This window comes from Elephas maximus, chromosome 3 (genome assembly GCF_024166365.1).
Source record: "Elephas maximus indicus isolate mEleMax1 chromosome 3, mEleMax1 primary haplotype, whole genome shotgun sequence".
NCBI lineage: Eukaryota > Metazoa > Chordata > Mammalia > Proboscidea > Elephantidae > Elephas > Elephas maximus.
The window spans coordinates 193944734-194223278 of NC_064821.1; the positions used below are offsets into that span (position 1 = coordinate 193944734).

The 278545-nt window shown below is 48.6% G+C and overlaps 11 protein-coding genes and 1 long non-coding RNA gene across 24 annotated transcripts; 7 read left to right on the forward strand and 5 right to left on the reverse strand.

Moving 5' to 3' along the window:
- Window positions 1-7025: 7025 nt before the first annotated feature.
- On the forward strand, window positions 7026-31830 carry SEMA4A (semaphorin 4A). 5 transcript variants are annotated; one of them, XM_049880762.1, is made up of 16 exons: window positions 7026-7117; window positions 13006-13173; window positions 14984-15144; window positions 15998-16060; window positions 16325-16423; window positions 16684-16789; window positions 17637-17750; window positions 18121-18245; window positions 18428-18600; window positions 19736-19886; window positions 26408-26449; window positions 27328-27508; window positions 29254-29372; window positions 29496-29653; window positions 29948-30048; window positions 30501-31830. In XM_049880762.1, exons 2-16 carry the CDS (start codon window positions 13035-13037, stop codon window positions 31091-31093), a joined length of 2325 nt encoding a protein of 774 aa, XP_049736719.1. In that variant the 5' UTR covers window positions 7026-7117; window positions 13006-13034; the 3' UTR covers window positions 31094-31830. The 5 variants fall into 5 exon arrangements, with proteins under 5 accessions (XP_049736719.1, XP_049736722.1, XP_049736720.1 ...); XM_049880763.1 differs by having other exon boundaries at window positions 7027-7117; window positions 12951-13173; XM_049880764.1 differs by lacking the exon at window positions 7026-7117 and adding an exon at window positions 8274-8290.
- A 5588-nt stretch (window positions 31831-37418) lies between these two features.
- SLC25A44 (solute carrier family 25 member 44) lies at window positions 37419-53753 on the forward strand. Of its 3 annotated transcripts, none has more exons than XM_049880774.1 (4): window positions 37419-40177; window positions 41931-42560; window positions 50306-50433; window positions 53561-53753. In XM_049880774.1, the coding sequence occupies exons 2-4, from the start codon at window positions 41936-41938 to the stop codon at window positions 53750-53752; spliced, it is 945 nt and encodes a 314-aa protein (XP_049736731.1). In that variant the 5' UTR covers window positions 37419-40177; window positions 41931-41935; the 3' UTR covers window position 53753. The 3 variants fall into 3 exon arrangements, with proteins under 3 accessions (XP_049736731.1, XP_049736730.1, XP_049736732.1); XM_049880773.1 differs by having other exon boundaries at window positions 37419-37571; XM_049880775.1 differs by having other exon boundaries at window positions 37419-37571; window positions 50357-50433.
- Window positions 53754-56371: 2618 nt separating this feature from the next.
- PMF1 (polyamine modulated factor 1) lies at window positions 56372-98014 on the forward strand. Its single transcript, XM_049880776.1, has 5 exons — window positions 56372-56533; window positions 93476-93581; window positions 94604-94704; window positions 96033-96228; window positions 97928-98014. The coding sequence occupies exons 1-5, from the start codon at window positions 56373-56375 to the stop codon at window positions 97979-97981; spliced, it is 618 nt and encodes a 205-aa protein (XP_049736733.1). The 5' UTR covers window position 56372; the 3' UTR covers window positions 97982-98014.
- A 2247-nt stretch (window positions 98015-100261) lies between these two features.
- Window positions 100262-101332, forward strand: BGLAP (bone gamma-carboxyglutamate protein). The gene is made up of 4 exons (XM_049880777.1): window positions 100262-100346; window positions 100588-100626; window positions 100814-100883; window positions 101070-101332. The coding sequence occupies exons 1-4, from the start codon at window positions 100283-100285 to the stop codon at window positions 101197-101199; spliced, it is 303 nt and encodes a 100-aa protein (XP_049736734.1). The 5' UTR covers window positions 100262-100282; the 3' UTR covers window positions 101200-101332.
- A 103-nt stretch (window positions 101333-101435) lies between these two features.
- Window positions 101436-106954, reverse strand: PAQR6 (progestin and adipoQ receptor family member 6). Of its 4 annotated transcripts, none has more exons than XM_049880770.1 (8): window positions 106135-106954; window positions 104718-104793; window positions 104172-104299; window positions 103831-104036; window positions 103563-103689; window positions 103142-103238; window positions 102770-102920; window positions 101436-102371 (listed from the first exon to the last, which is right to left on the reverse strand). In XM_049880770.1, the coding sequence occupies exons 2-8, from the start codon at window positions 104766-104768 to the stop codon at window positions 102097-102099; spliced, it is 1035 nt and encodes a 344-aa protein (XP_049736727.1). In that variant the 5' UTR covers window positions 104769-104793; window positions 106135-106954; the 3' UTR covers window positions 101436-102096. The 4 variants fall into 4 exon arrangements, with proteins under 4 accessions (XP_049736727.1, XP_049736728.1, XP_049736726.1 ...); XM_049880771.1 differs by having other exon boundaries at window positions 106085-106954; XM_049880769.1 differs by lacking the exon at window positions 106135-106954 and adding an exon at window positions 105462-105486.
- Window positions 106955-107085: 131 nt separating this feature from the next.
- Window positions 107086-134604, reverse strand: SMG5 (SMG5 nonsense mediated mRNA decay factor). The gene is made up of 22 exons (XM_049880768.1): window positions 134375-134604; window positions 130519-130617; window positions 129875-129998; window positions 129349-129505; window positions 125897-125986; window positions 124881-124970; window positions 124143-124221; window positions 121921-122046; window positions 121747-121815; window positions 121116-121324; window positions 120299-120436; window positions 119524-120123; window positions 118075-118250; window positions 116823-116898; window positions 115954-116129; window positions 114863-115021; window positions 111169-111228; window positions 110648-110807; window positions 110130-110220; window positions 109237-109311; window positions 108694-108832; window positions 107086-108512 (listed from the first exon to the last, which is right to left on the reverse strand). Exons 1-22 carry the CDS (start codon window positions 134446-134448, stop codon window positions 108429-108431), a joined length of 3051 nt encoding a protein of 1016 aa, XP_049736725.1. The 5' UTR covers window positions 134449-134604; the 3' UTR covers window positions 107086-108428.
- A 1377-nt stretch (window positions 134605-135981) lies between these two features.
- TMEM79 (transmembrane protein 79) lies at window positions 135982-141177 on the forward strand. The gene is made up of 4 exons (XM_049880782.1): window positions 135982-136090; window positions 136874-137664; window positions 137969-138182; window positions 140964-141177. Exons 2-4 carry the CDS (start codon window positions 136917-136919, stop codon window positions 141175-141177), a joined length of 1176 nt encoding a protein of 391 aa, XP_049736739.1. The 5' UTR covers window positions 135982-136090; window positions 136874-136916.
- Window positions 140387-145221, reverse strand: GLMP (glycosylated lysosomal membrane protein). Of its 3 annotated transcripts, none has more exons than XM_049880780.1 (6): window positions 145057-145221; window positions 144297-144554; window positions 143929-144129; window positions 143585-143803; window positions 142853-143109; window positions 140387-142121 (listed from the first exon to the last, which is right to left on the reverse strand). In XM_049880780.1, exons 1-6 carry the CDS (start codon window positions 145174-145176, stop codon window positions 142007-142009), a joined length of 1170 nt encoding a protein of 389 aa, XP_049736737.1. In that variant the 5' UTR covers window positions 145177-145221; the 3' UTR covers window positions 140387-142006. The 3 variants fall into 3 exon arrangements, with proteins under 3 accessions (XP_049736737.1, XP_049736738.1, XP_049736735.1); XM_049880781.1 differs by having other exon boundaries at window positions 142032-142465; XM_049880778.1 differs by having other exon boundaries at window positions 142032-142740.
- Window positions 145222-148915: 3694 nt separating this feature from the next.
- Window positions 148916-166531, reverse strand: CCT3 (chaperonin containing TCP1 subunit 3). Its single transcript, XM_049880785.1, has 14 exons — window positions 166373-166531; window positions 163804-163865; window positions 162990-163040; window positions 162838-162900; window positions 162452-162548; window positions 157583-157700; window positions 155405-155591; window positions 154536-154685; window positions 153088-153220; window positions 152704-152785; window positions 150988-151168; window positions 150254-150499; window positions 149801-149932; window positions 148916-149249 (listed from the first exon to the last, which is right to left on the reverse strand). Exons 1-14 carry the CDS (start codon window positions 166401-166403, stop codon window positions 149145-149147), a joined length of 1638 nt encoding a protein of 545 aa, XP_049736742.1. The 5' UTR covers window positions 166404-166531; the 3' UTR covers window positions 148916-149144.
- A 262-nt stretch (window positions 166532-166793) lies between these two features.
- Window positions 166794-171868, forward strand: TSACC (TSSK6 activating cochaperone). The gene is made up of 3 exons (XM_049880786.1): window positions 166794-167913; window positions 170428-170550; window positions 171644-171868. Exons 1-3 carry the CDS (start codon window positions 167820-167822, stop codon window positions 171856-171858), a joined length of 432 nt encoding a protein of 143 aa, XP_049736743.1. The 5' UTR covers window positions 166794-167819; the 3' UTR covers window positions 171859-171868.
- Window positions 171869-184844: 12976 nt separating this feature from the next.
- On the forward strand, window positions 184845-196117 carry RHBG (Rh family B glycoprotein). Its single transcript, XM_049880783.1, has 10 exons — window positions 184845-185098; window positions 190531-190717; window positions 191255-191405; window positions 191517-191664; window positions 193323-193489; window positions 193769-193906; window positions 194035-194168; window positions 194700-194821; window positions 195749-195822; window positions 195970-196117. The coding sequence occupies exons 1-10, from the start codon at window positions 184912-184914 to the stop codon at window positions 196036-196038; spliced, it is 1377 nt and encodes a 458-aa protein (XP_049736740.1). The 5' UTR covers window positions 184845-184911; the 3' UTR covers window positions 196039-196117.
- A 20536-nt stretch (window positions 196118-216653) lies between these two features.
- Window positions 216654-241065, reverse strand: LOC126073759 (uncharacterized). 2 transcript variants are annotated; one of them, XR_007516841.1, is made up of 6 exons: window positions 241005-241065; window positions 238488-238560; window positions 220212-220414; window positions 219529-219646; window positions 218290-218310; window positions 216654-216971 (listed from the first exon to the last, which is right to left on the reverse strand). It is a non-coding gene; the product is annotated as an uncharacterized LOC126073759 (long non-coding RNA). The 2 variants fall into 2 exon arrangements; XR_007516842.1 differs by lacking the exons at window positions 238488-238560; window positions 241005-241065 and adding an exon at window positions 226330-226417.
- Window positions 241066-278545: the final 37480 nt, after the last annotated feature.

The window sequence follows — 278545 nt, forward strand, 5'->3', positions numbered from 1 at the left end:
GCCTTGTTGGAGTGATATGGAATCTCATTATAGTTTTGATTTGCATTTCTCTAATGGCTAATGATCGTGAGCATGTCCTCATGTATCTGTTGGCTACCTGAATGTCTTCTTTAGTGAAGTGCCTGTTCATATCCTTTGCCCATTTTTTTAACTCAACAACTTTTTGTTGTTGAGTTTTTGCAGTATCATGCAGATTTTAGAGATCAGATGTTGATCGGAAATCTCATAGCTAAAAACTTTTCCCCAATCTGTAGGTAATCTTTTACTCTTTTGGTGAAGTCTTTGGATGAGCAGAGGTATTTGATTTTTAGGAGCTCCCAGTTATCTTGCCTGCTTCCACCAAGTAGTCCTAGCTTATTCTTATTGACTCTCCTTTGTAGGTGACTTTTCGTTTATCCCTAGCTGCTCTTAAAATTCTCTCTTTATCTTTGGTTTTGGCAAGTTTGATTATAGTATGCCTTGGTGTCTTTCTTTTGAGATCTACCTTATGTGCAGTTCGATGAGCATCTTGGATAGGTATCTTCTCATCTTTCACAATATCAGGGAAGTTTTCTGCCAACAAATCTTCAACAATTCTCTCTGTATTTTCTGTTATCCCTCCCTGTTCTGGTACTCCAATCACTCGTAGGTTATTTTTCTTGATAGAGTCCCACATGGTTCTTACAGTTTCTTCATTTTTAAAAAATTCTTTTATCTGTTTTTTCTTTGAATATATTGTTACCAAGTGTTTTATCTTCACTCTCACTAATTCTACCTTCCATTTCCTCAATTCTGATCCTCTGACTTTCTACTGGGTTGTCTAAATCTCAGATTTTATTGTTAATCTTCTGAATTTCTGATTTCTGTCTCTCTGTGGATTCTTGTACCCTATAAAATTTTCCGTTATGTTCTTGAATAACCTTTTTAATTTCTTCAACTGCTTTATCTGTGTTTTGCCTGATCTTGTTCCTGATGTCTTGAAGAGTTCTGTATATTAATGTTTTGTGTTCTGCATCTCGTAATTCCAGGAAGGCACCTTCATCCAGAAGATCCCTTGATTCTTTGTTTTGAGAGCTTGTTGAAGCGATCATGGTCTGCTTCTTTATGTGATTTGATATCGACTGTTGTCTCCGAGCCATCTATAAGTTATTGTATTAGTTTATTTTATGTTTGCTTACTGTATCCTAGCTTCTTGCTTTGTTTTGTTTTGATATGCCCAGATAGGCTGCTTGAGTGAGCTAGCTTGATTATTTTCACCTTTGAAGCTCTAACATCCTGTCACCAAATGGTTAGAGCTGTTACCAGGTATGTAAGCCTAGGAGTCCATTCACTTTTCTTGTATGGATTCAGCTCAGGTGTCCAGGTAGTTGGTCACCAAGTGTGTGGTACAGGCTCTGTGCTACAGTCTTAGAGGGGCAGGGGTGATTTATGTAGGTACAGGTAACTGGTTGCAGCAGGGGGTCACGCTCTGAACAAGGCAGGGGGCTGACAACCATCCCCCCAATTGTCTGTGAGGAAAGTGTTTCCCTGTTCCCTAGAGCACACAGGTTGGTGGGTTCTGCAGACAGACCATGGGCACCCAATGTTTTTTGGTTGTAAGGATCAGGAGGTATCAATTATCCTTGGACCCCTCTCACAGGTGGCTAGGTGACTGGGTAGAGCCACCAGTCCTCATGCCCCTGATGTGGGTAGTTGAGGACTCTGTTAAATAGGCAAAGCGGTGTCAAACATCAAACACCCAACTCTCCACTGCATAGCTGAAATAGTTGCAGTTTACCAACAAGGGCCTATTCTCCTGAAATAGGCCCACACAAGTCCATGCGGGGTGGAAAAGTGTTCAAAGTCCACGGACCGTTTATGCCTGGACAGGAGCCGCCTCTGTCCTGAGCTTCCCAGCTTAGTGGAGCTGGCAGATTATCTTTTCCCCCAACTGTGAATTTATTTCTTCTTCAAGACCTGTAGAATGGCTCAGGATGATCAGCAGAGTCTATCTCAGGCCCAGGAACATCGACAGCCACTGAAGCCAGCTTGGGGGCTGGGGGTGCGGTAAAACATACTAAAGTACTTAGCTTTTACTGAAAGCACCATTCTTCTCTGGTTCCAGAGGTGTGAGTAGCCTGTGCGGCCGGCTGTCTCTCCCTGAGGAAACTGTGTCTAGAATGCTATGGCCAGCCCCGCTGCGGTCGCTCCAGGGAATGGTGCCTGAGGTTTCCTGGCCATTCAGGTCCAGCAACTCCTCTCCACTTCTGAACTGTCTCTTCCTCCCCTTGCTGCTCAGTCCATTTTCTAATTTTGCCTTTGATGTTCAGGGCTCCTAGCTTGTCATAAATATAATCATTTCACTTGTTTTTTTGGGTCTTTGTTGTAAGAGGGATCACTGGAAGCATCTGACTACTCTGCCATCTTGGCCCTGCCACACCTTTTACAAGAATTTGAGGTCTGCATACCACTGCTCTCCTGCTCCATCAGGGATTCTCTGTTGTGTTCACTGTCAGGGCAGTCATCAGTTGTAGCCGGGCACCAACTAGTTCTTCTGGTCTCAGGCTGATGTAGTCTCTGGTTTATGTGGCCCTTTCTGTCTCTTGGGCTAATATTTTCCTTGTGTCTTTGGTATTTTCATTCTCCTTTGCTCCAGGTGGGTTGAGACCAATTGATGCATCTTAGATGGCCCCTTGCTACTGTTTAAGACTCCAGAGACCACTCACCAAAGTGGGTGGCATCATACTGTTTTTAAAGGTTCTGTTCTACCTCCCAGTTCAGTGAGTAGTGTGTGGGGTCTAAAAAGCTTGCAAGCAGCCATCCAAAATACAATTGGTCTCTATTTGCCTGAAGCAACAGAGGAAGAAGGAAACCCAAGAAGCAGAGAAGCAACTGGACTACAGGACTAACTGCCCAGCTACCATTACCAAACTTTTCCATAAGGGACACAATAAATGGACCCTGATAGAAAGGGAAAACGTGTGGAACAGAACTTCAAATTCCAAAAGAATCCAGACTTACTGGGCCCGTTGAGGTTGAAAGAGTCCTTGAGACTATTGCCCTGGGATACTCTTTAAACCTCGAATCAAAACTACCCCCTGAAGTCATCTTTCAACAACAACAACAACAAAAAAGCAGCTTAGCTCAAAAAATGAAGAATGTCACTCTTAAGCATTGCGCTCTTTTAAAAAATTATCTACCCCTGACACGCTGTTAACCCAGAACTGAAACCATTCCTGAAGCCCACTCTTCAGACAAAGATTAGATAAGACTATAAAACAAAAATAACACACGTGAGGAATGTGCTTCTTAATTCAATCAGATGTATGAGACCCAATGGGCAGCTCCTGTCCAAAACAGGATGAGAAGGCAGGAAGGGACAGGAACTGGTCGAATGGACACAGGGAACCCAGGGTGGAAAGGCGGAGTGTGCTGGCACATTGTGGGAATTGGAACTGAAAATTAAATTTTTAAAAGAAAAAAAAATTTTATCTCTATGAGACCAAAGGGGCAACGGTAACTCTAAAGCATAGATGAGAAGTTTAGGTGGGCAATGAGTCTAAATTAATGGGCTGAAACAACTACAGCAGAAGTAACAAGACCCTTGACACAATGTGAAGAATGTAACCAATGCATAACATAGGTAGAAACTGTTAAATGAGCGCATGTTTTTCATGTTTTGATGTGTATATTTCCCCCCAAAATTAAATTTTATATATATATATATTTCTCTCACTTTCTTCAGGTCTCTATTCAAATGTCACTGTTCAGTGAAGCCTTTCCCAACTAAATTTTAAAAAATAGCACCATCCTCCCCAGTTCAAGCCCTAGCACTTCCACGCTCCCTCCCTACTTTATTCTTCTCCACGGCACTTAACAACATTGGACAATTTTTACTTGTGTATTTATTTTCTATCCTCCATACCAGGATACACACACCTGAGGGCAGGTTGTTTTTGTTTTAATTTATTTATTTATTTTGGTGAAAATATACACAACAAAACATATACCACTTCAACAATTTTTATGTGCACAGTTCAGTGACCCTGGTTACATTCTTAAAGTTGTGTCACTTTTCCCAACAACCTTTTCCCAAAAATTTACCCTCATTAACACAGACTCTATGCCTCCTCAGTTTCTTATCTACCCTTTTGTCAATCTGGTCACATATAGATAACTCTTTAAAAGGGTATACTGCTTAACATTCTTTTCCGATTAGACTAAACTATTCCTTGGTTCAAAGATGACTTCAGGGGATAGTTTGGTTCAAAGTTTAGAGATTTCCTCAGGATAATAGTTTCCTGGGCCTCAACGGCTCCAGAAAGTCTGGGTTCCATAAGAACTTGAAATTCTGTTCCGCATTTTCCCAGAGGGCAGGTATTTTTGTCTGTTTAATTCGTGCTGGATCCCCAGTTCCTAGTACGGTGCCTGACAATATAGTAGGTACTTTATGTTGTTGTTGTGTGCTATTGAGTTGACTCTGAGCACAAATCTTCTGCACCAGCCAGAGAGTTTGAAATACATTCTGTGGACACTGGGGAGCCAGAGAAGATTCTGAGCAGGGGACTGATGGGAGAGCTGAAGATTTCTGCTGTTGGTCTGTCTGTCTGTCCACTATTGTTAAGTTTCTATTTCTCTCTCTCCTTCTCTGTGTGTGTCTCTCAGCTGTCCCAGGTCCTCCATAGGGCCAGAAGAATCAGCTACATCACTTTCCTTTTTTATATCACAACCCTGACAGCCCATTAGGAAGTGGGGAAGGGAGGGGATGAGCCAAGACTCGAGGTCTCTCAGCCTTCCCAGAGCCTAGGTTCCCCTCATCCTGCCCCCAGAGGGCAGAGGAAACAAGACTTGGAGAGGCAATTGGGAAAGTTAGGGGCCTCCTGCACCCTCACCCCCTCTCTGCCCCCAACCTGGTCTCCTGGGGATTGACTCTGAGACTGGCCTCCCCTCCCCCTCCGGGCCTGGCCTCAGGCCCTCACACTCCTTGGGCCGATTTGATTCTGCGTGCCTAGTACCAGTCAGTGCCAGCTGGCAGCTCTCACGGGGAAATGAGGTGGCATGAATATGGGGGAGGGGAAGGAAATGGGCAGGGGCCCAAGGAGAATAGGGACCAGGATCCCAGGAGGTGGTGGTCAGAAGCTGGGTGGCCAGCATGGGAGCCCCATGGGACGAGGGAAAGGCTAGATAAAGGAGCTTGGGGTTTCCAGAGGAGTAGGGGAGGTGTCAGACTCCCCCACCCTGGTCCTACTGCCCCTGGCAGTCCCAGCCCTCTCCCTACCACCCCACTCTCCCCTACATCCACTCCCGTAAGCTGCCCCTGGCTAATCTGTCTTGGTCCCTTTAAGAGCTGCCTGGGAACTGGGGCACCAGAGGCGGCTGGCAGGGTCCCCACCCCTCCCCTAGCCATGCCCGCCCCTGCTCTGCTCTGCCCCCTGCCCGTTACAGAAACCGCCGGACGACTTGGATGTCCGGGTTAGGGTCTCCACTGCTGGGCTGGGGTAAGGCTTGAAAGAGGTGGAGAAGGGGACCATGATCCCTGGGGTGGGATAGGGGGCAGGATGCCAGGTTCCTGGGGCTGTGAACATGGAGTGTTTGTGTGCCTACTTCAATGGATGATGTACGGGGCCCTGGCTGGGTGGTCCTCTGGTCTGGGACTAAGGGAAGGGCAGCTCCGCATTGGCCTATCGGGGTGGGGGGGGTAGAGGGGGGCACTTGCCCCCGGGCGCAACTCCAAGGGGGCTCCAGATGAGGCGCAGAATGACATTCTGAGGCCCCACAAATACGAAAGGTGCCTGATGGATGCAGCCGGCAGGGGGTGAAGGTGCTTCTGCTGACTCTGTAGCTGCTATCAATGTCTACTCATCTTGAAACGGGCGGGGGAGGGGAAACCTTTGAGACTGCCCCAGGGCACTCCCTACAGTTACCCTCACAAGCCTCTGCAGCTCCAGAGATCTTGAGGGGTGGGTCCTAGGGGGCAGAATATCTGGGCCTCCTCCTCCTATGCCTCATTCCTCCCCAGGACCTTCATCTGCTAAACTTTACCAGTCAGTCCCTGGCCTTCCCCCAATCAAAGACACAGGGCCCTGACACTCCAGCTTCCTACAGGTAGGGAAACTGAGGCTGGGCAAACTGGAGGAAATGGAATTGTGTGTACCGCAGTAGGAGCAATGGATGGTAGGATGTGAGAAGGCTCTCCCTTCTCCTTCTCAATCCCCCAAACCCATGGCTTTTGAGTGGATTGTGATTTATAGAGACCCTGCAGGACAGAGTAGAGCTGCTCCATAGGGTTTCCAAGGCTATAATCTTTATGGAAGCAGACTGCCACATCTTTCCCTCACAGAGAGGCTAGTGGATTCGCCGGTTGGAATGACCAATTTTTCAATTAGCAGCCTAGCACTTTAACCACTGTGCAACCAGGGAACTGCAATCAGGGGCCCCAGGCGTCCAGCTCACCCAGAAGGTCCTCATTGTGGCTACCGCTGCCACCCCAGACAGAGTCATGCTTCCTCTTTAGGACAATTTAGCTCCTTCCGAGAAGTTTTGACTTCCATATCCGGAGGCCAGGAGAGGACCCCTGAAGCTTGGCTGGGTAACCCCGCATGAAGTGGAGCCATGGTTAGACCTGTAGGCTCCTCCTACTTAATTCCCTTGGATTATATCAGAATTGCAGCCCCTTCCAATTCTGCCATAGAAAGGGGGTCCAATTCCCTGAAAAGGGAAGGCAACGGGTCAGAGACTCAAGGATGCCCTGGGGGGTAAGAAATCCTTCTGCAGTCCAATCCTCTTCTTTCCTGTCAGAGAACTAGCTCGGTTTTCTCTAGTTCCTGCCACCTTGGTCCCAAATAATTTCTTCCCTTGCTACCCTGTGCCCTAGTCCTGGGGAAGAAGAGCCTGAACAAACAGGCACCTTCTGAGTGCCCAGGCCCTAGGTGCTGAGGGCCACCGAGAGTCAGGAAGCAGTGGGGGATGTGATAGCAGCTCTGCTCAGGGTCCACTTCTGCTTTCAGCACATGCATGCCCTCCTCGCCCCACCCCAGACAGAAATGCTTACCCTCCGCCCCAACCTAGACCTAAAAGGGAACCAGACTTGGTTTGTGAAACCCTTTGCCCGGGCCAGAGCCAGCACATTCACTTCGTTCTTCCTAAAAATACTATTACGGTAAGTCTGGGGAGAAGGCAAACTGCTCCCAGATAGGCTAGAAAGCCCGTTATTTTACCTACGTGGATCAGAGAGGGTGAGTGTCCTGTCCAAGATCACAAAGCATGCTTCAGGCAGGCAGGCCTGGGACCCAGAGCTCTTAATTCCCAGCACCATGTTTCCTTTTTTACAGTCCTCCTACAAGGTGAGAGAAGCCAGCCTGGAAGAGGCTTTTTCAACTCCTCCTTTTACTGGTGAAGAAGCTGAAACCCAGGGGGGACAGGAGAGCTCTGGCAAATAGGGTTGCATAAAATCAGGACTGGGAGAGACATAAGGCCCAGCTCCCAAAGTCTCTACCAAGAACCCTGCCAGCTTCTGCTCCTTCCCATATGGGGAAGAACCTAGCTCAGTCTTCTTTATCTTTTTTTTTTTAATCAGCATCTAGACCTTCAGAAGTCTGCCTTCCGTTTCTCTTCTTATAGTACGGACTTTCCCCTCCTTCCCCTGACAAGATAGTAGCAAAAGAAGGCTTCTGGAGGAGCAACCTTTTCAGTAAGATGGGAAGAAAAGGCAGAACTGGAACCTTGCAGTGGACTCCCTCCCATGGAAGTCAGGATAATATTAATAGAAGGCTTCTTGGGCTTCTTGACAGAGACCCTATCCCTTGGCTCATTTGCGTAGATATTTGTGTGTTTATTTGCACTCTCACTGGCAAGTTCAGTTTGCATGGGGCCAGGTTGGAATCCAGGTGTGACCCTTGTATACACATAGACTCCTTGGGGAGGGGGGAAACCAGAGAAACTGACCAAAAAGGGGAACTGGCCCGAGCTGACCCCTAGAACTCAGCTGGGGGGGATCTGCAGGGTGGTACCCGCCTGAAGGTGGGAAAGGGAGCAAGCAGAGATGGGGGTGGGGCAAGTGTGCCCCTTTGCCACCTCCCCCCACATCTGGAGCCCTGCCTTCACACATGTGGATGCAGGAGCCGCAGAAGGTGGGGAACAGGGGGACACCAGTAGGAGGAGGAAGAATATCGGGAGATTCTAGTCCCTCCCACTTAGAGATGTGGTCGCCATGGCGACTGAGGACCAGTAAGGTGGGATGGGGGGCGGGGGTGTGGCAGGGACGGAGGCACTGGGAGACCTGAACGCCTGGCATTCCACAGGGAGGGAAACGCGCGGCATCCCCAAGCTCCAGGTAAGGGAGCGGGAGAGCTGACAGCTCTGAGAGGAGGGGGCGGGCCATTGTCTGGAGCTGGCTCCCTACTAAGGAGGGGGCAGACTGAGGGGAGTCAGGCCATTGTGTGTGATACTCAGCACAGCCTTCCAGCCCTAGTCAGACTGGAGGAAGGGACCTGGGTGGCTTTGGGTAAGGGGGGTTAGGGAGAATGGGCTGGGTGGGTAGCAAGAAGCTGGGAGATTGTGGGGGTGGGAAGAGGTGCGGGGATATTGGAGGAGTGGATACTTGGGGACATGCTTAGGTTCTTATGCACAGTAGGCACTCAATAAATAGAAGTTGATTTGACATGCTTATTATGATCATGAAACGAGGCAGGCAAGGGGCAGGGCAGGTGGAGCTAAGGAACCGGAGCCAGGAAGCAGATGTCCACCAGGACTGTGCTCTTTCAAGGGCTGTCCTGAGCCTGGGAGAAGGGGCTGGGGGACTGGACCTTTCAGGTCATTGGCAGAGCAGGAGTGGCTCCGGGAGCCCATCCCTCAGTGAGGAGTCCATGCTCCGCTGGTGGGAAGAGGCTGAGCCTCTGGCAGTAAAGCTCAGAGGTGGCGTGGGGTAGGGGTGAGGAGAAACATCTCCTCTCCCCTCCCACCTCCACCCCTAGGACTAGGTCTCTACTTGGGCTATAAAGCCTGGCAGGAAGGGGCTACTGTTTGATGTGGTCTAGGGACTGTGGGGGAGGAGTCCCCAGAGGAGCTGGATCCCAGCAGGGGGAGGATGAACTCACCATTGTTGTCATGGAGAAGTCCCTATGCTGGGCTCCAGGGCTTGGGAGAAAGGGGCAGGGGAAACCCTAGACTGGGCCAATGAAAGTGGCACAGCCCCTGTGGCCTGATACGTGGGCACCTGACCCCTTCCCCTGCCACCCCCCGACCGGCTGCCTGACTCCAACCCTAGCCAAGTCACTTCCCCTCCCTGGCCTTGGTTTCCTCTTTTGTCCCGTGAAGAAGGGGGTGGGACCCTGCCAGCTCTGAGTTTCTTTGACCTGTGAGCAGGACCTGTTACATAATACTCCGGGCCCAGAAAATGAAAATGCAAGGCCCCTTGTTCAAAAATTACTAAGACTTCCAAGGTGACAACAGCAGAGCATTAAACCAAGTGTGGCACCCTTCAGAGCATGGGGCCCTGTGTGACTGCACAGGTCTCACATCCATGAAGCCACCATGGCTGTGGGCTCCGCCAACTGCAGCAAGAGAGATAGCAGTGAGACTTTGGGTCTGACTCCAGAGGCTCTGGTGTGCGAATGCCCTTCCTCCTCTTCAGGCTCTTCTGTAGAACTTGACCAGGAGGTTCTCGCAGAGGCAGGAGAGTGGTTCCTGATGGCCTTCTTGTGGGGAAGTTTCTGCTCCCCCCATCAGGAATCACCCCCAAAGATATGGTTTTTCAGTTCAGAGGAAATAGAGCCTACCACTACCTCCACACTCACCTTCTCCACTCAGGTGGCTCAGAGCTGAGTTTCCTTGATTGGGGCAGGAAGGAAGCAGGACTGAGGGGGTAGGACTCCAGGCAGACAGCCTGGCTAAGAAGGGGTTATTTTGAATGAGGCACACCTGAATTTGATTTGCCTTCTAGTTGTGTAACCTCCTGGAGCCTCGCTTTCCTTATCTGTATGATGGGATTATGTTGGTGCCTACATTCTAAAATTGTTGAAATGACTAAAGCCTGATAGTGCAAATTATTGATATTGGCTGGAGGGCTTAGGGAAGAGGAGGCCTGGGGCTGGGGGAAAGTAGCATTGGGGACCAGGCTTTGGGTCTACCATTTCCAGAGAGGTGGGGAACAGGGCATTGGGTGGGGAGAGTGGGGCTGGAAATGCCTCTCACCCCCCCATCAGAACTCCTCCCAGTGACCCAGATAAGGCAATTTGATCTGAAAGAGAGGCCCAGGGGCAGGGTGGGTCTTCAGATCCAAGCTAGGGTTTGGGGAAACTCAGCAGGCGGGAATTTCCCTTGATTTTGAGGGCCCAGGAGACTCTCTGGGTGGCCTGGCCCATGGCCTCCCAAGGAGGGAGATTCCCAAGGAGAAGGGATTCTCTCTGCAACCAGCATGCAGGAGAGTCTGGGGCAGGCTTATGCAAGTCTGGACAGAAACAGCCATCAAGAGAGGCTGGTCTCAGACTGGCCAGAGGCATGGAGGGATAATGAAAACAGAGGGAGAGTGAGGGAAGGCTGAGCAGGCTCTGAGAAGGAATTCTGAGAAATAGCCAGGCTCCTGAAGGCTGGTGCTGTAGCAGGAGGAGTGGAGGTTACACTGCAGGATTGGCTTCCTGACCACCGTGAGGAATGTGCGTTTAAGATGGAGGTGGCTTATTTATTGGAGTCCATTAGCCCTGAGACGTCTCTGCTCTTTAACCTGCCATCAGCTGACAGGGGCTGAGTGGGCAGGAAACTACCCACTTTATAGGCTGTGGAGCCCTTGGCGCTGGCTGCCTCATTAACCCTGCATTATAGGGTACTCCCCACAGTTGGCAGGGAGGGGTGAGCAGCCACCACTGGGGGTTGAGTGCTTCTGAAGCATGTTCCAGAAGCCTGAGCTCAAACGGGAAATTTCCTGGGCCTCCCACTGGCCTGATGCTCCTAAGAGTGATGGAGGTTGGACTACAGGAAGGGCCTCCTCAGTAAAGCCATGGATAAGAGCCTGACGCAATTGTTTTATTTTTTAAAGACTATGGCTCAGCCAGATGTGGGAGGTTTGAAGGATAGAGCACTGCAGGGACTTCCCAGTAGGTAGGAGTGGGAGACCCCCACCTTGTGGGTAAGTGAAAGAGGAATATGAAAGACAGGAAATCTTAAACAAGAGGAGAAGCCACCTCTGGGCTGGTTAGACTGGATGCGATGTGATAGAGAACCGGGGAATGACTGAAGTGACCCAGAAGGGCCTTCTAAACTTTCTGGGTGGATGGTGGCAAGGAAGAGGGAAAAAGAAAGAGGTGTGTCTCCTGAGAGGTGGCAGAGCTTCTTTTTCTACTCTCCCAATCCATCTACTTCCGCCCAAGCCAGGAATCTGCCATAACTCGAGAGGTGGAAATTCTGGTTTCCCAGGCCCAGAGTCCAGCGCTGGCTTTGGACTATGGGCACCTGGGGGGCTGCAGTCCCGGCATAGCCGGGCTGAGCCTTCCGTCCTTTGCCTTCTGGGGCTTGGGAACCCTCTCCTTCCTTCTCTTGGATGGCATCTCCACACGAGAATCTGGACACTTGGCTTCCACACTGTGGCTGGCTCAGGGGTATGTGAGATGGGCAGCTTGGGGCTGGCAGCCTTGGAGGGGGGGAGCATTATGCAGAGGCTCAGGGAAACAGACATCAGGAGCACAGAGATAAGCAAGCAGGGGTGCTGCAGAGACTGGAAGCCAGCCAGCTGCCCCCTGCTCAGGGCCACTCCTGGATAATGCAGATAGCCAGCCTGTGGGGATGGACTATCATTGACTCCCTGGAAGAAGACAGCCAGGTAGGCCTGAGTGTCAGAGACCCCCAAGCCCAGCTAGGGCTGGGGAGTGGTCAGAGCAGGCTGACTCCGACCAGGTCTGCCTGCCTAGGTCATCAGAGGGCAGTGCTGAGCTTGAGGCACAGAGTGCCAACAGATCTCAAAGGCTAGTAAGGCTAGTAAGGTCTGAAGAATGTGTACTTTGTTTTTGAATAATATTTTGTTGAGTTTCTGGTGAAAGCTTACACAGCAAGTTAGGTTCCTATTTGACAATTTCTATGCAAATAATTCAGTGACATTACTTATATTTATCACAATGTATCAATATTCTTTTTGTTCTGTCTGCTCCCTTTCCAGTACTCTCGCTTCCCTGGCCCCTTATCGTCTCATCTTTGCTTTTGAGTAATTGTTGACTTTTTGGTCTCATACTGATGGTTTTTAAGTAGGGCACCAATCTTACCAGTAATATTATTTTGTGTGCCACTCTGCTACTTTGTTAAAAGGTGATCCCAGGAGATAGGCTCCGTTCTAGGTTTAAACAGTGTCTCAGGGCTATAGTATCAGGGAGTCCAGTGCTCTCTACTGTTCCAGTTTGTCTGGCTTTTTAAAATTTTTTGAATAAAAATTTGAGTTTTGGTCTGTATTTTTCTCCCATTCTATCTGGAACCAACTATTGTGATCCCAGTCAGAAGGGTCAGTGGTGGTCGCTGGGCACCATCTAGTTCTTCTGGTCTCAGGGTAGATGAGGTTGTGGCTCACAGAGACTGTTTTGCTCCTGGCAAGTAGAGACCTGTAGTTGTGTCTTAGACGGCTGCTGGCAAGCTTTTAATGCCCCAGATGCTACTCAGTTACCCAGAAGGTATGCTTTGAGTGCAAGCATCTGCTTCCCAGAAATTCCTTCCCTGGGGCCCACCAATAGTTTTTGGGCTCTGGGCTATGGGAGGAAGGAAACAGTAAGGACTTCCCTGAGGAAAAGGCTAGAACAGGCAGAACAGGGCTATTGGTGAAAGGAGACTAGAAGGGCCAGGACAGGGGATAGCTGGGGTCTTACCCAGAGGGAATAGTGAGGCAACAGGCTGCAGCTTGCGAGGGTGATGGAAATGAGATTCCCTTAGGGCTCTCCCAGAGGGGAAACCACCCCTCTCTTAGTGTTGCCTCCTGCATTCACACTTCTGCTACCTAGGGCTCTCTGATTGGTCCTCAGGCGGATGTGGTGAGGCTGGCTCACCCTGAGAGTGTCTGGGTGCCTATTTCCCCAGAGCCAGCTGGTGACTGCCCCTGACTGACCATGGCCCTCCTAGCCCTGGGCCTGGACCTCCGGAGCCTCCTGGGCCTTTTCCTCTTCCAACTAATGCTGCTGCTGCTGCCGCCAACAACCACAAAGGGTAGTGGGCAGGAGCCTGTGGCCAGGGTCAGATACCATGCAGGTAAGTGTCTGATGTTGGGGAAGTGTAGCATAGAGCTGGGGAGAGTGGAGGAAGGAGAGAGGAGAGGGAGGTGGAGGAATGGAAGGAGAGGGGGAGAAAAATGGACATGGAGAAACACAGAGACACAGAGAGATGTGCCAGGAGAGAAACCAAGGGCCTCAGAAAAAGAGACAGCGAGAAACAAACTCAGACAGAAGAGAGTACATGGTGAAACTCACTTGGGTCGAAGACTGAGGAAAGGGAAGCAAGGGTGCCGGGAGTCCAGGACACTGCTCGTTCCAGTTCTCCAAAGTTGGTGGATTTTCTTTCTCTCTTTAAATGTCATGGCCATCAGCTGGGCACCTCAAAGCCCTAACCTCTTTCACGCCCCTGGGTGCCCTCAAATCTAAGGCTCACGCGAGGAGACCATCTGTGGAGATGGTTACTGCACCAGGCCCATGCCAACCACACAGACCTTGCTGAGAGGCTCCAGCACCATGGACACATGGCACTGACCTCCTCACCAGGAATACCAGCACCTAGGATGGCACGGCTGGGGAGTGGGCCCAGAAACCCTGTAGGCATAGCTTTGCTGGTCTCCTATGGAGGCTGTGCGGCTACTGGCCCTTTCAGCTCTGGGAGAAGGTTCCAAAAAGGATATGAACCCTGTCAGAGTTGTAGGGGCAGGGTATCCGGGCATGGCTGTCTTTAGCATCTTCCTAAGGCAACCTAGTGAAGAAAATATATGTTGCCCATTGATTGAGAGGTATCCTTCATGTTGGGTCCTGGGATGGAAACAAGGACCAGACTCAGCCCCTGCCCTCAAGGTGTTCACAGGGGAGGCAGGTGAGCAATCAGGAAGTCATACTACAGGTTGATTAGCACTGTAACTGAGAGTTTTATACAATTCTGGGGAAGGCCTGGCCTCCTCCAGCAAACTCCTCTCTCTCAGGCTGGCCATTCCAGCACCATGCCACATATTCTTCTCCGACTCCTCTTCTTGGTCCTAAGATTCCCTGAGCCCCCAAAGGTAACAGTTAGCTAATCAGTCCACTAACTAAAGCAAAAGTGCAAAGTGCTAATGATAGAGGGTTTGAGGAGCTCCTTTCCCCTTGCTGATAGGCCAATGGGACAGGAATCACACACATCATAGTCGCCGTCATTGCCATCACACCAAGATAATGGAGATGGCCTAGGTGAGCCTCCTGCAACCCGTTCACCTCCCCTGCCCCGGTGACATCCAGGCATGCCTATAGGGACCACTGAGGAAAATGCTTCCTTTTTGTCCAGCCTACAACAATGATTCAAGAGGTGGAAATTTCCTACAACAGTGGAGGGGAAAGAAGCGGGTGGAGGTGGTGGTAAGAGGGACCCCTAAAACCCACAGCTATTCTGACACACAGTCTGGCTTTCCTGCCTGCGGCTGCAAACATCCTCTTGTCTTTCTGTCTGCCTGCTGCTACCCTTACTATTGGGGACAAGGTGTTCTCCCCCACCGCAGCCCCCAGGCCTGAAGAACATTCCCTGTGTCTCACTCTGCTTCCTGTCCCTTTGTCTGTCTCCTGGGTGCTAGCCACCCGTCCCCAGTCCTAGGCTGTCATTTCTCTATCTCTGGCTGCCTCTCCTCTCTTCTGTGGGCTCTGCACACAAAGCTCCTGTGGCTGCCAGCAGGGCGGGGCGGAGGGGGAGCTGCTGGTGGAGAAGAGAGGGTCTGGCTGCCAAGGCCTGGGGAGCACACTGCCAACCCACCCCTTCCCCCACTTCTATCTCAGGGATCAGCTGCCTGCCCCCTACTCCTCATCACTCACTCCTTCTCACCACCTTTCAACAGGGGATGGACGCAGGGTGCTTAGCCTCTTCCAGCAGAAGGACCTCCAGGATTTTGACATTCTGCTCCTGAGTGATGATGGAAACACTCTCTATGTGGGGGCTCGAGAGGCCATTCTGGCCTTGAATATCCAAGATCCAGGGGTCCCAAGGCTGCTCAACAGGGTGAGGAGGCCAGGGATAAAGGGACTGAGGAGGGGGCCTGCAGCTGCCCTGGACCTGGGCTGCTTATACATGAATAACTGCCCAGTTGCTACCCACATAATGGACAAGAAATATTATGATGCCATTCCTCGGCACCAGATAACTGATTGAATCATATTCATTGCCAAAATGGCTGATATGGAAGTTATTGACATAGGAAATAAACACTGACTCAAATTATATCAATAATTTGATATTCACCCACTGACAGAAATCACTGAAGCTTCTCTGTTATAGTCACTCTACTAATGGGAACAATATGATGGAAAGAGGGAGAAAGAAGGAAGAGAGAGAGAGAGTGCTAGCAATTACGGATCACGTTTCTCAACCTGTGTTCTGTGGACCACCTGAATAGAATCATACCAAGCATGGTTAAAAAAGCAGATTTTCTAGAGTGTGACCCAAGAACTGATACTTTTAATAATTTCCTCAGGAAATGCGTGGGTTGACAATTGCTGCTGCGTATACCATGCACTTCATTAGGTGTTTTACATGTGCCACTTACTTGTGTTCTTCAGCAGCCTGTGAACTTGACCAAGATCACTCAAGCAGTAAGTGGCCAAGCCTAGATTTAAACTCAGGTCTGTCTGACTCCAGAGGCTATGTTCTACCATGGAGCTATGGTGTAATGAATGTCAGTATCCTGACAGTAACAGCCATGCTCACAAACTGATGTTTTACAGCCCATTACCGTGTTACTAACCACTATACCTGCTGGTGATTTCACACCAGAGCCAAGGAGGGGATGAGAAGCCAGAGCTAAAGCTCAAGACCTCGTCTCCCTTCATCTCCTTCTCCTGACTCTCTGCTTCAGATATCCTGGCCAGCCAGTGAGAAGAAAAAGACTGAATGTGCCTTTAAGAGGAAGAGCAATGAGGTAAGTGGAACAGAGGTAGGAGAGCTCTGGGTGGGGAGTCCTAGCGTCCAGACCATCACTGGGATGACCTCAGGCTGGGCAGGCAGGGCAGTGGAGAATGCTTGTTTGCGTGATTATCTGTCTTTATTATGTTCTATAAAGATGTACGGGGACTGCCCCAGCATTGCCCACTCCTTCTCCCCACTAGAAGGTGAGGGGCAGATTCTGGGGGCCCAGGACTCTGGGACAAGTAGCAACTGGCTCTGACTCTTCTGTTTCCTCCAGTCACAGTGTTTCAACTTCATCCGTGTCCTGGTCTCTTTCAATGCCACCCATCTCTACGCCTGCGGCACCTTTGCCTTCAGCCCTGTGTGTACCTTCATTGTGAGTTATCTGGTGCCCAGCTCTCAGGCCCCCAAGCCTCCCTCCTCACGTCTTCACTCAGCTCATCCTCTGTAAAAAAAAAAAAAAAAAAAAGTAGCTCTGGAAAACTCTGGTCTTCCAGGCACGAGATCCTTGTGTGCTTCCTGGCTCCAGACCAATTTCCCTTGATGTATGTCCCTTTCCCTTCCCCCCTCATGTCCCCTGATTTCCCAGACGTGAGACTCTGGCGTTCTGGCCCCCCAGCCTCTCCCCCCCTCTAGGAACTCAAAAATTCCAACCTTATGCCCATCTTGGAGGACAATGTCGTAGAGGGGAAAGGCCAAAGCCCCTTCAACCCAGCCCACAAGCACACGGCTGTCGTGGTGGGTGAGTATCAGGTTCCTCGGTCCATCCCAACGTCTGCCTTCCTGAGTCACTGTGAAATATACAATCTGACAGTTTCCTGAAAGGCAGGAGACAGAGGGGGTGGGGGGAAGCCAGGTGCCTCAGAGAACAAGATGAGAGGGAGAATCAGGTACCCCAACCACCAGTTCCTGCCGGACCTGACACAAAGGAGGTAGAGAGATGAATGGGGAGAGACACAGAAGTAGAAGGGTCCAGGAAGGGTCTCAGGCAGAGAAGAGGCCTGAGATTCAATCATCTGTTCAACAAATATGCACTGTGTGCGCACCTCCTCTAGTGCACCAGGTATCATGCTAGGAATCGTAGGCATTACAAAGAAGAAATCATGGCTCTGTGCCCTCTCAGATACAAACCATTACAGGCTTCCCACCCTGGCTTCCTGGAGGAGGTAGCCTTTGGCTTTTAAAGTGGGAACTTGAAGGATAGGTAGGTAGATGGGCAGGGAAGATGTTCCAGAAAGAGTAAGGTAGGACCCAAGGTGTGGAAGCAGAAAACACAGCCACCTTCTGGGAACAATGAGTGATTCTATTTGGCAAGCTGTTCAGCTGGGTGCGTGAGGAAGTAGCCAGAGTTGCGTGAGGAAGTAGCCAGAGAAAGGCTGGAAAGTACCAAAGCATAGAAGGCCACACATTCTCTGTGAGCAGAGGGACCTAGGAAGGGTGCTCAGTAGGGGTGTGTGAGCTGGGGCTCAGGAAAGTGTGAAAAGAATTAAGAGGGCCCAGAGACTGACGTGGATGCTGGCTCAGTCAGAGGCAGGTCTGATACCATTAGGGGAGCCCTGTGCCTGATAAGTCTCTTCTTATCCCCCCAGATGGGATGCTGTATTCTGGCACCATGAACAACTTCCTGGGCAGTGAGCCCATCCTGATACGAACACTGGGCCATCCTGTCCTCAGGACCGACACCTTCCTCAGCTGGCTGCAGCGTAAGAACCTCACCCCCACGCAGCACAGATTCAGGCCACCTTCCTGGAGCCCCGGAGCTCTGGCATTGTGAATTTCTATGAATTCATTCTACTGTCTTTTTTGGGGGCATAGTATGTGAGAGGCAGTAGTTAGGCCCTGGGGATACAGCAGGAGAGAAGACAAAGCCACCCCCTCCCCCGCCTGCATGAAGCTTCCATCCTACCTACATAAAGAATTTCCAGCCGCCCCCAACCCCACCCCGACCAGCTGTGGGAGCCGAGATACCCTGTCTCTTGGCCTCCAGAGCCAAACCAAGGGTTTTCAACAAGGGGAATGAATCCAAGGCAGTCAGGTGCTCAGTCTCTAAGCCCCTCTGCCCCGGCCCTGTAGCAGACGCCTCCTTCGTGGCAGCCATTCCTTCGACCCAGGTCGTCTACTTCTTCTTCGAGGAAACCGCCAGCGAGTTTGACTTCTTCGAGAAGGTCCGCAGTTCCCGAGTGGCCCGAGTCTGCAAGGTCTGCAGCCGGGGCGGGAGGCGGGGCTGGCGGTAGGGAAGCCAATGGGGAGATGGCAGAGGCGGGACTGAGGGCTTAGGGCCCAATGGAGGCGGGGAGAGACAAGGGGACGGGGCGGGGGCGGGGCCCGGGCGAGGGCATTAGGGGCAGCAGTCTCCTCCCTGACTTTGGGGCGTCCCCAGAACGACGTGGGCGGTGAGAAGCTGCTGCAGAAGAAGTGGACCACCTTCCTGAAGGCCCAGCTGCTCTGCGCGCGGCACGGGCAGCTGCCCTTCAACGTCATCCGTCACGCAGTCCTGCTGCCTGCCAGTTCCTCCTCAGTTTCCTACGTTTACGCAGTCTTCACCTCCCAGTGGTGAGCAGCGGAGCAGGAACGTTGGGGCTGGACCGGGTGTCTGGGGCCAGCGCTCGTGTGGCCCTGACTCCCGAAGCGAGGCAGGAACTGACATGAGCTAAGCACCTACTCTACTCTTTACATGGAAGGCACTTGATAGTCACCACCTCCCAAGAATTTCACTCATGCCCTTCATGTAGGTGGGGAAAATAAAGCTCAGAGAGGTTCTTATTAATTTATATCCTGCTCAGTCCAAAAAGGATGGGAGGCAGCTTACAAAAGCCTAACATTACAATAAAATAGATGAAGAAATGGAATCATGGGAGAATAAGAGAAGCCAGGGGTGGAGTCAGCACTTTACAAATGCTTGTCATAAGGTCTTGCACAGTGCCTGGATGCTGGTTACAAATTTAGTTCTGAGCTTCCTAATGCCCAGGGCAAAGAGGGAAACACAGTCAGCCTCATAAGATAAAAATTAACAACAACAACAAAAAATTAAGCCATTTCTTGGAGGCTGAGAAAGGTTAACTGATTGGCCCAAGGTCCTACAGCTGGGCTCTGGCCCCACAGTGTTTAGGTTCCTGCTGAGGATATCTCTGGGACCAGAGGTGTAGGTGATGTCTGGGTACTCAACACTTCCAGAACAGAAAATCTAGTGTGTGCTGCAGTCAGGTTAAAGAGAGAGTGAGGGACAGACATTCTGTCTCTGCAGACCAGTACTGAAGAAATAAAAACAGTCCAGTAGTCCTGGGTCCGTTCTCTGAGCACTAGGAATCCATGGAGCTCAAATAAGGGGTCTTCATCTGGAGCTAACTCACAGCTGGTTACACTGCCCCATCCCCTGGTTGCAGCCCATCCTGGGCAGGACAGGCAGGAGCTACCTCAGGGCCTGAGCTCCAATTAATTCTCGTTAAGCGTTATTACACATTAGATCCTAAGATGGGCCTAGCGCCAGGGCCAGAGCCAGAAAACTGCCTGGGGCTCTCTAGCCCTTATAACCACAGCAGGGGGTGGGAGAAGCAGCTGGGGGTTGACCCAGGCCACCACATTTCTGCCCTCCTGTGGTTTCTCACTGAGGGTGGGCCAGGGCTGCAGGGGGAGCTTCCTTGGTATGGCAGAGGAGACCACAGACAATGTCCCTTCTGGCTGTCTACAGGCAGATGGGTGGGACCAAGAGCTCTGCCGTCTGTGCCTTCTCTCTTATGGACATCGAGAAGGTCTTTGAGGGGAAATACAAGGAGATGAACAAAGAGACTTCACGCTGGATTACTTACATGGGGTCTGAGCCCAGCCCCCGGCCAGGCAGCGTGAGTACTACCCCCTGCTCTGAGCAAAGCCCGGATACACATAGACACACACATGTGCACGGAAAAGTACCTATCATGGCATAGTAAATGCTCACTAAGTGTTAATGCTCCCCACCCTACCAGTCATGTCTGCTCAGATATGTACCCGATCCAGCTGTCCACATTCCACAGGTGCCCAACCCTATCCTACACAGAGCAGTTACCAAGGCCACCCTCCTCCCCCCAGGCAATACCTGGGTATATCACTGAGGAAACAGGGAGCATGGGCCATATGTCAAGTACTATCTTGGGCATCTTCACCTGCATTTCATTTTTTTTAAATCAGATTTTATATGTACATGAAAGAATAGATCTACAAACCCATTGCCGTCGAGTCGATGCTGACTTATAGCGACCCCAAAGGACAGAGTAAAGCTGCCAGAGTTTCCAAGGAGCGCCTGGTGGATTCAAAATGCCAACCTTTTGGTTAGCAGCAGTAGCACTTAACCACTAAGCCACCAAGGTTTCTAGATCTACAAGGTTCATTACAAAAAAACAGACCCATGCCATATCCTTCACTTTCTCTCTTTAGAGACTACCACCTTCAACTCTTTTAGCTGATTTTTTTTTTTTTGGCATTTACCTTCAGATGTCTAAATAACATGCTTTTATTGCTACTACTTGATGTTTCAGTTTTAAGCAGTGTGTATTGAATTCCCATTCTGGAAGGTGAGGCTTTAGCTGTCTTCCTACCATTACCACCACCCCCCTCACCACCTAGTGTTGTGCTGGATCTGGTTTGCAGCAACTAGCAAGAGCTGATTTTGCACACCTCTTTCCGAATTCAGTGTTCAATGACACTACCGCTGGTAGCTTGAAATCGGCTAAGGTAGGAGTATTTCTACCACAGAAATCAGCAAACATTATAAATCAGGATTGCCCCACACCAACCCCTGGAAAGCCAGCTTACCAACGTACCACTGCACCCACCCTCAACCTCCCAATGTAGTTTTATAGTGATATTGGTTAGATAAATATTTACATTATGACTCTTATTATTCACAGTCAAGCCAGGTAGTAAACCATAATTACTTTCCTTTTGCATAATTTTTTGTTTGCCCTGCCTGCGGTTAGTAATTATCTTGACTTCTTGGTTTGCTTTGTTTTTGAACTCTTATTTCTAATTCAACCCCATACTCTTCCTCAGTTATCTGAATGACTTCTGAAGACAGCTTCATCAGGTCATCTAACAATTTCATCTTCCTAGAGAGCCTTCGTGTCTGCTCCAGTCTAGACTGGAGGCCCTCTACATGCAGGGCACAGCTGCTGTCTTGGAATCTCCCTTCTTACCATCCTGGGGATTCCCTTTGCCTTTCTCCTGTGATGATCTTGTGTTTCTTGCATCCTGTAGCTTCCTCTTTTTTTTTTTTTTTAAATTTGCTTTTTACTTCCTCATTTTTAGTGGAGAATATCTTCCATAGATTCCTAGAAAAGGATATGAAAAACTTTACATGGCACGTAAAATTTTTTGAGACCTTGAATATCTGAAAATGTCTTTATTCTTGCCACATTTAATGGATAGTTTAGCTAGGTATATGTAATTCTAGGCCCAAAATAGTTTTCCTTCAAAAATTTGAAGGCTTTTAGCTTTCAGTGCTGCTGTTGAGCAACCCTAAGATTGTCTGATCTCTAGCCCTTTAAATGTAACCTGTTTTTTCTCACTGGAATCTTGTAGTGCCTTTTCTTTGTCCCTGATTTCTGAAAGTTGATGATTGTATACTTTGGTGAGACCGTCTTCATTTATTCTGCTGGCACTCAATGGGCCCCTTCAGTCTGGAAATTCAGTTCCTTCAGTTCTAAGAAATTTTCCTGAATTATTTCCTCCTATTTCCTTTTCTTTCAACAAATATTTATTGAGGCCATACTGTAGGCACTATTCTAAACACTGGGGATATAGCAGCAAACAAAACAGACAAAAGTCCCTTCCCTCATGGAGCTTACAGTCTAGTGGGGTGTGTTTTCTCACTTTTTGCTGGACCTCCTGATCTGGTCCTCTAATTTTTGAATCCTTTCTATTTTCCAAGTTTTGGGTTTTGTTCAACTTTCTGGGAGAGTTTCTCAAGTTTATCTTCTAGTCCATTAGATTTTTTTTTTTTTTCTGCTAAAATAATTTCCAAGATTTTTGAACTTTGAATGTCACATTTATTTAAAAAATGGTTTATTATAGGAAATTTCTAATGCATAAAAATAAGACAGAATAATATGATGGACCTCCATGTACCCATCAGCCAGCTTCACCTCATAGTTAATCAAATTTGCTTTCGTCTACATCCTGCCTACTCCTACACTTACTATTTTGAAGCAAATTCTGGATATCATATCATTTCATTCATAAAGACTTTGATATATATCTCCAAAATATAAGGAAAATTTTTCTTTATTGAGCTTTAGGTGAAAATTTACAGAGCAGATTAGTTTTTCATTAAACAGTTAATACACAAATTGTTTTGTGACATTGATTGCCAGCCCTTTGATGTGTCAACATGCTCCCCCTCTCCACCTTGGGTTCGGTGTTAGGAAAAATTTAATAATAATTTTTGAATTTAATATGTATTCAGTGTTCGAATTTCCAATAGTCTTATAAATATCATTTTTTAAAAAAATATTTTTAATGTAGTTTGTGAATCAGAATCCAAATAAGGTCTACAAAGTGTAATTGGTTGTTCCTTTTTTTCTTTCCAATATCTTTTTTTTTTTTATCGTACTTTAGATGAAGGTTTACAGAACAAACTAGCTTCTCATTAAACAGTACACATATTGTTTTGTGACATTGATTGCCAAACCCAGGACATGTCAACATTTCCCTTCTTGACCTTGGGTTCCCTATTATCAGCTTTCCTGTCCCTCTTGCCTTCTAGTCCTTGCCCCTGAGCTGGTGTGCCCATTTAGTCTCGTTTTGTTTTATGGGCCTGTCTGATCTTTGTCTGATGGGTGAACGTCAGGAGTGATTTCATTACTGAGCTGAAAGGGTGTTAGGGGGCCATGCTCTCAGGGTTTTTCCAGTCTCTGTCAGGCCAGTAAGTCTGGACTTCTTTCGTGAGTTAGAATTTTGTTCTACATTTTTCTCCAGCTCTGCCAGGGACCCTCTATTATGATCCCTGTCAGAGCAGTTGGTGGTGGTAGCCAAGCACCATCTAGTTATGCCTAACTCAGTCTGAAGGAGACTGTAGAGCTTGTGGTCCATTAGTCATTTGGACTAATCTTTCCCTTGTGTCTTTGGTTTTCTTCATTCTCCCTTGCACCAGATGGGGTGAGACCACTGGAACACCTTAGGTGACCATTCTCTAGCTTTTTTTTTTTTTTTAATTTTTTTAAGTAGAAGTTTACAAATCAAGTCAGTCTCTCATACAAAAATTTATATACACATTGCTATATACTCCTAGCTGCTCTCCCCCTAATGAGACAGTATACTCCTTCTCTCTATCCTGTATTCCCCATGTCCATTCAGCCAGCTTCTGTCCCCCTCTGCCTTCTCATCTCCCCTCCAGACAGGAGCTGCCCACATAGTCTCGTGTCTGCTTGATCCAGGAAGCTCACTCCTCACCAGTATCATTTTCTGTCTTATAGTCCAGTCCAATCCCTGTCTGAAGAGTTGGCTTTGGAAGTAGTTCCTGTCTTGGGCTAGCAGAAGGTCTGGGGACCATGACCTCAGGGGTCCTTCTAGTCTCAGTCAGACCATTAAGTCTGGCCTTTTTACTTGAGAATTTGAGGTCTGCATTCCACTGCTCTTCTGCTTCTTCAGGGATTCTCTGTTGTGTTCACTGTCAGGGCAGTCATTGGTTGTAGCTGGGCACCATCTAGTTCTTCTGGTCTCAGGCTGATGTAGTCTCTGATTTATGTGGCCCTTTCTGTCTCTTGGGCTCATAATTACCTTGTGTCTTTGGTGTTCTTTATTCTTCTTTGCTCCAGGCGGGTTGAGACCAACTGATGCATCTTAGATGGCCACTTGCTAGCATTTAAGACCACAGATGCCACTCCCTAAAGTGGGATGCAGAATGTTTTCTAAATAGATTTTATTGTACCAATTGACCTAGATGTCCCCAAACCCCCACACCTGCTACGCTAGCCCTTGAAGCATTCAGTTTATTCAGGAAACTTCTTTGCTTTTGGTTTAGTCCAGTTGTGACCACTCATGTATTGTGTGTTGTCTTTCCCTTCACCTAAAATAGTTCTTGTTTACTATCTCATTAGTGAATACCTCTTTCCCCCCCTCCCTCTCCATTCTCGCAACCATCAAAGAATATTTTCTTCTCTGGTTAAACTATTTCCTGAGTTCTTATAATAGTGGTCTCATACAATATTTGTCCTTTTGCAGCTGACTAATTTCACTCAGCATAATGCCTTACAGATTCCTCCATGTTATGAAATGTTTCACAGATTCATCACTGTTCTTTATCGATGTGTGGTATAATTTATTTATCCATTCATCCATTGATGGGCACCTTGGTTGCTTCTATCTTTTTGCTATTTCAAACAGCACTCACTAGCTTTTAAGACCCCATATGCTACTCACCAAAGTAGAATGTAGAACATATTCTTTATAAACTGTGTTATGCCAATTGAGGTAGGTGTTTCCCTGAGACCATGGTCCCCACAGCCCTCAGCCCAGTAATTTGGTCCCTTAAGGAGTTTGGATATGTCTATGGAGTTTCCATGACCTTGCCTTGGACAAGTTGTTTTGGCTTCCCCAGTACTGTGTACTGTCTTACCCAAGGTTGTTGTCTCTTAAATCTCTTTTAATTTATGTGTTTCCTCTCCGTCTTCTTTTTTTTTCTCTTGCAATTTGTCATATGGAGTTTTCTCCGGTCTAGATTTTGGTGATTGCATCTCTGTTGTTAGTTTACTTAATTCCTGTAAATTGATAAGAAGTTGGTCAGATTCGGTTTTGATTTTGGGAGGCAAGGCTACTTCATCGTGGCTCTCCTTCAGGAAGCATGTGATGTCTGGCTGCTCTCTTTTTGTGAAATAAGTACTATTCCTCCTTATAGCTGTGATGGTTAAGGTTGTGGTCAACTTAGCTAGGCCATAATTCTCCGTTGTTTGGCAGTTATGTAATGATGTAGTTTGGCACTTATGTAATGATATAATTTGGTAGCTATATATAGTGATGTAATTATCCTCCATTTTGTGATATAATGTAATTACCTCCATGATGTGATCTGATATGATCAATCGATTGTAAAGAGAGTTTCCTTGGGGGTATGGCCTGCATCCAATATATACGGACGTTCTGGCAAAGCTCGCTGGCTTTTGCTCACTCTGGATCCTGCATCCGGCTCATCATCTGACCTCCGGTTCTTGGGACTTGAACCAGCAGCCTGCCTTATTGCCTACAGATCTTGGGATTGGTTGGCCTCCACAGCTGGTGAGACAGCCACCTCCCATCCTACCTACCGGTATTGAATTTGTCAGCCCCTATAGCTACGTGAGTCAGAAGAAGCCTCCAGCCTGATGCCTGACCCACAGACTTGGGACTCGTTAACCTCGGCAACCATGTGAGCCATTTCCTTGAGATAAATCCCTCACTAGATAGATAGATATGGGCTTCACTGGTTTTGCTTCTCTAGAGAACTCAATAGCATTCTGTTCTTATTTCACAATTACAATCTTTTATCTCTCTGAGGGTAATAATGATAATTTTCTGAGAAGTTTTCTTCTCTTTGAATCATTTCTCTTTTCTCTTAGGTGTTAGGTATTCGTTTGTTTTTTCTGTTTGTTTGGTCTCTTTCATGTTAGTGAATGTGTCTGATAATCTTTGACGACCTACTTACGTTTAAGAGTAGGAGTCCATAAAGGTGTTTGGAAACTCTGCACCCATAGTTATGGTTTGGTAACGTGAGTTCCCTTATAGCTCTACTAAGGATGATCTGGCTGGGCTGTTCTGTTGAGTACCCTCCATGTCAGTATCTTTAGGTCTTTCCTCTTGGGCCTCTGATCAGTTTCTCCATAATAGAGTCTTCTAGTCTTCTACTTGGAAGGAGATGGTCTGGCTCCAATGTCTGGGAGCCATGGAAGAAGAAGGCAAATGTGAGGGTCTCAGCATGTAGTGTGCCTGCCTGCATTTAATCCCCCTGTTTTCAGGATGGTGTTCCCCCTCAACAGTGCTGTAGCCCTCCATCCAGAGACTCTCTGTTTTACCCTCTCCAGAGACTAAACCTCCAGTCTTAGGCCAGGGCATGGAAGGGGCTGTCACCCACCTGTGTGGAACTGGGAGGGGGCTCTGCCTGCTTTTTAAACAGACTTCAAATAATTCTCCTTATTTAGCCCCTGCTTTAACCCTCCACAGGTAACTGAAATCACTAATTCATGAACTTTTAGGAATTCTGCCTTATAGATCAGGATGGTTTAGGACTTCCCCCAATGCTGGCTTAAGAACTCCCTTTTTTTGTTCTTCCCTTTCTTTGGTCAGCTAAGTCATTTACCATTTGTTTATTTGCTTTCCAATGTCCAAAATGTGGCTGCTTTTGCCTCCTTTCCTATAGGTTTATGCCTTTACCAAAAACTTCCTTTGGGAGGAAGTGAAAGTAAGTACATATGCTCATTTCTGAAGTAAAAATGAGATGTAGATGTTATTCCCTCACTTTACAGATGAGGAAGTTGAAACTCAGAGAAATGAGGTAACTTGTCTGAGGACACAGGTTGAGGTGACAGGGCTGGGACTGGCCTTAAGACCATGATCTTGGATATGGAGGACAAGGATCCTGCTCAAGATCAGAACACAGGTGTCCCAGAGGCACAATATGCTGGGGCTGGTGGGGCCGTTAGAGAACAACTGGGGCAACCCCCTCATTTCATGGGAGAGAAAAAGGAGGCCTAGAATGAAGAAGGGACTTTTCCATAGTCATGTGGCAAGTTCATGCAAACCATAATGAGAAGCATTCCCTGCTACACCAACCCTTTCTGGGACATCTTCATCCAGTCATTGACTCAGCAGACATTTATTGATCAGCGACTGTGTGCCAGGGCCTGCACTAGGCACTGGTAAGTAATACATGGTATTTACCCGTATGGAGCCCTCACCCTGCTTCCTGCTGGCCACCAGGCACCCTTGATGAAGGTGATGATGAGGGTGAAAGTAACAAGAGCTATCATTTATTGAGTACTTCATGCCAAGCACTGTTCTACTTGCTCCTTATGTATTAGTGCATTTCATCCTCACAGCTAGCCTGAGGTAGGAATTGGTAACGTCACAGTTGAGGAAACTGGCATGCAAAGGCTGGAATTCAAAGACAGGCAGCTGCAGAGTCTAAGCTTTTAACCACCATTCCAACATGAGGACTGCATGGTATAAATCATGAGGGAGGGGGCCAAAGAAGGGAGCAGAGGGAGAGGGAAGCAAGAGGCAAGGGCTAGACTGCAGGAAAGGGGAGAGTCACTCTGACCTGCTTCCTTCCCCCTTCAGTGCTCAGTGGGCCCCTCCTCTGATAAAGCCTTGACCTTCATGAAGGACCATTTCCTGATGGATGGGCAGGTGTTGGGGACACCCGTGCTGGTGAAGTCTGGTGTGGAGTACACACAGCTTGCAGTGGAGACAGCCCAGGACCTTGAAGGGAACAGCCATCTGGTCATGTACCTGGGCACCAGTGAGTAAAGGGCTCTAGGACATCCCTCAGAGATTAGAGCAGCAGACTCCAACCCAGGCTGAGGAGGGAAGGCTTTGAATTCATTCATTCACTCATAAATGTTTACTGAGTACCTACTATGTGCCTGGCACCCTGCTAAGCTCTAAAAATACAGTGGGGAGCAAAGCAGCCCAGTCCCTACCCTTTCTGAGCTTTCAGGCTGGTGGAAGAGACAGATACAGAGGTGTCTGGTGGCCTTAGCAAGAGCTGCTTGCCTTACAGGGGGAAGCCATATTAGAAGGGTGAAGAATGAGTGGGTGGAGGGTAGCTGGAAGCAGCAAATGTAGAAATCACTCCTTCTGAAAGCTTCACTGTGAAGGGGAAGAAAGGAATGAGTGGTGACTGGATTGGGGTGTGGGATCTAGCAAGGATTCTTTTTTTGATAGATGGGAGCATGTAAAGATTCAGGAGAGAGAGAGAGAGTGAAGAAATGGGCAAGAAAGGGGACAATTGGCAGGTAAAGTAGCTGAGGGAACAGGAGGTAGGAGGAGTCTAGGACCCAGGTGGAAGGGCTGGCTTTGCGTGGAGGAGGGATGGCTATCGCCTCCCTGGGATGAGAATGAAGAGGGGTGAGATCTGGTGGGAGTATCAACTCAGGGGACAGGAAGCCAAGGAAGCTCTTATCTGAAGACTTTTGTGTTCCTTATGAAGTAGGAGGACACAAGGTTATAAGCTGGGAGTGAGGGGGTGGAGGAGGTGGGAGGTCTGAGGAGAGAGGAGTAGATTCAGATAGTCATGTGGAAAGACGAGAAAGAGTCAGTGGGAGGATGTGGAAAGTCTGCCAGACATATTGAGGGCCTAGCTGAGGTGGATGACCATGCACTTCAGTGAAAGAAACTCACCAGCTTCATTCATTCTCTCAGGACATATTTATTGAGCCCCTACTATATACTTTTTGGTACTATATACTAGGAGGAGTCCCTGCGTGGGCCAAATAGTTAAACACCCTGCACTAACCGAAAGGTCGGCAGTTTGAACCCACCCAGAGGCACCTGAGAAGACAGGCTTGGTGATCCATTTCCAAAAGGTCACACCCTCGAAAACCCTGTGGAACACAGTTCTACTCTGCACACATGGGGTTGCCATGAGTCAGAATCAACTCGTTGTCAACTGTTTTTTGTTTTTAATGTTCTTGTAACAGCATCAGCTGTGTACTTGGGTATACAGTAGTGAGTGAAACTGATAAAAATCCCAGTCCTTGTGGAGTGGGAGGAGACAGACAATAAACATACTGAATGAGAAAGTTACATAAAATGTTATGAAATTAGAAAATTAGAGCAGGGTGAGGGGGAATCAGGAATGCCAGGTAGGGAGGTTGCTGTTTTTAACAAGGTGGTCAGGTAGACCTCGCTGAGGTGCCTTGGGGTCAAGACTCGATGGAGGTGGAGGACAGGTAATGTGCTTTCTACAGAAGTGCTCAAATGCCCACTCCCCCATGTCCATGAGAAAAGTGGGCAGCTGCGTTCCTCCAGAGATGGGGTTTGACAGGCCATTGCAAAGGAAGGGCAGAAGGGCAAGGGATTTTAAGTCATTTACAGGAGAGCTCCATCTGCATGGCGTAGAGGAAACAGTCTGCTTGATTTGTATCCACATTAGTCTTCAGGAGCAGCCTTCCAACAGCTGGGGAGGACCTCTGGAGGCAGGGAGAGGGCAAAGGGGGTTCTATGGATGAGCCAAGAAGATCCCAGCTCTCCGTCTCCCCACAGCCACAGGGTCCCTCCACAAGGTGGTGGTGAGCAACAACAGTGACGCTCGTTTGGTGGAGGAGATCCAGCTGTTCCCTGCCCCCGAGCCTGTTCGAAACCTGCAGCTGGCCTCTACCCAGGTGGGAAGGTACCTGGCCATCAGATGGCTTTCTGGTGGGGCAGGGCCTTGGGGATCTGGGACAGATGCCAGTTCTTTACTGGGTGGGGCCAGGGCACCCTGATGCCGTCCATCTCTGTTGCAGGGCGTGGTGTTTGCAGGCTTCTCAGGTGGCGTCCAGAGAGTCCCCCGAGCCAATTGTAGCATCTATGAGAGCTGTATGGACTGTGTCCTTGCCCAGGACCCCCACTGTGCCTGGGACCCTGAGTCTCAAACTTGCCGCCTCCTGCCCAGCCCTGTCCTGTGAGTACCAGTCCTGGACGGTGGCCAGATGGTCTGCCAGGACCCTTTGTATCCTGCTCTAACACATTCACTCCAAGATCATGACCTCCTGTGGTGAGATCCTTCACAGATGGGGTTTTGCCAGGCAATTCTGAAGCTGCTCCGGCAGTTCTGGGTTTCTCCTCCTCTCCTTCTCTGTTCTTCCTCGTCTTCCCCAGCCCACCTGCTCCCCACTTGCCCTTCCCTCCCTTTGTCCCTCCTCTTCCCACTTTTGTCTGTTTCAAGGGATGCTTTTTGCTTTCCCTGCCCCCTCAGGAGCTCCTGGAAGCAGGATATAAAGCGAGGGAACCCAAAGTGGGCATGTGCCACCGGCCCCGTGGGTGGGAACCACCAGCCTCAGACCCGCCCCCAGATCAGTGAGTGTGGGGCTGGGGGAGGCACAAAGGATCTGGAGGGTTTGGGGGCTGGGGTGGGTGTTCCTGCTTGAATTTCTTCCCAGCCCTTCCTCCCCTGCGCCTGCCTAGCTTGACACCCAAGCACCTGGAGTGAGGGTGGATTTGGGTCCTAGCTGTAGGGTGGAGGGACAGGAATTCTAAGCTGGGGGCCAAACTGGGATTCAAGATTGAGGTTGAAGTTGGTTTGGTGTCAGAGGTGCAGTTAGATGGGGGAAGGAGGTGAGGAAGGACACTGGGCGTTGGTTTGGGGTGGAGACTGGGGATAGGGAGGAAGTCAGAGTTGAGATTGGGAGTTGAAATGGATGTTGAGATAGTGATAGAGATGAGAGTTGGGGTCCAAGTGTAGGGTAGAGACCCTGCTGCGTTTCTTTTTCTCCCCTTCCTTAACCCTTTTACCACCTTTCTTTCTACAGTTAAAGAAGTTCTGGCTGCTCCCAACTCCATCTTGGAGCTCCCCTGCCCCCATCTCTCAGCCCTGGCCTCTTACCGCTGGAGTCACGGGATAGCAGCAGTCCCAGAAGCCTCTTCCACCATCTACAATGGCTCCCTCTTGCTGCTGCTGCAGGATGGGGTGGGGGGTCTCTACCAGTGCTGGGCCACTGAGAGTGGCTTCTCCTACCCCGTGGTCTCCTACTGGGTGGACAGCCAGGACCAGCCCCTGGCCCTGGACCCTGAACTGGCGGGCATTCCCCGGGAGCGCGTGAAGGCCTCACTGGCCGGGGTCGGTGGTGGGGCCGCCCTGGCTGCCCAGCGGACCTACTGGCCCCAGTTCCTCACCGTCACTGTGCTCCTTGCCTTAGTGCTTTTGGGAGCCCTCATCTGCTTCGTCGCCTCCCCATTGGGGGCACTCCGAGCCCGGGGAAAGGTCCAGGGCTGTGAGGCCCTGCCCCCCAGGGAGAAGGCCCCACTAAGCAAGGAGCAGCCCCTCAAGCCCCCCAAGGAACACAGGACCTCTGCCAGTGACGTGGACACTGACAACAACCACCTGGGCACTGAGGTGGCATAAACTCTGGGCACAGGCTGGAGCTGGTGGGTAGGTCAGGGTGCCTGGCCCTGCTGGCTGGGGACCTGGACAATGCAGCCCTGGTCCGGGTGAGAGTAGCACAAAAGACCTCCTCTTTCTTCTGTGAGAGGAGCTTCTCTTGCCACTCCATGCTACTGATAGCACCCAGCAGTGGGACTCCCTTCTACCAAGCACATGGAGCCAAGGCTCTCCAACCAGGGCTGCCCCAGACTTGGATCCAGGCTATGATAGGAAGACCCAGAGAGGATCCTTCAGTTCTGACCATTTCAGAGACCCTCCAGAAACATACTGCTCCAGGAGACCCTAAAACCCGACTGTTCCAGGACCCATGGCAAAAAACATCAACCAGCTAAACCACCATAATGCGCCACTTCTGGGGACCTCATTCTGAAAGCAGCTACCGCTTTGGACATGAACATTCCCCTCTCAGGGGTCTCTAAGGTTTTGCAGGGAGCGGCCCCTTGCTGCTCCCTTTACAATCCATGCACCGCTGACTCCCAGGAAGTCTTTCCTGGAGTCTGACCACTTTCCTTCCTGCTTCATTTGGAGCGGATTTTGATCCCTTCTGCCCTGGCTTGAATGGCAGGGGTAATCTGAGCCTTGTTCACTCCTCTACCCTGGCTGACCCCTTGACCTCTCTCTTCCTCTTCTCTTCCCTTTGTTTTGGGATTCAGAAATCTGCTTGTCACAGTTTATTTTTTATTAAAAGACAAAGCTTATGACTTGTGCTGTTTTGTTGGGGCAGCAGATGACTGCAGGGGTGTGAGGGGAGTAGGCTGTCTGAGACATCACTAGGGAGGAGGACTAAGTTTGTGGAGTGATTGTTCTCTATAGCCCCTGACCACCTTGTCTTCCTGCGAGCTCCCCAACCAGAACCAGCCCCTCAGCCCTTCCCTCCACTTCAGAAATTGCTAGAGAGTGCCTCAAACATTGTCTTTTGGGCCAACTACTCCATCTGTCACTGACTTCTAGGCTGCAGCCCCCACCCTTGCTGTCCCCAGCTCTCCCACACTTCTCGTGACTCCAGCTCAGCCCCCTTCCCCACTGCAGCAGCTGGCTTCAACTCTTGATAAATTGAATTTGTAGAAGGACCATGTAGCCACCCCCATCCTGGCCACATCCTTCCCAATATCTGACAAACCTTCTGTCGACACCCCCACACCACCTTTCCTCCCTTTCTCCTGTTATGAAGTAACACGTCCCTCCTCCCACCAGGGCTAACCAGTGTTTACCCCTCCTCTTCTGCCACTTCTAGAAATTTGTTCTATAAGTTATCTAGCCTCCAGCCCTGCCTTCCCTCATGTTACCCACTCCCTCATCTTTAACTTCTCCCCTCCCCTGGCTCCTTTTCTCCCACCCACAGGTGTGCTCAGGTGTTCTCTGTATGAAAAAAACAATAACCCTCCAACTTCACCCTTTCAATCTGCCCTCTCCACCCCCTTCCATCTCCTTCCAGTTACCACGAAACATCAGAGAGGGTCCATACTGTCTGCCTCCTCATCTCGCCCCCCTGACTTTGCCCTTGCTCTCTTTAAAACCCTGTGGTCTGGCTTCTTACTCCACCTCTCTGCACAAATTACTGTCTCCAGGATTATTTATGACTCCTAGCTGCCAAATTTGACCTTGACCTCTCTGCAGCCCTCACACCATGGCCACTCCATTCTTCTCACAATTCTCTCCTACAGGGCTTCTGCACTGGAGTTATTTGGCTTCTCTGGTTACTTCTTTCTCCTCTGTTGGCTCCTTCTCCCCCCTCCCCGCCCCCTGGCCCACCTTTTACCAGGCCAAGCACACTTTCCAGCTTCCTCTCTTGTGGTTTCCCTGATGACCTCTAGGCCAAGTGTCCTGGGGCAGCCAGGGGTAGTGGAAAGGGCACTGGATCAGGATCGGGGTTCTGGGGCCTTCATTTGCTATTGATAGACTGGACAGCCCTTTTCTGTTTACACCTCAATTTCTTGATCTGCTGGATGAAGAGAACGGATGGGAAGATCTGCTTTAAAACATGATGACCCCCTCACTGCCAAATGTACAGCTCCAGACCTGAGCCTTCTCTCCTGCTCTGGCCAGGACAAGGACAAAACTGATGGATGTCTTTATCCAGGTGACCCAGAGGCTCCTTGAAGCACACCCGTTTCTCTCCTCCCCCTCTCTGCCTCTCTCCACCATCACTCCAGAATGTACTCTGTCCTCGTCGCCCTCTAAGGTACAATTTAGAGGCTCCCTTCTCTGTGCCATCTTCCCAAACCACCCCAGTCCTGGATGATTATTTGATCTTTTCGGGCTGATTATTCTTACCTAAAATGTTCCCAGTACTCACTGTCTGTCTCACTCATGAGACACACCCAAAGATAAGAATATAAGTCACAGGACTGGATGGCACATGAGGTTATCCCTGCTGGACTGTCAACATCCTGAGGGCAGGAAGTATCTTCAATACAATCTTAACAGTCTACAGTGTGAGACAGTGTGTTACAGGGAAAGGAGGCACTTGGGAAATACTTTCTAATTGTGAGGTCAAGACCTTTGTCATTCCTCATCCTACTTGACTTCTCTATAGCTTTTGACATTGGTGACAATTCCTTCTGAGACACTTGTCCTTTCGTCTCCAGTTACAACACTGTTGCATACCTTCCCACCTCTCTCACGACTCCTCAGTATCCTTCAAGTGCTTCTCTTCTCATGTCCCTTTAAAAGTCTCCCTTGGACAATGTCTTCCATGCCTATTGGTTCCATTTGCACTCCCTTACCAAAGATATTCATTCACTCATTCAGCAGACACACACTTAGTACTAGTTATGGTTCAGAAGGAGCCCTGGTGGTGCAGTGGTTAAGAGCTTGGCTGCTAACCAAACGGTTGGCAGTTCGAATCCACCGTCTGCTCCTTGGAAGCTATGGGACAGTTCTACTGTCCTCAGGGTTGCTATGAGTTGGAATCAACTCAATGGCAATGGGTTACAGGTTGTGGTTCAGAATCTGGCCTAGACATCTGGAGAGACACATGGATCAGACCCACTTCCTGCCCTCACAGAGCTTACGATCCAGCAGTGGGGGTGCAATCAGAACCATGAGAGAGATGGTGTCGTGGGAGACAATGTATTGTTAGCTCTGGCTTCATGCCTCCTCCTCTAGTTACTGGTTTCTTCCACGTGGATACGCCACCCATTGCTGTTACCATGGAGTCAACTCTGGCTCAGAGCGGCCCTATAGGATAGAGTAGGACTGCCCCACAGGGTTTCCAAGGCTGTAATTTTTACCAAGGCAGACTGTCACATCTTTTTCCTGCGGAGCAGCTGGTGGATTCGAACTGCCAACCTTTTGGTTAGCAGCTGAGCGCTTAACCACTGTGCAACCAGGGTTCCTTAAAAACCAAACAAAATCCATTGCCACTGAGTTGACATCTCTCATGCAACATGCTCCAAACTGAATTTGCTATCCCCTCCAAACCTGCTCTCCCTTCCATGTTCCCCAAGGTAGTTAAAAATACTGCAGTGCAGAAGCTTGGGGCTCTCACATTTCCTTTCCCTCAGCCTCTCCACATTTAGTGGGCCACTCAGTCCTAGCCTCTCTTCATCCTTCCTTTCCTTTGAATCCCTTAGCTCCTCCCCAGTCCTGCTGGGCGCATACCACCTCACCAGCACAACCAGAGCAGACCACGAACTAGTCTCTGCTGCCCCCTTCCCACTCCACCCCCATCCATACTCCATTCTGTGTTCAAGGTCAAGGGGAGCTTTCTAAAAAGGAAGTCTGCTTAAAATTCTAAAGGACTCTTTATTAAATTCAGAATAAAAAATCATAACTATTTGGAATGGTGTGTCCTGCCTCAAGCTCCTCCATACACATCTTGGTGCCACTTGTAGTTCTTGAACCCTCTCTGCAGTTCCACAGAAGCCTTTATTAAGTGTCTGTTCCAGGTCTTGGTGATACAGAGATGAATAGACATGGTCTCTACCTTAAGGAACTAGCAGTGAGATTGCTTTGGGGGTGATAGCTCTGCCTGGAACATTGTCCTCTCAGTGCAGTTAGTGCTCTCTGCACACCTCAGTAGAACCTTCTCACACAATGCTGCTTCTTCATGGTGTTTGTATGCCTAGCATTCGGTAAAAAACAAAATAATAAAATCCATTGCTGTTGAGTCGATTCTGACTCACAGCACAGAGTAGAACTGCCCCATAGTGTTTCCAAGGAGTGGCTGGTGAATTTGAACTGCTGACCTTCTGGTTAGCAGCCAAGGTCTTAACCACTGTGCCCCCAGGGCTCCAGCCTGTGGTAAAAAAAAAAAAAAAAAAAAAAAACCAAATCCAGATGTGGTAGGCATTCTTTAAATGCTGAAATTCAATTAATCAAAAAATATTTATTGAGCAATTATTATGTGCCTGGCACTGTTAGGTGATGAGGACATATTGGTGAACAAAACAGACAACCTTTTCATGCCTACACAGAGTTTGTATTCAGGCGTGGGAGAGTTTCCAGGCATAAGCAACAGCCAATGCAAAGGCCATGAGGCAGGAGTGAGAGTAGTAAAAGCTGAAGTGAGAGAGATACTGGGTGTGCATGGGGCACGTCACGAAGGACCCTGCAGGCCATTGTAAGGGCTTTGGCTTTTACTGTGAGTAAAATGGGAAGCCATTGGAAGATTCTGAACAGAGAAGGGACATGATCTGACTTACAGTTTCTAAGGGGAACTCTGGCTGCTTTATTGAGACCAGAAGCATAGGCGGAAGCAGGGAGACCAGTAAGGAAGCTACTGGAATAATCCAGGTGGGAGATGATGGTTTAAAATCAGGAAAGGTGTGTCAGTGTTGTATCTTTTCGCCATACTTATTCAATCTGTATGGTGAGCAAATAATCCAAGAAGCTGGACTATACGAAGAAGAACATGGCAACAGGATTGGAGGAAGGCTCATTAACAACCTGAGATATGCAGATGACAGGACCTTCCTTGCTGAAGGTGAAGAGGACTTGAAGCACTTACTAATGAAGATCAAAGACCACAGCCTTCAGCATGGATTACACCTCAACATAAAGAAAACAAAAATCTTCACAATTGGACCAATAAGCAACATCATGATAAAAAGAGAAAAGATTGAAGTTGTAAAGCACTTCATTTTACTTGGATCCACAATCAACACTCATGGAAGCAGCAGTCAGGAAATCAAAGGACACACTGCATTGGGAAAATCTGCTGCAAAAGACCTCTTTAATGTGCTAACAAGCAAAGATGTCACTTTAAAGACTAAGGTGAGCCTGACCCAAGCCATGGTGTTTTCAATCGCCTCATATGCATGTGAAAGCTGGACAATGAACAAAGAAGGCTGAAGAATTGATACCTTTGAATTATGGTGTTGGTGAAGAATATTGAATACACCATGGTCTGCCAGAAAAACAAACAAGTGTGTCTTGGAAAAGCACAGCCAGATGCTCATTAGAAGCAAGGGTGGTGAGACTTCCTCTCAGGTACTTTGGACATGTTATCAGGAGCGACCAGTCCCTGGAGAAGGACATCACACTTGGTAGAAAGTCAATGAAAGAGGAAGACCGTCAACAAGATGGACTGACACAGTGGCTGCATCAACGGGCTGAAGCATAGCAAGGATTGTGAGGATGGCTCATGGCCGGACAGTGTTTCCGTTCTGTTGTGCACAGGGTCCCTATGAGTCTGAACCAACTCAATGGCACCTAACAACATCGCAGGCGTCTCCTACCCAGTGCGTCTCCTAGGCCCTCATTTAAAGGGCTCTTCCTGTTTTGAAATCTATGCTTACGCAAATAATTTCAGAGCTGGACCTTTAATATCATTTTGTCCACCTCTATGAGTCTGAATCGACTCGACGGCAACGGTTTTTTTTTAAAAAATGATGTTCCATACCTGCAGTTTTTTGAGTTCCCAAACCTCATAATTGGTCATCCAACCCCAGTCTTTCCTGCTGCACATTGGCCTCTACTGTTTTGGCTCTATGGATAATGAGAAACGCCAGACGAAAACCACAGATTAGATTTGAACTTGAGGAAGCCAACTGATTCCGAAACACAGGGTGACCCTTTCACAAGTGACGCTTGGAGAAGTACCCGGTAGCTCGATTTTCCCGAATTAGCAAGGACCGAATCATAACACGCACGCGCCTTAGAGTTGAGGGCATGGTGAAGCTTAGGAAGGCGTGGCTCCTGTCCGAATCCAAAATGGCCTCCAGTTCCGCCCATACTCGCTCTTGGGGGAGAGGCTCAAAGACTCAGAACTCCATTGGTGGAATTGCCCACCGCTCATCCCCGCCCCCTCACGCAAGGGGTGGAAACGAAAGCGTCACAACTTCCGGTTCCGGCAGCACCGGGAGTCCGGTCGAGATGGAAAATGCGACCGGAGGCCGACAGTCCCCGGGAATGGAGGGTAGCGTGGGAGCTGCGGCCTAGAGGTCCGGGCTTGCAGTTCGCCCCAGACGCGGCGGAACCGTCCGGATCTGAGAAGGTAAGAAACCACGGATCGGCTTGGAGTGCGTGAGGAGTGGAGTCTCTGAGAACCCGCGCTTGTCAAGGAGTCAGCGGTGTCTGCGGTGCCCGGCTGCAGTGCCGTTGGAGCCGCCACGCAGTTTTGGGATTGAAAGAGGAACCCAGTGAGGACATCTCTTCCTGTCGGAGGAGCACGAGTTTTGTTGACAGCGCAAGAAGCATGTCGAAAGGCGGCGTGCCCAAGGACCCAGAGGCAGCTGTGCGGGGGGCCTGGACCGAAGCTGCATAAAGGGGGTGTCACGTGGAATATGTGGAGAGGATTGTCATGTGGTGTCTGCGATGAGGGACCACGTGCTAACTATAGAAGACCAAAGGAAGGCTGGGTGGGAATCTCACCATGTCCGAGAGAGGGGATTATCTTGAAGGAGATGTCGGAGGCATCACCAGAGACCTCACGTAGGGAAACGTATATATAGTTCAGTAAGACAGGTGGGCAAGCCCGTAGATGTAATCAAATTGCATTTGGGAGATAGCTCCCAGCATGCAGAGCCTTCATTCAGATGCAGTGGGGAGAACAGAGAGAGGAAATGCTGGTCTCTGTTCTCCTTGTTTCCAGTTGAGAAGTGAAGTCCACGCCCTGTGGGTGTCTTGTTTGGTGGGGGTGGTCACCTGAAAGAATTGGAATGAATCAGGGGATCATCACTGGGCCCAGTTCTGCTGACAGGTCAGGATGGAGTCAGAGGGCTCCTAACCAAGCACAATGGTCCTGGACTGGTGGAGGTGAGCAGAGTAATCATTATACTGAGAATCTTTATAGTTAGAGGAATGCTCCCCAAACTTTGATAAATAATATAAATCATTTGGGGGGTCTTGTTAAAACGCTGGTTCTTATTCCGCAGATCAAGGGTGGGGCCTGAGATTTGGTATTTCCAGCAAGCTCCCAGGTGAGATCCATGCTGCTGCTCAACTTTTATATCAGCCATGGCAGGCTTTATTAGCCCCATTTCACAGATGAGGAAATGAAGTGACTTGGTTGCAGTCCCACACTAGTAGATCTCCTGACTACCAGTGTTCTTACCATTCATTGTATGACCTTGCCTTCTAGGTGACAGTGCCCTCTCCCAAGTCAGAGTCTTACCTCAGAACCTGGTGTGACTTTTCTGGTGCAGGGAGTGTGGCAGTGGACAGGAGATGTGCATACCTGAGCCAGGTTGTCTCTTTTTACCAGTGGGGTTGGTTACAGCTGGGTCAGCACAGGAAGTACTTCAACCTTTGTGCCTGTAACGGTGTTAAAAGGCAGAAGAAAATCTAGAATTAGAGCCATGCAGACATAAAGAAACTGGGCTGACTGAGTTGGAAGAAGGGAAAACTGAAGGAAGATGGCATACAGGTATCAGCAAGGAGGATTTTCCAAAGGGTAAAACAAGGGGAACTGGTTTCATATTTCAGCAGGAAGTTTGGAGAATATATAACAAAGAACAGGCCCACCTTTTGGGAGCAGCCCCCATCTGTGGGAGGAGTACAGGAGGTGATTGCAGTGCCCTCTCCCCCCTTTGACTGTAGTAGCTTATCCTTCTGAGGCATGACCCTTAGTGGCTTCTCTTGTCACCATGCTGATGGTAGGAGTCACCTGCCCCAGAGTTTCCCCCCTTCTCTGGGAATTTAAAATTGACTGGTACATGTGAGAGATGAGGAAAGGGGGAATGGGGCACAGGGTCCCCCTTAGTGTTTCTCATCAAGAGGTGCTGGTACGCTGTGGTTCAGTTTGACAAGCTGCGATGGTGCACATGAAACCAAGTCCTGGAAAGGAATCCTTTGCTGCTCTGTGTGACTCTCAGTTGCTCTGCCCTTCTGCCCTGCTTAGCACACAAGCCCAGCAGGAGGTTGTCCTGTCACAACAATGCCTGCTCGGCCACTCAGCTTGACCAAGCCACAAGCACACTGGGAAAGCAAAGGCAGCTCTAGATTTCTCCAGAACAAGGCTAAGAGAAGTCCCTGGGCATCTGCATGGCCACGAGCTTCTGCTTAACCTTTGGATGATCGGCAGTCATGAGGGCATCAGTTCACCTCCCACGGGTGGGAGTGACTTGGCTTTAGACTGAAGAGAGCGATTTGTTTTGGAACTCCCCAGCCCCATGGGGCTGAAGACATGTGGAATAGAGGAGAAATCTTGGCTTACATCCTGCCAACACCACTGATCTCCTGCATGACCTGAAGCCTGTTACTTTTAACCTCTCTGACCCTCCATTTCCTCATTTATCAGAAGTTTCTAACTGTACCTACACAGATTAATTGTAAGGATTACATGCATCAGTAGGTATTCAATAAATCTGAGGGTCTCCCTGTCCCTCACCTCAGTGGTGTTGGAAACATGACCCTGGGACCCTGGATGACAAACACCCTAGGACAGGGGAGACAGTGACATCGTCTCTTGAAAGGCCTCAGAAGAGAAGTTTGCCCCACTGGACTTGGTGGGTGTCCCAGGCTGAAGCTGGGGAAGAAGGGCCACCTTTGCCCCCAGCAAGTGGTGTATCAGTATTCCAGGGGTTGGTTCTTCTCCTGACTGCAGAACCCCACCTCAAGCTCATTTTCCACTGCCTAGATGCCCCATTCTGGCCAACCTAGGTAACTTCCGTCTTCTCAGTTCCAAGCTTTTGTTCTCTCCCTTTCACTGTCTGTATGTATTCCTCCTTTCTTCAAATAGCTTTATCCTCCTCCAGGAAGCCTGTCTGGGTTACCTGCATCTGACCCATGCCTCACCTTGAGGAAAGCCTCAACTCTCATGTACTCAGTTTGCGCTGCAGGTAGCCCATACTTTTATGAAAGTGATGCAGTTGAGCACAGGGAATTCTGAAAAGCCAATCTTGCTTTTCCCACCGACTTCCATGGTAAAGCAAGAGCAGTTCTCATAGAACAGAAGCTACCTGAAGCCTGAGTTGGAAACTTTAGCTGGAGAAGGTGGTGGAGGACAGACTCTGATTAAGCACTTGGCATAAGGTTTGCCACAGCACCAGCCCTGGGACTGCTTGTGCAGAAAATTCTAGCTCTCTAGAGTCGTCCCTGGGCTGTGGCCACTTCCTTTTCCAGTCCTTAGGGATATTTCTCAAAGCCTGGGGAGCCCTTGACTTCCCATTTCCTGACATTTAACTTTCCACTTTACCCTCTAGCTGAAAATTTCCAGTATCCTACAGAACAGGGGTGGGCTACCCTGGAGCACATTACCATTAAGTAAATGTCCGATATATGATGGCCTCTGGTTTGACATTTCCTAAGTTGGAAGGTCCTAGTTTTACACAATTATCACATTACTAAGCTTATTAGCATTGTTTGAAATTTTAGGTAGTAGACATGAGAGCACCATGTACGTTGATTTGCTCTAGCTTCTTTATCTCTGTATCTTATATGCATTCCCCAGAGGGATACTACGTCTCCTTGAACAAACAGGCGGTTTTTCAAAGGCAGAGTCCGTATCTTCTTTGTCATTTGAATCTCCCTTCATTATCTAGGACTGAGGAGGTTTATATGCTTAGGGATGAAAAGGGTCAAACACGTCCTCTACTGTGTAGTTCTCAAGACTTCACAGGGAAGTAAGTTACTTAACTCTCGGGTGGTTCTTTTCTGTCTTTCTCTGGTGTGAGTTATCTAATAACCAAAGAGGACTCTGACCTTTGGCCTGTTCCTAATTTTCTAACGCCTTTCATTGGAGGGAGGGAAGGTGATGGGGGTGCTCTGTGATGTGAAAGCCCCACATATCCTCTTCCCCATACTTTACTTCTAAAGCAGACTGGAGAAAATATGAGAAGTATAGCTAGTGTGGGTCAGGGGGGCTCAAAAGGGCTAGTGCTGGAAACCAGAAATAAAGTGGTGTGAATCAGATAGTAAATGGTGATAAGAGAGGCACCCTGCTGAGAATGAAGGGCCAAAAGTAGTGCCTCCTCAGTGGGCCAGCTAAATGTCACTTAGTAACATCCCAGAAACCCACTTAAAGTCTCTGCATCCTGCCAGGTGGTCAGTTTGCCCACAGCATCCTGAGATCTTCCTGGATGAGCCCTGCCATCAGGGCCCAGGCAGAGGCAGGAAGTCAGGGATAGATGATCATATAGGATGGGGGTAGTGGAGCCAGGGAGTCACCAAGGTAAGGAACAATTTCTGGAGGAGAGGGCTGTGTTGGGAAGAACTGGTGGAGGAGAGAGAAGGGGTAGCATTGTAATCTAGGAAGGAAGACTTGGGCAGGGGTTGGTAGAGCCAGGTTGGTTGAAGCCTAAGCTGTGGGGAGGTGAGTGTCCCAGGAGATGAAATCCTAGACAAGAGGGGAAACGGAAGTCCTGACCTCTCCCTTCTCACATGCCTCCATCTACTCAAATCCCCTTGCCTTCAGGTACGATGGAGGACAAACGCAACATCCAGATCATCGAGTGGGAACACCTGGATAAGAAGAAGTTCTACGTATTTGGCGTGGCAATGACAATGATGATTCGTGTCAGTGTCTACCCATTCACGCTCATCCGCACCCGGTTGCAGGTTCAGAAGGGCAAGAGCCTCTACCATGGGACCTTTGACGCCTTCATCAAGATCCTGCGGGCAGATGGTGTGACCGGTCTGTACCGGGGGTTCCTTGTCAACACCTTCACGCTCATCTCTGGCCAATGCTACGTCACCACTTATGAGCTCACTCGCAAGTTTGTATCTGACTACAGCCAGAGCAACACAGTCAAATCGCTGGTGGCTGGTGGCTCGGCCTCTCTGGTGGCTCAGAGCATCACGGTGCCCATTGATGTGGTCTCCCAGCACCTGATGATGCAGCGCAGGGGTGAGAAAATGGGCCGCTTCCAGGTGCGTGGGGACCCAGAGGGACAAAGGGTGGTTGCTTTTGGCCAAACCAAGGACATCATGAGACAGATCCTGCGGGCTGATGGGCTTCGAGGGTTCTACCGAGGATACGTGGCTTCGCTGCTTACCTACATCCCAAACAGTGCTGTCTGGTGGCCCTTCTATCACTTCTACGCAGGTAAGTAAGGTCCAGGAGAGTGATGCAAGGATGGATTTACTAATGGGGGTGAGATGCTGTTGCTCTGTGCATGTTGGAGAAAAGGTGAGATTTAATGGAGGAACTGAGTCCTTATTATGTGCCGAGAGGATTCAAAGATAAGACATAGTTCTGGCCGTCAAGGAGCTGGTAATAAAGGAGAGGGAATGACAAGTAAAATAGGTGACTGTAGAGCGGTGCTAGGGTATGCTCTGGATGTGTTGGAATCAACTAGGGATAGCAGAATATTGGCAAAGAATTGAAGGATGGGGAAGGACAAAGTCCATGGGCTGTTTGGGATTTGAGGATGAAATTGATGGACAACAGTAAGCTTTTGAGTTGGATGTCTTTACTTAACGTTGTTAAATTTAAAGTGAGCTATAACCTTGAACTTCTCCATTTCCTATAATGTATCTTTGTTCATAAGACATTTTACTTCTCTTTTTTTACCAGAAATGGGATTACTGGGTCAAAAGATAACATTTTTGAGGGCCTTGATAAACATGCTTCCAGATTTCCTTCTACAAGGGCAGAATACATTGCCAAGAGCAGGGCCAGAGCGTGCCTGCTATCCTGTGATCTCCACAACTTTGGGTGACCACCAATCTCTGCTGCTGGCTCCTTACCCTTGGCAATAGTCATTCTTCCCCATCCACCTGGAAATTTTCTGACCTAACTTTGTAATAACTTCCTAATTTTGTAATCATTTTGTTTCTGTGGTGCTGTGCTTTTCTGATTCTCCTCCTCTTTTTCTGATTATACCTTCTTTATTTTCCCCCTAGCTCTGTTTCTTTCTTTTTCTGTTTAACATAGTCTTCTATCTGGAGTATCTGGTAAAGATCTAGATTCTTAGACTCCATCCGTGATTCTTTGTATCAGACTTTCTGTGAGTGGTTCCTGGCAATCTTTTGGAGGGGGGGGGGCGGGGGGCAGGGGGAGGGTAAATATGGTCCTGGCAATCTTAATGTTAAAAAAGCTCCCCAGAAAATGTGAACGTTTTCTCTGGAGTGTGTCTTTGGCCTTCTCTCCTCATTTGAATTCATTTACAGCTCGGGCGGAACTTTTCTGATATGTCCCAAATTGGGGCCCTGGTGACGTAGTGGTTAACAGCTCGGCTGCTAACCAAAAGGTCGGCAGTTCAGATCCACCAGCCACTCCTTGGAAACCCTATGGGGTGGTTCTACTCTGTCCTATAGGGCCACTATGAGTCGGAATTGACTCGACAGCAATGTGTTTGGTTTTGGTTTTATTCCCAGACTTCCCCGTAGAGAGCTCTGCGTAGACATTCTGACTGTTGGACTTCTCAACCTGGATGCATCTACTTACATGTAAAATTGCATTCAATTACCTATCCTTCATCCCACACCTGTGTTTCCTTCTGACTTACTTTTCATCTGTCAGTGGCCTTGATATTCTCTCCATCACTGAGGCTTGAAGCTTTGATGCTTGACTGCCCCCTCTTCCTTGTCTCCACATCTAGTCCTGGTGACTCCAGACTGCCTCTCCCAACTTTCTTTCCACTTCTGCTGCCTTCCCTGGAAACCATACCTGTGGTACCACCTTCCTGGGCTGCTGCATCAGCCTTCCAGCTGTCCTCTCCCAGCCTAAGCTCTTTTCCTTCCCATCCACTGCACACATCCCTAATGGATTAGTTTACTAAACCCTAGTTGTGATGTTCATCAGTTGCCACTGTGTGTGGAGGAAAATCCAAACTCTTCAGCCTGGCTTTGACTTCCCTTTCCAGTGAAATCTCCTGCTGCTCCCCTATGTATAGTCTAGGCTGCAGCCAGGCAGATTACTAACAGTTCTTCAATCATGCACCCTCCTTCCCACCTTTGTGCTTTCTTCATGCCAGCCCTCTGCCTAGAGTGCCTTCCAGATCCATTTATCCCTGGTGAAATCATGACTCACCCTAAATGCTCCTTGCTTCATCCTTTCCCATCCTCTCCACGTATCCCTTAACCCAGAAGCAATCTCTTCCTTCCTTTCACCCTTACGACACTTTGTTTGAGTCTTTCTTAGTGCGGTTCTCACATTTTGCCTTGATGTTATTCCCGTGTGCCTTATCTCTTCTACAAGGAAAGGTCCCTGGAGGGGGAGGAAACTTAACATTTATCGAATGCCCACTACTCTATGTGCAGGCCCCGTGCTGAGACCTTGCATCTCCCATTTCACCCTCGCCACAATCTATGACCTAGATGTCCTCGCAGGACACCTTCCCTGACGTCCCAGTCTAGATTTGGTCCCTTTTTATATGTTTTTATGAAGCCGCATTACTTATCTCTCAGAACACTCAGCTGAATTTGTGATGACACATTGATTTGTGTGACTATTAAGTTAGTGCCTCTTTCTCCCACTAGATTGCAACTCTGTGAGAACAGGGACCATGCCTGTTTTTGTCCACCATTGTACCCCCTGTCCCCAACACCTGGCTCAGGGTCTGGTGAATCGTAAGTGCTCAGTAATATTTGTTGAATGAGTAGATTGGCTCTTGTCACTCCCTTGCTTAGTATCTGCCAATGCTGCCTCACGGGCATTTATAATCCAATCCAGTTTCCTTCCAATGGTCTACACAGTTCTTCATGACCTGGCCCCTTTCTGCTTCTCCAGCCCCATCTCATGCCTCTCACCCCTTGCTCACTCTGGCCCACCCTCACTGCCCTTCTCTAAGTTCCTGGAACACACCAGGCTGTTCTCACCTCAAAGCCTTTGCAGGTAGTGTTCTTTCTGCCTGGAACACCCTTTCCCCTGCTCTTTGTGTGGCTGGCTCCTTCTCACGCATCAGGCCTCAGCTTACATGCCACCTTTGCAGAGCCCTTCTTTAACCACCCTGTTGAAAAGAGGGCTCTTTCTGTTTTCTCTTTCAGCACCTTGTTTTCTTCACAGCATTTGCCATAATTTGCAATTATTTTACCTCCAACTCCCAGCTCCCTAATTAGAATATAAATTTTCTCTTCCATTTCTCTGTTTTTTGGCCAGTGCCTGGCATCCAGTAAGCACTCAATGAATATTCATTTATATTACTTTTCCAAAGTCATTTAGCCAAGAGGGGCTTAAATCAAATCTGCCTGGGTTGATGTAGCCTGCAGATAATAGGTACTCAATAAATATTTGTTGAATGAATAAGAGAGAAGAAAGAAGCATGTGGGGCTCTTTCCCCTACCTTCTCACCTTTGTTTTTTCATCCTGCCCCTACACCCCAGGAAAATGTCATATCTGCATGATTAAAATTGGAAACTGGATCTGCTGCAGCTTGCAGTCCTGGGGGCCAGTGCAGACAGGCCCAAGGGACTGGTATTGCCAGTCCAGACGCCACCTTCTAATGATAGCAAAATGCCTTCTTTTCAGGAGAAAAAGGACACCCGTAAGGCAGCGTCGCCAGTTCAGTTTGTTTCTGTTTGTGTACTGACCCTGAGGAAGAAAGCGATTAGAAACTGGGGGAGGGGTGGTTCTGCTCGGGCTTAAGGACCCTTGCCATGCCTGCTGGGACTTAGAATCCTCACTTCTGTCCTGCCAACCCCTACCTCCCTATTTCTCTCCAAGTCTTCAGTTGCCTGGCCGCAAACTGCCAAAACTAGGAGCATGAGAAAAAAAATTCTTAAAGGTATCACGATGACTGAACTGCAGAAGAAAAAACTAGAGGGAGTCTTCACAATGATGACTCTATTACACATCCCATTCTCACTCAGAGTAAAAACCAGTGACCTTGCAATGGCCTCAAGACCCCAAAGGATTTACTTCTTAGGCCTCATCTCCTGTTCCTGCTCTCACTCATCCTGCTCCACATGGGCCTTCCTGCCGCTTGAGCACTTCAGGTGGGGGTCCTGCCTCAGGGCCTTTGCCTAGGATGTTACCTCTGCTTGGAAAGCTCTTCTGCAGAGCCATTCAGATCTCCTTCAGGTTTTTGCTCAAATTTCACCTTTTTGGAGAGGACTTCCATGACTGCCTTGTTTAAAATGGCAACCTCTTTACTCCCTACCCTCGGCACCCCCTATCTCCCTCTCCTGTTTTATTTTTATCTATAACACACATTGTTTTTGGACATAACTGTATATATTTGTTTTTATTTGTTTATTGTCAGTCTTCCCCCACTAGGATGTAAATTTCATAAGGCCAGGAATTTGAGGCTGTTTTATTCATTGTTATATCCTCAGGGCCTCGGGTGACTGGCCCATGGTAGTTAACTCAATAAACTTTTCTTAAATAAATGAATAAACTCTTGTCTTTCACCTCCAGAGAGGATGAAGCAAAAAATTCAATTGCAGGTGGACTTCCTAGTGATACTGGGAATGGGTGAACCTGGGTACCATTCCATCTTCATCAGCAGTTAGAAAAATGAATTTCTCTTTCTTGATATGGGCTAGAGAAAAATTTTCACTGTCAGATATGACTTTTCCTTTTTATTTTAAATGTTTTTTTTTTAATAATTTTTATTGAGCTTTAAGTGAACGTTTACAAATCAAGTCAGTCTGTCACATATATGCTTATATACACCTTACTCCATACTCCACCTTAATCTCCCCCTAATGAGTCAGTCCTTCCAGTCTCTCCTTTCGTGACAATTTTGCCAGTTTCTAACCCTCTCAACCCTCCTATCTCCCCTCCAGACAGGAGATGCCAACACAGTCTCAAGTGTCCACCTCATACAGGTAGCTCACTCTTCATCAGCATCTCTTTCCAACCCATTGTCCAGTCCCTTCCATGTCTGATGAGTTGTCTTCAGGAATGGTTCCTGAAGCCAACAGAAGGTTTGGGGACCATGACCGCCAGGATTCCTCTAGTCTCAGTCAGACCATTAAGTCTGGTCTTTTTATGAGAATTTGGGGTCTGCATCCCACTGATCTCTTGCTCCCTCAAGGGTTCTCTGTTGTGGTCCCTGTCAGGGCAAGCATCGGTTGTGGCCGGGCACCATCTAGTTCTTCTGGTCTCAGGACAATGTAAGTCTCTGGTTCATGTGGCCCCTTCTGTCTCTTGGGCTCATAGTTATTGTGCGACCTTGGTGTTCTTCATTCTCCTTAGATCCAGGTGGGTTGAGACCAATTGATGCATCTTAGATGGCCACTTGTTAGCATTTAAGACCCCAGATGCCTCATTTCAAAGTGGGATGCAGAATGTTTTCATAATAGAATTATTTCGCCAATTGACTTAGAAGTCCCCTTAAGCCATAGTCCCCAAACCCCCACCCTTGCTCCGCTGACCTTCGAAGCATTCAGTTTATCCCGGAAACTTCTTTGCTTTTGGTCCAGTCCAGTTGAGCTGACCTTCTGTGTATTGAGTATTGTCCTTCCCTTCACCTAAAGTAGTTCTTACCTACTAACTAATCAGTAAATAACCCTCTCCCACCCTCCCTCCCTACCCCCCTCGTAACCACAAAAGTATGTATTCTTCTCAGTTTATACTATTTCTCAAGATCTTATAATAGTGGTGTTATACAGTATTTGTCCTTTTGCCTCTGACTAATTTCACTTAGCATAATGCCTTCCAGGTTCCTCTGTGTTATGAAATGTTTCACAGTTTCGTCATTGTTCTTTATCAATGCGTAGTATTCCATTGTATGAATATACCGCAATTCATTTAACCATTCATCCGTTGATGGACACCTTGGTTGCTTCCAGCTTTTTGCTATTGTAAACAGAGCTGCAGTAAACATGGGTGTGCATATATCTGTTTGTGTGAAGGCTCGTATTTCTCTAGGGTATATTCCGAGGAGTGGAATTTCTGGGTTGTATGGTAGTTCTAACTTTTTAAGAAAACGCCAGATAGATTTCCAAAGTGGTTGTACCATTTTACATTCCCACCAGCAGTGTATAAGAGTTCCAATCTCTGCAGCCTCGCCAACATTTATTATTTTGTGTTTTTTGGATTAATGTCAGCCTTGTTGGAGTGAAATGGAATCTCATCGTAGTTTTAATTTGCATTTCTCTAATGGCTAATGATCGAGAGCATTTTCATCTGTTAGCTGCCTGAATATCTTCTTTAGTGAAGTGTGTGTTCAATCCTTTGCCCACTTCTTGATTGGGTTGTTTGCCTTTTTGTGGTTGAGTTTTAACAGAATCATATAGATTTTACAGATCAGGCGCTGGTCGGAGATGTCATAACTGAAAATTCTTTCCCAATCTGTAGGTGGTCTTTTTATTCTTTTGGTGAAGTCTTTAGATGAGCATAGGTGTTTGATTTTTAGGAGCTCCCAGTTATCTGGTTTCTCTTCGTCATTTTTGGTAATATTTTGTATTCTGTTTATGCCTTGAATTAGGGCTCCTAGCGTTGTCCCTATTTTTTCTTCCATGATCTTTATCGTTTTAGTCTTTATGTTTAGGTCTTTGATCCACTTGGAGTTAGTTTTTGTGCATGGTGTGAGGTATGGGTCCTGTTTCATTTTTTTGCAAATGGATATCCAGTTATGCCAGCACCGTTTGTTAAAAAGACTATCTTTTCCCCAATTCACTGACACTGGGCCTTTGTCAAATATCAGGTGCTCATATGTGGATGGATTTATATCTGGGTTCTCAATTCTGTTCCATTGGTCTATGTGCCTGTTGTTGTACCAGTACCAGGCTGTTTTGACTACTGTGGCTGTATAATATGTTCTAAAATCAGGTAGAGTGAGGCCTCCCACTTTCTTCTTCTTTTTCAGTATTGCTTTACTTATCCGGGGCTTCTTTCCCTTCCATATGAAGTTGGTGATTTGTTTCTCATCACATTAAAAAATGTCATTGGAATTTGGATGGGAAGTGCATTGTATGTATAGATGGCTTTTGGTAGAATAGACATTTTTACTATGTTAAGTCTTCCTACCCATGAGCAAGGTATGTTTTTCCACTTAAGTAGGTCTTTTTTAGTTTCTTGCGGTAGTACTTTGTAGTTTTCTTTGTATAGGTCTTTTACATCTTTGGTAAGATTTATTTCTAAGTGTTTTATCTTCTTGGGGGCTACTGTGAATTGATTTGGTGACTTCCTCTTTGATGTTCTTTTTGTCGATGTAGAGGAATCCAAGTGATTTTTGTATGTTTATCTTATAACCTGAGACTCTGCCAAACTCTTCTATTAGTTTCAGTAGTTTTCTGGAGAATTCCTTAGGGTTTTCTGTGTATAAGATCATGTCATCTGCGAAAAGAGATAATTTTACTTCCTCCTTGCCAATCTGGATGCCCTTTATTTCTTTGTCTAGCCTAATTGCTCTGGCTAGGACCTCTAGCACAATGTTGAATAAGAGCAGTGATTATTTTAAATGTTTTTATTTTAACATTTATGAACATAGGTGAACATTCACATGGTTCTAATTTCAAAAGGTAGGAAAGGGTATGCAATGAAAAGGCTCCATACCTACTTCAGCCACCCAGTTCCCTTCCTTAGAGAGTACCAGAGTTATTCAATACATGTCGTGTATGCTTTTCTAGGCTGTGAGTCTGGGAGGAGTGGAGTAAGAGACATATATCAGGAAGAATTTTCTGTTCATCAGGTGAAAGGAACCAGAAGAATCTTGTCCTGTTCAAATGGGTGACATGACCACAATGACTCCTGGAAGCCCCTAATATTTATAGTATAATTTTTTTTGTTGGATGCAGGTGGAAGCAAAGAAAAACAAGGTGGGAGTTATGAGTTTAAGATGGCTAAAGATGGACAGTTTGTTATCGTTGTGAATGCCAGCTGGTAGAAGCAGCAAACATAGTGAGGTTAGGTAGGGTGGTAGCTCATGTCTTAAGGCACTGTCTTTTCTCTGATTCCAGAGCAGCTCTCATACCTCTGTCCTAAGGAGTGCCCTCACATTGTCTTTCAAGCCATCTCAGGGCCCCTGGCTGCAGCCACTGCCTCCATCCTCACCAATCCCATGGATGTCATCCGAACCCGTGTGCAGGTAAGACCAGTTTCTTCCTCCCTCTCTTCTTAGATAAGCTATTAGACACATGGTCTTCAGGCCCTCTAGCATTTCTGTGAATGAACCAAAGATGTGAAGATATTTGTGTCTCATGTAAATGTTCACCAAAGGGTGACCTTGGCAGAGGAGGATTTTAACCATTACATGGATAGGATGACTCATTCTGTGGAAACCAGTCGTCTTCTTTCCCCAGCCACTCCCATCATTGCCCAATGGTCTCGTGAACAAAAAGTGGCCGTGGTGGCAGGAAAGGAGGGTATGCTTGGGCTCAGCAACATGGACTTCCACTCACCAAGGCCAACTTGGCTACAGCCACTGCTGAGCACCTAGTCTGTCAGCAGCAGAGACCAACACTGAATCCGCAGTCTGGCACTGTTCCTCAAGGCGATCAGCCAGCATACCTGATGGCAGGTTGATTACATTGGACCGCTTCTATCATGGAAAGGGCAGCATTTCATTCTTACTGGGATAGTTACTTACTCTGAATACAGATTTGCCTTCCCTGCACACAGTGCCTCTGCCAAAACTACCATCCATGGACTCACAGAATGCCTTATCTCTCATCATGGTATTCCAGACAGCATCACCTCAGATCAAGAGACTCACTTCACAGTAAAGAAAGTACAGGAGTAGGCCCATGCTCATGGAATTCACTGGTCTTACCATGTTCCCATCATCCTGAAGCAGCCTGCCGTCTTACCTGATGATCTTGGATTAGTTGGTCTCTGCAGCCCATAAACCAGTGGCCTGCTGTCTGATCTGCCAACCTTGGGTTCGTCAGCGCCTGCAGCTATGTGAGTCAGAAGAAGCCTCCAGACTGACTCCTGACCCACAGGCTTGGAACTTGCCAGCCTCTACAGCCACATTTCCTTGGGTTAAATCTTTCTCTCTCTCTCTCTGTATATATATGCTTCACTGGTTTTGCTTTTGTAGAGAACCCAGCCTAAGACATTCTTCTTGGAAGAAGTACAGCCAGAATGAATACTCCTTAGAAGGGAGGATGGCGAGACTTAGTGTCATGTACTTGGGACATTATCAGGAGGGACCATTCCCTGGAGAAGGACATCATGCTTGGTAAAGTAGAGAGAGGGTTGATGAAAAAGAGGAAGACCCTCAATGAGATGGATTGACACAGTGACTGCAACAGTGGGCTCAAATGTAGCAATGATTGTGAGGATGGTACAGGACCGGGCAGTGTTTCGTTCTGTTGTGCACAGAATCGTTATGAGTTGGAACCAACTTGACAGCACCTGACAACAACAACAACAACATATCTCTGACCTCCTTGTCTCATGGCTCTCTAGCCTAGCCAGTCTTAGTCGCCCAAGTCCATTCCTGTGGTTACTGCTTAACATCTACAGAAACTAGCTGAGCACTTGTAAGCACCTAGAATGCTTCTCTTCTCCCGTCTGCTGCCTTGCATGCCTCTAGTCCTTTACATGGCCCACACCTCCAGGACTCGTGATGATTTCTTCCAGCCTGTCATTCTATCCTCATAGCCTGTCAACCACCCTTTCCTTACCTTGCAGGTTTGTGGTTATTAGAAATATCTATTTCTGTTAATTTCAGAAGCCTGTCTGTTTTATCTACGAGGCTGTGAGCTCCCTACAGTGAGAGCGACTATTCTTGTATAGGTTTCCCAGAGTGTACTGTGTGAGCTCAGTAAAAACATTGACAGAGCCCTTGGTGGAGCTGTCCTGAGATTAGAGCCCATCTTCAGTCAACTCAAAGACTAATTACACAAGCACCTAGACTGAGAAAACAGCTTCTGAATGATAATGCATAACAGGCAAATGGCAGGTTTTGCTGTATAAAGGTTTAGGTGGAGAGAATGGGGGGTTTTAATGTGTGATATGAGTAGCTGAAGAGGGAAGGTGGAAGATCAAGAAAGGTGTACGGGATGGTAGGGTCATTGGGTTATGGTGAGGAGGGGAGGGAAGAAAAATAATGTTAACAGATTCTCAGCCAGTGCAGGACAGATGTACTTCTCTGTTCATACCTCCGAATACTGTATCACCTTCACAAGGTGATCATGTCTATGGCTAAGAACACCTCCCCATTCCTCCCTGCCTCTTCCATACTCCACTCTTGCTCTCTAGTACAGGTAGTTCCCTAATTACAACGGGATTACGTTCCAATAACTGTCATAAATTGGTTCTGGCGTAAGTCAAATACCTCATTTTTTTTTTAAGTGTTCATTACTGCCTTTTTTTAATCAGTATCTTTATAAATCCAAACTTTGTCTTTGGGGGTTGGCATGAGAATAATAACATCAGCAAATTACACACTGCGACATTGTATGTAGTACGTATTACTAACAATAAGATGTACCAAAAAAAAAAAAGATGGTCGTAAGTGCGGTTTGTCATAACTCAAACATGTCCTAAGTCGGGGACTACCTGTACCGTCTCAGTCAACCACCTTTGTCCCCTAACCCTCTACCAGTCCACAGCCCGTGGTTGCATCAGCTGGGAGTCTGAGCTGGGGCAGTCTCCAACAGTGTAGTTTGTTTGATGGTGGGCAAGAGGCTATTGACAGAGATGTTCCTATCATGGCCAGGCTTCCAGTGTGATAGGGAAGACAGGCCACAGCGACCATGGGAGACTCTAGCCCTGGGGGTCGAGATGATCGGAGTCAAAATCATGGACTGGCAGAGCTGCAAAGGACCTTAGAGGAGATGGAATCTAACCTTCCTGAGATCAGAAGGAAACACCTAGTCCAAAGACTCACAGCTACGTAGCTTATATAATGATATTAATAATAGCCAATATTTTTTGAATACTTTCTATTTGCCAGGTACTGATCTCAGCACTTATTGAGTATTGTTTTGAGTACTCTTTTTATTCATTTTGTATTTGAAGAAACTGAGACATAGAGAGGTTAAGTAGATTTTCCAAGGTTAAGCTATTAGTAAGTTAGGGAGCAGGATTCAAATTGAGGCAGTCTGACACCAGAGCCTGTTCTAAATTGCTGTGTCCCTCAGAAGCAGAACCCAGCCCTCTGCCTCCTATGTCCGCTTCTTCCCACTTTAGCCTGAGGCAGAGGGAGATTAAGCAGAGGGACTTTGACTGCAGTTAATGGCCCTTCACTGTGTTGACTTTTCCAGGTTGAGGGCAAGAACTCCATCATCCTGACCTTCAGACAGCTGATGGCAGAGGAGGGGCCTTGGGGCCTCATGAAGGGCCTCTCAGCCAGAATCATCTCTTCCACGCCCTCGACCATCGTCATTGTGGTGGGCTATGAGAGCCTCAAGAAGCTCAGCTTGCGACCTGAGCTGGTGGATTCGAGACACTGGTAACCAGTGGTGGGGAGAGAAACGTACCGTTTCCCACACTACTGGGTCGGGGGCAGAGTGAGGAGGATAGCACCTTCTCCAATGCCCCCACCAGACACCCAGCCCTGCCCTGGGCCAGGTAGCCTGTCTGGGACAGGGACAGACACTTTGAACTGCTCTTGTCGAAGAGATTCTAAGCCTGGACCCCTTGCCTACACTACTTCTAATTCTCTTGCCAAACTGTGCTCCCTCACTTAGTCCCTGTACTCTATCCCACCCTAAGGAAACCTCCACTTGCTAACCCTCCAGGTTTCCCCTTCTATGTTCCTGAGATCCTGAGAAGAGCTGTACATAGAGCTTGTTTACTACCAGTGGTCTCCCTCGTGGGTTTACAGCCCATGCTCCAAGCAGCTGTCATCAGCCCTCCGCAGTTCTTCTTTTAGGCTTGCTTATTTTTATTTTGGAGCTGAGCTGCCCACCAGATTACTCCTTTTTTCCCCACCACTGGGGCAAGGTGCGAGGTACTCTGCACAGGCATTAGGAGTAGCAAAAACTCTCCTTGGAGGAGTTACTAGGTTGGGGAGAAATGTTGATACATTATTTTGTGGGTTTTTTGTTTGTTGTTTTTTTTTTTTTATTACCTCTGTGAACCAGACCATTGTCTTAGTCCTGCTAAAGCACCAATCCTGCAGTTGGAGCCCACCTCTTCCTCAGACAGGTGGAAAAATGTAATGTAGTTTTTTCCGTAATCCCAGTTCCCTGTCCCCAAAGTTCCAGGAGCCCTGGAACAATATAAGCTGCTGGTTTCCTCTGGCCCAGATGACTACAGTGGTGGGTGAAGTTCTAAGTAGATCAGGCTGTTTGGGGCACTGGACTTGGAGCACTGCCTTGAAAAGTAAGGCTGAGACAGTAGTCGGTTTGAAAAGCAACAAGAGCGGGTATGTGTCTGGCATATCTCCCTGCAGGCCAGCCTAGGAGAGGGCAGTGGAGGTTCTCAGCCCCAGGCAGCCCTCGACAAACACAGATATACTCTAATCACTGGGACTCATGGAAACAAACGCTATCTCACAAAGGGAATTTCTGCGATGTGGAACTGTTTGTTTTTTTCTCCTTGGATGTGAAGAGGTATCCCAATCATGGTACCCTTTGGAGGGATGCTTGGAGGAGAGTAAAGAGTGGGTCAGGAAGTCACCCATACCAGGACCACTGCATTTACCAGCCTGATACTGCCGAGATTATCTGTTGACGCTGTCCTCAGAGGTGGGAGATGGGCTCTCCTTCTTCCCTGCCCGACTTCCCTCCCCAACTCCTCCAACAAGCTTGTGTTGCAAGCGGAGAAGTGCAGCAAACAAAATGAGAAGGCATGTCAACCCTGCATTTCTATTTGAGATATCTGGCCTGGACAATCCTTTAAACCTTCTTATTGGTCCCGCCCACTGGGAAAGGCCATGGTGCCAATTTGAAAGGTGCTAGCTACCTGAAGCCTTGATATTTCTATGGCTGCCCCACATTCTTTCACCCTGGCCAGATCAGAATCTGAAAATTGTATTTCTCTACTTTTACTACCAACACTGCCCATCTTGGTCTCCATCTTTGAGGGTATTTTTCCTTTTCACTTATTTTTATTTTTGTTTGTCTCTTCCCACACTTTATCAAAGGAGTCCTCCAATTTCTATCCATGAGTGGCGGTCCAAATGATTGGGCCCACAGATCATTTTGAATCTTCCTACACTTCAGTCACCCTTTTATCCTAAGAACTACCAATATAATGGAAGCAAGGGGCCTCTCCTTCTCTGTTTTCAAGCTCTTTGTAGGGAAATCTTTGTAGATTGGTTCTGTCTCCATGTCTTCTCTCTAGAGACTTATCTTCAGTTCCTCCCTACTACGGCAAAATGAGTAAAGTATCATGGATAAGAAGTGGTCTCCTGCCTCTCCTGTCTTAGTGTTTTCCCCTCCTATACTGTTATGTTTTCTTGTACAGTATTTCACAGCTTTTGTCTCATAATCTTTCTCACACAGTTTTAAAGGATAATATGTGTATAATTAAGGGGTCCCCTGGCCGCTACATTTTCATTTAATAAGTTCAGGGACTGGGATTGGGTTTGATTAAAACATGTCCTGGGGGAAATTTATCCAGTGAGTACAAGAGTGGGCTTCCGTTTCCCAAGAACCAGAGACCCAGCCAGCTGGAATTTTCGATGTATTGGTTCGTGGCCAAAACTATATAAGAAACTCTTGGAAGACTGAGCAAGACAGGAAACCTGATGGGAGTATTGAGGGGCGGGTGAATGAAAATCCAGGCGCACTTAGCATTTGATAAAGTGGACTCTTGTGAATATTAACAGTGAGTGTTCACTGTTGCACTGTACGAAGTCTCTGAAGTGTAATTACAGTTTTTATTGAGCCCCTAGGCTTTTATGCTTGTTTTGAAAAAGCTGCGGAGAAAGTACGTCGGTGAACGATACCTAACAACCTCTTCCCGGCTTAAACCTTCCGCCTCCGGTGTCCGCTTCCCCGTCCCGCGGGGGCTGGTGATAGACGTTCCGCCGATTCCAATCGGAGGCTCCCGGTGCCGGGAACAGCCAATCGGGGGCTTCGGTGGGCGGGGCGTCGGGCCACTTAGATTTGGCGGTTCGACTTCAACATGGCCGAAGCGAGCAGCGGTGAAACAGATAACCGCAGTGAGGAAAACGGGCCTGAGGGTTCGTCCCCGAAATCTTTGTTATCTGGCACTACCATTTCGAGGGTGAAGCTCCTCGATACCATGGTGGACACCTTCCTCCAGAAGCTGATCGCTGCCGGGAGGTAGGGTGGAGGAATATGAGGGAGAACACAAACTTCGCAGTGAGGTGGAGGGGGAGCGGGGATGGGCGGATTAGGGCGTGAGCAACAGTCCAAATCCCGCGAGATCAGGACGGCAAGAAGTCAAAAACTCGGTCACGTGGGCTGGCGGAGGTGCGGTCGCTGGCAGGTTTGGGGTTGAGGGAAGCTGTTTCAGCTTTTATTGACGGGGTTGGCTGTCTTTAACCAAATGACGTGGTCAACGCCGGTGCCTAGAGAAGTCAAGTAATATTTACCAATACAGGTAGCCTGTAGCAGACCTAGAACCAAAACAAAACAAAAAAACAAACCCGTTGCCATGCAGTTGATTCCGAGTCAGCCACCCTATAGGAGGGAGTAGAACTCACCCAAAAGGTTTCCAAGGCTGTTGGGTTAATGGGTTAATCTTTACGGCGACCTGCTCGCCACCGCCCATGGACTGTAGCGGTAAAGTAGACCACCGGAATGGACTTAACGGCAGTGGGTTTTGTTTGTTTGTTTAAACTTTATGGAAGCAGATCGCCGGTCTTTCTCCCGCAGAGCTGTTGGTGGGTTCAAATCTCCAGCCTTTTCGTTAGTAGCCGAGCGTTTAACCTCTGCGCCACCAGGGCGCCTAGACTTGGGACAGCTAGCTTTTTTTTTTCCGCCAATAAGCCTAGATTTAGTTAAAATTTCAGTTGGTTGAAAGGAGAGATACAGGCTTGAAATTAGATCAGAGTTCAAATCATGGCCTTATCACTATGTGAGCAAGACTTCACCTTCTGTACCACAGTTCCTCATCAACTGGAACACAGAAAGCATTAGAATGTTGGCTAATATGCTAATATAGCTAATTTATACCTTCTTCACTGGGAGGTTGTAGGAATAAATGTATGACCATAGAAAGAAGCGTCCTGATTTTTATTTTTATGAACAATTCTGTAACGGAATTGGGTGGTTTAAAGGAAGGAGAAGAGTTGCCCATGATCCGAATACCGTAGCACGTTAATGCTGAACACACTGTTATAAGAACTTCAACGGATTGGTGCCTTGACCACAGCCTCTTCTCCATCCAGCCTTCTCTATTCCCATAACCCCTGTTATGTGACCTCATCAAGACTCCCATCTTCTCCCAGTTTTGATCACTCCTGTGTTCAGTACTTGATCTTCCTACAAAGACCTTATGATCCATCTCTTCCCTCTCTGATTCACTCAGCAAATATTTGAGTGCCTACTCTGTGCCAGGCAGTGTGTCAGGGGCCAGGGATACCATAAGGCAGATAAGGCCCCTGTCCTCTTGGAGCTTACATTTGCTTTGTAGAGACATGCAGTGAACAAGAGAATCACGGAGCTTGGTAAGCTAATGAGCAAGTAGTGTCATAGTGAGTTGCTTGGGGGGAAGGGGAACACTCGATGGGAAGGTAGGGGAGCCTACTCTGAGGAGGCGACATTTGAGCTGAAGCTTAAAGGATGAGAAAGAACCAGCTTTTTGAAAAACTGAAGGAAGAACTTGTAGGCAAAGGGAACAGTTTGTGGCCCTGAGGTGACAGCCTGAACATGCAGACTGTAGTTCACCATAGTAATGAGTTCAAAAAAAGAATTTGTAATGATCTTTATGGACATCATTATATGTCTACAGAAACCCTGGTGGCGTAGTGGTTAAGTGCTATGGCTGCTAACCAAAAGGTCGGCAGTTCGAATCCGCCAGGCGCTCCTTGGAAAATCTGTGGGGCGGTTCTACTCTGTTCTTTAGGGTCGCTATGAGTCAGAATCGACCCAACGGCAGTGGGTTTATATGTCTTGGCAAGGCCCCTCCCTTTTTTCCCCCCACCACTCCTGTTCTTGTATCCCTCACCCTTTAGGGCCTGCTCTCTGGTGCTCCATGTCCTCCATTCATTCATTCATGATACAGGTATTTATTGACCATCTACAATGTGCCAGGCTCTGTTCTGGGAGCTGGAGATACAGCAGTGATCAAAACGGACAAGGCCCCTGCTCTCGTGGAGTAGACATTCCAGTGCCAGAAGGAAAAATAGATCAGGGTAAAGGAATACAGAGCAGTGGGGAGAGGGGTCAGGGTTAGTGTGAGTGTGATGAAGTGACACTGGACTGTTTGTATCCTTGTAAAATATTTTGCTTTTCTATGTGTTTTTAATTTATATGAATGATATTATGCTATAGATGTCTTTTTTCACTCCACACCAATTTTTTTTTTTTAAGCTCCACCCATGGACTGTAAGTACATATGGTTCAGAGCTTCTCAGTGCTGCTTGTCATTGCATGCTGTGCACCTGCCATGTGCCTAGCCCCTGTCATGGTCTCCTGGCAGTCTCTACTTCCTCCTTCCACAAATTATGCCAGGGCGACTATCCTTGTGCATTCCTTCATGAGCTAGTGCTAGAATTTCTCTGGTACATAACTGGGAGAGGGGCCACTGTGTCCCAGGGCTTACACCTACCTAAATCTTGTCAGATTGCTTCCCAGGAAAGCAGTTCTTGTCTGCTGCATCCTTACCATCACTGAGTATCCACCATTCTAGTGTATTCCTGACAGGTGTGAAAGAAGCATCTTATTACTGTTTTAATTCGCATGTCCCTGACTCCTCATAGTTTTGGACATTTCTTCATATACTTATTAGTCATTTGGGTTTCCCCTTCTGCGAACAGCCTACTCATTTCCCTCTTGTCTTTTCTTTCTGACCCCAGTTTTTTTTTGATGTCGTTAGTTACTGGCATTTCTAATGTAGTCTAGACATCAATCCCTTGTCAGTTTTAGACTGAAGAGGCAAAATTTTTTTTCCATCAGCTGTTAGCTTTGTCTTTAGTGCCCTTTGAGGAACAGAAATATTTAATTAAAAAAAAAAAAAAACCTGACAGCACAGACTTTAATTGTTTACAATTTACCCCAAGGAGGATGAAGCAGAAAGAGAAGTCCGCCGTCCCAGGGGCTCCCCTCATGAGCTGTATGAACCCTCATAACTTTTTTTTTCAGCCTTTGGAGTAACTCACCATCCCTCAAACTGCCATAATAAATTGCTGAGTATCACCTAATCAATTTATTTTTTGAAATCCTTAATTTTCATATAATTACATCCGTTCATTTTTTTCACTTTATGGTTTGTGCTTGTGGGGTCTTGTTTATACAAGCAACGTATGCCCTACAACTAGGTCACAAAGATACTCTTCGGTGTTGTCTGTTAGCTGTTTTATCGTTTCACTGAATCTGTCTAGATTAACATGTAAAGCGTTAGTCTCAGGCAGTCTTGTATTTCTAGTGTTTTCAGCAGTGGCAGCTATACAGTTCGCCCTTCCTCATTGCTTTATGGAGTCCCCTTTATCATATAGCAAGTCCTCCCGCCACATCCCTGCGTCTCTCTACCACGCCGCTGATCTGTTTTCCTGTCTCTGTGCCAGTGCATGTTGTTGTGTGCAGTCAATTTCTGACTCATGGCCACCCCAGGTGTTACAGAGTAGAACTGCTCTGTAGGGTTTTTTTTGATTATACGTAATCTCTACAGAAGCAGATTGCCAGATCTCTCCCGAGGAGCTGCTGAGTGGGTTCGAACTGCTAACCTTTCCGTTAACAGCCGAGCACTTAACTGTTCTGCTACCAGGGCTCCCTGTGTGCCAGTGCATGCAAGTTCTTAAAACCCTTAGTCTGGTACAGCAAGTCCCCCCTTCTCTCTCTTCTTTAAAATTGCTCCAACTGTTTGTAGACCTTGATTTTTCCTTTTAAACTTTAGAATGAATTTGTCTGGTTCCTCAGAACATTCATGTGTAATTTTGGTTAGGATTGTACTGAATTTATGTGTCAATGTGGGGAGACTGACATCTCTACAATGATGTCATCCAACCACAAATATGATAGAATCTTTAGTCAGATAGTCTTTTAGTACAGTTTTAAGGAGTCCTGGTGGCGCAGTCGTTAAACAGCTGCTAACCAAAAGTTGTGGGTTCAAAGCCACCAGCCACTCCACGGGAGAAGGATGTGGCAGTCTGCTTCCGTAAAGATTACAGCCTTGGAAACCCTATGGAGCAGTTCTGGTCTGTCCTATAGGGTCGCTATGAATTGAAATCAACTCTCTGACAACAGGTTTAGGAGAATTTTAAAGTTCTTTGTAAAGGACATTCTTTACTGGGTTACCGTGTAAGTATAGTTTCTGTCCCTGTTGTAAATATACTCTTAAATTCTGCTTTCTTTTCAAGTTAATTATTGAGGGTTTAGAGCAGTGATTGGTTTTTATAAGACAATTTTGTATCTAGCAATCTTGCTACAGTTTCTTTTTTTTTATTTTAATATGGTAAAATACTATAACACAAAATTTGCCATTTTAACCATTTTAAGGGTACAATTCAATGACATTAATTACATTCACAGTGTTGGGCAACTTCACCACTGTCTGTTGCCAAAACTTTTTCATCTGCCCCAGACAGAAACTCTGTACCTCTTGAGCAGTGATTCATTACTCTATTTTTGGTGAACTTTATTGATGTCTAACGTTCTCTAAAAAAGTACACAAAACAAATCAGAGGTGTTCAGCTTGATGATATTTTACCAGATGAGCACACCCATGTAACCAGCATCCGGGTTAAGAAATGGATAAGAAACATTACTGGAACCCCAGGAATCCCTCTGGTCACCTTCCCATCCTTACCTTCTTCCCGTCAAGGGTAACCACTTTCCTGATTCCTGTTGTCATAGATGACTTTTGCCTGGTTTTTTTTTTTTTTTACTTTATGTAAAAGAATCATATAGTATATTTTGTTTTCTCTCTGGCCGATTTTCCTCAGCATCGCCTTTGTGAGATTCATCCATATTGTTGTATATACTTTTAGTTTGTTCATTCTCACTGCTATATCATTTTCCATTGTGTGAAACTACCACAGTTTATTTATTTATTTATTTTTACTGTTGGTGGACTCTTATTATTTGTTGATTATTGAGTTTTGACTATAGATGATCACTTCATCTGCAGACCATGCTAGTTCCCTTCCAGTTCTTTTACCTCTTATTTCCTTTTTTTATAATGATGTCAAAGACTCTGGGTATTATGTTAAACAGTAACAGCGATATAGTCATCTTTGTCTTGTTCCTAAAGTTCTCTATAATGTTTATTGTAGGTTTTTGGTACATAGCTTTGGCAAGTTAAGAAAGTCCCTATTTCTTCCTAGTTTTCTGAAAATTTTTCTAAAAATCATTAAATGGGTGTTGAGCTTTATCAAATATTCTTTTTTTCCCCAATTAAGATGGTCTTGTGACTTTTCTTTAATTCATTATGTTGGTGATCTACATTGGTAGATTTTATGGAAATTAAACTATCTTTGCATTCTTGGAATAAATATGTTTGACTATGATGTATTACTTATTTTAATAGGTCTTATTTTTTAGAGCAGTTTTGGGTTTACAGAAAAATTGTGCAGAAAGTACAGTGTTCCCACATACCCTCCTTCTCCCCCTGCCACGTTTCCCCTATTAACATCTTGTATTCTTGTGGTACATTTGTTATGATAAACCAGTATTGATATATTATTAATGAAAGTTAAATAAGCTTCACTTTTTGTGTTACACAGTCATATGGGGTTTTTTTAGACTTATTTTTTTGTTGTTGAGAAACACACCACAAAAGCATACACCAATTGAAGTTTCTACATATACAATTCAGTAATATTGGTTACATTCTTGGAGTTGTGCAACCATTCTCACCTTCCTTTACTGCTTTGATCCTCCTCCATTAACATAAACTCATGGCCCCCTAAGTTTCCTATCTAATCTTTCAAGCTGCTATTGTCAATTTGATCCCCTATAGGTATCTCTTAAAAGAGCATAATGCGCAAGGCAGACATTCTTTACTAGTTAAGCGAAACTATTAAAACCTCGGGATACTTTGGTTTAAGATTTAAAGGTTATTTTAGGGCAATAATTTTGAGGTTCATCCAGCCTCCATGGCTCCAGAAAATCTGGATTCCATGAGAATATGAATTTCTGTTCTGCATTTTCCCCCTCTTGATCAGGATTCTTCTGTGTAACCTTTGGTCAAAATGTTCAGTAATAGTAGCTGAACACCATCCAGTTCTTCTGGCTCCATGGCAAAGGAGGCAGCTGTTCAGTTAGCCACCTACACATTCCATTTTCTCCTTCCATTCCTGACTCTTCTTCCTCTGTTGGTCCAGGTGAATAGAGACCAATTATTGTACTTTAGATGGGCACTTGAAAGCGTTTAAGACCCCAGGCACTACAAAACAAACCAGGAGGTAGAACAGAAGCCAGTTAACTGGGTGTCCCATAAAACGATGACCCTAAACCTCCAAACCAAGGAACCAAATCTCCTGACGTGTTTGGTAGTACATAAGCAGCCTCAGGATGCATTTTTTTTTTTTTTAATGATGTTTATTTTCTTTTCCTTTTTTTTTTTTTAGTTTTTTTTTAATTGAATTTCAGATGAAGGTTTACAGAAAAAACTGGTTTCTTATCAAACAGTACACACATCGTTGTATGACATTGGTTAACAACCCTTTGACATGTCAACACTCTCCCTTCTCAATCCTGGGTTCCTTGTTACCAGCTGTCCTGTTGCCTCCTACCATTCCAGTCCCTGCCCCAGGGCTGGTGTGCCCCTTTAGTCTTGTTTTGTTTAATGGAGACTGTTCAATCTTTGGCCAAAGGGTGAAGCTCAGGAGTGACCTCATTACTGAGCTAAAAGGGTGTCCGGGGGGCATACTCTCAGGGTTTCTTCAGTCTCTGTCAGGCCAGCAACTCTAGTCTTTCTTTTTGAGTTAGAGTTTTGCTCTACATTTTTCTCCAGCTCTGTCTGGGACCCTCTGTTGTGATCCCTGTCAGAGCAGTCAGTGGTGGTAGCCAGGCACCATCTAGTTGTACTGGACTCAGTCTGATGGAGGCTGTGGTAGATATGGACTAATCTTTCCCTTATGTCTTTAGTTTTCTTAATTCTTCCTTGCTCCCAAAGGTGTGAGACCAGTGGAGTATCCTAGACGGCTCACAGGCTTTTAAGACCCCAGATGCTATTCACCAAAGTAGAGTGTGGAACATATTCTTTATAAACTATGCTATGCCAGTTGAACTGGATGTTCCCTGAGAACACGGTCCCCACAGCCTTCAGCCCAGCAATTTGGTCCCTCAGGGAGTTTGGATTTGTTTATGGAGCTACCATGACCTTGCCTTGTACAGGTTTTGCTGGCTTCCCCAGTATTGTGTACTGTCAAGTTACCACTTATCTATTGCCTATTAAGTGTTTTTCCATGGCCACCTCTCCTCTCCCTTGTAACCATCAAATAGTTTCTTTTTTTTTTATAATTTTAATTCTTTTTTTTATTGTGCTTTAAGTGAAAGTTTACAAATCAAGTCAGTCTCTCACACAAAAACCCATATACACCTTGCTACACACTCCCAGTTGCTCTCCCCCTAATGAGACAGCCCACTCCCTCCCTCTACTCTCTCTTTTTGTGTCCATTTTGCCAGCTTCTACCCCTCTAGCCCCTCATCTCCCCTCCAGGGAGGAGATGCCAACATAGTCTCAAGTGTCCACCTGATCTAAGAAGCTCACTCCTCACCAGCATCCTTCTCCAACCTATTGTCCAGTCCAATCCCTGTCTGAACAGTTGGCTTTGGGAATGGTTCCTGTCCTGAGCCAACAGAAGGTCTGGGGGCCATGAGCACTGGGGTCCTTCTAGTCTCAGTCAGACCATTAAGTCTGGTCTTTTTACAAGAATTTGGGGTCTGCATCCCACTGCTCTCCTGCTCCCTCAGGGGTTCTCTGTTGTGTTCCCTGTCAGGGCAGTCATTGGTTGTAGCCAGGCACCATCTAGGTCTTCAGGTCTCAGGCTGATGTAGTCTCTGGTTTATGTGGCCCTTTCTGTCTCTTGGGTTCATAATTACCTTGTGTCCTTGGTGTTCTTCATTCACCTTTGATCCAGGTGGGTCGAGACCAATCGATGCATATTAGATGGGCACTTGCGAGCATTTAAGACCCCAGACGCCACTATCCAAAGTAGGATGCAGAATGTTTTCTTAATAGATTTTATTATGCCGGTTGACTTAGATGTCCCCTGAAACCATGGTCCCCAAACCCCTGCCCCTGCTATGCTGACCTTCAAAGCATTCAGTTTATTGAGGAAACTGCTTTTGGTTTAGTCCAGTTGTAATGACTTCGCCTGTATTGTGTGTTGTCTTTCCCGTCAAATATTGTTTCTTTTTGTATGTAAACCTTTTCATGAGTTTTTACAGTAGTGGTCTCATACAATATTTGTCATTTTGTGACTGACTTATTTCACTCAGCATAATGTCCTCCAGATGCATCCATGTTGTGAGATGCTTCACAGATTCATCGTTGTTCTTAAGCATTGCGTAATACTCCATTGTCTGTAGGTACCACAGTTTATTTATCCATTCATCTGTTGATGGGCATCTGGGCTGTTTGCATCTTTTTGCTATTGTGAACAGTGCTGCAATGAACATGGGTGTACAAATATCTATTCGTGTGACGACTCTTATTTCTCTAGGATATATTCCTAGGAGTGGGATTGCTGGATCATACGGTATTTCTATTTCTAGCTTTCTAAGGAAGTGCCATATCATTTTCCAAAATGGCTGTATTATTTTGCGTTCCCACCAGCAATGCATAAGAGTTCCAATCTCTGCACATCCTCTCCAACATTTGTTATTTCCTGTTTTATTGATTTGTACCAGTATTGCTGGGGGTGAGATGGTATCTCATTGTGGTTTTGATTTGCATTTCTCTGATGGCTAGAGATCCTGAGCATTTCCTCATGTGTCTGTTGGCTGCTTGAATGTCTTCTTTGGTGAAGTGTCTGTTCATTTCCTCTCCCCATTTTTTAATTGGATTATTTGTCTTTTTGTTGTAGAGGTGTTGGATTTTCTTGTAGATTTTAGAGATTAGGCCTTCATCTGATTTGTAACAGCCAAAATTTTTTTCCCAGTCTGTAGGTTCTTTTTTTTTACTCTTTTGGTGAAGTCTTTTGATGAGCATAAGTGTTTAATTTTTAGAAGATCCTAGTTTTCTAGCTTATCCTCTGGAGCTTGTGTGTTGTTGGTTGTGATTTGTATCCTGTTAAAGGATGCATTGTTTTTTATTTTTATTATTTTTTTAATATTTTACTTTATATGAAGGTTTACAGAACAAACAATATTGGTCACAAAGCACATATTGTTTTGTGACATTTGTTACCAAAATCTCAACACTCTCCCTTCTCGACCTTGGGTTCCCAATTACCAGCTTTCCTGTCCCCTCCTGCCTTCTCATCCTTGCCCCTAGGCGGTGTGCCCCTTTAGCCTTTTTTTGTTTTATGGACCTGTCTAATTTTTGGCTGAGGGTGAATCTTAGAAGTGACTTCATTACAGAGCTAAAAGGGTGTCCAGGGGTCATACTCTCGAGGTTTCTCCAGTCTCTGTCAGGCCAGTAAATTTGGTCTTTTTTGTGAGTTAGAATTTTGCTCTACGTTTTTCTCCAGCTCTGCCCAGGACCTTCTATTGTGATCCCTGTCAGAGCAGTCTGTGGCGGTAGCCAGGCACCATCTAGTTGTGCTAGACTCAGTCTGGTGGAGGCTGTGGTAGTCGTGGTCCATTAGTCCTTTGGACTAATCTTTCCCTTGTGACTTTGGTTTTCTTCATTCTGCCTTGCTTCTGATGGGGTGAGACCAGTGGATTATCTTAGATGGCTGCTCACAAGCTTATAAGACCCCAGATGCTACTTACCAAAGTAGAGTGTAGAACATTTTCTTTGTAAACCATGTTATGACAATTGAGCTACATGTTCCCCAGCACTATGGTCCCCACAGCCTTCAGCCCAGTAATTCTATCCCTCAGGGCCTTTCTTCTTTTTTGATGTGTGCATCTATTGCTATAAATTGACCTCTGAGCACTGCCTTTGCTTTGTCCCAAAGATTTTGATATGATATATTTTCATTCTCATTTGATTCTAGAAATTTTTGGATGCCATCTGTGTTAGTCATCTAGTGCTGCTATAACAGAAATACTACAAGTGGATGGCTTCAACAAACAGAAATATATTTCCTCACAGTAAAGTAGGCTAAAAGTCCAAATTCAGGGCATCAGCTCCAGGAGAAGTCTTTCTCTCTCTGTTGGCTCTGGAAGAAGGTCCTTGTCCTTAATCTTTCCATGGTGTAGGAGCTTCCTGGGCACAGGGACCCCAGGTCCAAAGGATGAGCTCTGCTCCTGGTGCTGCTTTCTTGGTAGTATGAGGTCTCCACTCTGGAGCTTCCCTTTCCTTTTATCTTTTGAGAGATAAAAGGTAGTGCAGGCCATACCCCAGGGAAACTCCCTTTACATTGCATCAGGAATGTGACCTGGTAAGGGTGTTACAATCCCACCCTAATCCTCTTTAACATAAAGTTAGAATCACAAAATGGAGGACAACCACAGAATACTGGGTAGCATGGCCTAACCAAGTTAATACACACATTTTTTGGGGGACATAATTCAACCCATGACACCATCTTTGATTTCTTCTATTACCCAGTGGTTTTTAAGTAGGACGTTATTCACTTTCCACAGAATTGATTTTTTTTCCTTGTTCTTCCTGTTGTTAATTTCTACTTTGATGACATTGTGATCAGAGAAGATACTTCGTATTATCTCAATGTTTTGGATTTTTTTGAGGGTTGCTTTGTGGCCTAAGATGTAGTCTATTGCAGAGAACATTCCATGTGCCTTGGGAAAGAATGTGTACTTTGCAGCTGTTGGGTGGCATGTTCTATATGTGTTTATGAGGTCAAGTTGGCTGATTTTGACCTTTATATCTTCTGTATCTTTGCTGAGTTTCTTTCTAGATGTTCTTTACCAAGACTGGTGTGTTGAAATCTCTTACTATTATTGTGGAACTGTCAATTTCTCTTTTCAGTGCTGTTGGAGTTTGTTTTATGTATTTTGGAGCCCTGTCATTGGGTGCATAGATGTTTATTATGGTTATGTCTTCATGATGGATCATCCCTTTAATCATTATATAATACCCTTCTTTATCTTTTATGGTGGATTTTGTTTTAAAGTCCATCGAGATTAGCATTGCCACTGCTGCTCTCTTTTGGTAGCTGTTTCCTTGATACACTTTTTTCCATCCTTTGATTTTTAATAAATTTATGTCTTTGTTGCTCAGGTGTGTCTGTTGTAGACACCATATTGATGGATCCTGTTTTTTTAATCCATTCTGTCACTCTGTCTTTTTGTGGATGCATTTAGGCCGTTTACATTCAGTGTAGTTATTGATAGGTGTGAGTTGATTGCTGTGATTTTGTAGTGCTTTTTTGTGGTGCTTGTGTTTTCTTTGTTCCTCTTACTCTACTGTGCTGAATTCCTTTTGTTTGTGGATTTCTGTTTTTTTTTTTCCTTTTCTTTGTAGATTTTGTGTTTACTGAGACTTTGTTTTTCTTCCTTATTTTGATGAGCAGGTTTGTTAACTTTCTATATGGTTACCTTGAAATTTACCCTTATCTTCCTAAGTTTGAACCAGTCTTTTATTACTCAGTACTGCCTTGACCTACTCTCCATTTGAAAGGTCTATACATATACCATTTATTCACTCTGTTATTGTTCTGATGTTGTTATCATTTATAGATTAACCTCTCTGGTTCCCTGTTGTTAATCTTTTAGTTTTCATTAATCCTTGAGAGTTCATTACCTAGGTTGCTATCTGGCTGATGTGATCTTGTGTCCGAGATTCAAGCTGTTATCTGTTGTTGTTTGTTCTCAACCCGAAGAACTGCCTTTAATAATTTTCGTAAGTTTGGTTTGGTTTTTACATATTACCTTAATTTCTGTTTATCCGGTAATGTCGTAATTTAACCATCACATTTGAGCGAGAGTTTTGCAGGGTATATTATTTTTGGTCGACAATTTTTTTCTTTCAAGGTTTTATATAAGTCATCCCATTGCCTTCTTGCCTGCATGGTTTCTGCTGAGTAATCAGAGCTTAGTCTTATTGTTGCCCTCTCTATGTGACTTTTTGTATTTCTTAAGCTGCTCTCAGGATTGTTCATTGTGTTTGGTTTTAGCAAGTATGATTATGACATGCCTTGGTGATTTTTCTTGAGGGGTCTATCCTATCTGGGGTTCATGGAGCTTCTTGGATCGTGAGCTTTTCATCTTTCATGATATTGGGGAAGTTTTCTGTCAGCAATTCTTCAGTGATCCTTTCTGTGTTTTCTATTTTCCCCTCACCCCGTTCTGGAACTCCAATCACTTGCAGATTTTTGCTTTTGATTGTATCCCACATCATTCTCAGGCTTTCTTCAGTTTTCTTTATTCTTTTCTCTGATTTTTCCTCAAAATAGTAAACAAGTATTTGTCTTCAATTTCGCTGATCCTGTCTCCCATTGTTTCAAACCTGTTCTCAGACCTTCTAGGACACTGTCCATTTCTGAAATCTTGTTTATCTTTTGTATTTCTAATTGCTGCTTTTGTATGATTTCTAGTTGTGAATTTATTTTGACATTTTGTTCCTGAATTACTTTCCTGAATTCTTCCATTGTTTTTTCTGTCTTTTCCATGATTTTGTCTGCCTTTTCCGTGATTTTGTCTATTTTTTCCTCATTTTTGTCTGCTTTTTTCTTCAACTCTTGGATAGCCCTGAATATTAGAGATTTGAATTCCCTATCAGGTAGTTCCAGTGCCTTTTCTTCTGCTGGAAGATCATCTGGTGTTTTATTTTAGATGGCTACTAGAACCATCCTTTCCTTTTTTTTTTTTTAATATGTTTTGATATTGTCTGCTGTCTTTGGGATATTCAGTAGTTATTTTCTTCATTTATTGATTGTAGATTTGTTTGTTTTTTCCTGTTTTTTTGTTTTATTTCGTTATGGGCATTCTTTGTTGTTTTCTTGTCTGTGGGCATGGTTCTTCTCACCATCTTGTCCACTGGGCAGGGCCAGTTGTTCAACTATGGTGCACCAGGGCAGGTCCAGTGGAAGGGGAGGGGCTGGGATGGGTTGTTTTGGCACATACTGGGGCCGACAGTGTGGGCCAGGGGTCAGTGCAGGGCAGGTTCTGGTAGACCATGCTTGTGCTGCACAGGGTGCTAGGGTCAGCACATGGTGCAGATAGGCAGGGGGGATGTGGGAGGTTGTGATGTGTGGAGCTAAGTGGGTGTGGGAATGAAGAAAAAGAAGAGGGAGAAACAGGAGCCAAAAAAAAAAAAAATGTGCTGAGGGAGCCTGCTGTTGGAGTGGCGCAGACCCAGCAAAGTCTGTGTTGGTGGCTTTCTCAGCAGGGGGTGAGGCACAGCACATCAGGAAGGGGCAGATACAGCACATGCAGCTAGATGGGTGTGAGAAAGGGAAGGAAGGAAGGGAGAAAGAGATAAGAAACTAGATTTTAAAAAAAAAGGAGAGGCACATACAGCTAGGTGGTTGGGAGAAATGAATGGAAGGAATGTAGAGAGAGACAAGAAAACCTAGAAAAAAAAAAGAAAAGGAAAGGAAAAAGATGCCAGGTGGTCAGGAAGAAGGAAAGGAAAGGAGGTAGAGAGAGACAAGAAACTGAAAAAAGAAAGAAGATAGAAAAAAAATGCCCCAAGGGTGCCTACCTTAAGCACGTCCCTTGCTGAGTGGTGCTGCACAACCCGACCAGAAGGAGTAGAGGTGGCACACAGCACCACATGTTCAGGAGACGTGTAAGAAAGGGAGGTAGAGAGAGACAAGAAACTGAGAAAAAAAAAAGAAGAAAGAAAAGAAAAATGCACCAAGGGAGCCTCCCGGAAGCGGGTCCCCAGCTGAGTGGCACTGCACAGTCTGTCAAGAAGGAGTAGAGATGGCACATGTTGCCAGGTGTTCAGGAGAAAAGAAGGGAAGCATGATAGAGATGAGAAATTGAGCAAAGAGGTCAATTTATATCGATAAATGCACACATACAAAAAGAAGAGCCAAAATCAGAGAACTGTCCCTACAACTTAAACAAATAGAAAGCGAGCAACAAAAGAATCCATCAGGCATCAGAAGAAAACAAATAATAAAAATTAGAGCTGAACTAAATGAAATAGAGAACAGAAAAACAATTGAAAGAATTAACAAAGTGAAAAGCTGGTTCTTTGAAAAAATTAACAAAATTTGATAAACCATTGGCCAGACTGACTAAAGAAATACAGGAAAGGAAACAAATAACCCGAATAAGAGACGAGATGGGCCATATCACAACACACCCAACTGAAATTAAAGGAATTATATCAGATTGTTACGAAAAATTGTACTCTAACAAATTTGCAAACCTAGAAGAGATGAATTCCTAGAAAAACACTAGCTACCTAAACTAACACAATCAGAAGTAGAACAACTAAATAGACCCATAACAAAAAAAGAGATTGAAAAGGTAATCAAAAAACTCCCAACAAAAAAAAGCCCTGGCCCGATGGCTTCACTGCAGAGTTCTACCAAACTTTCAGAGAAGAGTTAACACCACTACTACTAAAGGTATTTCAAAGCATAGAAAATGATGGAATACTACCTAACTCATTCTATGAAGCCAGCATATCCCTGATACCAAAACCAGGTAAAGACACCACAAAAAAAGAAAATTACAGACCTATATCCCTCATGAACATAGATTCAAAAATCCTCAACAAAATTCTAGCCAATAGAATTCAACAACATATCAAAAAAATAATCCACCACGACCAAGTGGGATTTATATCAGGTATGCAAGGTTGTTTTAATATTAGAAAAACCATTAATGTAATCCACCATATAAATAAAACAAAAGACAAAAACCACATGATCTTATCAATTGATGCAGAAAAGGCGTTTGACAAAATCCAACACCCATTCATGATAAAAACTCTCAGCAAAATAGGAATTGAAGGAAAATTCCTCAACATAGTAAAGGGCATCTATACAAAGCCAACAGCCAACATCATTCTAAATGGAGAGAGCCTGAAAGCATTTCCCTTGAGAACGGGAACCAGACAAGGATGCCCTTTATCACCGCTCTTATTCAACATTTGCTAGAGGTCCTAGCCAGAGCAATTAGGCTAGACAAAGAAATAAAGGGCATCTGGATTGGCAAGGAAGAAGTAAAATTATCTCTATGTGCAGATGACATGATCTTATACACAGAAAACCCTACGGAATCCTCCAGAAAACTACTGAAACTAATAGAAGAGTACGGCAGAGTCTCAGGTTACAAGATAAACATACAAAAATCACTTGGATTCCTCTACATCAACAAAAAGAACATCGAAGAGGAAATCACCAAATCAATACCATTCACAGTAGCCCCCAAGAAGATAAAATACTTAGGAATAAACCTTTCCAAAGATGTAAAAGACCTATACAAAGAAAACTACAAAGTACTACTGCAAGAAACTAAAAGGGACCTACATAAGTGGAAAAACATACCTTGCTCATGGATAAGAAGACTTAACATAGTAAAAATGTCTATTCTACCAAAAGCCATCTATACATACAATGCACTTCCCATCCAAATTCCAATGACATTTTTTAAAGTGATGGAGAAACAAATCACCAACTTCATATGGAAGGGAAAGAAGCCTCGGATAAGCAAAGCATTACTGAAAAAGAAGAAGAAAGTGGGAGGCCTCACTCTGCCTGATTTCAGAACCTATTATGCAGCCACAGTAGTCAAAACAGCCCGGTATTGGTACAACAACAGGCACATAGACCAATGGAACAGAATTGAGAACCCAGATATAAATCCAACCACATATGAGCACCTGATATTTGACAAAGGCCCAGTGTCAGTGAATTGGGGAAAAGATAGTCTTTTTAACAAATGGTGCTGGCATAACTGGATATCCATTTGCAAAAAAATGAAACAGGACCCATACCTCACACCGTGCACAAAAACTAACTCCAAGTGGATCAAAGACCTAAACATAAAGACTAAAACGATAAAGATCATGGAAGAAAAAATAGGGACAACGTTAGGAGCCCTAATACAAGGCATAAACAGAATACAAAATATTACTAAAAATGACGAAGAGAAACCAGATAACTGGGAGCTCCTAAAAATCAAACACCTATGCTCATCTATAGACTTCACCAAAAGAATAAAAAGACCACCTACAGATTGGGAAAAAATTTTCAGCTATGATATCTCTGACCAGCGCCTGATCTCTAAAATCTATATGATTCTGTTAAAACTCAACCAGAAAAAGACAAACAACCCAGTCAAAAAGTAGGCAAAGAATATGAACATGCACTTCACTAAAGAAGATTTTCAGGCAGCTAACAGACACATGAGAAAATGCTCTCTCGATCATTAGCCATTAGAGAAATGCAAATTAAAACTACGATGAGATTCCATCTCACTCCAACATGGCTGGCATTAATCCAAAAAACACAAAATAATAAATGTTGGAGGGGCTGCGGAGAGATTGGAACTCTTATACACTGCTGGTGGGAATGTAAAATGGTACAACCACTTTGGAAATCTATCTGGCGTTTTCTTAAAAAGTTAGAAATAGAACTACCATACAACCCAGAAATCCCACTCCTCGGAATATACCCTAGAGAAATAAGAGCCTTTACACGAAGAGATATATGCACACCCATGTTTATTGGAGCACTGTTTACAATAGCAAAAAGCTGGAAGCCACCAAGGTGCCCATCAATGGATGAATGGATAAATAAATTATGCTATATTCACACAATGGAATACTACGCATCGATAAAGAACAGTGAGGAATCTGTGAAACATAACATGGAGGAACCTGGAAGGCATTATGCTGAGTGAAATTAGTCAGATGCAAAAGGACAAATACTGTATAAGACCACTATTATAAGTTCTTGAGAAATAGTGTAAACTGAGAAGAACACATTCTTTTGTGGTTACAGAGCTGGGAGGGAGGGAGGGTGGGAGAGGGTTATTTACTGAATAGTTAGTAGATAAGAACTACTTTAGGTGAAGGGAAGGACAATACTCCATACAGGGAAGGTCAGCTCAACTGGACTGGACCAAAAGCAAAGAAGTTTCCAGGATAAACTGAATGCTTCAAAGGTCAGCAGAGCAAGGGTGGGGTTTGGGGACTATGGCTTAAGGGGACTTTTAAGTCAATTGGCATAATAAACTCTATTATGAAAACATTCTGCATCTCACTTTGAACTGTGGGGTCTAGGGTCTTAAATGCTAACAAGCGGCCATCTAAGATGCATCAATTGGTCTCAACCCACCTGGATCAAAGGAGAATGAAGAACACCAAGGACACAAGGTAATTATGAGCCCAAGAGACAGGGCCACATGAACCAGCGACTACATCATCGTGAGACCAGAAGAACTAGATGGTGCCCGGCTACAACCGATGGCTTCCCTGACAGGGAACACAACAGAGAACCCCTGAGGGAGCAGGAGAGCAGTGGGATGCAGACCCCAAATTCTCATAAGACCAGACTTAATGGTCTGACTGAGACTGGAAGGACCCTGGTGGTCATGGCCCCCAGACATTGTGTTGCCCCAGGACAGGAACCATTCCCGAAGCCAACTCTTCAGATATGGATTGGACTGGACAATAGGTTGGAGAGGGATGCTGGTGAGGAGTGAGCTTCTTGGATCAGGTGGATACTTGAGACTATGTTGGCATCTCCTGCCTGGAGGGGAGATGAGAGGGTGGAGGGGGTTAGAAGCTGGTGAAAAGGACATGAAAAGAGGGAGTGGAAGGAGAGAACGGGCTGTCTCATTAGGGGGAGAGTAGTTGGGAGTGTGTAGCAGGGTGTATATGGATTTTTGTGTGAGAGACTGACTTGATTTGTAAACTTTCACTTAAAGCACAATAAAAATTATTTTTTAAAAAAAGTTATCTGTTGTGGTTTCTAATTTTATTGCATTATGGTTTGAGAACATAGCCTATATGAATGCAGATTTTTTTTAATTTTTGACACTATTGGCCAAGTATATGGACAGGTTTTGTGAATGTTGTATGTGTGCTTGAAAACAATGTGCAGTTTCTGTTTCTTGGAGGTAAAATTCTATACTTATTTATTGAACTTTAAATTTTATTATTCAAATCTTCTATGTGCTCATTTTTTTAATCTTTTTGATGCATCCATTAATTTCTTTTTTAAAATCTCCAAGCACAGTTGTTGATATTAATCTATTTCTCCCCATAATCTGTCATAGTTGCATTATATATGCAGAGGTTATTATTATTAGGTGTAAGGGAGTTTGATTATTACTGTAAGAGAAATGGAAAGCCATTGATGTTTTTAAGTAGTAACTGAACTTTTTAAGATGCTCTGACTGCTGTGTAGACAGTAGATTGTTGGCAGAACTGTCCTAAGATCTACCTAATAAACGGAAAAACATACAATGCTCATGGATAGGTAGACTCAACATTGTGAAAATGACAATTCTGCCCAAAGCAGTTTACAAACACAATGCAATCCCAATTCAAATACCAACAACATTCTTTAAAGAGATGGAAAAACTTATCATTAACTTTATATGGAAAGGAAAGAAGCCCTGGATAATAAAGCATTGTTGAAGAAGAAGAATAAAGCAGGAGGACTCGCGCTACCTGACCCCAGAACCTCCTATACAGCTACAGTAGTCAAAACAGCCTGGTACTGGTACTACGTCAGCTACATTGACCAACGGAACAGAATTGAGAACCCAGATGTCAATCCATCCACCTAAGGTCACCTGATCTTTGACAAGGGCCCAGAGTCCATCAAATGGGGAAAAGACAGTCTTTTTAACAAACGGTGCTGGCAAAACTGGATGTCCATCTGCAAAAAAATGAAACGGGACCCTTGCCTCACAGCATAGACAAAAACTAACTCAAAATGGATCAAAGACCTAAATATGAAGTTTATAGAAGAAAAAATTGGATCAACGCTAGAGGCCCTAATACATGGCATTAACAGGATACAAACCACAACCAACAACACACAATCGCCAGAGGATAAGCTAGATAACTGGGATCTTCTAAAAATTAAACACTTATGCTAATCAAAAGACTTCACCAATAGAGTAAAAAGAGAACCTACAGACAGGGAAAAAATTTTTGGCTGTTATAAATTAGACAAAGGTCTAATCTCTAAAATCTACAAGAAAATCCAACACCTCTACCACAAAAAGAGAAATAATCCAATTAAAAAATGGGCGAAGGAAATGAATAAACACTTCGCCAAAGAAGACATTGAAGCGGCCAAAGACACATGAGGAAATGCTCATGATCTCTCGCCATTAGAAAAATGCAAATCAAAACCGCAATGAGATACCATCTCACCCCAGCATTACTGGTACGAATCAATAGAACAGGAAATAATAGATGTTGGAGAGGCTGTAGGGAGATTGGCACTCTGATGCACTGCTGGTGGGAATGCAAAATGATACCACCATTTTGGAAAACGATATGGCGCTTCCTTAGAAAGCTAGAAATAGAAATACCATATGATCCAGCAATCCCACTCCTAGGGATATACCCTAGAGAAATAAGAGTCATCACACGAATAGATATGTCCATCCATGTTCACTGCAGCACTGTTCACAATAGCAAAAAGATGAAAACAACCTAGATGCCCATCAACAGATGAATGGATAAACAAACTGGTACATACATACAATGATGGAGTATTACCCAATGATAAAGAACAGTGATGAATCTGTGAAGCATCTCATAACATGAATGAATCTGGAAGACATGCTGAGTGAAATAAGTCAGTCACAAAAGGGCAAATATTGTATGAGACCACTACTGTAAATACTCATCAAAAGGTTTACATACAAAAAGGAACAATCTCTGATGGTTATGAGGGAGGGGAGGGGTGGGGTTGGAGAAACACTTAATAGACAAGAGATAAGTAGAAACTTCGGTGAAGGGTAAGACAGTACACAATATTGGGGAAGCCAGCACAACCTGTACAAGGCAATGTCATGTAGAGACATCCAAATTCCCTGAGGGACCAAATTACTGGGCTGAGCGCTGTGGGGACCGTGATCTCAGGGAGTTTCTAACTCCATTGGCATAACATAGTTTATAAAGAATATGTTCTACATTCTACTTTGGTGAGTAGCGTCTGGGGTCTTTAAAGCCTGTGAGCGGCCATCTAGGATACTCCACTGGTCTCACTCCTTCGGGAGCAAGGAAAAATGAAGAAAACTAAAGATACAAGGGAAAGATTAGTCCAAAGGACAAATGGATCACATCTACCATGGCCTCCACCAGACTGAGTCCAGAACAACGAGATGGTGCCCGGCTACCACCACAGACTACTCTGACAGGGATCACAATAGAGGGCCCTAGACAGAGCTGGAGAAAAATGTAGAACAAAATTCTAACTCAAAAAGAAAGACCAGACTTGCTGGCCTGACAGAGACTGGAGAAACCCTGAGAGTATGGCCCCTAGATACCCTTTCAGCTCAGAAATGAGGTCACCCCTGAGCTTCACCCTTCAGCCAAAGAGTCACCAGGCCCATGGAACAAAACAAGACCAAAGGGGCACACCAGCCCTGGGGCAGGGACTGGAAGGCCAGAGGGAACAGGAAAGCTGGTAATAGGGAACCCAGGGTTGAGTGGGAGAGTGCTGACATGTTGTGGGGTTGTTAACCAATGTCATAGAACAATGCGTGTACTAACTGTTGGATGAGAAACTAGTTCTGTAAACTTTCATCAAAAAAAAAAAAAGAGAAGATCTACCTAAGCCCTAGACACCATGATGTTTTTCAGACCCCAGCCCACATCATGTCAAATCTATTAAAAAACACCCAGTGTCTTGATTTAGGTGGTAGTTACGCAAAGCTACACATGAAATGAAATTGCAGAGATCTGCACGCGCGCACACACACACACACACACTCTCTCTCTCAAAGGAGTGCATGTATAACTGCACTGAATAAGCACTATGGTTTGTTCCCGTGTCAGTTTCTTGATTTTGATATTGTATTGTATTTGTGTAACATGTTAACACATTTCTTGACCTTTCAGCAAATTTATAATTATTTCAAAATGAAAAGCTCAGAAAAGGTTTATGTACAAAAGATACTCATCATAGCACAATGTTCAATAGAAAATAACTGAAAACTACCTAAAATGTCCAACATTTGAAGAATAGTTATATAATTGTGATAACTAATAAAATATTATGCAGGTGTTTAAAATTCCATTTTGAATAACATTGAATAGTGGGGAAATAAAAAAACCAGGTTATGGGGGAAAACCATTCACATACCACATTAATTTAATTGTTATCTAATTATAAAAAAATTGCAGTTAACATAATGTTACATTTCATATTTTTTATTGTACATTTTATATTCATTTAAAATAATAATTATTAGTTCAAGTTTGAACTTTTGTGTTTTTTAAGCCATTCCACTTTTCTTAAGTCTAAGACATTTTGCCTGCCCTTGAAAGGCTCGTCAGTCCAAAGCCCTGTGTCTCGGGTGCCAACTGCATAGTGGGGGCCACAGTAGAAGTGGGGAGGACTGTTGCTGTGCTCCAGGCAAGAGATGCAGTGGAGATGAAAGACATGGGTGGATTTGAGCTGACTAGAGTTAGAGTGGATTGTGGGGAAGATGAGGGGAAGGAGTCCCCCAAGAGGATGCCAACTCTTCACTGAGGTGGTCGGGTAGAGGGAATGCTATCTACTGAGATGGGGAAGAACAGGGTTGAGGGCTGGGCGATAAACAAGTCTGGGGGTGAAAATCAAGACATCTTTTGGACAAGTTCAGTTGGAGATGCATGGTAGCCCCACTCCTGTTTCTCAGCTTCTTTGCTCTCCGATCCAACCTACCAACTGATAAACCCCAACTTCAGTGTTCTGTCTGCACTTCTGTACCCCTACACCAGCCTGCTGAGCCACACTGCAGAGTCCCACACCAAGGTGGATGTTGGTGCCTCACAAAGTCACAGTCTGGGACTTCAGCTGAGTCCTCACTGAGCCCACGGCCCTCGGGCTCCCAGCCTTACCCTTCTCCACAGCAACTTTTGAAAGCTTTATCGTGTTCCTCAGGCCCCCTTCCTGCCACTGCACCCTGTTAGTGAAAATGAGCCCAGCACCTGGTTCGTAGACAAAATTGAGGCCACAGGAGTTTCTGCATCTATAAATTTGGCTGAGATGTCCAGTTCTTCGTCCTAGCTGCCTCCCATCAATCCTTTCCCCTTACAGCCAGTACAGTGGCTTCAGGGTTCTACATTCCCAGTCACCAGTTCCCCATCTCCAGTTTTTCCTCAGCTCGGTGCAGTCTGTCCTTGCTGTGTCCATTCCCTTAAACTATTCCTTTCAAGATCACTAATAACCTCCTTGTTGCTAGATGCTGGGACTATTTTTAGTCTTTAACCAACTTGCTCTCATTACAGCATTTGAAACTGTTGACCACTTTTCTGATTCTGAAATCTTTCCCTTGGCTTCCAGCACTATTCTCTGCCACTTTATCTCACTAGCTGCTCCTTCTTGGGCTCCTCTTCCTCCACCTGTCCCTTAAATGTGAACGTTCCTCAGGGTTCTGGTCTTGCCCTCTCTTTACCTCCACATGCCTCCACCCTATCTGATGGCTTGCTGCTGCTGAAAGCCCTGCAGTGGCTGCACATTGCTCCTTCCCGTGCCTTCTGAGGCCCTGCATACTCTAGCCTCTGCCTACCTCTTGTGGCCCTCCAATCATGCTCAGCCGTACTGACCTCCTCTTATTACCTAGAATGTCAAGGGCTTTCCTGCCTCAGAGCATTTGCACTTATTGTTTTCTCTGCCCGGAATGGTCTTCCATCTCCTCCCTGACCACCTCGCTAAAGCTGCCTCTCTCCCCTGGTTGTTCTTTATCATGGCACCTTGTTTTATTCCCTCAAGCACCTATCACAGTGTGCCATTCTACTGTCTACTTGTGTACTTCTTCGTGGTCTACCTTCCCTATATAAAATGTAAGGTCCTTGAGAACAGGATCTTGTCTGTGTTGTCACCACACTCTATTCATTACTTATCACGGTGCCTGGCACATAAGAGAGACTCAGTGAATAGTTTTGGAATAAGTGACAGTTCCCAAGCAACATCTCTGTCCTGGGCTTCAGACCTCTAACAGTCTAGTGCTAGAAAACTCCACTCAGTGTCCCATAGAACCATCAAGCTCAGCATGGCTGAAACAGGAATTCTCCTTCCCCTCTTTTTCTGTGGTCCCTAACTTGGTTGAAGTGCCACCATCTACCCATTCTCTAAGCGAGAGATTTGGAAGACCGCTTTGACTCCTCCTTCCCTGCACCCTCCTTTTAGCCAACTACCAAGCCCTGTTGACTGCAGCTCCTCCTCAGTCAGTCCCCTCCTTTCCATCCCACCACCACTGCTCTAGTTCTGGCCCTCGCCATCTGGAGAATTGCACCAGCCTCAGTCCTTCCACTTCCCTCCAATCTACAGCTCAGATTGTGTCTGGCTCCTGCTTAAAATGCTTGATTGGCTCAGGGTTGCTTCCAGAATCAAATACAAGCTCCATAGCACAATATACAAGCACTTATGCCTTCTTCCCCAACCCCCATCTCTTCAGCTCAAGTCAGGGCCATGGTGCATAACATACGCATGCACACCTGCATACAAGTGCATACTCACACACAAACACACACATGCACACAAGCTCTTTTGCATCTAGTGCGACCACTCTCCCCCATCCCTGCTACCTCTTCTTTCCACTTGCTGCATCTCCTCACTGGAACATCCTTCCCCTCATTGGTTAAATGGGAACTTACTCAATGCTGGTCTCCACATAGAAGGGGCTCGGTAAATGTTCAGGAGGAATGAAGAATTTTAAGATGTATGCAAATATTGCCTCCCCCCCACCCGCTCAAGTCACTAAGTTAAAAGTGTTTTTAAGCCCTCAGGCTCAAGGACACAGTACTTATACCTGGGACATTAGTCTATGTGTAGTAAATGCTAGTATCCTCACATGTCCTCCCATGTGTCTGTCAGTTTGTAATACTGTGGGGGCTTGCGTGTTGCTGTGATGCTGGAAGCTATGCCACTGGTATTCAGATACCAGCAGGGTTACCCACGGAGGACAGGTTTCAGCTGAGCTTCCAGACTAAAACAGACTAGGAAGAAGGACCTGATGGTCTACTTCTGAAAAGCATTAGCCAGTGAAAACCTTATGAATAGCAGCGGAACATTGTCTGATATAGTGCTGGAAGATGAGCCCCCCAGGTTGGAAGGCACTCAAAAGATGACTGGGGAAGAGCTGCCTCCTCAAAGTAGAATTGACCGTAATGACATGGTTGGAGTAAAGCCTTCGGGACCTTCATTTGCTGATGTGGCACAACTCAAAATGAGAAGAAACAGCTGCAAACATCCATTAATAATCAGAATGTGGAATGTATGAAGTATGAATCTAGGAAAATTGGAAGTTGTCAAAAATGAAATGGAACACATAAATATCAATATCCTAGGCATTACTGAGCTGAAATGGGCTGGTATTGGCCATTTTGAAATGGACGATCATATGGTATACTGTGCTAGGAATGGCAACTTGAAGAGGAATGACATTGCATTCATTGTCAAAAAGCATTTCGAGATCTATCCTGAAGTACAACTCTGTCAGTGATAGGATAATATCCATATGCCTACAAGGAAGACCAGTTAATACAACTACTATTGAAATTTACACACCAACCACTAAGGCCAAAGATGAAGAAACTGAAGATTTTACCAGCTTCTGCAGTCTGAAATTGACCAAACATGCAATCAGGATGCATTGATAATTACTGGTGATTGGAATGCGAAAGTTGGAAACAAAGAAGAAGGATCCATAGTTGGAAAATATGGCCTTGGTGATAGAAACAGTGCCAGAGATCACATGATAGAATTTTGCAAGATCAACAACTTGTTCATTACAGATACCTTTTTTCACCAACATAAACAGTGACTATACACATGGACCTCACCAGATGGAATACACAGGACTCAAATCGACTACACCTGTGGAGAGAGGCAATGGAAAAGCTCTCAGTGTCATCAGTCAGAACAAGGCCAGGGGCCGACTGTGGAACAGACCAATTGCTCATATGCGAGTTCAAGTTGGAACTGAAGCCAATTAGAACACGTCCACAAGAGCCAAAGTATGACCTTGAGTATATCCCACCTGAATTTAGAGACCATCCCAAGAACAGATTTGATGCGTTGAACACTAATGACTGAAGACCAGATGAGTTGTGGAATGACATCAAGGACATCATACGTGAAGAAAGCAAGAGATCATTAAAAAGACAGGAAAGAAAGAAAAAACCAAAATGGATGTCAGAAGAGACTCTGAAACTTGCTTTTGAACATCGAGCAGGTAAAGCAAAAGGAAGAATTGATGAAGTAAAAGAACTGAAGATTTCAAAGGACAGCTCGAGAAGACAAAGTGAAGTGCAATGAGCTGGAGATAGAAAACCAAAAGGGAAGAACACGCTCACATGCTCAGTGCTCCTCAAGCTGAAAGAACTGAAGAAAAAATTCAAGCCTCGAGTTGCAATTGTGAAGGATTCTATGGGGAAAATATTAAATGATGCAGGAAGCATCAAAAAAAGATGGAAGGAATACACAGAGTCATTATAGCAAAAAGAATTAGTAGATAATCAACCATTTCAAGAGGTGGCATATGATCAGGAACCGATGGTACCGAAGGAAGAAGTCCAAGCTGCACTGAAAGCATTGGCAAAAAACAAGGCTCCAGGAATTCATGGAATATCAATTGAGATGTTTCAGCAAACAGATTTCAGCACTGAAAGTGCTCAGTCATATATGCCAAGAAATTTGGAAGACAGCTACCCGGCCAACCGACTGGAAGAAATCCGTATTTATGCCTATTCCTAAGAAAGGTGATCCAACTGAATGCAGAAATTATTGAACAATATCATTAATACCAGAAACCCTGGTGGCGTAGTGGTTAAGTGTTACGGCTGCTAACCAAAAGGTCGGCAGTTTGAATCTGCCAGACGCTCCTTGGAAACTCTGTGGGGCAGTTCTACTCTATCCTCTAGGGTTGCTATGAGTCGAATTCAACTCGACGGCAGTGGGTTTCATTTGGTATCATTAATATCACACACAAACAAAATTTTTCTGAAGATCATTCAGAAGTGTCTACAGCAGTGTATCGGCAGGGAACTGCCAGAAATTCAAGCCAGATTCAGATGACATGGAACCAGGTATATCATTGCTGATGTCAGGTGGATCTTCGCTTAAAGCAGAGAATACCAGAAGGATGTTTACCTGTTTTACTGACTATGCAAAGGTATTCGACTGTGTGGATCATAACAAATTATGGATAACATTGTGAAGAATGGGAATTCCAGAACACTTAATTGTGCTCGTGAGGAACCTGTACATAGATCAAGGGGCAGTTGTTTGGACAGAACAAGGGAATACTGTGTGGTTTAAAGTCAGGGAAAGTGTGCATCAGGGTTGTATTCTTTCACCATACCTATTCAATCTGTATGCTGAGCGAATAATCTGAGAAGCTGGACTATGTGAAGAAGAATGGGGCATCAGGATTGGAGGAAGACTCATTAACAACATGCATTATGCAGATGACACAGCCTTGCTTGCTGAAAGTGAAGAGGACTTGAAGCACTTACTAATGAAGATCAAAGACCACAACCCTCAGTATGGCTTACACCTCAACATAAAGAAAACAAAAATACTCACAACTGGACCAGTGAGCAACATCATGATAAACGGAGAAAAGATTAAAGTTGTCAAGGATTTCATTTTACTTGGATCCACAATCAACACCCATGTAAGCAGCAGTCAAGAAATCAAAAGACGCATTGCACTGGGTAAATCTGCTGCAAAGGACCTCTTCAAGGTGTTGAAGAGCAAAGATGTCACCTTGAAGACTAAGGTGAGCCTGACCCAAGCCATGGTATTTTCAGTCACATCATATACATGTAAAAGCTGGACAGTGAATAAGGAAGACCAAAGAATTGATGCCTTTGAATTGTGGTGTTGGCGAAAAATATTGAATATACCATGGACTGCCAAATGAACAAACAAACCTGTCTTGGAGGAAGTACAACCAGAATGCTCCTTAGAAGCAAGGATGGTGAGACTGCGTCTTACATACTTTGGACGTGTTGTCAGGAGGGATTAGTCCCTGGAGAAGGACATCATGCTTGGTGAAGTACAGGGTCGGCAGAAAAGAGGAAGACCCTCAATGAGATGGATTGCCACAGTGGCTGCAACAAGGGGCTCAAGCATAAGAACAATTGTGGGCATGGCACAGCGTTTTGTTCTGTTGTACATAGGGTCTCTCTTAGTCGGAACAGACCCAACAGCACCAAACAACAGGAGGACAGATCATATGATGCACCCCAGACTGACTGGGAGATCATCAGCCATGCTGGGCTCTGGGCTGCACGTTCACACTCCAGTGTCTTCAGTTAGAGCATCTTCCCTTCATTGGCTTGGCTGGGAGAAGGCTCCCAAATCCGTCCTTCCTCAGGCTTTGAGCACAGAAACATGGCCCTGTCGGAGTCCACCATTTGAAACCTGTGCCTTGTCCTGTGAAGAAGGAAGGGTTCTTTTCTGTCCTCACAGCCTCCTGGGCCTTCTGAGAAACAGTGATGCTCCTGTTGCCAAAGCAAGCAAACAAGGTTGCCCCCTTTCTGTGTTTTGTGATAGTCAGGTCCTGCCAAGAGAGAGGCAGTTGGTGAGAGGTGGTGTTTGTGGGGCCCAGGTTGCAGACCAGTTAGCACTATTCAGAGAAAAAGCAGGGTCTGGCCTCAGGTCCCCGCAGCGCCCTGGCAGCTGTGCTATACCTGGTGTCAGTCCCATGGGGCTGGGGGTGAGGAAGCGAGAGGTGGTTGGCCAGTCTCAAGTTTTTAGATGCCACACTGGGTCTGACTCAGGCTCTGCGGTCCAGGCTTCTGGTCTGGGGTGTGCTGTGCAGTGAGGTTGGCGTAAAGTGACTTAAAGCCCAAGTCTGACGGTGAGCGGCGAAGAGGGCTGACTGCACCTGTACATGGGCTGGTAGATTTAAACTAGTGGCAAAGACTGTTGCTCTTCATGGAAAACAGTTCTTCACAGGAAGAAGAGCGGTTTAATATATAAAATATTCCAAGTACTGTGACTGCCTCAGAAAGATCTCACCCTCTTTGAATGCGCAGTGATGCATGCTGCTGGCAGTTACTCATCCCTGGCGTGTGGGAGACTCATCAGACCTGAGAAGTGTGGCTTGTGGCTTCAGCACCTCATGCTGGTTCTCTGTCTTTAAATGTTTTCAGACATCCGCCTCTCTCTATCGCCCTGCTTCTGCCGTCCTCTCAGCTGTGCCTCCTGAGTCCGCCCTCACACAGCAGCCCGAGGGAGCTTCCTAAAATGCAGATCTGCCCACATCACATCCCTGCTTAACACCCTTTTCTAGCTCCTCACGCCCATCATGATACGATCCGGGTTCTGTATGCGCCTGGCTGCTCTCTGCCTGCCCCTCCTCGGCTCCAGGCAGAGCATCCTGGCGGCCAAGAGCACCTGATCCAGGGCCAGCCAGCTTCGGTTGAATCCCAGCTCCACAACATCTGAGCTGTGTGACCTTGGGCAAGCTTCTTAACCTCTCTGTGCCTCAGCGTCCTCACCTGCAAAATGGGAATGATGATAATAGAACCTACCTCATAAGGTGGCTGTGACGATTAAATGAGCTACTGCGTATAGTGTGCTTGGAACAGTGCCTGCTGCAAGTCAGTGTTCAGTAAACATTGCCTGTGGTTATTATAGCTGCACAATATATGCACACACACACAGTATGTGTGCACACACACACGCATGCGCCCTACCCTCCGCCATGCTGCCTGGGTCTTAGTACCTGCTGCCCTTCTGTCTTCTGGCCCACCCCATTCTCTGAGATCTCAGACATTGCTTCTCCAGAGTCTTCCCTGAGCCCCCTGCAGGTCCCCCGTGCTATCCTGCCCTCATTTTCCTGGACTGAGCTGTCTTCCCCTGTACACGATACACCCTTTGAGGCAGGGACTGTATCTTTCTCATCTTTGGGTTTGCACCACCAAGCTCAGCCTGGCACATGCTCAGTGCTTAGTATTTGTTGAATAAATGAATACAATTATCCTGATGTTATTTTTTATCTTCATGCTAATATTTATCAAATCAGAAGGTTTTTTTTCCCCAGAAAACGTATCTCAGTTTCAGATTCTCACTGTTAAGTTTTCTAGCAGTTTCCAAAAGAAGCATCCAAAAAAAGAAAGGTTAAATTAGCCCAAGACCTAATAACCTAAAGAAATAATTAATTTTTAAAAGATAACTTCTTAATATAGCCATTCGTCTTGAATCAGTGACCTGGAGATTTTCCTCTTATTTTCATTAAACATTTCTATGTTTGGTCTTTTTCTCTCTCCCCTTTCTCAGTCCTGGGGCTACCCAGAGTACATACACATGAGAAAGGAGAAAGGGAAAAAGACTAAACAGAGAAATGTTTCTTAATGAAGCAAGGCAGCTGTATCGGTGGCACGTTGGGGTGGGGGCATGGATTTGGGTTGTCACACTGATGCCCAGCTTGGAGTCAGTCTTCTCACCCCTCTACTCCTTTACTGGGATGAGGTGCCAGGCCCCGCCTGCCCTCTAGTGGAAAGTTTGTGAATAGGCGTTCAGTTGGGTAACGCACAGGGTTACCAGGGCTCCCTTTTTGGCTCCCATAGGAAAATGTCTACCTGTGTTTTATTGACTATGCAAAGGCATTTGATTGTGTGGATCATAACAAATTATAGGTAACATTGTGAAGAACTGAAATTCCAGAATACTTGACTGTTCCAGCAGAACAAGGGGATACAGCATGGTTTAAAGTCAGGAAAAGTGTGTGTCAGAGTTGTATCCTTTCACCACGCTTGTTCAATATGTGTGCCGAACACCTAATCCAAGAAACTGGACTATATGAAAAAGAACACTGAATCCGGATTGGAAGAAGACTCATTAACAACCTACGGTATGCAGATGACACAACCTTGCTTGCTGAAAGTAAAGAGGGCTTGAAGCCCTTACTGATGCAGACCAAAGACCACAGCCTTCAGTATGGATTATACTTCAACATAAAGAAAACAAAAATCCTCACAACTAGACCAATAAGCAACATCATGGTAAATGGAGAAAAGATTGAAGTTGTCTAGAATTTCATTTTACTTGGATCCACAATCAATGCCCATGGAAGCAGCAGTCAGGAAGTCAAACGACATACTGCATTGGGCAAATCTGTTGCAAAAGACCTCTTAAAAATGTTAAAAAGCAAAGATGTCACTTTGAGGACTAAGGTGTGCCTGACCCAAGCCATGGTATTTTTCATTGCCTCATATGCATTTGGAAGCTGGACAATGAATAAGGAAGACTGAAGAAGAATTGATGCCTTTGAATTATGGTATTGGAAGAATATTGAATATACCATGGATTGCCAGAAGAATGAACAAATCTGTCTTGGGAGAAGTACAGCCAGAGTGCTCCTTGGAAACGAGGATGGTGAGACTTTGTCTCAAGTACTTCGGACATATTATCAAAAGGGACCAGTTCCTGGAGAAGGACATTATGCTTGGTCAAGAAGAGGGTGAGTGAAAAAGAGGAAGACCCTCAACGAGATAAACTGACACAGTGACTGTAACAACGGGCTCAAATATAGCAATGATAGTGAGGATGGAGCAGGACCTGGGAATATTTCATTCTGTTGTACTTAGGGTCGTCGCTATGAATTGAATTGTATCCCCCAAAAATGTGTATCAATTTTGCTAGGCCATGATTCCCAGTATTGTGTAGTTGTCCATCATTTTGTGATCTGATGTGATTTTCCTATGTGTTATAAATCCTACCTCTATAATGCTGATGAGGCAGGATTAGAGGCAGTTATGTTAATGAGGCAGGACTCAATCTATAGGATTAGGTTGTATCTTAAATCAATCTTTTCTGAGATATAAAAGAGAGAAGTAAGCAGAGAGGAGAGGGACCTCATTACCACCAAGCAAAAAGAGCCAGGGGAAGATTGATGACAAGGACTTTCCCCCAGAGCCAACAGAGAAAGCCTTCCCCTGGAGCTGGTGCCCTGAATTTGTACTTCTAGCTTTCTAAACTATGAGAGAATAAACTTCTGTTTGTTAATGCCATCCACGTGTGGTATTTCTGGTATAGCAGCACTAGATAACTAAGATAGTTGCTGTGAGTCGGAAGTGACTCAATGGCACCCAGCAATAACAAAAACAAAAATAGCACTGTGTACACATATTGCCTGACCATGTGTTACTGAAGTGGTCTGTTTACTTGTCTGTGCCTCTTTCATCTTTCTGTGGTGCCCTGCACCACTTATCTACATATATAAGCTGACAGACTGGTAAACCATGAGAGCTTAAATTGATTCTGAGTTTAAATATTTTGAAGTTAAAAAAAATTTTTTTTAAGTTAAACTTCTGTAACAATTTATGATGAATTTTTAGGGCAGTAAATGAAATGGTTTTTCAGTGAGTTCCAGAACAGTGACAGCATCTCAAATATTGCGTTATACATGTTTAAGGGAAAAAAGCAGGTTAAAGTCAGTTAATATAGTCATCTCAGTTTTAAGACTTAATAAATGTGGTTTTTAAAAATTACTTTCACTGCCCTAATACATGGCATAAACAGAATACAGAACATTACTAACAAAGCACAAATACCAGAAGAGAAACTAGATAACTGGGAGCTCCTAAAAATCAAACACTTGCTAATCAAAAGACTTCACCAAAAGAGTAAAAAGACAACCTATGGACTGGGAAAAAAATTTTGGCTACAACATATCTGATTAGGGTCTAATCTCTAAAATCTACCAGATATTGTAAAACCTCTACAACAAAAAGACAACCCAATTAAAAAAATGGGCAAAGGATATGAACAGGCAAGACACTCAGGCAGCTAACAGACACATGAGGAAATGCTCACAGTCATTAGCCATTAGAGAAATGCAAATCAAAACTACAATGAGATTCCATCTCACCCAACAAGGCTGGCATTAATCCAAAAAACATAAAATAATAAATGTTGGAGAGGTTGTGGAGAGACTGCTGGTGGGAATGTAAAATGGTACAACCACTTTGGAAATCAATGTGGCACTTCCTTAAAAAGCTAGAAACAGAAGTACCATATGATCCAGCAATCCCACTCCTCGGAATATATCCTAGAGAAAAAAGCCGTCACATGAATAGATACATGTATACCCATGTTCATTGCAGCACTGTTCACAATAGCAAAAAGATGGTAACAACCTAGGTGCCTATCAATGGACAAACGAATAAACAATTTATGGTATATTCACACAATGGAATACTATGCAAGGATAAAGAATAACAAATCTGCAAAACATCTCATAACATGGTTGGAAGGCATTATGCTGAGTGAAATTAATTGCAAAAGGACAAATATCGTATAAGACCACTATTACAAGAACTCAAGAAAAGGTTTAAATACAGAAGAAAACGTTCTTTGATGGTTACAAGGGTGGGGAGGGAGGGAGAGGGGTATCCACTAACTAGATAAAAAAAAAACTAGATAGTAGAGAATAATTATCTTAGGTAAAGGAAGAGATAACACACACAATACAGGGGAAGTCAGCACAACTGGACTAAACCAAAACCTAAGAAGTCTCCTGAATACAACCAAACACTTCAAGGGACAGAATAGCAGGGCCAGGGGTCTGGGGACCGTGGTTTCAGGGGACATCTAGCTCAACTGACATAACAAAGTTTACTAAGAAAGTGTTCTGCATCCCACTTTGGTGAGGGGCATCTGGGGTCTTAAAAGCTAGTGAGTGGACATCTAAGATGCATCAGTTGGCCCGGGCCCACCTGGAGCAAAAGAGACTAAAGAACACCAAAGACACAAGGAAAATACTAGCCCAAGAGACAGAAAGGGCCACATAAACAAGAGACTCCATCAGCCTGAGACCAGAAGAACTAGATGGTGTGTGGCTACCACCAATGACCACCCTGACAGGGAACATAACAGAGAATCCCTTACAGAATAGGAGAAAAGCAGGGTGTAGAACTCAAATTCTAGTAAAAAGACCAGACTTACTGGTCTCTGAGACTGGAGGAACCTCGGAAGACATGGCCCCCAGACTCTCCGTTAATCCAGAACTTAAACCACTCCCAAAGCCAACTCTTCAGATAAAGATTAGACTGGGCTATAAGACATAAAATGGTACTTGTAAAGAGTGTGTTTCTTAGTTCAAGTAGATACATGAGAATAAATGGGCAACTCCTGTCCGGAGGCGAGGTGAGAAGGCAGAAAGGAATAGTTGCTGGTTGAGTGGACGTGGAAAATCTGGGGTGGAAAGGAGGAGTGTGCTGTCACATTATAGAGAGAGCAACTAGGGTCATATAACAATGTGTGTATAAATTTTTGTATAAGAAACTAGAGCTGTAAACTTTCACTTAAAGCACAATTTAAAAAAATTACTTTCACGATGGTAAAGCCACAACGTAGCCTTTTTTCTGTAGTGGGGACAAATCCTTATTGCAACCAAGATGCATTTCTTAAGCACCGGCGTCTGGCAGGAGAGATTCCTGAGTGTGGGGGCCAAGCCACTGACCACGCTCTACCCCTCCGAGGGGGCGAGGAGGGCTGTTCTTTTGAGAACAGTAACAGCTATAGGTAACATACCATTTCAGTATGCTAGGCAGTGTGCTAACTATGTATGTGACCTCATTTAATCCACACAGTAATTTTGAGAGGTATAGATACAGTTATCCCCATTTGACAAAGGAGGAAACTGAGGCTTATCAAGGTAAAGAGATGGTCCAACATCACTCAGGTGATGAGAGGTAAAGGTGGGATTTGAACCCAGGCAGTCTGTCCTTAAAGCCAGTGCACTTACCCAGAGCGTAGCTGAGTGGCCCCTTGGAATTCCAAGGCCAGGAGGATGTCCTAGTGGGCCAAGGAGAGGCATTGGCCATAGAAGCTGTTGAGGATGCTTGTTGGGAGGACTTCTCTGCCCAAGCAGCCTAGACCTTGGGACCCTGGGCCCCAGAGTGGGAGAGGTGGCTAGAAGTGGGGCAGGCCTCACTCAGCCCCGGCTGCCCCACCTACAGAGCGTCTCACAGCTGCTGTGCACGTAACCCTGTTCTGGACACCGAGTAGATCCAGCAATGTGGCAGATGGGTTTCCTATAAACAGTTTGCGTGAGAAGATAAGATTGGACACTTGGGGGTAGGAGGCATGAATGTTTTCTAAAATGCATCACTTTCCTACTTCTTCCTCAGTATATATTTTAGGAAATCCACAAGGGCATTCAAACCATTCCCAAGTCTGCGCTGGTGCTCAGAAAGGAATCGCTTTCCTCCTATGCTCTCTGACACTGGCCCCCAGCCTGGCTGTCTTCCCTCCCTGGTTAAGCCGCAGTGGCCTGGGCAGCATGAATTCCCCATCTTGGGTATTATTACAAATGTGCAGGCCTCTGAGGTCTTTCACAGTCATTGGATTCTCAAACCCCAAAGGGGGCTCCAGAAGAGTTCCGGGGCAGCCCTGTGGGGCGGAACCCCCTCTCTGCTGCCAGCTGCCTGAGCAGAGAGCTACACCCAGCTCAGGCCCTCCGCCTGCCGAGGGGCCTGGGGAGAAGAACAGGATTTCCCGTGTCCACGCCAAACCTGGTTCAGCCACAATTACCCGGTTTCCATTCCAGCCCCGCTTGGTCAGACGTCATATGTTCCTCCGCGTTCCTCCGAGTAGCCACAGACTACGTGGCTAGTGGGGCCAGCAGCAAAACAAGATGTTGGGACTGTGCTGAGGGTTGAAGGGACACCCATATCAGTTCTTTGTATTTTCCTTTGATGCCTTAGGCTTAGCCTCCAAGGTGCTAATATTGAATGTGTATCATTGATGACTAGGTGGGAGATTGTGTCACCCTTACTCAAGTGTGCTGGTAAGTGCTTAACAACCAGCTGTCTGAGGAAAGCATTGATTTGTAGCGTTTGCTATTTCTGAAGTCTACATACTCCTAAGCTATCAATATGATGTCACTGACCAGAGTTGGGAAGGGATACCAAAAACAAAAAAACAAAACCATTGCCATCAATTCGATTATGACTCATAGCGACCCTATAGGACAGAGTAGAACTGCCTCATGGGGTTTCCAAGGAGCGACTGGTGGATTTGAACTGCTGACCTTTTGGTTAGCAGCCAAACATTTAACCACTGTGCCACCAGAGCCCCTGGGAAGGGATACCCATTGCCGTTGCTGTCAAGTCAATTCTGACTCACAGCAACCCTATAGGACAGAGTAGACCTGCACCATAGGGTTTCCAAGGAAGAAATAGGGATTTTTTTTTTTATAGGGATAGGTACCTTTATATAGTATTTTCACCAGAGAGATGAAGTAAGTGCAGGTAACCTCAAGAGCAGAGTAAAATGTGGTAGAATAGTTAGGAAGTGGTAAGTTTTGAGCATTTAGTATCTTTGTTCTTAATATTTATTTAATTGGAAGCTTATATAATTTAATTTTTAATCATGGCTATGTTTAACAACTGGTTCACAAATTTCCTGGAAAGTTAACAGTTGGCTCTTGCAAGTTGCTGTGAGCTGGCTCCAGCACACCCCTGCTCTTACTCTTCCCCTGTTTTAGAAAATGAGTTCGGGGGTGTGGATTGGGCGGGGTGGGGAGGCCCAGAGAGACTTAGGGAAAGGAAGCCAGCAGTGATTCCCTGGGGGGAGATGTATGGGGTTCCAGGTACATAGTCCTCTCTTTATCCAGGGCCCTGCAGTCTCACCAAGGAGAATTCTGACTCAGTAAAGCATTATTGCATGCTTTCCTGTGTTTGAAGACACCTCCTCAGCTCAGAACTCTCTGCAGGTTGGTTGAACGTTGCTTCATCAGAAGCCTTCACTGGCCCCCAACCTAAAGAGGATCCTCGTGACACACTCTCTCAGCCCCGTAACCCAGGCCCCTTTCCATCTAAGCACTCTGCACACATGTGGTGATTACCTGTATTCCTTCCTATGCGTGCTTGCTGTTTGTCTCTCCCTCTACTGTAAACTCCAGGAGGGCCGTGTCAGTCTCTTCACCCCTGAACACCAGTGCCTGCGTGGCCACCGAGCTCCTAGCAAGCACTGAGTTGAAGGGGAAGGGCCTGAGAGCGTAGGCAGAGAGATGGGCAAGAGAACAAGGAGGAGGGAGCAGAAACAGCCAAGCGAGTTAATTGAGTATCTTTGTCCAAGAGGAGGCAAGGCACTGAGATAGGCTGGGTACCTTTTGATCCTTCCAGCTACAAGGGATGCGTGAGTGAGGATGTTCTCAGCTGCTAGTAACAGAAATTCGATTTAAAATGGCCTGAACAATAAGAGAAAACCACTACCTCACATGAAGAAAGGTGGCTCCAGGTTGGTGTTTTCAGCTGCTTGACAACATCAGAGACCTCAGTTCTTTCCTTCTTTCTGCTCCGCTCCTTAGGGTGTGAGCTCTACCCTAGGGCCAGGGCTTCCCGGGGTTGCTGGGAACTGGAGGTGTCACCTGGACACAGCAGTGTCCTACAGAAGCAGTTGGTCTCTTCCTCAGTGGCTCTTTATAGGCGTGAGGAAGCCTTCCCAGAGACCACATGCCCTTCCTAATCCAGGGCCCGTGCAGCGGACTGGAATAATCAAGATGAATTTAGGCCAGAGGTTCTCAAAGTGTGGTCCCCTGACTAACAGCATCAGCGTCACCTGGGAACTTGTTCACAGAGCCCTGGTGGTGTAGTGCTTAAGAGCTCAGCTGCTAACCAAAAGGTCAGTAGTTCGAATCCACCAGCTGCTCCTTGGAAACTCTATGGGGCAGTTCTACTTTTTCCTATAGGGTCAGAAATTCTCAGGCCACCCCCCAGCCCTCCTGGTGTTTTATGCACGCTAAGGTTTGGCGCATTCCTCGTGACTGGAACTGCAGGTGGACATCTTGCATCCACTGCCTTTAACCAGAATCGTGGACAAAGCTTACACTCCTTTGAAGAGAAGCGGGGTGCCCTGACAAGAGTGCAGTGACCGGCTGTGTGACCCTCCCACCTCTGTCTTCTCTCCTTCCCACCAGCTACCAGAGGTTCACTGACTGTTACAAGCGCTTCTACCAGTTGCAGCCTGAGATGACACAGCGGATCTATGACAAGTTTATAACTCAGTTGCAGACATCTATCTGGGTGAGTTGGCAATAGAGGAGAATTAGGGAAGGCATTTGAGACAGTCATGTCACTTGGCAGATACTAGCAGGTATCCTTGACTTGGGTCCTGAGGGCAGGGACACTACTCTGCCCTGCAGTCTCCTCAGTCCCTAGAACCTCCCTCCATGCCCAGCAGGCTGTAGCATCAGTCACCCTCCAACATGGGTATTTTAAATGCCCCCTGCTGGAGTTGTCCTCTGTTGTAATCATGTGTTTATATGTTGTCTGCCCCACTAGACAGGTGAGCTCAGCAAGGGTAGGACTGAGTCTTACTCATCTTTGTATGTCCAGCACCTGGCACAATGCCTGGCACTGAGGAGGCATCTAATAAACTGTTAGAAGTCAGTGGAACTGCATGGTACAAGGGCTGTTAAAAGGACATGATCTCATTCGTGTCCTTAAGTAGCTGTGACCTCTCTAGAGAGTTGCACTTCCATGCTGTTATCCTCCAGGATGGTCCTGTTAAGCATCACAATGTGGTGTTGCAAAGCACACTCCGGGAGTGGGGGTCCCAGCGGCACCATGGCCAGAGAGGACCCTGCTGTGGAGGTGGAGAGGTGGGGTGTAGAGAGGAGGGTGGGGTGTAGAGAGGAGGGGATATGTAGAGAGGAGGGTGGGGTGGGGCAGCTGCCTGAGCAGGGACACAGGCCCAGGAATGGGCCACCTGCACTCTCTGAGAGTGAGGAACCCAGCAGAACAGGGTGAGTGCCCAGGTGTGGGGCAACAGGGCGGATAGGTTGGGAAGGTCAGATCTGGGGCAATGAGTGCCAAGGTGGGGAGATTGGGTGGCTTAGATGGGTGGTGGGAAGAGGCTCGCTGCAGGCTCATTCTAAATGTTTTCCATTTCATACTTTATCTCCTTAATTACGTAGTCACCTGTCACAGAAAAGCTGGAAAGTATAAAGACACAGGCAGAATCTTACTAAGCACTGTTAGCAGCTTAGCATAGTTCTACTCTGGGCTTGTCTAGTATCATTACAGCGCCTTCCTCCTTTCTTCAGGAAGAAATTTCTGAAATTAAACAGGAGGGGAACCTGGAAGCAATCCTGAATGCCCTGGATAAAATTGTGGAGGAAGGCAAAGACTGCAAGGAGCCAGCATGGTGAGGATGGGAGCCGGGAGGTGAGCTGGGCCAGGGACCCTGACCTCTCTCAGCTGCTCCCCCAGCCCAGGGGGTAGAGGTGCGGAAGGGGCTGCCTTTTATCATCATGAAGGAGACTTTATGAGGGACCCACAGGCAGGGACTGGGCTCATGGTCCCTGAGAGAGAACCCTCTGACAGGGACAAGGCAGGACAGACACTGAACAGTCACCAAAGATGGCTGAAATGCATGGTGCCCCTTGGGAAGGAGAGCGCCAGGGCGTACATGTCGTCAGGGGTTAGGAAGGGAAGTAGTCTGTGGCAGGACTATGGGAGGCCTTCCTGGGGGGGCGCGTTTCAGGACCTGCTTGGCCTGTGGGAGAGAGGGGAGGCGGAATAGCGAGCCTTGGAATCCTGTGGAGACGGGGCTGGCCTGGGCATCTGGTCTTTATTCATTTGTTCATTCAACTCTAGAGAGCACCTGCTATAATACAGCTGATACTGTTTTAGACGTCAGAGATTCAGCAGTGAACAAGACAGACAGATACCTCCTCTCCCAAAGCCCACATTTCCACGGCTACCCAGCTGCCTGGCCTGTCCTGTTCAGGATGGAGAAGGGGGCTGGAGAGGAGTGGAGGGGAGAGGCCCTGAGGCTACCTGCCTCCTATTGCCCTCTTCCTGAACAGAATCTTGCCCAAAGGGAGTAGACATTTTGGGTACTTTGCAATTTTTCTATGCTTTGTGACCTTAATACTTAAGAGAATTAAGTTTTACAACTGAAAAAAATTTTTTGTTTTAAGGAACCTACAGTGGCTTCCACCCCTCTGCCCCTCAGAGCTGACCTGAGCTCACTGGACATTCTGCCTCCCCTGCCCTGTCTTTCCTCATCTTCCCACATCAGCCAACACATCCCGGGCCTCCCAGGGCTGGGCCCTCTCCCAGGCAGCCATCCCCCAATCTTTCTAGCTCCCAGGCTCATCGAGTGAATGGCCCAGCAGGGCACACAGTCACAAGGAGAGACAGGGCTGGAAAGTAGCCTCTACTCCTGGAGCGTTAGAGCTGGAGGAGGGTAATGTGGCAGAGACGAGGAGAATATGGGTGTGCTTGGGAAGGCTAAAATACTGGCTGTGAGAAGGGGCAAGGCAGACCCTTGGGCACTGAAGCTCAGGACAGGTGGTGAGTGTTCCCATCGGGAACAGGAGCTGTGCGGGCCGGCGGGTCTTGGGAGGTGAGGGGAACCACAGGACGTCCTTGAAAGCCAATCTGACTTCGGGGTGAAGCACTTTAAAAGTAGAGCCCTCACCCGGACACGTCCTCTCCGCCCACCCTGTGCCCATGTGGGCCCCACAGGCGCCCTAGTGGGATCCCAGAGGAAGACCTGCGTGGCGCCATGGCGCCCTACCTCCTGCAGCAGCGGGACGCCTTGCAGCGCCGTGTGCAGAAACAGGAGGCTGAGAACCGGCAGCTGGCGGACGCCGTCCTAGCCGGGCGCAGGCAGGTGGAAGAGCTACAGCTGCAGGTGCAGGCCCGGCAGCAGGCCTGGCAGGTCAGTGTCCGGGCCCTGCCCCCTTTCCCTTCCTGCCCTGGGAGCCCCTTGGATCCCCAGATCGGTGGCTCCTTCCACTCCAACCTAAGGTCCTTCACAGGGAGCAGGAGAGCCTGCCACTGTGGCCCGACGCTCGCTGTGTCTCCATGGGCACGTGCAGGGGTCCCCTCACCAGCCACAGCAGTCAGGTTTCCCAGGACCTCTGCTCTCCTAGTGGCCACAGCGCAGGCACGTCTCCCTGCTGCAGCAGCCTGGGGTGTCCCGGAAGCAAACTGTCCCCGAAAGGGCAGGTGACCTGCCTGAGGTAACAGCTCATCTGTGGCAGAACCGGAGTTAAAACCCTGTGTATCCAGTGGTCGTTCTACTCCATGGGACGACTGCCTGGATCCTTAAAGTGCCTACACTGGAGCGACCTTTAGAGCCTTTGACACATCTAAAAAATATGCTCCATGTAACAAATGTGTGTCCTTTGATAGTGAATGTAATTTTTGAAAACAGCCCAAAGTTATTTGGGGCCAAGTTGAGGGAAGAGGGTAACCGAGCTGGATGACGCAGGTAGCAGACGTGGGTGCAAAGTGACGAGATGTGTTTTCTTGTTGGCCAGAAATGCGCTCCAAGAGAGGGTTTCCAGTAGGGTCGAACGGTGGCCGCACTGTGGGATTCTCCCGTGTCCACATTTACATATCCAGCTTATATCTACTCAGAGCCATATCACAGCTCCCTTCCTGGGCAGACTCCTCTGCTCCCAACAGGAAGAGGTCCCAGATCTATGGCTCCCGATCCCCGGGGTCTTCTCTTCCCCAAACCAGCCAGCTGCCACCTGAAGGCCCTGCCCTTAGCCTCATCAAGGGCCCTGAGCCTTGGGGAGGAGGCAGTGATGGAAGGCCAGTGCCCTGCCCTGCTCCCTGTTGTGCCGAGCCCTGCAGCCTCCCCACTTAGCAGACTGGTCCTGGGGGACTGGGCAGCAGGCATGAAGGTGGTTGTGACCAGGCCCTGGTGCTGTCTTGCAGGTAGGTCCCACAGCTCAGAGCTGGGTCTTGCGTACCCTTGGGGCTGCCCTCCTGAGTTCTCAGGCAAGATGCTATTCCGCCTATTACTGTATTCCGCCAGTGTTACTCCATCACTAGGAGGCCGTGGGTCACTCGCGGCCCTGGGCCCTGGCATCCACATCTGTGCGGGGCCCCTCCAGCTCTGCCACACAGTGCTTTTATCGCAGAGGGGGAGAAAGCCCCTGCTCTTATACCACACCTCACCAGCCAGCCAGGAAGACTGTTTTAAGTTGGTCAGCTAGACAACTGGAGTAAGTGCTCAGCCCAGAGCTCCATGTGGGAGCTTCAGAGAGCCCTCTTTCACCAGAATACCATGTCTGTTGAAAGTCCACTTCAAGAAACGTTCTCTGCTAGAGAATTCTGGTCGGGCCCAGGGATTGGGGGCCACTTTGGGCGTCCTTGTTGGACACAGGCTCTGCTCTGGGGAGGCCTGGCCTCAGTGGTCACAGCACCCGCCTGCCATGAAAACCTGAGTGGTGGGACGTCCTGGCATTCCTTTCCCCTCACACGCCCTACCCGGCCAGTGGCATGAGCCACAGACCCTGCCCATGCAGTCTGGGGGAAACCGAGGCCTGGAGCCCGGGACAGTAGGGGGACAGGTTTGGCTTCTCTTGTGCCCTGATTTGCCTGTCCTCTCCCCCTGACTGCAGGCACTACACACAGAGCAGAGGGAGCTGGTGGCCGTGCTGAGGGAGCCGGAGTGAGGAGACGCCGGGCCCAGGAGCCTGTGGCCCTGGATGACCAGCCTGAGAACAGCTGCAGCAGTGCCCAGTCCCTAAGCAGTGATGGAAGCTGCTGGAGGCGAGGCCTGAGCAGGCCCCACTGCACTGGGCTTTTGATGCCCTTTTGGGGTCACACACACATTACCTTGTTTCCTCTAACTTGAGAATTCTTGGCCAGCTCCCACCCTGGGAATCAGGCATGCTTCCTCTTCAGGGTCTGCCAACACAGAGCCTCTCCCCCGAGCCCCCTGCAGGTCCTGAGCTGTCCCAGGACCTGGCTTGGGGAATCTGTTTTCAATCTCCACTGATTGCCCCCTTGCTGGCCAGCCCAAGAGCCTTGCCCACATCCCTAAATAAACTTCCTCATCTGCACTGTAATCTGTGAGGATGCTTCCTCTGCGGGGCCTCTCCCAGCCTCTCCCGGCCAGGACCCCGCCTGGCCTCCAAGCTGGGTTTAGTCAAGGCCTCACTCGCAGCCCTGAGCACCTCCAGGCTGGGGTGTATGGGCAAGAGGGGGAGCGGGTGTATCTGTCCACCATCTGCAGAGGGTAGTGCAGCCCCATGTCACAGAAACCAGGACCCCTGGGTTCCCTGAGGCCAGGACAAGCTGCCAAGGGAGTGTCACTCTGCCCAACCCCACCCATCCTCCCCTGCCATCTGGGTTAACTCTAAGCAAGCCTTGGCTTATGCGTGGCAGGGTTCACACCCAGAGTAAGCTGAGCCCTCAAGGGAGCTAGCACTTTGGGCTTCTCTCGCCTTGCGTCTCCCCAGCCAGGCCAGCAGGGAATCAAGCAGGATGGGTACTCCCTCAGGACCAGAGGGTGAAGGGGGTTTGGGTATGGGTTGAGGACAAAACTTTTTCCCTGGTGAGGCAGGAGCACTGGTGAGGCCTCACCCTAATCCTGTGGAGAAGACCACCGGGGACAGACAGGAAGACATCAAGTGGCCCGTGATCAATCCTCCCCCCTGCACTCCCACAGTAAACTGAACCCAGTGGCCCCATCTCTGCCCCATCACAGAGGAGCTGCAGCATTAAACCAGACAGACACCCCTCCTGGCCAGCCGGGCCCAGGGGTGGGGGGGGACATCACGTTCTTTGTCGGGTTGGACAGATGGTCCTAAGCCCAGGTGGGTGGGTGGATGAGTAAGGACATGGGTCAGAGAAGGTGCCAGGATGCCCTCCTCCCTGTCCCCAAGCTGACCTGAGGCAGTATTGGCTCCCTGGTGTGGGACAGAGCATTTTTCAGGCTGGGATGTTCTGTCCCTTAGAGAATGGCCCTTCCTATCACTTGGGGGCATGGGGCGGGCGGGGGCTGGGTCCCAAGGTTGTTGACTCTGAGAGGAGGCTACAAGGGCAGGAAGAGACCCGGAGGGCCAGGAGCCCTGAGGAGCTCTCCAGCTCCCTGCCCTTCATGGGCCGTGCCTGCCCACCCGCCAGGGACACAGAGAAGGGGGCCCACTGCAGCATCCCACCTCTCTGTCCTGTGGCCACGCCACTGCACACCTGGCTGGCACTGCTGCTGTAAAGGGGCACTCCACAGCTGCCTGGCCTGCCCAGAGACCTGAGAGGTTGTCACCTCACAACTAGACCCAACTCTGTTCCCCTGGCCCTGGCTTTGTGCTGCCCCAGCCTCTCCCCTGCCTGATGCTCAAGCCTGACCAGAGTCCAGCTGCCCCCATGCCAGGCCTGCAAGGGGTGTCTTGATGGGGCATAGCCCCTGGGTGAGTGAGGGCATTCCTCCCTGGGGTTTGGCTCCTCCCCGGGGGCCGACAGTGGAAATCGCAGGCTTCAAGAGAGTTGGAACCCAGCTCTGCTCTAACCTATTTTAGACTTCGGAGCCCCCTTCCTCTCCATACTCCCCCTCTCACCTCTCTGGCCTGGCTACTCCCCCCTCACCTCTCTGGCCTGCCTAGCCAGTGCTCAACCTGAGGGTGAGTAGGGGCCGGGGGACCTGAGGCTGCCCCCTGGACCCAGTGGTCCCAGAGGCCATGTTCAGAGCCTGGTGGTCACAGATTGTGGCTCATTCCCTTCATCACTCCCAGGCCCTGCCCAGGCAGCCGCAGCTCCTGACCACAGCATCCTTTGGGGTTTGGCCTACAGAGCTGGGTGGATGACCTCCAGATAGCTCTGCCAGCTCCCCCGTGACCTGCCCCTGCCACGGTCAGGCACTCCCCCTCACCTCCGGGGTACAGCTAGAGGGTATATATGGTGCCGGAGGCTGGAAGGGACAGAGCAGCTGAGTCCCAAGAAGCAGCCCCAAAGCAGCCGCCGAAGGACACACTATGAGACCTCTCACACTCTTGGCCCTGCTGGCCCTGGCCGCACTCTGCCTCGCTGGCCAGGTAGGTAAGTACCCCACTTCCACCCTGTCCATATTCTGGTGGGGGGCTCCAGGGGAAAAGCACCAAGACCTCCACCCTGCATCCCTTCCACTAGCAATCCGTCCTGCAGGCTCAACCCATTCCTCCCCTGCTCTGCCCGGCCTTGTGGAGGGAGAGGAGGGGAGAGCAAACCGCCACAGAGGCAGGGGAAGCAGGATAAGGGCCCCCGGGGTGAACAGGATGAACTGGCTCCCTTTCCTTTGCAGATTTGAAGCCCAGCGTTGCTGACTCTGGCAAAGGTGCAGGTATGAGGTGGCCCAAGCGGGGCTACGCACTGCATGGCCCCTCGGTGCCTCCCACTTCTAGCCCCTCCACTCGCCCTGGTCCCCTAGCCCCATTCCCTTCCTGCCAGCTTCTGTCTGGCTGGCGGGAAGGCCAGCCTACTCCCCACCTTGCCCCACAAAACCTGATCCCTGCTCCTCTGCTCCACAGCCTTCGTGTCCAAGCGAGAGAGCAGTGAGGTAGTGAGGAGACCCAGGCGCTACCTGGATCAAGTGCTGGGGTAAGGGAGAAGGGGGTGCTGGGCTGGGCCCTGCATTTCCGGGGGGAGTTGGAGCAGGAGTGGCCTGTGGGCTGGGGAAGTGTCATCCCCTCCTGGCTGGGACCCCAGAGCCCCATGTGCATTGGGAGGGGGTAGGCAGCTGTTGGGGTGTTTGCACGGGCGTGACCATTGTGTTGGGGTTCTCAGAGCCCCAGCCCCCTACCCAGATCCCCTGGAGCTCAAGAAGGAGGTGTGTGAGCTCAACCCGGACTGTGATGAGCTGGCTGACCACATTGGCTTCCACGAGGCCTATCGGCGCTTCTATGGCACGGCCTAGGCCCTCCAGTCCTGCCGGCCCAGCTGGCCACCTCGGCCCTCCTCACGACCCCTTCTCCCCTCACCCTGACCTCCCCGCCCTGTGAATGTGGAGTCCGGTGTCACACTTGCTGCTCCCAAAATAAACCCCAGAAGAGGAATCAGTGGGCCAGTGAGTCTTTGTCCGGTCTCTGCAGTTCAGGAGAGAGGTGGGGATGGGGTGAGGCTTTACTTCTTCAGATTTTAGAAAGTGTTTCCTAAAATCGACTGTTTATTTGTATCTGCCTTGTTCCGGAAAGGTGAATTCCTAAAGGCTAACTAGGGTTCCAGCATACCCCCCTCCCACCTCAACCTATCCATGCCACACCCACATAGGCCCAGACACCAAGGGCCTGGACACACTGAGTACAGAGGTTGTGACCAGGATGGACAGACTCATCTCTGTAGGCAGAGAGCTGCTGGCAGAAGGCACTGCCTGGCCTGGGAGGCAGGAGGCAAGGGGGCCGCCTCCTGGGCGCGTTAGCAAGCATTCAAGGTGGGCCGAGGTGAGCTGTGTTAGTTCTTCCCTGGACTGAGCAGACTTCCAGGAGCACCAGAAATGGGGCCAGATGAGGGGGCCCCAACACCCCCATCCCAGCCTGGGGAGGGAAGGGGGGCAGCCCTGGCCTGGACACACGTGCCTCTCCCCTCTCAGACCCTCAGCACGTTCCCCGGCTCCATCGAGAGCACCCTCACACACCCCACCCTCACACATCCTCTCAGCCAGCCTCCCCAAGCACCCCTCTCCCCTCCTCTGCCTTCTCTCCTCTGCACTCGCTCCTCAGCCACTCTAGGTTCCAGGCTCAGATGTGCCCCCACTCAGTCAGCACTGCTGGGGCCTGGCCTCTGCCCCCGCTCCAGGGCAGGGTCACAGACAGGCTTACTGTTGTTTGGCCCTGGTGCCCCCCTCCGGGGGGCCACCCTGTAACAAGGGGCATGAAGCAGGGGCCCGAAGCAGAGAGGCTGTGAAGGTGGCGATGATGAGTAGATTCCCGGCCACCGCCAGGCCTAGCGCGGCCACCGTGCCCACCAGGCCTAGGGCAGGGTCCTGCGTGGCCAGCCAGGTTCGACGTGACCCCATATCGGCCAGCACTGCCTCCAGCTGGAAGTGGGTGCCCAGAACGGCGCAGATGTGGAACAGCTGGTGGCTGTGGCCTGTGGGGAAGGTGAGCAGCTCAGGACACGTCCCCCATTCCCAGGGCGGCCCTGACTCACCTTGTGACCTGGAGCCAGTCAGCCGTCCCTCAGGGCCTGCTACTCCCCCACTACACTGGAAACAGGAAAGCCTGCTTCCCAGAGCTGTCCGAAGGACTGCAGGAGCTGAGAGGCACACAGCTCCCAGCATTGTAACTACATTCAACTAGTTCTGCTGTTATCTGAGTGGTGGGGTGGGGACGAGCCTGGACCCTGAGGACCCTTCCAGACACCCTCTGATTATAGGAAGACAGGGAAGTCCTTCCTGTCATTTGTTTCCATCCCTCTGGCTGGGATACCCCATTTACGCAGTTCGCTATGTGTGCTTCCGGGAAGCTGCCTCCCCCTGCCCCTCTTACCAATGTAGTCAAAGTGTCCTGGAGCCAGACGCTCAGGCAGGTGGGAGGTGAAGAGGAAGCCCGTGAGCAGTGCACAGAGGAGGTGGTAGCAGTGGCTGGCGCTCAGCGCCTCCTGCCCGCAGTCGTGGCCCTGGCCCCAGCACAGGTTGAGCTGGCAATGGAAAAACAGGGCTGGGAAGGGGCGCTGGAGTGCAAGCAGTGTGTCAGGGGTCTGGTGAGGATGCAGACGGGTGCACATAGCTGCGCTGGGGCTGGGCCTTGGGGGTTGGCACGAGGGCTGAGGCTAGAGACTGAGGGGCAGGACTGGAAGTGGGCTCCCTGAGGGTCAGAAGTGGGGGAGCAGGAGCCGGGCAGGAGTCCAGGCACCCTTACCCGATAGAAGAGCGGGAGGTTGTCGAACAGGAAGGGGTAGGCGAAGGCAGCTGTGCGGAGGGCCTTACTGAGCCCAGGGCTTTCTAGCTCGGGGAAGCTGAGAGGAGGGAGGGAAAAGTAGTCTGGTCACCAGCCCTGGGCATCAGAAAAGGGCAGGGGGACCCCTTCAGCCTTGGACCAAGATGAATGTCATTGTAGCTTAGTGGCTAAGAGGGCCCTTAGGGCATATGGCCACCTCTGTAAATGCCCACATCTGTAAGCTGGGGATAAAGACACCTGCCTCTTAGATGGCTGTTAGGGATGGTGCTAGTGTAGAGTCTGGCACAGTCCTCAACAAACGTGCCCGTTTATGTTGCTATTACTGTACAAGGGCCTGAGGCACGGGAACAAGACCGCTGGCCGCCCGTTTGGGGGAACTCACCGGGAGTAGCAGGAGAGGCCGGTGCACAGGAGGGAATTGAGTGCGGCGGTGGGCACAAACAGCTGGTGCAGGCGGCCGTTCAGCCAGGAGGCTGGCATGGAGTAGGCAGCATAGGCAAAGGCACAGCCTGGGGCGAGGTGGGGGCGGGAGCTGAGGCTCAAGGGGCGTGGCGGGAGAGGCTCCTCCCCCACGCGCCACACCCCCCTCCCGCCCCCGAACCCCACCCCGCCCCACCCCGCCCTCCCGCCTCCGATGCCGCCGGGCTCACCCAGGCTGTACAGGCTGAGGGCTCCGTAGTCTAGGAAGTAGCAGATGTGACGCGCGCGGGGCGACATGGAGCTGAAGGTGTGCGCGCAGCACGACGCGAAGGGGTAGAGACAGGCGGGCAGCAGGAAGATGAGCAGCGGCCAGTGGTATGCCTCCGCCCGGAAGCCCGGGCCCCCTGCCAGCGCCAGGAGGCGCCACAGGAAGTACCTGCGGCGGGCACGTGCTCAGGCCGCCGCGGACCCCCGCGACTCCTCCTGCTGCCCGCGGGCCTCAGTGGCCCCTGCCCGCCTGGGTATCCCCTCTGAGCCCAAGGCTGCTGCCTGGAGCAGAGCCTCCCCTCACCAAGTGGGTAGGAAGTGAGTCCAGATGTTGACCGTCTCGTTTGTCATCTGGAAGGAGCTGAGGACACAGTCCAAGGCCGAGCTGGTGGGGCGACGGTAGCCAGACATAATGCCATCTTCCCAGAACACCTGGGGCGATGGTAGGAGGATAGAAGAGGGGAGTCACTGCGCCTGGAGCCCTTTCACTTATGAGGGATCCCTGGAAGCAGGGTTTAAGAGGATGGTCTGGAGATCACAGTGGCCCCAAAGCCACACTAAAACTAAACCACCTTACCACAGGTGTCAATACCCGGAGGACAGATGAGAAACAGGAGAAAAGGCAGAGTGAGGGGACAAGGTAGGATGACGGTGGAGGGGGCATGGCCGAGGTGCTCAGGGGAGGAGGACTCTGGGCAGAGGGGTATGCAGGACAGAGGAAGAGTCTCACACTGGAACAGAGCGGCAGGGATAGGAGTTAGCCTGCCGGAGAGACTTTCCCAATAGCTAAGGAGAACCTGTGTCCCAGTTGGTCCCCTGGAAACTGGGGGTTGGTGGGTCAAGCCCTCACCTGGGGGACCTGGTGGACTTGCAGGAGCTGGGGCAGCTTGAGGCTGAGCATGGTGGCCTGGTGCCTCCACGGTGACCTGGAGAGAGTGGAGGGGGAGTCAGTGTCTGCACCATCCACAGGCCCTCTTCACCCGGGTTCTGGCTGGGCCTTTTCACTGAGCCCCAAGGGTCAGACTGTTGGGGGGGTGCTGGTAGTAGCTGGCTGCTGAGCTGCTTCCCTCAGACCGGGGGAGTCTGGGGCTAGCGCCTGCCTTCAGTCATCATAACACATAACCCCAACCCCTCCCAGGCTCCTAGCCTTGGTAAATTAAGCACCTCCCCCTGCCCCCCCCCCACCCCACCACCCATTCAAAGGGGCTGGTCTGCCTCAGCGAAGCATGGAGTGGCGAAGCATGGAGCGGCAGGCCCTCCCCAGCTGGGAAGCTAACCTCAGTTACCAACCTAGGCCCTGGATCCAGGTTCCCAGCCCCGAGTTTCTGTCTCAGAGAACTCTGGTTCCTGGAGCCAGCACAGAGAGCCCAATCACCCCCCACCCCACCAGAAAGCTCCTTGGCCCACAGTTGCCTGGGCTGAACACAGAAGACTCATGGCCCTCAGGGAAAATTCCTGGAGAGGCCAGGTGCCTGCCGGCAGGGCAAGGCATTACAGGACGCTTGGCTGTCTCTGAGCATGTCACTTGTGTCCCTGGGGGGCATTTGAGGTAGGTCCCTGCCCATTCTGAGCCCCTTGCCTGTTAGCCCCAGACCTGTGCTCTGCTGCCCCGTCAGCCTCTCAGGCCACCCCCCTCCCCAGACACATTCTTTGGCACAAGTAGAAGGGCTGGGCCGGCCTGGCTGGTGGAGCCGCCCCTGGGGGAGGAATAGAACACTCCCCCCACTCTATGTTCCCAAGCCAAAATTTTCCAGCAGCTCTACGGCCTAGCCTGGCCCCACCTCCTGCTGCTGCCTGCTTCGCCGTCCATCTGTGTGTTTGTCCATCTGTGTTTCCGTTTGTGCCGAACATACTGTGGCCCCACGCTGCCAGTTAGTCCCCCAGGCCTGTCTGCCGTTCAACAGTTTGGGAGCCCTCTGCCCCTGAGCTGGATGCTGCAGACCCAGCTGGGCACAAGACAGCCCTGGTCCCGAGTTTCTGCACCCCTGTGCCATTTTAAGACAGATGGGGGCCTCCCAGGGTAGCCCTACCCCCAGGAGTTGGTCTGGTCTGTCCTGAAGTGCTGCCCATCCTGCGGGGGAAGGGAGAGAAAGATGCCAGGCACTCTCTCTTCTCAGGGTCCCTTCCCTTAGCAGTAGGGTTTGGAGGCTTCTGGAGTAGGGTGAGGTATGCCCTGTTACCATGGAAATGGGCAGGTCTCTGGAGCAGGAGCTTTACCTCTGTTTCCCAGAGTAGGCGTCAGAACCTCGGAAGGTGAGCCTTCTTACCCTGAGCTTGAGGGGTGCTCCTAAGCTGGTGGGTTAGCAGGCCCCGGCTCCACAGGCGGAGTCCCAGGCTCCTGCCTGCCAGGCAGAGGGGAGGGAGAGAGGCCAGGCAGGCGGGCCAGGCCTGGGCGGGGAGTGGGGAGACAAAGGGGAGTGGGGGAACAATCCCTGCCTTGTCCAGCCTCCAGAGAGCAGCGCAGGGTGGCCCAGCCCCATTAGCAGGCAGCTCACTCGCCCTCCTTCACACAGCCAGCCCCTCCAGCTTGACCCAACCCCATTAGATGAGACCGGGTAGAACAGGCTGGGGGCCCAAGCCAGCTGGGACCAGGGTGATGGAGCCCACGCCCTAAGGCCGGCTGCGCTCCAGTTCCAGGCTCGCCCAGGAGTTGAGATTGGCTCTGCCTTAGGCCGGGCAGAAGGATCCAAGCTCCCACGGATCTTGAACCAGACTTCTGAAACCACCTCCCACCATACTTTCCTGTCCCTTAACACCTGGAACTGGGCAAGATTCAGAGCAAATGCCTTTGGTCAATGTTGGTTCAACCACGAGGGATCCACCAAGCGTTATTTACCCTCCTCCAGATATAACTTGAGGTGCCAGTCCTTGCAGAGGGACAGGAATAGGGACTCAGGCTGGCTGAGGGAGAAAGTTTCTCCCCACTCAGAGGATCTAGCTGACAGCAAACGCTTCCCTAGGAAGGCACCCCAGGCAGCTGGCCGAGTGTACTCATATCTGGCTTTTGGTCCCATTCCCCGCAGCCCCTTCCACATTATCAACCCTTTGAGGGCACCGCCTTAGTTCACAGGGTCAAATGAGCCTGACAGTCTCTCTCACAAACCACTTCGAGGGCCTTCCTTCAAATCTTGCTGCTCTGTCCTATCCACCTTCAGGAAGCCTCTCCAAAGGCACCACAGCCTATAATCCCCAATGCCCCCCTCCAATAAGACTTCTGTACAGAAAGGGACCAGCAGACAGGGAGCGGGCTTGGGGGAACTTTTATTAAGTGATGCTTCTCAGTCTCTTGTCAGGGACCGGGGTGTCTCCACCCACCCAGGTTTTCCCAGCCTTGCTGTCTTAGAGGAGGCAGGGAGCCCGCCCTCCTCTAAGCAGCTTGGAAGCTGGGCTAGCCCTGGGGGAGGAAAAGGGTAGCAGAGCTGCTATCCCTCCCTCACCCCACCCCTGCCCTGTGCTACTAGCCTGAGGGGGAAGGGCTGAGGTGACCCTGGCCCACATCTCCCGCGGCCCTGCTTTTGGGGTTCCGCTCACCACCGTGAGCTATTCATGATCTCTGCCCCCATTTTCCCACATTCACCTCGACACCCCAAAGCTAGCCCATGTTCAGCCCCACCAGCTCTTCAGTCCTGGGGAAGGGCAAAGGTACGGAAGCCCATCAGGACAGCAGGCCCCTGACCAGGCAGCTTCAGTGGGCCTCTCCTTTCTACTGCCCACCTGAATGCAGGCCCCAGTCTCGGCTCTCCCCTCCGCTGTGAGCAAAGCCCTCCCTAAATAAACAGTGAGGGGGTGGTGACTGCAGGCTGCACCCCTCGCTTTGCTTACTGGCATCCGGCTCGTCCCAGCATAGCAGCCAAGAGCACAAAGCACAGCCTGCTCCCTACCCTGGAAGCTAGACTAAGGGAGGCAGAAAGCAGAGGTTGGTGTGAGGCCCCTGCAACAGGGAGGAGGGGAGTCCAAGGCTGGCCATGCTACTCAGCACAGGCAGCCCCAGGCCTACCAGGCCCCACTTCTGGAAGAGCCTCTGGCTCCAGAGCTGCCCAGCCCCCACAAAGGGCGATGAAAGGAGGATGGGTGGTCCTTGAGGAGGGGAAGGGTCTGCAGAGAACCACCCAGACATTAGGTGTTACTCAACTCTTCCCCCAGGGCTTGGAGGGTCCAAACTCCTAGCCCCCAACCACCCTGGATCTTGGTGAGGAAGAAGGATCTCTTCTGTTCCTTCCCCTCAGAGGTCTAGAAACCACTCCAATGAGACAGACACCCATGCCTGCCACCTGCCCCTGGGGACAGCAGGGGGTTGAGGCAGGAAGGCTGGCCTGGGACCCACAGGCCTCTCCTGCTCCAAGCACTCTCCTTGCTTTCCTGACATCAGCTTGGCAAGAGGGGACCCCGCCCTCCCCACTGGCTCCTGGGCCCTCCCTGCAGCCTCTGCACAGCTAGGCTTCCTTCCTGTGTGCGTGCGTGAGTCTGCGTGTGGTGGGGTGACTACAAGTGGTGGTCCTGGCTGCCAGGGAGAGCAGGAGAGATCTGGAGTCAGCCCCACTGGAGGGCCTGGGGGTCAGTCTCAACCAATCTCTTTCCACTGCTTGTAGAAGTCCAGAACATTCTTGATGTCCACGCTGGCGTGGGCAGCAGCCTGCAGGGCTGCCTGTGGAGTAGAGAGAGGAGACATGAGGGGTCCTGGCCTTCTGAACTATAGGACAAGTTGTCCAGGGGCTAGGGAAGGGGTGACAAGAAAAGGATACCTATATGGAGGGTTTGAGGATGGAGTTCACTCCAGTACCTCCTCCCATCCCACCTTGCCCCCCACCTCCCAGCCCATGACCCACCTGCATGGGGCCTGAAAGCATGCTGGGGTTGTCCAGTGGGAGGCCTGTGACAATGGTCACCATGCCACTTGGGTCCTCTTCCCCTGCCCCTTGGGCCAGAGTCAGCTGCTTGCAGCTGTCCAGGATCTTATAGAGAGTCCTGGGGGAGAGGAGAGGGACAATGAGCCAAGAGCCAGCATTAGCATGGCCTGAACACCAGGATCTCTAGGGTGAGCTGGGGGCCAGGAGGCACCTGAGGAGAAAGGAGAGGGACCAGGGAGCCTGGGCAGGGGGTGCTGGAGGCTGGCCCTGGAGGATGTGCTACAGGGACAGGCCCTAGAGACTGAGGACACCAAGCCCAAGCATCTCAGGGCAGAGAGGCTGACCCTTCTGTAGAGGGAGGGGGCTCAGGTGCTGGAGCAGCTTCTTGCTCCTTCCCAAGCGACACCTGCAGGAGGCCCTGGGAAGGCTGGGCGGGGGGCCTGCCCTGGCCTGCTCCAGGCAGTGCTCAAGAAGGAGCAAGGGGGGCAGCCTGAAGCTCCAGGAGTGAGGGTGAGATTTTACCAGGCATCTGCATCCTGCCTCTTCAGCTTATGCCGCTCAAAGCTCTTCCCCACTTCTTTCTGGCAGCGAATGTACCTGCAAGGAGACATGAGAGTGGAGGTGAGGGCATACAAAGCCGGCCATTGTTCTGCTCTGGGGGCCCAGTTTTGCAGGAGGGGGTGGGGGCTCCCATCTCTCCCATCACAGGTCGGTTTGAAGCGGCTTCCTGGCCCTTGGGCCCAGCTCGCTTTTCCTCCTGATAAACATCGCTTCTTTGGTTCCTCTCAGGGGACGAGCTGGGAGGGGAGAAGCAGCAAACGCTTTTCAAGTCAGGGGTTCTGGAGACAAGGTCCAAACAAGCAGGCATTGTTGGCTCCCTGATCAGGCGGGGGCAGATGCAGAGGAGGGAGTGGGCCAGCCAGCAGAGAGAAGGGAGCGTTCTCCCTGCTCCCTAAACCACTACCTAGCCCTCTTGTGGCCCCAAAGGCCAGAAGGAGAGGCCTGTGCTGGGTGAGCACCTGCACACACTGCCATCTGCTCATCCCTGGTTGGCCTGAGCCTCCCCACCGCCTCAGCTCCGTGGAAGGTGGGGGCCCTGATCACCTGACCCAACTAGACCAGGAGACCTCCCTCCTGAAAAGGAACCCACAGCCTGGATTGGGGGCTAGAGGAAATCTGCACTCCTCTCCCCAGGGACTGGTGGTCATGTGTCTGTCCAGAGGCGAATGGACAGCAGGTCAATATCCCCTCCACAGGGCCCCTGGCTCCTCTGGTCACCCTCTGTGTCAGCACCTACAGACCTTGACTTCTAATTATCTCTTTGTCTCCCTCCTCAGACAGTGAGCGTATGGTGGGCAGAGTCTGTGAGTGTCTTACTCATCCCAGCAGCTCTAGATCCAGCCAGGTTCACTCACCTGTTTCCTTTTTTAAACTCCGCCTCCAGATAGCGGATCCCATCCCGGGCCCCTGGGTGCTCCTTCTTCAGCAGGTCCAGGCCATCTATCACTAGTGGGCAAAGTGGAGATGGGGAAAGACAACACAGAAAAGCTCGGGCTGCCGTGGCAGAGGCCCGGCAAAAAGTACCTGCCCTCACCCCAGTACGCACTACAGGAAAAGACGGGGCCATGGAACCTTCCAGGGCTCCCGAAGTTCTTCAAACATGACCTTCGACCAGCACTGTACTTCGCAATTCACAAAGTGATTTCACTTCTACATTTTTTCACCTGTTTCTCCCAACTGTCTTGTGAGGCAGGGCTAAGAGGGGCTGTTAAGCTCATTTCACAGAGGAAGTGACTGAGGTTCAGACAGGCTGTACAACTTGACCAAGGCACTGTGTATAAGCTGGACCCCAAAGAAGGGTCTCTCAATCCCAGAGCCCAGAGTTTCTTTTAGCCACATTCTACCTGTCCCCCGACCTCCCCAATATGCTTACCAGTCCTTGGGATGATGACAATGAAGCGGCCACTGGTGGCCAGCTGGCGGATGACTGGGAGGTGGTGGCAGAGGGCCTGGGTGTCAGGGACGAGGTAGGGAGACATGGCCGACTGGGCCTTGGGCTGCTGCAGGCTGCCCTCCAGCTGGGAAACCTCGAGCTGGTGAGAGAAGGCAGCTGGTGTGGCTGTGGGGGCTGCAGCCTGGGCAGGAGGGGTGGGGCTCAAGGTGCTCTTATGGCCCTCCCCCTCCTGCTAAGGGGCAGAGGACACTACCAATGGCCTTGGGCAAGACGGAAACAGAAACACAGGGTAAGGGAAGGAGAAGGAAGAGACCCAAGTGAAGGCAGTCGGGGGCATTGAGGCTCAGTGAACAATGAGCCGCAGGGCAGGGTCTGTGAGAAACAGAGGGCCACAGGGGACAGAACAGGAAGGCCTGCAGCCGGAGGGTGAGAATCTGCCGGTGGGGTTAAGCAATGAGCAAATCAGGAGGAGAAGGCGCCTTTGGGCCCCCATTTCCTACCTGAAGTCGGAGCTGAGCCATGTCTCTCATTAGCCTGTTCCGCCGAGCTTCCTCCTGTGCCTGTGAGGAACAAGGCAAGTGATAAGCTGGGGGTGAGGAGCTGAGAGTATATACTCTTCCCCAGTGACCAAGAAGACCAAAAGGAACCCCTGGGTCTGAAATAGGCACGGCGTCACATAAAATCACCTCTGTCATTTTTGCTCAACCAGGGGAAAGGAGGCATGGAAGAGAGAACAGTCCTCAGGTGCAATCTGAACTTCCATTACCAACCTACGGAATGAAGGTCACTGTGTCGCAGACACCCTGGGAGAGAAGGAGCCAATGGTATGCACTAGCACCATGCAGGATGCCACCTGGCTGTGCCATCACACTCTCCGGCTAAGCGAGCCTCAATCTCTCCTCCTTAACCCCTGGCTGTGTCTCAGGGCTTCTCTCTGCTTGTACTCCCCTCTGGAGGGATACTGCCCAGGCACCCACCCTGGCTTCTCTCACCATCTCCTGGCCAAGTTCTCCCGGATCTGCAGATTCAGCCCAGACCTGAGCACCTCTGAGCTCTGGACCCACACAGCCAACTGCCTCCTCAACAGCCTCATCGGCTCTGCAAAACTGGCCTCGCTCCCTCCAGTGTTCCCCCCTTGGCTAACACCCCACCTTCCACCCCAGTCAGAAAGCTCACTTTGACTCTTCCCGCTCTCTCAGCCCCAGCAGTTATCAACTTCCAAGTCCTGTCACCACTCAGACCTCTCCACTTCCTCCGCCTCTACTGCTGCAACTCCAGCCCAAGCCGGCATCCCTCCCTTGACTATTGTAACAGCGCCTCACTGATCTGCCTCTGATCCAGTCCATCTTCTCCAGCTGCAGGCAAGGCAGTCTCTCCAAGCCCATCTGATGCCCGTTACACCCCTGCACAGTTTTCCCCTGTCTTCCGGATGAAGTCCGAACTCCTTAATATGGTCTAAAGACCACGTCAGAGGATGGGGACGCTCCCTTGTAAGGCACAGGGAGCCGCTGAAGGCTCCTGAGGAGCAAACCGGCATCATCAGAGTGGGGCTTTAACGCTAGTCTGGAACGCATAACCCCATCTGATCTCGAGAACACACTAGACGAACTCAAACTGAGGGACACTCTACCAAGTAACTGGCTGGTGACCTTCAAGGGCGTCCCCAGGTGGCACAGGTAACGTGCTTGGCTGCTAACCAGAGGGTTGAAAGTTCGAGTCCACCCAGAGGTGCCTCCGAGGAAAGTCCTGGTGATCTGCTTCAGATAAGCCAGAGTCCTGCCCTGACGCACGCGGGGCCGGCGGGGTCGGGGCCGGCTGGGTGGCGGCTGGTTTTCCGCACCAGTGCTGATGTCTCGGCTTTCTGCACGATCACCCCCTCCCTGCACAGTCCCGCCCAGCCACCAGGTGTCCCCTTGAGGAAACACTGGTAGGTGAAAAGAAGGAAGGGAGGCAGGAGGCCAAAGCCCGGGGGAGGGCCGCCCCACCCCAGAGGAAGGAGAGAGGATCCCAGCACCACCAGGAAGAACAGCCAGGAGCCAGCACATCCTCTGGACCCCGGATCCTACGTGGAGCAGCTCCTGGGCCCAGGAGAGAGAGAGATGTAACCCTGAGGGCAGCAGAGACTCAGCAGCAGGAGACGGTGGGGTGGGCTTCCCGGCCCTCGGAGGGAGGGCAGAGGCCGAGGACCAGGAGAGGTGTGCCTGCGTGCGCGGTTAGGAAGACACTGTCCTGATGGAAGAACTGCATCCTGAGTGTTTCTGAGCCTGAACTGTAACTGTTACTTCCCTGATAAACCCCGTAATTGTGAGTATTGTCTGCAAGTTCTGTGTGCCCACTGCAATGGATTATGGAAGCCGGCAGAGACGCGGAGAGCACCGCTGGAGGGACGGTTGGTGTGAGAACTGGTAAAGACGGTGGAGAGAGGAGGCATGTCTGATCTCACAGGAATCAGCCTTGGGCTGTTGATCTTGGTTCTCCTTCCCCCTCCTGAAGTCACAGGAGATCAGACACCAGCCCCACGCCATTTTTACACTGGATAAGAAATTTCCCTTCTTCTCACTGCAGAAATCAAACCCCTAAGTCTTCCTTTTAGGCTAAAACTGTACTTCTGAAACCCCATGTAGGTCACCGCAGGGAACCAGTGCAGGTGAGGGGGAGTCCAGAAGAGGCTCCGACAGCACAGGCCAGCAGACAGATTGATCTGCACGCTCCCCAGGGACGACAGTGACTTTCAGAGGTCCTATCAGGACACTCTGGTCTCTGAACTGGGCAGACACTGGAGCCCCAGAGAGTAGGTGCAGTGGCTCCTGGTGCCCACTTGGCCCACTTAGAAAAGCCAGGACAAGGACCCAAGTCTGTCCAACTGCAGACCTTCTATGCTTCCTCATCAATAAAATGAAAATCCCAGCACCCACCTCACAGGGTTGCTGCGAGGGTTAAATGAGATGTCACAAGGAAGGCAGGCTTTGCATACAGAAGGCTCTCATTAAATGACCAGAGATGGCTAACAACTACTATTGACGTTCTCTGTTCTCGGGGAGGGGGATCAGGCCCTTGGGGCAGAAGCTTGTGACTTGGGCAGAGCAGGAGGCAGGCCCGGTAGGCAACATGGCCTACATCTGCCTTGGCCTGTGGTATCCGGCACCACATGAGAGAGGCTTTCAGGTGCCCCCTGCCCCCAGGAGCCTTCAGGAGCTGTAGGCTAGAGGAAATGCCTGCAAAAACACTCATGTTTTTGAAGCTGTGTGACTTCCCCATATTATTTTTGTAGCCCTGTGTTTTTTACCCAATGAAACAGGAATAAAAGCCTTAACGCAAAAAGTTTTTAACAAAATGTGATTATAAGACAGCAAGGAAGGGCATTTCCGGGGAGCTGGGGGAAAGGAAGGCCGTACGGGAGGGTACTGGCTTGGGATGAAGAAATCCTGAGGCTTGCTGGGACACGTGGGCTGTGCTTCCCGTGCCAGACAGTGACACCCCAAATGTACTGGTGCCACTCAGCCCAGGGAAGACAACATGCCCAGGATCAAACAGGCCACACTGTGGAACCCAGAATGCTGCTCACAAAGTATCAGCCCCACAAGAGAAAAGACTGTCTTGTTCACTGCTATAACCCTGGTCCCTAGAATACCAACATGTCTGATACAGAGCAGACTCTCGATAAATATCTGTAGAATGAATGACTGAATGAAAAAGAGGTAACAAAGGCCATCTCCTACTCTTGGGGTCTTGGCGGGATTAAGACTTTTAATGGGGTGGCAGGGTACCTGCATGCAGCCTAACACCAAGATCCCTTCACTCCCTTCCATTCCTCAGTCTTCATCCGTCATAAAGGGAGAGAAACATTTGCCGAGCACACACCTCCGTAAGACAATGTGCAAGGTACCCTACGTGCACTATCATTCACTCCACCTTCACAAAGACCCCTAAAGTTGCTTCGGTTATTCCCACGTAACTGATGACAAAGCAAGCTTCACAGGCTAGGAGGTGACAGAGACGGTCCTCAAAGCCAGGTCAGTCTGGACGCAGGCTCTGTGCCACCTGCCCTGCCAGCCCCATCCCTTCGTCTCCTTCCAGGCCTCCTCTCCCACCGCCCTGGTTTTCCCAACCCCTCTCTCAGTCCCAGCCTCTGACCCTGGTTTCTCAGCAGGCCCCAGGGGAGCAGAGCTGACGGGAAGGGAGGGCCTGACTCACCATCCGGAACTGGGCCTGGGCCTGTTGCAGCAGGCTCTCCTGCTCGGACTGCGCGATGCTGACGAAGATGCCGACCTCTGGGTTGAACTGTAGGATGCCGCCCTGTAGGCGAGCCACAAAGTGGCCAAAGCTGCGGATGCAGCAGACACGTACCACCGACTGTGGGAGACACAGAGACACGTGCCTGACCCAGCTGCGCAGGCCCAGCGGGGCTCTGCCCCTCTTGCCTCCCTGTCCCCAGCCTGCTCAGCAACAAGGGCTCCTCGGAAAGGCTTGTGGCCTGCGGGGAGTGGGGAAGAGCAGCACTGAGCCCAGAGCTTCTCTAGTTGCCAGAAAAGGAGTGCGCAAGCAGGGCAAGAAGACACCTAGGTTGGTTAGGGAACCAGGCTCAGAGCTGGGTGCTAATGCCAGTTCTCACCTCTGGGTCTCAGCTCCTCAGGTGTAAAATGAGGGGACTGGACTAGATCAACATTTTCAACTAATTTTTTGGGTCAGCAAAACCGTTCTTTCCCCTCCAAACAAAACCTTACCTAGAATCCTAAAATACAAAACAGACTAAAGCCAAGCTGATCTGGCTGCCAAGGGAGCAGTGGTCTGTGTGTGTCTGGGGGGAGCAGGGGGCTGGGGCTGGCAGCCCCATCCTGCTGGGCTTCTCTCTGCAACCGCAGATAGCCTGTATGGGGACAGATTCAAGGGTGAAAGTGACGGGAGTAAGTGGGCAGCATGTTCCCTTCCAGCTCTTTCTATGATTGTTTGACGTTCAGTTCAGAGAAGGCCGGGCCCAGAGCAGAAAAGAGACTGATGGAAGACTTCAAAGTCCTAAAGACTGATGTGCTCCATCCTCTACAGAAGCTGGAGAACAGGAACGAGCAGGTGTTCTACAACAGAAGCCACCAACAGCAGGCCTCTGGACGGACATCCTGCTAATGCGAGGGGAGTGCTAAGATGGGGCTCACTGTAGCACAGCCTGTAGCCCAAAGACTCTCCCTGTCTGGACAGGTGGTACACCCTGTCCCCCAGCCCTGAGCCCTCTGCTTTGCTACAGTGTATGATTGACAAGCAGAGAGCATCATGACAAATGAAGTCCTCACCTCCTCTAAGGCGGTGAGCAGGGGCCGATCGGTGTCAAAGTTAAAGCGTCTGTGGGCAGCCCGGAGGGGAGGCAGGTTGCGGAGCGCCATGTCCTCTGGCAGCAGCAGGGAAGCGGGCAGGTCGGGCAGCTCACAGCCTTCAAGAAGATCCTGGACCTCAGGGCACAGAGCCAGGCCTGGGAGAGAAAGCACACATCAGACCACCTGCCAGGGGAGCCTCCAGCCAGAGGCACACAGGCCTTGTGCTTTGGGAATTCCCAGGCTGAAGAGACAGTACATACACCTAGGGCAGAAAGTGGGAGGAGAGGGAGGGAAGGAGGGGCAGACACACAAGGACCGGTCAGGCCAAGCTCTAGGACACCAGAGCTGAGGGTGAGAGGAGCAGAGCCGGGAGGGAAGAATCAGCACAGCTCAGCCAGGAAGGTCCTGACAGAAGGGACCCCTGCACTGCAGCAGAATCCAGAGTCCTTGGAGTCTCAAGAGGTAGGAGAAGGTGGAGTTTTCCAGCTGGAAAGTGGTAGCAGGGATGAGCTCAGGAGGTCAAAGTTGGTACTCAATGACCACAGGCATCAGGATGACACCAAGGACTAGGCCTGGCTTCCAGGTTCCTCTCATTTTGTTCTTGATCACCCCGCTATCCCCCCAGGGAGCATGTTCCCTAGCTGACCAGGCCACCTGCCCAGAGTGGGGCAGTGCTGGGGTGGGAAATCGGAGAGGCCTAGACCACAATGACTGCTGTGTGCTAAGGAGGCTGGGCAGTGAATCCCATTAACCTCCTTACCCAAGGGCTGGGTTACCAGGAGGGGGATGGGCACAGTGGTGCCAAGGAGGGAGAGAAACAGGAAGGGAAGTGCCAGAGACTCACTCACCAGACTCCTGGAGCTCGCCAGCAGCTGGCAACAGATTCAGCAACACAGACAGACGGTTCCACAAACTTTGGGAGCTCTAGGAAGATAGAGGGAAAGGGGGCTTCAGCCAGGGATAGTGCTGAAGGGCTACAGTGAGCAAGAAAGTGCTATGCTTGGACAATTTGAGGCTACAGTCAGAGGCTTTGGAGGGATGTGACAGAAAAATTAACAAAAGAGGCCAAGGGGCTCATGGAGTACTTGGAAAACAAGAGCTGGTCCCTTGAGGAATGAGGAAGGGGACAACAAAGCCTTGGTGAACATGACATGGGGCAGCTGGATGCTTCCTGTCAAGGAGGCAGTGAGGCTCCAGGAAGGACTTTCTGGATCTTGGGAAAAGCTAGTGTTGGAGGAGGTGGTGTCTACTGGAACTTTTTCTTTCAGCTCTCTTGGGACACGACCCAGCATTTTCATCCTTACCACACCTCCCTCAATGACTAATAATGACTGAGTAACTAGTTGTCATAGCACATAAACACACACCCAAGGGTGTGCCTGACCCTGACTCAAACACTCTTGCTGGGGAAGAGGAAGACTACAGGGAAGAGCGTTTTCATGGAGGTCAGGCATGCTGATGGAATAAAAGAATACTCTAAATAAAAGCCTCAAGGACCCAGAGGCTCAGGATTGAGGCTCTGAACCTGGGAAGGAAAGGGCTGCCATCACACCCACCTGGCCTCTGCGGCAGCCAGCCTCTCAGACACCAGACTCACTCCTGGCTCATGACTCTTCTTTAGCTGCTCCCCAGCCTAGGACACCTTGACAACCCTTGTCTGAAGATCTGACCATTTCTAGATGCCACCTCTTCTGTCACCATCCTCTACTCAAAAGCCTCTCCCTTCTCTGGATTCTCTGGCATCACAGTCCGTACTATCGCGTTTAGCCCTCAAACACATACGCTTCCCTCACTCATTCCACATTACTCATAACAGCAGGCATTATGTCTGGTGTTGGGGACACAAAGCACGACTTCCCGCCTGCTTACTGTTCCCAGGCCACAAGAGCTCTATTCCAGCCCAGGCCACAGGCTCTCTGAGGGCAAAGCTCATGCCTAACCTTTCTCTTGTAAAAGCAGAAGGGCCCAGGCACAGTGGGTGCTCAGCAGTTCTTCCTGTCTTGCTGAGATGGTCTGAGGCAATTCCAAGCTCCTCTTGACTGACCCCCTCTTCTGACCCCCTGGGACCTGACAAAGGACGGTGGGGGTGGAGTGACGCACCTGCGCACATACGATGATGAGGTCGGGGTTGGTTCGCAGCCAGTCCAGGAAGACTTTCACGGCAGAGAGCAGACCTTCAGCCATCAGGACCTGCAGCTTTTCCTGGGTGCTGCGCTCATTCCGACACGAGTGTCCACTGGATTCACTCTCCTCTGACTCAGAGCCCTCCTCAGAGGCTGGTGGGTGAGTGGCAGAGAAAAAACTGAGATGAACGACTAATAGGCGCTTGGTGACAGGCCCCAGTTCTGTGGAAGAAGCCTGCCCCAGCCCTGCCTGGACTCTTCTGCACAATTCTGTTACATGAGAGATGGGGGAATTCACTTACAGACCCTTGCCCAATTTTTCCAGGCCCACTAACTGGCTGCTTTTAAACCAAGAACCTCGTGCCTTTTAAATATGCTTCTTTCAGACACAAGCTAATTTATGAAGCTGGTCTACAGCTATTGATGCAACCAATATTTATGAAGTGCCTACTCTGTGCTGGAAGGCAAGGCAGACAGTCGGAGGGGAGCTGCAAGGGAGGAGGTGAAAAAAGGGTCCAGAGTTAAAGGAACTACTTTCAACTCCTAGTTCTTCTACGTTGCAGGTTATGACACTGGGCAGGGCACTTCACCTCTCTGAGCACCAGCATCTCATTTCTTTCATCGTTCAGCCATTTAACATTTCCTAAGCCCTGGCCATGTGTCAGGCACTGTGTCAGGTACCAGAGGTACAGCAACAGATGGGACAGACAAGTCAACAGACAACTACACTGGAGTGGAAAAAGAGAAGTACCAAAGGCTACAGCCCACAGGAAGGATGAAGTGACTTTCAACCTAAAAACTAGACGGCAAGTGAATTAGCCAAATGCCAGGCTTGGGACAAGGGGAAAAAAATGTGCCATCCAGAGGGAGCACCACATCCCAAAGCATGGAGGTAAAGAACACCATTCAGAACAGGGATGGTAACACTTCCACGCCAAGACCGCTGTGAAACTTAAGTGAGACAGCACCTTAACAAAGTTCAGCCTCGTGCCTGGCGGAGACCAAGCTGAACAAACGCCTGCTGCTACTCAACGGCCACTCCCTTAGTGGGGAAGGTCCTCAGGAGTTGAGTCTCTTTCTAATCTACCTGCCCTGGTCGGGGCTGGTTTTTCCAGCTTCCAGGAGCCCTGGAGGGACTCAGGGTGGCACTAGGGGAGGAAGCTGCTATTGCAGTTGTTACGTGGTCAGGAAAGCCCCAAATCCAGGCAGCAGGGTGGAGTGGCAGAGACATAAGTCCAAGGCCCCGCATGACCAAGAAATGGGCTGGGAGCTGGGAACAAGGCACTGAGCAGAAGGGGTCCTCAGGGTAAAAACCTCAAGGGTAGAAATGAGAGGTCACTTGCAGAGCACAGTGGCCTCCCTCAGGTGAGTGCCCCTGGCATGGAGGTGTGGACCAGAGCAGGATGACAACGGGAGGCCCACATACCTGGCTCTGAGGGCTTGCCCACACCCCCGTTGACACAGGGCCTGCAGCCAGCCAAGTCATGAGGTTCAGTTGGGGGCTGGAGGAGCAGGCTGCTGAAGGTGGGGGCCAGCCGGAAGCAGCGCTTGGTCTGAAACATTTGGGTAGACATGGCTTGGAGATTGCTGGCCATGCTGGCCTCACTGGGGCCCAGTGGACCATTGAGGGACTCAGGAGCCTCTGAGTTGGCCCGCAGGGGCTCCAGGGCTGGGGAACGTGCCCCCTCCTCGTCCTCTATATCTTCCAAGTCTGATCGGGACTCCTGGCTGTTCATTTCCGAGTCTGTCTCAGCATCAAAAGCCGTTCCTCCACCTTCAAGACTCTTGTCTGAGCCGCTGTCTGAGCCCTCGCTGGCCCGGGCCGAGTCATGGCTTGAGTCCGATTCAAAGCCTTCACTCAGGTCACTGTCGTCGCCAGCTCTGGGCGGGTGGCGGCGGCGGCGCAGGCAAGAGAGACGGGAGATCTTACGGCTCTTTCTGACCTTGCCCACTTGAGGTGCTGCCGGAGGTGGCTCAGGCCCTGGCTCCTCCTCTTTTTCCAGTGACTCCGTGGACTCTGGCTCATCTGTGGAAGAAGAAGGTCAGGTGTAGCCTAGGGAAAAAGCGGAGCCGGAAAGCTGGAAAGGGCTCTCCAGCGATGCCTCCGCCCCTCCCCCGTAAGTCTCACGTTCCCCTTCCGTGACCCGTGACCCGCACGCCCCACACCAACCCTCCCAGTCACAGCCTCCCCATTCCCGCACCCGTGCCGTCGCTCTGGAATGCCGGCACGGGGTTCTCGCCTTCTTCCAGCTCAGCCTGCAGCCGGATGTTGACGTGATTGACGAGGTGGGAGAACAGGGCCAGCGTGAAGGCGATGGCTGCACTGTACTGCTTGGATCCTAAAGCCAGGAAGGCCAGGCGTTAGGGGCCCAGGCCTGACGAGGGGCAGGCACCATCAATTCCAACCCATCTCACCTGCTCTCAACCCTCCGAGGACCGAACTACCTCTCAAAGCTACTCCTAGGGAAGAAAGATTTCCCAGGTCTCTACACCATTATCCCTCCTGTCACCTAGAACGTGCCCGGCCACACTGCGCTCCCTCATATAAGCACATCCTCTCATCCCACCTCGTCCTCCCTGGCTGTGATGCCCCCATGCGGGCTCTTGCCCATGTCCCAGGCACCTCCACATCTAGCCCTACCCCTCCTTCCTCCCAACCTGGTGCTCCAGACTCCTCCGCCAGAAAGGCTTCCAGAACTGCCTACCTGCCCCAACAAGGTCTGAATTCTGTGTGGATCATCAGCTAAGTGTCCATACCCTTGACTCTGCCTGCGACCTGGCTGAGGGTGTGTGTGTCTGGGGCAGGGCAGCAGGAAGGCAGGCTGCCTTTGCTCATTCCCCAGATACTCCTTTAGGACAGGGCTCCTTGCCCCTCACCCTTCTACCACCAAGCAGTGACCCAGGTGATGAAGGAAGGGGCTGCTCATGGAAGGAAATTTATGAATGAGGAACTGCAGAAAAGGCCAGTGAGGATCCCAGAAGTCAGTTGGGAGGAAAGAGAGACGTGAGGGGGGCTACCTGCTCTCTTCAAGCTGTGCACGCCCATAAGGCAGATGATGACCATTTGAAAGATGAGCAGGTCCGGGAGAAAAGCATAGCCGCTCTCATACTCCTCCTCATCCTCACTGGCCAGGCTGAGGCTGGGTGAGGAGGGCAGGTAGAAGAGACAGAGGTTGAAGTCCTCCAGGACCGACTGGCAAAGTGATGTTAGCTCTGAATCCACCGAGCTGTAGAAGGGCAGGAGTAACAGGGGAAATCAGGGACAGGGCTGGGGAGGGGAAAAGTTGGCAACAGAGATTCAGAGAGAACCAAGGGGTCCTGCAAGGGAGACTTGAGAGACAGCAGCAGGGGACAGTGCTGGACTGATTTTCAAAGCAGACAAAACAACAAGAGGGCTTCCCACTCAGCCACATCTTCATTCAACATCTATTAAGCACCCATTTTGTGCCAGAGGGTCAGCTGCCTGGAGGTGAAGGATGTGCACAGAATTATTGGAAAAAGAACGAGGGCTGACAACAAAGGACTAACTGGGTAGAGAAGTTCCAACTGAGAAGCAGAATTCAACAGTCCAGTCCCTTCCCTCCAAACCCCCTTCTGTAAAGAAGCCATCCTAGACAGGGCTCAGGACTCAGTTCCTGCTTATGCTCACCTGCTCTTGGGCTGCAGGAGACTCTGTAGATACATAAAGTTCACCAGTAACCTCTTAATGTCTTTACATCTGAAATGAGAAGAGCCCAAGGTAGATGTTCAATGGCTCCAGACTCCCTATGGCCCTTTTGTACCAACAGCAGAAAGACCGTGGCTCTCCCCAGACCCCGCTCACCGCTTCTTGCTTGGTGAGAGTTTCCGAGTCTCACACTTCTTCAGCTGATGGTACATTTTGGCTGCCTTGTCATACAGCCGCTTAAGGTTCCCATAGGCCCCCTCAAAGGACACCTCCGACTGGATGCTGAAGGAGTTACAGAGGTAAACTGTTGAGTCTTAGCAGGGGCAGAGGTGGAGAGGGGAAAGGTCATTCGTCAGAGCTTTAGGGAATGATGTTACTAGTAAACGCTCATAAAACCAGGTCCCGTCAAGTTGACTCAAACTCACCACAACCCCATGTGTGTCAGAGTAGAGCTGTGATCCATAGGGTTTACAATGGCTGCTTTTTTTCACATGTAAATTGCCAGGGCTTTCTTCCAAGGTGCCTCTGGGTGGACTCAAACCTCCAACTTTTTGGTTAGCAGCTGAGCATGTTAACTGATGGCACTACCCAGGGACTCCAGTAAATACTAGTAAACATAGGCTGCCCTCGTCTCACCTTCCACCTCAAACTGAAAGACTCACGAGCTATCCTCCTTTTCTGATAAAATACACACACACATACAACTTCTTCCAGATTCATCAGAGTAAAGACGCCTTAATCTCCCCTCTATCTATACGTGGGACACTTGATACTGCGGTATGTTACAAATTTAACTTAGTTATTGTTGTTAGCTGCTGTCAAGTCAGCTTTGACTCTTGGCGACCTCACGTATAACAGAATGAAACATCGTCCAGTCCTGGGCCAACAGGTTATACACCTGGTCGTCATATTTAAAATAAACATAGTCTGCACTGATCCAGAATAGATGAGGCACCCCAAAAGCAAATACCTTGCTGAAACAGGGACTAGGTTTCCTTGACCAGGTGAACCAAGGATCACGGCACACGGAACTGCACAGAATTATGAAAATGACTCTCATGTTTGGCCACTTAAGCTATGAAGACCGACACATTCCCTTTGCTTGGAAGCCCAGCTCACTACACAGCCTCTTCTGAGAATGACTGGGCTTCTCGGGTAGACTTCAGCCCCGATACGGTGACAGCGCAGTTTTTCAGTTTTCCTGGCACTTTATTCTCACCGTAACATAACCACTGCATTCTATCAGCCTCGTGCATTTCGTTATGTTGACTTACTACCCTAAGCCTACTCAGCTTTGTGGGCACTAACAAAATTGGTTTTTATTCTGAGGGTCAGGCCCTAAGAAGCAGTAATACACCCTGCCTGCTAACCTGGCCCCCCGTGCTGTATTATCTATCAAGAGATCGAAGCTCTCTGTTCTACCTCCCAGGTCGTTGTGTAGTGTCTGGGGACTTAAAAGCTTGCAAGCGGCTATCCGATGCACAACAATTGGTCTCTATTCGCCTGGACCAACAGAGGAAGGAGGAGATGGAATGTGTGGCTGATTGCTTCCATGAACAACTGTCTCTTCTGCCATGAGACCAGAAGAACTGGATGGTGCCCAGCTACCACTGCTGAACTTTTTGATCAAAGATTCCATAGAAGAATCCTGATCAAAAGGGGGAAAATGCAGAACAGAATTTCAAATTCTCATGGACTCCAGACTTTCTGGAGCCATTGGAGGCTGGATAAACTATTGCCCTGAGATAATCTTTAAAACTTAAACCAAAACTATCCCTTGAAGTCTTCCTAAAACCAAACAATAGTTTAGTTTAACTAGCAAAAAAAAGTCTGCCCTGAGAATTATGCTCTTTTAAGAACTATCTATACAAGATCAAACTGACAACAGCAGCTCAAAAGATTAGATAGGAACTTTAGGGTGCAGTGAGTTTATGTTAATGGTGAAAGAACAACTCAGAAAAGGAGAGAACAGTTGTACAACTCAGAGAATGTAATCAGGTGTCTGAATTGTACATGTAGAAATGGCTGAATTGGTGTACGTTCTGCTGTGCGTATTCTCAATTAAGAACAACAAAATAAAATTAAAAAAAAGAAAGAGACAGAGACTGAAGCTCTATTAATTCTGAGGTTCTTATAACAGGCCACTTTAGTTAATATTTTATCAAACTTATTCCCTTCTTCAGGAAGACAGCAGCCCTGTATTTTGCATAAGATAGTGGAAAGCTATTACAGCTAAGTGCCTATAAATCCATCTGGCTCAGCGGCGAAGGAATCCTCAATTTTCCCTTTCCTGTTTCATTCTCAGCCAGGAACTAGAGAAGGGAGGAACAGAAGAGAGAAAGCAAAGCCAGGCTGGCAAAGAGTCAGCTTATACTCACCAGCGTAGGTAGCAGTACATGGCTTCCACATTGTAGTACTTGCTGCCTGCAAGGGTGCCCAACTGATTGAAGGGCATTCCTGGCGAGAAAGAGAAGTCGCGCAGTCTGAGGCCGTACTACTCAGCCCAAACAGCCAGGCCCAACCAATGCTAAGCATCAGCGAGCTTGTGGAGAGAAGAGCTGGTCTCCAGGTGACACTAGTGTCTCATGTGATTAGTGGCTTAATTTTGTCCCTCCAGGAGATTACTGATCTCTTCTCACTTCCTATCAGTCTATTCCTGCCTGGCCCATCAGGGGTTACCGGCACTGAAGGGGTGCCATTTCTTTGGCTCTTTTAAGGTGATGGGACTCCATGGAGCCCTCTCCTCCATCTTCCCAGCTGTTTCTCACCTGAGTTCTCCTTCCTACACGCTAATCCCCATCTCTTCCAGCAATGGAGCCAAAGTGTGATCTTATTTTTCTAGAGAGACCTCAGGGACAGGGAAGCCACCATCTTCTCTCTTCCTTCTCTTCTGCCTCCCTCCTTCTTAATTCAAGACTTTCCCATTTCTCTGCCCCTTCTACCATCTTCTGAGTGTGTGTAGCAAGGGGGAGAATGCTGACAAAGGTGAAGTGAGAGAGCTAAGGGTGGGGAGGAACTAGGGGAAAGTAAGGATGACCTGCCTGCCATCTCAACAATATTGTCTTCCTCTTGGAAAATGCTACTTGGTTGGGAGGCCCAAGTGGGGGTCCACTTACCAATCTGGGGAGCTACTGACAGGGCTTGGTAGTAAAATCTCTCAGCTAGCAGCTCAGTGTCTACACCAGCTAATTCATTCTGATATCGTGCTGCAAGAGAGAAGGGAGGGAAGGGAAACGTGATGACTCTGGGTTTCAGAAAACCTCCCCTCATCTGGGAGTCCACTCTGAGGAGCTGTAATAAGAGCCTGGGAGGAAGATACCTGAGCTAGGAGGCAGGTTGCTTGGGTCTCTGGCACAGTCTTAAATCTGCATGACTATGGGCAAATTGTTCAACTCTCTCTTCCTTGCTGGTAGGTTCAAAATGTAAAGAATATTTAGTGTTTGTAAGATAACAGGCTCTTCTTGATTCTCTCTTCCCAGTGGAGGGGAGTTGCAGCATATATAATAGCTTGGAAAGACCTCTGCTCTTTGGTTCTGGAGTGCAACTGCTCGATTCTAGAGGGAAGACATTAACTAATGACACTCTGGTCAGTCTAGTCTTATGAGGGGTGGGCTGGGGGCAGGGAGAGAAGCAGCCTCGGGTCACTAAGAGATAATGTACCCAGCAGCCACACATGAGGAACCTCTGTCTGCCAGAACTAGGGACCCAGGGGCCATAAAACAAGAGAGTACTCTTCCATTCTTAAAAACATTTGTCAAGCAGGTAAGTCCTCCCTGAGGTCTCACTTTAACGCCTCTCCTGCTAAAGCTCCTACTCATACAGGAGTGCAGAAAGAGAAAAGAAAATCCCAAGTAAGGAGAAGACATCCAGTTCAAATCGTCCTCATCTGCTACTGCAATAGCTGGCATCCTGACTTTGGTATTGTCCTTCTTCCCATATGCACTGCTCCTCTCTGACTCATGAAGGGCAATGAAAAGAAGGGATCGTTAGAAGCAGACTGAAGGGAAAAGTTATGAGAGAGGCCAAGTGACTGCTCCTGCGCTCCAATCACATAAACGGAGGTACTGACAACGGAAGCAGTTGGGGCTTGCTCTGTCATCCAAAAGAGAGAAGGAAAGATGCAGATTCTTACACAAGTCCCCCAGGTACACTAGACATCGGTGGCACGCCATCTGTGCCCAGTCCATCTCCTTCCCTGAGGCAGACACTGGCTTCTTGCATCCTGAGAGAGAAACAAAGAAAGAGACTTAGGAGCCCATTCCTTTGCCCCCTACCTGTGGGAAACACCTTTCCTATGTGGAGACAGGAGATTGAGAATCCAGGTTCAGCCTTGAACACTGTCTCATGGAGCAGAAAGGACACACATCCAGGACATAGGTAGGGACACAGAGGCTACAGATGGGATTCATTCACAGGACAGGAAGAAACTAGAAAAGGAGAGCCAGGGCCCTCAACCTAGGACAGCTCTCTGGGGGAAGGTCATCATGGGAAGGCTTCCAGAAAGTAGACGGATATGAGGCTGAAGTGTTAGGAAGGTCACAGGTGTCTTGGAGAAGCAACCCATATAAAGATAAATGGTTGAGGCAAAGACGGGAAACTAACTTGCCAGGAAGAACAGAATCTGAATGAGGCCAAGGCAAATACTCCTGGCCTCTGCCTAGCGGAGGAGGTCCATGGAAAAGAAGAAAGTGCAAGGAGGGCCTGCCCGTGAAGGAGACAAGGGGAGCCTACCTTGCCCAAGGAGTCTGGTGGTGGTCACACCCAAATATGCCTGAACTCTCATCTCTCCTTTCACCCACATCTTTCAGTTCAGACAGCTTGAGCTCTTCAGGTGGCAGTTTTCCCAAGTCCCAATACTCTTCTAAGTTTTTTTTTTTTTAATTGTGCTTTAGATGAAGGTTTACAGAGCAAATTAGTTTCTCATTAAACAATAATGTTTTGTGACATTGGTTGCCAACCCTGCAACGTGTCAACACTCTCCCCTTGACCTTGGGTTTCCCTTTCCCATTCGCCCAGCTTTCCTGTCCCTCCTGCTTTCTCGTCCTTGCCCCTGGGCTGATGAGTCTATTTAGTCTCGTATACATTGTTGAGCTACATGTATTACTGTTTGTTTTATGGGCCTGTCTAATCTTTGGCTGAAGGGTGAACCTTAGGATTGACTTTAGTACTGAGTTATAAGGGTGTCCCGGGGCCATACTCTCAAGGTTTCTCCAGTCTCTGTGAGGCCAGTAAGTCTGGTCTTTTTTTGTAAGTTAGAATTTTGTTCTACCTTTTTCTCCAGCGCTGTCTGGGACTTTGCATTGTGATCCCTGTCAGAGCAGTTGATGGCAGTAGCCGGGCACTATCTAGTTGTACTGGGCTCAGTTTGGTGAAGGCAATGGTAGTTGTGGCCCATTAGTTCTCTGGACTAATCTTTCCCTTGTATCTTTGGTTTTCTTCATTCTCCCTTGCTCCAGACGGGGTAGGACCAGTGGAATATCTCAGATGGCCACTCACAAGCTTTTAAGACCCTGGATGCTACTCACCAAAGTAGGATGTAGAACATTTTCTTTATAAATTATGTTATGCCAATTGAGTGAGATGTCCCCGGTGCTCTAAGTTTTTTACAGTATTAACTTAATTAATCCTCACAGCAGCCCCAGGAAATAGTATTATCACTCTCATTTTACAGTTGAGAAAAACAAGGTCACACAGTGGTAAGCGGCAGAGCCAGGATTCAGAAGGAAGTCTGGTTTCAGAGACCTTCCTCCTAACCGCTCCACCATGTAGCCTCTCTCCTGGTTGTGCAGCTCCCATTCCGAAAAGCCCTTCCTGGGGTTCGCTACAGAGACACCTCTGAGCTGGCTGAATGGAGAAAGCACCAATGAAGATATGACTAACAGGGAGGAGGGAGGGAAAAAAGGGGGATCAAAGAAAGCGTTTGGGGGAATTAGCTGTTTGAGTTAAGGGGTCTTAACCTTATTTTCAAGCTGCTGACCCCTCTGGTCATCTGGTAAAGCCTATGGACACTATCTCAGAATAATATTTTGCTTTGAAATAATGTTTTTAAATGCAAAGTATACATAGGAATACAAAGAAAACCAATAACGTTGAGAAACAGTAAACCAAGTATTGTCTTAAATGTCTGCTAGAGCAACGTATGTGCTTATTAATGCATTAAATAATGATCTAATTGCAGCCAATGTCACGAAACAATACGTATATAAATTTTTGAATGAGAAATAAACTTGTCCTGTAAACTTTCACCTGAAGTACAATAAAATTAAAAAAAAAAAAAAAGATCTAGTGGAGGATCTAATAACTACTGGTAGTCCCAGACTTACAACGTATTCAAGTTACAGCAAACTGCACTTACAACCGTCCATTTTTCTTTAACATCTTTCTGTGAATAATCTGTTGCAGTGCATAATTTGCTGATATTATCACTCACAGATGTTCATTTCTATGATTTACTGTTCAAAACACTGCTGGCTTCATCAAGATACTGATAATAAAAGGCAATAGTAATAACTTAAAAAAATGAGATATTCAACTTACATTAGAACCAACTTATGACTGAGTCATCGGAAAGGGACCCTGTCCCAAGTCGGGGACTACCCGTTCTGTAATTTCAAGGTGGCAGTGAGTGTAAAATATATTTCAAGGTATCTCTAATGAGCAGAATGTGGTATGAAAATATCAATGATTCTATTACTGACAAAGTGACAGGTCTGCTAATATGACTACAGTTATTAGTTACATTTATAATTAACTTCTCAGAGGTTAGTAAAATTACAATTTTTCTCCATCCAAGTTACTGGATGCTTTGAATCCTATTCACAGAGCCTATGGGGATCCGACGATCCCAGGTGTGGAACACCTGCTTTTATAGGCCGCACTGCGGCCACAACGGGGAATGCCCCCAGAAGCAGATGCTTGCCTTTGGACCAGAGAATGCTGCCATGGTGGTGACAAGGACGCAACCTCCATCTCTGACCCAGAATGTCGCGTCCTGGTAAGGGTAAGCACATGGGGCGAGAAGATGGAAGAGGTAGAAAGCAAGAGTTAGGGGAAGAGCCTCTAAATGTGGCCAGACTAAAGAGAAAACTACCATCTAGAAAAGGAGGTAAAACTATAGCTGCCATTTCCTCAGTTGGCAGAGAAGGGGTTTGTACTTAGACAAGGTTTATAATTTTCCCAACATTTCAAAAAATTTCAATATGTCCATCGAATACTGAGAAACAAGCTCTAAAGTGAAAAGAAACAGTGCTGGCCAAATTCAACTGAGAAGAGAGCTGGGGGAAAAGAAATGCTCTTAATACCATCTTCCAGAGCCAGATCTACTCTAGATCATTCTGTCCCTCCCCTGAGCCCACATCGGTCCACAATCATGGAGCAAGGGAGGCTCTCTCTTTCCTTAAGATCTTTACTCTAACAGCAAATGCTTGTTTGGATAAGTGAGAACTCCATGAACCATTCGTACGTCTCGCTAGAACATTCTCTGCCTGGCTGGGTCACAAGCTACACAAACCCTGAGGGATGAGAAGGCCAGAGGTGGAGGCATGTGACTCTGTTCCTCAAGTGCACCTTTCAGATTTCACTGACCTATGAGGGGGTCGGTGACATGCGTCCAGTCGATGCAGCATTGCAGTTCAAGCTGGTAGTGGGACTGGATATAAAGAAGGAGATGCTGGTAGAAGCCAATACCAGCAACCAGGTGTGTTCTGTAGGCACATTCCAAGGTGCTCCTGCTGTGGATGTGCTAGAGATTGGGAAAGGGAAGGGGATGGCTAAGCAACAGGCACAGAGTACCACTCTCCTCTCCCATTCTGTCCATCTCATTGAGGAAATAAACTTACAGCCACCTTAACACTAGAATTTCACCCACATCTCCTCTCACTCAGGCGTTACCCCCACACCCTCAGATCGACCTCTCTGCTCTCCCCTCTGGGACCAGGCTCCCTTCCTTCTCCAGTGCTAATCAAGACTGCCTCCCTGCCTCCTTCCTGCCATCTCATCCTTGGCTTCTCTATCTCTGACCGTCCTCTGGCCCGCTTTCTAGCTGTCTCTTCCATCCTTAGCTTCCCCTCTTTAGACAAGTTCCTTCCCAAGTTCTAGAACCTTCTCTTACCTTTTTGTTAGTCTTGATAAGCTGGATAACTTCATAATATACCTTTCTCCATAGCAGCTCTTCAGCCTTCCTCCCGTAGTCCACTGGGTGCAGGAACATAAGCTTGACGCAGAGCTCACGCAGCCTGGGAGGGTGTAGAGAAGCATGAAAGAGACTGTCCATCCCTTGGTGGGGACACAAGGACCGAAGGCAAGGAGGCTTCTGCCAATACATCCACCAATGAATCAATGGGCCTCCCAAAAGACACCAAAGGGTCAATATGATCCAGGATAACAGAAGTTCAAGAAAGCAGTGGGAGCCCCAAAAGATAGAGGCAGGAAGCAACAAAAATTTTAATAATCTTCATTTTCTTCCCCTGTACCTTTCTATCCTTTTTATCCCCTCTTTCTTTCCCTTCATTATGTAGTATGGCCAACTCCCGCAACTCAACTGCTATTCTTGTAGTACCAGTCTATTAGATGTAGAAGTGGCAGATGGATGGAGGGATGCCATCACCCCTCCTAGAAAGGCCAGAGACTTTACAGCCCATCCTGATACCACAAGGTCACGAAGTAAGAGAACAACACCTGACAGGGTTTCGGGTGGAAAGTGGCAGGGAAACAATAAGGATCTGGTGGGGAGGGGGTTTAGAGTCTCCGGCTTACTTGTTCCTCAGGCTAATGTTCTCTGGTTTGAACACTTCTTGATAAGCAGTTTTGTTGCAAAGGATGAGGTCAAGTCGATGCACAGCCTCCACCACAGCCCTGCAGGGAAAGACAAGCAAACAGCCCCCGAGACATATGCATGGTACACAGGACACCGGGATGCTGCTTCTAGAGGAAAAGCTAAAGAATTAGGGGTGAGGAAACCAGGAGAAGGTGGCAGGCTGAGCTCTGTACAAAACAAGATGAACACAGTCTCCATCCTGATCTGGCAGCCTCCCACCCTCCCACCCCTCCCGGCCCTGGAGATGAAGGCAGTACTCTAACATTCAGTGAACAGAGGCCAGAGATATGCTAAATACCCTGCCCCCCAACAGTAGCAGCCATCCACAACAAAGAATTACCTGGCCCAAACGTCAACAGTGTCAAGGAAGAGAAACTATGTAACACCCTCCCCCATAGAAAGAGCACAGGCTGTGATGTCAGGCAGAAAATCCAGGGATTGAACCCTGGCCGTGTCTTACTAACTCTGTGACTTTGGGCAAATTACCTAAACTCTTTAAGCCTTAGTTACCACCATCAATAAAAATGAAAATAATAGCAGCTATCTCAGAGGACTGTTGTGAAGATAGAATAAAATAATTTATATACCACACTGGTATACCATAGGCATCCAATAAATGATGGCGGAATGAGTAAATCATTATTATGCACGGGGTTATTATCTGACATAAAGGGAAGGCATCCCTTGTATAAAATTCTGCTTTGAAATAGTGGGGCATGGAAAAGTAGGAGGGGACTCTTGAGTGGCTTATTTGTAAGGTGGACTGTCCATTTCACCACTCAACCTAGTCTGCTGGATTCTACTAAAGGAATTGTTTAGCATACTGTTAAGAGTGAAGGCTCTGGAACCAGACTGCCTGGGTTCAAATCCTGGCTCTACTTCTGTCCAGCTAAGCAGCTAAGTGGTCCTGGGCAAAATACCTAACCTCTTTATCTTTCAGTTCTTCCATCTATAAAATGGGGATAATAGCATCATCTAGCTTGTAAGAATTACATTAGCCAATATACACAAAGCACTCAAAACAGCACCTGGACATAATAAGTGCTCAATAAGTGTTAGTCTCCATCCTTCTAAGGCTCAAGCCCTGAGAAGTAAGTTTGTCATCACAGCAAATAAAAGGCCAAGGAAAGTCTACAATCGAAAGCCAAAAAGTCCCAGAGGTAGATGACATCTCCAGAAGGGTAAAACCAAGAGCATGATAGGCACCAATAGGTGAATCAGGCATATATGTGGAAATAAAAGCAACCAAAAAACTGGGAGTGATGATTCCCAAAACAAACTAAACTGTGTTCCTGGGCTGGGGCGGCTTAGGTGGAACACCACTAAAAGCTGTCCTGTAAAGGACAAAGTGACCACCAGCACCCAGCTGAGTGAGTGGGACAGTAATCAAGGCCTTCTCACAGGCAATCTGAGAACTCAGCATTTCTCCAAAAACCTTTTGGGCTGCCTAGAGATGGCAGCCAAACCCTTTTAGCCAGCCTGGCCCTCGGTGCCAGGGACAGCATCTGGCAGCCATCAGTGATTTACTCCATGCCAGCTTAGTCCCCAGGCAGGGCTTCTCGACCTCAATGCCATGGAGAGATCTAAGGTGTTGGTGGTATGTGTTTGTGTTTATGGAGAGGCTCCAGAGCGCTCCTTAGACTTCTCAATCCAAAAATGGTTAATAATCACTACTCTAAGAAGTTCCAATTACAAGATCTCAAATCTGAAAGGGTTCAGCAGTCTTTTCCCCACTCCTCATCAGACCATAAGCTCCTTCCACTAAATTGTTTGTACAGAAACCAGTATTATGACTCATTCACTACTGTAATCCCAGGCTTAACACGGTGTTAATATTTTTTAAATGCTGAAAAAAGAAATAATTAATTTGCCTAATTAATTGGTGCTTTTATTTGTTTCAGAGCCCTGGTGGTACAATGGTTAAGAGCTCAGGCTGCTAATCAAACCGTCAGCAGTTCGAACCCACCAGCTGCTCCTTGGAAGCCCTATGGGGCAGTTCTACTTTGTCCTGTAGGGTTGCTATGAATCGGAAACAACTGGATGGCAATGGGTTTTCTGGTTTTATCCATTCCAGCATCCCTTCTCCTGTTGCCTTTTGAGTGCTTAAAACATTTCAGAATTTTATTTGAGTAAACAACTAGGTTGTGGGAGTTTCCCAAATTTACTGGAGTGTGAGTGGCAGCTTTATAGTCTAACAAGTTTATCTTGGGCAGAGAAGTCAGATCTTCCTTCGCTAGTTTCCTTCCACCAATCGCCCTTGCTATAATAAACAATAAAAACAGAGACGGGCTACCTCAAATTTCCACACTGCTCAAAGCCAACAACATGCAACTGCAGGTACAAATACCCATGTGCACACATGGAAACCACACGCACAAACACACCAGCTTAAGTCAGCTAAGACCTGTGAAGGTAGTGGCTTGAGAAAGAACTAGATTTGAGAATGACAAGAAAGATGACCACAGCCATCCCTAAAAGCTGGAGACTAGTAAGGAATGTTGCAGACATTGCCCACGCTCTGTCTGACAGGCAGCGCTGACATTCGGCAGCATGACGAGGCACACGTGTCACCCCCAGCTAACTCCTTACTTGCCTGGGGACTGCCCGGGGCAGCCCACAGTGGGAGCCCAGGGGCTGCTGGATTGGATCACCTTTCTATTTTTGGAGCAGCCTATGCTCCCCTCTGCCTTCTGCCTTCTGGCTTACAAAACCAGAGGAGGCAGGATGCCTGCTCAGGGAAGAAAACACAACATGCTCTTGACCCTTTCACTGCCTACATGGGGGCCAAGGCTCTGAAGGTAGTTTCCTCATGCAAACACTCCTGTTCTCTATTGCCTGTGATAAATGAAAACCCCAAGTTCTTCTCCCTAAAAGGGCATAAAACTCACCTCATTCTCTACGCTTCCTCCTATTCTGATCCAGTTCTGGGGTCCATGTTCTAGCTGCCCTACCCCCCAAATCCTCAACCCAGGCTGGGAAAAGCTCATACTGGCCTGCTCCCAACAGAGGCTGAAGGGCGAAGATGTGACGTGAGGAGTGGGTAAACACCGTGGAAATCAGAAACCAGGAATGGAAGCTGCCTGGCAAGGGACTGCAGTCATGAGGCTGGGGGAAAGGCAAGACTCAGGAGTCCCTGAGGGCCCTGAAGTGGGCTCCCATTTCCTAAGAACACCCTGAACCCAAAGTCCTTCATGGCCCTTCCTGTCGAACGCAACTAGCCTTCCAGCCTCTCTGTTCTCATTCAGACTCCCCAAAATTTATAGAGTCATAAATGGCTTCAAGAGCTTGTCCAATCCGAATCGCTCCTTTTAAGGACAAGGAAACCGAGACTCAAGGTCACACAGTCAGAAAACGGCGAAGCAATGACCCGAACCTGGCTTTGAGTCCGGGGCTCTTCCCTGTTAAGTCCGGCCCGCAGGAATCCCCTACAGGGTTCTAAGCACCGTTCCCTTCCGGGTTTTTCTCTATCTGCGGCCCCGCCCTCACCTCTCTAACCCTTCCAGCCCCAATTCCCAGCCTCTTACCACAAACCCGCAAAGCTCAGTGCCCGCCCCAAGTTCACCGCGGAGGGGATGCCTCCACGTGCTTCCCTCCAAACCTCCCACCCACCCAATTCCGCCCTTCAGCTCCATCCCGGTTACGGAGCCCCACCCCTCCTGCTCCCTCCAAAATTGCACCCTCCTCCCTCGCCCGCCGCCCAGCCCGGCACCTGGCCCCCGCCCGTCCGGGAAGCCCCGCCCCTCGCTGTCCCCCCACTTCCCTCGGCTGCTGCACTCACGCCCCAGCCCCTCTCACCGGTAAAGCCGCTTGGTGTGGAGGACCTTTGCTTCGGGCTCGCTGCTCTCCCCTGTCGGGGGGCCTTGGCTCATGGTGCCCGGGTCCGGGGACGGCTCCCGGTCACAGGCCCCCGCCACCTACCGCTGCCGCTGCCATTGCCATATCCAGCCGTAGCCGCAGCCGCCACCACCGCCGGCCCTGCTCGGCCGCCATCGCTGTGAGGACGCTGCCCGCGACAGCTCCTCCTCCGCCTGTCAAATCTCGCGATATCAGTCAGGCGCACGGTTGTAGGCCAGTGGCCGGCTACTGCCAAATCTCGCGAAACTCATTTTCCCTCCCGGGAAGTTGCCAGAACTAACTCTGGGCAGCATGGCTCCATTCTGGCTTCTCTAAGCGCTCACGAAAAACTTTATTGACAAAGCTTCCAGAGAACAGACAGTGGACTCAGGAGGCTGAAGCTAAACTGGATTGGGGCAGGAGAGCCAACAGCGAGGGGCGTCCCAGTGATCTGCCCTCATTCCCTCCCCATTTGAGCCGAGCGTCTTTCAGGTTACTGGTTAGAGTGACTCCAATTCTCCCTTTTTTCCATAATTAAAAAAAAAAAAGTTAAAATTTTCTTGGAAAAAGCCAAGGATCACATAGGAGTAAGTCCCAGTGAGACTTTTGTACAAGCATCGCGCCTTTCAGCTCCACCTCCGAAAGATTTTCAGCTTGCGTATCTCTCTCATACCAGCCCAGCAAACATTTATTGAATACTTGCTGTCTTCCAACCACCGTGCTGAGGACACAGAGGTGAGCAAGCTAGACACTAACCGTGGTCTCACAGAGTTCCAATGCCTTTAGGAATAAGATCGCACAGGAATGAAAAGCCACTTTTTCTCCCACTCGCTCACGTAGAAGGATCACCTGCTATCTAACATGGATTTGTATTGCTCTCTTAACCTTAATAAGTTAAAAAGCAAGGTGTCCCCGAGCCTGTTTACAGGTTGCAATGGGAACATAAATTTCCCTTCCACCACTATGCTCTTGGCTCCAGCCACCTGACCTTTCTGCTCCTGAAACAGTCTGTCCTTCCTACCTGTTGGCCTTTCACTTGCTGTTCCTCTGCCTGGAACACTCATACTCCTGATTTCCCATCAGGTCTCGGCTGGAATGTCACCCTGTCAAAGAGACTTTCCTTATTGAAATTGTCTTTTTGGCTTAGTTGCTAGGTTTTTTAATTATCTATCACCCCAATAGAACAAAAGCTCCTCAAGGACAGGGACCTTGGCTGTCACCTTGTTTTCTTCTGGGTCAGTACCTAAAATAGCATCTAGCTAATAATAGTTCAATAAGTATTTACTGAATAAATAAATGTACAAATTCCACCTCTTTTCTGGGCATTCCAACTTATTCCAATACCTGCGAATATACAAACCCACTCTTCCTCCTCTGCTTTCCTAGCTGGGAGCCCCTACACATCCCATGTACCTAAAAAGTGTACTGGTGCCTATGCCCACCTGCACCCCCACTTCCAGAAAGAATGAAGTCCCTCCTCTAATGCCTTTTCTGTCGGCCAATTCAGCTGGGCGGGGCCTGCTCCTTTAATCTGGGCCCCACCTGCTCTGGTCAGACAGGTTTGGAGACACAGGTAAAGAGAGGGAGACGGAGAGAAATACTTGTAGAGCCAGCAGGGAGCTGGGCAGCTCCTTCCCAGACACCGGCCAGGACCCTCCACCTGTCTCCAGATGGAAAGTAAGAGGGTGTCATGGGTCCAAACTGCGAGGAGGGGTAGAAGGGTCCTTGAGGAAAAGGAGGGAGCAGTGAGGTGCAGACCAAATGGCAGGGTGGAAAGAAAGGCAGGAGGAGAGACATGGAAAACAGCCATTATTAAACCTGGAAGTTGGGAATGGACAGACCCCAGCCCTGTGGAGGTAGATGAAGTAGGCCAGTGAGGTGTTTGGAATCTGACCAAATACCCAGATTGGAGCTGAAGGGACAGGGTGCCCTGGGACAGCTAGCTCCCTAGGACATATTTGTAGGCAAATCACGGGCATCCACTGCCACTAGAGTTCCACGTGGTGGTCTGCAGGGGGAAGGGCAGGTGGGAAAATAGGGGGGCAGCTTCTCTAGTCACAGGAAGGTCCTGGGTGGAAAGGAAGTTCTTGGCAAAGTTCTAGACACCTCCTCTTTCTCCCTTTCCTGGATTAGGGTGGCCATGACCCCAGGGGTTTTGGTGGAGTGGGGCAGAAGGCGTGGGTAGGCCAGCTGAGGCCATAACTGCCAGGACCTGTGCCCCCCTGACTCACCGTCTCCTGCTGGTTGGCATTTGGTGTCGAAAGGGAGCCTCCATTTCAGCTGCTCACTTCCCTTCCACCTCCCTCTGTTTCAACACCTTCCTCACAGCATGTTCTCCTTAAGGTCCCAGATGGGGCTCAAGCCCATCAAGGGTCTGTCCTGGAGAGTTCCAGCTCTGCCCGCTTGTCCTAAGGGCCAGAGGACAGGGGCACTGACAGAGCTTCCCTCTGCTCTCTGCAGGGTGACATGACCTCGCTGTAGACCCCAGAACTGAGGCCTCAGCATGACCAAACCTGAGACTGTAGCCCTGTTGGAAGTGAAGGGGTCCGAGGCTTTGGAAAAGAGCCCACCTCAGGCTTTGGTTCCCAATGGCCAGCAGCCAGAAGGGGAAGGTGGGGCTGAGTCCCCCAGAGCTGAGTCCCCCAGAGTGGAGTCTTCGGTTGGGTCTCCCATGGCTGGAGAGGGGACTGAGGATGGTCTGGACAGCACAGTGAGCGAGGCTGCCACCTTGCCCTGGGGGACTGGCCCCCAGCCCAGTGCTCCGTTCCCAGACCCCCCCGGCTGGCGGGGCATTGGGCCAGAGTCCCTAGAGTCAGAGCCACCTCCCAGGCCAGAGGAGCCATCCGAAGATGATGTGAACCTGCTGCCTGAGAAGGCAGCCCGCGCCTTTGTGCCCATCGACCTACAATGCATTGAGCGGCGGCCCCAGGAGGACCTCATAGTGCGCTGTGAGTCAGGCGAGGAGGAGCGCCGGGCCTTTCTGCCCACCCGGGCCACCCACCCTGAGCCCCCTGAGCGCAAGTGGGCTGAGGCAGTGGTGAGGCCACCTAGCCGGTCCTGCAAGGGCTGTGGGAGCCGTGAGGGGCTGAGGGCCGTGGCCTCGGTAGGGGCCGCCCTCATCCTCTTCCCCTGCCTACTGTATGGGGCATATGCCTTCTTGCCCTTCGATGCCCCTCGGCTGCCCACAGTGAGTTCCCGTCTGGTCTACACGCTGCGCTGCGGGGTCTTTGCCACCTTCCCCATCGTGCTGGGTGAGCTCGGGGCCCTTCAGAAGAAAGGGGACATCTGGGAACTAGACTCGAGGAGGGTGGGACCTGCTGGTTTGGGGAGCAGTTGGGTTTCCCTTCACTCGAGCTGGACCCCTCATGGCCTCCTGTGCCCTGCCACCTGTGTGTCCACCCATCTTAGGACCACCTCAGCCCCACTGTGTATAATCTATGCACTTTCCTTCTGTGGGGCCTGCACCCTCCACTGTGAACCCTGGCCCCAGCTTCCTGCCTAAAGCTCCTTCCTCCTGTCTTTCCTGACTCTGTGTGCTCCCCAACCCCACCCCAGGAATCCTGGTATATGGGCTGAGCCTGCTGTGCTTTTCTGCCCTACGGCCCTTTGGGGAGCCCCGGCGGGAGGTGGAGATCCACCGGCGATATGTGGCCCAGTCGGTGCAGCTCTTCATCCTCTACTTCTTCAACCTGGCCGTGCTTTCCACCTACCTGCCCCAGGACACCCTCAAGCTGCTCCCACTGCTCACTGGCCTCTTTGCCATCTCCAGGTGAGTTGGGACTGCGGGTGGAGCTTGAGGGCAAGGCAGTGATGCTAGAGGGACCCAGGCAACTGAATGGCTGGAGAACCAGGGACAGGGGTCTTTCTGGATTCTGCATCAGCCCAAATGTGAATCCTGGAGCAGTGAGTCCACTTTCTCCCTTGCACTTGACCTCACCTGGTAGTGGGTAATCAGCTCATATGTCTTCTCATAGGAAGCTGACTTCAGAGACATATATACCAACCTAGAACCTGAAGGGCATTCAGGCATCATCCTGACCAACCTCCCACCCGTTGTAGCCACTCCTCTGTGGCACTCTGGTCTAGTGGCCATTTGGCGTCTTGTTGAACACCCCCTCAGATAAGGGGCTCAATTCTTTACAAGACAATCTGTTTCACTTCTTAAAGGTCCTGATTGTTATAAAGGAGCCCTGGTGGCACAATGGTTAAGTGCTCAGCTGCTAACTGAAAGGTTGGAGGTTCTAACCCACCACTGCTCTGTGGGAGAAGAAACCTGGCGATCTGCTCCTGTAAAGATTACAGCCTGGGAGACCCCATGGGGCAGTTCTACTCTGTCACACTGGGTCTCTATGAGTCAGAATCGACTCGAGGGCACACAACAATTATTAGGAGTCCCTGGGCATTGCAAATGACTTGCACCCACTACTAATCAAAAAGTTGATGGTTTTGAACCCACCCAGTAGCACCATGAGAGAAAGGCCTGGTGATCTGCTTCCATAAAGATTACAGCCAAGAAAACCCCACGGAGCTGAATTCTACTCTGTAATACATGGGGTTGCCATGAGTCGGAATTGACTTGATGACAACAGGTTAACTGTTAGAAAGTTTTTATGTTGTGCTGAAAACTGCTGCCCCGACCCTGATCTCTGGAATTGCCTAAGGCAAATTCAGGCGTTTGATGACAGCTCTTAAACCCCCTAGCTCAGCACCCTGCTACCCAGTCTCTTTCTTTGCTAACTGCCCAGGTCCCTTCACTGTCCCAGGTCCTTTCCTCTGGGCAGGAAATTCTCCTGCTTGTTAATGGGGACCCTTCAAGGGCACTATCCTATTCATGCAAACCATGGCCACATTAGCTCTCATGGTAGCGTCATTACTCTCCTTTCATTCAGAGTCTGCAGTCCCCTGAAATCCCTAGGGCTTTTTCCACGTGAACTACTGTTCACCTGGAAGGCATCTTTGAATTTCTGAGCCCAAACGCAGGTCTTTCCATTTTTCCCTAATACATTTCCTCTTGTTACTTTTGATACAGGCTTCCAGGTAGCTTTAACTGCTAAAATATTATTCCTTATATCAAGCTAAAATGTGCCTTCCTGTCACTTTTGATTGTAGTCTAGTGGTCAGCTGTACCCCCCTCCCCCAGCCTCCTGACCATCATGCAGCTTTGCCTTTTCTCTCCGTAAATGTTTCTCAAGATAAATATGTTCCTGCTTACGTAACTCAACCTCCCATCTCTCTTGGAGAATGCTGGTCTCAGGGAGAAGTTGGCTTAAGCAGTAAGAATCATTAGGCAGCTAAAGGAAGACTCAGCAATTATCCGGTCCAGCCGCCTCATTTTATAGGACTGGAATCCAGGTCCCTTCCTCCTTCTATCCAGGCTCCTTTTTTCTCTTCCATGGCCAAGTTGCCTTAGCATTTTGTCCCTGTTTCATCATCTATAAAATGCAGTTGTTGTGAGGACTGAATGAGTTAATTCCTGTAGGGTGCTTACAGCAGCCAGGCACTTGGGAAGGCTTGATAAATGTGGCCTCTTACTGTTATCCCATGCTGCTTCCTGGTACAGTCCAGAAACCGCAGTTACTCTTCCCTCCCTTTCACAGGTGAAAAAGCAATTTTGTAATGAGTGGTCAGTCCTTTTTATATTAAGCAGATGCTGCTCCTCCAATCCCCATTGAAGGATGTGTATTTTGTTTTTCCGAAAGGGAAAATTTGGTGGCTGACCCATCCCTCTGGGCTTCAAGCCCTCGTGAAGCTGGCTTCTCCTCTTTTTCCTCTGCCCCTTTAAAAAGACAGGAGGCTTGGGTTCAAATCACAGCTTTGCTATTTCCCAGATGTATAACCTTGAGCCAGTCTTATTTAACCCCTTTGGAGCCTTAGTTTCCTCATTGGCAAAAGAGGAAATAAACACACTGAAATGCACTGCCGATGTAAAAGAATGAGGAAGCTGTTTATATACTGATATAAAATTATCTCCAAGATACGTTAAAAGAAAAAAATCAACGTGTAGAACAGTGCATATAGTATGCTGCTGTACTTCAAAAAAGGGAGAAAAAGAAAACAAAAATCGTTTCGCTCATCCTATGTGTGTAAAAGATCACTTGAAGCACAAGAAACCATAACACCGGCTGCCAGGGAGTCAGGAAAGGTACTATATGCATGGGGGTACCTTTGAATTTTGAACCATGTCAATGTATACTACCCATTCGAAAATTTTTAATTAAAATTTGAAAAATATATAAAAGAGGAGGATAAATATACCGGTTTCATAGAGATGTGGATAAGTCTAATAGTGCTGTTCAAGTAATTAGCACAGTACCTGGCACATTGTAAGTGCACGAATATTGGCTGTTATTAGTATACCAGCTGTATTCACCAGCCCCCATCTACCTCCTTCACTGTGTGTTCTCACCACCATCAGCCTATGCGCTTCCCTCGAGGGTGGTGGTGGTTATGAGCTTATGTCCAGTGGGCGACAGACTCATGGCCACCCCACGCACAACGGATGGGACTGTTGTGATCCATAGGATGGTCTGACCCTTTCTTGCCTTCGCAGGCTGATATACTGGCTGACCTTCGCCGTGGGCCGCTCCTTCCGAGGCTTTGGCTACGGCTTGACGTTCCTGCCGCTGCTGGCCATGCTGGTGTGGAACCTCTACTACATGTTCGTGGTGGAGCCCGAGCGCATGCTCACTGCGGCGGAGAGCCGCCTGGACTACCCGGACCACGCCCACTCCGCCTCCATCTACAGGCCCCGCCCCTGGGGCTGAGCCGCTGGCCCTCCAGTCTCCCGGGTTCGCGGGTGGGCTGATCCGGGATGGGCTTGGGGCACTTCTCTGAATGGGTTTGCTGGCCTGGACTGTGCCCCAATCCTGGTGCCTCTGAGGGATGAATCCCGCTAGTGCCCCAGGGGTCCCATGCAATCAGAGCCCGCACCGTCCTCTGTTCCCCTGCCAGCGCGGCTCTTCACAGTCATGAGGCAGGGTTTTAGTTTTCTTGCAGGGAAAGAGATGAACCACTCCGTCCTTTAAGGATGCTGAGGGCACGGGGGCCAGAAACAGGGAGGTTTTTTCCTGAGCAGCCTCCCACCACTGCCACACAAGGCCCACTAATGCTGGACTCTGCCCCCTCCCAAGGCCCCTGCTAAGTAGGTAGCAGAGCCACAGCCAAACCTTTGATCATTTCTGTGTCTGACATGCTATGAGACAGGACTTTGAAGTTTGGTGAAAACCTTCCCTAGGGGGTCTGGGTTTGGGATGACCTGCCCTTTAGCCTCAGCCAAGATTATTCCAGTTGTCCCAACCCAGGGCTGCTGCCTCATCCTTTCCAACATATTTAGGCCCCTGTGACTTCCCACCTCTAAAGTGCCCACAAATCACACCTCTTGCATGGGAAAAGGGGAGCAGACAGGGAAACCTGCCTCCCAAGAGCACAAAAAGTGGCTGTGGAGTGAGTGTATGACCATGCATGTGGCAGCTGGGGAGTGACTGGACGGCACAGTGGCAAATGTTAACCGAGTGTGAGTATGTGTGTATATGTGTGTGGGGGACAATAAATTACTACCACAGACTTGATTGGTTGTTTCTTTGTGTTTGTCCCCTAGTCTCCAGCATCCCTTCCTTGATTCAGACTGTGCAGCAGAAACCTCCCAGCTCCACATGGTAGGGGGTGGCTGGTTGGAGCCTCTGTCCCATGGCAAGGGGGAGAACTAGGCCTGGTGAAAAACAGAAACACACCTTCCACACCCATCTCTGAGCCTGCCCATTCGCTGGAACCAGCCCAAACCGGCCCAACAACACTCATACATTGAGAGGCTGGAGCTCTATAAAAAAAAAGTCTATTTCACCACCTCCAGGGCAGCCAGCCAGTTAGAAAGCCTCTCATTCAGGCCTGTTAAGTCCCATCCAGGGGAAATGGGGAGGCGGGGAGGAGGAGCAGGGGAGGCAACACCAAGGGGACCCTTCCTCTACCAATAACCCCATCCCTGGCCTCCTCTCCAGGGTATGAAAGAAGCCCGAGCTGGGAGTCTCCACACTGTCGAGGCTGGGGTTTGAGGTTCTGCAGAAAAGCAAGATGGCGTGGTTAGGAACATTGACCCTCCAACCTACAGAGGTATGAGGCACAGCAAGGCAGGTTCAGTGATGTCCTTCCCTCTAACAAGAGGGCCTCAATTTATGGGCTGGTACTCTGAGTACTGCTTGTGGTGCAGGAGCAGAATCAGGCCCCCGCCTAGCAGCATGAGCCCTGGAGCACCCAAGGCTACCGCCATGATACCCAGGACTAGTGGGGACAAGGCATCCACCGGAGGGGAGCCCATACCCAGGAGCATCGACCTAGAGCAAGCAGGGTGAAAAAGAGTTAGCAGGCTTAGGACAGAGGACTGGGAGGCTCAGCTCTCCCCCACCCCAATCCCCCAAACCCCTCAGCCCAGGCCCTGGCTCTCACCAGCTGAGGTAGTATTGGTCCCAGTAGCCAGGGCCTGTGGAAGCCCCAAACGTCAGATTGAAGGCACAGAAGTTGGTCTGGGACCCAAAGTAGGCCTGGACAATGGGTGACTGGGGAAGAGAGTATGCCAAGGTGGGGTGAAGTGGGGATACTTGGCAGGGCAGGGCTGATTCTCGGCCCCTCTGCTTCTGTGAGAAAGCCACTGGTCGCCACTGCACGAAGCCTGATGGGAGGGAGCCCCACAGTAGCTGGTCCAACTGGGAAGAAAGACAAGGCAGAGTGAAGACGATCAACCCTTTTTGTCCCTCGTCCCCTCCCAGTCTCCATCAGTCACTAGTAGTGACAGGCACTGTGCCAGGGGAAGCAGGGGTCCAAGTCCTAGGCCTGGTTCTAGAACTGACAGGCTGTGCACGAGGGCTTCAGTCTCTGCTCTGTAGAAAGGAGTCGTACTAGATCAGCACCAAGTCCTTTTCTAGCTCTGACATCCTGCAAGTCAGCACTCAGCTCCTTCCTTTGAGGCCCCTGCAGATCCCCACCTGCCAGACCACAAGTCACATGGCACGGCCTTCTGCCTGTCTCCTCCACTGAGTTAGATTGGTTAGCACTTTGCCCAGCACTTAGAGGAGCTGAATAAAGTGTTGCTAAATGTTAAATGTTTGAATGACTCTCTGAAGTCCTGATGGGGTCCCACCTACATGCCCCACCCATGTACCTCTCCACTGGAAGCCTGACCTGGAAGACAGCAGGTGCATATTCATCGTCGATGGAGCGCTGCTCCTGCACTGAGGGGCAGTCAGGGCCCTGGCTCAAGGTAGCTACCTCCAGCCCAAACAGGGAGCAGTTTCCCCGGGGAGAGGCCCCAGTCAGGACTACCTCCAGCTGGCAGGTGTCTGCCGTGTGCAGGAGGCGAGGGGGTTGGATTGGCCGGCCAGATGTGGAAAACGCCTGGACCTAGAAAGGAGGAGGCACAGGACATGTGGGAAGCAGATGAATGCCTGAGCTTGAGGTCCACCCCCATCATTAACTCCCACCCCCATAAATAAGCCTTAATTCCTTCTGATTCCCCACATTCTTACCCTGAACGACAGGCTGCCATTGACAAAAGCCTTGGTAAGGTCATGTATGGGGCGGCCTCGAAATGTGGCACTTAGGGTGGCAGGATCCAATGAGTCAGTGATGTTGTTCCAGGAGAACTCAGCCAAAGAGTATGGGGGATACGGTTTTCCTGGGAGCTTTGCTGTCACATCGGACACATTGGTGCTATCAAACTCAAACAGCTGGAGGACAGGGGTGGGACAGGACTGGGGTTGCCTGGGTGGAGCTTTCTCCTGGATCATCACCCTCCTACTCATTGGCCCCACCCCCAGTCTTCAGCTCCTCCCTCAAATGAGGATGAACCCCCTCCTCTGAGGCTCTTCTCTTTGGTTTTTCCCAACCTCCTCACCCTGGTAAAGACAAGGGCAGAAGAAAACTGGATGCTGTCCTTGGGGAGTACCATCAGGCCCTCATCAGGCTCAGGGGATAGCAGGCGGCTCCAGTTGACGCTCAGGAAGCTGTGGGGGGTGTTGGTGGCCACCAGCAGGACTGCTGGAAGCCCCAGGCTGCTCCACACATAGTGCAGCGTGGAGTTGGCACCCACTGCCCGGATATGCAGCAAGTTCTGGGGGGGCCCTGGCCAGCCAGGGACGGCCTCCAGAGATACCTGGAACAAGGAGTAGTGTGAATGAGGAGGGAGGGTTGAGGGAACAGGATCAGGGAGAGACAGAGGGCAAAGGAGATGCCTCAGTGGGGGGACTTGGGGAATACTGGGGAAGGGGCGGGATCTCTCAGAGACCGAGGCAAGAGACTTGGGTGTGGGAGCTAAGGGAATCCTGGGGGAAGGGGCAGAGGTGAGTTGGAGGAGATGGGGATACAGCCAGTGGCAGATCAGGGCACAGGACTATGAGGAAGGGAAAAATCCAAGACTAGCCTGCACCTGGGTCACTCAAGGCTGAGTCAGGGTCCAGACTTCACCTGAAGGTACAAAGTCCTCACATCCACCCTACTCCACAATTCTTTTACCCCTGGCTGCCTCCCCTCTCCCCAGATGGAAGAATCCTTCTCTTGGCAGCCAGGCCCCCACCCCTCATTTGCCCCATATTCCAGCCACCCCGAAAGGGTAGCATTTCCTGAAACCGCTGTTGTTCCTAGCCCCAGAGCCTCACCTGGCGGGTCTCCTCCCCCAGCAGACCAAACGGGGCTGCAGACAGAAGTAGGCTCAGGAGGAGTATGGGGCTGGGGGCACAGAGCCCCCAACCCCAGCTGGGCTCCCCACAGCCGCACATGTGGCCCAACTTCCTAACAGGCACCGGAAAGTCAAGTGACTTGGATTCAGCTGATCCCTTTAAAGGGCGGAGCCACCATACCAGTTCTTAAAGAGACCGCCTCCCTTAGCTCAGATTTCAGCTTGAGTTAGAATACAATTAGAACCCTTGGGAGTTCGCCTTCCCTGACTTGGAGGACAAGCAAGACACCCCACAGGAGATATGTGGACACACTTCTGTCCTCTTCTACCCAGCTGGTCCCACTGCACAGTTGCCTGTAGTGGGCATGATGTCTGGATTTAAGATCCAAATGGGACCCCAATAAAATTCCATGGGAGAGGTAGTGCACCCCGGAGGGCTTTTATCAATCTAATATTTATTGAGCTCCCATGTATGCAGGTTCTTGTTCTGGAAGAGTTACCAATTTTATTGTGGAGAAAATACGCCTCAGGAAGATAAGATACGAGAGCAGCACGTACATATTTGCCCAAAGAGGAAGGAAGTTGCGACTGGCTGAAGGAATGCGCTTCTTGTTGTCGCTTTTTTTTTTAATTTTGCTTGCTTTCAAATTAAAATTATATAGATAGTACAAAATCCAATAGGCACCAGAGAGTAACATCTTCATTCCCCAGTAACCTGGTTACTCCTCCAATGGACAAATCACCCGTTTCTTATGTATCCTTCCAAAGATATTTTATGTGTACTCAAGAACATGTATTTAAAATGCTGCACAACGATGGCACCCAAACACTGCTCCGCAGTTTGGTTTTTCCATTAATATATTGACAACTGTTCTTTACCAACACACTTGGAGCTACCTGATTCTACACAGTAATTGCAGGGGGGTGTTCTGAGGATATATCTAATCTAACCAGAACCATGATTATTTCCATTACTTTGCTATGGCAAACAATGGTGGAAGAAATATCCCCCCTTGGACATACAGCATGTCATGTGTTTGTACCCAAACCCATACGATGACTACCCAGGAGCAGCACTGCCCTGTCAAATGGCCCCTGTATGAGCTTTACCAATAGACACTCACACCATACTTTTGCATGCCCATTTTCCCACACCCCCAAAAGCGTTTACCAACCTAATTTGCCATTTCTCTTTGAAAAAGGTTAAGCATCTCATGTTTTGCAGAGGCATTCATTTTTGCTTCCCTGGGCACTGTTTATACCCTTTGCCTATTTTTCTGTAGGCCTTTTCTTACTTGTGAAGTCCTAAAAATTCTTTGTGGAAATTAACTGTGTTGTCGCAAAGGATTCCCTTTTTTTTTTTTTTTTGGCCATGCAAATTCTTTATGTGGCTATATTTTTCCCCTACTCTAATATGTATTTTAAATCTTCTTTTCCCCCTGTGCTCTTAGTTTCACTTTTATATCTGTATTTAAAATTTTCACCTGCCTGAAATTAAATTTTGCTGTAAAGAACAAAGTAGGCATCCAGCTTCATTTTCTTCCCCAAATGGCTATACTCGGTGTCATGGATTGAATTATGTTCCCCCAAAAATGTATCAACTTGGTTAGGCCATGATTCCCAGTATTGTATGGTTGTCCTCCATTTTGTGATTGCAGTTTTATGTTGACGATTACAGTGGGATTGTACCACTGCCCTTACTCAGGTCACCTCCCTGATTCATCGTAAAGGGAGTTTCCCTGGGGTGTGGCCTGTACCACCTTTTCTCTCTTAAGAGACAGAAGGAAAAGAGAAGAGCAAGAAAGCAGCACCAGGAGCAGAGTGCGCCCTTTGGACACAGGGTCCCTGCACCTAAGAAGCTCTTTGACCAGGGGAAGATTTGAGGACAAGGGCCTTCCTACAGAACCGACAAAGATAGCAAGCCTTCCCCTGGAGCTGACACCCTGAATTTGGACTTGTAATCTACTAGGCTGTGAAAGAGTAAATTTCTTTTTGTTAAAGTCATCCACTTGTGGTATTTGTTATAGCAGTACTAGATAACAAACACTGGGATTCTCAAAGTTCCCTTATCTTTCTTAAGGAAAAAAGTACTTTTATATCTTCAGAGATATCAACTCTGAGAAATGGTAAAAATAAGAATAAAAGCCTTGGATGACTGAGTAGTGTGTTTGGTTCGTCAGGAATTCAAGCCTGCCCCATCATGCAAAAAGTTTTGCTTTATGAGGGAAAAATAGGATTTGACTTAATCTAGGAGTTTGACAGTGGGAAGAACCATCAACAAAGTCAGGAGGGTGGCAAAATTCTTTTCCTAAGTCTAGTGCCTAGGGTTCACGCAGAGCAGTAGAAGAAGTGACCTGTATGGTCCTTGAACACTATGTTAAATTTAGACTTTGAGAACAGAGGGGCTTTGAAAGCTAGACTGGAGAGCACAGGCCGATCCAACACGCCAGTGGGATTTCCACAGGTTCACAACTAGTAGGCCTTGTAGGTACTTTTAATGACAGCAAGGAAGTCTACTACGTACAATTACCCAAGCACTTAACCATCAGAACGAAAAACAGGATGGACTTATTAACGGACAAATGACAGTAAAAAATTTACAGAGTATGACTACTTTTCTCTCTCCATAATTTCTCAGGTATTATGAGCATATTTCTTCAAGATTTAAAATTTTTTTTTTTTTGAGAACAAACCATTCTCTCTAAGGACTAAAAGCTCTAAGGGAACTAATACTGCAAGTAAAGAGGCAGGGACTTCAGCAGAAGGCAGGTGGGCTTATTGAGAGGCCCTCGTAGAAGAGGAAAAGCTGCAGGCTTTGGACTAGGCTAAGTAGGAAGCTAAAAATTGGTTGTTGAACAGTGCAGAGAGGGTCTCCAGCAGCCCTAACAAGCCCTTTCCCACCTCACACCTGGCAGACTGCCTGCATATGAACTCTGGGTCTGACACTAACAGCTTGTGACCCTTAGACATTTTATCTACGCTTTAGATCTCTAGCCATAAAATGGGAGATACTGCCTTCCTTAGAAGGTTGTTGTGAGGATTAAATGAGTTCACACACAGAGAGTAAACGTCTGCTACACTCAGATGCTATGTCCTAGCTATTACATCTACCTAGTAGTTCAATTTAGTATGACTAAACCCTAGGTCAGGGGGGAAGAAAAAAGGGCTGAATGTATGAATCATGACAAAGGGGAGGGTGGAAAGCTCAGAAGCTAAGAGGAAGGACACTAAAGAAATCAAAGGCTGGCCCCACCTAGCCTCCTGTGTCCCAGGGGCACTACTCAGATTTTTTTCCCTTGTGATAAAAACAAAGTCTAAGATGAAATTTAAATCTTTTGTTTCTGCTAGTAGGGTAGGCAGAGGTTGGACTTTGACGATACTGTGGCATAAGAATAAGCCAGTAAGTCAGAATGTAGTTTGGAATCACAAAGAACATTGAGAGCACTCCAGGCAGGCTAGGGAGGATTCTGAAAGCTACAGAATACAATACAAAAACGAGATGTTTCAGGGACAAATGCCTGAGCCCCAGCACAGACTGGGTGTTGCTCTACATACCACCACAGTTGGGAACACCTATCATTCAGACAGGTTCCTCCTGTTCTCTGGGTGGTCAATGTAAAGTGGTACTCTTAAACTTTGTATTCTTTTATCTTCAAAAAGGTCTTCCCAACCAAAATCTACTGAAAAGCCTGAAGAACAGCCCTTCAAGAATGCAAATAAAGACAACTAATGACTTCACTCCCATCTCCCTTCCTCCTCAGTAAGGTTTTCTGTCTCTTCCCTTTTTGCCAGGAGGGAGAGAGATATGACCCAAGGTTGAAAACCACATAACAACCATCTCAAATGACTTAGATTTAATCATCGGAAGCAAACTAAATGGAAAGCTTACAATAGAGAAGAATTACATGTCAGTGCCTTTTGCAAACTGAGCTGGGACAAAAAGGGACTGGGGGCTGCCCCTCAACGTGATCCCTTCCAAACAAAGACGTCCACAGTGGCCCTGGCATTCCGGCTCAGGGAAGGAGGACAATCTGCTGGCTCTGTGTGTTGAGGCTGCTTGCCCACAGCTCACTCCTGGCCAGCATCAGGAGCTCCTCCTTGCCGGCTCTGGTCATCACCCTTCTTTTTGTGGCCTGAGACGATGTCATCGATCCGCAGCAGCAGGACTGCCGTCTAGGAGAAAAACCACAACTCCAAAGAGGTTAGCAGGGAAAGTGAGAACATTTGTTTTCTTTTAGACGTATCACCTAGCTCCGCCCACAGAATTACCATTTTATCTAAAATCCATCTTTCCAGAGTTTTGAATGTTAAATGTGGCTCTCCCTAAGCAAGGTATGAAGCCTATACTACGTTACCCTTGCTTCCTGTATGAGCTAAAGATAAGGGGGGAAAAAACAAAACTTTGCTGTGGAGTCAATTCTGACTCAAAGTGACCCTATAGGACAAAGTAGAACTGCCCCACAGGGTTTCCAAGGAGCGCCTGGTGGATTCGAACTGCCTACCTTTTGGTTAACAGCCATAACTCTTTTAACTACTGTGCCACCAGGGTTTCCAAAGATACAAAGGGTGGGAAGAATACTCTTAATTTGGGTAATATTCTTGCCTTCAACACTCTGCCTTAAAGAGTGGACCAAACACACTGGTTTCCACACAGTGTAGCATAAACATTCTCCTATCTGCTGTCCTTGCAAAGGAGGAAATAAATAGTATGGTGTGTGCCTCACCTCCACTGCCGTCTTATATGTTTGGAGTTTTACAGCCAACGGCTCCCAGATGCCCAGTTCTTTCATGTCCACTAAAGTACCCGTCTCACCATTCACACCCCAAGTCTCACAGTTCTCCTGGGTGTGCTTGGCCTGCAGTTAAAACAAGAAGCAGCAGCTAAAGGGGGAAAATACCGGAGAAAAGCAAGCTGACAGGAAACATCAGGTTGAAAACTAAACGAAAAATAGTGCATCGGTAATGGAGGGATAGGAAAAATGGCAACGACAACAAGATTGGTAAGGGACAAGGGAAAATCGTAATGATAGCAAGTGAGTCACAGATTAGAGGAACACAGACTTTAAAGGAACAAGCTTATTATAAGAACTTGGAGAGACATAGGGGAACCATCCCTTAGACCAAACATAGCCAGCTTTCCCTAACCCATCAAGAGAACCGCATGGAGAGGAACTCACCCGAAGAGAGGTAAGTAGGCGGATTGTGCTGGCCCCACAGTTCTGGATAAGGGTACGAGGGATGACCTCTAAAGCCTGGGCAACAGCCCTGTATGGCCACTGCTCCACACCAGTCATGGCCTTGGATTTTTCTGTCAATGCATGGGCCACAGCCATCTCAGAGGCCCCACCCCCTGGCACCAGCTGAGGGTCCAAGAGGACGTTGCGACACACTTGCATAGCATCCTGGAGGTTGCGTTCTACTTCCTTGGGGAAGCAAACAGACGATATGAAGACAAAGCTTCATGACTCAGGGACAAATCAGAGGCACCAAAGGATTTCCTGACTGCCAGGGTTAGTAAATCAAGGAAGGAGGCTAAGAAAGGTCCCTGGAACCTCTACTGGACAGGGCAGATACTATTTACCTGGAAGAATGTGTAACTCATGACTGCACAAGGTGGGGGTGGTGTGTGTGAAGTTAGGCTTTCATCCATTATACTAGAGTATACCCTACTGTGTCCTTTCCCTTCCCAGGTGCACAGTATAGTGGAAACACCCTCCTACTTACTACTAGCTGTGTGTCTTTGGACAAGCTACTTTAATTTCACTGAGGGACTAATAAGATTTATAATTTTAACATAAAAAATAAGGAAACAAGAGATAAATAAATGGATGACAGGATTTTAGGCCCTCTGGTGAACTCTGAAGGAGTGGAATGACCTACTTATCTGGTCACACTTCCAAGGCTGACTCACCGAAAGAATCTCTTTGCTGGCCCCCCGGAGGAGAATGGTGCAGGCCTTGGGGTCTTTGCATTCGGTGATAAACGTAAAGTACTCATCTCCAATCTTCTTGATTTCCAACAAGCCTGCTCCTGTCCCAACATCATCTTCCCTTAGCTCCTCTGGTCTGCTGACTATCCTGGCCCCACAGGCTCTATTTGGGGTGGGAGGTGAAGAAGCAGATGATTTCAGATTCTTGTGCCCACCTCCCTTGTCCCTAAGGTCTGTGGCTAGGGATAAGGGCAAAAGTGATTGCTAGAAAGATTTCTACATAACTTGAGAGGTCTTGGCTGCCTGGTAAAAAGACTTTCAAACCTATATAGGTAAAGTTTCCTTAAACAAATACGGCTTTATAATAAGTGTGCACATACCTAAGACAACTGCTATAACCAAATACACTTCAATTCAAAATATACTTCGTGGTTACCAACATTTGTCCTGGACAAATGAGCTTTCACGCACATCTAACATGTATATACCACAAATAGTCATTTCCAGATATAATCTGTTCTGTACTGCCCAGTCAGGTCTCAAAACCAGTAAGAGGGCTGTGCTAAAGAAGATGCAAAGGTCAAGCAACAAGGAAAGTAAGCACCTAAGTATGTGCATGACTCAATTTTAATGAATTTAGGACTAACTTCTTTGTCATTCTCTCCCCTCGTCATGGGCATGCAGGGTGACCTATGTAAACATATGCATGCAGTTTGTTCAGAGCAAACACAAGTGTAATGTTCAACTTAGATTTGTGATAGGTCACAAAATACAGGGGTAGAGTAATCCTCCTGTTTATAAGCTACCATTAGGAGTGGATGGTTGCCTCAACATGGATGAAATTGAAAACGCTATACTGAGCAAATCAAGTCAGTTGCAAAGGAACAAATACTGTACGATGTCACTTATATAAAATAAGCAAAAGATAGAAACCAAAGATCAGTAGATACACGTGGGGTTGCCTGAGTTGGAAATGACTCGATGGCGATGGGTTTGGTGTTACACGGGGTGTGTTTTACTTAGGGGACACTGAATTTATGTTGTTAGTAGTAGGAAAATTTGAAAAGGGATAGTAATAATGGTTGCACAACATGAAGAATCTAAACACGTCACTAAATTACGTATGCAGAGATCGCTAACTGGCGAATGTCTTCTTGCACGTATTTTCACTACAATAAAAAGAAGATGGTATCTGTGTAAAGACCTTGTGCAGATGTCTGAATGCAATCTGAAGTTGCAATAACAACACACAAGGATCCAAATCAAAGAAAACTGTTTCTTCTACTATATTCCGAGCCAGTTAATACAGACTATCTCAGAAACCTCATTGAGGGAAATAAACCCTTAATGATCCTGAGTTCATTAAGAATCATCATCACAATAAAGAACTTTCACAGACAGTTATTCGGAAGCGTAATGGACACCTACAAGTTAGCGATGACAGATGTCTAAGCATGAGCTGTGCACTACTGATTAGGGACAATACAGGAACAGACTCATGCAGTGGATAATTGCTGGGCTAGAGGACTTGAGGAGGACAGGAAGGCATACAGCTAAACCCAGGTTATCTCCACCCGTAACTGATCTGATGGTATTCTTTATTAATCTTTTCAGGTAACGATTTAAGGACTACACCATACAACTACAAAATGGAAAAACATGAGAAGGATGAACCTTACTTTAACCTGGCCCACTCACCGAGCAATGCGATTATTGTCTGTCTTCCGGACTCTGCGAATGGCTGTGATATTGGCCCGCATGAGGTAGTGCTGAGCTAAATCTGCAAAACCAAGAGCAGAGGTGTCAAGCTGGAAGAAAGAACTCTGGGTTCTGGCCTGGTTTTATCCTCAACATACTCTAACAATCACACATTTATTATGTCTAGACTATGCCAACATAAAACCAAACCAAACCCACTGCCATCAGTTGATTCTGACTCATAGTGACCCTATAGGACAGAACAGAACTGCCCCGTAGACTTTCCAAAGAGTGCCTGGTGGAACTGAACTGCTGACCTTTTGGTAAAAATCAGCCACCCTCTTCAACCTCAAAGGTAGGTTGGAAAAATGAATGGAGTCCTACCCGAGATGCCCTTTTCTGTGATGACCACATCGGGCTTTAGTTGAATAATATCCTCACAGAGCTGCTGGATGTACTCTTCTTCCATCTGGAGGATTCGAGTGAAGTCTTCCTCTCGTGTGATCTCAATGTCAGTCTGTGTGGTGAAGAAAAGGAGCTCTGATTTAAAAATTCCTGGATTGGTGAAGCTCCTCAAGGGTCATTCCAACTACTACATTCCCTCCACCCAGTCCTCACACCTCTATAAGCCACTTTAGGTCTACTATCATCTAGTCTGGAGCCCTGGTGCTGCAGTGACTAAGAGCTCAGCTGCTAACCAGAAGGTGGACAGTTCAAACTCACCAGCTGCTCCTTGGAACCCTGCGCTACAGTTCTACTCTGTCCTATGGGGTAGCCATGAGTCGGAATTGACTGATGGCAGTGGGTTTTACGAGTTGCTTAAAAAGGCTGTTTTTAATGGCTCAATCACAGTCTATTGTATGGATGTGCTAGTATTCACTTAACCATTCCTTTAATACTGGAAATTGAGTTTTTCCATGTTTTTGCTAAAATAATGACGTAACAACAAGTATCTTAATTATCCGTCTTTGCCTGTCTGATTATTTCCTTAAACACGTTGGGTTTTTTTGATCATCTAGTTTAACGTCTCCAATTCACCATAAAGCAACCACACTCAGTCAGTCAACAAGCCGATTAGTGGAGATTTGGCCTAGAAAGGTCTCTGGCCACCCGATTCAGTGTTAGTTACCTCTGTCCTGACAACATCTATGGTAATTCTAGGTCTTAATTCTTCCTGCCAATTAAGTTCTTTGATTCTTGTTCCCAATCCTTGTTTGTTGTTGTTAGGTTACTCAAATTCTGACTCATAGTGACTATATGGGACAAAGTAAAACTGCCATACAGGGATTCCTAGGCAATCATCTTTATTGGAGCAGAATGCCCCGTCTTTTCTCTCCTGGAGCCGATGGTGGGTCCCAACTGCTAACTTTTCAGTTAGTAGCCAAGCACTTAACCACTGTGCCACCAGGGCTCCATAATATTTGTTTAGTAAAGTCAATTACTTTGTTTTATCTGAGGATGATGAAGCCTGTCCTCTGGAAATTCTCCTTCAGCACTTTACAAAGCTAAATTAACTTCTACCCTATATTCTCCTGATGCAGTAAGGAAAGTGGCATGGTGGTGTGGAATTGAGGCCAGACAGAGCTGGGTTCAAATCCTGATTTGTCTTCCTCAGGGAAGTAACCTAACTTCTTTGAGCTACAGACCTCTTATCTATAAAATGGAGTCAATACCAACTATTTCAAAGGATTGTTTTAAGAAGCAGATATTATGTATGTAAAGAACAGTAACTCGCAGAGAGTAGGCATGCACTTAACATACATTTATTTACCCTGCCATGTTAGAAGTCAGATTCTTATGTCAACTTTAAGGAAAAGAGTCAGGAATCTTACCTGGCTTTCTCCTTTCTTGTATTCCAGAGAAGAATCCAGCAGCACAATCCGAGGGTTCTTGATATAGCGCCGCATTCGTGGATGGGTCACATCCTTGTTGATCATGACTCCGCGTAACACACATGAATCTTCAATGATGCCCCCAGGAATCTGAGCAAAAGGAGATCCACTTTAATCCACAACTAAGATCAAACAATTTCTCAATCTCTTTCCCACATGTTTATTTTTCAAGTACCTTTCTTTCATGAAGCTCAAACAAATATGATTGCAATCCCTTTTTTTTTTAAACTGTAGGAAGCACACCAATCTTGGACCATGATACTCAGTTTGGAGGCCAGCTGAGACCCAGAGAAATTCAGTGACTTGACAAAGCTTCAGAAGGGCTCAGATCTCTTCAACTTTCTTAAAGATATGCCCACTGAATTTTATGGCTGGGGCACCACCTACTGGCCAGAAACTATTACTGCTACTTCTTGATCTGGGGTTTACTAACGCCCTTTCCTCTAAAATTTAGTGAGCCCAGTCAGGCACATAAGATCAGATTAGCACCACACTGTATAGCTTTATTAGGCTCATATCCTGACCAAGTGACTGATAGGTATAAAAAGGCACAAACATGGAAACACCAACAAGTCAATCCCTAGTCCTCGTAAACCACGTGTAAGGACAGCAATGACGGTAACAAAATCATTTCCCAAATTCCTCCCTCGTACCCTTCGTTAGGTTTTTTGTTTTCCAGGCAGCAAATACGGTAGTTCTTCCTTGTTCTAACTAAATTTATCTTGCTCTGATTTAAACCCATTTCCTCAAGTGGAATGATTCATGCTAGAAAGTAACTTGTCCCAAAAGTACACACTGGAAGCATTTACCTTTTCCACCCTGGCGTATTTCTTAATGTCAATCTCTTTCCGACCATTCTCCTCAAACTGAACAGTTTTGACAGCATCGAGGGCAATGTTACAAGCCAAAGAGGACCACCGGCTGATTGCTTTGGTAGTAATGGAGCTGTTGATGATGTTCAGCATCATATCACGGTTATTGATGTCGACGGGGGTACTGCAGAAGACGAGACAGACACTATGGCTCAGCAGGCTTCCTGGTTAGTTCAAGAAGCCTCTCATCTGTATCTCAGTGACTATACAGTAGGCCAAGATGCACAACTAGGGGAATCTGTTCCTTTGTGGGAAACTATAAGGAACATTGAGAAGTAAACCTACCCATCCCTCTCCCTTCAAGATCACAACCAATCCATCCCTGAAATCCCTCAGTAATTGGTTCCTGTGTCTGACAACTCTCCGCACTTAAATATAGAGCTTACACTAAAATAATTTGTTCCCTACCTTCTGCTTCAACCAAACTCTTTAACTTCTAAGACTTGGATCAAGATCTATTTTGTCTATGAAACCTTATCCCATAACTGGCCAATTCTGTGAGAGTTCCTCTTGATAATCACCGTCAGTTTGTGCTGTCCATTTTGAACACCTAATTCTATCCTATCTAACACTGTAAAACATGGTGCTGCATAATGTCTTACTGTTCATTTAGCCTCCCTCCCACAAGCTCACATATTTCTCCACAGTGAGGCTACAATAAAACCCGTGAAAGCTGGAACCAGTCAGAGAAGGAAAACTCACATATTTTCCATTAAAAGGAGCTACAGAAAAGCAGTAAGATACACCCTGTCAAAGGTGGAAAACCTGTGAGACCCAGACAAAGAAGGTGGGTTGGTAGAGTTCCGGCTCTCACAGGTTTCCCCATATTTAGAACCATAAAAAGAAATCTTGAATAGCACCTAGTCCAAATTTTCACCTATTATTAAAATGCAATCACTAAATAGCTGCTGAATCATGGACTTCATGGAAGGGGCAATGGTTCCAAAGGTATTATCGAAAATAAATGTATATATAGTGCTGTAGGGAAGAAATTATTGCTTGATAAAAAAGAGAACTTCCTAGTGATTCAGCTCCACACTCAATGAAATCTTCAGATATTTCTAACATCTTGTAGAGATTACCTCATAAAAACAATTTACATCAAACACTTAATCCCCTAAGAGTGCTGAACAGAATTATTGTACACTTTCTATTTAACAGACAGCAGCACAATACTAAACTCACCAATTACTGAATACTTATGAACCCTAAGATCTAACCATACAAAAAAATAGAACACTGCAGTTTGTTTAAATAAAAATTTTTATCAAAAACACTCCTCTTTGTGACTTCCCATTATGTCACAATTTAATTAACGTTCTCTAAAGTTTTTTTTTTTTTTTTTTAGAAGCTGTGCATTTCTATATTCCCTTCATTGCCCTATTACCCGTTACCTTGAAGTCGATTCCACCCATAGCAACCGTATACATAGGACAGGGTAGAACTGCCCCACAGAGTAACCCAGGAGCACCTGGCAGATTCAAACTGCCAACGTTTTGGTTAGTAGCTGTAGCTCTTAACCACTATGCCACCAGGGTTTCCACTGCCATATTAGCGCTCAGCATATACAGACTTAACAGCTAGTTCTGTGATTATGAGATGGGATTCAAATTGCATTTTCAGTCCCAGTCCTTTTGATTTTAATGGAGAACTGCTGGCTATCATCCTGCACAGTACCTTATCAGAATTAGCTATAAACACACGTGATGGCAGAATATTATAATATCATGGCCTGAATAACTATAGTTACATAAGTTATTAACATATTTCTCCCACTAGAATCTAAAACCTTGAAAGGCAGGCATATTTTACTTACATGTTTCCCACGGCAGTGCCTAACATGGAAGCTTGCAAATCACATGCAATCAAAATGTATTTTGAAAAACTGATCCTAGCTCTTTTTATGTTTGTCTTTGTATCTCTTGCCATTTTCTAAAACTTTTATTTCCCTTATCTCCCCCTTTATTTTGCTCTCTTGTTTCTCCTCCTCACAAACTGACACCAGAGTATAAACCACTAGCGTGTGCTATGCCTGGCCTTCCTTTACCACGTAAGAACAGATCAGTCTTCCAGGCCCCCATGTCTGACAGTACCCGTTTCTGGCCCTCCCAATACCTGATTTTCTTAAGGGTGCTGATCATATCATCCAATGCCTTGCGGTAAGCACTGATCACCACTGTGGGGTGCATCTGCTGCTCTAGGAAGTGTTCGGCCACAGACAGCATTTCCCCTGCTGAAAAAGGGTACAAACACCACAGGAAAGTTTTACAGAGTGCCTGGACACTTCACTAAAGAAGATATTCAGGCAGCTAACAGATACATGAGGAAATGCTCACGATCATTAGCCATTAGAGAAATGCAAATCAAAACTACAATGAGATTCCATCTCACTCCAACAAGGCTGGCATTAATCCAAAAAACACAGAATAATAAATGTTGGAGAGGTTGTAGAGAGACTGGAACACTTATACACTGCTGGTGGGAATGTAAAATGGTACAACCACTTTGGAAAGCAATTTGGCGCTTTCTTAAAAAGCTAGAAATAGAACTACCATACGATCCGGCAATCCCACTCCTTGGAATATATATTAAAGAAATAAGACCCTTTACACCAACAGATATATGCACACCCATGTTCACTGCAGCACTATTTACAATAGCGAAAAGATGGAAGCAACCAAGGTGCCCATCAACAGATGAATGGATAAATAAACTATGGTATATTCACACAATGGAATACTATACATTGGTAAAGAACAATGATAAATCCGTGAAACATTTCATAACATGGAGGAATCTGGAAGGCATTATGCTGAGTGAAATTAGTCCGCTGCAAAAGAATACTGTATGACACTACTATTCTAAGAACTCAGAAAATAGTTTAAACAGAGAAGAAAATATTCTTTGACGGTTATGAGTGGGGACAGAGGGAGAGAGAGGGGTATTCACTAATTACACGGTAGACAAGAACAATTTCAGGTGAAGGAAAAGACAACACGCAATACCGGAGAGGTGAGCACAACTGGACTAAACCAAAAACAAAGCAGTTTTCTGAATAAACCAAATGCTTCAAAGGCCAGCATAGCAGGGGTGGGGTTTGGGGACCATGGTTTCAGGGACATCTGTATCAACTGGCATAATAAAATCTATTAAGAAAATACTCTGCATCCCACTTTGGAGAGTGGCATCTGGGGTCTTAAAACACTAGCAAGCAGCCACCTAAGATGCATCAATTGGTCTCAACCGACCTGGAGCAAAGAAGAATGAAGAACACCAAAGACGCAAGGTAATTATGAGCCCAGGAGACAGAAAGGGCCACATAAACCAGAGACTCCAACAGCCTGAGACCAGAAGGACTAGATGGTGCCCGGCTACAACCGATGACTGCTCTGACAGGGAACACAACAGAGAACCCCTGAGGGAGCAGAACAGCAGTGGGATGCAGACCTCAAATTCTCATAAAAAAGTCAGACTTAATGGTCTGACTGAGAATAGAAGAATCCCGGAGGTCATCGTCCCCAGACCTGTTGGCCCAAGACAGGAACCATTCCCAAAGCCAACTCTTCATATAGAAATTGGACTGGACTATAACATAGAAAATGATATTGGTGAGGAGTGAGTTTCTTCGATCAAGTAGACACGAGACCAGGTCGGCAGCTCCTGTGTGGAAGGAAGATGAGAAGGCAGAGGGGGAAAGAAGCTGGCTGAATGCACATGAAATTAGAGGGTGGAGAGAAGTATGCTGTCTCCTTAGGGGGAGAGCAACTAGGAGTATACAGTAAGGTGTATATAAATTTTTGTATGAGAGACTGACTTGATTCGTAAACTTTTACTTAAAGCACAATAATAAAAAAAAAAGTGCCTGGATATCGACAATTTCATTATACTTCTAAAAATACATTATCTTTTTCTAAAACAGATTCCCCCCCATTTGACATTGCTAATAGTCATCTGTCAGTCTGTGGCACTGTGGTGGCTTGTGTGTTGCTATGATACTAGGAACTATGCCACCGGTATTTCAAACACCAGCAGGATTACCATGGTGGACAGACAGGTTTCAAAAGAGCTTCCAGACTAAGACAATTAGGAAGAAAGGCCTGGTGACCTACTTTAGAAAATTAGCCAATTAAAACCTTATGTATTATCAAAAAAGTGAAACACCAACCTGAAGATTGGGAGGAAATTTTGAGAAATCATATACCTGATGAGGATCCAATTTCCAGAACAGATATAAAAAACTTCTACAGCTTAAGAACAAAAAGACAAGCAACTCAATCAAAAAATGGGTAAAGGACTCGAACGTTTTGCCAGAAAAGATCTTCAATGGCCAATGAGCACATGAAAAGATACTCCTGTAACTACCAGAGAGATGTAAATCAAAACTACAATGAGACACCACCTCACCCCTATTAAAATGGCGATGATCAAAAAGAAAAAAAACAACAAACCCCAGAAAACAATAGGTGGTGTTGAAGTTGTGGAGAAACTGGAACCCTCATCCACTGCTGGTGGGAATGTAAAATAGTACAGCCACTGTGGAAAGTAGTTTCAAAACACTGAACCTAGAACTCCCATATGACCCAGCAACCCCAATCCTAGGTATATACCCACAAGTAAAGGCAGGAATGCAACAGAAACCTGCACACCAATGGTCACTGCAGCACTTTCCATGATAGCCAAAGTGTGGCAACAACATAAATGTCCACCAACAAATCAATGGATAAATAAAATGTGGTATATACACACAATAGAATCTACTCAGCTGTAACAGAAATGAAATCCGCATGCACGTCACAAGAGAACCTTGAAAATATCATGCTGACTGAAATAAGCTGCAAAACAACGAACACTGTATGATTTCACTTACGTGAAAGAAGCAAACATATAGAAACCAAAGACTGTTAGTGGTTACCAGAGTTGGGAGTGAGGGAACAAACTGGAGCTTCTGCTTAGGGAGCACTGAGTTTACGTTAAAGGTGGGGGGAAGATTTCGAAAAGGATCCTGAGAATGCTTGTACAACTTAGAATGTCATCAATGTCACTGACTTGAACATGTAGAAACTGTTGAGACGGTGTATGTTTTATTATGTATCTTTTCATTGCATACACAAAAATTTTCTCCGATATATTGCTGGAAGATGAACCCCCATGTTGGAAGGCACTACACAAAAGCAGCAACAATGAACTTAAGCATAGCAACGATGATGAAGATGGTGCAGGACTGGGCGACATTTTGTTCAGTTATATATAAGGCTGCTCTGAGTTGCAGCTGACTTGATGGCTACTAACAACACTATTCTAAATCTTACCCTTTGAACAAGCCAATCCATTAGGAAAACATCTCTGTCTGACCTGTTTTAAATGGTCAGAGATTGATGCTAAAGTTTACTTATGTTCTTGATATTTCTAACTAAATACATGTTACCGGTTTAAAAAAAGGAAAAACTTTCCCAAGACTCAAAAATAGAAAGAAATACAGGAGAAACTGACATGCTTGTTATTACCTCAACACCTAGTAGCCAAACCACTAGTACTTAAAAAACAAAACACAACAAATAAACTTTACAACTAGAAGAGTAACTGCAAAAATGTACAAAACTTGTCCTCTGTGTAACAAATTAGCGGTAAAAATGTCCCCTTTCTTTTCAACTTTGTCACACACACATTTGTTTCTAAAAAAGGTTTAAGAAAAATGCTAAAATCCTTTTTGTCAAAAAAGGCTTTTGTACTAATTGCTTGCACTATCTGCCCACTGACACTAATTCTAAATAAACACAAATGCAGCATGTGCACAAACGTTTGAATTTGATACTTTATCCCAATTCCTCAGTAACCATCATGCATATTAAAAAATAATATTTTAAAAGATACTTGAGTAAGACGATTTAGAAAAGGGTATGCCCTGTTAAAGAACAGTCACAACAGTAACACAGAAGAAAGACACCTTTAGGGGTGGCCAAGTTTTGTTTTTTTTAAAGTGCCTTAAAAATCTGACACCCAAACTCATGGCTATCTTCTATCACCAGGAGATTCAACTACGTGACATCGGTTAGAAAATTATGCCTGACATCTAAGCCTCAAATTTTACAAATGGGGAAAAAAAAAAAGGTGAGAAGGAGTACAAACTCCTTTTTCCTGTTTCATTCTCTTAGGTAAAGGATGCCATTCAAGTGTTTCTTTAAAGTTCAGATCTAGCCACGTGTATTTTCGGATCTTCAAAAGAACTGCATCTAAAGAGGTGATTGGTAATTTAGCCAAATTTCTATCCAACTCGCCATTTTCAAAATGCAACACAAAGGCAACGTACAAATAATTTACAACACTGCTTTTCAAGATGCTACTGTAATTTTGTTGTAAGGACTCTATCATCTTAGATATGTGGCCTAACACTATAAATTGACATACATTCATTTAAAATAATTCCCTTCTCATTCTCTAACAATACACTGCTGCAATTAGATTTTTTTTTAATGAACACCTCTATTATAAAAATCTTGCCATCAACTTGAAATTTATACAACGAATAATTAACTTTTCAACAAAAACAATAAGCAAAATTTTCAGGAGAGATCCTTTATGATCCTATTTAGCAAATGAAAAAAGTAGTCATTAAAACTAAAAACGGTGTATTGTATTCTACCAGACTTGCACAGCTCATTCTATACTTCCATGTTTTATACTCAGTTGGGGAGAATACATAAAAAATTAGCAACAAGTTATTTGTTATGTTATCAGATGCCATCAAGTTGATTCGGACTGATAGGGACCCTATGTACAACAGAATGAAACACTGCCCAGTCCTGTGCCATCCTCACAATCTCTGCTATGTTTGAGCCCATTATTGCAACCACTATGTCAATTCTATTGTAATTAGTGGATTGGTAAGAGAATTTCCTTCTTAAAACATGACAGAGATGCATTTCTAGCAAAATATGTTCACATTTCAATCCAATTTTCCTTATCAACTTCCCCTTCTCCTCTTACCAAGAATAATCACTGATGTGGTACCATCTCCAACCTCTTCATCCTGGGTCCGGCTAATTTCAATCATAGACTTGGCTGCTGGATGCTGGACTTGAATCTGGAAGAAAAACGAAGACTGCCACTGAATCGACACTACTCGAAGGCCTCTTAACCCATTCTACTTGGACTAACTCTTGAGCTTCTTGTTTTCACACTTACTCCCTTTCCCTTTCTTTACTACACCTTGAAAGATTAGAGTATTTAAGTAAGCCTTGTTCCCAGTAGTTGCTAACTCAACTATTAAAACTCCTTGGGGACAGAACAATTACCTTTTAGCACCATTTACACGTATCTATACAGATCTTATATAGTTAAAAACTGTTAAATAACAAAATAAAAAGTCACACCTCTCGAAGAATGGCATTGCCATCATTGGTCATCACAATGCCTCCCATTGGGTCCAAAAGCATCTAATAAGACAAAAGTAAAAGTTATATTTGAGTGTCGCCGATAACAGGATAATTTCTAGTCTAAGAGCTTCACTAAGAGATATGCCTACCTTCATCATGGACTTAGGTCCCAAACATGTTCGGATGATATCTGCAATAGTCTAATTAAAAAAAAAAAAAAAAAGCATAAAACATGTAAGCATGAATCAGAGGCCAGTGTGAGTGTGCTGGTGTGTGTGAGAGGGGGAGCACTGGGGGAAGGGGACGTGAGCAATGCACAGAGCCAGTGTTTTCATTTAAACAATGACACTTCTAAAGTAAGGTTGGCAACAACTTTAGACATTTAGGCAACAACTTTAGCTATGTGGCTAGCTCCTCCCCCACCTCCCGAGGAATGCTTTTAGGGTAAATATACAAAGAAAGGACTTTTTACAAGAAAAAAGGGGGAATGTCTCCTGGAACTTCAGTCTCCCAGCAGTCCAGATAACTAGAAGTTCATGTATTCTTTTCCATGATACTGGCTTCCACACCACCCACCAAGTCTAGGGTCACTTCAGTCTTTCATTCAAGACTGAATACCTATCCAGGATCTACAGTGGGTACTAAAAAAAAAGTACTAGGAACACAAAAAGGAACTCAAAGATAGTCTTGCCCCTCAAGTAACTCAAGTACTGGAGACAAGCACAAAGAAAACATCATAAAACAATATACAGCAACAGAATTATGCACAGGTTAATATAAGGAAACTAGTATGCTTAACTCAGTTGGGGCTAGGACCCTCCCCCTAACCAGGGTACTTAACTTAATCAGACACTCTGAAATATAGATGCATAGGATACTTACCACTAAAAAGAAATATAGAAATACTAGAGAAAAAAAGTGGAGGCAAACTACTGAAGTCTGAACACTTAAAAGATAAGCTACCTTGGCAGCATTGATGTTTCCAGACTGAACTTTCCTTCCAGATTCACGCTTTGTGTTCTGGCCTAAAATAGAAACAAACAAAACCCAAAAGGCAAGAGCCCAGGACTGCTCCAGTGCATATAAGCTATTTAACCCCTAATCTCTGAAAATAAGCATACCAACTCCACGGGTGTATACACAGATCAAAACTTATCAAATTGTACACTTTAATATGTGCAGCTCATTGTGTACCGATTATACCTCAACAATAAAATCACATGAATATTTATGACTATTCACCACTTTACTTACTTCAACCCCGGTATACTAGGAAACAACTCATAACACTTCAAAACTCTGGAATCCTGGTCATCACTTTCCCTTTAACCAAATATTCATGTATCACTATACAGCAAGGATTCATAACTGGAGATGCATGAATGAGCTTCAGAGGGGCAGTGACCTCTCAGATTACATGAGAAAGTGGGAGATCTTGCATTTTTTTCAGGGGAGAGGATCCAGTTATCATCAGAACCTCAAAAGGCTGATGACCCTAAGAAAGTATGAATCATGGCTTTACAAAGAAAGGGAAAATTTGTCATCGTTACCGTTAGGTGCCATCAAGTCGCTGCCAACTCATAGCAACTCTATGTACAACAGAATGAAACATGCCTGGTCCTGTGCCATCCTCACAATCATTGCCATGTCTGAGCCCACTGTAGCAGCCACTGTGTCAATCCATCTTGTTGAGGGTCTTCCCCTTTTTCACTGATCCTCTACTTTACTAAGCATGATGTCCTTCTCTAAGAACTGATCCCTCCTATTAACAGGTCCAAAGTACATGAGACGAAGTCTCGTCATCCTTGCTTCTAAGGAGCATTCTAGCTGTACTTCTTCCAAGGCAGATCTGTTTGTTCTTCCAGTAGTCCATGGTATATTCAATATTCTTTGCCAGAGTAAGGGTTCAGTGGTTCATATTCTCCTGCTTGTTAGGGAACCATACTTTGACAGTCCTAGCATAATTATTGATAGTGTCCCCTTTCACTCTCAAAAGTGTCCTAGTTTGCAAGATAAATTCTATGGTCACCCCATGCTTGGAGGTAGTGAGGATGCCTCAATAACCTATTAACTATACCAATGGTGACTACCTACTTTAATAGGGAGTCTGATTGGTTACAGCCACTAATATCAGGGATTAATTCAGACTCGAAAAGGGCATCCCAAATGCACCACTCATCCCAGGGCCCTTTCAGTGGAGATAAGACAAGGCAATGGTTGTAACCAACCCAATATAATGCTATTTTTTTTCTCTCCAAATTATACATTCCCCTACCATTTGAATCTATAAATTTTTCTTTCAATCCAAAGCAAAAAACCCATTGTCGTGCAGTTGATTCCGACTCATAGCAACCCCATAGGACAGAGAAGAACTGCCCCATAGGGTTCCAAGGAGTGAATGGCGGATGTGAACTGATGACCTTTTGGTTACCAGCAAAATGCTTAACCAAAGTGCCTCCAGGGCTCCTCTTTCAATTTATTCCCATCAAATCTAAGCACCCACAACCCTCAGGGCTTACGTTCCCATCTCAGGCAATGGTTAAAAACCTGCACAGGTCTACAATCCATCAAAAAGAAGAGGTTTTTTTCCAGGGTTATTATTTTTTTTTTTTTCCTGAAAACAGTTATCTCCCAAGTACAGAGAAAATGGATAAGAACTTTCAATAGCATTCTGTATTCAGAAGATGGAAAGCGAGGGGAAATGTCTAGTCAGGCATCTTAGCTAGTCCTGCAGATGGGGTACAAAGAATGAAAACATACTAGGGGAAGACAAGGGAGGTGATGCCCGTCAGTCAGAGAGAAATTAGGAGTATTTCCAAAGTGGAAAGAGAATCAGTCCTGTAGTTTTGGGAAAAATCAGTCGGTTAGTGGGAAAGATTACAATGCAGGGGTCGCTGAGGGAATGATCACATCTGAAGACCAGTGAGGCAAACAGGAATATTTAAGAACAGGGGTTACTGAATGGAAATTCAAGTGGGACTGTTACTGGGAAAAAATAAGTAATAGAAAGTGATCAAGGATACCACTCACTATTTGCTAGATCCTCCTTGGAACAGTTTACCTACTTATCTCTTTTAACCCTCACAATTCTACGAGGAAATATTAACCTCACAATATATTGAACAGTTTGCCCGAGGGCGCACCGCTACTACAAGACGGGCTAAGAAAAAAACAAGGACTAATTTAAAAACCATTATTCATTCGGCTACAACACGCAGAAAACCGTGGAAAAGGATTAAGGAAGGGAGAGTGGGCGGAAGGGTGAGGAGCCGGACAGAGAGTAGGGAAGGAGCCTCCTGAGGCGAGTACACATGAAAGGGCTCGGCGAGGGAAAGTGTCAGTTTGCGTTTATAAAAAACAGTGGAACGAGTTAAAGTAAGGGAGGAAAACGAAAGGCGGAGATCCCTAAAGGAGGACGATGACTGGGAGGATCAGTGGCCAAGCCAGGGCGAGACCCGGCTGGGGCAACAGTGAAAAGTGTGAAGAGATGAGGGGGTAAAGGGGACCCTTCCCCGGCTTCCCCAGAACTCACTGAGCACGAGCACAGGACGATGGCCCATCATGGCGACGCGATGCAGAGCCGGGTACCCTGAGCTGGGGGAACCGGCAGAACCTTCTGGAGAGAGCGAACCACGGAGAAGCCCAGAAAACGCTGCCTCCTCAAGGCTTACACCTAAACCCGCTACCCTCCGGACCGCCGCCAATCACCGCACCGGCTTCCTTGACTGGCACTAAAACAGACCAATTGAAATTCTTATCCCCGCCCCTTACGCAAGAACGGCAGGGCAAGCTAGATAGAGAGCGCAGTGATGGACCTGGGAGGGCACAGGCGCTTGCGCTATAGGGTGACCGCTCCCGGCCGCGTGCGGCGCGAAGCTCAGCGCAAGCGCCAAGGCTCAGGCAGTTGGTCGGCCTCCTACTGCGCATGAGCAACAACTACCGGGGAGGGTGCTGGGTTAGAGGCTCTGAACTAACGCCGCAGGTGAGGTCGTTAAACTGTGTCGTGCGCCTCGGCTCCTCCCGGACCGTGAAGGTCAAGGAATGCGTACCGGTTCCCACTCTTTGTTCCTGTCTTAAGCAAGGGGGAGAAATAGAAGGGCTGTACTTCAGCCGGCCGTTGAGAAGAGACCTAGCGGGTTTGAAGCGGGTGAGATGGGTGTGGTAATCCTGCAGGGCTGGGCGGTAACGACCCTTCCGCAGGGCACGCTGGGAGTTGTGGCTCATCACCTCTGGACTCTGAGCTGTGTGTAGAGAGGTGATGGCTTCCGTTTTCCCCGTTACCTAAAACACTTCCTTACGTATTCCTTCTACTGCTTCGAGGTTTTCTTCCTCCACGCCCAATTTCCTACCCTTCCCTTCGGTCTTCATCCACTCAACTGCGGACCCGTTAGAGATGACAGGAGCTGGAGTTCTTAAATTGCCGCACAGGACAGAGAAGGGACTGATGCTGCAGACATTAGGCATGGAGAGAACACCCTTTTAAGGAAGAGAGTAATTGGTGCTGCCTTCTGTGGAGATTTTGTGGTCCATTCTTAGACTCTTAAGGTTTCGGCTTGGTATAATTACTATTTCCTGCAGAAGAAAAACCAAACCCGTTGCCATCAAGTCGATTCCGGCTCATAGAGGAAGCAATAATTATAGAAACAACTGTTTGCCAAACTAATGAAGAGACTGTGGGGAGTGCAAACAATTCAAGAGGACTAGATTGTTCGAACGCACCTAGCAGCTTTGCGGGAGAAAGACCTGGTGATCTGTTTTTGTAAAGATTACAACCAAGAAAACCTTATGGAACAGTTCTACGCTGTAACGCATAGGATCTATATGAGTCGAAATCGACTTGATGACACCTAACAACAGATTATCAATAAAGATTATCAATAAGTCACTTATATATGGCCATGAAAATTGACAGTCTAAGACCTACTGAAGAGAGCTTATGAAATTGTCAGTAGTAAAAATAATAGTGTGGGTTGTTGATCATGCAATGCTGTGATTCTTTCCCAGGTACCACACCTGCTGGTATTCAGATGGAGCAGCACACTAGTCAGCCCACTAACAAAAAAGATGAAAAAGGTGTGTGTCAGAAGCCCCACTTCCTTTCACTTAAAAGCCACACCTTCCTAAATGCTCAGCATTTGGGATAATGATTCTAGTTTTATGTTCATTTTCCCCTGTTCATTGGAAGGTATTTGTGTTTATTCTGCATTTCCCACTAAATGGGGACATTGCTGTATTCCCAGTGCCTAGAACTGGATCTCTCATATAGTAGATTCTCAATAATTATTTGTTGAAACAATTTCTTATTTTTCTTTTGTGTCTTTTAATACTTATAACAAGAATTTACTTGTACAGTGGTCCAAGAAGACATGGCCTTGAACAGATACTCAGTTTGAGTGGGACAGTCCTCTGGGAGCCAGGGAAATGCCTGAGGCAGTCTGACTCCAGAGCCTGTCCACTTAACTGTAGGTGGAATAGACTATCTGAGTAGCCTACTTTGCCATAGCTTGGACATAAATGAACTCATTCTTTTTACAGAGTCTATAATGCAATGGTTAAAAAAAAACAAAAAGACATGACTTTAAAGTCTACAGGCCCAGCATTGCCACTTACTTATTGTGGAATCTTAAGCAAGTTTCTTAATCTATTTAAGTTTCCTCAGATAACATGGAGATAGTGCTGCCTACCTTACCAGGTTATGGTGAGGAATATATAAGATACTGTACGTAAAGCATTGTTTTATTTTTTCTGTCCTGCCTCCTTTTGCTGCTTCTCAACCTAATCCTCTGTTCAATATTGTCTAGCCAGAAATATGATTTTTTAGTATAGAGTATATGTAAAGTGTTCTTTAAACTTTACAACCCGGTAGGAAGTGCATCCTTTTATACACGGAAAGGGCTCAAATTATTTAGAAGTGCCTTTGCATGGAAATTAGCAAATTAACAGATATTCAAATGGTGAGAAGAATCTTGAGATTTGAGTTGCAGCTTTTATCTCCTTACCACTTTGCATGAGCCGTCAAATGATTGATGACTCTAGGGCAGGCCTGAGGAGAAGATGGAGGACCTACTGTCTTGTGGTTAGATGCCATTGAGTCAGTTCTGACTCACAGCAATCGCATGTACAATGTAATGAAACACTTATCTTGCACCATCCTCAAGATCCTTGCTATATCTGAGCCCGTTGTTATAGCCACTGGGTCAGTCCACCTCTTTTTTGCTGACCCTCTGCTTTGCCGAGTATGATGTCTTTCTCTAGGGACTGGTCCCCCCGATAACATGGCCAAAGTATGTGAGATGAAGCCTCGACATCCTTACCCCTAAGGAGCATTCTGGCTATACTTTTTCCAAGTCAGATTTGTTCATTTTTTTGGCAGTACATGGTATATTCAATATGCTTCACCAACACCATTATTCAAATATATCAGTTCTTCTGTTTTTGTAAAAATGGCTTGGGCATGGCGTCAGACCTCCTTCCTTTTAAGGGGGAGGGAGAACCAAGATCAACAGCCCTAGGCTGATTCCTATGAGGCGGAGGTCAAACATGCCTCCTCTCTTCGCCATCTTTACCAATTGTAACAGGTTACAATTCAGGCTCAGGGACACTCAAAGATACAGTTCTTAACATCAACATAGCCTCTTCTCAGCTGTGCTCACAGGCACACCTCTCCCTGGCCCTCAGTCTCTGCCCAAAGGCACTCAGCTTTCTCACTCCGTGGGCTGGGAAGCCCATTTCCCTGTCTCCTGTGGGTCTCTATTGCCGGTTTCTCCTTCCTTGGTGGAGGTGGTACCTTCTTCTTCCCTCTGGGGTGGCTCATTTCAAGTCCAGCAGGATGGCAAAACTGACCAATCCCTTTGGTGGGCTACAATTACCCTATCACACAGTCCTGATCAATCACTTGGGTGGGAGTTATAAGACCACGGCTAGAAGGGCCACACACAAAAACAATCTATCACACCGCAGTCTTCCTTATTCATTGTCCAGCTTTCACATGCCTGTGAGGTGATTGAAAATACCATGATTTGAGTCATGCGCACCTTAGTCCTCAAAGTGACATCTTTGCTTTTTAACATTTTAAAGAGTTGTGTCGTAATATCACTAGCTCCGATTTGTCTCCCTAACGACCCAAGAAACTGTCTTGTTACATATCTTGCATATCCTCTAGGATCTAGCCCAGCAGTCACTATGTAATGCATCTCAGTGAGAACTTGTAAGATGTAAGCGAATTAAGTTTTAGCTACCCCACCCCTGCCTGGTTTCCCTAATCCCACTCAGGTTTCTTTTCGTCTTATGTATCTTTCCTAAAGATGTTTGGAAACCCTGGTGGCGCAGTGTTTAAAAGCTACGGCTGCTAACCAAAAGGTCGGCAGTTCGAATCCACCGGGTGCTCCTTGGAAACCCTATGGGGCAGTTCTCCTCTGTCCTGTAGGGTCGCTATGAGGTGGAATCGACTCGAAAGCAGTGGGTTTGGTTTCAAAGATGTTTAGGGCAAGGCCTCAGCACTTTGTAGACCAGGTGCAGGGATCTAATTAGAAAGGCCACGCCTTGTTGGAATGAGTTCTGATTTAGTGGCCTCTGACTTTGTTCCAGCCAAAGAGGAAGTTAGTGCTGTGCCTCTCTGCCGAGCCAAACCCTCCCCCAGCTATATTCATCTTCAAGCAAGCTCCCCAGCAGGCACTTGCTTGAACATCCAGACAACAAAGCTACCCTCAGGTGAGGATGCAGGGAGGGTTTGCAAAATGGACTCAGCAGTGGGGAGGGGTGGCATGGAGGGAGGTGTCCTGGGCTTTCTCCTTTTGGTCTAGTTGCCAACTGTGTGCCAAGGCACCTCTAGATTTTCCATTGGCAGCTCATTGATTGTTCAGTTCTTCCTGGTTCTACTAATTTGCATTATTTTCTTGCTTATTAACACCCTTGGTAGACTAAGCAGAAGGGAAATGAAAATCTTAATGCTTGCTAGCAATGGTAATTGAAAGGTGGTCAGAGAAGGAAATAATGACTGTTAGCTCAGTCTGTTTCTTTGAATTTCAGTTATTCATCATTTCCTTGGGAAAGTCAGTGGGTATTTGGCATTCCTGTGGGGAGCTTAACAGGGCAGTAGTCAGTCATGACCCCTGTTTTTGAGGACCTCAGGATCTAACAAAGAAGTTAGAACCAGTAAATACAGAAACAAGAGGTAATATAATTACCAAGGCTAACTAAGAGCTGGCTATGCATAATGTGTTTGACGATATTAGGAAAAAATGGGCCAATGCAGCAAGAATAGTTGAAGTTAGACAACAAGAAGAACTTAGGTCACTGCTAATGAAACACTCTGTTTACCTGAAAAAGAGAAGTTGGGGTATCACCTGAGTTCTTAAGACGGAGGTTAGGCTTCACTCCCAGACCATTTCATTCACTCATCAAATAATTACTGAACACTTACATGTGCGAGGCACTCTTCTAGGTGCTGGGGATACAGCAGGGAACAAAGACAAAAATCTCTGCCTTGCTGGAACTTATATTCTAAAAGGGTGACTTAAACAAAAATTAAATAAGTAATTACAAAATATGCCCTATGATTATAACTATTATGGGGGAAATAAAGTAAGGGAAGGGGTAACGAGTTCCAGTGATTGGTTTCAGATTCGGGTAGGGTGGACAGGTAGGCCTCACTGAGAACGTGACAGCTCAGCAAAGGTATGTCTGGGTTGCCTTGTGCCTGGAGAGATTAGAGGGGTCATTTTATTCGAGCCCTTCCAATCTCAGTACAATTATAAAATTTCTCCCCTTTGTCCCCTTTGCACCTCCATTCCTCTTCCTTCAGGAGTTAACCACAAGCCCAAGGAATGCATAGGACTCCTAGAATGTATGTATGCCAATCTCCAGCTCCAGACCCAGCTTGCCCAACAACAGATGGCCATTCTGGAAAATTTACAAGCATCCATGACACAACTGGTTCCTGGGAGGGAAAGCAAGACCTCTCTCCCAGCTGTATCTCGTAATCTGTTTTTAAATCACTTGCCCCAATTCAGTAAATGAACTGTGGAACAAAGTTATTGTGTAAACTTTTCCCTCTCTCTTCCCAGTCAACATTTGATGGAATCTGGGCATATATTCTACATGTGGTTGGTTTATTCACAAGTTCATAGTAAGTGTTCGTTGAGTATAAAGCATTATACAAGGCACTTGGGGATACATGTTACAGAAGAGACAGTTGTGGGGGATTTACTGTCTAACAAGGCAGATAAAACAGATAATTCACTGCAAAATTTAGTGGTGCTCTAAGGGGGAATGAGAGTTCAGAGAGAACATTGGAGGTTACTGAGATACAACTGGACCAGCCTTGGAATCTTGCTGGAGGAAGTAGCTTTATGATGATATTTGAAGAAGGGGAGCGATTGGGTGGTATGGACAAATGGAGTCAAGTAGTTACATGTCAGGTGGAAAAATTGGACAAAGACCTGGAAGTAGGAGAATAAACCAACAGAAATGAGGAACAGAGAAATGATGGCAGCTTTCCCCGCCACCAGAATATGGGGCAGGAGGAGGGATTAGGTAGAAAGAAGACCTGAAAACAGGGCAGCTCTCCCTGGGGACTGTCTCTGATAGCAGCTATTGGAAGCTCTGATTTTACTGGAAGCAGTGGAGAGACATTGGCAGCTTGCAAATAGCAGCAAAGTACACATAAGGGAGTAGACACACCGTGGGCAAAACATTTTGGCGGGGGAGAGAGAATGGTAGCTGAGAGGCCTGCGTAAAGTAATAATAGTGATCTGATGTAAAATTACCATGGTCTGGATAAAGGGTTTAGAAATGAAGACAGGAAATGGGTAAATCCAAGCAGAGATGGAGTAGTCTTGAGCATGAAAACACCAAGAGTCAGCAGTCTCTAAGTTGGGAAGTCAGTTTAGTTTTAAGGAGGTTCAGGTCCAGCCCTAAGTTTTCAGTATTTGTGAAGGAGGCAACTGAGGTTGGCCTAGCTATTTGAGCCACATGAAGTCACCACTTTCTCTTACAGGCTTATTGGCAAATTACTCTTGAGACTGGGTCCTTGTTACGGATTGAATTGTGTCGCCCAAAAATGTGTGTCAACTTGGCAAGGCCATGATTTCCAGTATTGTGTAATTGCCCACCATTTTGTCATCTGATGTAATTTTCCTATTTGTTATAAATCCTGTCTCTGTGGTGTTGATAACATGGGATTAGTGGTAGTTATGTTAATGAGGCAGGACTAAATCTACAACATTGGATTGTGTCTTGAGTCAATCTTTTTTGAGATGTAAAAGAGAGAAGCTAGCAGAGAGTCGGGGGACCTCATACCACCAAGAAAGCAGTGCTGGGAGCAGAGCGTCTCCTTTGGACGCAGAGTTCCTGCACAGAGAAGCTCCTCAACCAGGGGAAGGTTGATAACAAGGACTTTCCTCCAGAGCCAACAGAGAAAGCCTTCCCACTTCTGTATTATTTTGAAAAAAATTGCAGATGTTATATAATTATACTGTAAATGTTTTAGTATGTATCTCTAAAATGTAAAGAGTACTTAAAAAAAAAAAAAAAGACTTAGCAATATGCATTAAAAAAAAAAAAAGATCCACCCTGAATAAGGCCGTACCGCAGCCGCAGCCCATGTACAGCTAATGCCAATATGTCATGTTGACCCATCTGTGAGCCAGGTGTTTTTTTCTTTTTCTTTTTTTTTTAATACCTTGGTTTACAGAGAGTTTAGAACATATACCTAAATAAAGAGAATGCTGTATGAACCCCCATCTGTCCATAACTCAGGCTTAACAAAACCATGGTTGTTTCTCTCCCATCCATACCCCTGCTCATTTCCCCCTTCCGTGTTATTTTGAAAAAAAATCCCAGATGTTATATAATTTTACTATAAATATTTTAGTATGTATCTCTAAAATATAAGGAGTTCTTTAAAAAAAAAAATGACTTAGCAGTATGCATTTAAGTTTCCTCAGTGTCTTTATAGCTATGAGCTCGTTTCTGGTTATCACTGAACAATACTCCATTGTGGATGTACTACATTTTGTTTATCCAGTCACGCACTGAAGGACTTCTTTGTTTCCAGCTTTTGGCAGTTATGAATAAAGCGGCTATAAACACTGGTATGCAGGTTTTATTGTGGACATACATTTTCAACTCATTCAGGTAAATCCCCAGGAGCATGATTGCTGGATTGAATGGTAAACCTATGTTCAGCTTTGTAAGAAACCACCAGGCTGTCTTCCAAAGTGGCCATGCCTGTTTTACCTTCTCACCAGCAATGAATGAGAGTCTGAGAAACCTAAACTAGGTGACATTCTGGAAAAGGCAAAACTTTAGATACAGCAAAAAAGATCAGGTGTTCTGGGGAGGAAGGGGGGGTAAATAGGTGGAGCTCAGGGCACTAGGTCAGGGAAACTATCGGGTGTGACACTGTAATGGACACATGATATTATGCATTTATCAAAACCCGTGGACTGTACAACCAGAGTGAACTCTGATGTAAACCACGGACTGTAGTTAATACCTCCGTCTCGGCTCATCAGTTGTAGCGAATGTACAACACAAATGCAAGAAGTTAATTGTAGGAGAAACTGCAGAGGGAAGGGGGCATTAGGGAACTTTCTGTACTTTCTTGGAGAAGAAGTTGAAGTTGTTAACAATTTATTTCTACTTGGATCAGCAGTCAACCTCCATAGAAGGCAGTAGTCAAATCAAGTAACAGATTATATTGGGCAAATATGCCACAAAAGACCTCTTTAAAGTTTTAAAAAGCAGTGTCACTGATGACTAACGTGCACCTGACCCAAGCTGTGGTGTCTCCGGTCACCTCATACGCATGCAAAAGTTGGGTGATGGAAAAAGAAGACTTGACCCATTTGAGTGGTGGTGTTGGTGAAGAATATTTGAATATATGGTGGACTGCTGAAGAATAAATCAGTCTTAGAAGAAAAACAGCCAGAATGCTCCTCAGAAGCAAGAAAGACAAGACTTCAACTCACTCACTTTGGACATGTCGTCAGGAAAGACCAGTCACTAGAAAGGGACATTGTATTTGGTAAAGTAGCAGGCTAATGAAAATGAGGGAAACCCTCAAAGAGATGGCTTGGCACAACAGCCGCAGCAATGGACTCATCCACACCAATCATCATGGAGATGGTGCGGGACCAGGCAACATTTCATTCTGTCACACATAGGGTCGCCGTGAGTCGGAGCTGACTCGACGACAACAAGTGTATTTCCTGCACGGTTTTTAGGTGAGCTTAAAACTGCTTCAAAAATTAAATCTATTAAAAAATAATGACAATATCGTCATGATACTTAAAAAATAACAATAATTCCTTAATATCATCAAATATCCAGGGAGTATTCAAAATCAGGCCTGAATTTTTCTTCTGTCAGCTGGTCATAGGAAGTCTCCCCTGAGGCCGTAGGTGTAAGCTGAGGGAAAGGCGTTGGTGCAAAGGACATAGGTGCCGTGGGAATCTGGCCCAGTAGTTCATGGAGTTAGCATGTGTTTTCTGGACATGCTCAGGCCCGATCCCTAAATATGCCATTTCCGCATTGTACATGGTTTGCTCTGACACAGGCGTTTGGTTTTACTCTCCTACCATGGCTGGCACTTTGTTTCCTTGTCACTGAATGAAACAGTAGCCCAGGGACTGGAATCCCTGAGCGCCTTAACCCATTGCCTCTCCAGGCTCATTGTGGAGAGTGGAGCATGGAGCAGAAGGTGAGGAGAAGAGTTTGTAGCCGTAGAAACAGGAGGTGACCGTTCCCTTTCCTACTCAAGCTTACTTTGCCACCATTATTTTCCTTGAGTGAGCTGGGCCAACTCTCCTCGAGGGAGGGTCCTTCCCCTCTTTGCAGGAGTCTAACTCTTCGTGATGGGATGAAAACCAAAGAGATATCTAGGTATCACAGGTGAAGACCTCATAAACCACACGGTAGGACCTTAGGGCCCACACATTTCAGCAGACAGCCAAGTGAGGGGGGTGCCCAGGACCACTGCTTATTGCCAGACTGAACACTTACTGGAGAAGTCTGAGGATGGGTAGTTTTGTTTTCGTCAGCTTTTTAATAATGTGTAATGTAATAAAGAAGTAAGACTATTTTGTGATCTCAGGTTTGACTGGCTTGTCCTGTAGGCAGGTTGACCCGTGAGCAGTCACCCTTGGTTGAGAGGGTGGGAGATTGTGGGACTTTTTGTTTCCCAGAGGTTCCGAGACTCTTAGAGCTAGAAAGGGCATCAGGGTCACCAGGAGGGCTTGTCAAAATGCAGATTGCTGGGCCCCACTCTCAGTTTCCAATTCAGTAGGTCTGGGGTGGGGCCTGAGAATTCTTTTCTAACAAGCTCCCAAGTTGGCCCTGATGCTGCTGGTATGGAGTGGTGGTCCTCAACTCTGACTACACATTAAAATTGCCTAGAGAGCTTTAAAAAAATGGACCGGTCCGAACCCCTGCTGAGAATTTACATTTCAAAGTTCCCAAAACCAAACCCACTGCCTGAAAGTCTGTTTGACTTTCTCTATGCTAATGCTGTTGGTTAGGGACCAATTCTGAGAAAAACTAGCAGAGCCACCAAAAAACCAAACCCAGTGCCGTCGAGTGGATTCTGACTCCTGGTGACCCTATAGGACAGAGTAGAACTACCCCATAGAGTTTCCACGGAGCGCCTGGCAGATTCAAACTGCCTACCCTTTGGTTAGCAGCCCTAGCACTTAACCACTACACCACCAGGGTATCCCTTAGCAGAGCAGTGGTTCTCAATATTATACGTCAGAATCACTTGGGGATCTTGTTAAAATGTAGATTCTGATTCAGTACACCTGGGGTGGGAATGCAGATTCTCAGCAGGGGTTCGAACTGGAACGAACCGGCTCCAAGGCCTAATCCACACCTAATAATTTGCTCCCTCCACCCCCAGCCGGACTGAGCTGCAGCCGCTGGAGTAGGGAGGAGGTGTTGGGGGAGGGAGGACGCAGTGCGATGACTTCATTCCGCCGCCAGGTGGCAGCCGCCTCAGAGAGCTGGGCCCAGCCGAAAAGCCGGAGGGAGAGGAATCCAGGAGGGAGATCTGGTAAGCCTCCCAGTAATGTTGGGGGCCACTTCACCTGAATGAAGTCAAGGTCGCACCCTCTTTCAGCCAAACATTTCGTTCAGGAATTAGGAGCGGAGACCCTGCTATACCCAACGTGGGGGGAGGGGGTGTCACTGAAGCAAAGTATATGACACCCGGGCCTCAAGGTGCACCAGTGCAGAGGGTGGAGGTATAAATCCTGGCTGTGTGTCCATTGCTCTGATTCAGGGAAATAAAGCACGGAGCCCAAAGGAAGGGACAGTTTCCTAAAGGAGTCATACTTGAGAACGGTGGATCCTCCTTCAAGGAGGAGCCTTAGGAGAAGAAAGCACGCAGTAACAGCGTGAACGAAAGTACCCAGGCTAGAAAGTGAACCTCTCAGCATGGAGGGAGAAACAGGCTGCATTTGAAAGAGGTCTTCTCAGTTCCCTGCTGGCTTTGAAGAAGTGGCTTGGTGCCTGGGGGGTGGGGAGGGAGGAGGAAGATCTTGTCTGAGCAGCAGAGAGTAGGGGTGGAGGAAGACCTTGGCTCTTAAGCATCCGTAGTAATGGAAACTTCAAGAAACGCTGCAGGCTAATGATGGAAGGACAGGGGACCTGACTGTACAGCTCTGCATTTGCTCCAGTTGCTTCATTCATTCATTCCACAAGCGTTCACTGAGTATCTACCTCTATCTGGCATTGTGCTAGACACCAAAAAAAAAAAATGAAACCTGTTGCTGTGGGGTCGATTCCAACTCATAGCAACCCTATAGGACAGAGTAGAACTGCCCCACAGGGTTTCCGAGGATTGGCTGGTGGATTTGAATTGCCAACCTTTTGGTTAGCAGCCATAACCCACTGCACCACCAGGGCTCCATGCTAGGCACCAGACAGAGGTAAATTAGACAGTCCTCTCTCTGCCCTTGAGGGGTTCACAGTCTATCCAGGGAGAAAGATGTATAAACCGTTTATTATAATAAACCCCACCACTGCTGTCGAGTCGATTCTGACTCATAGCGACCCTAGAGGACAGAGTAGAACTGCCCCATAGAGTTTCCAAGGAGCTCCTGGCAGATTTGAACTGCTGACCTCTTGGTTAGCAGCCATAGCACTTAACCACTATAATAATAAAATAGCAATAGCTCTGTTTACTGTTTATTCTGTGCCAAGTACTTCGTGCAGCATCTTAGAGTCACAGCCAGCTGGTCAGCCTGGTCCTGGTATCCCCATTTTAACAAACAGAAATTGAGGCTCAGAGAGATTAAATAATTAGTTCAAAAGCATCCAGTTTATTGGGACATAGCCAGGATTCAACTCCAGGTCTGCCTGGCTCCCAGACCATGCTTTTCCCACTGTACCATAAGCTCCTATCCGAGGAGTATAAGCTGGGGGTGGAGGTGGAAGGAGTGGGCACCAGGGGCAGATTCACCCAGACGGTGAGGAGACTTGGAGAATGAGTGGGAGGCAGGTGGGGAAGGGGGATTCCAAGGTCACTAATGGGCATGGGAGAAGGTTCAAAGGCATCAGAGGCCTGGAGCCCTGTGTTCCTGGAAAAGCGGGCAGCCTCACCTAGCCAGGGGCAGTCTGAACCCTCCGCCGCTTGCTGAGAGTCTCCATGGCAACCAGCTTACCCAGGTCTTCCGAAGTCTTTATCTCCTGAATTGGCCCAGTTTGCTCTCTCTCTGAGAGGTGAGCTGGCCTTTTCCCAGGCTTCCTCCACTCCCTGACTGCTCATTCTCTCCACTCTTGTTGTCCAGTTCCCAGAGGCCCCAGAGGCTTGCTTATTCCCACAATTCCTTTCTACTTGGAAGTTACTTTCCTCTTTAGCTGATGGTATATATGCTTCAAGGAATGGAAGTATTTCTTGAGTATTTTCAGTACCACTGGATCTTCCTACGTGGTGTGTGTTACACGCATCCTTTAGGATTTGGAGAAGCTGTGGGAGATTTAAGCCATTACTCCCGAATCCATCACTAGGATATAAAGATTTAGATCCATAGCACATGCGCCATGTGTAAACTGCTCAGAATACATTTTCCTCCAACACTCCTGCTGACTAGTCTTCATTACTCTCGTGTTTGGCAAGTAGGCTCATGAACACTGGTTTTAATAAATCTGAGCATTTTGCCAGCTCAAAAAACATGTCTCAGCTATTCTCTACATGATGACAAAGAATACAGGCACCATTGTATTTTTCATTCTAATATTTTGTTTACATCTGGTTACTTTCAGGACTGCTCCAATTTCTCCTAGTCCATTAGCTAGTTGCTAAAACATCTCCCATCATTTAAAAAAAATAAATTCCTAGACCCCACATTCCCCTCCATCTACCCTGTAGATCAGAACTTCCCATAAGAGGTGATTATGCTCACAGTTCTCCCTTCTCCTATTCTCTCGTGAACCCACTTCTATGAGGCTTTCATTGCCACCAGTCCACTGAAACAGCTCATGCCAAGGTCTCCGGGTCTACTACCTTCTCAAACCCAATAGGCAGCTTCCAGTCCTCACTCTCTGAGCAACATTTGATGTGACTGATTGCCCCCTTCTTGAAATACTTGTTTCACGTGAGCTTCCATGACTCCACTCTCTCCCAGCTGTCCTCCTGTCTCATTGGCTGCTCCTTCTTGGTCTCCTTTGCTGTGTCCTCCTCTCTTCCTGATCTCTATTCTTCTCTATACTCGTATTCAAGTTGATCTCATCCAATTTCATGACTCTAAATGCCAACCCTACGTGATGACTTCAAATTTCTATCTCCAGCCCAGATCTTTCTCCCTAACTCCAGACTCATGTATCTGACTGCCTACTCAACATCTCCTTATGGGCGTCTACTGGACATCTCAAACTGGATATCTCCAAATGGGACTTCTGATCTCCCCCAGACCTGCTCTTCTTTCAGTGCCCCCAGCTCTGGAAATGGTACCACCATTCTGCCAGTGGCTCAGATAAAAAACCTGGGTGCCCTTCTTGACTGCTTCTGACAAAACTTTGTTTTCAAGGCAGATACTGTCATTTTTATTTTACAGATGAAGCAGGTTAGCAAACGTAAGTAATCTGATTCTGCCAAACTTTTTGCTGTTGCTGTTAGGTGCTGTCGAGTCAATTTTGACTCACAGCGACCCCTTGTGACAGAGCAGAACTGCCCCCGTAGGGCTTTCTAGACTGGAATCTTCGCAGGAGCAGGTCACCAAGTCTTTCTCCCACAGAGCCACTGGGTGGGTTCCAAGCACCAACCTTTCAGTTTGTAGCCGAATGCTTGACCATTACGCCACTAGGGCTCCTTGACAAACTTTTATGTGGAGGCCAATATAGTGAATTTCTGTGAAGAAAAAGTCGTACTTAATTTTTACCACCCATGCATGTAAACATAACAATATTATGCATGGTGCTACTGTGACTGTGGTTTTCAGGAGAAGCTGGGGTCTGGGGTTTGTCCACCACCAGAAAGGGCAGTAAGGAGCTCTCTAGTATAGCCTTTTTTCCATTTTCCTACCAGAGGGTTCAGACAAAAAGGAATCCCCCTTACCCACCTGTGGTGAAGTTTGATCAGGTCTCAATTTAAGCATCACTTCCTCTGGGAAGCTTTCCCTGACCACCCCCATCACAGGTTAAGAGCTACTCCCAAGTGTCCCCACAGAACCTGTGTCTCCCATGGTATTTCTCTGTAGTATGATTGTCTGTTTATTTCCATGTCCCAGATGACGCCTCCACCTGGGGCAGGGGCCATACTTTGTTCCACTGAGTCTCCAGCACCTAGGACAGTGCCTGGCACACAGTAGGTATTCAACATATGTTTTTGAATGAAAGAAGGCTCTGACTTCTCCTGAGTCTCCTCTGTTTAGGAGCTGTTATGTCACTGGGGCTGCTGGTCTGACAGCCCTTCTTGTATGTGCCTGTCCTAGGCCCCTAGCCCCTCTGCCCACCCCTGCAGGAAATGTATTGAGACTGTGCCTGCCCCTCCATCTATTCCTGTCCTCAGAGACACCATGTGGCCCATAGTGTGTTGGAGCCAGTGACTCATTTGCCTTTTCTGCACAGCCATCAGGAGCCCTGGTGGTGCAGTGGTTAAGTGCTTGACTGCTAATTGAAAGGTCGATGGTTGGAAACCCCAGCTGCTCCATGGGAGAAAGATGTGGCAGTCTGCTTCTGTAAGATTTATAGCCTTGAAAACCCTATGGGGCAGTTCTACTCTGTCCTATAAAAACAACCCAACCCGTTGCTGTCGAGTTGATTCCGACTCATAGCGACCCTATAGGACAGAGTAGAACTGCCCCCATAGAGTTTCCAAGGAGCACCTGGTAGATTCGAACTGCTGACACTTTGGTTAGCAGTTGTAGCACTTAACCACTACGCCACCAGGGTTTCCTATAGGGTCTGTGTTTTTCCGTTTTTGCTCAGCCATCAGAACAATAATAACGATCACCACCTTTGTTGAATGCTTATGAAAATGGCAGCACTCTGCATTGATCATGTGGCCTCCTTGTGACAATTCCACAGAGGAAATAGTATTAGTCCTATAGATAGGGAAACTGAGGCTCAAAGAGGGCTGAGTAACTTGTCCAAGGTCACCCAATAAAGATGTGTTGAGTGAATGAATAAATGAATGATCAAATGAACGAATGCCTTAATGACTCTGGTGCTTTGCCACTTTTCTCTTTTGTCCCCCATAAACCCTGGGGGTGGCTCAGTGGAACTAATAGGAGCCAAGTGGCTTTGGGGATTCCTGGGCTAGGGGAGCAGGGAATAGGGAGGAGGCGAACCCCATAGAGAGCAGCTCCGAGCAGCCCTGAGTTACTCAGTAACCTCAAACACTTGGGCCTCAGGATCTGCCTGGTCCAGCTGGGCCAGGGCAGGCAGCAGACACTGTTCCCCTTGGTCATCCATCAGGCACCCAGCTGGTCCCGGCTAGAAACGGGAGATGGAAGGTCAAAGATTGGGCAGAGCTCAGGCAAGGCAGAATGGGATCTGGTGATGGAGTCAGGGGCTCCTCAGAGAAGGCCTAAGGTGAGTAGGGGGAGAGACTAAGCCCCCCATTCCATCAGAGCTGCCTGGGGCAGAGGAGGCAGGAGAGAGGGTCAAGGGCCCTGACGTCACATGGCAATCCAAAAGAAAACCTCTCCAAAGTGCTTGGTGGGTAGTAGAACAGGGACACTCTCACAGGTGGAGCCTGGACCAGGGGAAGCTCAAAGGAGGAGGCTTGGGCTGGGAAGACCTCAGATTCAGAGGGCTGTCAGGGTCTTGCTCTCTGCTCAGCAAGGGCTGATACTGGTTGGTACTCAACAGTAAAAATATGGAGATACTCCCATACGGGTTGGTAAATAGCTGCCACCCCAAGGTCTCCAGGTGTACCCACCTGAGGCTGGCCAAGTTATCCTTCAAAAGGACTTCCCAGTCCTCCCCACAATCCAGCAACTAAAGAATTAACACCTGCCAGGGCAAGGGGCCTCTAGGACCCTGCTCCAACACTTTACCTGTGTTGATTAGAAACTCAGGTTGTATCCCGTGGTTGGCACTAGAAAAATAGTTGTTAAATGAATGAATAAATAAATGACCAACAGAGGAGAGGGGAAACCAGAGACCCAGAGGAATTCAAAAAGGAGAGACAACAGGTGAGATCGAGATGGAGGAAGCTGGATGATGCTGGGAGGGCTCAGCCCACTCCTCCTTGCTTTCTCTGGTTCTGCAGTTTTTGAAGGCTCCCACTGTCCAGAACCTCCCCAGTCCCTGCCTGGGAAGCCCAGAGCATACATCCCACTCCCAAACAAGTCTCAGGAAGTAGGCTGCATCTCTGGGGTGGAATGCTGGGCCAGGGAGGAGCCCCCAGATGCTGAAGTATCCAAGAACCATTATCCAAAAGCTGCTGACCAGGCATCTTCCCCTTCCCTCCACCACAGCAGAGGGGGCTGGAAAACAACCTTCCTGCTGACCCAGTTGTGATGAGGAGTCTCTGGGACAGGGGTCCCTAAGGGCCAGAGAGCCTGCTAGGCCAGCCGTGAGTACTACCCAGAAGCTGCCCATACCCCTGTGCCCACTTGGCTGGGCACTTAGGTCAAGAAAGCCAGACACCTAAATCCAACAGTCCCCAAGAGCTCATGCTAGGCCGGTGGCTTTTTGCCAATGAGGGGAGGTGGGAAGGAGGTGAACTGAGGAAAGAGCACGAGGGGAGGAGGAGAGGAGGGTCAGGGGCTTCACTCTGACACCCCTGTCACTGCCCACTCCTGAGAGGGGGTTAGCCAGGTTCTTAGGAGGAGCCCCACCCTGTGTCCACTCTAGGGAGTGACTGGTTGGAATAAGCCTTGGCCACATCCCCTGAGGGTTGCAGCTCTTCTCTCAGGCTGGGGGCCTGGGCATCTTTGCAAACACCCCCATAGCCCCCTCAGATGGGTTGTGATGGGCTGGCGGCAGCGCAGACACTGGACCTGCCCTCCCATCAGTCCCACTGAGACTGCCCTTCAGCTTTTCTTCTCTGAAGCTCCCTGTGGACTGCAGGTGGAGATCCTGGGATTAGAACTGTCAGAATCGAAGATGCTGGTGCTGGCTCCCATCCACTGAGAGGCGTCTGGTGACCCGGCACCCACTGGGTAGAGGCCACATGCTCCGTGATCTCCAGCCTCGGTTCCTGAACACGCTGGATGCTCACTCTGCCAGGCTTCTGCCTGAGGTCCCAGGGTGGTGCACATGGTTTGTGCTCACCTACTAACAGAAAGGTTGGCACTTTGAACTCACCCAGCAGTACCATAGAAGAAAAGCCCTGGTAGTCTGCTTCCGTAAAGAGTACAGCGAAGACCCTATATCTGTAACACCTGGGGTTGCCACAAGTCAGAATTAATCCAACAGCAAGAGGTATTTCCATCTTCACTTGTCCAGTCCCTAGGCTGTCCTGCCAGACTTCCCTCAGACATTGCCTCCCCAGGAAGCAGTTCTCCTTCCCCTTCCCCTTCCCCTCCCTGTGAGCTCAGTGGCACCTGCTCTTGGGCCCCCACAGCCTCTGCTTTCTTCATCACAGCATTTACCCCAAGGGTAATTAAATTCCCTTTGAAGTATCTGTCTCTCCCCTGGACAGGGCTCTTGGGGGAAGGGGCCGCCTAGTTCATGGCCACAGCCTAGATCACAGTGCTCAGTAAACACCTGTCTACGGACTCCACAAGATGTGAATCGGCTTGTGCAACAAGGCGACTCCAACTCATAACTGGGAAGGCTTTCCTTTGATCTAGCCTCCCTCCCTCCAGCTGCAGAGGTGGCTGGCCCAGGCCCTCTCATACCCATGCTGGGCAGTGCAGAGAACTCAGGAGTCAACCTGTCCCCTGCCTAGCCTGCCCAACTGTGGTAGGGGTAGCAGATTGGGGGCGGGGAGGTAGAGAAGGCTTGGGGGACGTGTAAGGGACTCTACTGCCCAGCTCAGACATCCCGAGCCTGGTTAATCATCAATGCCTGGAGAGCCATCTGTTTATCTCCGCTCTCCACCTCCGCTTTTTTCAGTAGGGAAAAGATTGAGCAACCCCCTAACTCCCCCTTGTGTTAACCGTGCAGGGCCCAGGATGGGGCCTTTAAAGGCCGCTTATTTCTGAGGAGACACTCTAATCTGACACCAAGTATGAGGGGGCGGGTCCTCTCCATCTCCCCGCCACGGGTCGCGCAGCTGCGCCCTAGCAGGGCAGAACACCGGGCGCCTTTCCAGGGTCATTTCCAAGAACCTGCTCCAACCTGAACGGAGCCACTGTCAGCTGGGCCAAGGGAGACGGGACCTGCGGGTCTAAGCACCCCCACACACAGTCCTTGCCCCACCTCAGGCCGTAGGCCAAGGCCGCCGCCCGCGCCGTCCCACCCCCAACCCCACCCCACCCAGGACCCTGAGAGGCAGGGGGTGCGGAGGAGGAAGTTGGGAGGGAGAGGTTGGCGTGGCAGAGGGTGACGCCTCCGTGTGGGCGGGCCCTCCGGTGGGCGGGGCCCGGTGCAGTGAAACCTGCCCCGCCAGCCCCGCCCGGTCTGCGCCTCGCGCTCCCAGAGCCCCGAGTCTCAGCCGGCGACTAGCACCCCTGCCCCATGCCCGGGTTCCCCCGCCGCTCCGCGGGCCGGCGCCTGCAGCTGCCCTTGCTGTGCCTCCTCTTCCAGGGCGCCACCGCCGTCCTCTTTGCGGCCTTTGTCCGCTACAACCACGAAACCGACCCTGCCCTCTGGCACTGGGGCAACCACAGTAACGCGGCCAATGAATTTTACTTTCGCTACCCAAGTGAGTGCGGGTGAGGGCGCGCGGGGATCAAAGACCCCAAGTTCCCCGCCGTTTGGGGAGGGGCTCCTGGGTGCTCAGATCTACCCGTAGGTGGGCGACTCTGCTCCAAAGAAGGGGGCGTGGCTGGAGGCCGCCTAATGGGAAATGAAGAGGCCGGATTTATAATAACAAGCATCCTTTCCTAGTGTCTGCCACGTGCCAGGTGCTGTGGAGGCCAGCACATGCCTTATCTCATTCAGTCTATGAGGTAGACACAGATGGGGAAACTGAGGCTCAGAGAGGTTAAGTGTCTTGCTCAGTGTCACACAGTCAGAAGTGAGGGAGCTTGGATTCAAACCCAGATCTAAAGCCCCTGCTTTAACCTCTCCCTCCTCTCGCTTTCCGGTTGGCCTAACTGGGCTTTGCAGGGCTGCTCCAGCGACTTTGCCTTTCCTAGGGACTCCTCCCTGACCACAGAGAAGGGAATCCTGCTGGGTAGGGGAGGCAGGGACTGGGCCCCACGCAGGAGGCCATAATGGTGGGTGTTAGCTCTGAAGCCCGGACACCTGTAGGTAGCCAAGACTGGTGGGGTTCAGGCATTTCTTCCCCAGTCTCGGAAAGCTGGCCCTTCCAGAATCAGAGAAAATGAGACAGACACCTGCCTAGAAGCTATTCACAGAGCCACACCCTCCAGTCCTGAGAGGGAGCCATGGCAGGGTCATTAGCCCATTTCACAGGGGAGGAAGCTGAAGCCAGAGGAGTTATGACTTGCTCATGATAGCCCAGCATGTGAGTTGCAGAGCTGGAACTAGATCTCAGGTATCCAAAGCTCCTTGCACCACAGCTCAGCTTCCTGCTGACAAGGCCCAGAAAGGGTTAACCCTTTGCCCTTGGCTGGGGACAGAGCCTCAAGATTGGGGGCCCAGGCTTGTGACCCAGGTTCTAGGTGGCTAGGACCAAGGACACCAGACCTCCTGGATTTCTGTTATCACAAATGCTTGGGCAGTTCTTCTCAAGGCCTCAGTTTTCCCCATCCTGGCAATGGGGAGAAGGACACCTTAGTTTCAAGGCCTAGGGTGTGAGGGTCTCCTATAAAATATCCCAGACTGTTATTACCCTAATTTCTGTATGCAGACCTGGTGGCAGGCTGTCTCCGTCCCACTCCACCCTAGCCCCAACAACAGGAAACTCAGAATGCTATGGAAATAGAGGGCAAGGTAGAGAGTTGGAGTGCTAGACCCCCAGCCATTCTCAGCAGAATTCTTCTCCTCCCTATATTTAACCCTCAGCCTTGATCAGAAAAGGTGGGCCATGGAAGCTGGGGCTCATATTTGGGATGGAGAATTCTTGGGGTCATGCATTTATCCAAAGAGATAGGGAGCTGGGAGGGAAGAGTCCAGAGCAGAGAGAAGTAAGCTCCTGCCCAAGGATCTGACCTGGCTGCTTGCCATGACCCCCACTTGCTTCTGCCATGGGCCTCACTCAGGGCCTCCCAGGCCTGCTCCTTTCGAAATCCTCCCTGAGTCTGGCCTCTTGGCCCCTGCTGTGATGGTGGGCTTTTCTCAGACACATGGCTTCCCATCCCTGCATTGCAATGAGAGGAATGGCAGTGGGATTCCCTGGGTTTCAATCCCTGTGGACTTAGGCCCCTGCTCTGGGCAGGTTGGGGAGGAGGGAGGTGTGAGGTCCCCAGAGCCTGGGGCTTTTATGAGCCGATCCTTACCTGTCTCTGTGTTCAGAGGAAGATCAGGGCCAGAGGGAGTGTAGCCACCGCCCTTTGATTCGGAAGATGAAAGGGAGTTCTGAGGCTGGTGTTGAGCTGCAGGACTAACCAATGCCAGGAGCATGGCCGCTTTGAGGGTCTGTCTGTTTTCCTGATAGGAAGAGCCCTCAGAGCCCATCTGGTCCACCCCTCTCAGATGTGGAGAGAGAGCCAAGGAGGTCATGTGACCTGACCAAGGTCATGCAGCAAGTTGCAGAACCAGGTCTCTTGACCACCTCCCCCCCTCCCCCTCCCATCTGCAGCCTCTTATTCCACGAAGCAAGTGACAAAAAATAAGAAAGAGGGGAAAAGAGCCAGGGGTACAGAGGTCACAGAAGCAAACATGGAAAGGGTTCTAAGAAAAAAGATAGGGGTGGGTCCTTTTTTATATACCTCAGAGACCTTACTTGCAGGGAGAGAGGTTTAGGATCAATGGAATCAGGATCTTCTGGGAAGAGGTGGAGGATGGAGGATATGATCTGGACCAGAGTGGTTTGTGGCCTCTGTTTTAGGAGACTATGGCCACATCTGCCCTCTTAGGGGCAGGTGAGAATGCAGTGGGGGAGGGAAAGACGACCTCACCAGCTCCCCTCTCCCTTCTTTCTACTCCCCATATTTTATATGCCCATTTTTACAGATGAGGAAACTGAGGCTCAGGAAGGTTAAGTGGCGTATCCAAGGCTACACAGTCAGAAGGGGAGGGAGCTGGAATTCAATTCCAGACCTGTCAGACACTAAAGCTTTAACCTTTCCTTGTCCCACAGTCTTGTCTTGTCCAGGGCCATCTAACAGGACTGGAGCGGGGTGGGGGGGGGCAGTGTTTAGGGCAAGAAGGAGTGCAATAGGTGGCTCTAGAAGGCTTTTATCATCTCTCTAACCAAAAGGGCATAGGCTTGGTGGGGGGTAAATGCAGCGGGGTGGGTGTCAGGCATTAGGACTCCCGAGGGAATGTGGAGGGGCAATCTTACTCATCCCCCTGACTCCACCTGGAGTAATCTTTCACCCACCTCTCCCACCACAGCCCTAGGAGGGTTCCCCTGGGAAAGATTTCCTGATGTTTTAATTTCACTTGAAAAGTCAAGGGGTTGAGTTTTGATTCCAAACAAACCCGGGGCAGGGGAAGTAAATGTTATTTTATTGCCATTTACAACGAGCTCTGGAGTGGTTTCTCGGCACCTGAAGGGCACAGACCCCTGTGACCTAGCCCCCCATTGTTATCTTGCTGTCCTTGGACACAAGAGCAGACATGACATCCTCTTTATCGTTTACACAAGGAGAAAAGGAGTCAGTCACCGAGCCTAAAAGAAACTGGGCTGCAGGCTGAGTTCTAAGTGATGCCTGTCCCTTCCTCTTAGGTTTCTAAGATCTGGGAGGGAAGAAACATCTGAGTGGTTCTGGGAGAGGCAGGGCTGGAGAAGTGGTGCAGCGTTGGGGACATTTCGTGAGGCCGGTGGCTCTCCAGACCCTCGCTCCCTTCAGCCGCTGGCTGGGAGCTAAGCTGCGGACCTCCAGGTCCAGCACACACCCAACCTTCTGCCAAAGGCCTGCAACCCCATTTCCTATCAGCCCATATATGACACAAAGAAGCATAAAAGTAAAAGTTTGCTTGTCTCTAAGTTATTTACCGCATTCTAAAGCTCAATAATAATTTTTGGCTTGTCAGTGCTTCTTCAGATTAACCAAAAATGTGATCATGGTGGGTTTTTTTTTTTCTTTTTCTTTATGATCTGCCTCTTTCTATAAGAGATTTGAGATCATTTACAACAAAAACACGTGTACAAGAAAAGCAGAGAGGCAGAACACAAATATGAACATTCTAGTTGCAGTTGAGGTTCCAGTGTAGCTCTGAGCTTCCAGGCAGCCAAGAAGAAAAGGGAAATATGATCAGTTATGTTGTTCTCACCAGAACCTCACACATGCAATTCTTTGTCATCTGTGCTCTGTGAGGGCAGGGACTGTGGGTGCCTGATGACAGCAGCATTCCCAGAGCCTGGTCCCCGGTTGCTCAGTCACATCAGTTGAACGAGGGAAAGCAGATCACTCCTAGCCCAAGTTCCAAGAGGAATTTCTCACATGGAGCTATTAAAGAGAGGTTGAGGGTAATGGTGTACCCTGTTTATCAATAAGATATTTACGACAAATGCAATAAGAGCGCTCATGACACTTTTTTTCTAGTGTCTCTTGATTAAAAGCAAAAATATAGTGTGACTTTACATCAACCCAAGCTTGGTTCAGATCCAAGCCCCCCACCCATTTCTGACAGCACGATCCTGAGCAAGCTGCTTAACCACAGGACCACATGGACTAGCTAAACACCAGACGAGGTTTTGCTTCAAGCCTACTTGCAAGCACATGGCGGGGGGGAGGGGCGGGGGGAAGGGCAGGTACAGAACAAACTAATGCCAAAGTAAACTATTTGTATTTATCTCGTTATTGTATATTGTTATTATTAGCTTAGTTTTTTTTTTTTTTTTTTTTTGGTAATGTGGAGTGGTACAGAATAGAAAACAAATAAAAAAGGTCCCAAATCTCCTTGCCTAGAAACCCCACTGACACTTTAAAAAATTCAAGTGATTTATCTATAATGTTAAAATATCAAACTATAGAAAGGCATAAACTGAAAAAGTAAAATCCTCCCTCCCAGCGCTGACATATTGTACAACATCGGGGGCACCATTTGGACTGGAGTTGAGCAACGCAGCAGCCTTGCTCCCTCCTTTCATTTCCTTTTCCCTGGGGTAATCGGTAATCTCTGTTAATAGTTTAAAATTCATAATTTATTAAGAAACAAAATGGATGAAACCTCAAAATGGAGAGGTATAGACTCTGAAGTATGAGGATTGGAGGTTAGACATCGAGAAGGACCTTCTGACGGAAAGGCAAAGTTGAAAAGAAGCCTGAAGGGGTAGAGGATTTTGAGCATGGAGGGGCCAGGACTGCAGCAGGAAGGAGCAGAGGTTGGTCTTTTAGCTAGTCAGTTGTAAGAGACCCAGGGATAAGGCAAACGAGTTGTTAGCTGCTGTACAGTCAATTCCAACTCCTGGCAATCGCACGTGTTACAGAGTAGAACTGCTCTACAGGGTTTCTTGGTGTAATCTTAACGGAAGCAGATTGCCAGGCCTTTTTTTCTGTGGTACTGCCAGATGGGTTTGAACTGCCAACTTTTAGGTCAGCCATGGAAAGCAAACCATTTACACTACCAAATGAGTTGTTAGATGCCGCCAAGTCGATTTTTGACTCAGCCACCCAGTGTGATAGAGTAGAACTGCCCTGTGAGGTTTTCTAGGCTGTAATCTTTACAGGAGCAGATCACCAGGCCTTTTCTCCTGCAGAGCTGCTGGGTGGGATTGAATCACCAATCTTGTCATTAGCAGTTGAGTGGTTAATCGTTGTGCCACCAGAGCTCCTTATAAAAAGAGTAGGGAGAGAGAATAGAGCAGAAGGCGGCTCTACTCCCTTGCTCTGACGTGGAGCCAGTGGGAATGGTCTGGGTCCCCCTGCCCCAAGCTGGCTGGCTCCACGCAGGTGGCCCAGGGCTGGGAGGCCCTTCCATGCCTGGAGAGTTTTGTAGGCTCGACTCCAGCCTTAAGGCTGCTGGTGAGAGCTGGGGGCACTGGCAGGGTGGCTGGTTGGTTTATGGATCATGACCAGGGCAACCCCCATGTGCCACATATGCCCCTGCCCCCTTCAGGCTTCCAGGATGTGCACGTCATGGTCTTCGTGGGCTTCGGCTTCCTCATGGCCTTCTTGCAGCGCTACGGCTTCAGCAGCGTGGGCTTCACCTTCCTCCTGGCCGCCTTTGCCCTGCAGTGGTCCACGCTCATCCAGGGCTTCCTTCACTCCTTTCATGGCGGTTACATCTATGTTGGCGTGGAGAGGTGGGCGGGCAGGTCTACCTGGGAGCCCCCTGCCCAAGGGACCTAGCTGAAACCCTGTCCTTCAAGTCTGCTCCCTGGCCCAGGTTTGATCCATCCGTCAGTTTCTCTTAGGTGCCTTGTCCATTCTCTTTGCCTCATTTCATCTTCATCCTTGACCCACATACTCATCCTTACCTTCCATTTCTTTAGGGCCCCATTACCAAGGTCTGTTAGGAGGATAGAGAGCTTAATGGAAAAAAGTCAGGACTTAGAAGAGCTCTTGGTTCAAGTCCTGGTTCTTCCACCCGTATGGATTATGTAGCCAAATCACAGAACTTCCCTAAGCCTCGGTTTTCCTGCCTCCCAGGGAAGAGCTTTGGCACACAGTACATGTAGGCCAAGCAAAAGCTGTGGAGCAGTTCCTCTCTGTTGGAGTTGACTCTGTGGAAGTGGGTCTTGTTTTGGTTTACATGTAGGCTTGTTGCCCACCCTGCCCCGCAGTGCTGTCCTGTTTCAGGCCTGGCAGAGCCTCTCCCTGCCTCCTCTCCTCCCCCGCAGCATGATCAATGCTGACTTCTGCGCCGGAGCCGTGCTCATCTCCTTCGGCGCCATATTGGGCAAGACCGGGCCCACCCAGCTGCTGCTCATGGCCCTGCTGGAGGTGGTGCTGTTTGGCATCAACGAGTTTGTGCTCCTCAGTCTCCTGGGGGTGAGGGCCTGGACAGGGGTGGGGGGAGGGGGTGGGGAGGCCAGGGCCAGGCTCAGAGCCGGGAGGGTGTGGGAAGGGTGCTGCCCCTCCACCTCAGCTCCACCTCCCCAGGTGAGGGATGCAGGAGGCTCCATGACTATCCACACCTTTGGTGCCTACTTCGGGCTGGTCCTCTCACGGGTGCTCTACAGGCCCCAGCTGGAGAAGAGCAAGCATCGCCAGGGCTCTGTCTCCTATTCTGACCTCTTTGCCATGATTGGTGAGGCCTGCTGAGGTGTGTGTGGGGGGTAGGGAGAAACGGCTCCAGACACCCCTGACCTGGGCCAGGGAAGACCATCTCCAGGCAGCGTCTCAGGATGCTGCCCACAGTCCTTGGGGTGAAATCGCTGCGTTCTGGCTGAGAGCGCCCTTCCCACTCAGATTCTGCAGCAAGAGCCCTAGGCTCTGTGCTCATCATTCCTGATAGCTTTGTGACAGGTTCTTAGAACTCAGCTCTGGGGTGTGCATGTCCCTGGAGGTGCATCCTAAGGGACCTTCCTAAATCTGAAGCTTAAAACCCTTCAGGTCCCCATGAGTTAGAAGCAGGCTCCTCAACCTGCACATCCGCCACTGCCAGGTCTTGCCACCCCTCACCCTCCTCATCTCTCCTCACTTTGTTCCAGCCAGACTCCAGGCCTTTGTACTCACGATTCCTGCAGACCAAACCTCTGCCCCTGGAGCTGCCACCCACCCAACTTCCTCCCAGGCTGAGGTGGCCAGTGGGGGCTGGGGGTGCTCTTAAGTCACCCCTGAGAGCTGAAGGGTCTGGCCTGGGAGCGCCGTCACCACCTCCACCTTGGCCTCTGCTCCCTCTCTACCTCCACAAACTTCAGTCACGGAAGGAAATTGGTATCTCATTTTTCATAGATGGAATCAAACAATGCTTGAAGTGCCAGCCCTTGCATTCAAAAGCAAGGCACGTTTTATATTTCTTATCCACCTTCCGGGTTTGTTGTAAAATAGAACATGTGGAACCCGAGGTGGACTGAGGTCTCCTTGCCCTTCGTGACCCAAATAAGACTGGGTTAAAGTCCAAAGGTGTCCCCAAGATTTCCCTTCATTCCTCGAGGCTTCCTCTGCCTCCCCGCTCCTGTTTTGTGGTGTGTGTATATGTCCCAGACAGGACACCCGGTCCTTCCTTGATTCCCCCCAAAATTCTCCACTCAGAGGACACATCTGTGAGCATGGTAGATTTTACTGAGGACAGTGGGCCACAGGGAGAAGTCACATGGCACACCCAGCAGCCCCCTCAGGACTGAGGCAGACCCTTGACTGGCCATACCCCACATGGGCCCCAGACGCCTTCCTCTCCTGTGGCCTTGTCCTCGCTTCCTCCTCACTCCGGAATTGCCCTGGGAACCTCATAAAACCAGACCGGTCATCTGGGGCTCCCAGCTCTTACCCTAATACTCTCCGGCCCAGCCCCATCCAGTGCTCAGCAGACAGGCCTTGTGCACACAGCAGGGGCCGCCCTCCCCAGAAGGCAGTTGAAGTTATAAAACCCAAATTTCCATGAAGTACCCAGCATAGTTCTCAGCAAGCAGTGGCCTTTGCCTTTTTTCCTTCCTTTTCTGATGGTTAAAAAAACAAACTCAGCCTTTTGGGTCTTCAGTTAGATAGTTGCCTTGTGCACCAGTACCCAGCCAAAGCTACCAGTGGTTGAGCACCTAGCATCTGCTAGGCCATGAGCTACACACTTTATATGTGTCACCTGATTTCACCCATGCTCAGTGAGGTATGTAGGATTATCCCCACTTTCCAGCTGAGGAAACTGAGGCTGCTGAAAGAGAATAGGTGACTTGCCTGCAGTTACGCAGCCCGCACCTGGTCAGGGAGCCACTTACCTCCTCTCACTCTGCCTGTGTGCCCACCACTCAGGGACCATCTTCCTGTGGCTCTTCTGGCCCAGTTTCAACTCTGCGCCCTCAGCACTGGGAGACGGGCAACATCGGACAGCCCTCAACACCTACTACTCCTTGTCTGCAAGCACCCTCAGCACCTTTGCCCTGTCAGCCCTTGTCGGAGGAGATGGGCGGCTGGACATGGTATGAGGAGGAGGCCTTAGGAGGGGGAGGGAGGTCTAAAACCCTGCAAGGAAGATTCTCCAGGGAACAGGTACGGGCAGGGCATGGGGGCTCCATCTGACCTGGTGGTGGTGGGAATAGCATGGGAGGGGATGATGCAATAGCAGGAGAGTCAGAGGCTAAATAACAGAAAGGACTTCTGGAAGCAGTAGGTGCCACTGTGGTGGATGGGATTGGTCTGAGTGTGGGTGTGATGATCTGAAAAGGCCTCTAATGCCTTGTTCTTCCCTGCTCCCTTAGGTCCACATCCAGAATGCAGCGCTGGCTGGAGGGGTCGTGGTGGGGACGTCAGGTGAAATGATGCTGACACCCTTCGGGGCTCTGGCAGCTGGCTTCCTGGCCGGGACTGTCTCCACACTGGGGTACAAGTTCTTCACGGTACAGATACCTCTTGGGCCCTAGGAAGAACAGGGAGGCTTCAGCACCCTGCTTCCCACTCTCCAACAGGCCCAGGGTGGGGATGGGAGGAGGCACGTGAGACTCATTACTGGTGCTCCATCCCCTAGCCCATCCTTGAGTCAAGATTCAAAATCCAAGACACGTGTGGCGTCCACAATCTTCATGGGATGCCAGGGATCCTGGGGGCTCTCCTGGGGGTCCTTGTAGCTGGCCTGGCCACCCACGAAGCTTACGGAGATGGGTGAGTTTCCCTGACTCACCCTGGAGTCGCTACCGCCTAGAATGACTTTTCTCACGCTCCTCCACCATTTGTAGACCGCTAAGAGCAAAAAAGCAGTGTTTGTTTTCACTCATTCATTCATTCACTCATCCATATTCCCGGAGCTGAGAAAATTGGGGTGAATAACATCCCTGTCCTCCTGTCCTCAGTCAAGTGGAGCAGAAGGTCATTGAACAAATGATTGCAATAATGTTACTAAAGGGTCAGTAAGAGATCATGCCCCTTGCAATCTGTTTTTGTACATTACAGCTCAGAGGAGAGGGTGAGCAAGAGCGACCCTCAAATGAGCCTCGAAAGGTGTGTGGGTGTCTGCTGGCTGGGGGCCTGGCTTAAGCAAAGGCCTGGAGGGGTACCCAGCCTAGGAGGCTCCCTTGAGGCCCTTTTGGTCGCTACGTGGCAAATGGACTGACCAGCCATGGCCCCGGGCCCCACCCTGGCTCCCCTCCTCGGCCGCCCCCCTCCCAGGCTCCCTACAGCCTCATCTCCCCACAGCCTGGAGAATGTGTTCCCACTCATTGCAGAGGGCCAGCGCAGCGCCACGTCTCAGGCTGTGCACCAGCTCTTCGGGCTGTTTGTCACACTGACGTTTGCCTCTGTGGGCGCGGGGCTTGGAGGTGAGTGACCTTGGCTGGGGGTGAGGGACTGACAGGAGCTCCAGGGAGGGAGAAATCAGAGGAGGGGTTCTCCCAGGGAAGAGCCATTGGGTCCCCACCTCCTCACTCACAGATACTTATTGAGTGCCTACTTGTGCCAGGTAGTGGGTGGGGTTCAAGGGTAACCTTCCCCAGGTGAGGAGGAGCAAGTGGGTGCCAGGGGCTGATTAGGCTCTCTCCTTGGGTTCTGCGGCTCCCCTGTGCTTCCGTCTTTGCCCACCAGAGGGCAGCACACCCTCAGGCTGAGGCCTGGAAGGGCCCTGAGCTCTCTGCGGCAGGGGCAGGAAGGCAAGGGACCTGCAGGGCTTGCCCTTAGACAGATGTACAAAAACCTTCCACAGAGGCAGATTGTCCTGGATCAGGCAGTTCTTCCTGGTGTCTGGCCTTAGTTCTTTTGGACTTCAGAATAAAACCTATGATTCAGTATCCACATTCTTCTGCTCCCACCTCAAGATTTTCGTTCTCTACCCAGGTTCAGACCAGTTCATTCATTCCTTTGCTCACATATTGATTCCATAAACATTTTCTGCACGCCTCCTGTGTAGGAGGCTACAGAAAGCTCAGCAGCTGTGGTTCGTGAGAAAATCACAATTTGGTCCATTGCTGACTGCAAACGTGAGCAAATTTAACTTCTTTGAGCAAATTTAACTTCCCCCTGGTCTGTGATATGGAGATGATACTCACTTGGAAGGTTGCTGTAATTACTCAGGAAGGCAATACATACCCAGCACTTTGCACAGGGCCTGGCACATAGTATGTGCTCAGCAAATACAGCCGTGGTTTGCTTGCACCAGACGTTATGCTGACTTCATGCCCCCAGCCCCTCTGTGCCCTGTGGGACTGGGTGATACCTGCCATGGGTGCTGAGCCTCACACATCCCTCCCCAGGACTCCTGCTGAAGCTGCCCTTCCTGGACTCCCCACCGGACTCCCAGTGCTTCAAGGACCAGATTTACTGGGAGGTGAGACGCAGCTGCAGCCCTCATGCTCTTCTTGCCCACCCTCCAACCCTCCCTTCCCTGCTTACCTGTGGTCCTTTGAGTCTGCTCGTTCTCCTCTGGGCCACACCCCTGGAGCTGTCCCTTCACCTGCTGCTCCCCCCCTTCCAGGTGCCAGGGGAGCTTGAGGAAGAAGCCCAGGGACCTCTGAGGACCGAGGAACCAGACACTCGGGCCTAACGTGCTGCCAATCCTGAGAGGACCCCCCTCCTGTTAGAAGACGCTGAGAAGTTCTTCTTTTCCAGCTCCCACCTCTCCTTTTGCAGAAAGGAGTTGACGCTCCTGAGCCAGAAGGAGCCTCCTTTCCATGGGCAGTGCTGGAGGGAGGGGCAGGAGGTGGCCAGGGAGGTGGGGTGGGGCACAGCTGTAACTGGGTGTGGTGGGAAGGGTCTCGCCAGCTGCCCGCACCCCACAGCCTGCAAGTGTGGAGAGAAAGGGCCAAAAATGAGGCACCCAAGCTCTTCTCTCCTTGAGAAAACCATGGAGCTGTCAGAGAGGCTGATCCACTGGTCCAGGGTCACACAGTAAACCGTGAAGTCTGAGCCAGAGCCTGGTTCTCTGAGAATGATAAACACCACCGTCATCACCAGGGACTCTGGCTCCTTTTTTTTCACACTGGGAATATGGCAAGTGTCTTTTAATTCACAATATTAGAGCCTTGGGGTAGGAAAGGACTTTCGTGGTACATGGAACTCCCTCTGGGATGCTACGACTTGCTGGGTGGCTTGAATGCTTCCAAGGACAGGGAGCTCATTCTCTCCCAGAAAACTTTATCTATTACAGGGCAACTTGGGCTGCTGGAGAGCTCTCCTATTCCAGAAGTTCTGCCCCTCTGACCCTCAGTTTGGGGGGGGGGATGTTTGTCACCAGGCCCTTGGAAGCTGGAAGCAGCCATCACACAGACTTTACCTTATGGGGAGTGAGGAGTAGGTAGGGTCGTGTGGTGTGGCCAAGAAGGGTGGGGAAGGTTGGTCCGGGGCCTCGGTAGACTTGAGGTCATTCTGACCACCAGAGGGCACTCCACACTCAGCAGAGGAAGATCCAGCCTTCATGCCCCACCCTCAGCCTCTATCAAGAATGGAAGTCCTTCTTGCAGCCTAACCCCCTTCCTGTCTGCTTCAACTATGGTTCTCATGCATTCACGCCACAAACCTTTTATGAGCCTCTGCCCCCCACTGCATGCCAGGCGGGTGCTAGGGGTTTCAGATCACTCGTCCAACAGAGAATCATCCCTCTGGTACAACGGAGCCCCCCGAGGACCCCTGCAGCATAGGGACACCCTCCGCCTTCTCCTGCCCTTCCCCCAGGTTTCTGGCAGGAGCTGAGCATGAATACAGACCCTCCCAAACCCGGATTCATGGAGACCTAGGAACACAGGGAGAAAGTGGAGGGATTCTTGGGGCCTGGCTCTGGGACGGGGTAAAGCTGCCCATCAAAGATGGATGAGTTTGACAGGATGGGGAGGAGATGCACAAAGGAGAGGTGAGGAGAAGGGAAGAATAAGGAGGAAGCATGAAGGACAAGTCCTCCATGGCAACCCCTCCCTGCCACATGGCCAGCTCTGCTTCCACCACTCAACTCCCCTCCATCCTTCATAGCCTCCACTGCCCATGGCTGAATGGGAGGTATGTTGGGGGAAGATTCCTGAGCTGAGATTACCAAGAGGTTCCAGGTCACTGTCAGCCCCAGCTAGAAGGAAAGGAAGGAGTTTAGAAGAGCTGAGGCCCCAGCTCCCATTCCACCTGAGGGGGCATCAGCTCCCAGCCCTGTACAAATCCAGGTCCCTCCAGGTGACCTCCCCTCACCTCAGAGATCCCCAAGCACTCCTGGAACAGAGATCCAGGTAGATGACTTGGGGAAAGGGGAAGTTCCAGGATGGGGTGAGACCCTCCCTAGCCTAGCCCATTTTGGGTGGGGAAAGCTATGACTATTCATTTATTCCAACATTTTGCAACCTGACCCTCTCCCTCTATTGCTGGTTCCTTCTTGACCACAGCCACATCTTCCCCTCCAGGCCTGAAAAAACCGGCAGCTCCAGCCAGGCCTGTCCTTGACGGGAGAACCACCCATCTCAAAGCACCCATTTCCAACTAGGGACGGGACAACTGAGCCCTCTCTAACCAGTAACTAGTTGCTGTGGATTCGAACCTGACTTGTGATGATTCCATGTGTCAGAGTAGAACGGTGCTTCATAGGGTTTTCAAAGGCTGATTTTTTGGAAGTAGATTGCCAGGCCTTTCTTTTGAGCACTTCTGGGTGGATTTAAACCTCAAACCTCCAACCTTTCAGTTAGTGTCAACTGTTAGCTTCTAAACAAGATTTTTTTTCACTCGGTTCTCCACAGATTGTGCTGTTTAATTATTTGTGGTTTGGGCATGGAGGTGAGTGTCCATATGGCTTTCCGGCAGGGAGCTCAGAGGGCAGGAAGGACAGGTATCCTGGGAGACCCTCTGCTGAGCCAAGGCTGAGCCCCTCCCCCATCTTCCCTGTATCCCCTGGCTCAGCACCATTGGTCCCCCACACAGTGGCCTATTCAATCCGGCTGGGTCAACAGGGTGACAATGAACAGGTCAAGAAGATGGCAGGCCCAGGGGCCAGGGGGGCTCCTTCCTCACCCCTTCAGGATAATGAGGCCTCTGTCCCTCAGGGACAGCCCCTCTGATCACCACCTCAATGCAGGACAATCAGACACTTGCCGGCTCATGAACTCTGTCTGTCTAACCCCAATGACTGAGCTATGGGGACAGTGATGGATGAGGACACTGGGCCCCTGCTCACCTCCCAGGACACTGCTGATGGAAGAGATAGGCCAGGCTGGGGTCAGGGCTGAGGCCAGCAGAGCCCCAAGCACTCAAGGAAAGGTCTCTGGAAGCTGCCACGGTTCTGGCTTGGGACACACGTGTGTATGTGCAACAGCAGTTTCCTATCCAAAGGGCACCTGGATAGGAAGAGTTAGGTCCCCCAGGGGCCTTAGGGTGGCTTCTGGGCCTGTGTGGCCAGAGTCCCGGTGAGCCTGGAGCTGCTCCTCTGACCTCTGGAGGACCCGGCTCTCGGGACCTCGCAGCCTGGGAAAGGCCTCACATCTCCCATATTGGGATTCACATCACGGTGCGCGGCTGCCCCAGCTCCGGGAGGAATTAGACACGGCGTGGGTGTCCAAAGTGGGCGGCGGTGGCCGTCCTGGGGCAGCCGCGTCCCCCCACCTCACCCCAATATTCCGCTCCCACTGTCGGGATCGCCCGCGCCCGCCGGCCCGGGCTCTGCGCGCCCCGTCTCCTTTGTCTGGCCCGCCCGCCCGCTCCCAGCCGGGTCCCCGCGCCGCCCAGCGCGCCCCGGCCCGTGCGGCCGCCGCCGCCACCGCCGCCCGGGAACAATGCGGGCCAATGTCTCCGGGCGGGCGAGCCGGCTATGCAAATGCCCAGCCGCCTGTGAGAAACCCCCTCCGTCGCCGCCCTGGCTTCCACCGCCTGAAAGGGGCTGGCGGCCGGGCCGGGTGGGGGTGGGGGTGGGGGTGGTGGGGGCGGGGGTGGCGGGCGGGGTGGCGGTCACTGCATAGGGATGAGCTGTCGTCCCGGAGCCACCGGGACAGAGCGCCATTGTCTCTGCCGCTGCCGTCTGATCACCAGTTGAGTCCACCAGCCCAGGGAGGAAGGTGGAGGGTGATTGGAACCAGACCTTGGGCCAAGGTGGGGTGGTCACCTGTCTCCTCCACTTGTACTTCTTTCCCAAAGAGGGTGGACTTTGGGGTTAGACTTGGTGGGCCCATCTTGGCTCCATGGCTCACTCCCTTGGTGGTCACATCAGTCAGTTCATTTCTCTGAGCCTCTGCTTCCTGGAGGCTAAATATGGTCCATAGTCGGTGCTGTTCTCACCTCCAGCCTCTGTACAGCCATGTCATACCGACCCACGGGGCTCATCATAGGTATATCAGGGTCAATTCCCTTCCAGAGGCCTGAGGGAGATACTTGTGGTGTTCCCAATGTGGGCTTCTGGGCAGAGATGCCCCAAGGGGTCCCCTCCAACCTAGGAGTTTCCTGGCTTAGTCAGGCCTCCTTCCTGCCTGCCTCCCTCTGCCTTCCACTACCTTCACCGGGTAAGGAGGCTCACCTTTCACTGGGAGAAAGGCCAGCCATAGCAGGACTAAAGGAAGCTTCTCCAGTGATGTGGAGGTGGGGGGTTGCCAATGTAAAGCCCTCCCCCAAGCAAATGAAAGAGGCACATCCTTCCACCCCCAACTCAAGAGCCTGTGTCCATCCAACAGGTTCAAACACTGGGGCAAAATAGCTGGACAGTGGGTAAGGGAGACTCTGCTGGGAGCCCCGATGGCCCAGTGGTTAAGAGCTCAGCTGCTAACCAAAAGGTCGGCAGTTTGAATCCACCAGCCACACCTCAGAAACCCTATGGGGCAGTTCTACTCCCTGTGCTATAGGGTCAAAATCAACTCAACAGCAACGGGTTAAAGGGTTTATGCTGGGAGCAGAGCTGAGCTTAGCCTCCTGCACTCGGGCACTTACCCACTGAGTAAGTAAAGGAGCTTGAGACTCAGCAAGGCACAGGGCCTGAGTCCATCTTCTCTAAGCTCCCACCAAGACGTGTGACCCATTGCCACTTCAGGTGAGAAGCCATCTGGGAGCTGGTGTTTGGGCCCTGAAGCACTGATGCTTCTGGGATGCTGTCACGGTTTGGGGGTCAACTGGAAAAAGCACCCACAGTGAGAACTGTCCCAGGAAGTCCAGGTCTGAGAGAGTGTTGAATGGGGGAGGTACTTGTAAGGCAGACAGTCTTCCGGGAGAAAATATCCCTGCAGATGGCTTCAGAGGGCTCATTTCTGGTTTGGTCCAGCCTTCCATATAAGATGGGGCTCTTCCCTCCTGTCCTGGCCTCTATGAGGATCCAGGTGCAACCTGCATGTCTACCCTGTTCTGGGGAAGTGGAAGTGGAGTGTGGGCAGTGGGCCTTGGCCTCCTAGGGTAGTATTTGGGAGACTATTAGATAAGAGGAGAGTTGGGGGAGGGCCCAGGCCTGGGAGTTGACATCGCATGGTGCCAGGGAGCAGCCAGGAGTTCTGGCCCACCTCACCTTTTGAAGTAGACCCCTCCTGCAGCCTGTCACTCCGCTACTCTCCCATCCAGGTGTTTTCAGATAGTGTGCTTAGGACTGGAGGGGACCTCAGAGGTCTCTGGTCCAATCTAGAATCGCTCCAAAGCATCCTGACCTGGGGCTGCCCAGTCTTTATGGAAACTCCTCCAGAGCCATCTTAGAAAGAAGCCAAACCAGTATCCTCAACCCTCTCTACCTGCCACTGGAACCTTGACCTGGCTGAGCCCAGAGCATACTCATCCCTCCACAGGTCACTCCCTCTCTCCAGGGCATTTGCAGATGGAGACCCTTGCTTTGGGAGCCCCCAGAAGAGGATTGACCAGCATTCCCTTCTTTAAGGAGGCCCTCTCCCTTGGCCTGAATGCTCAGGGCTCTTGGGGCCTGCTCTGGGCTGGTCTTTGGGTCCCCAGGGAGGACCTAAGTAGGCCCGGCCTTGGCTCTGAGGCTGAGGGGGGAAGTGAGCTTTCTTGTGACCAGGCATGGTCTTGATTCTTAAACTTGCCTTTCCCACCCTGCTTTTCTTGGCAGGGGAGGCCTCAGCTGGAGAAGCTGCCCCCCCTCACTCCAGTGTCCCCTCCTTCCCAGCGCAGCCCCATCCATCTCCGTCTCCCCAGAGCCAGGAATGTGGCTCCAGGACACTGTGGGGCTTGTTCCCAATCCCCTTCTAGCTCATTTCACTCGAGCCTTTACAGACTTGCCTCCATCCCACGGGCCACTGTCTGGGTTCTGGCTCTAAAGGCACAGACACAGGTCCCTCCCCCTCCTGCAATTCCTCACGCTTCATTTTGTCCCAACACCATTCTGAGGAGGCTGCGCAGTGGGGGGGTCAAGGAACCCTGGTGTGGAAGCCAGTGGGGGTGGGGTCCCTATCTCCTCATCTCTCTAGTGCCCAGGCTGGCCTTTGCTGCTAGCCAGGCCCAGCCCTGTACACTGTGTCTGCATTATTACCCAGGCTGCAAGCCATCCATCCCCTCCCCCGTCCTTCCAGTCCACACCCCACAAGCCTCCATTATTGGTGGCATTAGCACCAGGCTTCTTGTTGGCAGTTGCTAATTAAGACCATTAATAAACAGGATTATTAATGCTGTAGCAGGCAGCAGCCTCCAGCATCTATCACCCGCACCATTGGCAAGGTGCTGGGTCCACAATGGCTTCTGCCCGCCTCCATCATGGGAATGGCTGCTCCATTACCCCACCTGCTCTGGCTGGCCTCAGGGCCTGTAAGGCCAAGGTTCCTGGGTGTGGAGGCTCAGAGGGGGGTTAGCTGAGCCTTCCAGGGAAATGGAGGGGCAACCTTCACTCCAAGGGGCCCCAAAACTGGAACCAGGGAAGCCAGAAGGTGTGTGCATGTGAGAGAGACTGTGGGAACTCCCATGATGCCAGGGCTCTTTCTTCTCTAGCATGGTTGGGGCTGGGCAGGGAGACTCTAGAGAGAGTTTGGGTGTGCACCAGCAACTCAGAGGTCTCAGCGTCTTCCTAAGCCCCGACTCGCCTGTTGTCTTAAGCCAGTGATAAAGTAAAAAAACCAAAACCACTGCTGTTGAGTCGATTCCACATCACAGTGACCCTATAGGACAGAATAGAACTGCCCTGTAGAGTTTCCAAGGAGCGCCTGGCAGACTTGAACTTCCGGCCTTTTGGCTAGCAGCTGTAGCACTTAACCACTACGCCACCAGGGTACAGTGCTTAAATTTCTTCTCTGTGGTGGTTTTTCACCACCGTAAGTTAGGGGTACCACTTCAATGAGACACTGTCTTGAGTGGAATATTGACCTCACAGTTATTGAGAAACTACCATTTTCCAGGCATCAGGGATACTCTCATAAATAAAATAGAGACATCTCCTCTGTGGAATTGTCTCTCGTCCCTCCAGACCAGAGGAGGTTTGTCTCTGTGTGTCTCCCCTGCCCTTTTACATCTTAGCCCACCTGGCACTGGGTGGTAATGAGATCTTCCCTTCTCTGCTCTCCCCGCCGGGCCGTGCACTGCCTGAGGACAGCAGCTATGTGCCAGTTCCTGCAAACTGTAGAAAACCAACGCAGCTTTGTTGATGCAGTTTTCCTGCCTCAGTCTCCCTGAGATCTTCCCTTCCCTGCCTAGCTCTCTCCTCCTTGGCCCCCAGCCTCCAGTCTCGGGCTACCAGAGGAGGAGGAGCAGCAAGGAGCCCTTTGGCCCATTTTGCCTCAGCTGGACCCAATCGGGGGCAGGAGAGCCTGACTGAGTGATCACCAGAGACTTGGAGGAGGTGGGAGGTGACCAGGCAGGTAAGGGTGGGGCCCTTGGGGCACCTTCGGAAGAAGCTTGTGAGCTTTTAGCTGACCTGTCTGGGCTTCCCCTCCCCCACCCATTCATGCCTCAAGAAGTGGTCTGACACTTGTTATTTTTGATGAATGGGAAAGGTAACACTGAACGTAGGTGAAGTGTGCGTGGCTTGATCAAGGTAAATGATGTCACTAAGAAGTACACCAAAAAAAGGACGTTTTTGGTAAATGCCCTGACATATAATTTTGCAACAGCAACCAGGAAATACATGTGTGGTCACATATATGTGTGTATGTATGCATATGTGTATAGGTATGTATATGTGTATGCATACGTAAAACCAAAAAACCAAACCCAGTGCTGTCGAGTTGATTCCGACTCAGCGACCCTGTAGGACAGAGTAGAACCCATAGAGTTTCCAAGGAGCACCTGGCGGATTTGAACTGCCGACCCTTTGGTTAGCGGCTGTAGCACTTAACCACTACACCACCAGGGTTTCCTATATGGATATATTCAACATAAACTTTATGAACTGTATAGATGTATCTATAATACATGCATGTGTGTAAATTCATCTATATAATAAAGCACATTGGGATACAGTTATGGATACTTCTTAGACGTAATCAAACATCTCGTGGGATCGCTTTTCTGGGTTTGAAGGCTTAGGACCATAGTCTTGTGGGACAGTTCAGTCAATTGACATAATATAGGTCATCAAGTTTATGTTCTACATCCTAGTTTGGTGAACAGCGTCTGGTGTCTTAAAAACTTGTGAGCAGCCATCTAAGATACAACTGTTGTCTGAAGCAAAAGAGAAAGAAGGAAATCAGAGACCCAGAGAAGAAACTAGCCTACAGGGCTAGTAAATAGTCTATAGTCTATACGAACCACAGTCTCATCTACCCTGAGAACAGAAGAACTAGATGGTGCCCAACTTCCCCTACTGACTGTTCTGATCAGGGTCACAATAGATGGATCCTGATAGAATGGGAGAAAATGTGGAACAGAACTCAAATTCTTAAAAAGTTCAGACTTACTGGACTGGTTGCGATTAGAGGACTCCCTGAGACTATCACCCTGAAATACTCTTTAATCCTTGAACCAAAACTGTCCTCTGAGGTCACCTTTTAGCTAAAAAACAGATTGGCTTATAAAATAAAGACTATCACCCGTGAATACTTTGCTCCTTTAAAAAATCATCTGTAAAATTGATAAACCATTGGCTAGACTGACTAAAGAAATACAGGAAAGGAAACAAATAACCCGAATAAGAAATGAGAAGGACCACATCACAACAGAACCAAATGAAATTAAAAGAATCATTTCAGATTATTATGAAAAATTGTACTCTAACAAATTTGAAAACCTAGAAGAAATGGATGAATTCCTTGAAAAACACTACCTACCTAAACTAACACATTCAGAAGCAGAACAACTAAATAGACCCATAACAAAAAAAGAGATTGAAACGGTAATCAAAAAACTCCCAACAAAAAAAAGTCCTGGCCCGGACGGCTTCACTGCAGAGTTCTACCAAATTTTCAGAGAAGAGTTAACACCACTACTACTAAAGGTATTCCAAAGCATAGAAAATGACGGAATACTACCCAACTCATTCTATGAAGCCATCATCTCCCTGATACCAAAACCAGGTAAAGACATTACAAAAAAAGAAAATTATAGACCTATATCCCTCATGAACATTGATGCAAAAATCCTCAACAAAATTCTAGCCAATAGAATCCAACAACACATCAAAAAAATAATTCACCCTGATCAAGTGGGATTTATACCAGGTATGCAAGGCTGGTTTAATATCAGAAAAACCATTAATGTAATCCATCACATAAATAAAACAAAAGACAAAAACCACATGATCTTATCAATTGATGCAGAAAAGGCATTTGACAAAGTCCAACACCCATTTATGATAAAAACTCTTACCAAAATAGGAATTGAAGGAAAATTCCTCAACATAATAAAGGGCATCTATGCAAAGCCAACAGCCAATATCACTCTAAATGGAGAGAACCTGAAAGCATTTCCCTTGAGAACGGGAACCAGACAAGGATGCCCTTTATCACCGCTCTTATTCAACATCGTGTTGGAAGTCTTAGCCAGGGCAATCAGGCTAGACAAAGAAATAAAAGGTATCCGGATTGGCAAGGAAGAAGTAAAGTTATCACTATTTGCAGATGACATGATTATATACACAGAAAACCCTAAGGAATCCTCCAGAAAACTACTGAAACTAATCGAAGAGTTTGGCAGAGTCTCAGGTTATAAAATAAACATACAAAAATCACTTGGATTCCTCTACATCAACAAAAAGAACACTGAAGAGGAAATAACCAAATCAATACCATTCACGGTAGCCCCCAAGAAGATAAGATACTTAGGAATAAATCTTACCAAGGATGTAAAAGACCTATACAAAGAAAACTACAAAGCTCTACTACAAGAAATTCAAAAGGACATACTTAAGTGGAAAAACATACCTTGCTCATGGATAGGAAGACTTAACATAGTAAAAATGTCTATTCTACCAAAAGCCATCTATACATTTAACGCACTTCCGATCCAAATTCCAATGTCATATTTTAAGGGGATAGAGAAACAAATCACCAATTTCATATGGAAGGGAAAGAAGCCCCGGATAAGCAAAACACTACTGAAAAAGAAGAAGAAAGTGGGAGGCCTCACCTTACCTGACTTCAGAACCTATTATACAGCCACAGTAGTCAAAACAGCCTGGTATTGGTACAACAACAGACACATAGACCAATGGAACAGAATTGAGAACCCAGACATAGATCCATCCACGTATGAGCAGCTGATATTTGACAAAGGACCAGTGTCAATTAACTGGGGAAAAGACAGCCTTTTTAACAAATGGTGCTGGCATAACTGGATATCCATTTGCAAAAAAATGAAACAGGACCCATACCTCACACCATGCACAAAAACTAACTCCAAGTGGATCAAAGACCTAAACATAAAGACTAAAACGATAAAGATCATGGAAGAAAAAATTGGGACAACCCTAGGAGCCCTAATACAAGGTATAAACAGAATACAAAACATTACCAAAAATGATGAAGAGAAACCCGATAACTGGGAGCTCCTAAAAATCAAACACCTATGCTCATCTAAAGACTTCACCAAAAGAGTAAAAAGACCACCTACAGATTGGGAAAGAATTTTCAGCTATGACATCTCCGACCAGCGCCTGATCTCTAAAATCTACATGATTCTGTCAAAACTCAACCACAAAAAGACAAACAACCCAATCAAGAAGTGGGCAAAGGATATGAACACACATTTCTCTAAAGAAGATATTCAGGCAGCCAACAGATACATGAGAAAATGCTCTCGATCATTAGCCATTAGAGAAATGCAAATTAAAACTACGATGAGATTCCATCTCACACCAGCAAGGCTGGCATTAATCCAAAAAACACAAAATAATAAATGTTGGAGAGGCTGCGGAGAGATTGGAACTCTCATACACTGCTGGTGGGAATGTAAAATGGTACAACCACTTTGGAAATCTATCTGGCGTTATCTTAAACAGTTAGAAATAGAACTACCATACAACCCAGAAATCCCACTCCTCGGAATATACCCTAGAGATACAAGAGCCTTCATACAAACAGATATATGCACACCCATGTTTATTGCAGCTCTGTTTACAATAGCAAAAAGCTGGAAGCAACCAAGGTGTCCATCAACGGATGAATGGGTAAATAAATTGTGGTATATTCACACAATGGAATACTACGCATCGATAAAGAACAGTGACGAATCTCTGAAACATTTCATAACATGGAGGAACCTGGAAGGCATTATGCTGAGCAAAATGAGTCAGAGGCAAAAGGACAAATATTGTATAAGACCACTATTATAAGATCTTGAGAAATAGTAAACTTGAGAAGAACAAAAAAAAAAAAAAAAAAATCATCTGTATGAGACCAATCGTTCAACAACTACTCTAAAGCAAAAACGAGGAGGTAAGGGGGCAAGGAAACTAGGTTACTGGAAATGGAACAACCAGAACAGAAATAATGAGAATGGTGGCACATTTAAAAAATACAACCAATGTCAGTAACCAATTTATGTAGAAATTGTTAAACAGGAACCTGATTTGCTGTGTAAACTTTCACCATAAAGACAATAAACTATTATTTAAAAAAAAGAAGTGGTCTGAGGCAGCCCAGGAGATTTTGGGTAGAGACCCTACTCCACACACCTGCTTTCCCGCATTCCTCTCCACCCCAACTTCAATGTCTTGACTTTTTCCTGCACCGTTTGAAGGAAGGATCCACTGAGACTTTCCTCTCCCCCAACCCAGGAAAAAAGAAGAGAAAAAAAAAAAAGTCCTGAAAACAAAACCCCTACAACAACTTTAAAGTAGGAGAGATTGGTTGGAAGGCCTTTAATCCCTTAATCCCTCTCAGATGGGCCTTGAGACGCTAATGATTTTCCTAATTATTCCCTCCCATTTTCCCATCGCTCTGTAAGGACTTTCGAGAGGAGTGAAATTGTGAGTGAGCGGGCGTGGGATGAATGGGAAGCCCACCTCCCCCCAAATCCAGCCCAGAGTCCAAGCGGCTGAAGAGGTGGGGGAAGGGCCAGGAGTGCCCCAGCTGGGGGCTGGAGTTTCCCTGGGCCACTGACACCCGTGTGCATGGCGGGCCTGGGACAAAAGGGAGGGTCGGAGGACTGCCTGAGAGGGCCAGGTGTGGGGCCGAGGTCCCCTCAGTGTGAATGGCCCATTATCCTGCCTTGAGGATGGGAATTGAGGGTCTTTTTGCGTCCCCCAGGAAAGGCCCCTTCGGGTGATAATCACCCTGGGAGGGAGGTGGAGGTGGTGATGAGGATGTTTAAAGGGGGCCAGGCCTGCTCAGAGAACAGTCAGCCATTCAGGCCTTCAGCCCTTCTCTTGTCTCCAGCAGCCTGGGATCCAGTGGCGGGTGGGGGACGGGGAGTAGGGGCAGCAAACATGGCCAAGCCCTGGGCTCAGGCCCCCTCCCCATCAGAGTGGCCTGTAAGGTTGAGTTCAGGGGTGGCCTTCTCCTAGAAACTACCCTCAGACCTTATTCCCAACCCCCACCTAGTCTTGGGGACCCTGAAGCCTTATCTCACCTCCCCCCAGATGCTGAGCTCCTCAGGAGCCAGACCTTGTTGTTCTACTTCTGTGAAGCACTCAGGGGTCAGTCGAGGTGTCACCCATGACTTCCCTACAGCCTCCCCATGGGATAAGGGCATCAGCCTCATTTCACAGATGACAAAACTGAGGTTCAGAGAGATTAAGAGACTTGCCTAAATGTACGCAGCCAGTTAGGGCCAAAGCTAGGATTAGAGCCTGACCTTCCAAATACCAGGTCTGACCTGGCACAGGGCTTTCGCACATGCTGTCCCTCTGCGTGGAATGCTTTGCCTTCAAATGACCTCTGGCTGGCTGCCTCACCTCCTCTGGGCTTTGCTCAAATCACACCCTCTGTGGAAGGGCATGATGACTGGGATTTGCTTCAAAATAACATGGAAGAAAGTAGGTGGAAGTATAGATGAAACGAGGTTAGCAGTTGTTGAAGCTGGATGAGGGTAGGTGGGGTTCGTTACACAGTTCTGTTTATTTTTGTTGTCCTAAAGGGTCGCTATAAGTCGGAATCGACTCGACTGCACTGGGGTTTTTTGTATTTAAAAACGTCCACAACAAAAAATCGAAGAGAATTGGGCCTTCCCCTAGCCACCTTATTTTAAGTTGTGATTTGCCACCCCCACCCAGCCCTGCCTGTCTGTCCCTGTTTCCTGTTCTGTTTCTCTGTATTGTTTATCACCATTCGACCTTCTATGTAGTTTACTTCTTTGTTTGGATTATTGTCTATCTCCCCAACTAGTCTCAGGAGGTCAGCGATCTGGGGTCTATTTTGTGCATCCTCTCCCCTCCTGCCATGCAGAGCAGCACCCATGCTTAGCAGGCTCTGGACACCTATCAGGAGAATGAAGACCTGGGCTCTTTGCCGAGCCCCCTGGAGCAGGGCTGCTTATCGGCTTGAGTTTCTGGCCTGCGGGGTCCTTCAGCACCTGGAGGCAGAGCCAGAGGGTCCTTCCCGGCACCCCCAGCCTGGGCTAAGCCCCTAAGTGTCCCATTATACACCATTCACTTCTCACTTTGTCGGGCTCATCCAGAGCCGCCTGCGTCCTTTTGTCAGAGGGGCCTGGGAGCGCAAGGGGCTATTACCACAAGGCCTCATTATTCCCACCAGAGCCATAATGAGGAGTCCCTTCCCTGGCCTAGCACGTTTACAGGGTCCCTCCCATCTAATAACTATAATAACAGCCACCATTTGTGAGCCCTCGCTGCGTGCCCCGCACTGTGCCCGGCACTTTACATACATTACCCACTGCCATCGAGTTGATTCTGACTCACAGTGACCCTATATCTCATTTAATTCCCCCTAAAAAGCTCTGGGAAGTAGCTCCTGTTTGCCTCCCCATTTTTCAGATGCAGAAGCTAAGACTGGGTGACCAGAGTGCCCTTCTGCCCAGCTCAGCCATACAAGGAGGGAAGGGCAGGGATCCACCCACGTCCTAGATGGGACAGCCAAGGTTCAGAGAAGGGGGAGTGGCTCAGAGAAGAGAAGACAGCATGTTAGGAGGGGCCCAGGCTTGCCCAAGCAGAGGGCAGAAAGTGGCCACCACCCTGTCCAGGCCAGGGCTCACACATACCCCTCACTGAAGTAGGAGAGCAGCCACCACCGTCCCTCCTTTCATAGGGCCAGATGCTAGCTCAGGGAGCTTCATCCGGTGGCTTGCCCATATGCACACAGTTAGTGAGCATCTTGGGAACCCTAACCCTGGAGGCCCTGGGGCCTTGTCTCACTGCCCCCGGGAGGTTGAGTTTCTCTGGGGGCAGACCTGCCAACTAGATAGTCTGTCTGCAGCGCAGCATTGAGCCGCCATGTTGCTCCACTTCTACGAAACCCTTATGGGTATTATCATTCCTCCCCTACTGCCTCCCTCTGGGATAATGGCATTAGCCCCATTTCACAGATGACAAAACTGAGGTTCAGAGAGATTAAAAGACTTGCCTAAGGTTTCCCAGCCAGTTAGGGGCAAAGGTAGGATTACAGCCCGACCTTCCAGGTGTTCTACCTGCAAAGCCATCTGGATAGGGAGGTGGCAGGGGAGAATGGAGGGCCAAGATGCCATTGAGAGGCACCTGCTCTCCTCACCAATCCTGGAAGTCTCATGGAGGGGGTGGGCAGAGTATGGGGCACAGTGACCAGGCCCAGCTGGCCTGTAAGGAGGCAGGAGCAGGCAAAGAAGGGGAGGTGGAGAGAAGGAACTGAAATCCTACCATTTCTTCTCAAACGAGGAGTCTCAGGGGTTCTTTCATGCTCTGGCCTTTGAGATTAAACACTGTTCTTCCCCAGGCCTTTAGAAAAATGCAGTAACTAATATTTTTAATTAAATTTAATTTATCTCTAAGTCTTTCTTTTTTTTTTTTTTTTCTTTTTAACATGGAACAACACTTTAAAGGCACAAAAGATCTGCTACCCAGTAAGAAGTCTCTATCTCTCTTCTGTCTCTACCACTCGGGCCCACCCCAGAGACAACCAAAGCTCCTGGTACCTTGTGTATCCTCCCAGGGCTGCTCTGCCTCAGGCCTTTTATTTATGAAACCGAATACCACTGCTCACCATCCCATTCATTTGTTTCCTAAAAAAGTGCTAAGCACCCGTCTGACTCTGGGTGACAGAGGTAACTGACCCTGAAAAGCTCTGAGGGGCACAGGGGATGGAGGGAGAGGGAGAACCCTAGAAGGAAGGCCACGCAAGTGGAAATTCTTAGGGCAGAAAATCAGCAGAAAGGACAACTTTGCAAGGGGAGGGAACAGCATGTGCAAAGGCTTAGCAGTCTGCCATCCAACATGTGTCTGGGTTCCTGGTGGGCTTTTTTGCATGAGAGACAGGAGAGGAGGCTGCAAGAACTGGGTGGAGCTGGACCCCAGTAGCCCAAGGTCTTTGGGCTGCAACCTACATGCTCTTGTGAGCCTGAGGTCTCAGAGTCTATGGAGGGCTTGATCATCAATTCCTTCCTTGGTAGGAGAAAATGCTTAGAAAGAGCTACCCCTGGTCAGTGGGACCCCCAGCATCTACTCTCTTAGGGGTTTCAGCTGAGCCCACAGGACAGGTGTCTCCCCCTCAGTCTAGCCCTGAGCTGTCATCTCCAAAATAGCACCTACTTTTCAGTGTGGTTGTGAGGATTAAATACCTTTATAAAATGCTAGAGCAATGCTTGGCACATAATGTTGGCTATTGTAATGAGTCCAGTTTTCTGCTCTCCTCCTAGCCATCCCCCGCATCCACATTCCCTCTCTGGGCTGAGCCTGGGCACCCTCTTTGCTCATTCCTGGTCCAAAAAAAATCCTTCCCCGTGCCGCCTCTGCCTCCACTGCGGTGCACACTTCATCTTGGTTTTTCCAGGAGGGCAGTAGGGGAGGGTTCTCCTGAGCCCGCAAGCCTGTGAGCCAGAGTGCTCAAAGTAAAGAAAAAGAATTCCCCTCCTGGCCCCTCAACTCCGCCTCTTCTCACCCACTCCCCTTAAAAAAACACCCCACTCATTACAGAGCCCCAGCAGCCAGGCCCTGGCTAAAGGCAGCAATTAGATCGTTAGCACCAGCCCCAACCCACCTGCTCAGAGCCCCTCAAACATGTTTTAATTATAATCCCTTAATCTCCCTCAGATGGCAGGGCTGGCTCTAGGGCTTTTGCCCCGCATAGCCTCTTCCCCCCTCCCTCTCTTCCTTCCCCCAATTAAGAGGTCCTATCTTTTTTTTATCCACAGTGGGCTCCTTTCCTGGCTGAAGGCCTCTCAGGTTGGGAGGAGCAAGATCCCTGTGCGCTGTAGCCTTCTCTGTGGCTGCATTAGTCCACCTGGAAGTCCCTCCATAGGTGCAGTTGAAACCCCTGGGCTCTGTGCCTCCTGGCCTGGGGAGATCACCTGAGATGTCTGAAGAGCTTTTGCCTTCCCTCAGTCTCCTCTTGCTGTGGTTTTTCGTGTTCTCTGAGAAGCATCTCCCCCTGGCCCTTCCACAATGGCTTCCATTTTCCTGTCAGCCTCCTCACCCTCACCCATGCCACCCTGTCAGGGCCGGCTGCCTCCTGTATCTCCTTCCAGAAGCCGCGAGGTTCTGTCAGAGATGGGGTTGAGGCCAGAGCCCTGACAGGATGGCCCCGGTGGCAGCCCTATACTGACCTCCAGCTGACCCCAGCAGAGCCTGGCCTTGCCCTCCCAGCCCCTTAGGTCCACTCAGGTCCCGGCGCCCTCAGCCACATAGCAGCTGGCAGTGTGTGGGGCTGGTCTCCATCCCTGGAGCCAGGAGCAGGACAGGGGCAGGAGGAGGGACACGATGACCCAGCATGCGGCCCTGTCTGAAGCTAAGCCTGGATGAAGCTCTTTCCTGGGAAAGTTCTGTCACTAATTGACTTGCAAATGCCTTGTTTGTCCTCAGATTCATAATTAGTGCTAAGGATTTCTAGGGCCCCATCCTGGAGGCGCTTCTTTTTGGGGGCAGCCTGTTCCTCTCCCCTCTCTGAGGTTGGCCCGGCTAGGGGTGGGCAGCACTGGGCACCGGTGCCCAGCTGCCGTCCAGCGTTCCCACGGCTCTGGTGCCAGCGTGTGAAAGGCGAGGTGCGGGGGGCGCGGGGGCCGGGGCTCCCCGCCATCCTTCAACCGGGAGCAGGGCCAAAGCCCTGAGGCTCCAGGAAACAGCAGAGCTGGGGAGCGGGCTGTGTCAGCGGGTGGGGGCCGGCTGGCACCCCCAGGAAGGAGAACCCAGCTGGTGCTGGGGGGCTGGCATCATTGGTGGAGCCTCCGGCAGGATGAATGGGCCAACAAGGGGCCTCTCTTCCCCACGGCCTCCCCACAAAAGCCTTGGCTGAGCCACTGGATGTGGGGGGCCTGGGCCATCGGAGGAGAGGAGAGGCCATTTTTAAACACCCCTCACCTCCCCCAGCCCCTGTGCTTCCAGGAAAGGACCTTGGGCTGATGGCCCACGGGCCTGGGTTCAAGGCCAGCTTGTACTTGGATCTGCTGAGTGAGGGGGCAACTCTGTCAACCTCTCTGGGCCTCAGTTTCCCCAGGCCTCTCCTCAGGAGGTATCAGGTCTTGCCCTCAGGCACAGGCCCCCAATCCCTAACTCTCTTTACCCTGCCCTGGGGTCAGGAGGGACTGACTGTTCAGTCTGCTCCTGCTGAAGCAGTAGGAAGGTTCTGAGCCATGGCTGCCTGCTGTGGAGCCAGACAGACCAGGGCCCTGCCACTTACAGACTGTGTGACTCTGCACCTCATCTGTAAAAGTCCAGACAGGGTTATCACCAGAATCCAATGATAGTATGAGTAGAAGGGGCTCCACGTGGGGCCTGGCACAGAGTAGATGCATAGAGTGGACACTCAATTGAGTTTCCTTTCCTTCCTGCCTCCCTAGCTTCCCTCTCAAAGCTTCCAGTCTGCCTGTGGTTCCCTGGGACTGAGCTGGTCTTTCTGTGGTGATCCGCCCCCATCCATTTTGCGTGGCTCTCCCAGCAGCCCTTCTGTATTCCCCATTTCACTTCTAGCTCCTTCCCCAGAACTGGTCTTTTTCGTTAGAAGTCTTTCCTGAAGTCTAACCTTCTATTGCAGCTTGTCTCTCCCCTGGCCTAGCCTCTTCCTGGGGCCCTGGGGGAAGTGGGGAGGGGGTGAGCTCTAGGGTAACCCTGAGAAGAGAATGCCCTCTCTTCTTATCTGCATACAGGCGTGCTCATTTGCATACAGATATGCCTCATCTGCATATGCTCAGTGGGACTCACAGGGCACTTTCTGCAGTGTCCCAACTGGGCCCTCCCACCTTAGTGCAGGCATCCTTGTCAAGGGAAGTGCCCCTTCCCACCCCTTCTGTCCCTGTCTGGGTCTGTTTCCAAAAAGCAGGCCAACCTCCATTTCTCCCCTCCAACCTGCCGTTGCCCTTGCCCCACTTCCCTGTGCTCAGAGGATCATTCCTCCTACCTCCTCACGCCTGTCCCAGCTCCCCCACCCAGGAGCTCCCTCCAAGGCAGGAGGCCACTGGTGGTAGCAGAGGGTTGCCTAGCTGCCTCTCCCTGTCTGCCCACCCCCCCAACACCCCGGAAGATTGATTCTTGGGCTCCAGGGTCCAAATAAACACAGGGGGATGGGTCGGGCAGACCTGAGCAGCTTCCTCCATGCTGACGCCAGGCCAGACTCTGTCTCCATTCATCCCCTCTCCCCAGGGACTGACTCCCAGGGCTGTGGTGTGTCCTGGCCGGGCCCAGGCCAGGCAGTGGGGAGGACCCCAAAATGAGGGCTGGGAACCTCAGAAGCACTGCAGGCCTTCTGAGACTGGGCTCAGTCCCTGAAACTCGGCCTGATTGTGATGCAAATGAATCCACCTCTGAGCTGCTGCCTCCCCTCAACCAGCCCTCATAGCCCCAGTCCCTGAGGGGGACCCTGGGAGTCCCTGGCATGCAGGTTGAAGGGGGGACTGGATTCTTATCCTGACTGGCCTCTGCCATTCTGAGGACCCTGGACATAACCCTTCCCCTCCCAGCCCTCAGTCTTCTCCGTAAAATGAGGGGCTGAAACTAGAACAAACCAAACCCAAATCCATTGACGTCAAGTCAATTGCGACTCAGAGAGACCCTATAGGACAGAGCAGAGCTGCCCCACGGGGTTTCCAAATCTACTCTTAATGGAAACAGACTGCCACATCTTTCTCCCATAGAGCGGCTGGTGGGTTCAAACCGCCAATGTTTTGGTTAGCAGGTGAGCACTTAATCACTGCACCACCAGGGACCCTTTTAAACTAAGACTAGGTGGCTCTTGGAGCCCTGGTGGAGCAGTGGTTGAGAGCTCAGCTGCTAACCAAAAAGGTCAGCAGTTGGAATCCACCAGCTGCTCCTTGGAGACCCTATGGAGTCTACTCTGTCCTATAAGGTGGCTTTGAGTTGGAATCAACTCAGTGGCAATGGGTACAGGTAGGTGGCTCTTCATGTGAGTGACTGGCCTTCTTCCAGGCTCCCAGGAGCCCAGCCAGCATACTGCAGGCAATTTCAGGGGGGGCACGAACCCCTGGAGTCTATCTTGACCTCAGGCTAGGATTCCTGGTCTAGAGGAGCTGTAACTACTGTGGTCAGGGTCTCAATGGGAGTGTTGGGGGGTGGATGGGTGGGTATACATGTGTGCTTGGATGCACAGGGAGTGTCTCGGGGAGACACAGTACCAGGGGTTGCCTCTTGTGAGAGGGGTGGGTGTCTGGGGACAGGGGTGGGAAAAAGACATGCTTTTTCCCTTTTGGGGTGTTAGGATTGTGCCACATGTCTTATCTGTTCTTTTTATTTAGAAAAATTTGGGGATTTGAAACATATTTCCATGGAGAGATTGTGGTTAGATGGGAGAAAGGACTTCCCGTAGGGTAGTGGGGAGCTTGAAAAGTGCTGTCAGCCTGGGCTTTGCTAACACTCTAGCAGGGGCTCTCTGGAGAGTGAGAGGGGGCCCGTCTTCTGGGTAGCATGTGGAATACAGGTGCGTTATTGGGGAATTGAGGTCAAGAGCACTGTTTCTGGGCCCCAGCTCCTTTTTCTTGTTGTGGCTCCCTTGCCCCTCAGGTTCCATCCCTGCTTTTATTATTGCCGGGAAGTCCTACCTGCTATCAAACCTGAATCCCTCTTGCTAGTTGTATGCATTCTCTTCCATCTCCACTGAGGGTAGACATGGAGGAGTTGGTGGCCTTGAGGGGCAGGGGTGCTCCCTCTCTGTGGTCTTTTTGAACCAACCAAAAAAAAAAAAAAACCCAGTTGCTGTCAATTCCCACTCATAGTTACCCTATAGGACAGAGTATGACTGCCCCATAGGGTTCCCAGGGAGTGGCTGGGTGAATTCGAACTGCCAACCTTTTGGTTAGCAGCCGGGTTCTTAACTATCATGCCACCAGGAGGGACATTTCCAAGGAAGGGTCCCTTTGTGGGGTAAGAAGACAGGGGGCCACCCAGTGACCTCCCAAACAGGCAGTCTGGGGGAGCAACACTACCCTCCCCCATTCCCTTGGTCCTTGGGATGGCACCTAGTTGAGGGTGCCTCTTCAGCTAGGTGCATCAGCCTGCTTCTCTGAGTTGGGACTGACCAGATCATGGCTGGAGTTCCCAGGAGTCTTGGAATGGCTGAGAGAGGTGGAGAGAACCAAGGAGAGGTTCACTCCAATCCCTCCCCACCAGGTGGAAGTTCTGACTTTTGTGAGGCATCCCACACAGGCTTCTGCAGCACTGGTCTCTGTTAGAGGGAACCCAGCGTGGCCCACCTCTCATTCAGCCCCTCCTTCCCAACCTTGCCCAGGTACAAGCACTACCACTATTACTGTTATTCAATATTCCAGAGTCTTTATTAGATATGAGATGGGACTTCTGTCTCGGATGACAAGAGAATCCCAGCTGGATGACACAAGATACATGGAAATAGGCTAGGGTGGACAGCTTATGGACACAGGAGCAATGGGTCAAGCAAAGTCTTATCCCAACCTGCTCCAAGTGTAATGGGCTGCCCAGGGTGGAGGTCCCTGATTCCATTCTGCTCAAAGGCTTCCTGGGGGGAGCGGGTCAGCTTGCTAGAGCCTAGCCTCATCTTTCAGTCAATCCAGGAAAGCTTCTGAGAGGGAACCCAAGCCAGTCAAGTAGAGCAGGTTCTTCTTTTGAATCTGAAAAGAAAAAATGTTAAGAGTGAAAAAGGTACTCTTTGGATGAAGAACTTATCAGGAGGTGAAGGACAGACTTCTAGGGAGAACTTCTTTCCACCCTGGAAGGGCTACCCTTCAATCAGGAACGAGGAGCAGCTGGGGAGGCCCCCATTACAGAGAGCCACCATCATGGTAGCTTGAGCCTAGGCATCTCCTCTAGGCTTGAGTCAAGCACAGGGGCAGAGTGTGAAGTGGGTCAGGTGCCCTGCCCGGGGCTGTGGTTGGGTGGATACCGGGGGCACTCAGATCCCAAGCATGTGAGAGATTAGTAGGACAGCCCAGAAGCTTGCTTCAGGAAGGCAGGGAGGGTGCTTCCCTTGGGCCAGGGACCAACCTGGGGAGGACTGTGGTAACTTCCCCAGCCCCTGTGGCCTCACCCCCAATCCTGTCTTAACCTACAAGGATTGTTTTAGCATTCCTTGGACCCCACCCCGCAGCACCTGTGGAGGAGTTCTCCCTGCCTGTCTGGTCCTCTAAGGAGCCCTGGTGTCACAATGGTTAAATGCTTGGCTGCTAACCTAAAGGTCAGCAGTTTGAACCCACCCAGTGGCTCCGTGGGAGAAAAGATCTAGTGATCTGCTTTCATAAAGATGAAAAACCGAAAACTAAACCCATTGCTGTCAAGTCAATTCCGACTCATAGTGACCCTATAGAACAGAGTAGAACTGCCCATAGGGCTTCCAAGGAGCAGCTGGGGGATTCGGAACTGTAATCCTACGGGAGCAAGTTCTATTTTGTTCATAGGGTTGCTTTGGATCAGAATGGACTTGACAGCAGATAACATCTCGTCCTCTCTTCTCTCAGTTCCTCCGATTGTTTAGAACAAGTTCTGCTGGAAGGCAGCACAGGGGAGGGAAGGAAGGAGAGAGCACACACTTTGGGGTCCACAAAGCCTATTTGAATCCCTGACCACTTACTAGTCCTGGGACTCCGGGCAATTTATGGAGGCCTCCTGAGCCTTTGTTTCCTCCTTTGTAAAGTGGGGACAGTATCATCCAATTTTCAGGACTCTTGGGAAGATTAACTGAGAGAAGGGCTAAGAAAGGCCTTGTACAACCGAGTGGGTGCTGAATCAAAGTCAGTTCCTGCCTTCCTGGGGAGGGAAAGGTGTGCTGAGGGAAGACCAGTAAAATCAGTAGGGGCCGGGCAGAAACCAGGTGTTGGGAGCTCAGCCATGGGCACAGCCTTCCTTTCCTGTCCCCCCCAGACTTGGGAGAGGTCAGGTGCCAGAAGCTTTAGAAGTTCCCCAAGCTCTGTCTTCTGTATTTCAGACGCTCACCTCACTCATGGGCCTCCAAGTCTGAGAAGGAAAGAGGAGGGGTCTCAGTCACACTCCTGTGCTGCCTAACTCTGCTCACGCAGGTCAGCCTCACCTGCCTTCTACCTAGACTCTCTCCCCTCAGCCTTTCCACGGTGACCTCCCTCCTCCCTAACCCACCCCCTCCCCGCTCCACTGTCCAGCTTTGCCAATTCCTAACCTATGGAAGGGTGGGAATGGGAGGTCTGCCTGGCCCATCACACTGGGAACTCCCCAAAGGTAAGGACTCTCTCCCCTAGACCTAGGCTTCTTGAAGCCTGTATCCCTGACTCCCTCTGGGCCCCTTCCTGGCCTGGACTGGCTCCCAGGAGGTCCTGAGGTGAGTCAGCTGCTTCTTAGCACCTCTCTAAGTCCCTCAGCCTCCCTTCCTCCACAGCTGCCTTCCTATTTCTTGCTCCAGACCCTCAGCTGCCTGGGAGCCCTACTACCTCCCAGCTGGCTAGATTTGGGGGAACAGCAGAAGAGGCTGGTGTCTGTAAGGGCCTGGGAAGTGGTGGCGGATGAAGCTGAGCTCATGGCCCTCCCCTGGTGTGGGAGGAGGAGTCCAGCTGGAACAGTCTCGCCTGTTACACCTCCTCGCCCAGACTTAGTGAGGATCTCCTAGCAACGGTACAGTGGCAGGGGGTTGGGAAGAGGGGTGGTGGCTGGGAAAGTGGGGTGGGGGAACAATGATATCATAAATTATCCCCGGCCCCTCCCCACCAGCCCAGGCTTCCTCAGTTGGGATGGCCTCCTTTCTCTCTCCACCTGCTCCTCATTCAGGATTCCCTCAGCAAAGCTGGCCCTGCTCCGTGCCTCTTATGGACGGCCCTCTAGGTCAAGGTGACCATTCTCCTCTGCCTTCTGATTGAGCTTCAGAAGGGGGGAACTCTCACCATTCTAGGATCTCTCAGGAACCCTGCTCGAACTTCCCCAACCTCCCAGGGGAGCCCCCAACCCAGAGAGCTTGGGAACTATCACTTTTCTATGGTCCCTGGTTCCTGCCTCTTTCTTTGGATGGAGATAGGGCCAAGGATGGGGAATTTCAAAGCACTTTGTGGCACTGACTCCCCATCTCTAAACAAAAGGTTTGGGTGGGGGACCCCAAGTCTTTCTCATCCTTCTCACCAATCTAGCCAAGTCTCAATTTCCCTATTCCAACAGCTAGAGCCCAGGAAGACCAATAAAGTGACTGACGCTGGGTGGCAGTTCCCTCCTTACCTCTCAATTTAGCCATGTCAAGCCAAGGGTCAAAGAACTGATGCTACAGCAGTGCAGCTCTTGGTTAGACATTGGGAAGGACTTCTCAAGAGAGGAAGAAGCAAGATCATGGAATTTCCTGGTCGGAGAGATGCAAAGTCTGTTATAGAAGCTGGAAACTGGGTGGAAACTCTCAAGTCCTATCTCACTAATGCTTTCTTAGCCATGTTAAATAATGCAGAGAAAGTATTTAGCACAGAGCCTGACACACAGTAAGCCTCCATTTGGCTATTTAAAAAAAAATCACATATTAATATGAATTTTTATTGGTGGACATCAGGAGGAATGGAAAAACCCCCAGAGACCTATCTCTCATTCTCCAGGAATCCCATGGGAAAATGCAGATATAAGGTAGTGCCCTGAGTACAAGATGGTAGCCAATTGCCATAGCAACAGTAGAAGGAGCTGGTTGGTTGTGGGGGCGGCACTGGGAAGCCAGCTGGTGCCAGATGGACAAAGCCAGCAGAAGGCAGCCCAGTCGGGTGAAGCCCATGCCCCCTGTGCCCAGGGCACTCCCGCCATATGCCAGCCTCAGCCTGGCCCTTCCCTCTAAGCCTCAAGGCCCCATTACTATCTGTGGGGGATGATGCCAAAACCATCCCTCCTCCCGACTCTAGCTTGTACAACAAGGGATGACTACTTACAAACAAGACTCCCTGGCCCATGGGCTGAGGAATCCAAACAGGTCTGAATTTAGCTCACTCCTGACAAAGCTGAGGAGTCATAAAATGGCCACTGGAGACTTGAGAGGGTCCTAGATGGACGGGCTCAGAGGAGCTGTTTTGTATATGTAAAATGAAGGTTCCACAATGTCTGGTGTGTTCTCCCTCTTGAGAGCATCGAAGGGCTGGGGGAGGGTAAGCAGGGTGGGTTACAGGTAATCAGAGGTAACAGGGCTATGCCCTACCCCTCCTCTCCTCCCCATATTGCTGGACAGTATTCACGCAGGGTCAGTGGGAAGTTCTTCCTGAGAAGGATGAAAGAAGCTGCGGTAATGGAGTCCACCACTTTGTTGTTAAAAACAAGTCCCTCCCAAATGAGTCTCAGCAAGACTTTCACTTGCTCAAGACCATGGGAGCTCCAGCCCGTCCACAGAACCCAGCAACCTTCTCAGACAGACCTTCACCACGGGCTGCACCCAGAGCCCTGCCACTCTTCACCCCAGGAACCCATGGCCCTCATTTCCAACCCTCAGAAGCCTTCTCTAATTACCTCCTACCTACCTCCAAAAAAAAAAAAAAAAAAAAAACAGCTCCTACAACTCTGTGTCCCTTGGCACTTATTACTATCACTAGCACTTATTACTAACACTAGCCTTACAAAACACTCTCATGCACATCACCCCACTGGAGTGTCAGGATCACTGTGGCAGGAAGGAAGTTAGGGCCCAAAGACATAAAGTGGCTTGTCTAAGGTCACCCAGCCAGAAAGTGAGGGAAGCCAGAATTTGTATCCTGGCCAGCCTGTCCAATTCTAGAGTCAAAAGCCAGAACCACCTTCTTTTGCTGCAGACACAGCCCCTCTACCTATCAAATCTATGAGCAGCCTGCAGGCTGAGGTTGTGTCCTCTGTCATTCTACTGCCTCAAGCAGCCCAACTCCAAACACTTATTGGAGGGGACAGTGCGCACAACAGAGGCTCAGAGGTGGGGGAGAAGGTCTATCCATACTGCTGACTTTTTAGGAATAAGTGACACTGAAGCCGGAAAAGGAGAGGAATTTCCCCTGGGGAAGACAAGCTTGGGTGTGAAGAAGGGTCATGGTGGCCTCAGGAATCTTTTTTGGCTCTAGTCAAACTCGTTTTCCAGGCTCCCAACACAGCCCTCCTTGGAGGAGGAGCCCTGTGCAGGAGTCGGAGGGTGGGGGGGACTCTGACAGCCCCTATGCTGGGAAGGTGAGAAGAGGCTCAGGGTGGGGTCAGTCCCAGGCAACAGCATGTATGGGCCAGGGAAGGGAGGGTGGGAAGGCCTGTCAGGATCAGGGGCTACAGCTGGGAAGAAATGGGGGAGGGGGCAGGGACAGGGCCTTGGTGCTGGGACATGGGTGGCCTGACTAGATGGGGGAGAGGAGCCTGTCCTAGGAAGAACTCGGCCGGCCTCACTGCAAGGCCCTGGACTGGCCTCAGCCTTTCTCTACTTCCTGCCCGGACCTAGTTAAAGCAGAGGCCGCCCTCAGCCCTCTCCTCCCCAACCCCATTCTATACCACTCCCTGAAGGGCTTCCCTAAGCCCCCTCACCTGACAAGGCCACTTCAGTGGTCACTCACAGAGCAGTCTTTGTGCAGAGGCTGGGCCTGGGGGATGGGCAGTGGTGTAACCCCTACTTACACTCCACCCCAGCAGCCTGCAGTGGTCAGTGGTTGGTCTCGTGGGTTCCTCAGTCCTCTCTCCTACCTCTCACCCCCTTTCTCTAGGTAAAATCCCCTCAGAGCATAGGTCCAGACCCTGGTTACCCCCTCACCCTTTCCCTCACTCCCTCCTCCAGGAAGTTTCCAAGACTGAGCCCCCTTCTCTGACTCTTCACTCCAACCCCCTCAGCTTTGCAGCCTCAACCTACTGAAACTTTTTGTACGAGAGCTCAGAGATGAGCTGATTCCCCTCCTTGTCAAGGGGGTCCCCACAAAGTCAGGACCATTCCTAGGAGGCCTACCTCCAGGCCAGTGCCCTGCCTCTCCCGTCTCCTGCCCAATTTCAGGGACTTCTTTACGTCTGTCCCCAGAGAGCTCCCAAGCCTGCCCTGTGTGTGTGTCTTGAGAGGGAGGGTTTTTAAGGGAGGGAGGCAGAAATACTTCCCTTCCTCAGGGGGTGCCTAGGCCTTTCATGTGTCCCTTCATTTGTTCAGAACTAGCTGAGAGCCATTTACTTGTCTGGTTGGGTGCTGGGCTCCTGGGCAGCCAGACTGGGTGTCCTCACCCCTCCTGGGAGTGGTTACATGCTGCTCCGCAGTCATACCCTGCACTAGTGTCTCTGACACTGTCAGTTAACTTCCCCAGTGCCCTCGTCGTCAAATCCAACCTCCCTGCTCTTTCCTCCCTCCTCGCCTTCACACACTCTGCTCCATCTCCACCACCTACCTCCTCAGACTCCTCAGACCGACAAACCCGTATGTATCTTTTAGCACCAAGGTTGGGTGACTGCCCCTTCAGGAAGGCCCCCTTCTCCAGCACTGTGCACACATCTTCAGGACAGCACTCTTCACACAGTATGGTAATTGTTTGTGTGTCTGCCTCCCCCACTAGGTGGCTAGCTCCTTAGAGTAGCTTTTAGCATAGCACCTACCACACAGTGGGCACTCAAAAAATGCCTGAGATGGAGTCAGGGATAAGTGAAAGAAAGGTAGGGTTGTGAGCAGTGCAACAAAGAAGGGAGGTTTAGGTCTCAATGTGACTGAATTGGATGTTGGGGGGGTGCTATGTCAAGGGTAATGCTCAGGATTTGGATCTGAGAGCCTAAGGGTTTAATGATGCCACTGATAGAGTTAGGGAAGCAAGAATGTGGGAAAAGACTTGAAGCATGATGCTGAGTATGTGAGCATCTGAAGCCCTTCCTATATTTGGGGAAGGCCCTGCCTCATAAGCTTTGGTGGGAAGTTGTACCCATATGTCATGATAGGAGCTAAAAACACAGATACAGGTCCCAGCCCTCCTTGCAGCTAGGGCCTGGGCATATGATCCAGGCTTGGCCAATCAGATGCACCATACCAGGAGCTAATGGCAGGACCACAGGTAGTAGTTAGGGTGCAAATCTGGAGGTTAGGAGAAGTCAAGACTAGAGGAACCAGTCTGAGAGTTTAAAACTTCAGATGATGGTTGAGGCGATAAAGGTGGACGAGAGTGAGAAGTGAGGGGGAGAAAGGGGCTGATGGCCTAACCTTGGAGAACACTTCTGGTTGGCAAACTGGTTGATCCAGAGGATTGAGTGAATGGAACTAAGAATGAATAATAAGGGATATAACAGAAGGACAAAAGGCCAGAGGAGAAGACAGGTGGATAGCAGTGTGAAATGTCCCACAGAGATCAAAGAGGACCAGGCTTGAGGAAGGGCCATTGGGTCCGGTGTTGAGGAGGCTGTTGGTGGCCTTTGAGAGGGTGTGGTTTCACCAGAGTTATGAAGATGAAAGCCAGATTACTGGGCTGATGAGAGAAGACTTGGAGCTTCGCCTCAAGTACACAGTGGCCCTTCACTCCCCAGAAATGGCCTCAAACTGGCAGAGAACCCCTACTGCCCATGCTTTTCCCTCCTTCTGCCAATATTCCCAGTCCCAATTCCCTGAGTACTGGTGTTTCCAGCTTTTGCCTGTCCTGGTCATTCCTGGCCTCATTCTTTGTCCTGATCTCCTTTTGTCTGGAGCTCAGAGCATGGGCAGAGGGTCAAGATCAGTCACTGTCAAGGTGAGGGTACTGATAACTGACAAGGAGACACTCATAGTTTCTGGTTGGTGGTCAGCCAGCCCCAGCGTGAATGGGGAACAGAACAAGTAAAGAATGAGCTTACATTACCCATAGTCCTCTGACCTCTGGTGCTCACACAGGGTCTGGAAACCCAGTGCTGAGGCCTCTCTACCATTCCTGTTCCTGTGTTGACTTCTCATCTCTTCTGGGGACTGCCATTCCTAGTCTCTCTCTCCTTCCTTCTCTCCTCATCCTCTCTTCCCAAGTCCACTACTGGGAATACTCCAAAATATCCCTGGTCAGCCAGAAAGTCCTTCCTTGTGGTCTCACCTCCCTCCATGTCCACCATCCAGGGCTGGCTCTCAGCCCACACCTATCAGAGGCAGCCATTTTACAGGCGCCAGCTACCTAAGATGGTGGCCTCCCTCCCTCCCTCTGTTTCCGTTCCCATACCCTTGCCTCTACCCCTGCCTCTTTCTTTCTGAAGCCTGAGCCCAACAAGGTGGGGGGCCAGGCTGGGGAGCCAAGGCCAGAGGAAGCAAGACAAAAAAGGACAGAAAAGCCGGCCCCTTGGCATCTCTCTTTGGCTTCTGAGTCTAGCCCAAGGAGGGAGGGCAGAAAGGAAGAAAGAAAGTAGTGTGAGTTTTTATTTCTGTCCTCTTCCTGCCACCGCCCCCCCACAAACACTTTGATAAAAGAAAATCTCTCCCCTTTTCTCTCTTCTCCAGCCCCCCTCCCCTTTTTATCCTGCCTTCTACCATGAGCCTCCTGGAATGCAAATGAGATGTATTATGCAAATATATGCAAATAAGGCTTAACAAGCGGAAGGAGGGGGCAGAATGCCTAATGAGTAATGGCGGAGGGTGCAGATGGAGGGTGGCAGGAATGGCCCCCTCCTCTTCTCCATTTCCACATCCTAGAGGTCTGGTGGGGTAGCAGTATGTCCCTTGCTTCTGGGAAACAGCAGAAGGTCCAGGCTCCATCACCACAGCTGAGAAGGCCTAGGACAGTGAGGGTGGACTCGGATGGTCCTGGCTGTAGGTGGGGGGAAGGAGAGCTCGAGTTTGGTGGGGGAGTGGAGGGAGGTTAAGCACAGGGCACCTGGCGCTCACTGCACATCTTTGGCCAGAGACCCTGGATGTTCCAGCCTCCCTGCCTATACAGCCTGCCGATGGCAGAACCTTCCACTCCTGATGCTGGAAAGAGGGTGCTGCTTATGCATGCTGTGGCTTGTGCCTCAGAAAGAAGGATTCCCAAGGGAAGATTCCCAGCCAGACCCAGGTTCTTCTTAGGGTGGGGGTAAAAGCTGTCTCTCTTTGTGCTTTGGAGGTGGGGGTTGGGGTGGCTGCCATGGCAACATAGCATGGAACACCCACCTCTCCAATATCCAGCCCCAGAGGACCTAGGAGTTGGGGGGGATAATGGATTGACACCCCCTGATGCCCCTGCCACCTGGCACTGCCAGCCGGAGATGGCAGCATCAAATCCTAGAGAGAATGGCTCCTTTGTTTCTGGGCTCACGGTGTTGGGGGAGCAGGCTTGGGCACACAGAAGGGCCTTTCCCAGGCCCTGTTCCAGTTTGTGTGACTCTCCTGGCCTCTGGAGACTCCTTGTGACCATCTCCTGGCTTCTGTGCCCTGGCAGATGGTTGCCCCCTTGCCTTTTCTCCCATGGGCTTGCCAGTTACTGCTAGGTATGCCTACCCCTTGCTTCTCCCCGAGGCCTCCCCTCCAAACCTCCGCAGGCAGAGACAACAGTCAGTCCCAGCTCTTCCTGGTCTGTGTGGACACCTGGCATGTTCAGACATGCATCCATCCCTTTTTGTGCAGGGTAAGCCTGTGATCTTCCCCCACCAGCATTGGGCCTGCTCCACCCAACCCAAGCAGGGAGACTTCTAAAGGAGGAATTGAACACAATGGGAAGACCCAGGCAAGAATTCAAAAGCCTGGATGTTGGAATCACCACTAATCAGCTGAGAGGCCTTGGTGACACCTCTTCCTCTCTCTTGGAATCTCAATTCCCTCGTCTGTAAAATGAGCGATATAGGGCTGATGACATCTGAGGTTCTTTTTAGCTCTACCTGATCCACACACTCTGTATCTTACATGACCATAGGTTAAATCATTCCTCAACTCTAACCTTCATCCTTCCTACTGCTAGAGCAGCCACTCTCATCCAGACTCCCCCACCAAGACAAGCCCAATTTCGTGGCGACAGGAATGCCAACTGCCTTGCCTTTCCCTGAGACTCCACAGCTGACTGCAAACAACTACCACAGATTCACAAATCTAGATTCTTTGCTATCTGACTGTACAGACATGGGAGGACCCCTCCCAGCCCTCCCAGAGGGGGTCAGCGCAGCCATCTCACTCACCGCCTGCCCGGGAGCTGTCCGCGGTGCTGGGCGTGGTTCTGGAGAGCTTGTGGAGGAAAGAGGGCGGGAGGGTGGAGAAGCACCCACCCCACCCACCCCAGATGAGAAGCTAGAGGGAAGACAAGCAGGAACATTTGGAAACAGTAAGAAAAGGGGAATATGTGTTCCTAAGGAACGTTTTTTCTCTCTGAAGACCTCCAAATCACCAATATTACTTTGGGGGAGGGAAAACACAATGGTTACGCATCTCTGAAGTTTGCACCCCTTTATCGCCAATGACTGAAGTGTCCTGGCTAGTTCAGTCCTTATCTGTATCCTATCTGGGAATCCAGAGGGAGATGGAGTCATAGTTCCTACCCTTAGAGAAGAGCTCAGGTTGAGGTAAGGGACAGAGTACAGACCTCTAAATTCCATCCTAAGTTCTATGGCTTCTACCAGGAGTTCAGAAATAAAGATGATAAAGACACAGGTGAAGACACACAATCTGCCTAACTGAATTATAGGCGTCAGAGCTTGGGAGGAGAGCTAGGGGAAGACTGGGTTGTGTGCATATGTGCATTTGTGTGTGTGTGTGTGTGTGTGTGTGTCCCAGGCAGATAGATGAGCCTAGATCAGTTCTTAACCCTAGCTGCACATGAGAAACATTGAGGGAGCTTTTAAATGATAACTATTCCTAGGCCTCATTCCCAAATACTCTGATTTAACTTGTCTGAGACTGGACCCAAGCATCAGTTTTTTTTAAAGCTCTCTCAGTTGATTTTAGTGCATAACCAAGTTGAGAATCACTGGTCTAGGAGAAGACAGATCAGAAAAAGGTACAGGGAATAAGTCTGTTCTGCTGGACAGTGAGGCAAAGCCAGGGCCCCAAAAAGAAAGGGAATGAAGAGGAAGGAGGACAAGCATGTAACTCTCCCCTCCTAGGAGGCCTCCAAGTCTGGCCTGGAGATGACTCAGGTGTTGGGCTTATCTCTTCTGGGCTGTGGGAGTTCAGACCACCCAAAGGCAATGAGATGAACTGTCTCCCCAACCCAGTCCCTTGTGCAGAGACAGGGAATGGGTGCAATAACCCTGAGGGTGTGCTACTCCCCTTCACCCAGAGGGTCCCCAGGGAGGCTGCTGTGGAAGGTAAACAGCAACAATGGTCCCTTTCAGTGTCCAGACTCCAACCCTTCAGTCCAATTAGCAGACACAGCAAACAGCAATTCAGCTGCCTTCAGCCGCTGTCATAACAAACTCAGAGCTGCCTTAATGGGGGGATTAGGGCAGGAGAAGGGGGGGTCGCTCTGAGCCCTGGGAGAGCCTGGGTGGCAAGGAAGGGTTCCCCCTTTCTCTCACACCTCTCCTAGTTCAATATCACCCATGCTTTCCCTTCTATAACCCTATTCCTCATTCTCCTCAAAGCACCAACAAAAATGTTTTTACTGTTTTGCACACTCCTTCCCTCCAATGATTTTAAAGCATTAATCTAAACTCGTTTATTTCCTAGGGAAGTTGGCATGCTCTCCCTCTGGATGAGACAGTATATAATCTCCCGGCTCTCTGAGGTCCTAACAGCAAAGGGAGGGAGGAGGGAAGGTCAATCTGTCCCCAGAACATGGGGTGGGTGGAGGTAAAGAAACAAATAACCAGTATTCTGACTCCCATTGTAGACTTCAAGGGCTTGCAGATGCTGAAGACTGCAGAGGGGCTTGTGCCTCCCTGGTGGGCTATCAACCTCAAGAATCCCATTTGGGGATGGGGGGGAGGAGGTTGGGCTGGGAGGCAAGGGGAGAGAAGACACTCCTTCTTCAAGTCACTCAGCGATGAAGAAAAGTCTGCATGCTGGTAGGTAGGTCTCCATTTGGTCCATTAATCTCACCCACTACCTAACTGGTTCTTTAATAAATTGTGTTTTTAGTAACTCCAGAATCTAGAAGCTTAATGGCATAAACTTGAAATTATCATTTATATATATTTCTTTTCTATTTGTAGAATTCAGTTTGCCAATTGTAAACCATGCCTTCGGTGGTAAGATCCATTAAGGAGAAAAGGCATAGTGGCCATTCTGCTAGAAATCACGGGTAACTCCACGTGGACTCCAGCCCCTTCCCCCTTAACAAGCTGCCCAAGGGCAGTGGCTCCTCTCCTCCAGCTTCAGCCTGGGCACTCAGGTTCCCAGAATTCCCTCCTCTTCGGCTCTCAAAGCTGGAAAAGGAGGAGGAAATTCCTCAAGTTTAAATGTTTTGAGATCCTCAGTCAGGAACATGCCAAAGATCCTTTTTGCACTCTGAGATCAATCATATGCTTTCAGTCTTTCCAAACTGCAGCCTTTTACCCTTCTGGAATCTAAGAATTTCCCGTTACCCACGGGTATGATAACGTATCATAAAGCTCTCACATAGAATTCTTCATGTGCTTCACAGAACAGTTCTGAGACTATAAATTTTTATCCCTTTTTATACAAACATTTGAGGCAAGGCTCAGTGATCTGCATAGCTGGTAAGCGATGGAGCTTAAACATGGTCCTTGGTTCAGCACATTTGCTCTTTCTGTCTCTTTCCCTCTCTAGGCTTACTGACTGTGAGGGTTATTATGACTGTACAGACCTTTCAACAAGACCCTTTTCTATGCCTGGAACTGAGAAAAAATTTGTCCCAGGGCGAGGGTGTACGTGATAATGCAAAACTTGAGTGAAATATTCAGGAGAAAATTGCCTTTGAACTCCTGGACTCAGAATTTGATAAGAGGTATTAGAATGAGAGGCTGAGGACACAAACGAGTAAAGAAACTAACCCACAGCTTCGTTTCCACCAGGAATAGGGAGATGTTGCAAATTCTGAAAAATCTTGGACACAGGCAGAGGTGTGATGATACAAAGAAGGACATTTCCTAACACTTAACTGGTGAAGCCCTTCTGAGCCCTTTTCAACCCAGCCTCCCTGCCCCCTCTTTCCCTGGGGTTTTCCTAAAGGAGGAAGTGCTAGCTGGTAAAGGGGGAGGAAGAGGATAGGACTCAGTGGTATCACTGTGATGCCTATATTTGTCTGTTTCTACAGTGGATTTATACCCATACATAGCCAGACATCCCTAATCTCACGACCCAGCTTCCTACCCACCATGGAGTCACACAGTCCAGCTCACACCATGTCAGACACTATACAGTTCAGCACCCTCATAACCAGACACACGCAGCTCACAGACACAGTAACCCATCTGACAACTCCACCCGCACATCATATGTACACATAAGGCAGACACAAACTGTCACCCCATGTCCCTCCTCGCTTCTATTTCCCCTTTCTACTGAAGTGCTTGTTTTGTAGGTATAAACCTTCAACCCACCAGTTCCCTAGGATCCTCTATTCTCCTGCCCTTCTGTAGCTCTCTTTGGGGATACTATAGTCAAATGAGCTAATAGAACACAATGATAATAATATAAACCCATTGTGGTTAAAAAAATTTTTTTTATTGTGGTTAATAATATAGGTTCTAAGTCTCATGTGGATGAGCCTTACCAAACCAAAACCCGCTGCTGTCAAGTCGATTCCAACTCATAGAGACCCTATAGGACAGAGTAGAATTGCCCCATAGGGTTTCCAAGGAACGGCTGGTGGATTCCAACTGCCAACCTTTTTATTAGCAGTTGAGCTCTTAACCACTGTGCCACCAGGGCTCCGGATGAGCCTCAGCAGATCCCAAATATGCATTCCTGACCAGCTCAAGAAAGGTTTAAAAAAAAAAAAAAAGGCCTATCATCCTGGAGGCTTCACAAACCCCCCACCTTACCCCTGTGTGTGCATTTGCCCATCTCCTCAGCCCACGCTCACTCCCAGGTCTTTCCTTTCTCTGCCCCATCCCTCCCTACTCAACTCATCCCCATCACTCCCTGGATTTCAATCTCCTCCCCACCTCACTCTCTATTCAGCCTTCCACAAAGGCAAGTGTAGCGTAGTGGGAATAAGCATATGGTTTAAAACCACTGAGTGACGTTAGCAACTCATTTGGGTCTGTGGATCCTCATCTGTAAAATGGGGTTAATAACAGCTACCTCACAGTGTTAAAAGATCAAAGAAAGGCACGGAGGGGAGCGCTCTGTTACCCAGTATAACCCCGACTGTCTTCCCTAACCCTGCCTTCACCTTCCTTTCCTCCAGAAAACCCAAATCCCAAACAGCTAAAAAAAAAAACAAAAGCAAGAGGCCGAACCTTGGAAGGAGGAAGACTTGGGTATTTCAGTCTCTAGGGAGCCCAATTTTTTGAGTTTGGATTCCCCAATATTTCTTCCACATAACATATAAATGACTCATAAGCTTCAAGCTGTAAAATCAGTTCCTGGAAAGAAATTTTAAATTTACACCAGAAACTGGCGTCAGTGCAAGGTCATTTTGTCCAGTTCTCCTGCCCCTTTTCTTCCCTTCTGCCCTGAGTCCTAGAAAGTGAGAGGGTGAGGACGCCATGGAGAGAGGCAGTAAGTGCAGAGGGAGCCACTTCTCTCTACCTTCGGCTCCATTTACTTTTATTCGATGAAGTGACTCTAGACCATCTTCCTCTCAACTGCACCTAAACACTCTTTTGCTTAAAATATTTGGGTCAAACCAAATAAATGCATTCTTTTAGGGAAGCCTGATTAATCTCTCTAATTCTCTGCTCTCTTTGAGCAGCATAGATACTAAGCTACAAATTCCTTTGTGTTTGAGCTCCTGAGAGCTCCTCGAGGCCATTCGCTCTTCTTGGAAATGATTTCCAAGAGTGAGGATGGGGTGGGAAAGAAGAATGTCCTGAGAGACCCCAACTCAACCTTTTTGGTCAGTGAGGACAAGCCTGCATGGTGAACTTTTCCAGACATCAGGCTAAGGGTCCTGGGTCCCAAGAAGGAAAGGTACGGAAATGGGACTGAGAGAGACAGCATCCCGTTGCTCAAGAACCCAGGCTGCAGAGAAAAAGGCTTCCCACCACTCTGGCCTCATTCTGAGAAACCTCCTACCCAGTACCTCCAGCATTTTGCGTCATTCTCAGATCCCAGCCAAGCTGGACAGTCCTATATGGCTTCAGGGAACCCACTGAAGCAAAGACCAGTCTTCTCAGGTGACCTTCCTGAATCCTCCCACCCCAATAATAGCTGTGGGTAGCCAGAGGGGAAAACTGTTCACCAGCGCCTATGGAAAAGGCCAGGGCTGGGAGCCCCAGACACTGTCCCCGGTAACCCTACAAATAGATTTCAACAGATCTCTTCCTTGGAGCAGCTTTCCCGGGCGGTGACCCCACTCACAGAAGGTCGAAAAAGGCCCCAACCCGAGAGATGACCAAAACGCGGCTCTCTTGCTTCTTTCCAACTCCGCGGGGGAAGATACTGCACCAGGCTAAAGTGAAATGGGCCGGCGACTCCTACCTGCGCGGGCGAGGGGTCGGGGATGCAAGGTCGGCCTGAATGGTGCGGGCTCGAAGCCGGTGGGCCGCCGGGTCCTCTTCTTGCCTCCCGTGGCCCGTCGGTCCTGGCGGCCCTACCCTCCCGCTAAGGCCTCCCCCGCCTGCCGGTGCGGCCAGCTTCCCCCGGGCCCCTCTGCGCAGTGTATGGGGTTATTTTTACTTTCGGTTATCTAGCTTTATGAAGACTCCACACCACTCATACAGCTAGATAACCAAAGATAACAACCAACCCCGCCTCCTGGCTGCCGCCGCCGCTTCCACGCAGCCTCCCGGCTGCAGCCTCCGCCGCCTCCAGCACCTCCACAGCCTCTGGGTCGCCCGCCGGTGGGGTTGGGGACAGGGTTCACAGGTCGGAAAGGGGTTGCAGAGAGGGAAACAGAGACCAAGAGCGAAAAAGACGCAGACACAGGGATACAGACGTGAGAGATCGAAAAAGGCGTGGAAAGGGCGAGACGGCCGGTGGCGTCGAAGTCCGGGGATAGCCCCCTGAACCAGATCCCAAAGGCTTCCGACGCCCAGTTTCCCGCTCCTCATTGGAGCCAGAAGCGGGAGTTCGCTGATCCTGGGGAGGAGGGACCCGCGGGCTTTTCGTGCAACCCGGGAAGGCGGCAGGGACCGAGGCGAAGGCCTTCCCAGCCTCACGGGGTCTCCTTTGCCCGCCTCTGGAAGACCAAGGGCGCATCCAAGAGCTGGAGCCTCAGCCTTCGGCGGAGCCCGAGCCACCCGTGCGGCTGGGGGAGCCGCCGAGCCGGCCTCACCACGTCTCCAACTCGCGAGATCGGTGCAAGCGAGGCGGAGCCCGGGCAGGGGAAAGAGCTGGATCCAAGGTACCGACTAAAAGGGAAAGCCGGCAGCGAAACCCTAGCGGAAACAACCCTAGAGATGCCCAAATAGGAAATGGGGGAATCCCGAGAACCCATAGAGGGAGAGAGGCTGGTGGGCGTGGGTTGAGGGGCAACCCCAGAGACTCCCAAGCGAGTCTCCCAAGGAGAGAGGGGAAGGGCAAAGACCCCACCCGGGAAGAGATCCAGGAAAGCGCTCACGAGATGGATGGAGAGAGGCAAGCCGACAGCGGGCCGGACTGGCTCCCGGCAGGTGAGCCGAGTCCCAGGCCCCGCAGAGCCTGCCAGAGAAAAGGCTTTGTACAAAGAAGAGCAGAAATCACCTAGCGCTCAAGGCCGGGGGTCCGAGGGGAGAGGTGCCCTAGGGGTTGGTGGGGATTCCGATCAGAAAGAACAACTGAGAAGGAGGAGGTCCCGGAAGCCCCAGGAGGCCGTGGGCTCAGCCGGCCCTCGTGGAGGGAGCTCGGGCACGCTGGATTCAGAGGCGCTCGCCCGCCTCCTGCCGGGCGCCGGCCAGGCCACTTACATAGAACCCAAGGTGCCCAGCGCAGCTCCCTCGCGCAGTCCTCCCGGCCTGTTCCCGCCCGCGGAGCGCCACGTTCCTGAGCCCCTGCTGCAAGGACTCAGCGGACGCCGGAGCGGGGGAGCCCCCTGGCCTCTCAGCCTCGGCCGGGCCGAGGCGAGCAGGGCGGAGCGGGACTCGCCTCCCCAGCTCACTCCTCGGTCGGTGCAGCCTCTCTGGCCCAGGCGCGCTCCGGATCCAGACTTTTCATTCATCCTTTCACGCTCCCTCCCAAGGCCAGCTTCTGATTGGTTCCACCGAGTCTGACGTCACCAACTCGTTCCCCCCTCGGCCCCGCCCCTCCCCCTTCCTTGACCGGCCGGAGCGCGCAATTGGGGCGCCCCTCCCTCCGGAGAATGGGGAGCGGGCACGGGGGTCTGTGTGCTAATTCTCAGCCTCTTGCTGCCTCACCCACCCGCGAGAGCCTCCTGCCATCTCCAATCCAATGCCATTTGTGGTTTCGATCTCCAGCCTCGCTCATTTTGTAGGTCCTGCCTTTTCCATTTTGGTCCTAGGTATGTTGCACCAGGACCAGCGTATAAAGATGGAAAAGAGAGCGCGTAAAATCCACTCCATTCAAAAGACTCTATCGCTACCTGCCTCCTCCCGCCAGGGTATGCTTTGTTTCGCAGCTCTGACCTATTCCAGATTGTGGTCCTAATCTTTGTGAAGGGCGGTTTTCGACACAAAATGTGAGGGAAAGATTCTGGAAGTTTGGAACACCCCTCAGGAAGACAAGGGGTCCGAGCGAGTTTGGGCCTCCTCTTCCACCTTGGAGAAACGAGAATATCTCTTCAACTTGTTTGCAGCACCAAAGCTCCAGGTGCGGAGGCTAGAGGTGAGGACCCCGGCTGGTATCAGCCTGCGCAAAACCCGCAGATTTTGACCCAGCCACGGAAGCCCTCGCTAGCGCCTTCTCTTCCTTTCACCGCCCCGTGCGGCTCCAACACCTGGCCCTGCGTCTCTCACCCCTATTCCACCTCCGCTCGTCTGGAGAGCCGGGGTCATTGGGATTGGGAAGAAGATCAGCCCAACTCCCTGCCCATCCCCGAGCAAGATTCCAGATCCTGGGCCTTCCCGACCTGGCTCCCCATCTGGCCCAGAGCAGCGCTCCCAGCTTGGCCTCTCCGCCTGGAGAAGCACAGCAGAATAATATGCCCTGTCCCAACCTCGAGCGGCCCACACCGGCCCGTAGTTGAGATCCGGATTCTCGCTGCCTGCGGAGTTCGCAGAGAACCAGCTGCGGGCCCCTGGCTGAGCGACTGTGCCTGCTAGGGAGCAATCCCAATACTGGCAGAGTCGCCGCCGCTGCCACCACTACCATCCCCCTCCACCTGAGGCTCAGATATCTGGAGCCTGTCCATCTGATTAATATGGACCATCTCTTATAACCAGGGATCCCTAAACACTAAGCCACCAAGGATGCATTCCAGGGGATCCCCAATTTGGCCACCAGGCCTGGCCAGATTGATTTATCCTCCCCAGGGTCAGGCGTCTGCACAGCCTCTGCGCAGCCCAGGAGAATGCCGAGACTGAATGCTATTTGGCTTGGACAAATGGTTTAATTTAGTGCTCCCCTCAAATATTTTGGAGACTGTCTGGATAATTGCTGCTGAAGGTGTCGGCAGCATGAAGGTGGGGTGGGGGACAGCTTGAAATAGGATGAAGTCCAGGGCCGCATGCTTCCTTAGCAGAATGGCAGTATGGGATAAAAGGCCTGATTTCCCCAGGTCTCAGTGCATTCTCAGCACTGGGCTTGGTGCAGCTTTTCCCCTCTGTCAGCCTCCACAGGTCTCAGGGCCTTTCCTCAAGGGAAAAGCTTTCTAGAATCTTCCACAGCATCAATTTCTCCCTCACCCAGAACTCACCCAATGGTGATGAGGGAAGGAAAGAGGCAAAGACGAAGTGTCCACTCACCACCTTGTGTCCTCCTGCCCCCTCCCAGGGGCCGCTAGAGCTCAGAAGAATGGAGCAGTGCCGGGAGCATTTGGGTCCCCTCATTCCATTAGTTGCAGAAAAGCAGAATCCTTGGCAAACATAGACCTTCCCTACTGCGTGCTGCTAAATGCATTCACTACATGCATACACCATAATGGACCCCAGAGGGACCCCAGAGGGACCCCAGGCCCTCCAGCCTCTCTTCTTCACGCCTACAAAACCCCTCAAATATTTCTCAGGACACTGCTTCTTGCCCTTTTATAGTATAGCCAATACACTCCAGACATCCCAGCAATCCTAAGTGGGGCCTGGCCTACATTTCTCCAGATACATTACCAAATTCCCCGGCAATTATCTCCCCCTTTGCCCTCCCATAATATCGCTTAAAAGCACCTTAAGCAAACCTTTCTCTCCTTTCCTTTTCCCCTCACCCAATACCTGAGAAGCTGGGTCACCTTGTAGGAAAGAGCTGGCTGCCCTGTTAACTAATATTGTCCCATTTCTTCTTTGTCACCAATTTCCAACCAAGTCCCCTGCCCTCTGTGGGGCCCAAGCTTATCTCCACAACCCCTTATCCTGGCCTGGGCTATCCAGACAGTACAGCAAGGGGCAAAGGGGAGCTAGGTTCGGCATGGCCATCTCTTCTCTTTTAGCCATGGCTGTACTTTTGTTTGGGAGGGAAGAGGGTAGAAAAGCTTCTTTGCGCAGAGGAGACCTCCCAAGCCGCTGGCCAAATTTAGACTCAACTGGACATCCTCAAAAACCAAGGTCAGGAGAGAAATGGGTACACTTAGCTGGCTTCTGAAAATATCTAATATCTAAATTTCCCCAAATAGCTGGATAAAGAGCTGGTTCTCCTGTCTCTTACTGTGGCTTTAGGGTCTACAGAGGTAATTCAGCATAAACAGTTTCCAAATTTAAGGAGGAAAGACTCCCACAAAGGAAAATGGAGATTAGTCCAAGTTGTCCTCACACAATCCGCATGGAATTCCCTCTTCTGTCTATATTCCTGAAGAAGTCATTTTTTGTTTGGTTTTGTTGGGGTGGACTTGACAACCCCATCTCCCACGGCTCCTGCTTAGGGATCTCTCTGTACGTCAATGTGGATGGAGCTATAAGCTCCTACTGCCCTAAAAGAAGCAGAAAATTCCCCACCATCATGTTAACTGGGACTGGTTTGTATACCAAGCCAGGTTGTTTTCATTATTGAAAAAAAAAAAAGAAATTATTTGAAGGGTGGCAAATAAGTCAGCCCCTCAAAGGTAGGAGCAATTTCATACATATTTGTGTCCATGTTCTCGAACTCTATGCCTAAAACAGTGGGTGTCCAGTAATTGTTGAATTAATAAAGGTATGTGTCTACCTGTGAGTGTGTCGGTCAAGCCTGTGATTGCCACCATAGGGACTGTGTGTGTGTCATGAATATGTTATGGTGGGGAGGGAGAGTACTGATAAAGAGTGTGTTCTGTGGGATCTGTGTATATGTGTGTGTGGAAGGGAGAGTTGTCATGTGTTATTGACTATTTGGCACTTCCTTTCACCAGAGGAGACCCTTCTACTACCTAGGCTTAGATACAGTAAGCCTGTAAGAAGCTAACACTGTGAATGTGGGCAAAACTGCTAACGGAAAGGTCAGCAGTTCAAATCCACAAGCCGCTCCTTCGAAACCCTATGGGTCAGTTCTACTCTGTTCTATAGGGCGGCTATGAGTCAGAATCACTGGGGCAATTGGTTTGGTTTTTGGCTTTTGTGCTTGGCACGCCAGCCTCAGTCTCCCTAGGAAGGCCTCAGTCGGAGCTGAGCCCTCTGTTTCTAGCCACACAGAGACTCTGCCGCAGTGTTCTGTAGAGCCATGGTCTGCAGACCCCACCCAGAGTCCTTCCAGAGAAATTCTCGGACTATGGGAACGCACACCAAATCCCTGTTTCTGGTCAGAGCCTGTGAGTGTCTCAATTAACCTAGGAGCCTGCACTCTTCACCAATGCTGGTCCCCACCCCCATCCTTACAGCCCTGATGCCCACCCATTGTCTGTGTGCTCGAAGACGAGATCATGTGTAGAAAAACCTGGCCTGAATTACGCTGTCTGGATGCAGCTTTGGGACGGATCTTTATAATTCAGGTCCCAAAATACATTTTGGTGTTCAGCCACTCTCTGGAAATATTCAGGTAATTAAATAAAAAGCATATTTTTTTTCTTTGTTTCAATTACCACGTTAATTTGCCTTGAAGATACAGACGAAAGCTGCATTTGGGGATGAGTGGGTTCAGATGTTTATTTCTGTCTTTTAAGTACATCGTGACGATGGACATTATGATACATTATTCTTTTGCTATGGAATGTGTGCATTGTCTGTGGGATAGTGAGAAATAAAAGCAAGAATTGGCAGTAAAAAATGCCGAGGCTGTGTGGAAAAATATATATATGTGCGTACATATATATCCGCACAGGCAGACTAGGTTAGAGGGCATGGAGACTAAGCTGGAGGGTTTCATCCCTGTGGATACCACCCTTCTCTCCCTACAAGAGTGCTTTTTTTCTCTCGTTGCAAGGCCAGCCTAAGAATTCCTCAGGCCTGCCTAAGCATGGCCCTCCTGTCTGCTCCCGATTGTGTTCTTGAACCCACACAGGGCTCACTTGCCTGAGAGCTCTGTGGAATTGGGGAGGTAAGAACAAGATGGCAGAGACAGTAGAGGGTTGTCTTGTCCATCCCTTTTGAGCCCTCGCCACAAGACCCTCAGCCATCAGCAAAAGGTCTCCTTAAGGGGCAAGAGCACGAGTGTACATGCGTGCTGCGCATGCTCTCTCTCTCTCACACACACACACACACACACACACACACACTCAAACCTATCAACTCAGATGAATGCAATGACATAGCCGTGGATACTTCCAGCAGTATCACCATCCTTCCCAACGCTTACAGGTACATGTCCTGACATATCCACTCACTCACAATTATTTAAACTTCTCGGGTTCCCATTGACTATAACCCACACTCCTCTTCTTTCTCACTGCTATCACCCATGTACAGGTATTTATGTCCCCCTTCCCAATCAACCACCTCCCCCAGGTCAACTGGCCTCCATCTCCGCCCTCAGGAGCCTATAGGAAAAGGAGGAAAGAGTTCCCTGCATCCCCAGTGCCTCTCCTCAAACACAGAACTGGGCACAGGGTGGCCTTGCATTCCCAACCCACCTTGTTTCATTCCTGTTATCATTGACTATATAAGGTCTCACTACACTAGGAGTAGACCAAAATCAGGGGCTTAAAGGTAGAAGAGGCAGGGAGTGGGGCGGGGCGGTGGGGAGAGGTATAGAGAACAGGAGGAAACACAGGTAATACAGGGCCAGTTTTCTTTTCCTCCCTCACCCACCACCATCAAAAAAATACAAACAAGAAAATAAGTACCCCAAAAGCCAAAGGTGGTGACCTACGATGACACCAGAAACAAACGAGGCACTTCTTCTTGGATGCCCAGCTCCTGCCAAGGTGGAGAATGCAAGGGTTAAAGTCCTTTGAGTGGCTCCAGTCCTCTCTCCCTAACATTCCCCAGTCTCCCTATCATTCTCTCACTAACTCCTTTTCTCCCAGTCTTACGTTTTCAGGACCTAGACAGTCTGGGTCTCCAATTTCTAGGGCTTGTGGCTGCACAGGGGGGACATAGATGAAAGAGAAAAGCCTAGACATGCAGAGAAGGCAGGGCCCCCCAGCCAGAGCCTCTCCAGCTCCATCTTGCCTGTATGGCTCTAATCCAGCCTTGTCCTCACAACCTCCCTCCACCTCCAACCAAAACCCAGGGGTTTAGACTTAGCTTGTGGAGATAACTTAAACCTGAAGAAGCAATTCCCTGGCCCAATGGACCCACTCCTCACAGATTCCTGTTGCTCATGGACTGCCAGAAAGCAAGCCCAAGATGGAATGAAGGATCTGGGATCAGGGATATATTTTTGTCTGTCTAGTTCTAACTGCATTGTAAACTGTGAAGTGCTATATGAATTTAAGATATTATCTACCGAGTTATCCTTCTAGTTTTCTCCACTCATTTCTGTTGTTACCCATCTACCTGTCATCTACTCATATATCAGATAGGATCCATAAAGACATACCCTGTAACTGTGGGTTTCCCCTGTCTTCACTCTTCTTCGCTCTTCTCATACACAAAAGGTGTGAATACAAACCATTAAAAAAATTAAAAAAAAAATCTTTGTGTGGGGGATGGAACCCAGTCTGAATACTTTATGGTCTCACCTTCCTAAACTGTGGTTTGAGGGAATGTCAGCTATATCAAAGGTGACCCAGTTCCTAAAATACTAAGAGGACTGTGTGTGTATGTGTGTGAGAGATGGACAGACAGACAGATAGGGTAAGTTGGCGAATCCTATCTCAAACTCAATTCCACAAATAATTAGTTTTTTTTTTTTTCTAATCAGGAAGATAACCTACCTAAATGTAGAGGAAATCAGATAAAAGCGGGTCAGGAATAAGCCTTAACACCAAGCCTGATTTCCAGGACGAGTGCCTTGAATGTACCCTATCCACTTCTAACACCCATTTCATTCCCAGCCCTAGCGCCACTTTTCATAAAGGGCTATCTCAGTCCAAAATAGTTATCTTCATACCAAAGAAGAAGCCCCCTGCATCCCCACCGCAATCTGCCGACATGCTAGAAAACAGGCACAAGGACAGTTGTGGAGCCTCTGGCTCCTTCCTGCCCCCCAATCAAAGAGGGTTCCAGCATAGCTGGCGCAGCTGTACTTCCCCTGCCTGATCTCTGCCCCGCCCCCCCAACACCAAACCCACACAGTGCCCAGGGAATATGGTGGCGAGGAACAGGGCCCAGTAGGCCTGGAACATATGTGTGTGCACGTATGATGGCTGGCAGCCTCAGCCTCTCCCAGCAGTCTGGTCTCTGAAGTCCCAGAAATAGTCAGCTCACTTCCAGCTTCCACTATCCCGTAATGGCCCCATCCTGTTTCTCAGAAGGCACAGTGTTTGTGGGGGGACAGAAGGGGAGAATAGCGCCTTCTTTCTATATGCCCCAGGGCCTCCCTAAAACCAAACAAGATCTCCATTAGATGGGTCTGAAGACTGCTGAAGCAGAGTCCTTCTAGAACCTAAGTGTCTGCCTCTGCCACCTTATTTGCCTTTAAGTTCCCCTCGGCCCCTTTCCCACCTGCCAGTTCTTGGGAAATAAGGGGGAAGAGGAGGAATAAAATTAATTTAAATCCTGTAACATGTTTTTGGATTTCCCCCACTTCAGGTTTCCACCTTTCTGGAAATGTAGCTCCTTCCCACCCCGTCCCTAAGTCCCTTAGACTGTCCTCCCCTGAAGCCCGAAATCTCTGGGGCAGAGAGGGATAAGAACCAGGGTAAGGAAGAAGGTCGGGAGTCCAAATTCGGAACCATTTTTCCTCTTCCCTCCCGTCTCTACTACAATCTTCCTTCCTGCCTCTCCTCTGGTGCCAGCATTAAGATGTTCGCCCTGTCTGGTGGTGAGAAGGGAGGGGCGGACTAATAGGATCAGTAGCACCGTGACCCTAAAGCCCCTGAATCCCATCGACAAACTTAGTGAGCTGTCTCCTGGTCGGCCAGCGGCGGGGCTGGGAGAAGGAGGGGGCCCGAGAGACACTCTGGAGTGGCTGGGCAGGGCCGCTGCCTCCAGCTCAGTGATGGACGCCTGGGAAGCTGGAGGTGGAACCCCACTCTGCCAACTATTCCTCCACACACGTGCCTCTTTCCTCTGGGGGACCCCCTAAATCTTTCTATCAGCCTTTCCTTTCTGTGATTATTGCACCAGCCTCCATTAGCCAGTAGGCAGAGTAGGAAGGTTAGGGGGCCCTGACTGGTTTTAGCGGACCCCTTCGCACCCCCAGCCCCGATGTCTGAAGGGGCAAGGATCCTCCTTGGACCCGAAAGGCCACTTACCCAGCTTCCGCGAGGAGCAGAGACTGCTAGCGTGGCCCCTGCGGCTGCACTGCCTCCCTCTCCGGCTCCCAGCCTCTTGTGGAGCGGAGGATGCAGCTCCGATGACGTAGCAGCTGTCTGTCCATTCAGGAATTTCGCTTGCCTCTCTTTCTTTCTCTTGCTGTTCTCCCTGGAAAGGCAGCAAAAAGGGGGTGCTGTCCCTGTCTGGAGACACCACGCCACCAGAATTACGATCCACTCTGATGAAGTCCCCTACTTCTTCCTCCTAGTGCCTGTGTGAGAAGGGGTCTCAGTCATCCCCACCCTGTTTCCCACCTCCCCTCTACTGCCTCTTCGAACCTGAAGCAGGAAAACGGGGCTCAGGGGAGCTATTGCTCCTCTAGGTCAACCCCCCTCCCCATTCCTAAGAGAAAGGGTCTGACGGAAATTGAGAGATGGTTTTACCTCATCCCTAGTCTCCTTCGAGTTCTAATTCACTTTTGAACTTGAGAGTGTGCTGAAATGAGATGTTTCTAGGGCGGGGAGTGGAGTTGGTAAGAGGAGAGATAGAAAGATGACACAGTTCACCATTTGGAGGTTCAGGGTGTTCAAGCTCTCCCTTTCCAAATCTCCCCCCAACTCCCATCCCTGTCAGCCTAACTAATCACACATCCAGATCTCAGTGGTGTAGGAGAAAGTGAGGATTGGAAGATGAAGGCTGAGAGCTGGGTGAGGGGATGGTGGGGGGTGAAGGTTAGCCCTTGGAAGTCTAGACAAGAGAGCAGGAGGGGTAGGACCACAGATTCAAAGTGGAAGATAAATTATCTTGTTCTTAGAGGAGGGAGAGTGATTTGGGGGTTGGTTTCCAGGGCTGGGGTACCGATATTTGGTGGAAGCCGGGGGCCCAGAATGGTACAATTGTCGGATCTCTTTTCTCTCTCACCCCAACCCTCAGCCCCTCCCTTTTTCTCCCTCCCACTCTTCCTGGCCTGCATGGGAACTCGGCCTGAGCTCGACGTGACAGACAGCAGGCCTGCATGCTAATGAAGTTTGTCTCAAGTTCATTGTCAAAGCCCCCCCTTCCCCATGGTCCCCTCCCCTCCTCTCTCATACACAAATCTCCCTTCAACTTTTGTCCCACAGACCTGGAGGCCACTTGAGTCTCTGCCGGCTCCCCTCTCTCACCCTCCCCCACTGCTTTCAGTCTCCCCTCTCTTCACTACCTCCCTCAAACTGGGGGTGGGGGCTCTCTTCTCCTCGGTGCCTTCCCAGCCACCTTCTGGCCCAGCCATCACCAAGCTCCAAATGAGGGATTCTGAGGCCTAAGGTCAGGGTCTATATAGATCTGGCCCTTCTTTCCCCACCCCAAAGTACAGAGACTTTGGGGAGGTGGAGGAAGGCATTAGACTCCCCCCATTCAAGGTTCCCTGCCCCCCAATGCTCAGCCTGGTCCTGGCCTAGTCCCCCCATTCTATCCCCAATTTACCCCTCCTCCCATTCCTCCCATTATGATTATTTTGCTCTCCCCTTGATTACATCTGCTTCACTAGCTCAGAAATAAAGATCCTTTGAGACTAATTTTGCTACCCCCCCCAACTCCACCCTCCTCCCCCCTAGACTAGGGCTCCCGTTAGCTCCTTTCTCACCGGCTAGAAGACATTGAGTTCCTTGTCTAGGGAGTTGGGGGTTGGTGGGAGGGGGTGCCAGTGGAATGGGGGGGGTCTCTTCAGCTCTGGGACGTGTCCAGCAATCCAAACCTGTCCTTCTTTTGTTCCTGCAAATCTCTTCATACTGTCACCACCCTCTGGAGTCTGCCTTTCTCCCAGTAACCATGGGATGGGGGAGGAAGGGGAGGAGGACCCTGAACTCACCCCACCCTTCCATTCCAGGGAAAGGAGGGAGGGGGAGAAAAAAATTTAAATCTCCCCCCTCATTAGCCAGAAAGGAAGCAAAGGGGATAATTATAATTAAAAGCAGACAGCTGTGGATTGCGTCTTTTATGTTCCTCCAAGCTTCCTCCCCACTTCTGCCATCATCATCCAAAACTCGGCACAGCCCCCTGCGCGTCTCCCCCTGGCTTCCCACAAGAGTGGGGAGTGCGCTGGGGGGCCGGCCGGCGGGGAAGAGGACTCCACTTCCTCTTCCACAGGCAGCACTTTCTGGAACATCTCAATAGGCCTAGGATATGAGGGCTTCCTCTTTCCATTCCCCAACCTATACCCCAAAGTGCGGGCTTGGAGGAGCTGGGGGCACTCAGAGGATAATAATTCAAGAAAAAAAAATCTTTGATTTAAAATAATATTAATAACCTATTCACAATGATACTAAGACTTAAATATAACCTGGAATACTTTCTCATTCAGGCATCGCATCTCTTTCTTCCTCCCATGGAGTTGCCTCCAAACACAGGAGAGATGGGTGAAAGCCGAAGAGCTGGAATCTGTAAGAGAGCGCGTATAACAAAGAGAGGCCCATAGATTTGGGGTAGATATAAATGCACACATATACATACATACACTTTATAATTTTAGGGATGGTGTTGCCAGGCCTAGCTCTGCTATCCTATGTATTTATAGAACTTGATCATAGGCCAGAACAGCAGGGTAATTATAGCATTATTAGCATATATGCAAATCAGGTAACCTATATATGCTGAATGGAGGCAGATTATTATTTATTTCTCTCCCCCCACCCCTCTTTCCCTGGTATCAGCTCTGGCTCCTCAGAACTGCACACCAGCAATTATCTGACATTATAAGAGGGGGGTTGTAGCCCTGGAGGAGGGGGCTGAAGGGAGTAGGACAGGGAAAAAACCCTACGGGCGGGTTTTATCTCATTTTACTCAATGTTATTCTGGGAAGAGTGGGGAGGGGTTCAGTGAGAAGCCTTTGAATTAACAAAAGAGGGGGTGGGTGTTATGGAGAGACAGAGACCTGAAAACAGAGACAGATGAAGCCAGAAAAGCCAGGAAGCAATGATAGAGAGGCAAAGATACAGGTACCCAGTTTGCAGGGAATGGAGAAAACGGAGACAGCTGCAAACCTGTGCACAGAGAGGCACAAAGAAGCCAGGTCTGCAGAGAAAACAAGTATCTGTTTATCTGGATTGTCGCTATGAGTTGGAATCCACTCGACGGCACTGGGTTTTTTTTTTTTTTTTTTTTTTTTTGGTTTATCTGGAGGTGGGACGGATGAGCTTCCCAGGTCCACTGGGGTTTAGGGCGCAGGCAGGGGCACAGGCCTCTGTCTGGCCCCTGCTGACTCAGAGGTATCTCATGACGTCCAGGGCCCATTCCACATTTTCGAATCCTCCTCCCTTTTCCCACCACCTAATAAATGGTCATAGGGCCTTGTCATGGATCCAATTGTGTCCCCCCCCAAAAATATGTGTCAGCTTGGTTAGGCCATGATTCCCAGTATTGCGTGGTTGTCCTTCATTTTGTGATTGTAATTTTATGTTAAGAGGATGAGGGTGGGATTGTAACACGGCCTTCACTCAGGTCACCTCCCTGATCCAAGGTTTCCCTGGGGTGTGGCCTCCACCATCCTTTATCTCTAAAGATAAAAAGGAAAAGGATGCAAGCAGAGAGTTGGGGAACTCATACCACCAAAAAAAAGCAGCACCAGGAGCAGAGTGCATCCTTTGGACCTGGGGCCCTGTGCCTGAGAATCTCATCAACCATGGGAAGATTGAGGACAAGGACCTTCCTCCAGAGCCAACGGAGAGAGAGAGAAAGCCTTCCCCTGGAGCTGGCGCCTTGAATTTGGACTTTTAGCCTACTTTACTGTGAGGAAATAAATTTCTCTTTGTTAAAGCCATCCACTTGTGGTATTTCTGTTATAGCAGCCCTAGATGACTAAGACAGGCCTCCAGCAGTGGCTTCTGGCATATTCCTTCATTAAACCAACACATAATGAGCACAAATCACATGGACAAAGTCTGACTCTGGACTGCTTTTTCAGCCAGGATTGAGCCGAGAGCACTCCCCTCCCCTCCTCCAGCCCTCCAGGTTTGTGCTAGGACGGGTCTGGTCAGTTTCAGTCTCTCCAGCTAGCGCTCCACAGGGTGCCTCCATCTCTAAGAAGTCACATCACTGCCTCCCTTCTCACACTCCCTCCCTCTCTTACTCAGACCTTATTTATACCAGATCTCCCAGTTTTAGGAAGCTGGGATCTTTCATATTTTCCCTCCTAATTGTTCCCAGAACTTACCCTACTGCGTTGGGTGCCTCTTGCCTTGCCTGGCTATGTGAGACTCTGTTGGCCCTTGGGGGCCGAGAGGCAGGCACTGGGATTCCAGAGCCTCAACCACGTCTATCTCTCTACTCCTCGGATGATGCCTCCAACCCCCAGGTAGATTAAAGGTGGATTAAGGGAGTGTCTCTGTTTGACCCCAAAGCCCTTTTTATGTCCCTAGAGACCAGCATCTCTGTTGAGTTTCACATGCCTCTCTACAGGTCCCTGCTTGCACTATGGGTATCGCTCTTTGTCTCAAAAACCCTTTGCCCACCTGCGGCAAACTCCACAGAGGGCGATGTTGGGGAGAGGGAGGATGGCAGACACTGTGGCAGGGTCCAAGGGCCAAACCGCCTGATCTTGAATGGTGTAATGAAGAAGGGGAAGAGACTTGAAGGAAACATGCAGAAACAGGCACCCAAAGAGGCAGTGGCCAAAGAACTGAAAGAAAACAAAACTTCAAGGCTGTATTTAGATTTTTTACATAGAAATGAAAATTTGCTGTCATGTGGTGTGGGCTGTGTATGTGGTGTGTGTGTGTGTGCATACTAGCAAGATGGATGCACTTTATCACCAATAATCTCTGCATCTGCGGTGTGCATTTGTATCTGCTCTTGGATCTGGCTGATATTCAATATTTGTTCTTTGTGGCCATATAGTAAAGAATAGTAAAAAAGCAGAAGAGGCAGTGAGAGAAAGAAGAGACCCTAGCAGAGAGAGAGAAAAACCAGAGGCAGACCCAGAGACAGGGATGGAGACTTACAAGAGTGAAAAAGAAAGGAGCTTCGAGGCACCAGACATTGAGTCAAGGGCAGGACAGACCTGTGGACAGCCAGCCAGCCCCAGGGGTCAAACTTTCCATCCTCCACTCCATGTTAAAGACCTGGGATGTGGCTCTCACACCTGCCTGTTCCTCCCCCAGGCTCAGCTCTGAAATTGTCAGTGGATTTGCAACTTCACCAGGCACATCCTTCAGCATGTATAACAATCTGGAGTCCTTTGGACAATCGGTAGACCACCTCCCTGGGCTGCCCTCTAGAGAGCTGGCTCCAAGCACCCTGGCATTCTCTTTTGATAAATGCACTTTCCTACTTCTGTAGCTCTCCTGTACAATAACTGGGCTCCAAACCTATGGATCTCTGTGTGTGCGCATAAATATTCTTCATCTTCTCTCTTACAAATTCATCTGCCTGCCAATCCAATTGGTCATCCGCAACCACACACTGCCTCTTGCCCGGCGTGGTTGTCAGAAGCTGCCTGTGTGTGGAGCAGGTCCATGTATGCCATGAGCACATTTGTGTCTCTACCAGCACCTCTGTGTGTGCCTGACACCTGCCTGCTGACAGGCTCTACCATCAGCCGGAGAGTCTGGCCACCACTTGCACTGCTGCTATGGCCAAGGCCCCCTTCCAGACCTGGGACTTCCGGGAGTGCAGCCCAGACAGACTTTTATCCCAGGTCCCCCTGTAAAGCTGCCAAAATCCCCCCTTTGGTGGCTTGGTTATACATCAGATATATATAATTCTCGCATAAACCAGCCTTACCACAGAGATCCCACAGCCCCAATCAATCACCTCTGTCCTGAAAAGGAGACCAGACCTTGCCACAGAGGCACCGGCTTGCATGCCAGCTTGATAACGGCACCCATGAGCTGCGGCGAGATGCTCTACTTCACATCCCCCCAGGTATGTATTGGCACCTTTATTTGTACATCAATGTTACTTTTATTCCAGAACCATACACATCTCAGCTGGTCATTTTCACACAATGGTCTCTATATGGGCATCTGGCCGAACACCAGGACTGTATGTCATACATGTGGCATGGCACAGGCACTGGCACACACATGGCATGCCTGCTTTATAATTCTGAAATGCGGTGCCATTGTCTTGGTGAAATGCCGGCTTTCGACTGATTCACACAGGGCTCTGTAGGTCTGATGCTCATTTCTGGGGCACAAGCTCTGGGATTTTGGCTGCATCCCGCTGCCAAACAAGCAGCCAGTTTTTGAGCCCCTGCCACCTCAGTCCAGGCAAAGGTACTGAGCTCTGGGTGGTCTTGTGTATATGGGGGCTAGGCTCCTGTTGTGCCTGCTGGCGAGACCACGAAGGTCCCCTTCACACTGCCAGGTGCTCTCTCAAGGGTCACCACTCCTATGGGCCCCCCTGCTGCTGCCGCCTATGTGCCAGTAGGTCTGTGCATGTCTGTATCTTGGCTATCTGCAGCAGTGTGCAATCAGGTGTGTACTGGTTGGTGACATGTAGTTTGATCGTGTGTCTGCTCAGGGGCCTTGGTGAGTGTTCCATGCATAGTGTTGGGCTGTGTGTGACATTCGTTGGTTTCAGTGTTTGTCTGTGTGTGCTATGTGCGCAGGTGTCCTAGTATCGGCTCTGAGGCTCGCGGTTAACTCTGTGTGTCTGTGTTTTCCTGGGCGACAGTCTGCGAATCTCTGGGCCCCAGTGTGTCGAACTGTGGCTTCTGTATGTGAACTGCGGGTCTGGCCCTCTGTCTGCCCCGGATCAGGCCACAGTCAGGCAGAAACACATTCGCAGGGGCCCAAGCCTGCGCCCCTGTCACGTCTCGGGGGTTGTCGCCAGCTTCAGCAGTTCGAGCTCCCGCTTCTGACAAAGTCCAAGCTCCGAAGCTGCGAGGGGCGTGGACTCGTCAGGCGGCGCCCAGGGGGCTCCGGGAGGGAAGGGCGAGGAGTGTGTGTGTGGGCGGGTGTCACAGGCTCCCTTTCGCTGGCTGGACCCGCCGCCGAAGCTGCGCTGCCCGATGCGAGACAGCGGCACCGCGGCGGATGCGCTGGGGAGAAATGAAAGCACAGAAGAACGGAGGCGAGAAGTGAGCAGAAATAGAGAATCGTAAATAGATAAAAGGGAAAAATAAAACCAACTTGAAAAGAAAACGTTAAAAAGGGGATCAAATAATGCTAAATACAATAAAAAGGAAACATTACAAAGATATTAAAAAGGCAAGGAAACAAGATGGAAAGGAAAAGTCCCTAAAGCGCCCAATGGGGCGGGGAACCTAGACCGGGCTCCGCAGGGTTTGAGAGCTCGGGACTCCGGGCACAGGGCTGGGTCCCGCGATCGCCAGAGCCGGCGGGGCCTCAGCCGCTCCCAGGACCCGGGTTCTGCGAAAAAGCCCGCTTCAACGTCTACCGGCGCCCACCTCCCACCGCCAGTAGCAGAGACCAAGGAGTTGGACACGGAGAGCCACCTTCGTCCCCCACCTCGGCCGCTGACCCGTCCCCGGGACGGGGTGGTGGGAGGAGGGCGGGAAATAAAGCCAAGAACGATCCTCTAAGCAGCCACGCTTCAGGGCCAGTTCTCTCTAGGGCTCACGATCTCCGGTTCGCTGCGGAAAGCCCGTCCAGCCTAGAGGGGTAGTGGGGAACCGCGGCCGCCCCCACTCCCTGCCCGCGGTTCCCACCCCAGGTCCAGGCTTGAGGCCCACAGCCTCGCCCTTGGCGCATCGCCCTCGGCGCAAAGTCGGCGCGGCTAGCCCCGGACTGTGGTTTGAGGCAGCCGGGCCAAAGGGGTGAAAATTTAAAACCAGGAGATGCTTGGGCAAGAAGGGAGCCTGGGACGTTGAGGAGAAAGAGTGACAGAAACAGAGAGAGACACAGACAGACAGAGAGAGAGAGACGGGCCAAAAGCAAGGCGGCGAGAGGCCTGAGAGAAGGAAAACTACAGACAAAGTGAAAATGAGAGCCAGAGAAGGACCGTGGTAGAAGCAGCCGGGCCCCGCAGGGAGTCTGGCCAGGCACCCCGATTCCCCACCACGCGCCGCCGCTGGGAGCCGCTCCCCTTCTCTTTTCTTCCTAGACTGCCCAATCCTGTCCCTAGACCCTCGGTCCCAAGGAGCGGGTGGGGTCAGGATCCAAAGAATTGGGACCGCGTAGACTCCGCAGCCCATGGCTGTGGCTCTCAGAAGCAGAGAAACGGAATGGCAAGACTTAGGGGTGAGGGGGAAGCTAAAGCAATGTGCTCCAGAGGACTCTGCTCCCCCAGATTCAGGCGCGGAGCCCCGGTTCAGGGTGGGGCTGGCCAGGTTCAGGGCGCAGCCATCTTAAATAAGCCCCAGCTGACTTCGTGTCCGAGAATCAGTGGCCATTTCACACTCAAAATACCTGAACAAATACCCCCCAACGCCCACTCCCACCACATCGGTGGGCTGGTAGGGCAAGGCCTCTGGGCCTGTGACCAGTTATGCGGCTTTCGCCAAGTCACTTCCTCCACCCCTTTCCCCGTCTATAAAAGGAGATGCTGGGCCTGGGAGTCGCCGGAGTTCTTCCAGTGGAAAGATGACCAGAGCCAGATAACTCAGGAGGAAGACCCTCAAAGGAATGAATGGGACTTAATGAGTTAGCCCAATAAGCCCCAACCAGTTCTGGTGGGTCACCCAGTCTCTCTGATCCCAGAACATTTTGGTCCTCATCAGTAAGCATATTGTGAATTAATCTGGGACAGGTTGTGGGCCAACCTGAGAGTTATCAGCTATGGGGTGGCAGGTGAGGAGTGGGCTGCTTCTGTGGAAGAAACTCAGACCTGGGAGCAAAGGAGTTCCCAGGAGGGCCCCTGCCAGGAGGTGAACAACTAGGCAGGGTGCTCTAGGCAGACAGGTTGGGAGCCGCCGGCTGCTGGTAGTGGGAAGACCACAGTCTGCAAAGGCAGCCCCACCGCTTCTGTGGCTGTGAACCTCTAAGCGTATTACCCACACTCTCTGAGTCCCCACTCTGAACAGGTAAAATGGAGAAAAGGAAGACCCAGTGTCTGCCTGCTGAGCCCTCCACTGACACTCAAAAATAGTAGCTTTTCTCCCAATTCAGGAATGTCATGTTGACCTTTAGATTTCCCTGTTCATTGAACAACAGCAAAAAAAAAAAAAAAAAAAAAAGTGTGAGAAGGGAGGGAGGAAGGGAAGCAGAGAGGTGCAATGGCTGAGTTTGCTGCCTCTCTATTCTGCCTTCCCGTTTTAACCAGTTCTGAATCCCTGTGTCAGCCTCAAATTATCTCAAATAAATACATAACATGAAGTGTCACTATTAAAAAACAAAAGACACTAAAATAAAATAGAAAATCCCTCAGTACACCCAAGTAGCCTGAAATAAAACATCATCAAGTCAAATTCCTCATGGAGGCCCTGCCAGTCACCTGCTACCTCTTTTACAGTTAAAATCAATACACTCAAAAGTGTTGGAATTTCAGTTCGGAACTGAGTAATTTCCTTGCTTATGCTGCGTTTCTGTGTGTGTCCCCCCCCCCGCTTTTCCTTATTTATTTTCAGAAAATTGGGGAAACTCTACGTATGGAAAAAATGCACCTTTTGACTATTTGCATGTGTTTTCATTTTTAATCTCCCCAAATTAAATCTATACATTTAATGAAGCTACTATTCAAGAGTGGTTGCAACGACAAAGTTTTGGAAACAAATGCTGAAATGAATAAACAAAATGTTGTGGAGAAGTTCAAAGAGAAATTTACGCCTATGCTTATCAGTCTGAATAGATTGCATAGTGTAATATTGGATGAAAAAGTTGAATGAGAGAACGTTATTCCATTTATACGAATTAAAACACATGAAATAAACATACAGTATTCGTTGTGTGTATATTCGGGAAAGAGACAAAGTCAAAGAAAAGAAAATGTGTGTGTGTGTGTGTGTGTGTGTGTACAGGTACCAGCATGTGAGTGCAGGAAGCATAGACAGGAAGGTAAGCCTCTGTGCATGGTACATGGCAGACTGGGGAAGGAGAAACGACTATTAAAAGAAAAAAAAAAACAGATAAGTTTCAGTCCTGGTTCTGCCAGTTACTTGGCTGGATTACCTTAGGCAAATCACTGACCCTCTCTCACACCTGTTTCCCAATTTTTCAGATACCCTCCTCACTCAGACTAGGAGACCCTAATGACATTCTGCACATCAAATTTCTTTATAAACGACAAAGTGCTGTAAGGATGCAAGATATCACACATATTACAAATGCCTTGTATGACCCAGCCTACATCAATACATATTACTGACGCCACACCTCGGACTGAATGGATCTCCCATATGCCCCTGACCCAGCCCAGCGGCCCAGATTCTCCAGATGGAGGGGACCCCAGGCCTGGAGGCACTTGGGCTCTGGGGGATGGAAGTGAGTTTAGAGGGTGGAGCAGAGGGCAGTCGTTCATTATCACCCTTTCACATTCTGCCCCCCAGCCCCTCCCCCCAGTTGAATTTCCCCCCTTCACCCTCCCCATGGCTCTTTCTCTCTTTGCCTGGCCTTCAGGTTTATGGACAGCGGAGGTGGAGGGGGTGGGAGGAAATGGACTGAGATAACAGTGGGAGGGATATAATTTGGATTCTAAAAAGGATTTTCTGATCTTCCAAGGCGGGGGACCCAATATCATTCTCTCCCCAAAGAAGAGCCCCGTGAACACTCCAGGGATGGAAAGGGCTGGAGGTGGGGGATGGTAGTGAAGACACCCCAGTACACCCGCAAGAGGGGGGAGGGGGAAAGGAAAGAATAGCAGCTCTGAGAGGGCGCAGGGAAATTCTTATTTCTGTGCTCGCTCAAGAGGAGAGGGGCTTGCATCGCACAGCTAACGAATCTCAACCAAAATTCTCTGCGGGATTTGGCTGCTCCCAGAGGGGGGCCCTTTCTAACAAGGTGCCCCCGGGCCCTGCCCCTCCCTCCCCAGGGGTTGAAGCCGCCAAAGGTTCGTGGAATATAATGGATCATTTTCCAATTTACCAGGGTCTTAGAGATTACGCCGCTAATCCCATCAAAGACCATCTGCTTACATTGTCCCTCCTGAGCCAAAATAAATAGATCCTTTACTCCCTCCACTTCAGCTCCTCTGGGGTATTGTAGTGGGAGAAAGTTCGACAAGGCCCATCCCATTTCCCTCTCCCTCCCGCTGTGGGCTGGACAGAAAAGGAGAAAACAAACTTAGTTTGTCTGAGGTGTGAAAGGTCACTTATGCCCCTGACCTGCATTCTTCTCCCGAGGTTGCGACGATGGGAATCAGGGAGAGGGGCGGGCCTGGGGCTCTGGGGTCTCTAAGGATCAGCTCCCTGCAGAGGTGTGGGACAGGCTGTTCTATGCCCCACCGTCCTTCTGTCTCCTCCAAGGCCACCTTAGCCCCAGCCCATTTTTGGTCTCTTGCTCTAGTCTCACAGAGTTTCTTCCACCTGTGACTGCTGGGAAAGAACTAGAGAAATCTAACTTTCATCCCTCCCTTAGCTGAACCGGGGAAAAAGGACACGAAAATCCACATACACACTAATTTGATTGCATCTAAAAGTCATTTATTTATTTTACAGGCTTTTCACTTTTATTCTCTGATTTGTTATTACTCTGTCGCTGAACAGGGCATCCTAAACATGGGAGAGAGAGGCTCAGGAGGAGTGTGTCCCACCCAAGGTCTCACAGGGATTTTATGGCTAGATCCAGGAGGACTGCGTATGCACACGTCAGGCTTCAGGAATTAGACTGTGCAAGTTATACATTAAAAGGTGACAAGGGCTATGGAAAATAAATGAAATATAAAACAGGGTGAGGGAGTAGGGGATGGGACCTCATTGAGACTTACAGCAGAGACTTACAGGAGGGGAGAAAGTTATGCAAGGTGAGATAAGGAGAAAGTGTTCCACACACAGGGAACAGTCAGTCTCTCCCCACCGTTGCCTCCTGTTTGGGCCACTTCTACCCTACTCTGTCCTTCAGTCATCATTTTTTAGCTGTTTTTCACACCTGCTCAAGAACCTAAAGGGGCTTCCAACAGTTAATCTTATCCTCTGCAGAACAATCTGAAGAGACAGGTCTCTTCAGTGAAAAAACTGCCTGATTGGGGTGACTCTGCCCCAGACACAGCTGGTCTCCAGAAGGTGCATGTATTTTACTTTAGAAAAGCAACATAGAGTAACAGAAACAACACTGACATGGGAGTCAGGAAGATCTCAGTTGGGATCCCAGCTCTGCTACTTACTAGCTATGTGATCTGGGGCATGGTTCCTCGCCTGTCTGGCTCTCCATTTCCTCATTGGTAAAACAGAAACACTGCTGTGAGAAATGAATGAGCTGGTACACCGTTTTTCGTAGCTGCTCTGTTCAAAACACCATGCTGAACAGACTGGGGAATAAGTCCCAGTCCCATACAGAAGTTAGAGAGGATTGGCTCAAGAAATTCAGCAGGGATGTGCAAAGCACTGCATTTAGGGACAAAATAGGAATTTCCCAGTCACAGAATTTGTTCTTTTGACAAGCATTTGTGGGGTGCCCCTATGAACAAGGCACTAAGGAACACAAAGGCGAAGGAGACATATGCTCTGATCAAAGAGCAAAAACAAGGACACAATTACTGGTGTACAAAGCGGAACATGACAGGTGCTAAGAAAATGAGATAGAGATTCTAGGCAAAGAGAAAATGATAGCATTCAACTGGGGAAATGTGTAATCAGGAATTGTCATGAAGGAGATGGCATGAGTTGGGTGACCCCCTTGAAGGATGGAAAGAACCCTGAGCAGGCAGAGTGTAGGGGAAAGCGTTTTATGCAGAGAATGTGAGAGACCATGCTTAACGATAATGTAGATCAAAAAGACCTGAGCGGTCAGATAACCACAAGCTCATTATGAGCCAATAACGTGATCTAACTGCTATAAAGCTAATCTAGTCTTTGGCTCTATGTCAGGAGGAGTCACACGCAGATCCAGAAAGGTGAAGAGCCTTACTGTATTCTGAACTGGCTCCATCTGAGGTGAGATACTGACATATGAGGGGCACAGAAAAGAGAATTAACCAAAATGGCAGGGGGGCTCTGCCATATACAAAGGGTGTGACCACGGGTGGGTTACTTCACCTCTCTCATCTTCATTTTCTTTATTGGTAAAATAAGAATGATACTTACTGTACAAGGGTCATAGGGAGGATTAAATGAGATTATATGAAAACATCTACTGAAGTGCCTGGCATATGGCAAATACTTAAAATGATTCTTGAAAAAGAAGAACTCTTCATAAGCAAAGAATTGTAAAAACAAAAGAAAAAACTGATGCTGAGTACATGACATGTCTGTAACTATCCATTGGTCCACCCTTGAAGAAGAGGGGCAGACTTATTTAATGGTACAAGAGAAGAATCAGTGAGTGGAAATGAGAAGGAAGCAGATTAGGGTCTGGCATGAAGAAGAATGTCCACATGGTTGGAAAAGACCAAATACAGAGAACGTCTGGTCGAGGATGGCCACCCATCAAAGACACAAAGGGAACAATTTCCATTTTGTTAAGTGGTTGAACTAGCTGGTTTCTACCATTCTTTCCAATGCCAAGATTTCTAATACAAAACAGTGGGTGTGCTGGATAAAATTTAAAAACATAAGCTTCCTTAAAAGCTCCATAAAGGCAGGGATCATACCCATTGGGTTCAGTTCTTTATAAGTGCCAAGAAGAGTGTCAGGCATACAACAGACATTCAATAAATATCTCTTTGAAAATGAATGAATGGAATGAGATAATGCACGTCAAAGTTCTTGTAAACTGTAAAATATTGCAGATAGTCATAAGTGAAAATAATAGCTGGAACAGTGTTCTGTTTCAAGTGCTTATATGCATTACTGCAAAGACAGAAAATGTTACCGGCATTTGGTAAAATGAAAATCATAATGCACCCAATCCCTCACTCCAGAGTCTCCACCATGGGAAGACGTGAGGCCTGGAGGAAAAAGGAAGCGCCAGGAGTCACAGCCCATAGATAAGATGGTGATCTCGGCTCTGTCGTCCTAAAGGAAATTGGGAGGGACATCACTGGGCTAATATCCATGGACGGCTGCTAAAACAGGGCTGTGGAACAGAGCTGCAGAAAAAATGAAAATTACACAGAAAAGAGGATTTCTTCTTAGAGTTAGAAAACCCAAGCAGAATGAAGCTCAGGGGAAGGTGGCATCTGTCCCTTGGGTATGTGTTCATGACACAGAAGGCTTGCGTTACTGTGGTGAAGGTGGCATAATCAACTCCCTAGAACCACAGCAGCTTTCCAGTGTCCTAAGATGGAGTCTAGTCAAAGACTTCTAGCTTTTGCCAGAGCCTTCTTTCCTCTAGCAAAGAAAAAATATTTGGTGGGAGGATAAAATAGTTTCCATTAGCTGCATGATTTCTACTTTGCTCTTGATTTGCTGAGAAAGGCTGTGGATTTTCCTTTTATGAAGAAATCAGAGGAGAGGGGTCTGAGGTAGGAAATGCATGAGGCAATACCTTCCACGGGGTACCATGATTTGATTAAAAAAAAAAAAAAATCTGTCAGCAGTTCCTTCCCCAGTCAGTCTAGATTGGGAGCCCTATCTAAATGCCTCCTTACCCTAATCCAGCTTTCTCATGCAGTATTCCAAAGCTTCCCTTTCAGGTGGTTTCTTACACCCTTCTGAGAGCTGGAGAATTCCAATCCCAGGGGTTATCTGGGAAAACAAAATAAAACTCTAAACCAAAAACCAAACCCATTCCTGTTGAGTCGATGCTGACTCATAGTGGCCCTGTAGGACAGAGAGCTGCCCCATATGGTTTCCAAGGAGTGGCTGGTGGATTTGAACTGACAGCCTTTTGGTTTGCAGCCGAGCTCTTAACCACTGCGCCACCAGGGCAAATAAAACCCTAGGTAATATATATCGGTTCCCCCCAGCTTTTCACTTTCCTCTCTGCTCCAGTGTCTTCATCATCATAGAGATCATTGTCATTTGAGAGAATAGAAAGGGAAGGAGTGCTTGTAGGCAGAAAAATGCAGATGAGACGCCCCTTCTTCTGGAGCGGCCCCTAGACACAGCACTTGTCTCTTGGTTTCTTGCCTTGTGCTGCCACCTAATGTCCCAAAATCTTGAAAACCTTAGTCTAGGTAGGGACCACATTTCTTTCATTCATTCATTCATTTACAATTCATCCTTTTACTCACTGATTCAATCTTTCAACAAAAATGTATTAATCCTTCCCTATCCACCAGGCGCTCCTTAGAAACTCTATGGGGCAGTTCTACTCTGTCCTACAGGGTCGCTATGAGTCGGAATCGTCTCGACGGCAATGGGTTTTTTTTGGTTTATGGGCAATTATGGAAGCAAGTCCCCTTATGCTTCTGCTTGTTTCTAGGAATTTCTGCTCTCATGCTGCTCTAGACAGTTCTCTCTCTGCCCCTTTTTTCCCTTTTAAAAGAGGAAACTTCAACTTCAATCCCACAAACTTATTCCCTTTTGTTAGCAGAAGCACGGGGTTGAGGGGAGTAGTAATGCCCACTGAAGACACTGGGAGAGAGAACTGACACAGTATGATAAGACAAAAACTATAACCTATTTGGCACTATTATAGTTTAAAAAAGGAGCCCTGGTGGTGCAATGGTTAAGAACTCGGCTGCTAACTAAAAGGTTGGTAATTTGAACCCACCCAGCAGCTCTGCATCTGCAGCAGAAAGGCTCGGAGATCTGCTCCTGTAAAAGATTACAGCCTAGAAAACCCTTTGGAGCAGTTCTACTGTGTCACATGGGTCGCTATGAGTTGGAATCAACTTGGTGGCACCCAATGACAAGAACAGTTAATAAAAAGTGTCAATCTCTGTCAGGTAATTTAATTCTCACAGCAACCTAGTGAGGCTCACAGGGATGTGTTAGTAGCCTCATTTTACAGGTGAGGGAATTGAGGCTAAAGAAAGTGAAGCAGTTAACTGACAGGGGCATAGCTAATTTGTAGTAAAGCTGGATGAGTCTCGGGTCTTCTGGCTCCCATTCAGGGTCTGTTCCATTAGAGTAGACTGTCCAAGAGAAGGGGACGGACTGGTAGAAGGAAATAGGGAGATGGCAGTGGTGTCATTACAAACAGCGATATGATCCAGAGGGGAGTGGATGTGAACAAGGACTAGGCCAGAGGGTTGGGACTCCTTCTGTGGCACGAATGCTCCTCCCAGTGGCCACACCAGGCTATGGCAATGTCCCTCTTCGTCCAGAAGAGGGAGGGGAAGAGGAAAGCAGAGAACTGGAAAGGCTGAGCTGGGCTGGGAAGAGGAGCTAAGAAGTAGTGCTATTTCATCTGCAGTGATGTGGATTTCCTGAAGGGCAGGCTCATTTATACTGAAGTGGAAATAGATGAGTCTCATTTTTAATATATTTTATTTATTCCTACTATTATTACTAACACCGAACATTTATTAAGCTCTTAATCTTTGCAAGGGGCTGTTCTAAATGCTTTGCTTTCATTATCATATTTAACCCTCACAGTTGTATGAGGTAAGCACTCACAGAGACTCAGAGAAGCCAGGCAACTCGCACTGAGTCATGTAAGTAGTAAGTGGTGGAGTCAGGGCTTGACCCCAGATCTGTCTGGCTCCAAAGCCTGGAACGTTGCTTTCCTCTACCTAGCACTCAGAATAGAATTGGCTCTATTAAAAATAGTCCTTCTTCTTCATGGCCCCCAGACCTTCTGTTGCCCCAGAACATGAACCATTCCCGAAGCCAACTCTTCAGACATGGATTGGACTGGACAATGGGTTGGAGAGGGATGCTGGTGAGGAGTGAGCTTCTTGGATCAGGTGGACACTTGAGGCTATGTTGGCATCTCCTGCCTGGAGGGGAGATGAGAGGGTGGAGGGGGTTAGAAGCTGGTGAAATGGACATGAAGACAGAGAGTGGAGGGAGAGAGCAGACTGTCTCATTAGGGGGAGAGTAATTGGGAGTATGTAGCAAGGTGTATATGGGTTTTGGTGTGAGAGACTGACTTGATTTGTAAACTTTCACTTAAAGCACAATAAAAATTATTTCAAAAAAAAAATAATCCTTCTTCTTAGGAGTATCTCTGATCTAGCCTATCTTTCAGGAATGACTCTCTCTTAGAAGACAGTTTGGTTCGAAAACACAGCATAAGAGCTGGCTATGGAGAGCCCGGAATAAGAAGTTAAAGGATTAACAGGAATGGACTAAATGTTGATTTGATTGCTTCAAATGAGTCAAACCAAAACTTATATACGTGCTTACTGTGGACAATACCTATTTGGACCGGGTCGTTCTGTGGGGATACAAAGACAGCTAAGGAAGCCCAGATCCTTGGAGAACCTAACAGTCTAGTGGGGGAGGCCACCATTTTCAAAAATACTTCCAAGACAAGGAAAAATATGATAAAGGCAAAAATACTAAGGATGGGATTGGAAGAGAGAAATAAATGACTCCCTGGAGGATTTAATATGGCTTTATGGAGGCGGCAGCAGTTGGACTGGGCTTTCAGTATGGGCAGGATTTCACTGGAGTCCATGGGTGGCATAAATAGTTAAGTGCTCAACTACTAGAGAAAAGGCTGGCAGTTTAAACCCACCCAGAGGTACCTTGGAAGACAGGCCTGGCGATCTGCTTCCAAAGGGTCACAGCCTTGAAAACCCTATTGAGCAGTTCTACTCTGCACACATGGCTTTGCCATGAGCATGAGTCGGAATCAACTCGACTTGGCAACTAACAACAGGATTTAAACAGACAGATATGGGAGTGAAGCTTAGATAAGGAAGTAATGGAATTAAAGATGGAAGCAACAGCAAAAACAAAGACTTAGAGGGAGAAAAGTGCAGGGCATATTAAAGGTTTATGTTCTAGGCCAGACGGGATAAGATTCACAAAGGGCATTGCTAGGTTATAAGGCTGGTATCAGAGGTTGGAGAGTCTTGGACGTCAAGCTAAAGGGTCAGAATGTCAGCCAGTAACGAGAGCCATTTAGGGTTTTTTTTTTTTTTTAAAGGAATGCTATGTTTAAAACTATGTTTTAGAATAATGAAATCTGCCAGTGATGACCGAAGAGCGCTTGCTATTTTCCAGGCAAAAAGAACAGTGAGGCTGACCTAAAGAGTTGATGGTAAGGCGACAAAGAGAAGGCAGAGGTACAGTGCATGGGTAGAGATGGGGACCTGGAAACTGGATGGACACGGTACAGAGGAGCAGAAAGAGCTGATGTGGTGAAACACTGCACAGAGCTGTTAAAATCAACTAAACTCATTCAATACAACCACTTTCTGGCAGTTTCCTCATCCATAAAAATGGGAATAGTAAATTGACTTTACACAGTTACTGCAGGAGGATTAGATTTTATTATGTATGTAAAACACCTTGCTCAATACATGGCAGCTATTGCATGATGACCTATAGTTTTGAACATGATGACTAGAAGAATGTTGATGACATTAAACCGAAATGGGAAACACAGTTGGGGGAGCAGGTTTTTCTTTGTTTGTGGGGGGAGAGGGGTTGGCTAACAAATTCAGTTTGGGACTTGTAAAATTTGAGGAACCACATCTAGGTAGAGTTGTCTAGCTGGCAATGATATAATTTGAGTCTGGAATTCAAGAGAGAGTCTGGGAATCATCAATCCCCAGGAGATAAATGAAGCCACAGAAGTAGGTTAGTGTCATGGACTGAATTATGTCCCCCCCAAAATGTATGTATCAATTTGGCTGGGCCATGATTCCCAGGATCCTGTGGTTGTCCTCTATTTTGTGATTGTAATTTTACGTTAGTGAGGATTGGGGTGGAATTGTAATTTTATGTTAAAGAGGATTAGGGTGGGATTGTGACACCCTCACCAGGTCACATCCCTGATCCAATGTAAAGGGAGTTTCCCTGGGTGTGGCCTGCACCACATTTTCTCTCTCAAGAGATAAAAGGAAAGGGAAGCTAGCAGAGAGGGGGGGACCTCATGCCACCAAGAAAGTAGCACCGGGAGTGGAGCATGTCCTTTGGACCCAGGGTTCCTGCACCTAAGAAGCTCCCAAACCAAGGGAAGGCTGGTGACAAGGACCTTCCTCCAGAGTTGACAGAAAGAGAAAGCCGTCCCCTGGAGCTGACACCCTGAATTTGGACTTGTAACCTACTAGACTGAGAGAATGAATTTCTCTTTGTTGAAGCCGTCTACCTGCAGTATTGCTGTTGCAGCAGCACTAGATGACTAAGACAGAAAACCCAGAGAGAGAAGGTCAAGAAAGAGATGAGAATGGAGGCACAGGAACATGTAGAGGGCGCGGAGACTCACAGACGCTCTCATCAACAGTGGAAAACCAGGAGAGGGCAGAGTCACGCAGCTGGAAGAAGACAGCCTCAGGATGGAGGAAAAGGTGCTGCATCACAGGTCACGAAGAGGTAAAAAAAACAGGTAGAGATGAAAGCTTTCAACAGGGCTCTGAGGCTGCTGAGGACCTTTTAATACTTCAATTTCAGGAGACAGAAGAGGCTGGAACCCAGAATTCCAGGGGTTAAGAGGTATATGACAGTCAATAGGCAATTCTTGATTACTCTTTGAAGAAGTTTGATAGTGAAGAGGAATAAAGGGTAATAGTTTGAGAGGGTAAGAGGAATGACGGAATAAATACATTTGCTGTTGAGCTGACTCTGACTCATGGCGACCCCATATGTGTCAGAGTAGAACTGTGCTCCACAGGGTTTTCAATGGCCAATTTTTTAAAAATAATAATTTTTATTGTGCTTTAAGTGAAAGTTTACAAATCAAGTCAGTCTCTCATACAAAAACCCATATACACCTTGCTACACACTCCCAATTACTCTCCCCATAATGAGACAGTCCGCTCTCTCCCTCCACTCTCTCTTTTCGTGTCTACTTCGCCAGCTTCTAACCCCCTCCACCCTCTCATCTCCCCTCCAGGCAGGAGATGCCAACATAGCCTCAAGTGTCCACCTGATCCAAGAAGCTCACTCCTCACCAGCATCCCTCTCCAACCCATTGTCCAGTCCAATCCATGTCTGAAGAGTTGGCTTCGGGAATGGTTCATGTTCTGGGGTAACAGAAGTCTGGGGGCCATGACCACCAGGGTCCTTCTAGTCTCAGTCAGACCATTAAGTCTGGTCTTTTTATGAGAGTTTGGGGTCTGCATCCCACTGCTCTCCTGCTCCCTCAGGGGTTCTCTGTTGTGTTCCCTGTCAGGGCAGTCATCGGTTGTAGCTGGGCACCATCTAGCTCTTCTGGTCTCAGGATGATGTAGTCTCTGGTTCATGTGGCCCTTTCTGCCTCTTGGGCTCTTAATTGCCTTGTATCCTTGGTGTTCTTCATTCTCCTTTGATCCAGGAGGGTTGAGACCAATTGATGCATCTTAGATGGCTGCTTGCTAGCGTTTAAGACCCCAGACGTCACTCTTCAAAGTGGGATGCAGAATGTTTTCTTAATAGATTTTATTATGGAATGGCTGATTTTTTGGAAGGAGATCGTCAAGCCTTTCTTATGAGGCACCTCTGGGTAGACACAAACTGACAACCTTTCGATTAGCATCTGAAAGCTTAAGTGTTTGTACCACCCAGGGACCATACACACACATACACAGACATGGTTTAAGTATATTCGTAGGCAGACAGGAAGACAATACTCTATTAGTCGAGAGAGTGCTGATATAAGACAAAGGTCCTAAAGGAGGGGAGGACAGAAGTGCTTTTAGAGGGCCAGCCTTAACAGAGAGGGAAAACAAACTCTCAGTGACAGGAATTTAGGAAAAGAGGGAGGATGGAAGATACTGAATGATCATAAAGAGAATATTTTGGAAGCTCACACAGGATTGTCTACAAACAACTGAGAGCAAGAGCAGCAAAAGCGGGGCAGAGGTTTAAAGTGGAGAAGATGGAGAGTAATCTCTACGAGGAATATAGTGTCATTTCTCTCTCTGCCTTTCAAAGTAAATTATACTTCCCAGGGGAGTTTGGAGAGTGCTCAGAAGGGAACAATGAAGGATTTAGGGAAAAGATAGAGGCTGAGAGCTGGAAGATCAGACATAATCTACTAAATTGGCAAAAATTAAAAATGATAATATCCAGTGTGGGCAAAGATATAGGCAAATGGACATCACCATACACTGCTGGTATAAATTTTCTGGAAGGCAACTTGGCAATACGTACTAAAAGCTTTTGGAATGTGCATGTTCCGTGGCCCTCCATTTTCAGTTCCAGGTATTCAGTCTAAATAAATAATCAAAGATATGTATAATATTATTTATGATGGCAAAAAAAAAAAAAAAGGGAAACAGAGGAAATTTTCAAAAAGGCAATAGAACATAGCACATGTGTAGGAGATAATACTATGCAGCCACTAAAAATACCGTAGAAAAGTATTTACTGACATAATAAAATGATCACGATATTAAAACCAAAACCCAAACCCACTGCTGTGGAGTCAATTCCAGCTCACAGTGACCCTGGAGGACTGAGAAGAACTGCCACATAGGGTTTCTAAGGCTGTTAATCTTTACGGCAGCAGACTGCCACATCTTTCTCCTGAGGAGTGGCTGGTGGGTTTCAACCAACGACCTTTCGGTTGGCAGCTGAGCATTTAACCACCGCACCATCATGACACTGTTGTTGTTGTTAGGTGCCATCAAGTCAGTGCTGACTCACAGCGATCCTATGTACAACAAAATGAAACACTGCCCAGTCTTGCACCATCCTCGCTATCGTTGCTGCTTGAGCCCACTGTTGCAGCCACTGTGTCAATCCATCTCGTCGAGGGTCTTCCTCTTTTACACTGACCCTCTGCTTTACCAAGCATGATGTTCTTCTCCAGGGTCTGGTCCCTACTGATAACATGATCGAAGTCTGTGAGACGAAGTCTCACCATCCTTGCTTCTAAGGAGCATTCTGGCCGTACTTCCTCCAAGACAGATTTGTTCGTTCTTCTGACACAGTCCATGGTATACTGAATATTCTTCGCCAACATCATAATTCAAAGGCATCAATTCTTCTTCATTCTTCCGTATTCATTATCCACCTTTCAAGTGCACATGAAACGACTGAAAACACCACGGCTTCGATCAGGCACACCTTAGTCCTCAAAGTGAGATCTTTGCTTTTTAACACTAAAAGAGGTCTTTCGCAGCAGACCCAATACATCATTTGATTTCTTGACTGCTATTTCCATGGGCGTTGATTGTGGATCCAAGCAAAATGAAATCCTTGACAATTTCAATACTTTCTCTGTTTGTCATGATGCTGCTTTACTGGTACAGTTGTGAGGATTTTTGCTTTCTTTATGTTGAACTGTAATCCATACCGAAAGCTGTAGTCTTTGATCTTCATCAGTAAGTGCTTCAAGTCCTCTTTGCTTTCTGCAAGCAAGGTTGTGTCATCTGCATAACACGGGATGTTAATGAGTCTTCCTCCAATCCTGATGCCAGGTTCTTCTTCATATAGTCCCGCTTCTCAGATTATTTGCTCAGCATACAGATTGAATAAGTACAGGGAAAAGTTTCCAAGGAGCAAATGGTGGATTCTAGCTGCCAACCTTTTGGTTAGCAGCCGAGTTCTTAATCACTGCACCATAGGGCTCTTGTAGATAAATACATACGTACATGCATACATATATATGTATTTCCTGATTTTAAACCTTGTTCTGTTCAAGCAACTGCCTCTTGGTCTATGTACAGGTTCCTCATGAGCAAAATTAAGTGTTCTGGAATTCCCACTATTCGCAATGTTATCCATAATTTGTTACGATCCAGAGTCAAATGCCTTTGCACAGTCAATAAAATACAGGTAAACATCTTTCTGGTATTCTCTGCTTTCAGCCAAGATCCATCTGATGTCAGCAATGATATATATCCCTTGTTCCACGACCTCTTCTGAATCCGGCTTGAATTTCTGGTGGCTTCTTATCGATGTGCTGGGATAACCGCTTTTGAATTATCTTCAGCAAAAAAAAAAAAAAAAATTTACGTTTTTTAAAAAATTTTTATTGTGCTTTAAGTGAAAGTTTACAAACCAAGTCAGTCTCTCATACAAAAACTTACATACACCTTGCTATGTACTCCTAGCTGCTCTCCCTCTAATGAGACAGCATACTCCTTCCTTCCACTCTCTATTCTCATGTCCATGCGGCCAGCTTCCGCCCCCTCTGCCCTCTCATCTCCTCTCCAGACAGGAGCTGCCCACATAGTCTCATGTGTCTACTTGATCCAAGAAGCTCACTCTTCACCAGTATCATTTTCTATCCCATAGTCCAGTCCAATCCCTGTCTGAAGAGTTGGCTTTGGGAATGGTTCCTGTCTTGGGCTAACAGGAGGTCTGGGGACCTTCTGATCTTAGTCGGACCATTAAGTCTGGTCTTTTTACAAGAATTTGAGGTTTGCGTCCCATTGCTCTCTGCTTCCTGAGGGGTTCTCTGTTGTGTTACCTGTCAGGCCAATCATCGGTTGTAGCCAGGCACCATCTAGTTCTTCTGGTCTCAGGCTGACGTAGTCTCTAGTTTATGTGGCCCTTTCTGTCTCTTGGGCCCATAATTACCTTGTGTCTTTGGTGTTCTTCATTCTCCTTTGCTCCAGGTGGGTTGAGACCAAATGATGCATCTTAGATGGCTGCCTGCTAGCGTTTTAAGACCCCAGATGCCACTCTCCAAAGTGGGATGCAGAATGTTTCTTAATAGATTTTATTATGCCAATAGACTTAATGTCCCCTGAAACGATGGTCCCCAAACCCCCGCCCCTGCTATGCTGGCCTTTGAAGCATTCAGTTTATTCAGGGAACTGCTTTGCTTTTGGTTTAGTCCAGTTGTGCTGACCTCTCCTGTACTGTGTGTTGTCTTTGTCTTCACCTGAAATACTTCTTATCTACTATCTAATTAGTGAATGCCCCTCTCCCTCCCTCCTTCCCCACTCTCGTAACCATCAAAGAATATTTCCTTCTGTGTTTATTTTTCCAGTTCTTATAATAGTGGTCTCATACAATATTTGTCCTTTTGCAATTAATTTCTCTCAGCGTAATGCCTTCCAGATTCCTCCGTTATGAAATGTTTCACAGATTCATCATTGTTCTTTATTGATGTGTAGTATTCCCTTGTGTGAATATACCACAATTTATCCATTCATCCGTTGATGGGCATCTTGGTTGCTTCCATCTTTCTGCTATTGTAAACAATGCTGCAGTGAACATGGGTGTGCATATATCTGTTGGTGTAAAGGCTCTTACTTCTGTAGGATATATTCCAAGGACTGGAATTGCTGGATTGTATGGTAGTTCTATTTCTAGCTTTTTAAGTAAGCGCCAAATCAATTTCCGAAGTGGCTGTACCATTTTACGTTCCCATCAGCAGTGTATAAGTGTTCCAATCTCTCCACAACCTCTGCAACATTTATTATTTTGTGTTTTTTGGATTAATGCCAGCCTTGTTGGGGGTGAGATGGAATCTCATTGTAGTTTTGATTTGCATTTCTCTAATGGCTAATGATCATATTTCCTCATGTATCTGTTAACTACCTGAATGTCTTCATTAGTGAAGTGCCTATTCGTATCCTTTGCCCATTTTTTAATTGGGTTATTTGTCTTTTTGCAGTTGAGTTTTTGCAGTATCATGCAGATTTCAGAGATCAGATGCTGATCAGAAACGTCATAGCTAAAAACTTTTTCCCAGTCTGTAGGTAATCTTTTTACTCTTTTGGTGAAGTCTTTGGATGAGCATAGGTGTTTGATTTTTAGGAACTCCCAGTTATCTAGTTTCTCTTCTGCATTGTTATTAGTGTTTTGTATACTGCTTATGCCATGTATTAGGGCTCCTAACGTTGTCCCTATTTTTTTCTTCCATGATCTTTATCGTTTTAGATTTTATATTTAGGTCTTTGATCCATTCTGAGTTAGTTTTTGTGCATGGTGTGAGGTATGGGCCTTGTTTCATTTTTTTGCAGATGGATATCCAGTTATGCCAGCACCATTTGTTAAAGAGACTGTCTTTTCCCCACTTAACTGACTTTGGGCCTTTGTCAGATATCAGCTGCTCATATGTGGATGGATTTATGTCTGGATTCTCAATTCTGTTCTGTTGGCCTATGTATCTGTTGTTGTACCAGTACCAGGCTGTTTTGACTACTGTGGCAGTATAATAGGTTCTAAAATCAGGTAGAGTGAGGCCTCCCACTTTATTCTTCTTTTTCAGTAATGCTTTACTTATCTGGGGCCTCTTTCCCTTCTATATGAAGTTGGTGATTTGCTTCTCCATCTCATTAAAAAATATTGTTGGAATTTGGATTGGAATTGCATTGTATCTACAGATGGCTTTCAGTAGAATAGACATTTTTACAATGTTAAGTCTTCATATCCATAAGAAAGGGTTTTCCATTTATGTTTTTTGGTTTCTTGTAGTAGTGTCTTGTAGTTTTCTTTGTATAAGTCTTTTACGTCTCTGGTAAGATTTATTCCTAAGTATTTCATCTTCTTGGGGGCTACTGTAAAAATGTATTGATTGGTGATTTCCTCTTCAATGTTCTTTTTGTTGGTGTAGAGGAATTCAACTGATTTTTGTATGTTTATCTTGTATCTTGTTACTCAGCAGAACTCTTAGTTTCAATAGTTTTCTTGACGATTCCTTAGAGTTTTCTGTGTATAAGATCATGTCATCTGCAAATAGAGATACTTTTACTTCTTCCTTACCAATCCGGATGCCCTTTATTTCTTTATCTAGCCTAGTTGCTCTGGCTAGGACCTCCAGCACAATGCTGAATAAGAGTGGTGATAAAGGGCATCCTTGTCTGGTTCCCGATCTCAAGGGGAATGCTTTTAGACTCTCTCCATTTAGGATGATGTTGGCTCTTCAGCAAAATTTTACTTGCATATGATATTAATGATATCGTTTGATAATTTCTGCATTCAGTTGGATCACCTTTCTTCTATCATGACATTAAAAAAAAAACTTGTCATTGATTCTGCAGTAGTAAATGAAAAAAAATACACAAAATACAAATACATAAATATATTCCTACTCTTTTAAACACACCCATGTATTTGTAGATTAAAAAAAAAATTCATTGCTGTCGAGTCAATTCCAACTCATAGCAAAGGATTTTTTTTTAATCTACAAATACATGTGTGTGTTTAAAAAACGATATCATTAATACCACATGCAAGTAAAATATACAGAGTAGAACTGCCCCAGAGTTTCCAAGGAGAGGCTGGTGGATTCTAGCTGCCAACCTTGTGGTTAGCAGTCGAGTTCTTAACCACTGCACCATCAGGGCTCCTGCAGATAAATAAATATATATATACACACACACATATATACATAGTTATGGATTGAATTGTGTCCCCCCAAAAATGTGTGCCAACTTGGCTAGTCCATGATTCCCAGTATTGTGTGCTTGTCCTCCATTTTGTGATCTGATGTAATTTTCCTATGTGTTGTAAATCCTAACCTCTACGACGTTAACAAGGCAGGATTAGAGGCAGTTATGTTAATGAGGCAGGACAAGATCTACAGGATTAGGTTTTATCTTGAAGTCAATCTCTTTTGAGCTGTTATCGGGTGTATCAGTCTAGGAGTGCATTCACTTTTCTTGTATGAATTCAGCTCAGGTGTTTAGGTAGGTGATCATCGAGTGTGTGGTACAGGCTCTGTCCTACAGTCTTAGAGGGGCAGGGGTGATTGGTGTAGGTACTGGTAACTGGTTGCAGCAGGGGGTCACACTCTGAACAAGGCAGAGGGGCTGAGAATCATCTCCCACTTGTCTCTGAGGAAAGCATGTCCCTGTTCCGTACAGTGTACTGCTGGGTGGGCTCTACAGACAGACCATGGACACCCAATGTTTTCGGTTGTAAGGACTGGGAGGTACCAGTTATCTTTGGACCCCTGTCACGGGTGGCTGGGTGACCTGAGTGGAGCTACCAGTCCTTAGGCCCCTGATGTGAGTAGGTGAGGACCCTGTTTAATAGGCAAAGCAATGTCAAACATCAGACACCCACCTCTCCGCCACACAGCTAAAACAGTTGGAGTCTACCAACAAGGGCCTATTCTCCTGAAACAGGCCCACCCTGGTCCATGCACAGGGGAAATGTACTCAAAGTCCACGGACTATTTATGCCTGGACAGAAGCCGCTTCTGTCCTGAGCTCCCCCAGTTAGTGGAGCTGGCAAATTATCTTTTCACCCAATTGCAAATTTATTCCTTCTCCAAGGCCGGGAGGATGGCTCTAGGTGCTCAACAGGGCCTACCTATCTCAGGCCCAGGGAATTCGACCGCTGAAGCCGGCTTGGGGGTGAGGAGGCGCAGTAAAATATACACAAGTACTTAGCTTTTGCTGAGAGTACCGTTGTTCTCTGGTTCTGGAGGTGTGAGCAGGCTGTGTGACTGGCTGCTTCTCCCTCAGGAAACTGCGGTCAAACGCTAGTACCAGCCAGTCTGCGCAGCTCCGGGGAATGGTGCCTGAGGGCTCCCTGCGATTCAGGTCCGGTAATTCCTCTACGCTTCTGAACCCTCTCTTCCTCCCCCTGCCCCTCAGTTCGTTTTCTAAACTTGCCTTTGATGCTCAGGGCTCCTAGCTTGTCTTAAATATATTTGTTTCACTTGTTTTTTCAGGTCTTTACTGTAAAGTGGGCTTGCCGGAAGCGTCTGTCTATTCTACCATCTTGGCTCCGCCTCTTGTCAATCTCTTTTGAAATATAAAAGAGAGAAGCAAGCAGAGAGGAGATGGACCTCATTACCACCAAGCAAGAAGAGCCAGGAGCAGAGTGTGTCCTTTGGATTCAGGGTCCCTGTGCTGAGAAGCTCCTAGACCAGGGGAAGATAGATGACAAGACCTACCCTCGCAGCAACAGAGAAAACCTTCCTCTGGAGCTGGCACCCTGAATTTGGACTTCTAGCCTCCTAAACTGTGAGAGAATAAATTTCTGTTTTTTAAAGCTACCCACTTCTGGTTTTTCTGTTGCAGCAGCACTAGATAACTAAGACATATATATATACACCAAACCAGTTGCCAAAAGTTGATTCTGACTCATGGCAACTCCATTCCTGTCAGAGTAGAACTGCACTCCATAGAGTTTTCAATGGTTGTGACCTTTCGGAAGTAGATTGCCAGGCCTTTCTTTCAAGACACCTCTGGGTGGACCCAAACTGCCAACTTTTTGGTTGGTTGGCAGCCAAATGCTTAACCATTTGCACCATCCAGGGAATAAATGAATATATATATATATATATATATTGAATATGTATGTATATAAAAAAAAAAACAAACTGTTGTCATGTCAACTTTTACTCATAGCGACCCTACAGGACAGAGTAGAACTGCTCCATATGGTTTCCAAGGAGCACCTGGTGGAACTGAACTGCCAACCTTTTCAGAGAGCAGCCAAGGAGAGATGCCCAGGAAACAACGGTATTTACAGGGTGGACAAAATGAGTACAGACAGCAAAGAATAATGCCCCTAAGATCATCATTACCTCATCCCATTACTGAAGACATGTAATTGGCTCATTGGAGATTTAGCTGCACAAGTCATCGTCACTGCCTCCCACTTCCCCCCCCACCCGGCTTTCTGCATTCCCGCCTTCTTGTCTTTGTTCACTGGCCTTAAGTGGCTTACATCATCTCTAATATGGAGATAATAATATTTACCTTGAAAAGTTTTTATAAGGATCACCTGATATACTGTGTGGAAATGCTATGTAAACTAAATATATGTGAGGTTTTCTTCCGTCTTCCAACTATATATTTTGGCGGGGAGGGATATTTATTCCATTATCATCTTTTAAGTGATATTTGATACAAAAGAATAATTGTAGTATATCTGTGTGTTATATATGTAATAATAAATGAACACCTATAAATTTACCATTTAACCCTGTAACTAGAACATTACCAATAATATCCACCTATGCATTCTTCCCGTTCCCATCCACAATCTCTCTCCAGTTAACTACATTGCTTATTTAAAAAAGTTTTATCCTATATACCTAAACAATATATTGCTTGTTTTTGCTACTTTTTGAACTTTATAAAAGTAGTTTAGAATATTTGTAGTGTTTTTCGATTTTTTTTGTATTCAAGATTAAATTTCTAAGTTTTATCTGTTCCAATTACGTACTTTCTACCCATCTTTCAAGCCTCATCTCCTTCAAGCAGCATTCTCAGACCACAAGAACAGTGATGTTTCCTGCTTCTGAACGCCTCTAATATTCACTGTCCATATAAACACTGGACTGAAATTGTGCCTTCACTTTTCCTTTATCTTAAGGTCAGCAGTTCAAATCCACCAGCCACTCCTTGGAAACCCTATGGGGCAGTTCTGCTGTCCTATAGGGTCGCTATGAGTTGGAATCGACTAGACTGCAACGGGTTTGGTTTTGGGTTTGGTCATTACCTAGAGACATAAGCTCCTTGGTGCACATGGAAGCAATATGTCATGGAAGAAAGAACACTGAACGGGTAGTTGGGCAGTCTCGGTTCTACTCCCCACAGAGAATATCCTCGGACTCTTCCCTTCAATTCCCTGAGCCTCGCCTTTTTTACCTGATAACCTACCTGGAGGTGTTTTTGTGAGGAACTCCTCAGATAATGGCTACAACGCGCTTCGTAAATTGCGAAGCATCGTCTCAAAAGGAACGTTACTGTTGGCCCACAGCTCCTAGAAGGGCCTCTGCACAAAGACTCAGGCCAAGGTCGTGTCACCCTGAGGGCAGGGACCGAGTTTGTTCTTTTCTTCGGGATTTCTCCCAGGCAGCTCCTGGTTCAGATCTCGTGCTGACGGACTTCAGAAGACTGGGAAAACTGCCAGGAGAGAGGGTGCTGACTCCCGCCCAAATTAGTCACCAAGTTAGAGGCGGTTAGATTTACGCACGCGCAGCCCCGCCTCCAGGCTCTGGTAAGACCCCGCCAAAATTGGTTCGCTCCGCTCCGTTTTTTTCCCATATAGGGGCTAAATCTTCTGAATACGCATGCGCCTTCCCCAGACTGCGGTTGGCTGAAAACCCCATCCGTCATTGGAAAAGCCAATGACCACGAGATCTATTTCCTACCCAAAGGTAGGGGGCGCTGGAAGTGGATTTGGGTGTTTGTGCGCACCCCCGCCACCGTGGACTAACCACGGTCATTAAAGAGAGTCCGTCGCTGGTGCCGGTAGCAGCGTGGCAGTTTTGGTTGGCTGTGCTGCCGCACCATCGCTTTATTTTGCCATGTCACAGCGGGGAGGGAAAGGGAACGGGGCCAGCGTAAAGAGCGTCGGAGTCAGTGCTGCCTCTGAACAGTGTCCGAGGGGTAGCTCCCAGTCAGCATTTATTGAGCACTTACTGTGTGCCAGACACAGCTCCAGCGCTTTGGAATCGGGCGGCCTCTGCCTTCACGGGAGCTTACAGCCCGCCTACAGGGTTAGAGTAAACAAATGACTTCATCGTCTTCCTTCTACCCCTTCGCCTTTGATGGAGATTTTCTCTCCTCCCCATTCCTCGGGTCACCATAAATTGGGACTTTTCCCCTGAGGGGATAAAGGCGTTAGCGAAGCGCCCGAACCCTGAGCTACTCCGTCGTCCCCGCCTGGCTCTGGCAGGCTGGGCAGGAATTGGGCACCGCGGCGCCAGCGCGAGCCTCCTCCCTCCCTGCTGAGGGCAGTGACTTGGGAGAGGGACGGGCGCCGCGGGACGTGGGGGCTGGGCTTGTCGGGTCCGTGACCGCCCTGTGGGCAGGACCCTTCTCCTACTCCCTTGGGCCGGCGTCGCCGGTCGCCAACTTTTATTGGGCACGTGGCTGCTGATGCGCAGTAAATAGGAGTGACTCTGGGCGGCCACGCTGTGAAGGCGGGGAACACACTTTATGAGACCAAAAAAACTGCCCAAGCGAGGCGTTAGAGCTGTAAACATGTGGAAGCAAATAAAAAGCCAAGATGGGGGGATGGGGGAGTAAAATGTAATAAATCAACCCAACCGGAAGCACGAAATCCTGAGCCCCAGGGCTGATGGCGGCATCTGAACTAGACCTAAGCCGAACTACGCAAAGCGCTGTGCGAAGAACACGGTGGGAGGCAGGGTTTTTCTGCCCATGAGTTTCTGAGAGCCATCTCTTGGGCCCTGGGCTTACCAACTGTGAAATCAGACAGAGGACTGGACGTTCCACTTGTCAGGGCAGTGACACAGAATGAGTTAAGACTGCACACAGAAACAAGCAGGGTGTATGGGCTCCAGTAGGAGCCACTTTGGAGCCTGGGGTGGGGTCGCCTTGTGTCCCTTCCACATCCCCTGTTCCTGAAACAAGTTTCCACGATCACAAGGCTGGAAAAGTTACTCAGCCCATGGGACTGAGGGGTGAGTCAGAAGAACATGAGCTTCGGAGAACTGGCCTGGCCTCCTTGGCTGGAACAATCAGATACCACCCTTTGCTTCCCACCTCCAAAGAGCCACCTCTTTAGGGATAGGAGCCCAGTGGATGTTAATCTTTTGGTGACTGGATAGCTGAGTTCAGGACACTGGGACCCACACCTCTTCTCAGCCCCATCCTATCTGGAGCCACAGCAAGAGCTGGTCCTGGAGCTGGAAATTACAGAAGCTGCAGAAAGTTACCACACCTTTGAGTAAAAAAAAAAAAAATCCCTCGTGTTTAAAGCACTCCACAGTTTACAAAGTGCACTTTCACAACCATTATCTCATTCTAGGTTCTCTGAACACATACTACGTGTCATACTCCGTGTCAGGCACTGAGCCAGGCAACAATGGATGAGGCAGTGCATTACTTAAAGGAGCTTTCAGTCCTTTAAGTAGAAACCAGTGCCTACATTTCTAGGTAGAAGGAGATAATGGTATAAAGAAGAGGCAGATTGCTAAGACACCTCCAATGGAGAGGGATATATAGCCAGCTGGGCAGGGCAGGAGGAAATTACAAAAAGTTTTATGGAGGGAATATTTTGGGAACCAAACCCTGAATGATAGGAAAGGTTTCAAAGACAGAAATGGAGCAGTATTTTTGGCTTTAGCCCTGTTCTTCCCTAAGAGCTCTCCCAGCTAAGGTCATGTATATTCATGTCTTCGACAACTAAACCAAAAAAAAAAAAAAAACCTCAGTGCCATTGAGTCAATTCTGACTCATAGCGACCCTATAGGACAGAGTAGAACTGCCCCATAGAGTTTCCAATGAGCGCCTGGCGGATTCGAACTAGGACTCTGGTTTGCAGCTGTAGCACTTAATCACTATGCCATCAGGGTTTCCACTTGGACACCTAGCTGTGGTAAAAATAATAACTAACATTTATTGAGCACTTTTAATGGGCCAGAAACTTCTAAGGGATTTATATGTACCATTTATTTATATCTCACAGTAGTCCACTTTACACATGAAGCAACTGAGGCAGGGAGAAGTCAAGGTACTCTCTATGCTGTTATCTCCAGTCCAGACCTTGTCCTGAGTCCCAGCTTCATTCATTCAGCTGCCTACCAGATGGTTCCTCCCCCAGGTACCTTGTAAAGAAGTGTCATCTTCCCTAATCAAAAGCCAGTGACCTCTAGGGTTGCACTGGGCATCCCTATGAAGTTGGGCCCTCACAGCCAGACCCCATACTCCTGACCACCCTACCCTACCCATCCTCCCCTCAGGGAACAGGAAATGCATCCTCTCTGTGATGCCCCAGAGAGTGTACCCATGAGGTTTTCCTTGTTCAAGTTTAGTACAAGGCTTGTAGAGAGAGTCAAACAAGCCTTGACTGAAATTAGATCACAGGTAGGAAATACATTTCTGGTTCATTTAACTTACACACCACCACTATTCATATGCAGCATGCGGGCCTGTGTACAAATCTCTCCTTGCCAGCCCCATCCCTCCCCAGCCAGCCTTCCTCCACGGTCCTCAGACTTCCCATGTCCTGAGGACAGCTTCTTCAGGCATTACAGACACCATGAATGGCTTCCCTCTTCCCTCTCCCTACCTACAGAGTGACCTAAGCCTTGCTGGCCTGAACAAGATGACAATCTATCAATACTTCACAATGGTTTTCATGTATTCCTCCAACTCGCCATGTCTAAAATGAAACCCATCTCCTCCAACTCAGCATGTCTAAAATGAAACTCATCTCCTACTCACAGACCTGTCTGGAACCACAGTACCATTATTCAATCAGTTTTATGCAGTCTAAACACAAATTCATGGCACAGTGGTTAAGAGCTTCACTGCTAACCAAACCAAAAGGTCAGCAGTTCAAATCTACCAGCTGTTCCTTGGAAACCCTATGGGACAGTTCTACTTTGTCCTATAGGGTTGCTATGAGTTGGAATCAACTCCACAGCAACGGGTTAGGTTTAGTTTGGTTTAAGCACAAATTTAAAATAGTCCACACACAAATTTGGAAATCATTGACCCTCCTCCCTTTCCTTCCCCCTCCACCAGGCAATTTCCAAGTCTACCCCTTAACTATTCACTAAATTCATCGTCTTCTTTCCATCCCTTCCTTGGGTTTAGGCTCTCATTATTTTTACTTGCAGGGGATCCTGACTGGCCTCTTGCCTCTAATTCGGCATTCCTTCCAATCGTTCTCAGCATTACTGTCAGAGGAAGTTTTCATTGCCAGGAGCTTTCTCAAGTGCGAATCTGATCAAGTCCTTCCTCTACCTAAATCCTTTGGTGACCAAGTATCTTCAGAATAAAGTCCAAATTACGGCAATTAAGGCCCTTCACAATGAGGCCTCTGCTTACCTCTTCAGTTTTATGTGCTACTCCTTTGACCTGAAGGCACCATTCTTTCTCTGTATTACCTTTCCACATGCCATTCCCGCTGTAAGAAATGCCTTTCCCTCCCACATTTGCCCAGGGAACTCCTACATGTCCTCAAAATTCAGTTCATCCAAACATCTCCTCCTGTAAGAAGCCTCCCCGATCTCCATTAGTTTGGATTTGAGTATACCGCATCTCTGATCTCTTATACTCTTATATCCTTCCTATGTGACATTTAACACAGACTGTTGACTCAAGTGTTAACTGTTGATTCGCTTGTCTCTTGTCCCCACTAGACTGTGGGTGAGTTCTCTAAAGGTAGAAGCTGACTCGTTCCTCTATATTCCCAGTACCTAACACAGGGTTTCACACAGAGTAGGTGCTTAAACATTCAGACAGAAGAATGGTCGGAGCAAAGATCTGTTCAAGGAATGGAGTGGGGTGCTTGATCTGTCTAGAATCCAAAGGATGAGCAGGGGAAGGGCATGGAACTAAGCCTGGAAAAAGGGGTTGGCCCTTTGAAGGCCTTGGGAGCCAGGCCAGGGAGACTGGGGTTTATATTGGTGGGCAATATAAACCCTTGAGGGGGTTAGGTTAATGGAGCTGGGCCGAAGATGGGGAGGCTGGGGTCAGAGAAACCAGGGCAACTATTAGCCCTGTTTTACAGTTGATGAAACAAAGGCTCAGGGAAATTGTGACTTACCCAAGGCCACACAGCTGGTAAGTGGCAGAACTAGGACTTGGACTAGTTCTAGACTTTGCTAAGTCCAAAGATCTCATACCACACCCCTCGTACCATCCCATGTGTGCAGATGGGATTTCAAAGTTGTCCAAGTGTGAGACGGATATTGCTTCATTCAGGACAGGATAGATTATATTGCAGATACAACACCAACACCTCTGGCTTAACACATTTATTTCCACTTCACGCACAAAGTCCACTATGGTGCTGGACAACACCTTAAGGCAGCCTAACAATCCAAAGTGCCTTTGTTTTGCAGCACTTCATCTAAACATGTGCTTTCACAATTCCCACAACAGGAAAGGCAGGCTTGGAGAATCATGTACCAGCTCTCAACTGCTTTTCAGAAGTGACATACGTTACTTCCCATTACAGTCCACTGGCCCAAACTAGTCCAATGACTCCACTTGACTTCACAGGAGCTGGGAAATATAGTCTTCTGTGTGTCCAGGAAGGGGAAGAAAACAGGAAATATTTGTGATGGATAGTAATGCCCACTCAAGACTCCATAGGGTAATGCTTATAGGGAAGTGCAGTGCAATGAATCGCCTTTATACGACCTTTCTTGCCATGGTCTTGTAACTCCCGCCAAATGACTGGGTGGGACTATGCAAATAAGGTGCCTGTGGCCCACCAAGGGGATTGGATAAATTGCTAGTAATGCAAATAAGGTGCATGGCATCCTTGTGGGGGTGGGGCCATGCAAATAAGGTGTATGTAATGCTAATGAGGGGATTGGTCAGTTTTGCCACCCAGCTAGGCTTAAAATGAACCCTCCCAGGGGCAGAAAGGGGGGACCTCATTACAGCCAAGAAAGAAGAGCTGGGGGCACAGCATGTACTTTGGTCCTGAGTTCACTGTGCTGAGAACTTTCTAGGCCCAGGAGACAGCTGTAACACTGGAAAAGGTGTGAGATGGTGAGAAGCTGTGGCGGAGAACCGGCAGCAACAGTACCAGGAAACAGGTGCAGTGGGCTTTCTGGCCCACAGAACAAGATAGCTGAGTGTCTTCAGGCAGGAGGCTTGCTGGCAGAGCAGGATATCTCTGGGCACTTATCAGTGGAGCTAAAGAGCTTTGTTAACACTTGCCTGAGCAGGGCAGAGGCTGGGCTGGCCCAAGAGGTCTGAGAGGCCAAGGGCCAGGGAGAGAAGCCAGTTTGTGGGCATGGCTGAGAATCTGTCTTCACCAAAGAACTGCATCCTGAGTTGTCCCTGATCCTGAATTGTAACTTGGTACTTCACTAATAAACCCCATAATCCTGAGTATTGTCTGTGAGTTCTGTGTGGCCATTGCAACGAATTATCAAACCCAGCAGAGGAGTAGTGTGCCATAGGAGGGACGACTGGTGTAGGAATTGGTAATAAGCAATCAGCCTCGGGCTGTCGATCTAATAATGATCCTTTCCCCTTCCCCTCCTGAAGTTAGATGAGGAGGTTGGACGCTGCCACCATGCCACTTTTACAGTTGGCTCCATTTTTTTTTAACAGGAAGGAAGGGCAGGCTAGACAATCTGAGGAACGGATATGAGATGTACAGGGGAGAGAGTTTTTGCTCAGGACTTGGCTGTTGAGTCAGGGCTGTTTTGGTCATCTCAGAGAGGGGTCCTCTCTTCCATGGGCATGGTGAGCTGGGATGTACATAGGTTCTCATCTGTAGCAATGTCTGGGGAAGCTTGGAAACTATAAGGACAGAAGGAAAAGAAGGCCTCACTCAAGTGTCTGTTGGAAGGATGCCTCAGTTCTTTGCCATGTAGGCCTCTCCATGGGGCTGCTTAAGTGTCCTGCCATACAGCATCTGGCTTCCTCCAGAGCAAATGACAGAGAAAGAGAGAGAAGCAGAAGCCACATCTTTTATGACTTAGCCTCAGAACTCACATACCATTACTTCTGCCGTATTTTGTTGGTCACACATACCAACTCTGATTCAGTGTGGGAGGGGACTAGACAGGGCATAAGGACCAGGCAGGAATGACTGCTGGCCAACTTGGAAGCCGCTACCACAGGCAGCCAGCAGGAGAGCCTCATCTGGAGGACGTCATCTTCTTAACTCCTTCCTGCGCAAGTTCACCTTTCCTCTCTGCTCCAGCTGAGGGAGACATGAGGCCAAGGCTGCAATCGCTCTGTGAGGGAGGCAGGGCTGGTACATATTGCTGCAGCTTGCAAAGGAGGAAACCTAAGGCTCAAAGACGTTGTGACCTACCTGACTCCTATGTGCTCTTGCAGCAGCCCGCATCTGCAGCCACCAAAGCTTGAACCAGGTGATGTTGATTTTAGGCATTTGCAGGCCTGTCTCAGCCATCCTATATGGGCAACTCACTCCATCTTTGACTCTGCAGCACCCAGCAGGGCCTGGCAGAGGAGTGGCCAAACCCTGTTAACAGTGAGCCAAGTCTGGTGCGCCTCCCTGACAGCAGCTGCCTCTGCCCCTTGGCACAGCTTTGCAGGGGTGGGGGAAGCAGCATTTAAGTGCAGCCTGCCCTGCCGAAGGGCACCAGGTGGGTGTGTGGGGCCCTCTGGGATATGTGAGGAGGGGAAGGAGAGACTTCTCGGCCAGTTAAAGCACTTCAAAAGGAAGGAAGGGCAGATTCCCCTGCTGGAGTGAACTCCAGGAGGGCCACTAAGGTGTGGAATCCATCTGTGCCTGACATGGCGCCTGGCAAGTTTCTGGTGAATGAAGGTTTTCAGCAGTTGAAGGTCCTCTACCATGCTACACCAAACAGCATCCTGTGCCTGACCTGACCTTCAGAGGTATTTCTGTTATTCTTGTGTCCCAGGATCCCTCCTGCAGCTTCTAACTGGGCAACCCCTGCTCAGTCCTGGGGCTACCACTCCTTCTGACAGAAGTACCTGGAAGAAATTCTCATCCTGGAGATGTGAGCTTAGGAGAATCCCACCTCAGACCTCCTGGAAGTGCCCTCCCCGGCAGGGCAGGCTAACCACCACTGTTCCTGCTGAGGTGGTGCTCTGGCCTGGCCCCCTGGCAGAGCCACACAAGCCCTCCCTTCCCCCACCGCAGCCGACCGCACCAAAGAAACCAGAGCCCAAGCCCAAGTATCAGAAACGTGTATTCTTTTTCTTTTAATAGTAAACCTCTTTACAACAAATATAGTGAAAGAGTTTTCAAACAAAACTCATAAGAATCTCGAGGACTTTGTCTTTT

Coding starts and splice junctions, on each gene's coding strand:
- SEMA4A (XM_049880762.1), top strand. CDS start 13,035: ATGGCCCTCCTAGCCCTGGGCCTGGACCTCCGGAGCCTCCTGGGCCTT. Junction 16,790..17,636: donor GCACACGGCTGTCGTGGTGG/GTGAGTATCAGG, acceptor TTATCCCCCCAG/ATGGGATGCTGTATTCTGGC. Junction 30,049..30,500: donor TCAGACCCGCCCCCAGATCA/GTGAGTGTGGGG, acceptor TTCTTTCTACAG/TTAAAGAAGTTCTGGCTGCT.
- SLC25A44 (XM_049880774.1), top strand. CDS start 41,936: ATGGAGGACAAACGCAACATCCAGATCATCGAGTGGGAACACCTGGAT. Junction 42,561..50,305: donor CTTCTATCACTTCTACGCAG/GTAAGTAAGGTC, acceptor CTCTGATTCCAG/AGCAGCTCTCATACCTCTGT. Junction 50,434..53,560: donor TCATCCGAACCCGTGTGCAG/GTAAGACCAGTT, acceptor TGACTTTTCCAG/GTTGAGGGCAAGAACTCCAT.
- PMF1 (XM_049880776.1), top strand. CDS start 56,373: ATGGCCGAAGCGAGCAGCGGTGAAACAGATAACCGCAGTGAGGAAAAC. Junction 93,582..94,603: donor AGTTGCAGACATCTATCTGG/GTGAGTTGGCAA, acceptor TCCTTTCTTCAG/GAAGAAATTTCTGAAATTAA. Junction 94,705..96,032: donor GACTGCAAGGAGCCAGCATG/GTGAGGATGGGA, acceptor TGGGCCCCACAG/GCGCCCTAGTGGGATCCCAG.
- BGLAP (XM_049880777.1), top strand. CDS start 100,283: ATGAGACCTCTCACACTCTTGGCCCTGCTGGCCCTGGCCGCACTCTGC. Junction 100,347..100,587: donor CTGCCTCGCTGGCCAGGTAG/GTAAGTACCCCA, acceptor TTTCCTTTGCAG/ATTTGAAGCCCAGCGTTGCT. Junction 100,627..100,813: donor TGACTCTGGCAAAGGTGCAG/GTATGAGGTGGC, acceptor TCTGCTCCACAG/CCTTCGTGTCCAAGCGAGAG.
- PAQR6 (XM_049880770.1), bottom strand. CDS start 104,768: ATGCTCAGCCTCAAGCTGCCCCAGCTCCTGCAAGTCCACCAGGTCCCC. Junction 104,300..104,717: donor AAGTCCACCAGGTCCCCCAG/GTGAGGGCTTGA, acceptor CCATCGCCCCAG/GTGTTCTGGGAAGATGGCAT. Junction 104,037..104,171: donor ACTCACTTCCTACCCACTTG/GTGAGGGGAGGC, acceptor TGCCCGCCGCAG/GTACTTCCTGTGGCGCCTCC.
- SMG5 (XM_049880768.1), bottom strand. CDS start 134,448: ATGAGCCAAGGCCCCCCGACAGGGGAGAGCAGCGAGCCCGAAGCAAAG. Junction 118,251..119,523: donor GGGCAAGCCCTCAGAGCCAG/GTATGTGGGCCT, acceptor CTCACCCACCAG/CCTCTGAGGAGGGCTCTGAG. Junction 110,808..111,168: donor TGGCTCAGCTCCGACTTCAG/GTAGGAAATGGG, acceptor TTCTCTCACCAG/CTCGAGGTTTCCCAGCTGGA.
- TMEM79 (XM_049880782.1), top strand. CDS start 136,917: ATGACCAAACCTGAGACTGTAGCCCTGTTGGAAGTGAAGGGGTCCGAG. Junction 137,665..137,968: donor CACCTTCCCCATCGTGCTGG/GTGAGCTCGGGG, acceptor ACCCCACCCCAG/GAATCCTGGTATATGGGCTG. Junction 138,183..140,963: donor GGCCTCTTTGCCATCTCCAG/GTGAGTTGGGAC, acceptor TTGCCTTCGCAG/GCTGATATACTGGCTGACCT.
- GLMP (XM_049880778.1), bottom strand. CDS start 145,176: ATGTGCGGCTGTGGGGAGCCCAGCTGGGGTTGGGGGCTCTGTGCCCCC. Junction 144,555..145,056: donor TGGGGGAGGAGACCCGCCAG/GTGAGGCTCTGG, acceptor TCCTTGTTCCAG/GTATCTCTGGAGGCCGTCCC. Junction 142,741..142,852: donor GACCAATACTACCTCAGCTG/GTGAGAGCCAGG, acceptor TGCTTGCTCTAG/GTCGATGCTCCTGGGTATGG.
- CCT3 (XM_049880785.1), bottom strand. CDS start 166,403: ATGATGGGCCATCGTCCTGTGCTCGTGCTCA. Junction 157,701..162,451: donor CACATCAGTGATTATTCTTG/GTAAGAGGAGAA, acceptor ACCCTTTTTCAG/CAGGGGAAATGCTGTCTGTG. Junction 150,500..150,987: donor CCAGCAAAGAGATTCTTTCG/GTGAGTCAGCCT, acceptor TGCTTCCCCAAG/GAAGTAGAACGCAACCTCCA.
- TSACC (XM_049880786.1), top strand. CDS start 167,820: ATGCAATGCTGTGATTCTTTCCCAGGTACCACACCTGCTGGTATTCAG. Junction 167,914..170,427: donor TAACAAAAAAGATGAAAAAG/GTGTGTGTCAGA, acceptor ACTTTGTTCCAG/CCAAAGAGGAAGTTAGTGCT. Junction 170,551..171,643: donor GACAACAAAGCTACCCTCAG/GTGAGGATGCAG, acceptor CTCTTCCTTCAG/GAGTTAACCACAAGCCCAAG.
- RHBG (XM_049880783.1), top strand. CDS start 184,912: ATGCCCGGGTTCCCCCGCCGCTCCGCGGGCCGGCGCCTGCAGCTGCCC. Junction 190,718..191,254: donor ATCTATGTTGGCGTGGAGAG/GTGGGCGGGCAG, acceptor CCTCCCCCGCAG/CATGATCAATGCTGACTTCT. Junction 193,490..193,768: donor GAGATGGGCGGCTGGACATG/GTATGAGGAGGA, acceptor CTGCTCCCTTAG/GTCCACATCCAGAATGCAGC.